Source organism: Tachysurus vachellii, chromosome 6 (genome assembly GCF_030014155.1).
Source record: "Tachysurus vachellii isolate PV-2020 chromosome 6, HZAU_Pvac_v1, whole genome shotgun sequence".
NCBI lineage: Eukaryota > Metazoa > Chordata > Actinopteri > Siluriformes > Bagridae > Tachysurus > Tachysurus vachellii.
The window spans coordinates 13883657-14095800 of record NC_083465.1 but is presented as its reverse complement, the minus strand read 5'-3'; the positions used below and the strand labels follow the sequence as shown (position 1 = coordinate 14095800).

At 37.2% G+C, this 212144-nt stretch overlaps 10 protein-coding genes across 12 annotated transcripts; 4 read left to right on the top strand and 6 right to left on the bottom strand.

Annotated features, from left to right (window-relative positions):
• Nucleotides 1-12099: 12099 nt before the first annotated feature.
• Nucleotides 12100-16111, bottom strand: ipmka (inositol polyphosphate multikinase a). Of its 3 annotated transcripts, XM_060872445.1 has the most exons (7): nt 15686-16111; nt 15592-15652; nt 15024-15109; nt 14756-14852; nt 13611-13783; nt 13075-13156; nt 12100-12944 (listed from the first exon to the last, which is right to left on the bottom strand). In XM_060872445.1, the coding sequence occupies exons 1-7, from the start codon at nt 15734-15736 to the stop codon at nt 12385-12387; spliced, it is 1110 nt and encodes a 369-aa protein (XP_060728428.1). In that variant the 5' UTR covers nt 15737-16111; the 3' UTR covers nt 12100-12384. The 3 variants fall into 3 exon arrangements, with proteins under 3 accessions (XP_060728428.1, XP_060728426.1, XP_060728429.1); XM_060872443.1 differs by having other exon boundaries at nt 15592-16107; XM_060872446.1 differs by lacking the exon at nt 15592-15652 and having other exon boundaries at nt 15824-16106.
• A 4423-nt stretch (nt 16112-20534) lies between these two features.
• On the bottom strand, nt 20535-23469 carry cisd1 (CDGSH iron sulfur domain 1). Its single transcript, XM_060872442.1, has 3 exons — nt 23312-23469; nt 22701-22906; nt 20535-21082 (listed from the first exon to the last, which is right to left on the bottom strand). The coding sequence occupies exons 1-3, from the start codon at nt 23337-23339 to the stop codon at nt 20993-20995; spliced, it is 324 nt and encodes a 107-aa protein (XP_060728425.1). The 5' UTR covers nt 23340-23469; the 3' UTR covers nt 20535-20992.
• Nucleotides 23470-24006: 537 nt separating this feature from the next.
• Nucleotides 24007-36882, top strand: dhx57 (DEAH (Asp-Glu-Ala-Asp/His) box polypeptide 57). Its single transcript, XM_060872439.1, has 23 exons — nt 24007-24118; nt 25772-26211; nt 26384-26584; nt 27206-28104; nt 30025-30209; nt 30311-30432; nt 30521-30716; nt 31272-31396; nt 31485-31618; nt 31696-31750; nt 32147-32358; nt 32569-32685; nt 32809-32905; nt 32993-33166; nt 33298-33498; nt 34745-35021; nt 35109-35204; nt 35296-35379; nt 35471-35608; nt 35742-35816; nt 35901-36035; nt 36118-36318; nt 36497-36882. The coding sequence occupies exons 2-23, from the start codon at nt 25775-25777 to the stop codon at nt 36638-36640; spliced, it is 4305 nt and encodes a 1434-aa protein (XP_060728422.1). The 5' UTR covers nt 24007-24118; nt 25772-25774; the 3' UTR covers nt 36641-36882.
• A 228-nt stretch (nt 36883-37110) lies between these two features.
• Nucleotides 37111-40372, bottom strand: galm (galactose mutarotase). The gene is made up of 7 exons (XM_060872441.1): nt 40084-40372; nt 39346-39500; nt 39001-39207; nt 38374-38455; nt 37801-37951; nt 37520-37694; nt 37111-37340 (listed from the first exon to the last, which is right to left on the bottom strand). Exons 1-7 carry the CDS (start codon nt 40268-40270, stop codon nt 37263-37265), a joined length of 1035 nt encoding a protein of 344 aa, XP_060728424.1. The 5' UTR covers nt 40271-40372; the 3' UTR covers nt 37111-37262.
• A 4999-nt stretch (nt 40373-45371) lies between these two features.
• atl2 (atlastin GTPase 2) lies at nt 45372-55923 on the top strand. Its single transcript, XM_060872440.1, has 13 exons — nt 45372-45519; nt 48926-49245; nt 49429-49563; nt 49653-49757; nt 49885-49935; nt 51240-51296; nt 51404-51496; nt 51582-51720; nt 51813-51940; nt 52684-52740; nt 53178-53249; nt 53565-53996; nt 55193-55923. The coding sequence occupies exons 1-13, from the start codon at nt 45447-45449 to the stop codon at nt 55310-55312; spliced, it is 1782 nt and encodes a 593-aa protein (XP_060728423.1). The 5' UTR covers nt 45372-45446; the 3' UTR covers nt 55313-55923.
• Nucleotides 55924-56451: 528 nt separating this feature from the next.
• On the top strand, nt 56452-58443 carry si:ch211-250c4.5 (uncharacterized). The gene is made up of 2 exons (XM_060871372.1): nt 56452-58214; nt 58327-58443. Exons 1-2 carry the CDS (start codon nt 56504-56506, stop codon nt 58380-58382), a joined length of 1767 nt encoding a protein of 588 aa, XP_060727355.1. The 5' UTR covers nt 56452-56503; the 3' UTR covers nt 58383-58443.
• Nucleotides 58444-58851: 408 nt separating this feature from the next.
• hells (helicase, lymphoid specific) lies at nt 58852-66939 on the bottom strand. The gene is made up of 23 exons (XM_060872438.1): nt 66796-66939; nt 66569-66666; nt 66368-66471; nt 66072-66194; nt 65715-65762; nt 65530-65554; nt 65208-65269; nt 65072-65110; nt 64681-64905; nt 63860-64042; nt 63090-63233; nt 62772-62968; nt 62587-62683; nt 62313-62474; nt 62044-62189; nt 61811-61955; nt 61619-61702; nt 61398-61517; nt 61182-61298; nt 60905-61064; nt 60044-60140; nt 59579-59655; nt 58852-59466 (listed from the first exon to the last, which is right to left on the bottom strand). Exons 1-23 carry the CDS (start codon nt 66801-66803, stop codon nt 59366-59368), a joined length of 2562 nt encoding a protein of 853 aa, XP_060728421.1. The 5' UTR covers nt 66804-66939; the 3' UTR covers nt 58852-59365.
• Nucleotides 66940-76040: 9101 nt separating this feature from the next.
• si:ch211-250c4.3 (uncharacterized protein LOC100535981 homolog) lies at nt 76041-97545 on the top strand. Its single transcript, XM_060872437.1, has 8 exons — nt 76041-76421; nt 81831-82630; nt 89810-89971; nt 92791-92959; nt 93747-93874; nt 94457-94575; nt 96013-96116; nt 96329-97545. Exons 1-7 carry the CDS (start codon nt 76340-76342, stop codon nt 96104-96106), a joined length of 1554 nt encoding a protein of 517 aa, XP_060728420.1. The 5' UTR covers nt 76041-76339; the 3' UTR covers nt 96107-96116; nt 96329-97545.
• A 5195-nt stretch (nt 97546-102740) lies between these two features.
• On the bottom strand, nt 102741-114184 carry LOC132846676 (cGMP-dependent protein kinase 2). Its single transcript, XM_060871371.1, has 19 exons — nt 114081-114184; nt 112691-113273; nt 111669-111835; nt 111444-111557; nt 110470-110575; nt 110165-110228; nt 109995-110072; nt 109772-109866; nt 109338-109406; nt 109145-109243; nt 108227-108377; nt 107937-108073; nt 107188-107277; nt 106873-107014; nt 106161-106324; nt 105076-105198; nt 104478-104540; nt 103278-103344; nt 102741-103163 (listed from the first exon to the last, which is right to left on the bottom strand). Exons 2-19 carry the CDS (start codon nt 113170-113172, stop codon nt 103068-103070), a joined length of 2307 nt encoding a protein of 768 aa, XP_060727354.1. The 5' UTR covers nt 113173-113273; nt 114081-114184; the 3' UTR covers nt 102741-103067.
• Nucleotides 114185-116381: 2197 nt separating this feature from the next.
• Nucleotides 116382-192469, bottom strand: col13a1 (collagen, type XIII, alpha 1). Its single transcript, XM_060872435.1, has 42 exons — nt 191717-192469; nt 188850-188919; nt 164708-164715; nt 159635-159661; nt 156884-156919; nt 155709-155735; nt 153716-153766; nt 151783-151818; nt 150713-150739; nt 150449-150475; nt 148935-148961; nt 148791-148817; nt 148680-148706; nt 146850-146912; nt 144983-145075; nt 144791-144832; nt 144632-144649; nt 143186-143212; nt 142899-142943; nt 141084-141110; nt 139763-139807; nt 137374-137418; nt 135051-135086; nt 134907-134951; nt 134203-134280; nt 134089-134115; nt 133960-133995; nt 133796-133852; nt 133685-133708; nt 133556-133600; nt 133368-133412; nt 133119-133244; nt 132560-132604; nt 132337-132387; nt 131969-131995; nt 131776-131862; nt 128729-128782; nt 128521-128574; nt 128318-128353; nt 124730-124816; nt 121377-121415; nt 116382-120660 (listed from the first exon to the last, which is right to left on the bottom strand). The coding sequence occupies exons 1-42, from the start codon at nt 192014-192016 to the stop codon at nt 120658-120660; spliced, it is 2097 nt and encodes a 698-aa protein (XP_060728418.1). The 5' UTR covers nt 192017-192469; the 3' UTR covers nt 116382-120657.
• Between the last annotated feature and the right edge of the window lie 19675 nt (nt 192470-212144).

Genomic DNA, 212144 nt, shown 5'->3' with positions numbered 1-212144 from the left:
AATCAATCACAACAGATATATTTTATGTGGGGATAATTTATTCCTGACTGTGACCTGAAGAACACCGCATTAAATATGTTTTATTTTATATAGAGAATTAAATTATATAGAGAATTATATTATATAGAGATTAAATATGTTTTACATTATATAGAGAAATATGTTTCTAGTCTCTGCATTCAATGACAAGCACCATGTTATGTTACATGTATGAATATCCAATTGAGAATGTAATGTGTGGTGATTTACGCTCTCTTGTTTTGATAAACCAACAATTCAATTAAGCAAACCGGACTCAACAATACAAATCTGAAGAAGAACAGTAACATCTGCATTACCACACTTCCGTTTCTTTCATTAAGTTGGGACGAATACAGCACAGTTAACACGTCTACTAGGTCAGCATTTACTGTATTCACATTTGTTTTCAACCTTTTCAATGGCTGATAACATTCCACACACTCTCTGAGCAACTCAGTTTCCCGCTTTCCCCACGATCATGCTTTGAGTATGCATTACCCACAGGGCATTACCCACATTGATGCTCATTCTGCTTATAAACATTTATACAGGGTTCCAGCACACTCTTACATGCACAATAGTCAACTTCACCCAGTTATACTCTCCCCTGCTGCTAGTCAACGTCCTCAGTGACTACTTACACCTTACTCATCTAGAGTTCCCTGAAGCTTTCCAGAAGTGTAAATAACTATAACAGCACCTGAGAAAGAACATCTGTACAAAAGGACAGCTCATTACAAGCTGACTTAGGCAATCGACTTGGGTTGCTGTGGACACCTGCAGTTTCCCTCTGTGTTCTACGTGGAGCCGGAGAAGGGGTTACAGACTTAGTACGAATCTCTGCTCTTTTTCTAGGTACAGGAACAGGTCTTGCCTCCCTTACAGTACATCAAAAGGATGATCAACACTCACTGACTCTGGAGCAGGAGAAATTGGCCCCATTTCTTGAGTGACAAAAGAAGCATCACCGCTCTCTGCCTCTGGGACTAAATCATCTTGAAATGTTTCCTCCACCTCAACACTGAAACCTCTTTCGGGCTCAGGAGCAAATGTAATGCATTAAGCAAAACAGCAATCGGCTGAAATGTGAAAGACAGCATGTACAAAGAGCAGACAGCATGTGCAAAGAGCAAAAACAGTGTGCAAAACAGCATGTAAACAGTTTGATATGGTTGGTGCTGTGTACATGGATGTATACTGGAAGAGTGTGTATTTAGTGTGGGTCAGTGCAGTACACACAGTCGAGTGTGTGTGTGTTGTGCTCTGTACAGTTCAGTTTAGACATTAAGGAGTTTGATGGCTTATGGATAAAACCTGTTACAATAGAGAGAGTCAAGAAGCTTTTATTGTCATTTCAACCATATATAGCTGTTGCAGTACACAGTGAAATGAGACAATGTTTCCCAGGACCATGAAGCTACATAAAACAAAGACAGAGCTAAGGACTTAGTAAGTAGTCCTAGCCACATAAAGTGCATCTGTGTAACCTGGTGCAAACAGTGCAAGACAAGACATAAAGACCGGAAGTCAGTGCAGGACAAAAGACAGTGCAAACAAAAAATACAAGACATCACACAAAAGACAATACACAAACACAGCACCGACCAGTGTAAATACTGTATATTCAATCAATATTGCATGTGCAGAAATACTGGAATGAACACAGTATTATAGCAGCAGTTGCTTGAGGTAATGTAAAGTATTGTGCAAAACAGCAATCAACTGAAATGTGAAACAGCATGTGCTAAGAGCAAACAGTGTGTACAGCAAAACATCATGTAAACAGTTTGATGGATGTATAATGGAAGAGTGTGTAATTGGTGTAGGTCTTGTGGAAAGAAACTGTTACACAGTCTGGTCATGAGGGCCCGAATGCTTCATTACCTTTTTCCAGACAACAGCCGGGTGAAGAGTGTGTGTGAGGGGTGTGTGGGTCATCTACAATGCTGTTGCACCTCCTCTCTGTATGCTGACTCGTTGTTCTTCCTGATGAGACCCACCACGGTCATGTCATTGGCAAACTTGATGATATAGTCATGAGTCAGCAAGGTGAACAGCAGTGGGCTGAGCATGCAGCCCTGAGGGGCTCTAGTGCTCAGCGTGGTGGTGTTGGAGATGCTGTTCCCGATCTGGACTGACTGAGGTCTCCCAGTCAGGAAGTCCAGGATCCAGTTGCAGAGGGAGGTGTTCAGTTCCAGCAGGCTCAGCTTCTCAATCAGGTGCTGAGGGATGATTGTGTTGAATGCTGAACTAAAGTCTATGAACAGCCTTTGTACGTAAGTGCCTTTATTGTCCAGGTGGGTGAGGGCTAAATGAAGGGCTGTGGCAATGGCATCGTCTGTCGAGCGGTTTGGATGATACGCGAACTGTAGGGGATCCAGTGAGGGTGGTAACTGGGTCTTGATGTTCCTCATGACGAGCTTCTCGAAGCACTTCATAATGATGGGTGTGAGTGCAACGGGACGATAATCATTGAGGCAGGACACGGTAGACGTCTTTGGGACAGGGACAATGGTGGTTGTCTTGAGGCATGTAGGAACAACAGAGCTGCTCAAGGAAATGTTAAAGATGTCAGTGAAGACATCCGCTTGCTGTTCTGCGCATTCTCTAAACACCCTGCCAAGAATGTTGTCTGGTCCAGCAGCCTTCCGTGGGTTAACTCTACATAGAGTTCTCCTCATGTCGGCTGTGGATAGACAGAGTAAATTGCTATGCTGTTCTGCACCTCAAACCGAGCATAGAAGTCATTCAGCGCAGCTGGGAGGGAGACATCACTATTACAGGCAGGTGAAGCTGTTTTGTATGCCCTGCCACATGCGCCTGGTGTCTCCGCTCAAATGGAAGTGGCTGTGGATTGTCTGGGTATGTGCGCACTTTGCTTCTCTGACGGCTCGGGACAGTTTGGCCCTGAATGTTCTTAGGGCTGCCCTCTCCCCTGTTCTGATCTGTTCTACTGCCTGTTACCCTGTTCTGATCTGTTCAACCACCATCTTGGAAACTTTTCCTAAAGCTGTCCCTGTCTTAATTGAGTTACAGCCATCGTACTCTGCATCATCATGCTCAGATTCAGGTTCCTCTGGTCCTGGTATACGGGATAGAGCATCAGCTGCAATGTTGCATTCACATCAAAATCGTTGAGAAAACCTTGGCCCCTGCATGGGAATGGGAACGCATCACACATGGTCTTGGAATTCAGCCTCCTGTAGTCCACACACAGTCTGAGGCTCCCATCAGACTTGTGCACAAGCACCACTGGTGAGGCATAGGGACTGGAGCTCTCCTGTATAACACCTTTCTGAAGTAGCTCAGAGATGTGCTCCCTTACCTCCTCAAACTGATTAGGTAGTATGCGTCTGTGTGGATAAGAGTCTGGGGTGTCATCAGTCACAGAGATTTCATGCTTTACCCTGTCTGTGTATCCCAGATCCTCATCACAAGCTGCAAACACATCTGTGTACTTTAACAGAAGTAAACTTAGCATTGCTTGCTGTTCAGATGTGCCACCTATGCTTAACCTTTGCAAAAGCTTTTCTGTATCCCTATCAGAACCTACTGTCACTTCCTGTTCAACAGATACCTCTTCATGGTCAGCATACGCTGAAATCTCACTCGGCAGGGGCTGTTGTCAACAGCTTGACACTGGCCAAGAACACCCAGCCTAATCTTGGGAGACAACCAGACATCTTGTGAGATATTGACTACCTGGACTGGAAACATTCGCTGGTGAGGTGACACCAGGGCGGGTATAGAGATAAAGCCATCTGGCAATGTGGTAGCTTCTGGTTCTAGCAACAACCAGGCATCACTGTCAACTGGTATTTTATGCACTCTGGCATGAACTGTGGTTACAGAAGATGCAGGCACATACTGTATGTTCTTTGCTTTCCACTCACACAGGCTGTACGCACTGCCTTAACTAGCCCCACCTCCTGTGCCCGGAGTATTGAGCATTACTCATGTTCGCAATGTTTGACAGTACCTCATCATGTTTTTGACAAAATTTGTGACCTGAGCTGTGTCACATCATTACCTACATCACCATTGTCGGCAGCTGCGGCATTGCCCTCCATATGGATGGTCCCAGCCTGACCATAAGGAGTGTCCAAATCATCATATATTATTCTTAAATGTCTTTAAATCAGATATCACTGTTCCTGAAACAGTCTTAGTGGTCTTCTTCTCCTGTGGTCCAGGTCTTTGGCATTAAGCATTGTATCCTGTGTGGGAATGCTGACACCCTGCTTCCCCTTAGGGTCTCCAAGCATCTGGTACTGGACCGACCTTCACTGCTACCATTATCTATGCACCACCTTCTCTGCTACTAATCTAAATAAAACCCCAAAGCCTAACAAGGGAATCCCACCTCTCACACTTTCACACTCTCACTCTCACACACACACACGTCAACTTCACACGGTTACATAAATAATTGTACTGTAACAAAATCTAATCCTTTTCTTTCTTTCTTTTTTTGCAAACAAAATTGCAGACAATGTGTTTATGATGTACAGAACAATTTCTATTGTCCAATATAATGCCAATACAGGTAAAGGAAAACTGGGATTGTGGATTGGATAACGTCTGTACATAGATCAGAAATGTATGTGCACAATGTGCAAATGTTAACAAAGCTTTTATTAACAAAGCAATGGACAAGAAGGCTGGAAAAACATAACCTGATCAGGTTTTTCTAAAGCTGATTTTTTTCTGGTCTTGTTTGGTCCAGGCATTTCTGTGCTTTATGAAACCTGATGACCCTGGTTAATAATATTAGCTGATCCCTCTGCACCTCAAACATGGGAAGCAGACCGGTATCAAACAGAGCTGAACAAAGGTATTTTCCATACTTTTCAAAACCAGCTGCTAGACTGTGTATAGTCCAAGTTTAATGCCTATTAAGGGGTTACTCAAAAAATTCATTAGTAGTTTATAGCATAAGCCAAGTGTGCAACTAAATTAGTATAAAAATATATAAAAATGAAAGCAGATGGCATCTTGTTGTTGTAAGTCCTTTTACACAGTATTGATGCAGAAAAGACAGTTTGTATGGATTATCTTTAATCAACAACCAAAACTCTCTATCCTTTTTCCCAATGTCTTCATTGTCCTGTTGTTATCTGGTATGTAATACATTTGTAATGCGGCATTGAGGGTCTCCAGAGACAGAAGGGATGGCAAAGAGATGGATAGTGGTGCATTACTAAGAGCTTCTTCCCTTGATGCACATCCCCATTCCTTTACCCCCCACTTTCTTTTCCTTCCTCATCTATTGTTCATGAGCTGGCCCCTGTTCTCAGCCCTTAGAGAGGCTGCTAAACAGCTGAGGTGGCATTACCCACGTTCATCTCTTTCATTGGGTGCAGCCTCCAGAGCCCAGCCCTATTTATCATATCACACACAACATAGGCATGCCCAGCTACAGAAAAAGTCTAGAGAGAAAAGGATGGGCAGATAGGACCCATGAAAAAATAAAAAGCAGGTACATGGTGAATACTAAGAATATAAATAGTCTTTTATATATTATATATAGCCATCATATAATATAGCTGTAGTATAATGTATACTGCTGGCAGTAACCTATGATTAATGCTATTATAAATTTGCATTATTACCTCATCAACAGCGGTGTTACATTTTTAAAAGGCTAATCACACCAAAAACCATCCATTTTAGGAAATGTTTAGGAATACTGACCAGTTCTGCCAGACATCTTTGAGATATACCTAATTTTTGCATAGAGCTATCTGCATAACAGCTTGTGACTACAGTCAAAGTAACCTATCCTTCTCTCGTGCCTTATGATCTCCCTTCATCTCTTTATCATGATTATATTTCACTTTACTGAACCATTTGGAACTCCATGGCTATTCGCTTGACTTCCCTCATCAGCATGATTGCCGTGTTATCTATTATTCCCATACTGTCCATGAGTTAGCTCTGAATTGTTCTCTTTCTGCTTTTCTATTTTGGTTTGTATTAACCATAATGAATGTGAGCTTACACTGTGGCACTTTTCATATGGCCAAATCAAATGTGTCTAAATGTAGGCACAGATTATCACACAGTAGGATTCTAATTGATACTCATTCGGGGAAATGTTAACTTCCTGTTCTATGCTGCCAATTTGTAGCTTTAGATCTGAAGAGACAGGGACCTGCAAAGCATCAGAGCCAGTTCATTTCAGGATTAATGTTCTGCTGGGTCCCCACTGACACTGCTGCATCTCATGAATTAGTTAATATTGTCGCATTGTGCCATTTCTCAATTAGTGTAGAGAAAAGTCACAATGTGTCCGTTTAACAAACAGTGGCTAGATGGTTTCATTTGAGTAAAAGCAAGTTAGAAGTGTAGAACAACAAGCTCATGGCCCAAGGTTTGTGCCAATAAGTTAGTGAATAACATCACACCATTTACTCCCACTGAAATTTTTTAAGCCTTCTTAATAGAATTGAATGTTGCTATCATGCAAAAATTTTAGCTGGAGTTTACTTGGAGGCTTTGAGGTAAACCACGTGTAGTAGATGACCAGTCTAACAGTAGCCTTAGTGACAGACACTCATGTTGGAAGCTTGCATACTATGAGATTAAAATGGCACATTATTTTTCTGTAACAGCTGTTGACCCTATTTTATTCCTTATTTACACTACATTCAATATCAAAAATGGGCTGATTTATTAATGTACGTATGCACTGACTGTGTGGAATTTCTCCATTTTCTCTAGTTTTTCAGCTCATAAAAAAGTGGGTGGACTGACTACACTAATTGCCCTAAGATGTGTTTGTGTATGTGTTTGTGTTCATCATATCCAAAATGCATTATATTGTATTCTCGGGATTGGTTCCAGATTTACCACAATCCTGACCTGGAGAAATCAATCAATTAATCAATCAATCAATCAATCAATAAATCAATCAATCAATCAATCAATCAATCAATCAATCAAGCAATCAATCAATTAATTAATTAATTGCATTGAAACACTGCTGTGCATATAACTGGGAATCAAAATGAATGGATTTAAACTATATACTCTGACCAGGATAAAGCAGTTACAGAAGATGAATGAATGCATAATTTATGCACTTAAAATTTCATTCTTCTTCAATAAGTTCCACAGGGGAAGGTGAATAATTGTTTGTGTGTGTGTAAGAGAGCAAGAGAAAGAGAGAGAGAGAGAGAGAAAGAGAGAGAGAGAGAGAGAGAGAGAGAGAGAGAGAGAGAGAGAGAGAATTTTGTCATGCTGTTAGGGGCAAAAACATGTCAGGAAAATGACTGCAGAACTGTGTGATTCCATGTGAAAAATACGTTTCAGTCAATTTACAGAGGGGGGAATGAATTTATGAGCTGAAGCAATAGGTGCTGGTATGACGGGAGCCACATAATGTTGCAAGCCCTCAGCAAATTTTTCTCTCAGGCAACTATTTAAATGTGTCCTAGGTGAAAAGGTTCAGTAAAGCTCACTTTCTATCTCTCTATTCATATCTTTTATGCCTTTGGGAAGGAGAAAAGGGTGCAAATGCTAATGTGTTTATTTTTGAAAGAAATAAGCATTTTTGCTAACCACTTCATTTTATACTGTAAAAACAGCTACATTTGTCATTTGGCCTCACCAGTTTGGCTGATGCACATTATATATGAGCAAATGTTTGTGGCCTATATGTGGCCTGAGATCCCTGACCTCAACCACACTGAACATCTCTGGGACGATTTAGAACACCTACTGTATGCCAGGCCACCTTGCTTGCCATCAGTCCCTGACCTTACTGACCAAAAGAGGTAAAGCTATTGGATTTAAAGCCAGCACACTGAAGCCGTTGTGTCACCCTTTTGGCTCACTGCAAGCTTGTTTGTGATTGTGTCCAGTGATGGATTGGTACCCTGTATAGGGTGTCCCCTGTTTTGTGTCCACTGAGATGGGTTCCAGGTTCTCCTTGAAACATTCTTTGCAATTCTTGCAATGGCAAATGTTCTGAGTTTCTGCAAATTTTTCAGGTACATTTTTTTAACAGGTCCCACAAATGTTCTGTTTGTTTCAGTTCCAGTAGCTGAAGCCCACTGAATAACACTGAACTCACTGTCAAGTGAGTCAACACAGAGATTGAGGAAACCTTTGCTTTGTGACATGGTTAAATATCATGCTGGAATAAGCTATTAGAAGATGAGTAAATTGTGGCCTTGAAGGGGTGCGCATGGTCAGCCACAATACTCAAATAGGCTGTGGCCTTCAAGTGATGGTTGATTGGTATTAACAAGCCCAAAGTAAGCCAAGAAAACATTCCCAACACTATTACACCACCTCCACCAGCCTGGACATTTGACACAAGGCAGGTTGGCTCCATGAATTCATGCTGTTGGAACCAGATTCTGACCCTGTCATCTGTGAGGCAAAAATCGAGATTCATCTAATCAGGTTATGTTTTTTCAATTTACAACTGTCCAGTTTATGTGAGCCTGGTTCCACTATAGCCTCAGCTTTTTGTTCTTGGATGATAGAAATGGAACCTGACATGGTCTTCTGCTGTTGTAATCATTGGACAATCGATTTGATTTAAACTAGATTATTTTGAACACGTTTATGTAAACTGTATAGGTAAAGCTGTCTTTCTTATAGTCTAGGTGTGTTTCAAGAAGACCATATAAAAAGAAAAAAGAAATACTTTAAAAAAGCATTACATCTGTATTGACCAGTTTTCATGCTTTACTCTCAATAGCGCTCTTCATCTGCCTTGAAGTATTGTAACATAGATTACATTTTTTGACATTGACTCTGTGAGAGATTATGGTCTCTTTCGCTTTGATAGTGTAAAACGAACTGCAGTGTTGAGAAGTGAGAGCACTCACAGTCCCACATAGCTAATCAACATGAGAGATTTTCAGTGTGTGTGCAGAGAGATGTTCTGATCACAGGTGAGATGAGAGGGCAAAAATAAGTGTCCTTCTACTTTACCCTCATTCTATCTCACACAGTTCTTCAATTCCTTATTGAGTTCTATTGTGAATGGCTTTGGTAAAGGAATGGCCTTTCTTTCTCCATTTTACTTTAATATCTCTAAGCCTAAACCAACTGCAAAGAAATTCTGGATACGACTGCCCTTTAAAGTATGTCAGTGGTTCATTAGTAAGCACTTTAAAGTGTAAATCTGCCAAAGATCATGAGGAAAAATGTCTTCAGCCATTCACTAATTTTAGAGGTACTATCAGCAGTATATTGCAGTCAGAGCAACTAAGAACAGTTTTGTGCTTGTGTGTGAAATCAACCCAGTCTTATAGACAAAGTGTTCACATCCAACATATTTGTAAAAATTCTGATAAAATAAACTCACATCACAAGCAAGTTCCTAATTGGTCTACTTACAGTACAGTGAATCAAATTCACACAGTATTATTTTTGTTTGTGCCTTCCCATGATGTTGTTTAATGAATAGATGGTTCTTATTTCCAAAATATCAAAAAAAGGAGCCTAAATATATAACTACATATATAATTAATTCCCACATCTGTGCTGAGTGCATGAGTTTGCATTTTCTCCCACTGATTCTGGTGTTTCCTTTCTAGTTCAAAGACATGTGTTGTAGGCTGTTTGGCATCTCTAAATTGTCCATACTGTGTGACTGTCCAGCAGTGAGATTGTACCCTGTCCTGCATGTCCCCATGAAGCTCCAGGTGCCTAGTGACCATGTGTAGGATAAGCAGTACAGAAAGTAGATGAATAGTAGCTTAATTATAACCAGCAATATTCTAAAAAGGTAGTTACTAATGACCACTGTATGTACATCATCTTTGTTTGTTCCAGAGGTTTCATACTCACACCCGTTCGTTTTAAGTTCTCTCCATCCTCAAATGAAGGAAAAACATCCCACTTTTTTGTCTTGACTTTCACTAGACTTCTCTGAAAGTCAAATTCTCCACCAACATCATTTAACCGTGTCCACATCTCCACTACACTATTTGAATAAGTAGATATGTATTACATACTTTAGCTCATTTTAAATATAATGAGCATAGCCCATTTCATGGGTAATTAAATGCTTTTAACGATATAGCCAAAAGTTTGTGGACCATCACACCCATATGTGCTTGTTGAACATCCCATTCCAGAGTTAGTTCCCCTTTACTGATATAATAACTTTCACTCTTCTGGGAAGGCTTTCCAATAGACTTTAGAATGTAGCTGATTAGGATTACAGTAGCCCATTCAGCCACAAGAGCATTAGTGAGGTACACAAGGTTTTAGTTGGGTATAGAGTTGTGTGCTTCCACCTTTGTGGCAATAGTTTGAGGATGGAAAGGTCCACATTAGGGCATGATGGGCCTCTGTCCACAATCATTAGCACTTAATTACACTTTCTTGACTCATAAAATGAATAGACTAATACAATAATAATTTAATGCAGACATTTAATTTTTTTTTTCACTAGGAGGCTTGTAAACTTGTAAACTATGACTAGATATGCGCAGATGAGGCTAATCCAAAACTGATCCCCGTGACCCGAGGTAGTTCGGATAAGCGGTAGAAAACGAGTGAGTGAGTGAGTGAGTGAGAGAGAGAGAGAGAAAGAAAGAAAGAAAGAAAGAAAGAAAGAAAGAAAGAAAGAAAGAAAGAAAGAAAGAAAAAAGAAAGAAAGAAAGAAAGAAAGAAAGAAAGAAAGCCTTGATGCCTGATGACGCCTGAGATCCCCGTGACCCGAGGTAGTTTGGATAAGCGGTAGAAAATGAGTGAGTGAGTGAGTGAGTGAGTGAGTGAGTGAGTGAGTGAGTGAGTGAGGAGTGAGTGAGTGAGTGAGTGAGTGAGAAAGAAAGAAAGAAAGAAAGAAAGAAAGAAAGAAAGAAAGAAAGAAAGAAAGAAAGAAAGAAAGAAACCATATAGACCAAGAGTATAGACCAATATATAGACCAAGTAATCCAATCACTTTCTAGTTGTTCTCTGGAGCTTTCAACATGAACAGATAGAGTAGTCTATAGCAGACCAGTTTTCACTTATCACTAATAAAACATCAAAAATATAACCTTTAATTCTGATTCTAAGCATGTTCACACACACACACACACACACACACACACACACAGACACACACACACATATATATATATATATATATATATATATATATATATATATATATATATATATATATATATATATATATATATATAAAACTATACAGTATATATATATATAGTTAATAAATAAAATATATATTATTTATTAACCGTTCATTTCATTGTACAGGAGTGGAATTATTGCAAACAATACAAATAAGTACATGTCAAATTCAGGCATTATAAGAATAAAGTTTTCGCACTACCCTCTCTATCAACCCTTTACCTCCTGCACATTATCACTTTTATACACTTTCTGTTGCAAACTAACACTTGCACCCACACACAAAGTTCTATGCTGCATGTGCTGTCATAACAGTCGCAGTACGCTGTCACTCAGGGCCTAAATAATGACACCATTTAGGTTTTAACACTTTGAGAGTGTAAAACACACACATACACGCACACACACACACACACACACATTTCACTTTCTCCACAGAGAATATTGTTATTTAACTTTAACTACCATGCTAAAAAATTTTAATTATGGCTCATAATTTATTTGTGAATTATTGAGATTGGGGTTCTAAAATTTTGATATTAAACATTTTCATGCCATTTGAAAAGCATGAATTTTTTTTTCCTTTTGCCAAGACTCACTTTTGTCACTTTGTGTGACCCATTAAGAAGCCAAGCTAGAGAGTCTGGTGCCATCAAGTGACCCTACCAAGAATTACAACAACACAAATAATGAATATGAAGAGAATTAATACATAGTCAGTTCACTTATTAAAATACTATTAAAATGTATAAACCAAGGCAAAAGTATCAACACCTAATGTGCTTTTAAAAATACACACCTCTCCAAGGTAAACATACATTTATTTTATTGAGACCATAAGTGAAATACAAAGAATACGCAACTCAAATATTCACATATGAGTTGTGCTATAGACAAGTTGGTTTCAAATATACCAGTTATGTTTCTTTTTTTCATTTCAGTTACATTTATTGTTACTTAGATTTATCTGTGTTTGGTTTTTTGTTGTTGTTGTTGTTGTTGTTGTTTTGTTTTGTTTTGGGTTTTTTTCTACACTGAACATCTTCCTGCCTGTATCCTATCACCAGCACCAGCAGAGTCTGATTGTAAGCAGGTACATAGTATATTTAATGTACCATTCATTATATAATAAATGACTGACTCCACCTCACTATTTCAACATCCTTTGAAGATGAACCTTGATAAACCCAAGATAGAAAAAAGTCTATCAACGTTATCCAAGCCATTTAACTTGGTATAATCTTGGAGGACATACAGTCATTCTTGGAGGATCTGCTCCAAAACAAAGAGGAGGCTCCTCAGTCCGTAAATGTAGTTATCATCTGAGCTATCACTGGGAAACACGTGGGCAAAATCAATCATCCTGACCTCTACATTTTCCCCCTTACCACTATTTGAGCTTTTGCCTTCAACCACAGTGTTTGCTTTTGCCTTCATGTCAGCTGACATTCCTATAGCCTGGTGATGTAAAGAGTGAGACCCAAACCCATTAACTTTCCTTAAATTGTAAATGGTTTCAAGAATGCTACTAAAGTTTACCTGTCCGCAGGAGCTCTTCAGCGTTGAGCTACTGATGTGAGCATTACTTTTGTTCTCTGGCTCAGTTTGTCTATATTCCTGTCCTGTCAGAGCTTCATTTTCATTCTTTGCATTGCCTATGTGATGAGAGCCCTCGTATACAAACAACAGAGAGCTGGCATAGAAGTGGAAGCTCTTCTGGCGCTCAAACCATTGCAGGATGTTACGGATTTTATGGATGCTAACAGAAATGGCATCTTTTCTTAGCTCCACTCCATTATGAAAAAATCTAGCTAATCCTGAAAAAAAAAATAACATTGAATATAATATCTGCACAGAATCTATATAAATATAATATAATAATAAATGTAAGCAATTTGTTCTTTTTCATCACAACCAAACAAAGACATCTTCAAGTCTCTTCCATACCAGTTTTGAGTGTTTCCTTTGTTAGACTGCGACCATAGAACTGTTCGTGACTAATATAGCTTCCTGAAGCTACGTGGTAAACCTGAAAATGAGACAAGGAGACATGAATACTGATGAAAAAACTTTCTGCGTCACTGTAAACTTATTTAACTTATTTAACTGTATATTATTCTGAACTTTTACTACATCAAGAAAAAACGTTCATCAGACCAGGCAATGTTTATCCAAGGCAGGAATACATGCTTGATGATATGCCAGTCAATTGCATACACAACGCTCTAACAATTTCCATGTAAAAACATTTAAAAGTGCTGTTTTAATCATGTGATGACCAGTGTAAATTTAATCATATGATGTTATAAAATATTGTTTGCCAACATGTTGACTAAACCTATTAACCGTTTGGCAAGTTCACAGTTGACCAAAAGATTAAAAAACCATGCTTAAGGGTTAATGATTAAATATTAAGTAGCAAATGATACAAATAATGAACATGTCCATGAACATTAGGCATGGAAAATAGACAGTTCTCTCACCCTCATTCCTAGAATCAAGAACCCGATCTCTTCCATTAGAGGATACTTTCTGATCTGCTCTTTCTGTTTCTCTTGTGAGGCAAACGGATCATAGCTCTTTCTCCCAATCTTTACATCCATGATGCATGGACATGTGAACCTCCCAGCCACATCCTCCAGCTTCATGTACAGCTCTAAGAAAAAATTGCACAGAGGCAGAGAATGTTTTCACAAATTGAGAAATATAATTTCATTTGGAATAAGTAGTTCTGTGCTTAGTTAAACAATTAAGAACAATGTGTCATGCAAAAGTGACCCAGCAGCACAATTACAGGCTGCCATTTGCACTCTGACTCATTAGTTCTTGTTTAACTGAGCAGTAAACTTGAAATCGTCTGTTATCTGTAAAGTCAAGGGCTAGGCTGCAGCTTCTCTACTGAGAAGCTCTGATAAGACTTTTATAACAAATCATTTCTTTTCAGTCAAGTTACAGTAGTAGTCAGTGACAAGCCAATCCTCAACAACAATCAACTGATTAGCGTCTCCATAACAAAGTACTTTATTGTGTGCTGTTACTGGGATGGTTCGAAGTTCAAACCTTGCCAAAAGTTATCCATTAACATATTTGCACAAGAGTTCAAGACTGAGTACAACTACACTATAATCACATCCACATCTCTCTCTCTCACTCTCTCTCATACACACACAAAACATTTATTCTAACCATATTTCATATTAGAATTTATTCTAACCATAATGTCCGTCTCAGCTTAAATTCCACTCATTCACTCAGATAAAATACGACTTAATACCACTGCATCCTGTTTCTGTTAGACATGCTGTCAACTATGCAAACAAAGCACATTACCTGAGAGAAGACTCTAATATAAATCTTTAACAAATGAAACAATTATTTATTGAGGAATAACTTCATGAATCCAGTCATTAGTGACACATCTACATTCATTTGCAGTCTAAAACATGACCTGAAGCAAAACCAACTTGGGCAAAAATGTGGTGAAAAAACTGGAGTTGTTTTTATGTTTGTGTTTATATACTACATGGCCAGTAGGCACCTGACCATAACATTTATATATGCTTTTTGAACATCCCATTCCAGATTTAACCTAAATAGGTAAATATTGGACCAGCATACCCTATCTCACCATTTGGTTTATCTGGAGTTGACCATGTGCCATAGTATTTGGGTAGGTGTTGTTGTAAGGCCAGTAAGTGTGGATCTGTACAGTCTTGAGCAAACACCTAAAAAACACATTCAGGTAAGGGCTGGCCTTAAGCGACCTGTACAATATTTGAGCAAACAAATAAGTGTATGTGCGTGTAAGGACTCCAATAGAATAGATTTACGGTGTATTTAGCGGACTAACTGTTGGATTATTGCTGCATTATCAAGTTTTGAATGGTGAATTATACCTGGGTGTAGAATTGCATCTCACATGGGCCTCTGGGTGGAGGCTGCAGCTGTTTCAGTACAGTACCATCATCGTGTTGTAGAATACCTGAGAAATTACACACATATACACTAAACAAAAACAAACAAAAATCATGCTTCAGGAAATACTTGATGATCATGAAAGATGAGCTGGACCTAACCACCAATGACATTATAATCATTATAATTCTAGATGATGCTGATAGATAACGAAAGGTAAATAATTCAACATGCATCATTTCAGTTCAACATCGTTCTATAAATGTATTTAACCAGCCATGATTAATTCATTAAATCTAATCATTCTGCTTCATGGTTGCTGTTAATAACTATCCCTCTAGCAGACAAATGAAGAAGGTTTCATAAGAATCTTGAGACCAGCTGAGGTTCCTAAATTGAACTTACAGATGTATTCATGATCTGTTCCTTTAACTGAGCCTTTAATCTCATGCTGATTTGAATGAATTCTCTTATCTCATAATAAGCTGAACTGCACAATAGTACAGAACACAACTTAGTACAGTGGATCAGATGAACTGGTTAACTGACCGACTTTATGGATGCCGTACTTGTGACCAGCCACCTGATGAGGCAGAGGCACTGCTTTCCTGTTCTTCCAGTCTGCTGGCTTTATATTTTCAGCTCCATCATCGGCGGCTAGAAATGACTTTAATACTCGATCCTCTGTAGCCATTCTTAGCTTCGGGTATCACATCACACCGTAATCGTTTTTATTTCACTCTGATCTGGATGTCTGGGAGTTTAGATAAGAAAGACCTACTTTGACCGCCGTCTCACTAGAGATGTCTAGCTGTACAGATTCCTACAGCAGTCCTGAATCCACAAGCGAACACATCCCACTTCCTCGTAGAAGAAAAGCCGACACTTTGACATTACTGGTCATTAATAATCTCTGGTCAGTACACAAACTGTGGAAAAGCAGCTGTCACATTCACACTTTACAGGATTAATGGTCGTCTTTTAGTCTCAGGCTCGAGTTTCGATGCGGTTTCGATGATTATTCACTGAGGTACAAAACTAGTCCTGGTTGTTATTTAAAGTAACGAACAACGAGTTATTTAATTTTTTTCTAGAATTCTTGACTCTGATTGGTCAGACGGTGTTGACTATTTGTCCAACAGTAGCTCTGCTCTTAGTGTAACTCAAATCATTTGACTTCCATTTACTCCTCCTTTACTCCTCTTTCCAAATGCTTTTATTTGATATGTATGGAAGAAGTCTCCAGTGCTAGGGCTTTGTAACAGTCATAGGTAAAGCTGACAGTTCAGGACTGAGAGCTTTATTGTTTTTATGTAATATTGCAAGCTATGTTTTCTGTCTTATTTATGTCCAGAGAGAGAGAGAGAGAGAGAGAGAGAGAGAGAGAGAGAGACTTTAGAAGAGAGAAGCTGGTAAAGAAGTAGCTCATATTATAATACATAAAATGTTATTGACAACAGAAGCTAACAAACTTTGCAAATTCCTATTGTTGGTAAATTGATGTGATTTAGTAAAATATTGCCGTCCGAATAATATTGTCATCATATTCAATACCTGCTGAGTAATCAGATTTGATCATTTAACAATTCTTTGATCAAAATAAATTAAAATGTTTGTTCAGGAAGCAAAGAGAATATTGTACTTATATGTATGTGTAAGTATACAGCCAAAACATGGTCAAGTAAAAGTAAAAAAGTTCACACACACACACACACACACACACACACACACACATATCTTTACCTATACGATGGCTATGAACATGAGCAGCTGCTTCATTCATATAAAATTCAGAATATTTCATTAAATTTGATTCTATTTTATACGTCAAGCAATTACAAAAATGAATACTTTTAACTTTCAGCATTACAGAAATTCAAGTCTAGATGTAGAACGTGACAGTGACTAAGCAAAGCCCCAGAGAGGACATGAGTTGAAGACCTTAAAAAAAGAGTCTCAAAAGGGACCAAATGCTTCTCTGGGTGACAGGATATAGTGGTATTGTTATTATCACATTGTATATAGAAAAGGCAAAGGGTTGAAAAGGTACAGAATGCTCGGTATAAGCATAGTGTGAATGAGAGTCTTGAGATAAGAAAAAATTCAGTGCAGCATGTTTTCACTGCAGTCTGAAAGTTTTTACTGTAGTGCAGGTCTCTTGGGTATTCAGGTGAGTTCCGATCATCCAATCTGAATCTATTGAAGTGCAAATAGCTCCAAGATGAGGAAGCAGGAGAAGCAGAGCAGGAGTGGAGTATTGAGATCAATCAAGTAGTTCTTGAGGTTTTGGAGGAACCAAGGCTTAAAAAGTGTGACAGGATTTTGACGCATCACAGAACAGGAGTACATGTTCAGCCCAACTGTCAGAGTTCACCCAGTTTACCTTACCTCTATATCCTTGAGCAAACATATCTGTATTTCTGTGTTAGCAAGGTATGAAGATATGAACAGTTATCAAGATAAATGTTTCAGCCTAAACATAAAGTCTGAGAGTTTGTTTTTAACATTTTGTACTAAGGCTTTATGGGAAAAAGTTTTGCATATATTTTCCATTAATCTTGCAAAACACCTGTCATGTACATATCAGTACTTTATAGGTGAAAAGTAATATGATGTTGTTTTGTTTTTGTCTTTAAGAATGAGGAAATTCCCCTTACTGGTTTCTCAGTAAAATGGCAGGCTGGGTTTTTTTAAACAGAGAGAGAAAGGGAGATGCTGGTGAGCAATATCACACTGTGTATTCAGTATCAGTATTCAATTATACAATTCTTGTAAATTCTGGATCAACTAGATTTTATTTACAAACTGAAAGGACCATCACAGTGTTATAAAACTTCCATCTAGATTCCATCGGATTTGTCTCTGCTTACTTATTTAATACTTACTGTGGGTAGAGAACAAAGTATTCTGATGTCATAGACAGGCAGGGAGATTCTGTGTTAATGTTATTAGGTTCTTAGCTGGAAATAGCAGAAATTAAAGGGTGCATTATTGTGCTGGACAGAAAACATCCTGGCTAATAAACACCCTACTTCACAACACACTAAGATATGCTAAGATAAAATTCAACATTCATTTAGAATTCAACAAAGGCTAATAACAGGTCATTTGCAACTTTAACCATTAAATCTTTAAAAAAAAATTAGCATTTTTTCTGTATGTAATTCTAATCTAAATGTAAGTATAAGCATAGCTTCTGAGCTAATACCTTGTCTTGGCCCTTGGAGGTTTGTTATTGTTATATTATATATACAGTTTCTCACAGAAGTGTGTACACCCCTCACATTTTTTGTAAATATTTTATTATATCTTTTCATGTGACAACACTGAAGAAATGACACTTTACTACAATGTAAAGTAGTGAGTGTAAAGCTTGTATAACAGTGTAAATTTGCTGTCCCCTCAAAATAACTAAACACACAGCCAATAATGTCTAAACCGCTGGGCACAAAATTGAGTACACCCCAAGTGAAAATGTCCAAATTGGGCCCAAAGTGTCAATGTTTTGTGTGGCCAACATTATTTTCCAGCACTACCTTAACCCTCTTGGGCATGGAGTTCACCAGAGCGTCACAGGTTGCCACTGGAGTCCTCTTCCACTCTTCCATGATGACATCACTGAGCTGGTGGATGTTAGAGACCTTGCGCTCCTCCACCTTCCATTTGAGGATACTATAAAGATGCTCAATAGGGTTTAGGTCTGGAGACATGCTTGGCCAGTCCATCACCTTTACTCTCAGCTTCTTTAGCATGGCAGTGGTCGTCTTGGAGGTGTGTTTGGGGTCGTTATCATGTTGGAATACTGCCTTTGGCACAGTCTCAGAAGGAAGGGGATAATGCTCTACTTCAGTATGTCACAGTACATGTTGCCATTCTTGGTCCCCTCAATGAACTGTAGCTCCCCAGTGCCGGCAGCACTCATGAAGCCCCAGACCATGACACTCCCACCACCATACACCATAAGACTGTAGGCAAGACACACTTGTCCTTGTACTCCTCACCTGGTTGCCGCCACACATGCTTGACACCATGGTCATACTTTGCATTGTATCAAAGTGTCATTTCTTCAGTGTTGTCACATGAAAAGATATAATAAAATATTTACAAAAATGTAAGGGGTGTACTCACTTCTGAGAGATACTGTATCTATAAGCATATAAGAGATATCAGAGGATAATGACCAGATTAGTTGCCAGGAAGGATATTTTAAGTCAAATTATCATTCTTCACAATCCTGGTGAGCAGAAAAGAACCCCAGAATCCACAAAACATTATACCTTGAGGTTGATGGGCTACAACAGCGGAAGACCACATTTGGTTCCACGCCTATCATGTGCACAGACTCATCTAAACTGGACAGTTGAAAATTATGAATAAAATCACATGGATTCTTTCCAGTCTTCAGTTGTCCAGATTTGATGACTCTGTGCTCACGATAGCCTGTTCTGTTCTTGAACATATAGAACAGAGAGATTTCTGTTCTTGGATGAACGGCGAGGAACCTAATGTTGCCTACAGTTGTAGCCCATCACTCCCAAGCTTTGATATGTTGAACAGTCTGAAATGCTTTTCTGCTCACCATGGTTGTAAAGAGTGATTATTTTATTTACTACAGACTTCCTGTCAGCTCAAATTATTCTGGTCATTTTCCTCTGATCTTTCTCATCAGCAAGGTGTTTCAGCCTGCAGAGCCTCTGCTCACAGAATGTGTTTTTGTTTTTTCCACCATTCTGTCTAAACTCCAGACAGTGTTGTGCATGAAAATCTCAGGATATGAGCAGTTTCTGAGATAAACAAACCCATCTGTCATCAACAACCATGCCACAGTTAAAGTTACAGAGATCACACCTTTTCTTTATTCTGGTGTTTGACGTGAAGATTAACTAACATTCCCGATGTGAATCTGCATGATTGTGGTACTGCCACATGATTAGCTGAATGTGTGGATGTACAGGTGTTCCTAATAAAGTAAACAGTAACTGTACAAAATAATGTAATACAGAATACACACAGAGATCAGAACAAAAATGTGAACCGATTTCACCAAAAAACCAGAGACGAATGGACAATTTGTCCATCACAGTAGCATGTTTGTCTAAGTTAAGTCATGTGTTAACCAATCAATTTAGTTATATCTCAAAAATAAAATTTCAAGCACATCTTACAGAAATTAGTGCAGCATATTCACTTCACTTCACTCAGTTAAGAAGTTTAAGTACTTAAGGTCGCGTTTGTTTTAATAAGCCTCGAATGTCGTATCTTTTTCTTCCGTCTATAGGCCCTGGTATATTATAGGAACACTGTTGTTCAACTAAGTTTAAAAAAAAAAGATTAATGTTTGTACTAAATCAGATTTTGTATACTTTTGCTAAACAGGATGTACTTTTTCCATTTTGTCACTTGCTTACTTGTGCCTGTTTGAATAAGTTTAACCCATTGGACATGCTACAGAGAAAAAGATTGGATCCAGATTCAAATAAACCCATTCACTCTTTCTTACAGTTCATGTACTTTTTTTTCGGTTTATTTATTTTCATGGCTTTCAAATGTACACTCTGTGATGCATTCACTCTTAAGTGCTTTTGTCAACATTGTTAGAGCAATTTCACAAAGCCTTACAATCAGCAGAGAAGCCACTAGAGATCAGAAGACGAATCAGAAGGAAAAAAATTAGTTCTAATTTCATTACATAACATCAAGATTCAAATGTAAGTATTGATCTTTTGGGGAGAAAAAAATATATTTATTTCTCAATATATACACCTGCACTAAGTCAAGAAGAGAATAAGACCCTGATGCATGATGACCGTTAAGACACAGGCAGCTATGACAAGATAAACCCTAAAATCAGATGACGAGCTTAGTCACAAGTGAGGCAAATATATATTAATCTCCATCAGTGCTTTAATGGGATTGCAAACGTCGAATGTGAGTAGAACAAGTTTCACACTCATGCATCCTTTCTTTTAATGATCAGTGGGCCCACGTTGTCCCCCGTCTCCTGATTGTGTTTTGCATGAGCACCATCACAGTATGGAAACTGAAAGACAACAACAACAAAAAAAATGTTCTGAGTTTTGTTTAGTTTTGTCAGATATTACATATGAGGTATTTGAATTAGTGAGACCACATGTGACATTCAGACATTCAACCACCAAGGAATAAGAAAGGATACATAACACTGAGGCTTGATAAGAAGAGGGTATAATGAGGATGGGTTATAAAGCCTATTAAATATGTATCCTTTACATACTGTCCCTTCTGAAAGTATCAGGTTAAAAGTTAAATATATATGAGATGAAAGCATCTGATATTTGCATCTAAATGTGTTAAACAACTCAAAACAAGGCACTTTTCTTGGCAGAGCGCCCGACTGTTGCTGAGGAAAAAGTATTGGAAGATGATTTTAATGAAAATAACACTTAATATTTAGTTGTATACATCTTTGCATCAAACTGTATTAATCGAGTGACCCAGTGACATCATTACAGTGTTTCACTCTTTTGTGATGCTTTTCTAGACTTGTAATAAAACTTATTTTCTACTAGTTATTCATTTTGTTGGGTTTCTTCCATGAGACCTTGAGACTTGGCCAGTCTTCCACTATTCCCCTCTTATATAGTTCCTTGCTGTGTTGTCAGTGCATGTTGTAGATACTCCTAATTAAATTGAATGTATTTCTTTGTAAATTAGCAGACAGAATGTTTTGTATTCATTTAGTTAACAACCGTCATAAGTTACATCATCAGTACAGATTAGTGAGGTTGTTCCAGAAGCAGTCATGCAAGCTTAAGCCATAACACTAACTCCACTGTGCTTAACCAATGAGCTTGTATGTTTTAGATCATGACAAAGATATTATCTTTCACCACACTTTGGCCTGTCATGTCATATTGATGGAGATTAATCTTGGTGCCAGAATTTTTGCTTCTATATTTCTGCTGTCAAAGTCTTCTTGGCACAGTGGAATGCAATTCATTCGCACTTGTCCAATGGAGGTTGATCGATAATAGTTTGGGGTTTTTCTGCTGTTCCTATCCCTGTCCAACTTGTTCCATGTCTGGTTGTTAGTACCCCAGTGGTTTCTTTCATTTTCGCGATATTCCATACAATTGTACCGTCTACACTCAACGTTTGCGCAATGGCTCTGATCGAATTTCCATCTTTTCTCGGCTTCAATATGTCTTGCTTTTCTCAAGACCATAAACAGCTCTCTTTTCCTAATGTAGTTTTATTCTTTTTAACAACAAATGCGATCTTCAGAGGTGAAACCCAGGACTCAAACCAAAGGTAGACATTTGGAGCTTTTAACAAGACACGCCTGGCAAATCATGTAAGTCGCTTGTTCCAATATTTCTGATCACATGAAAATCAGGTGAGTTCTCAAACAAAAGGTGGCATGCTCATGTTGCTGAACACCAGGAAGTTAATTCTATAATTCTGATCATTTCATATTCATCTTTTGTTCAAAAACACAAGAACGCCTTCAGTATGTTCACTATCAAGGAACTCATCACGCAGGGATGTTTATTGTTTTGATTTGTTTGTTCGTTGGTGTCTTTGGCACTTTTCTCGTGATTTTATACGGCAAGTGTTGAACGGTGAGTAGAAAGCCATATTTTAGCACAATCCAGATATTTGTCAGTTTATTTATTTACCTTCTTAGATCTCCAACATCTACAGTACACAGCCTTATCCCCCAGATCCTCAATATCGAAAGCATGCACCACTTTGGGGTTGTCTTTCTGAAGGTCCAGGTTCACTTTTGGCTTCGTGCATTTGGATTTGGAAAACAGTGTTTTGTGGATCAGGAACCCGATGGCCATGGCTCCAGCAGTGACAGACAGAGCTGTTATCACTTCACCTGTTAAACAATAACAACACAGTCAGGGGTTTCTTCAGGTCTCTGTTATGTAAACATGAATATGCAGCTTTAACCTTTCAGAAACAACCTTCTGCTTCACTGCTGACATTCAAATGTATAGATTTTAAAACGAAAGTAAAAAAAAATTGCTTGACATAATAGCTAAGGTCAACTAACCCATGCTAACTCGACACGACATTTCTTTAGTAATATTGCTGATTGTTACAGACAGAACAAGTTGTGTACACGAGGCACATTGACACAGTATAGGAGACAGACACGAGCTCTATAGGAGCTACATTCAACATGACAAGCTCAGATAGTTAACACTTATAGGTCATTAACAAGCTACATGTATTACTATATTATTTAAACATATATGGCCGTGTATTACGCAAACATTACCTTTAGACAAAGTTGGTGAGCTACTCATGACTATGGCGAGAAATCAAGCACCCCAAGAAACTGCAAACTGTCCTTTTCCAAAGACTAATAATGGCCCATAATTTAAAGCTCCTTCAAACTGTGGGTGGATCGTTCAAGCGAATCAACTCTGCAACCAAATGCGCATACACCCAAGAGCAGCAGATGAATTGACGTCACCCAGCCCACTTTATTTTTTAAATAATTCAATTCAATTCAAGTTTATTTGTATAGCCACTTTTTACAATCGACATTGTTTCAAAGCAGCTTTACAGAACATAAACATAGAACAAAAGGTTTATATAAAGAATAATATAAAGATTAATATGATACAAAATTCAAGATTAATATTAGATATATTTAGTTCACAATGTGCTTGTATTTATCCCCAATGAGCAAAAATAAATCCTCACTAGAAAGTCAAAGTGAAGTCTATGCAACAGAAGCAAATAATAAATAATAACAGATAATTTTATAATAATTTGCTTTTAGAAAAGAATTTGATTATTCTGCCAGTGATAGTTAGATCGATATAAATAAATACATCCTCAAATTCAAACACGTATTAAAAACTGAGCATGATAAAGGCGATAATATATCAATGTTAAAACAAACCAATATATGAGGAAATAAAAAGACAAACGTTTAAAGAAAGTGACTCTTATTTTGAATCCTGCATTCATTTCACGTGTGCGACCCGGAAGCAAAGTCAGTGCCCAAAAGTATGTTTTCACTCATTGTAACCGCTGTTCTAGTTTATGAAGCGGTTATAATATCTTGATATGATTTGTAAGTATGTATTAATATTATTTGTGGTATTTTATAAACTGTGTACATGTTACTGATGTCTCGATGCAGCAGTTTTAGGGTGATGTCAGTGAGATGGCTTATTATCTGCTTCTATAGAGTGATGGTGATGTTAGCTTCAGTCATTCAGATGCATTTCACATGTCATTTTCTCTAAAATCTCTATTTTTCAACATCAAGCCTGTGATACATGATCAGAATCCGAATCAGAATCAGGTTTATCAGCAGGTACTGTAGGGTTTACATGTGCAGGGATTTGCCTTGGTGTGTTGGTGCATAATAATAATAATAATAATAGAGAAGAAGCCTAAATTTAGACCTATTTCTGTCCCCACTCTTGAATGCAGCTTCCTTCTCCTGCATTATCTGTCTGATTCTGGCTGAAAACCAGGGTTTGTCATTGTTGTAACTTTCCCTGGTGTGTGATGGTACACAGCTATACTCACAGAAATTTATATATGATGTTACTGTCTCTGCTTAATCATCAACCAGGTGGTAGTCCTGAATATATCCCAGTCAAAGCAGGCCTGAAGATCCTCCTCTGCCTTTGGAGAGCTTAAAACTTTTGCCTAATGCAGGAATCAAATGGACCGCGATGTGTCGTCCTAGTGCAGCTCATTGGACAGCGTGATATGCACTGTTTACTGTAATGTTACAGTGATCCAGAATGTTGTTTTCTGTAGTCGGTCATTTAATAGATTGTCTGTATTTGGAGAGTTCCCGCCTGAGGTTAACTTCGTTAAAGTCACCCAGGACAATAACAAATGAGTCCAACAATGTGCATTATCTGCTCATACACAGTATCTGATCAGCAAGTCACCGCTGGGCCTCCTGGCTTGTGGTGGAATGTAAACACCGACCAGTGTAAATGAAGCAAACTCATGTGGGGAGTAGAAAGGTTTGCAGTTTATGAAAAATGACTCAAGATCAGAAGAACATTATTAGTGAGTCTTAGCACCAGCCATTATTTGTGGAAAAACAAATTCCTCCACCTTTCTTCTTGTCAGAGAGTTCCGTGTGGCGATCTGCTCTGAAGAGTTGGAATCCTGCTGGCTGCTGAGTCTGGAATTAGTCCACACAGTCATGTTTCCGTGAAGCACAAGATGGAAGATAAAAAATTTCTTTATTTTTCCCCACCATTAGCTGAAGTTCCAATTTGTTGCGCAGGGAAAACACATTGGAGAGAAATATACCCGGTAGTGGTGTGCGATGGCTGTAGATGCACAAGTTCACCGGCACGCTTCCCACTCCTCTAGTGTTTCACTGTGTGCACACAGCCTAAAGCACCTTTGACTAGAATGTCCAAAAAATGTCTAGATGTGCCAATAAAAGTTAGAAATAAATCCGTAGAGACTGTTTTATAAGCTCTTCTCTGGTGAATGAGTTCCCGGTGTCAACACAATAAACTGTTTTAAAAGACAAAACAAAACAAAGCACACCAACACACCAAGGCAACCATTCGCACCGCCATCAGACTTCTTAGAGGTAGGACTTGAGAGAGCTCTTATGTGTTATATGGAATATTAGCTCTGCCAAAAAAAAAGAAAAATACCACAGACACGGGCAACCTGACTTAATATTTTCACTCATAAGAGTTGTCACTCACTCATGTCTCCCTCTTTTGCTTGTTGAAAGGACATGAGTGGAAGAAGAAGAGCAAAACCCAACAGGGGTGGAGGACGCTTTAATAAGGGTGGTGGTGGTGGAAGAGGAGGAGGAGGTGGAAGAGGAGGAGGAGGTGGAGGAGGAGGAAGGAAAGCATTCAGTGGCTTGGATGACGATGATGATTTTACTCTGGATTTTGGACCAAGTCGTGCCATCAAACCTCCCTCTAAAGGAAGAGGACGAGTGGCTTTTACTAGTAGAGGCCGTGGGTACAGTAGAGGAAACGGACGGGGCAGCTCTCAGGGCTTTCCCAGAGATGGCTCGAGACAGGGCGAGGAAAGAAGAGATCAGGGAAGACCTGAAAGGTTCAAGCAGCCCCTACAGAAGATACATATGACATCAGAAAACCGGCTACAAGTAAAGGAATTACTGAAAGAACTTCAGAGTCAGGAATATAATACTCCAAACAGGTTTGTGGCTATATGGAGAGTTTGTGTCTATCAAATGTTAATTTAATGGTCTTAACTAAATTCCATGTGGATTTCAAATCTAAATAATAACATATATATATATTTGCAAAGTCTATTGTTTGAATTTACATTACACAGAGGCTTTTTTTTATGTTTTTGTTTTTTAACTCAGTGGCTCAGACTATGAGGGAGAGGAAGAGGAGGAGGAAGAGTATGATGAGTTGGACCATCGTGAGGAAGGTCAGTTCTGGCTCACTCAGGAGGATGGTGTCGGGAACGCAGAAGAAGGTGTCTGTGAAGAAGACAGTGAGGAAGAAACAACTGCCAAACCAGAACCTGTTGTTTCTCTCTTTGCTTTAGGCACACTCTGCAGGTAAACATTGTCACTGGGCTTTCATTTGGGAAGAGTTTCTCAGTGTAGTTAAACATATTAAGATGTTTTTGCCATAATCATTATATTAACCATATAGGATTTGTAACATAATGAGCCCTGAATTTAACCTGCAGTTAAACAAAATCTTATCTAATCTGTGCTATTCTTAAAGGGACTTTGTCTCGTTTTTGCTTTAACATGCCGGACAGAACGACTTCTACTGTAACAGAATGACAATAATTGTGTAAAACTGAAACTGTAAAAACTTTTCATGCGTTTATTCACCTCAAAATTGTCTGACATTTTCTCAAAGAAAATACACAGCATCAGTTTCCAAAAGTACTCCGTATAATGTCATGTTTTAACAACTATCACGTACCGATCACACGTTCCAAAACATATTCCAGGACAAACTGCAATGAATAAATAGATTAGTTTTAGTATTATATCTGAAAGCTTTTAGAGTGTGAGGAGATGAACAGCTCTAAGCAGAATTTCCAAACTGCTAATGCCTGTAATTATGCTATTATCATATGCCAAGTTAATACGAATTATGTTAGTGTTTATCCCATTCATTTATTTCTTGGGTGCTAACAATGGTTTTACGTTTGCTTGTGTTAGATATGGCTTTGACCGTGAACGCAGCAGGCGAGCTCTGGAAGCAGCAGAGAAAGTTGGGAAAGGGGAAGTCGGCACAACACTGGAGTTCCTTCTCTCTCAGATATTCACTGAAGGTTTTGGGTCGACTTCTCTTGATGTTCAGGTGCCTGATCCTCCACCGTATGAGGAATGCATGGCTCTGCGTCAGGAGGAGGCTGTTGCTTTAACTGCCATCTATGGAGAGCGTTTCTGCGAGAGAATCAGTGACCGCGTCTGGACCATCCGACTGGATCTGTTGTGGATGACAGAGGGCCGTAGTAAGACCTCAGAGCTGAGTAAGCAAGGCCAAGTGAGAGGCGTTTCATCAAAGCAGGTGTGTAAATTCTACTTAAAGGGAGCTGGATGTAAGTTTGGGAAGCATTGCCACTTCAAACACCAAAGACCAACTGAGTCAAGCCATCACAGAGACACATGTGGGCCCAGCCAGCCTGGTTTTAGCAGTACTGACTGCCCTGTTTACCAACTGGAGGTCCGCTTTCCTCAGGGAAGCCGCTATCCCTTTCAGCCACCATTAGCTGCCTTCAGTACAACGGATGAAGCGATCTCTGGAGCAGGACGCCTTAATGTGACTGAATATCTCTTTGGCCAAGCCCTTTCAGCGGCAAGAGAGGGCGAACCTGTGGTCTACACACTCATCTCTTGTCTTGAGGACGATGGACAAATCAGAGATCTCCTTTCAGCTTCACATCACAAATATAGTGCTCCACCCCCTGTGTTAGCCCCACCCACTATTACTGCACCAAGAATTCGTAGCACCAAGAACAGCTCAGCCTACAGTACACCAAGCAGTACATCAGGTTCTTCTTCACGATGTTTTAACGCAGCACAGAACACCAACCTCACAGTCCTGCATAAAGACGGTAAATTATCTGCTGTTTTCTGCCATTATATTTAGGTTGTCTGAAATGAAAATGAAACATTACCTGAGAGATCATATGTCTGTAATAGAAACTTCCACTTTATTCACCTTTCCTGGTGCCTAAAGAACACAAAAGAACTAATCCATTATAAAAAAAACCTATTACTTAAATCCAGTGAAATTCTTACTGAATAATAAAAAATGTACTACAGCAGAACTGCGACTAAATAACATATCAGTCTATACAGATGTGCTAGATCTTGTTATCTATAAGGTGTTTAGGTGAGAGTTGATTATTTGCAACTCCATGGAATATTACTGCGTTTTATGACTAAATAAATACGGTTAATCGTAGTTCGTAGATGAAACCGTTTGACTGAGAATAACAATTGAATTGTTATTTTGCAGAAATGTCAAGAATCTAATTGAGAATGTTGCAGAATCTAATTGAGACTAAATTGCATATTTATATTTAAATAAAAAACATACATGTGGAAATTAAAATTAACTACAATCACCTGAACTGATCACAATCTCTCTCACTCACTCACTACCGCTTATCCGAACTACCTCGGGTCACGGGGAGCCTGTGCCTATCTCAGGCATCATCGGGCATCAAGGCAGGATACACCCTGGACGGAGTGCCAACCCAACGCAGGGCACACACACACACACACTCTCATTCATTCACGCAACCACACACTTAAAGGTATTTTAATTACAATTTTCCAGAGATGCCAATCAACCTACCATGCATGTCTTTGGACTGGGGGAGGAAATCGGAGTACCCGGAGGAAACCCCCGAGGCACGGGGAGAACATGCAAACTCCACACACACAAGGCGGAGGAGGGAATCGAACCCCGACCCTGGAGGTGTGAGGCGAACGTGCTAACCACTAAGCCACCGTGCCCCCCCCCAAACCCCCCCACCCGATCATAATTTTTTTTTTGTAAAATTACCTTTACACAGTTATGTAATAACTCCATGACAAGCATAACTCCATGATTGAAGACAAACTTTATACAGTCGTGTGCCAAACAATTGCTTGTATATCATTTTTGATTAGATCCTGTTTCATCTGCAGGATTTTTGAAGACCGCATACCGTCAGTAGTGTTGAGGTCAGGGCTCTGGGCAAAGCACTCGAGTTCTTATATTACTAACCCCAGCACACTGTGCTTTGTGCACAGTTGCATTGTCAAGCTGAAACAGGTTCAGCCTTCTTAGTTCCAGTAAAGGGAAATTATAAAGCGACATTCTATACATTCTAGACATTCTATACAGTTGTGTGATTTCAACTTAGTAAATAGTTTGGGGAAGACTTACATATGGGTGTCCATATCATTTATGGTCCTACAGTATACATAGTGGACATTAGGTGTGGTTTTAATAATCTTTGGAATTTTTGGATTATCTGATGACATGCAGTTACAGAATAGTGCTATGAAGGTATTTTATTTTGTCTGAACAGAGGTTTTGTGGCTAGTGGACATGGGTGTCTGCCTGTATCTTTGCAACATGTCGTATTAACGAAGCACATATCAAAGCTATTGCCCTGCGATGGGTTGGCACTCCGTCCAGGGTGTATCCTGCCTTGATGCCCGATGACGCCTGAGATACGCACAGGCTCCCCGTGACTCGAGGTAGTTCGGATAAACGGTAGAAAATGAGATGAGATGAGATATCAAAGCTATTATAATTATAGCTATCAATTAAAAACTACTGCCTTCTAAGACACTGACTCATGGAGCAGCAATATTTAAAAACAGCTGCTTTCTACTTCAGACTTCAGACGACTTTTACTGTAATGTTTGGTCTTATTTTTAGTGTAGAGACGGTTGTGTAAATATATCTACAATGCTGCAGTGTTTGTTGGATGGACTATATGTACATAGTATCTGTCTTATTTGTGTTACTACAGGTGATAATCACAACACAGAAGATATCGAAGATGAGCAGGATGAGGAAGATGCTGAAGAAAGCATTCCCATCGAGAATGAGAGCTATGTGAACTTTAGAAAGAGGATGGAGAAAAAAACGGAGCTAAGGGCTGAAGAGGTGCTGCAAGAGAACAAGAAGCTCTGTAGAGAGTTCAGGAAAAAAACGGTAACAGCTTTTACACACTTCACATGCAGGCAGGAAAATTTTATATTTAAAATAACAAATAAATAAATAATAATACATATTAAATCCTATGTCTCTGCCAGTCTTCCAGGCGCTATGCATCAATGCAGGAACACAGGGTAAAGCTGCCTGTTTGGGACAAAAAACAGAACATTCTAGATGCTCTGGAGAAGAACCAAGTTCTGGTGATCAGTGGGATGACTGGGTATGTTGTAAACTATGACATGTTGTGCTATAGATTGTGTTGGAGTGTTAGAAAGGCTTTTTATGGTGAGTTGTGTGTTTAATATCAGGTGTGGTAAGACCACTCAGATCCCTCAGTTTATCCTGGATGCCTCTCTGTGTGGAGGAGCAGAAAATTTAGCCAGCATTATATGCACTCAGCCTCGCCGGATCTCTGCAATCGCCGTTGCAACCAGGGTTGCTCAGGAACGGGCCGAGACTCTCGGCCACTCTACTGGATACCAAATCCGTCTGGAGACCGTCAGAGTAACTATCTCTCTCTCTGTCTATCTTACACACACACTCAAACACACAAGTACATACCTAGTATTTTTAGTATCACATTTTAGGTATTGAAAATATGTGCCATTTAATACGTTAAAAAAACAATTATGCAGGGTTGCCAGGGTTGCATATTTTACATAATTAGGTTAGTTTTTGAACCAGGTGGTGAAGAGAACAAGTATACAGGTCGTGTTTTGGGGGATAAATAAAGTTGTCTGCACCAACAACAATCGTATTATAAATCAAATAATCATAATTTCAGTATATTGCCGATATAAGCAAACATTGGCTATGGCAAATAAAGGGAGAATGAAAGTGCAGTTAGCGTATCTACTATGTTCAGAAGCATTTCAGTTGCAAAATATATTACAAAAAGATTGTTTCCCAAGAAGAGATATTAGAAAAAGAGGACAAATGTGTCTTCCTTTCCCAATTCCCAAACTTATGTTATTATTAGCTTGTTGTTTGTTTTTTGCATTATGTTGGATTGAAATTTAGACAAAACTGGCCACCTTATGTGTATTCATGTGTGTCCAGTCCTCCTGCACTAGGCTGCTCTTCTGCACTACTGGTGTCTTGTTGCGCAGATTAGAGGGAGACGCTCAGCTCAGCGGAGTTACACATGTCATAGTGGATGAGGTTCACGAACGCACAGAGGAAAGGTGAGAGAAACCGTGCTTATAATCTCACACACTAACGTGCCAACATAATGAGCACCTTGTGAGATCTGCATCACTTCCTGCTTCCCAGTGACTTCCTGTTGCTGGTTCTGAAGGATCTTATGCTGCAAAGGTCTGACCTGAAGATCATCCTGATGAGTGCTACTCTCAACGCTGATCTTTTCTCCCAGTATTTCCACAATTGCCCCACCATCCACATACCAGGCAACTCCTTTATGTACATTCATACCTTGCATTCAAAAATTAATTTCATTTATACTAATATCGCTATTTACCTTCAGGACGGACATTCCCAGTGGAACAATTTTTCCTTGAAGATGCTATTGCAATGACCAGGTAATTAAAAACATTCATTTTTATCGCTTTCAAACTTTTCATGCAAATTGAAATCGATTTCATATTGTAGAAGACAAACAGTTGAATAAAGTACAGTTATCTTCTCAAATTAAAATAAAAAAGCAATTCATTTTAATATCAGAATGGTATATGTATTTTAATCAACATAAACTTCTTAAATACTGGAAATAAAGTTGAGATATAAAAATCTAACCTGTGTATCTCAACTTTATTTCCAGTATTTTCACATATTCAGGTTTTAGATCGTAATTGTCTACTGACAGTTAAATCCTAAATAAAATGGTAAGCTAATGACAAGTAAGAATATGAGCTGGATTTTCAAACATTTAACATCTAACACCGATGTGCCACCTGTTACGTGAATGTGTGTATCAGGTATGTGATAGAAGACCGTAGCCCATATCGGCGCATGGCAAAGCAGAATGGCCCACCCAGTCAAAGAGCTGGGAAAGCACATCCTGGGGTGATGAACATGGATGATGATGAGGATGGCTGGTCATTTACATCCTTTGTAAACAAAAATACGGTCAAAGACTCCATCCCTGACCAGCAGCTCAATGTACACGAGCTCACACTCCGATATCCGAGTAAGGAGATGTACAACTGCACTGATTCAGTTCTTTGGAATACATTTCTGTATTACTTAGAAGCAGTGACCGCAGACAGTGGCTGATCATTTTAGTCATGTTATATGTGTCACTGAGGTCCAAAAGTAACGCTTATTTGTATCCAATAGCAAACATTTTTTTTCTAGTTGACTAATGGTTTGTTATACTATATATGACTCTTTACTCAAGCTTGCTCAAAAACGGTGGTGAAAACACTGGCTGCCATGGACCTGGATAAAATCAACATGGACCTTGTGGAGAGTCTGTTAGAGTGGATTGTAACTAGAGACCACAGTTATCCTCCAGGTATTTTAGTCTTTTATGCATTTTATTTGTTGTAGGAGTACCAGGATCTGACAAATCAGTTCTGGAGGCAGATTGCAAAAACTGATTAAGTTCTTCAGCTTTTTTTCTTGTGTGTATGTGTAGGTGCTGTTCTGGTCTTTATGCCTGGATTAGCTGAAATAAAGCAGTTATATGAGCAGCTGCAAGCCAATAGGATGTTTAACAACAGAAGAACTAAGAAGTATATATACATACAGATGTTTTTTTGTTTTTTTAGTTGAATATTCTGTAATTTGATAATCTGGAAAATTTTGTATAATGTTCATAGGTGTGTGGTGTACCCACTTCATTCCTCTCTGTCCAATGAGGAGCAGCAGGCAGTGTTTACACGGCCACCAGAGGGTGTGATCAAAATCATCATCTCTACTAATATAGCAGAGACGTCATTGACCATCGATGATGTAGTGTATGTCATTGACTCTGGCAGAATGAAAGAGAAGAGGTAAGAGTTTGGAGATGCTACAGGTCTTTGGACTTCCAGGAATGGAGTTTAGCATCTATGTGCAAGACAATTCATGATTTGTATTGTACTATAATCACACATTGTTATTTAAATGGTCTATGTATGTTCAGATACGATGCCAGTCGCAGTATGGAGAGTTTGGAGGATGTGTGGGAGTCTCGTGCTAACGCTTTGCAGAGGAGAGGCCGAGCCGGCCGTGTGGCCTCTGGAGTCTGCTTCCATCTGTTCACTAGCCACCGCTTCACGCACCACCTGAGCCAGCAGCAGCTACCTGAGATCCAGAGAGTGCCACTGGAGCAGCTCTGCCTCAGGTATGTGGTCAGATTAAATTGCACATTATCCCCTGTGAATTCACTACTAGGCAGCCATGCTCCAGCCAACACAATCTATCGAAAATGATATGCTACAACCAACAGACACAATATGCAAAAATACAAAGATGTACAGGGGAGAAAACACAAGAAGCTATGCTGTTATGGGACAATAACGAATAATGGGGTGATGATTCAGAACATTATTATCCCCAATCATTTTTAATAACAGCACAAGTGTCTTATTAGTCTTATACTACAGCAATTTGCACATATTACAACTTTTATTTATTGAACAAAAAAATTCATCCATTTATGATCCATATATACTGAATATCCTGTTGTCATTTACATTCATAGCTGCTATAAACAGTCATTCCCTCTTCACTAGCCTCTTTTTTCTCTTGAAATCAAGACAAAAATGAGATAAAAATAGGACAAAAATGGGACAAAAAGACAAAAATGTGAGGAACAGGTTTACCTCTGAATGTTAGAACACCTTGACACTAGCGACTCCTCTCATGACTGCTAAAACATGGTTTCCTTACAGAAAACTTTACATTGTTAAATTCACCTGATGGCAGCTTCTCAATAGCAGAGTAGAATGGTTGAGTAAAGTCATTGTAAATCTGAATAGCCTAATTATTTTTATTTTATTACTTTAATAGCCTATTAATTTTAATTTTATTACCATTATTTTTATTATTCAATCTTGTTATGAGGTTACAGACTGTGTTGAATTAAGCTTGTTGTCCCCACATAAGGGTGGTTTTCCTCCATGTTCTCCAGTTTCCTCCCACCTACAAAAAACATGCTTTGCTGATGTCCTGAGAAATTCACCCAACAGTCTTTTTCAGCAGTCAGAGTTTATCACAGACACAGAGTCATGCCCGGGAAAGACCAGATGATTCGTTTTCTAACCTTGAATTGCCCAGTTTTGGTGAATCTGCGCCCACAATAGCCTCAAATTCTTGTTCTTGAGCAAGATGAGTTTTCTAAAAATACTCCTACCAGCCTGTCTGGTACAACCAAGCCACAGATACAGTAATATAGACAACATGTTTTCTTCATTCTGGTGCATTGTGCTGCTGTTACATGATTGACAGGATACTCCATAACTGAATAGGTGTACAGGTTTTTCTATTAAAGTGGATTTTGAATGTATAGTAGTTACTGAAAATAAATGAAGTATGAATGTGTAAATATGTTTAATACATACATCAGCCTCTGTTCTCTTCTGTTTTAGGATTAAAGTGTTGGAGATGTTCTCCAAGTCTCCCCTGCACTCTGTGTTTTCACGACTCGTAGAACCTCCAGCACAGGACAGTCTGGAGGCAGCTAAGCAAAGACTCTGTGCTCTTGGTGCACTTACTGAAGCCGAATGTCTCACTCCTCTTGGTTGGCATCTCGCCTGCCTTCCAGTGGATGTGCGCATTGGAAAGTTGATGCTCCTGGGTGCCATCTTCCGCTGTCTGGACCCAGCCCTCACCATCGCTGCTAGCTTGGCCTTCAAGAGCCCATTCGTAAGCGAGGATTAGATTGTTCTCTGATTGCAGTTCTGTGGTCCTTTTCTTTTCTTACTTCATTTGTCTACATGATCTCTTTCTCAGGTCTCTCCATGGGATAAACGAGAAGAGGCTAAGGAGAGGAAACTCAGTTTTTCTCTCACCAACAGTGACCATCTTGCTCTGATACAGGCATATAAGGTTATTGTGATTCCTGTGAAAAATGTTTTAGAATAAATAATTCAGCAAATTGTGTACGTATACATTTTATGTAATTGTTTGTGTGTGATAGGGTTGGTGTACTGCCGCACAGAATGGTTCACAAGCTGGCTATTGTTACTGCAGAGAGAATTTCCTGTCTATTCGGGGACTACAGGCGAGTGTCCAACAGATGGCTGAATCATTTCAAATTTATTTAGTAGTATTGCTCTATAAGAAGGATGATTGCAAATGCATTTGTCTTATAGGAAATAGCATCTATGAAGAGGCAGTTTGCAGAGCTCCTCTCTGATATTGGCTTTGTTAAGGAGGGAATGAAGGTCAGAAACATAGAGAGGATGAGCTCTAAGGGAACAGATGGTGTGCTGGAGGCTACAGGCTATGAGGTAATACTTTTTACATGCTAATTAAGATATCCTTTTTGAAAGGTGCTTGAGATACAGTACAGTGCTCTAAAAATGTTTAAAAGTTTAAAACATACTTTTGTCTGTGTCTTTTTGTGTCTGTCTTTAAAAAAAGGCCAATTTAAACTCTGATAACACAAAGCTGATGTCAGCAATGTTGTGTGCAGCCCTCTACCCCAATGTTGTCCAGGTCAGTATCATTTTTTTCTTCATTTTTTTAATGATCAGGATTGTTTCTGCATTTTCCCATGAAATGTGCATGTGTGTCTGGCAGGTTCGAGCTCCACAGGGGAAGTATAAGCTGACAAGCAAAGGGGCTGTGAAGATGCAGCCTAAAGCTGAGGAACTCCGCTTCCTCACTAAAAATGATGGGGCAGTTCACATCCATCCTTCGTCTGTAAACTTCATGGTAACACGCCATGTTTGGTTCTGTTACAGATTATTTCCTATATTTTAAGGCTGGCTTCACTCACTGTTTTTCTTCTGTACAGGTGCGTCATTATGACAGTCCGTACCTGGTCTACCATGAAAAAGTGAAGACTAGCCGTGTGTTTATCCGGGACTGCAGTATGGTCTCTGTGTATCCCATGGTGCTGTTCGGTGGGGGGCAGGTCAATGTGGAGCTAAAACATGGCGAGTTCATCATCTCTCTGGATGACGGCTGGATTCAATTCACTGCTGCCTCACATGAAGTAAGAGGGCTCACTGTCTTTGTATTACATAAAATACCTACATTAAATTCACTTCATTCACAGACACAATGTAAAGAAAATACTGGTATTTATAATCAGGATTCGGTGTACCGAAGTAATTTTTTGTTTAATATTAAAGGGTTTTTTGTTTGTTTTGCCCTTTTTTTTATGTACGTAGGTTGCTGAGCTGGTGAAGGAGCTGCGTTGGGAGCTTGACCAGCTTCTGGAAGAGAAAATCAAGAATCCCAGCATGGACCTGATCACCTGCCCACGAGGCTCCCGCATCATACACACCATAGTATCTCTTATCTCAACACAGTGACACACACAAGTGTCTTACACAAATTTCTCACATCTGCCTGCATTGCATGCAAAGTCATTAAACATCCATCATTACCACCAAAAATGCCTTTTGTACAACACAGCATTATTTTTATATTTAAACTGGATAACACAGTGTCTCCCCTTATGACACATGTACTGTAGTTTTGGTTTGAGTCTATATTGGATGCAAAAAAAAAGTGGTTAGAAAGGTGAAAATAAGCATGTTCATTAGCATGAACACTGCTGTTGATCTTTAGATATTTTCTTATTGTTTGCCTTATCAATCAGGTTATACGATGAATTAAATACTCACCTGTCAGAATGTCTTAAAATGTTTATTATTTTTATTATTGTTTATGATGATGATTTGATATCTCTATTAAATTATCAACAATGGACTGCATATAATACCAATAGAAAAAACACTTTGGATTGTATGAAATGTTTAAATGATGCTGATTTGTCTTCATTTCACTCAAATATATAGAAGTGCTTGAAATTTATTATACTGTCTTTTGGATTTTATAGGTTGAAATTTACCTTTGATCAAATGGTGTCCTTTCACCTGGCAAGAATATTGTATTAATTTGTGTATTATCACTATTATAGTAATGTATGTCTCAGGCAACTGAGAATGTAAAGCGTGTAGTGTGAATGTACTCCTCTCCTGGTCTTAGCAGAGATTCAGGAAACTGGGGCTAAAGGGCAAGGAGTAGAGAATAGAATAATTAATTTGAGTTTTGATGTCTTTTGCAGTCTCTGGCATAAGATGATTCTGTGCAGACACATCATAATGACATGGAGCAGCAAGTCATAAGTAAGGAGAATCATAAAGAGAATCAGTGCATAATTTTAACACCATCTTGCATTTCATTACCTGATTAACAGCATCTGGCCAGTTTTGTGTCTCCAGACAAAAAGCACTGTGTTTTGGGTATGACGTGCCTCCTTTCCCTCCAACTGTCCCATCCAGGAAGTTGGAAGTATAGAACTGAACCCCAGGCTGGGTGGTGCTCACCTCCATAACACGCCCTGTCCCAGGATGCACCACTCTGAAGCGAGAGCCACTTTAGTTCGTTAGATGGTACACAGTCATGGCAGTTATGGTAAAGATCAATAAGGACCCAGTATTCTCAGTAAACATAAGAATAATTTAACCTTGCACACTTCCTCTCTTGTTTTGATTGTCCGGGAAGCCAAAGGCAGAAATTGTGATCAAACCCTGGGCCAGGCAGTTCTTTGAGTCGAAACCCAAGAAGAACCGGTTTGCGGAGGTCAAAGAGTGAATTTTCTACAGGTCTAATTTCTCCTGTGAAGAGACATGCGTAATGAATTCATTAATCTCATTGAAGAGATGTGTTGCAAAATTATTTATATATTTTGTCAAGGTAAATAAAAAAAGTAAACATCAACCCATAAACCAGACTGTACCAGGTAACTGATATCTGAATGTAACGAATATAATGGTAAAGTAATGTAAAGCTAACAAATCAAGCCAATAGTCTGAATCATTCTGAAGAGGCCATGCTAGTAACACCTGTAAAGCAATACACTCAAGCATCGCTAAGGCATCACTAAGGCCCATTATATTTTATTACATTTCTTATAAATATGTTCAGTTGTCTTAGCAAACATTGTGCTTTTGTATTGCTTAAAAGTAATGTTGTGTAAAAGTCATAGTGGGAGTAACAAAGATGTTTTGATTAAAAATAACAGTAAATAATGAGCTACCTGTCGGAATCATGTTGTCATCTACAGGCAGGTATGTCTCTGCTGAGATGCTTACTTCATGGTCATAAATGTCTGGTGTACCCTGAGAAGAAAAGGAGCAGCGACATTTCTTGTATTCATCGAAACAGATGTAATTACACTGATATTCTCCCACTTCAGCCAAAATACTCCCAAAAAAAAAAAAAAAAAAAAAAAAGGTAAATGGAACCATTTCTTATAGTGTGTAGTGATTCTGTATTTTTATTATTTTTTTGGTACTCTTATTATTTATCTTTTACCTTTGAAATGTGTGTAGAGTATACATTGTATATAGCAAAGTCTTATAAAATGTAATTATGGTCCAATTCTGTACACTCTATCCATGGTCTCTGGTGAAAGATGCAGATGAAATATAATGGATTAAGGGAAATTACCCCAGAAACAAGAAAAGGTACAGTTTAGACACTACAACTTTACAAAGCAAATTTGCTGAAATAGAGGTAAACATCAGAAAACGGATTACAGCAAACTATTTATGGAATGCATCATTTTTTATGTACATTTCATTAATTAATATTTTTAAATTACGTCATGTCAATATTGTTGTCGTTTTTGGACACATTTATTACCGTAAATGTCTTGTCTCACCTGTCCAGCAAGGTTGAAATAAGAGTGATTAGTCAGGTTGATTGGCGTAGTTTGGTCAGTTTGGGCACAGTAATGTACACTTAGTGTGTTTTCCTCCAGTGTGTAGGTGACAGAAACCTTCAGGTTGCCAGGATATCCCTCATCACCATCAGGACTTGTGTGGCTTAGTCTCACTCCATTAGGCACAGTCTCACTGCTCCACACGGCCTGAACATTACAGTCAAAATGACAAACGAAACACACAGGAGTGGATTCTAAATAAGGCCAGTACACAGTTCCATACAAGAATGTATTTATTTATTTAGTGTGTCATATTTTAAATTTAACCTGGGTTAGATTACTTACCTTATCAAAGCCCCTGATGCCACCATGCAAGGAATTGGGTCCGTTATTAATAGCCAGCTTATACACTTTTCCTTCAATTACAAACTGACCCTTAGCAATGCGGTTAGCAACTCGCCCAATCACAGCTCCAAAGTAGCGAGGATTAGTGAGATAACCTTTAAAGGTAGAAAATACAAAATCTTTATTATTTCATTATGCAGTCTAATTTTACAGAAAGTTTAAACCTAACGTACGTCATTAATAATCCAGGAAATTATACCTCACTTAAAAACTTAGAAACTGTATACTGAAGTATTTTAAATGTTATATTGTTGAGTAAGCGACTCAGGGGAAAAAGCATCCGGAACTTGTATAACAATATCTATGTATTGTGGAGCCTTTTGTTTGAATTTTGCCTATAACGTTAACAAAAACCTTGTTATTTGTAGGCGGCACAAATTACATTTCCATTTCCAGCATTTAGCACACACACTTTATCCATATAGGGTTTAGCACATACACACTTTATCCATTGAGGGTTAAGGGCCATGCTCAGGGGCCCAGCAGTGGCAGCTTGGTGGATGTGGGATTCGAACCCACAACCTTCCGATTGGTAGCCCAACACCTTAACCACTAGACTACCACTAAAATACATTTTCTTACTCAAGCTCACTGATCGGAGGATTTGGACGATAATGTGATTATACATACAATATATTCCTTCCAGCTAATATTAAAAACAACCCTTGTTGAACTTACTTCCTAGCTCATCAAAGCCTAACACAATATCCGCACTGTGTCCATTCCGATCAGGTGTTTTGATGGCGGTTATCACACAGCCTAAGGACATGATCTCTACACTGACGCTCTCGGATCGCAGTGTCCATTTTTCAGCAGATAGCTGGGCGGATTCTAAAGTTATCACATCTTTCTTCACCTCAGACATCTCGGTATAAATCTGCTAACACAAACAAACTGCTTTTGAACTTTTCCAAACTCGCCGACAACGAAATTCAAAATCTGAACCAGCTCGTGATGTGCCGAGTCGTTGAACCGACTCTTTTAAGTGAACGATCAGAGACGTTTGGCATTTCTGAATTTTATTTTATTTTTTTCATGTGATGTTCTCATTGAAAATTGATCAGCATTCGATTTTCACCATTCTCACTCTTTAACGACAGCCAGAAAGTGCCACTAAATTATTAATGGAGCAGTGAGTAAAGGAGCAATCAGTGCAAATATACAGCAATTTCCATGTATTTAATAAATGTAAAATACTTTTACATGCACTTATATTATTTAATACATTTGTTGCTAATATAAACGATCTTTGGGATCAAAGTCCTAAAATTTAGGCTACTTTGTTGATCAAATTCCAATAATCTGGTTGGGAACCGAAAGAGTCGACTCTTATCGGGGTGAAAAGACAGACGGACTTTGAACACGTGACAATGTCACGTCACCATAACGCGACACTGTCCGTATTCCGATGTATCTTTACTCAGTTTGTGCGCAAATGAGACTCCTTACTGACAAATAAATTTCCTTATTTCTTAGCAAGAATAATTTGATTCTAAATAATTGTCTAGAGGTAAAAGCTCAGACCCGTTAAAAAAACTGTTGTATTTAATTGTAGTATATCTTTAGATCTAGTGAGCTTGAAGCAAAAATAACGAGTCTCATTTATTTACATTTCCAGACTTTTAGCAGACGCCCTTATCCAGAGCGACTTAATTTTTTTATCTCATTTTTATACAACTGAGGGTTAAGGACCTTGCTCAGGGGCCCAACAGTGGCAGCTTGGTGGACGTGGGATTCGAACTCATAACCTTCCGCTAGGCAGTGCTGGGGCTTGAACCCTGACCTTCAGATCAACAACCCAAAGCCTTAATTTATCAGTGGTACACACCGCTTTTTGCATTAACTAGTGATGTGTCGAGAGCAAGTCGACTTTATTGAAAATGCAACAAAGTCCCAACGTCTGTATATCACGTGTCCCATGTATTTAGACAGCTTTAAAAGATTACCTCAACCACTCGTCACAATTAATTCATTTTCTTTTTCATTTATTTTTTGATCATAATTGTAGCAAGATTAAACTTGCTTAAGTTTAATCACATTGTTAAATCTTTAAAATACTTAATTGTCATCTTTTTACACTTTTACATTGCAAATATAAATAATGTTGCATTATTTAATGGAGCATAAACAATTTTTTCACGTTAGACAAATGCAAACACCCTACGAGGACAATTAGTCCTTGGTCATTTTTAGGAGGATTGTTCCTAAACCTCGCTAACTCTGATAACCACTCGGTACAGTAATGTTAAAAAGAAAAGACATCACCCTCTCCCTTTCTCTCTCTCTCTCTCTCTCTCTCTCTCTCTCTCTCTCTCTCTCTCTCTCTCTCTCTCTCTCTCTCTCTCTCTCTCTCTCTCTCTCTCCAGTTGAGTTTTTGTGGCATGATTAGGTCATTTGAGTTCTGCATGTATTTGCTTGCACCACATGCAAAGCAGTTCACTTCACATACTCTGCTCTGTGCTATTGCCTTGGGAAGGCAGAATGTAGATTTTCTTTAGACTGTCCTAACCTATATGGAAATGTGTTTGCCATCCCACAGGAAAAATTTAAAATAGTGAAATAATTTGTCTAGTAAACGCTTTTGTTGTTGCTTTTTGTTTTGTTTTTATAAAATTTTGTATGATATTAAACTTTGACTTGTTAAATAGTAGTGTTTCTATTATCAAATGTTTTCAATGCCAACACAAAGACAGCATAACTAATGTCCTGGCTCAACATTTGTGAAGGTTTATAAAAATCAGGCGCAGGATAACACAGGATTTCTCTGAGACATGTGAATCCACCCAAATGGCAGTTTTCAAACTGCCACCCATGTTATTTTACACAGCAGTGTAACTCTCTGTATATGCTGTCCCTCCCACACAGAGAGCACAAACAATTTTGTTTCCTTGGTCCCTAGCCATGGATAGCCTAACAATAGGGTTAGCTCTTTTCTGAATATGCAATAATTAAAAAAAAAACATTTATTGTATCCACCAATAATTGCTTAAAGGATTTCACCTTTAAGCAAAAACATGTTGTGTTAACACCTTACAGGATCCTGGGATCAGGATAAAGTGATTACTGATTATTTATGAATGTATAAAAGGTCCAACTAGGCACAGTAGAAAGAAGTCATACAACACCAGAATGAATGTAGATAAATTGCAGCCCACAAACGAGACATCAATACCACAAGAAGGTCAACGGTTCCACTTTAGTGATATCAGTAAATGTATTTGTTGAGATGTATCTGTTGAGATTTTATGTAAAATATATTTTATAATCTACTTAGAGATTGCAATAGACAGCATTTTTCAGTATTTCCATTTTAATATAGGTTGGGACAGCGTAATGGAAAATCTATCTCCTGCCTTTCCAAGTTGGCAGGGAAGAGCAGAGTATGTGATTTATTTTTCAAGTGAGATGCTTTGCATGTGGCACAAGAAAAAGATGCACAATTCAAATGAGCTAAGCGTGGCATGAAAAATTCAGCTGACTAGAGGGAGGGAGAGAAAGAGAGAGAGAGAGAATCCCTTGTTTGCTGTACAAGGTTTATGATGATAAATGATCATTATAGCACTATATAATCAAGCAGATGCAGATAACTGTTGCTGAATATAAATGTTTACTGGAAAGTAATAAATGGGACCTATTTAATCTTGTCACACATTTTGAACTGTTGTGTAAATAATTAACAATGAATAAATTTAATATTACTAGCATTGCTGATCATGTATTTGTCTTTTTATGTGCCTAATATCACGTTCGCCTCACACCTCCAGGGTCGGGGTTCGATTCCCACCTCCGCCTTGTGTGTGTGGAGTTTGCATGTTCTCCCCGTGCCTCGGGGGTTTCCTCCGGGTACTCCGGTTTCCTCCCCCGGTCCAAAGACATGCACGGTAGGTTGATTGGCATCTCTGGAAAATTGTCCCTAGTGTGTGATTGCGTGAGTGAATGAGTGTGTGTGTGTGTGTGTGTGTGTGTGCCCTGCGATGGGTTGGCACTCCGTCCAGGGTGTATCCTGCCTTGATGCCCGATGACGCCTGAGATAGGCACAGGCTCCCCGTGACCCGAGGTAGTTCGGATAAGCGGTAGAAGATGAATGAATGAATGAATGTGCCTAATATGCATTAGTATATATCATACACAAGAGAAGACCCAGATTGCTGTGTCTCTAAGGATCTTTTTTAGCTGTTTTGTAACCTATTTTCAGGCTCTCTGTGTAACAACCTGGAGGTTGCAATTAACCAAAAACATACAGTGAACAGTTAGAAGGTTGATAATATTGCATGGTCAATATAAATGCTTTGGTCACAATGTCTTTCAGTCATTCCTGTATATCCCATTTAACAGAAGTACATATATTGCAGGGAAGTATATGATATTGTTAAAGGTTATGTTAACTATCTGATATTTCCTCATTACAACAGCAATGATGTGAAACACTTCTTTTGATTTTTGTATTTATTTTACTAGCTCATATAATTATAGACAGTATATGATGAATTCAGGTAACCTAGGACAATATTTTCCTGATGCTGTTCTCTGGAACTGCCTGATCCTTACCTATGTCCTTACAGCCTACTTTTTAGTGTTTATTATGGTTTAACTTGATCACTTCAGATCTCATCTGATGTTAATATATGAAATTATGTTTTTGTAATGGTTAAACTAGTTTTAATAAACTAGTGAGTTTGTGGCTTGAGAAAAACTGACTTAATTTGTTTGGCACGTTTTTCATGATGCAACTTGCAACAGCTAAAATTAGGCTTAAGCCATAACCATGTCTCTGTGTCAAGATTACAGAGAAGGTAGGCTGCATTTCTACACTTTCCTGGAGAACATACTGTCCTGTTCTAAAGCATCCTGCAAAACCAACTGAGAAATGTAAGCTTTGTTACTGAGAATTCCAAGGACCTTCATGTAACCTTCTAAGTACTGTATATTTGCATTACTTCAGCCATTTATAATGTGCATGCAATGTAGGTTTTAAAATCCTAAAGTATAAATCAAATATAAATCAAATTATCAATAAATCAAAGTCAAAATAATCACCCATTATTGCTAGTAGAGAATTTATATATTTGGTGCTTCCTAGGTGCTTTAAATGAGTTGCACTTTTCAGTAGCATCACAGCATGCTTAAGCTACATACCAACCAATTTTTAGAATAGACCTCATAAAAAAATCACCAGGGTTTTTTTCACTAGGGTGGTTGCATCTATGCATCACACACTGATCATCAACAAATGCAGCAGCCATTATTGCAGAACATACAGTATTTACACTGGTCGGCTCTGTTTTTGTCTATTGTCTTTTGTGTATTGTCTTTTTGTCCTGCACTGTTTGCACCAGGTCACACAGATGCACTTTATGTGGCTAGGACTACTTACTAAGTCCTTATCCCTGTCTTTGTTTTATGTAGCACCATCCTGGAGAAATGTTGTCTCATTTCACTGTGTACTGCGTCAGTTATATATGGTTTAAATGTCAATAAAAGCTTCTTGACTTGACTTGACTTGACTTGACTTGCAGGATGTACTGTATGGTGTCAGAAGTTTTTTAAATTGTTGCTGTGCATGTTGGGGAATTAATAAAAATTAGTTGACATCCCATAGTTGATGTCAGGGTATATAATCAAACATTTGTACAGGTGTATAAGCTCACAAGTTGAGGTTATAATGAGGAAAAACCGGTTTTGTTAATTCTAAGTTTTTTTCAAGGGGGTAAAGTTGATGATTTCAGAGTTTTGCACATTCTATAACTGTAACTATTAATTTTTTCATATATCAATGTGAAGTGTTTGAACAAGGCCTATTTAGTTTATGGCACGTGTTTTTAAAGTCTCTTGGGAATGGGACTCGAACAGCAGGTCAACGGGTGGCGGTTAATGGCAGAAAAATAACCAATGAAATCTATCTTTTACAGGCCACACCTCCCTATGTCCACGCCCCTCATTGCGATTCGCTGTACGTATCGTTGGGGCGTGGCTAAGCAAGATCAAGTTCAAAGAGGGAAACGAGATCTTGAACGTCACGCTGGATATTTTAACCGAACAAGATGGCGGATTACAGTGGACGGAGAAATCAGGATTTCTTGGGGACAAATCATATAAATAACAGTTTTGACGAAGGTAACACGAGAATGGCAAAATCAGAGAGAGAAGTTTAGTATTTTATTTTGTACGTATTGACATTATTATGAGAGTTTTGGTGTGAGAACTGGAGGTTTGTGAGAGTAAAGTTAGTTCTTAAGAAAGTTTTAGCAGGTTAACTCGTGTAGTCAGCTGTAACGTTAACAAACCGCTCGCTCTGCTTTGACGCACATACAGCGGAAGGATTTTGTGCCTTATGTCTCGTATTTAGGAAAATAAAATGAATATAAAACTTCTGGAACTTTAACGGCTTTTTAACCGACTCACTAACGGTTTTTGTGTGTACTTGTGAACGCCAGTAACGTCTGACAAGTGTTGTCAGTTACTTAAAAAACTTTAAGCGTACTCTCAAGCCTTAAACACGCCGGTTAATGGAAAAAAAAAGGAAACGTTTTTACTTTGTGGTGTCTGTTAAGAGTCAAGATTAGTTTCGTAACGGTCCGAAAATAACAACTAATATGTCTCGCGCTGTGCGACAAACTGACACTTCAGTTTAAACCGTGTGGCCGTGCGCGCGCGCAATACATTGGCACATCTAGATTAAGATTTCGTCTAAACAGTCCTCTGCTTTAATTAGATTCAAATACTAGTATATTTCAGAAACCTTTATCATTACATAGTGAAAGTTATTATATATTTACCTTCGTTGTAGCAGTGCTTGTTGACGCACCTCGGGTTATTGTGCCTATTTGTCTTGTCCTTGGCTTTGCACTGACACTTAAACACAGATAAACAGAGAGTTTGTTTTGTGTCCTCCGAAAGAAAGTAGCATGTAATGTTATGGCCACATTTAAAGCGCAGGGTTTAATGTGAGGCTCCGGGAATAGAAAGTGGAGCAGCAGCAGAGCGACACCATAAACCTCACAAGAACTCGATAGTAACCTCTGCCGCAACATGGGGTTTGATTATACATTGCTGTTTTAGGTGGACAAAAAAAAAATGACCGAAACTGATGTGAATTTGAATACTTTAACCAAACACAGGGCGAGCTGGACAGACCGGTGGACCATGTAATGGTAGAAAGGTTTCTGAATTACTAAAACTAATACTACATTGTAGATATTTTCAAGAACACAACACACAGGTTATTCGAAAAACCTTCAGACAGTCTGTTGGTGTCTTTTAGCTTTGATTTGGCAACTTTTAGATTTGACATCTGGTTACGACCAAGCAGGATTGTGCCAAGACGTGATCGTGAGCAAAGTTCAAGGCTGATTTGATTCTGAAGTCTATAATTCTGCATCATTGTTTACAAACAACCAGCAAGTGGAAGAGTCGATTTATCTTTATCTGTTTTGTGAAAAGCTTGAAAAAGAACTGTATTATGTGCAGTATATCATAAATAACTTAATACAATCACTGACCCCATTATTGGGAACACTTGTACACCCACACTGTCATATAGCAGCGGTGCAACACGTAACATCATGTAGCTACAGACCAGTAACTTCAGGTAATGCTCATGTCAACCATCAGAATGGGAGGGAAAATGGGATGTCACTGATTTAACACTGAAAGAATCATCCCCCAAATGGCATGCAGATAAATCTTTATATTTCATATGTAGTACTCAGTCTCATGCAATATTTATTTTGAGCTAACTTTAAGTTTAAAACTTTTTAAGGAAATGAACCTTGCATGTGCAACAGGGGGTTATGCTTTATGTCAGCACAGCAGTGATTAGGCTGTAGACAATTTATTGGTATAGTCTGTATATAAAATTTACAGCGCTTTAACAATTGACATCGTCTCAAAGCAGGTTTACAGAAGTATAGAAACAGAATAAATATTAAAATATAAAATTTAAAATTAAATTCCTATTTTTATCCAGCATTCATCCCCAATGAGCAAGCCTGAGTTGACAATGGCAAGGAAAAACTACCTGAGATGATATGAGGAAGAAATCTTGAAAGGAACCAGGTTCAGAATGGAACCTTATCCTCATTTGTGTGACACTGGGCAGTAATTAATATAAATGTAAATAATGTCCTTTCTACAATGGTTTATAGTCGATTAGAATTGTGCACCCAAGAGCTCCTAAGGAATTAATAGGTAAGCATCATTTCTGAGTTTATTATAGACTTAATAAATTATTCCTTAATGCTGTTTTCTCAATGGAAAGGAGCCCAAAAGTCATTCTGCATTCTCAATTATTTAGACGTACCCATTCAATGTCCATCCGATGATATCAGCTTCCTAATTTCCTTTGCAGCTTTCTCTGAGCTATCATATTTTAAGATTTTGATGCAGAATAGTTGATGCTGCTACTGCAGTAGGTTTCAGTGGTTGCTAGAATTTGCATTTTATGTGGTGGCCCCAGAGCAGTTATACTAAATATTAGCAGTCTTGGACTTAAGATAGTGGACCAGAGATAACTGTTGCATAACATCTCTCAGAATACAAACTAGCAGCGCAACCACCAGTCATCTGTGTTGTACAAATGCATTTCATCCTGAAGCTATGAATTTTTTTGTATGACATTAAACCTTGTTTAAAAATGGTCAGCAAGGTCTCTCACTCCTTTTTTTTTCTTTTCTTTTTTCTTTTACTAAATCCAGCATAAACCCAACAAATTAGCATCAGAATTTCTAAACGCATCAGGTATTCTTCTTTCATATGGAAGAAAAGAAATGTGTAACATGATGGATTGTAAGAGATTATATATAGATTGAGATGAGATTGAAAATTAAATAGGATGAACAAAATGTGAATGAGGTTTGTAGCAGGTTAACTCGAATTGTATTAATTTAAACGAACCAATTGTCACTAAACGTCACCATATATGTTAAGTTGGTTGTATTCTTTGGACGAGCAAGTACTCTGTTGGAAAGTATCTTGCTCTTGTAAACCAGGTCATGATGTCCAGCAGGTTGATAAAGGAAGGCAGGAATATGGGCTGTTGAAATAACTCTTTTTAAAAGGCTATAGAGCACTGGCTTAATTGAATATGAACATAAATTTTATCCCTTTTAGTCTACTGTCCTAACTTCTTAAGCCCTCAGCAGATGCTTTTAATCCCCTGGAAGCCAGAGAAGGACTGCATAGTTATTAATATTCACTTGGTCTCGTGTGAATTTGTCTATAAATAAACTTTTATTGTTGCATGTATGGCTCTCTTACTTTGTTACTTTTCCAGTATTCGGTTCAAATGAGACTTTATATTATTATTGTTCTGCTATCTGCGTAAACCTATACAGTGGGGAATAAAGTTGTGTCCAGGACTGGTGCATTTCAGGAATTTCTCTGCACAGAACTACATTATGTGCAAATGGACCTAGTGTGAGACCATGTACAAGGCTACAGTTTCAGTAAAAAAAAAAAAAAAAGTTTAGACTGTTAACCTACAACACTGTTTTTATCTATATATTTTATGTTATTTACACAGATATTACCGGTGTAGAGGAGGTGCCACTGTCCCGTGCTTCTCAAGATTCAAGCAGGATGGACAGAGTTTCTCCGTGCAAGGTGGAGGAAGATCTCAAACCCGAGGAGGAAGAGCTAGTCACAGAAGGAGCTCGGCCTATACAGATAGTTGTTGCAAATGAGGAGGACCATAAATTTGAATTAGATGCTGGAGCATTGGAAAAGATCCTAATGCAAGATCATATCAAAGACCTCAACGTGGTTGTGCTCTCTGTGGCTGGTGCTTTTCGCAAGGGAAAATCCTTCCTGCTAGACTTCATGCTTCGCTATATGCACACACAGGTTTGCTATATGCTTATGCCCCTAAAATCATCCGCATACTGTCAGTAAGTATGGCCCTTATTTTCACTGACATGTCATGACTGTTTTCCTGAAGTGCCAAAACAAGCCTGGCCTGTTAATATTCTTCTGTATAAAAAGGCAGTTCTGGGCATGCAGGTCTCTTATTTTTGTTGTATTCTGTAGTCATCTGAGTCATGGATGGGAGGAGATGATGAGCCTCTAACAGGTTTCTCCTGGCGGGGTGGTTGTGAGAGAGAGACAACAGGAATTCAAGCCTGGAGTGAAGTATTTGTGGTGGAAAAGGCTGATGGTAGTAAGGTAAGGTGTTCCTCAGTTACTCATCGTCAGGTTGTGTTGCAGTTTGTTTGTCCTCAATTAGTGTCTAATCAGAACTTCTCACTCTTCAGGTTGCCGTCCTGCTGGTTGACACTCAGGGAGCTTTTGACAGTCAGTCCACTATTAAAGACTGTGCTACAGTTTTTGCCCTCAGCACTATGACCAGCTCCATGCAGGTGTGTTTATGATGGACAAGAGAAGAGCACATTTACCTTATGTACTCAGGCATGTTTGCATGTCCATAAGTCTACTGGGTGTGTTTGCTGAAATGTCAGCAATGGTTTTTCCTTTTGTTTGCCCTAGGTTTATAATCTTTCCCAGAATATTCAAGAAGATGACCTGCAGCATCTTCAGGTATGTGATATGTATGTATGTGATGTCCTGGAAAAACCCTTTTTGTCAAAACAACTGGACACTGACATGCAGTATATAAATGTCAGATTTCCTGAATTGAATATTCTAGTACTCATGTCTCAACTAGAATGAAATTATAGCATTATAAATGTATTTGTATAATTATACATTTTGGGTTAACCTCAAATATGAACATGGAGAAAATGCAATTATACATTCTAACCCTGAAAGACACCCTGTCTGTCTGCTTTGTTCACCTACCTAGCTAATTATAAGAAATACATTCTGGATAGTTACATGCCATAGGAAATGTGCACACAGCTAGGTTTTGGTCATCGTTGTATGCTGTAGCAGTAAAATTGGTAATAATATTATTTATTTAAAATATGCAATTTATGCAGAGTTATATGCCATATTAAGAGACTTTTAATAAGAATTTGGGTGGCACAGTGAAACACTAAGCCCACATTCCATAAATGCTGCTTGATAGATTGGTTACTCCAAATTACACTTGGGATGTAAATGTGTGCATGCTCGATGCTCCATGGTGTACCATCCAGGGTGTACACCTAACATACCTAGCATTTTCAGATTCCGACTAATAGAAATGTCTAGGGTGAATATACTGTAAGTGCAGATATGGAACATGCGGACTGCTGTGTGACTGTAAAGTGTCTACTCCCTACTTTCAGAGCACTCAAGCCTCTCTCAAACGATACTTCTTCATACAGTAGTGATATTATTTTGTGGTATTGTAATCAAAAACTGTGGCCAGGGGTTCAGATGTTATATATATTTATATATCTATAATTTATCTATATACAGGGCAGATGTAGACATGTATGTGACTAGTGCGAGGAAGTTAAGCATGCGATGAGTAGTGTGCAAATGCAAAATCCTAGACATTTGTAGCAATTGATTATTATGGTTTTGTTGACCATAGTCTTTTGAAGTCTGTTATAACTATATTATAATGTAAACTATATAGAAAAAAACAGCTTGAGTTGTGAAGCACTTGGGTCTCTCCAACTTTCTGCACTCCCTTTTTCTTGTAAACTGTTGATTGGAACTAAAATATTTGATTAAACATTATTCCTGGATGTCTGAGCATGTTGACTACATTACTGTTGTTATCAAAGCAGTGTTAGTAAGCAAGATCTGCATCCTGTTGTGTTAATGTGGATTTATTAAGTGGGCAGTTAAAACCGTTGCACATTTATTTGTATCTGACATGATTAGCGATATACATGCTGCTGATGTTGGTACCTACCAGTTTATTTTATATTTGCTCTTGTTTTTTGAAGCTTTTTACAGAATATGGTCGCTTGGCACTAGAGGAAGTCTATGAAAAGCCATTTCAGGTAATAAACACATTTGGTTTGTACATTGGGTAGGTAAATTAATTGATTTTTCATATCTACTCTGAGCTTCTAAAAGTTGTTTGACTTGAATGATTTTCATTTCTCAGAAACTGCTGTTTCTAATCAGAGATTGGTGTTATCCCTATGAGCATGAGTATGGACTTGATGGAGGGAATCGTTTCTTGGAACGGCGACTACAGGTTTGTTGTGGAGAGCAAATAGGTTTTGTTTCTGCATTCAGAAGTTACATTATGTGCAAAAAAAGTGTTTGTGTTGATTGTTTAGGTGAAGCAGAACCAGCATGAAGAGCTACAGAACGTGAGGAAGCATATCCACTCATGTTTCTCAAGCATAGACTGTTTTCTGCTGCCTCACCCAGGATTGAAGGTTGCGACTAATCCCTACTTTGATGGGAGACTGAGAGGTTGTAATATTCTTCCATACAAAAAAAATGCAGATACCCAAAAACGGTGTTTTAATCTTGCAGGTTTTTTTTTTTTTTTTTTTTTTTTGCAGATATTGACAGTGATTTTAAGAAAGAGCTACAGAACCTGGTGCCTTTACTACTTGCCCCAGAGAACCTGGTGGAGAAGGAGATTAATGGGGCCAAGGTGACTTGCAGAGACCTACTGGAGTATTTCAAGGTGAGACTTATTTTTTTTTGGTATCTGCTCTTACAAACGTGTAGTCTGGACTTGACATGAGTCAAGTCTCTTGACAACAGTTTGCCACTCAAGGGGCTCCATAAGTTGTTAATAATCCACTGCGAATAACACTAACTTAGAATCCTAAAGTGGTCTGAGTTGCCTTATTGTCTGTTTTTGCATGTTCTCCATTTATTTGCATGAATTTATTTGAGAAATATATTCATAACAATCTTGTCAAAGAACAAAAGGTCCTCTGTATTATCCATATGCATATAAAAATCAACAAAATAGTTATCTTCCTTCTGCAATTATTGAGCATATACAAAGGATTGTTTAATTTAATGTTAAGTTGCACTATGTGCATGGTGCCATGGACTGGTATCCCAGTTTGGGTGAATTAGCAGCGTAGGTACTTGATTCATTCCAGATCTGGCATCCTGGCAATGATAAAGCATTTACTTAGTAAACACACACAAATGTAAAAAATGTGTCTAATTTGAGGGTCAAAACAATAACAATTTATCACAGAAATATAGTTATACAGCAACTTATAATAAAGTCTAAATTATCCAATTAAATACATAGAAAGTTTGTTCTCAAAGGCTCTGAAAATGTGTATCCAATGTAATATGTTTTACATCTAAAGTTCTCACTTTAAGGAAATAAACATTAATTAGTGAGTTACATAAGAAATGCATTTACAGGCAAACATCTGATCTGCTTTGTGTTTTTGTATTTAGGCATACATCAAAATCTACCAAGGAGAGGAACTCCCTCATCCAAAGTCCATGTTGCAGGTATGCTACGAATATACAACAGTTCAGCTGTAAGATGGGTCCTTTTCTCTCAAATAAAAAGTCACTGTGTTGCCTTAGATGTAACCAGTAAATGCCAGATTCTTAAACAGAAAGTTCTCAATTAGTTATTGAGCATGAACAAATTGAACAAAAGTTTTCTTGTTAGTTTACCAAAACACAACATTTATTTGCATTTTTGTAGCATGTTAATATCAATTCGGGGTAATACGAGATCGTTTTTGGACAGACGATATCTCTGACACGTTTCTGCTATATGGGTCACTAGATAGGAACTGGGTCTTATAAGACTGAAAATAACTGCCTGGGAGTGCTGCCATGATGGCTGCCATGTAGACATACTATACAAGAGGGACTGCTATATTATGTTATCTGACTGTTTTGATTAATTAAACTCTAATTGTGCTTTTAACCTCTAGGCAACTGCTGAAGCAAACAACTTGACAGCTGTGGCTGGGGCTAAGGACACGTACAGCCGGACCATGGAGCAGGTACAATTTGTTTTTTTCTCCTGTTTTTAATGTTCTGAACTATGTAAATGGTAGAATTTAAGCCGCAAGATCTTAACTCGGTCATTTTAAGGAATTTTATAAAAATTTGTCCTAAGAAGGATAGGGATTTAATTTCTCTCTAAATATAGATGGGATGTGATGTGACGAGGTCACCTAGATAACTCATAATAGTGTGAGGCTGTTACACTAAAATAGAAGGTTTTAATGTGGCCTAGATAACTACACACTAAAAGGTCCTGATCTGAGGTTCATCAATAACACTTGAAATTTGGTTTTTCTGTTCCCTATATGTAGATATGTGGTGGAGACAAACCATATATTGCACCAGTTGACCTCCAGCGCTATCATGATGAGGTGAAGCAAACTTCTATGAAGCAGTTCCGTGCCATTAAGAAAATGGGAGGAGTTGAGTTTAGCCAGCGGTACCAGGAACAGCTGGAATCTGAGCTTGATGAAGTGTATGCTAATTTCATCAAGCACAATGAAAGCAAGAACATTTTCTATGCAGCACGAACACCTGCAACTTTGTTTGCTGTCATGTTCGTCGCTTACATAGTCTCCACAGTAACAGGGTTCATTGGCATATCAGTGATCGCTGCTCTGGCCAGCCTTGTGATGGGAGTGTCCTTGATGTCACTGTGTGCATGGGCGTATGTGAGATATTCGGGTGAATATCGAGAAGTGGGCGTGGCTATAGACCTTACAGCAGAAGCCTTGTGGGAGCAGGTGGGTGGCGCATTATTCCTATTATTTATTAACTCTGGTATTTTAGAAACAAGACCGTGTCTGCAGTGTAGATTCCAACTTTGTAGTCAAGACTGTAATTGGGGTATATGGTAAATATTACTTTAGGTACTTTGGTAATTTTGAATTTAAAAACTTTATAGTTTCTTTGTTAACATTTGTTTTACTATGAAGGAGTAATACATACTCTTGATGGATGACCAAGGTGTAGTTACATGGTGTACGTTTACATTCCAGCCAGTGATGTACTCTGATCATAATCTCCATGTGTCCAGCCCTACTGTAGGTCAAGGAGTTCTGGTTTATTTTAGCATCACTGCATTGCAGCTGAAAGAATCTGCCCTATTCATGCCTGCTCTCGGTCTTAACTTTCCTTCCTGTATACAGCTTTCCCTTACTTTACCACCACATCCCATCATTCATCTACTGCCGCTGATTTATTCTACTTGTGTAAAAAGTTTATTTTGGCTGTCGTCGATCGGCAGGTGGGGTTATTGCTAGTTTGAATGAAACCCTGCAGCCACACCAGCCCTGTGTGGATAGGGTTGTACACCCTGGACTAGTGACCAGATGTGGAATGATGGCCAATAATAATGTGCTATTAACCTTGCTCCTAATGTATTGTCCCACCTAGACTCATGACAAATTAAGTCCATTTTTATACCTTCACCACTGGGCATTATGCTTTTGGGTTGTCCATGTGGTTGACCAAGATTCTTGTTAAAGCAGCAATGAGTTTCATGAATGAGTGGGTGAATATTTGTAGTATTTAAATGGAATTATCATCATAATCAGTATATTAACTGATTACATGTTGGAATTAATTCTTGCAGGATCAAGGTGAAATGTGTTTTCTTCAATAGCTTCCCTCCTGATACTTCCTTATGTTGCTTGCCTATTAATGTTCAGGGTTTTGATGATTGATTTTTGCCTTTTGTACGTTTATGAACAATACCTTTAATATGTGGTTAAATGTAGAAATTCAGTTGTGTAAATATAAAGATGGCCAAACCCCTCCTGAAAGAGCTTTCCTCCTTCCATGATCTTTTTATGTCTACCATATTTTAATGTTGCTCATCCGAGATGACAATTACCTTCTTGTTTCTATTCCAGTTGTTGTGCACTCATGGTATTCTTGCCCTCTTTCTCTTGTTGTCTTTCTCTTTCATTCTCTTCAGGTGCTGAAGCCTTTGACTGAGCAATATATGGAGGAAAATATCCGCCAGTCTGTAGTTAACTCTATAAGAGCCAGTCTAACTGAGCAAGTGACACAAACTACAAAGTTAAAAACTAACTGACAGTGTGTTAAATCTCCCCTCTCTCTCTTGTTCAGTGTGTACAGAAATGTTTTTGCACAGTTTTATTGTGTACTCTTTTACCCTTAGGTTGAAAAATTAAAACCAAAGTTTACAACCCAGACTAGTTATGATGTACACTTTTAGTGAGTGTCTGAAATTTCACCAATATAACACAACATAAAACACATGCATACCTCTCTCTGTTTTTCTCGTTCCTTTTTGTAGTCCTAAAAACAATCAACCAGTTTTAGTTCCTTTTAGAATGATTCCTTCATTTTTGTGTTTAAATATACATTTTGTCTTATTTGAATCTTGCTGACTACAGGAATGCTACAGCAGTACAACGTCTGCTCGCTACAGAATCATGTTTAAAAACCGTCTCCTTCAGCAAACGCACTACCCACAGAATTTAAAGCCATTCTGAACGGCCATCTACGTTTGAAATTGTATCATAACTACCAGCATGTATTCAAACACATCTGCTCACTGCCACGGTTCTCATCACATCTTGCACAACCGTACACTGAAATTTGTTTGGATAACTTGGTGTTGTCTGCCTTTTAAGGATGCATTGTAATTTATTTTTAAGTGATTAAAAATATTTAAATATCTTTCTCGTGGTGTGTACTGCCATATATACATATATATATATATATATATTTTAGGATTGTCTACCAGGTTAATGCTTCTAAGCCTTTCAGGCATGTATTGAGTCTTTAAACTGCCACGATGTTTCTGTGTACAAAAATAATGTCTATAACCGTTAATGCAGTTAATGAGGCTAAGGCGTGACTTGAAGGCCGTTGGTGAATGCACAATAATCCTTTTTGCTCCTTTTATTGCACAGCTATGGCCATGTTTCTATGGTGACTGACAATTTAAACAGTTTGAACAATAGGGTTCAAGTGTCTCCATAGCCTGTTTTCACACTGGTTTAGGCAGCAGGAGCAACTGCAAGTCTGATAAGGTAAGGGCTGGATAGAAAAATGCCTTGAAACATGCGATGTTTAGATAGCACAGGGTCAAGTAAAGCACCAAGAACTGACTTGAATAGCTTTTAGGCTTCATTTTCTCCAAGAAGCATTTTGTATGTAAAAAAAATTAAAAGTACAAACTAAATTCAGTAGTGAAATGAACATTTTTACTAATATACACTTATGTTTGAAAGGATTTTCAAATATTCCTGAAACTATGGCAGCAAGTTCTAAAGCAACTGATTCCTCACACAGAAACACCTTTCAAAGTAAAGTGGACTTTGAAGGAATGCTTTCCGGAGGCTTGGTAAAAATTCACCATGGACTTTTACGAGCAAAAGATAGCGGTCAAGATTTTCCATATGATATTAGTCATTTTTCTGCTAAGTACACCAAAGAATATTGGGCTTTTCTTAAAAAGCACAGGAATATGTATCATGGAATGGATAAGGAGACAATGGAACTAATGCAAGATATTTTATCCAGAAGAGAACTAAGAGATGATGATATTGGGATGTATACATTGGGGGTTAAGGCACTGACAGCAATGTCACCAAATGGAAATGATGACATAGAACTTGAAAACTATCAGGAGGACCTTAATGCCAAAAGGAACTCCCATCCTCCAAATAGTTTCTCTGATCATTCAGATGTAAAAACAGCAGTCTCAATTTCTTCAGGTGAAAAGGGATGCGATTTGAAAGGAACACAGCCTGAATTTATTTGTGTTTTGAAAGAAAAGCTGCAACAAAAAGATAGAGAAAATCAACAGATCGTTCGTTTACTCATGCTAAAACACCATGAGCTGACCGAAGTCTCAAAGCTGAGGGACACTGAGGCCCAGCTCATGACAGAAAGGCTGAAATATGAAGAACAGAAGAAATTTGAGATGACCAAGAAATTTAACCATGTCTTTGACGACATGCAAAAGCAACTTTCTATGGCAAAGAGCAAAAATGAACACAGTATCAGGCAGCTCTGGGCAATTCTGGAGAAATATGAACGGCTTAAAAGACGTGTTGACAACATTAAGAAACATCTGTCAGAGGAACGTACAGAGAGAAAGAATTGTCAAAAAGTATTAAAGAAGACACAACACATGACGGAAGAGTTATTAATGAATCAGGTTCTTCTGGAGGAACAGAGGGACACGGCAAAACAAGAGTACTCTGAATTCAAAAAGAACATGAACACAATGGAGGAGCAACACAATAATCTTGTTAGGACTATACAGAAACTTGAAGATGAGAGATCATCTATGAGGGCTGATTATGGGAACCTTAAAGATCAGTTAAGTACTACTCAGGAAGAGAACCAGAAGCTCACTCAAGCACTTCATTCTAAAGAGCTAGAAAAGACACAAGCTGAAAAAAATGCCCAGGAATCTCAAAATCTGGTTAAACAATTGCATGAAAAACTTGGTGACTGCAAAATGCAAAGAGAAACTGCTGAGGAACAGCAGGATACAATGAAAAAAGAATTAAAATTAATTCATGAAAGATATAAAGTGAAGACACTTCAGCTACAGGAGCAACTCAAGTCCTGTATGGAGCTGCTAGAAGCTAAGAGAACAGAGTGTGAGGCTTTAAGTGAAGCCGTCTCCAAATTGAAAAATGACAAGCATGCGATTCAGGAAGAGTTGCAATGCTTGCAGAAAGAAAAGGCAAAGTCTGAGATTGACAGCAAAAATGAAGCGGAGAGACTGAGAGATGCTGTGAGTCTGCTAAAGCATGAGAGAAAGCTGCTTCTGGATGAAATGGGAGATCTGAGAAAGGATTACTTTAGTCTCAGTGATCGCATCACACAGAGACTTGAACAACTGGAACAGACAGACACACCCATGTGCATCACAGACATATCGTCCAATCATCAATTCAGAGCAGCGAAAACAAATAACACAGTTAGCCAAATCACATCAAACATGGACAGTAAGTAGGACAAAAAGTAAATTATTATATTTAAATGTAGCTATGAATTCATAATTTCATATTTAGCAGAGTACCAAAGTGAATTCAAATCAGCTTGCTTTTTCCCCCCCAGTGATTGAACATATAAGGAGGAAACTGGAGGACGAAGAAAACACCCAGCAGAAATAAGATGCTCCCAAGAGACATTCGAGGGTGCTGTAAATTTGATATTATTTTGAGCAATGATAATTTAACAGTTTTACCATTAGTTACCTTTGAGAATGAAGGAATAATTTTGAAACACTGATGAAAATGCCTTAAGGTGTGCAAACATTTGCTCTTAACTGTAAATTAGTATTAGCATAATGTTCCTAACCAAGTGTCTAGTCAGTATGTATACACTCAACATTCCATAACAAGCACAGCAGGAATTTCATCTGTACATTTCTACTTTTTATAAAGAAAACTACCAATAGATGGAACTGCTCTTATTATGGCTATAAGAGGTATAATAATAAAAAGTAACACTGAAAAATAATTAAGTTCTGGAAAATAAATAAATAACTATTTTAACACTTCAGAATCGGTCCTTTGAAATGTATTCTTAGCAATTTTGTTTCTCAGAATCTGGTAATGAGGACTTCTTGAACCAAAAGAATTTGTTGTAAAAAACTATATTTATTATATTTTGCAAACATGAAAAAATAAACCAATGCAAAACATCATGGTCCTTGTTAAACAGTACTTGAAACATGTTCACAGTGCTTAAGAAAACACTCCTATGGAAAAATACTGAAATGCAAAAGATGGCCGATGACAATGTTTCACACGAACTGGATTTAAACTAAATACAAACAAAAGGAATTAAGGTGCATCAAGTACAAATCTCTTTTGAAATCTTCCAAAACTGTAGCAAATGAAACTGCATTTTGTGGAGATAAGCATCGAAGTAGCTGTGTTTTAATCTGTGTTTGAAATAGTCAGTCTTATGAAACTTAGACAATTATTCAAAATCACTATTATGACTGCATGTTAGAGCAGCAATGCAGAAACAGAAATGATTAAAAGCATTAGTTACTGTAGCAAAAGACTATACAGTTTATATAAACAGCAGACAGAGACCAAGGTTTGCTTGACTAGTGCCATCTACTTTCTTGCATGTGCAGGTTTGTTCATCTGGCATTTATGACAGACAAATCTGTGTTCTCTTCTTCAGTCTCAACAACCCTGAACACTCCATTCTTCTCCTGTTGACCATTCTTTTTGGCTTGACCTGAAACATTGTTCACATAATATAGTTTAGAAATATAAAATCCATCTCTCAATCTTTATCATAAACAAATGTAAATAGGAGTACAACAAACAAAATGCTTTGAATGTCTTACCCAACATGTCACTGCGGTCAAGCAAAATTTCCAGATCCTTGTCACTGATGACCTTGCCTTTAGTGCTCTTCACAGCCCTGTAACACAAACACATTGCTCATTAGAGATACAGTTTCACTGTTGCCATCGTGACTCAGGAAAAGGTTCACTTGTTATATTTGTTTTGGTAAAGCTGCCATTTTGTGCTACATTTAATGACAGAATTAATTATGAAGTTTTCCCCACATCAACAGGATCTTTAGTGACTTTTGTATTCTAGTCAACAGAGAAGTTTACACTTATTCTTATAGCCAATATTCTGTGAAGATAGATACGTTTTTATAAAGAGACCATATTCATTATTTTGGGTATAAAATCATATTGGCCCTCTGCTCTCGTGACAAGGAATATTTAAATATTTAAGAATTGAACACACAGCAAACGTTTAGAAAATAAATGTATGCTACATGAGACTGAATGCAGTACCTTTCATAATCGTTGGACTTCAGCAGGTCCATCAGTTCATTCATATCCACACAGCTCTTTGACTGCTTTAATTCAGCTTTACCCCCTTTAAACTTCTCTGGGGAGAAAATACACGAAAGGTTATGGCAAAAACCTCAGTGCCGATCTAAAATAAGAAATAACTTTTTGCATTTTGTTTATATCTGCTTGGCTGAACATTCTCTTGGATATATATTAAGACAGTACACAACATTTTATGCTGTAGTAAGTTTTAAATCTTGAATGAAAAACTAAACATTCCAGTTGCTTTTATACCTGGGGATTTATTTTGGTGATTGGAAGAATGGATGCAATGCCAAATTACAATCCCTTGCCCCAGCCAACCTCACCAAACCTTTAAGTGTTCTTTCATTACAGCAGTCTCAACAAATTCATTTTAAACACTATTCAGCACCACCTCCTGGACAAAAATGTCCTGTTAATCTTCTACATTCGACTTTTCCCGTTAGGGGTTGCCACAGCAAATCATCTGTTTCTACCTAACTATCCTCAGAATCCTCTATTCCTGCACCAATTAACTTCATATCCTCTTTTCACACATCCATATACAGTATATCCTCTTTGGCCTTCCTCTTGACCTCTTCTACCAATATAACCACGCTCCCTCCTCTGTAAATGTCCAAACCATCTCAATATAGCCTCTCTGAACTTGTCCTCAAAACAGCCGACCTGAGCTGTCTCTCTGATGTGCTCATTCCTAATCCTGTCCGTCCTCATCACTTCTAAAGAGAACCTCTTCATCTCTGCTACCTCCATCAGTATATCTTTTCATAATGTCTTGTTAATAACATCCTTGGTGCTGTCTGGTTAGACAAAACTTACTTCTATGAATAACCAGCTTCTCTAGTTTCCTCTTAGCAGATGCCCTTTCCAGGATCTTCTCATCAATGGTGTTTACTGTGATGAGACGGTACACCACCACAGGCTTGGTTTGTCCAATACGGTGACACCGATCCTGAGCCTGCAAGTCTGCCTGAGGGTTCTTCAAAAGAAGGGTTAGAATGAAAATAGTTAAACACTTTAGTCTTATCCTCACATTTCACTGTCATTTTATACAGTACATGTAAAAAACGTGTGTGGACTGTGGCAAAACACTTACCCAGTCACTGTCAAATATGATGACTGTATCTGCAGCTGTAAGGTTGATCCCAAGGCCACCAGCTCGTGTGCTCAGGAGGAAGAGGAAGACTTCTGGATCTGAGGAGAACTTTCTCATCTGCACAGAGTAGATAAAACCTGTACCCAAGTGGCTAAAACACTTGTTGCAAGAATCCTGCATATAGTGTCAAATAACAATCAAAAACACGCTGCATACATTTTCTTCTCGATCACTGTATTTCATGCTCCCATCTAGTCGGCTGTACTCATATCCCCGGAGGTAACAGTAGTCCATCAGGATGTCCAAAATAGAGGTCATCTGGCTGAAAATTAGGACCTGTGCACACCAAGAACAAATAAATACATCTCAGCTTTAAAGTTGATGTATGGTACTAAAACATAAATGGTTTCAAAAGAGCAAAAAAAAATGTGCTTCACCTTATGCCCTCTTTTTTTCAGTTCGGGTAACATTCGGTCAAGAATTAACAACTTCCCTGATGTCAACACTAGCTGCTCATCAATCTGTAGGAGAAACACAGGTTTGCATAAATTAAGAGTACTTATGCTCTCCATACCAATTTAGATAAGGAATTTATTAACACAAGGTATACATTTTAAAATTTAAATTACTTTAAACTCCTGAGTCCCAGGAACAAGAGGGTATTCGATGAGATAAGGATGATTGCAGCATCGCTTCAAAAGCATTAGTATGTTCTGTAGCTTTAAATTGATCTGTGCATCAACAGGCATTTGAATGTCTACCAGAGGAGCAAAACTGTGAAAAGAAATAATATTTTAAAACATCTCTTTGAATCTGATGTTTAGAAAAAATGAAATAATTAAAAAACAACCAAGACACTGACTCCTGACTTTCCATCTCCTTCTGAACCTTTTCAATATATTTTTCTAGATCATTTGGCGAGTTATTGCTTTCAGAATAGTCCACCACCTTCCGAGACTTGCGTTTAATACGCCCAGTGGATGTCCTCTGTACTGGTGCAGTCTCTCCCTTGGTTTAAAAATTATAAAATGATTAAAAGTTAAATAATGCATAAATTAAGCACAAGCATAAAATAACTGATGTATACATATAATGTACAATATGTAAAGTATGGAATACAACACTTCTTACCTTTTCCTGACCAAGCACCTTTGCAATGGTTTTGTCAACAATAGCCCTGTAAAAGGCATCTTGCTTAGCAGTCATTGGAGCATATACCACAATCTCTTTCTTTGGGGGAACCTCCAAAGTCACATCTGACTTCAGTCGTCTCAGTAGAAAGGGTGTGAGAATCTGTGCAACATAATCGAAGAGAACAAAAATTACATAGGGATTATAAGTGCAACATCTATGGGTATTGCAGCAAGTAAGTAACTTCGTGAAAAGAACCTTCAGCATTTCTTACCTGGTGAAGCATATTCAGGATGTTTTGTTCTCGTTCATTAGTTACAAGAGTCTTAACATCTGAGGTGATGGTGCTGATGTCAAACCATGACTCAAAACTGAAGAGGTCACAAAACAAACAACATTTACCACAAAATGGACCCAAACAGACTGCAGGAAATAAATAATATTTATGTTTATGCATACCTCTTCAAGTCATCAAAGACGTCAGGGAGAAGGAAGTTAAGGAGAGACCACAGCTCAGACAGATTATTTTGCAAAGGAGTTCCTGTCAGCAGCAGTTTGTTGTCAGTTGGAAGCAATTTCAGCTCTTGCACTAAACGACAGTTCAAGTTCTTTATCCTGTGACCCTCATCCACTATCAGGTATTTCCAGTGGAAACGCTAAAGAAAGAATTTGGACAAGACCAAAATGAATTGACTCAATGACTCAAAACAACTGCTCAAACATACAACTCATTAACAGATAAAACGGCACCACTGCTGTGCAGGAATCATTTCTAACCTGAAGATACTTCCTGTCAATCATGGCAATTTCAAATGAAGTCACAACAACAGGGCACATATGCATGGAACCCTGAGGCTTGCGAATTTTCTTGACAATGTCCATTCTCTCTTTCTGTGAGCCATGGTAAAGCATTATAGGCACCTAAGAAAAGGAGACCAAGATGTAATGTCTTGTAAAGTATAAAAGGTTCAGCAATTTTACAGAATGTAAAATGTAAAACTGCATTATGTAACTGCATAATGTAGAATGTCTACAGTCACACAAAAATTGTGCTTAAAACCAGAGCTGGCATTGACTGGTGACAAGTTCATCTGAGTAATAATTAAACAGCATTTAAAATTAAAATGACATATTTCCACCAGTATTATGACCAAGTTATTGTTGTGAAACTAGCATTGAGGTGTTAGCTGTACTGTGCTCTATATTTGGACATCATTGTATCAGTCAATAGTAGCCTGTCAGTTCACCTACAGTGCTACCTTAGTCACTGGAACTAGATCATGAGATACAGTGACTAGTCAGTGCTTAGCATGCTTTGTTCTTTACCTTATTTTAAATAGTAGCCAACACTGAACAGCAACAGCATTACTGCATGAACATATAGTATAATTTATTGTTGGTAATATAAAGTTATGACAAAGTTTTTCTGGTGGCAATTTTGTACCAACAGCCACTCTGGACAGAAAATCCAGAGTACTTGATAGCTTTGACAATTTGCAAACTTGGCAGTACAGTCCTCATAGTAAACCTCATTTTAATAGTCTCACCTCTGGAGTAAAGCGCCTGAACTCGCTAATCCAGTTGGGCAGAGTGGACAGAGGTGCAACAACCAAGAATGGTCCCAGGACTTTCTTCTCAATCATCATTGCAATGTGAGCAATGCACTGTATAGTCTTTCCCAGTCCCATCTCATCAGCCAGGATACCATTTATTCCATTCTCCCACAGCATCTACACAACAAATAAAACAAGAGTACATGTTGGTAGTTTTCTGCAAATATCCCCCATCTCAATTTTCCATGGCCTGTGCAGAATGATGTATTTGGACCAGTATTGTACCTTCTGATTCAATGTAATTTTTTTAACACCTGTAAAAGTTAGATATTTGGTTAACTAGGACACCAGCAAAATGGTAGGAAAAAAGGTCTTTAAATGTGCAATCAAACTAAACTGTCTACTTGCCAATGGCAGTGTACCACTGAGTGTATGACAGAAGTAATACAGGTAAGTGGGGTTTGGGATTATAGGCATTATAGCAGTGCACAGCCTGATGAGTGTTAAAATTCCCTTTGGATGAAACTTCAATATTCATAATAATCTGTCAGTTTGAATATCTTCACATTATATGTACTAAAAGCTACGTTCCATACATTGCATCGTAATCTTTTGTATTATACAGAACATTTCAAATGTATTCTTTTATGTCCTTCCCATCAGACTTCCCTCATGACTATAATAGCTGGCTGCTCTTGAGATTCTAATTTTGAACTGTCTGGTATCTTTGCAAATGCCTATTTAAAAACCGAATTACATTTGCATTAGAATTGCCATTTTGTTTTAATAATTTCTTTATGCTGTTGCTTACTTACCCTCAGCCATTCAATGCCCTCCACCTGGTACCACCTCATCACACCACCAGTGAAGAGTTTGGGTTGCTGTGCAGGCACAGGCTGCCCATTCACTTTCCTTTCAGGGTCCAGCATCTCCTTGGCATTTTCACGCACAACCTCAGACAGTCGCCCTTTTATATCAGAGTTAGAGTCACTTAGTTTTTCTATATCCTCTGCTTCAAGTTTCTTCTGGTTTTGAGCCTCCTACAAAAAACACAGTAAGAACACAACATAAACAGGTTTCAAATGTCAAATTATCTTCTAAAGAAATTCTTAAATACTCTAGGATTGAGAAAACTTGTCTGTGATTTAAACAAGGTTTTATGAGTTCTCTCAAAAAAAAATTAAATAAATAAAAATAAATATATACCTCATCCACTTTCTGTTTTTTGGCTTTTGACAAAATTTCCTATAAGACAGATATTTGAAGAGACATTTCATTCAATGTTCACACCACAATTTCTTTATAAGAGAACATATTAGAATAAACCATAAAAATCACCTACCTCTTTAGATATAACATCAGCAATTTTATAGTCTTCCTCCCTTTCTCTCTTCTTCCTCTCAACTTAACACAAGAAGAGATTCAACATTAAATGTTTGCTTTGTTAGATTTTCATTTCATCTCCTTACAAGTTAAACATGTCCTTAAGGTAAACTTGTGCACACTAATTATATATATATATATATATATATATATATATATATATATATATATATATATATATATATATATATAATATATATATATATATATATATATATATATATATATAATTAAAGCGAGCCACATGTTCACATATATATTCAGTGGACATACAATTATACCTTTTTCTGTCTTCTTGCCATTGGCCTGTGGAATTAGGGAATAATTTGTATTAGTTGGGAAGCAGAACTATGTGCATTTACAAACACCAGTTTTGTAAATAAGAATGTTATTTAAAACCCTGAAACAGAATACAGCATAATATCTTTAGTGTCCTTTCCATAGTAATTATATATACACCACTTACTTTTTGTGCTACTGCTTTCTTTTCCAGTTTCTCCTTCCTTATTTTTTCCTGTGTTGATAATGGATAAATGTTGATTTATTTTCAAACTTCAAAAAGACGACTTTACGTACTGAACTTTCATCAAAAAAAATATGTATTAAATGTGTAAAGCTGAACTGAAAACTGTAAGCATTTTGTTTGAATAACATCTTCTGTAGGATTTACTCACTCCATGGCTGTGTTCTTACACACCTATGCTCAGGTTTCTTAGTGTTAACCTTAATCCATAAGAATGCTTTGACGATTTGAGGACAAAACAGGAAGCAGCAAGTTCTATACTTCATGGCGTTTTCCCCTGAAGGCAACATGTAAACCCACCTCTTGCTGCTGCTGCTCCATTTTAGTAAGAAGAAACTTGGAGTATATGTTGCTTTTCTCCAGAAGGTGCTGCAGCCTCTTAAAACGCATGTCTTGGGTGTCTTTTTCCAAGGACTGTCTCGCCTGCAAACCACACACATATGCAGACACTAAATAAAGAGGCGCAAAAAAAGCAATACTAAATAAATCCTAACATAATTAGACCTTAAGTTCATATCTAACGAAGCAAACCATGACATTTTATTAAATAATAAATATGAATAAGAGGCACAATGAGGTCCAAGTTCAGTAGACACCTTTTCCATCATCTCTCTTTCCTTTCTTTCCCCTTCTTCTTGCAAGTTCTTTTCCATCTCTGCCATTTCCTTGGTTATAACCACCTCTTCAAGTTGACCTTGTACTGCAAGTACATGTACACGTTTAAGGAGCTGATGATTTCAATGCAAAAGTAATAAATCTCCATCATGAGCTAAACAAGCCAAAGTTCAGCCCCATACCTGCAGTATAAACCTCCATTGCAGCTCCTTCTGGCTCTTCACACTCATTGTGTTTGGGACAAAGGGGAGACCTGCTACGTGCCTCATCTTTAACGCTCCTAACAGGAAAAAACAACCTTTAGACATTTTGTTTCCAAATTCTTTCAATTTAAATGTCGAATATTAAAAGCAAGGTGTTGTAATGAATGCAGTGTGTAATAGATAGAAGTTAGTTTAGTGATACTTACACACTCATTTCAGGTGCTGTGTTCTACACTTCGAAATCTAAAATAAATCCTAAATAAACCTAAATTAAATCTTGTTCTGTAACTAACTCAGAGCACATGGACTAAACCAGGACAGTTGTACAGCGTGCAGCTGTGTAACCTGAGACACTGGGGACACGAGCCGTTTCGCGCCAATGTGGACGATACCATTGTCACAATCATGTTAGGGTTGGTCTGGTGTACGGTTTATGATAAGAATTCATTGTTCAATAGACACATATTCGAATAACATGCTTTTACACAGAAATAAATATTTTTGTTATTATATTTTTTAAAACAGCGCAGAGTTTGACTGGAAACGATCGTATTAAATATCCTGCATGTTACAGCACCCCTCTTTCTTTGGTGCGTGCGACCGGCTTACTTGACATTTCCCGCGAAAGTTTTTTCTTTTTTTTTTTTTTTTATATTTTATCCAATAGCTAATCAGTCCCAATGACGTCACTCAATGAGTTTTTTTAGAATCCGAATCCGAATCAGAAAGATCTTTATTGCCAGGTATGTTTTCACATACGAGGAATTTCTTGTAGTACAGAAGCTCCACAGTGTAAACAAAATGGCATTGACAAGACACGAACACATATATAATATAGACAGTTGTATGTACAGTGGAAAAATGTGAAAATTGAAATATTAATGTGCAAATTGAAATATAAGTAAGTAAGTATGTGTTTTAAGTAAATAATGTAAGAATAGTGTTGTGTGTTCTGTGTATGTCAAGTGTTCATCAGATGGATTGAGTGAGGGAAGAAACTGTTCCTGTGTCTGGTCGTTCTGGTACTCAGGGATCTGTAGCGTCGACCAGATGGCAACAGTTCGAAGAGTGGGTGATTGTCTTTACCCTTTTGCTCACTCTGGAGAAGTACAGGTCTTGGAGAGTGGGGAGTGTTGTGCCAATGATTCGCTCAGCAGTCCGGACTGCCCTCATAGTCTCCTGAGGTCAGATTTGGTAGCTGAGCTGAACCAAACAGTCACTGAAGTGCAGAGGATAGATTCGATGATGGCAGTGTAGAACTGTTTCAGCAGATCCTGTGGCAGGTTGAACTTCCTCAGTTGGCGAAGTTGGCATCTCCACTGTCTTGAGAGTGTTCAACTCTAGGTTGTTAAGACTGCACCAGACAGCCAGCTGTTCAACCTCCAGTCTGTAAGCAGACTCGTCACCGTACTGGATGAGGCAGATCAGTGTGGTGTCGTCTGCAAACTTCAGGAGCTTGACAGAGGGATCATTAAAGGTGAAGTCCTTAGTGTACAGGGAGAAGAGCAGTGGGGAGAGGACACAACCATGAGGGGCGCCAGTGCTGATGGTGCGGGTGCTGGATTTTCCCAGTCGCACTAGTTGCTGTCTGTCTGTCAGAAAGCTGGTGATCCACTGACAGACAGAGAAGGGCACGGAGAGCTGGGTTAATTTGGGCTGGAGGAGTGATGGGATGATGGAGCTGAAGTCCACAAACAGGATCCTCACATAAGTCCCTGGTCTGTCCAGATGCTGCAGAACATAATGCAGTCCCATATTGACTGCATCATTCACAGACCTGTTTGCTCTGTAGGCAAACTGCAGAGGGTCCAGTAAGGGTCTGGTGATGTCCTACGGATAAGCCAAAACCAGTCTTTCAAATGATTTCATGACCACAGAAGTTAGAGACACAGGTCTATAGTCATTTAGTCCGGTAATTTTGGATTTCTTTGGGACGGGAATGATGGTGAAGCTTTTGAAGGATGAGGGGGCTTCACACAGCTCCAGTGATCTGTTGAAGATCCGTGTGAAGATGGGGGCCAGCTGGTCAGCACAGGTTTTCAGACAGGCTGGTGAAATGCTGTCTGGGCCTGGTGCCTTTCTTCTCTTGTTCGTTCTGAAGACATCATCTTCACTGAACTGAATTTAAGGTGTGGCGGAGTCAGGGGTTACAGGAGATGAGATTTGGGCTTTTTCAAACCTGCAATAGAACTCGTTCAGGTCGTTTGCCAGTTGATTAACCACAGTAGGGAAGGTTTTGTGTAGTGGGTGATGGCTGTCACCTTTCCACACTGAAGCTGAGTCATTAGAGGAAAACTGAGCAAATGTTGCGGCAAAATTGTTTGATTTGTTTGATCTGGGGCTTTTATCATTTATGCTGCAAGATTTTTGTGTATTTTTGAAAATGTCTTCTGTTAAATTACTGCCTATGAACTCACATGTAATTACTGTACACATTACTGTACACACTGTAATTAGCTGTACCGTGACCCGAGGTAGTTCGGATAAGCGGTAGAAGATGAATGAATGAATGAATGAATGAATGTTCGGCGCACGTGCATCGAAAAGTCGATGTGATGACGTCAAACAACTTATTTGGCCCAAATCTTTTCACAAAGTTAACATTGCTTAACAAAAAGTGAGAATTTTCCGATCTGGATAATAAAGTATTTGAGTCTGTTGTTGGCTCCAGTTGGCCATTAGGTGTCGACATTTTACATTTTCTTTTAAAACGCATTCTGGTTCAAGGTCAGTTTATGTAAATAAACAAAAAAAAATAATTAAATTAAAAATAACCACCCTGATACTAGAAAAGTTTGGAATCGCAGAAACTAAAAGAAAGATAAGAAAAATCTTTCACAAAAGAAAGATAAATACACAGTACTATTTAAAATTCCAACACTTAACACTTACAATTAACATTTCAATACATTTGATATGAGTATAAACTTCTAACTCTCGAAAGAGGTAATGCTATGGAAGGCTCAGTTGCAACTAACCTGAAGAAATTCACTGACTAACTGTTGACGCTATGATTGCTATTAATTAAACCACAAGGGGTCAGCAGAAAGCTAGCTATGTGACAACAACGAAGCTTAGGTTTAATCCAGGGATTCTCAAGTGTTGTCTTTAATACATATACATAAAGTGGGCAGTAGTATGTGGGTCTTTCCCAAAATATTACCACAAAGTGTCAGTATTGCAGAGGATGTCTTTGTATTATGTAGCACTACAATTTTTCTTCAGTGGAAGTAAGAGTCTGAAATCTCTTCCAGCATGACAATGACCCTGAACCCCAAAGTAAGATCCTTGAAGACATGGGTTGCCAAAGTTGAAGTAGAAGAACTAAAGAGGCCTGTGCAGAACCTTGACCTTTACACGTTTTAACTACATGCTAGACCTCCTTGGCCAACATCAGTGCCTTACTTCGCTAGTCCTTATGTGGCTGAATGGAACCCTGACATGTTCATAAATTTAAAGGAAAGCCTTCCCAGAAGAGTGGAGGTTATAACAGCAAAGTTATATTTGGAATAGGATATTCAAAAAGGACATATGGGATTTTATACAGCATATGTCCTCTGACATTATTTCCTGGAAAAAAAGAAAAAAGAAAAGAGAAAGAAAAAAAAATATATATATCTTTTATTTGTTTCAGGTAAATGAATAGAATGTACATTCCCTATTTGATGCTATTTGATGAATGAATACTGCAGTCCTTAAAACACAAGATTCTAAACCAACATTCTGGCATTTAATTTGAAGGCTGCAGGGCTGGCATAACAGAGGCAGTAGTGAGGCAAATTCGCCTCTGAAATTCTTTACGCCTGACTCCTTGCTTACTTCCCTGAAGCAAAGTATCTCCTCTGCCTGGGCATGTGTGTGAGCTGTGTCATATTTCTCTTCAGCAGGTCTCTATACTTCTACTCCTAAAGTCCCATTCAAGGCACTATCCAAATTGTCCTGATTCAGTGTTAAAACAAACAGTTTAGTGAGTGGGCAGTTATTGAACTATAATGAATGAATGAATGAAGTATTGTATTCGTACAGCCATCATCTCTTTGGTTTGTGTGCAGGTTATGTGGGAGGTTATAAATTAGGGCTGCCTGGTTGTAAACATATGGAAACGACCCATTATCCCATTTCCTCCATTGCAACTCTCTGTCGGTTATTTTAGTATAAAGGAGACTTGAATCCTTGCGTACAAGCCTCGTCACATTTCTTCTTTAATTGATGTGCATTTTGGAATGTGACAGAGATAAAAATAAAACAATAATAAAATAAAATAAAAATGGCATATTCTTGTAATATCTAAATGATATTCAGCAAATGAGCTCAAAAATATTTTAATGAATTTTGATGAATATCAAAAAGAAGGTTTAGGAACAACAAGCATTTTTCTATCATAAAATAAAACACTATCAGTTATAACACCAGATATAATCAAATCAAATCAAAATCAAATCAAATTTTATTTGACACATACACATACATACAGAGTGCGACATGCAGTGAAATGCTTTTTACGTCTGTCCGGTATTCAAGCATAAAAGGAATGGAATTAAGGATAAAAATAAAACCAAAAGGAGGTAGATAAATAAAAAATATAAACTATATAAAATATGAAGATGAATATGTGAAAAATATATGTATATACATAAATGTATACATAAATAAAAATCTAATAATTGATGTTGTGTATTTTCCCAACAGTGAGGATGATCTCATGGAAGCTCCTCTACCCCACCCAGCCTGACCAAATTCCTGTAAGATTCGTGCAAACACAAAGAACAACAACTACAACCATGTGAGATTTGCAAGGAGATATTGATATTCTTGCAGGAAAATGTTCTAATTGCCCTTAATTTGATTGCTCCTAGTTTAGTCAGCATCCTCTTCCCTTTTATGTTCAGTTCATAATTGGCTGAAAATGCCTCTAAGGAAATTAGTCTAATTTTACCAGTAGAAACACATGTTCATACACACACACAAACAAATAACAAAACTTTTAAATGTGGAAGAAAACTCAATAACAAAGTGCAACCTTTTATAGCATGTGTAGAGGAACATATCATGGGTACTGGTATGAGTCATTTCTCATTTGAAGTTTGTTATTTTATTTGATCTCTGTTATGTTTTCCAGAGTGTGAGGAAATGAGATGTGGATGCGTTTTTATGGAAATAGTGTTGGGAGGGTGACAGGAAGCCAAAGTCTCTACAGCTGTGATTTGTGTGAGTTCAAATGTGTGTTATCATGTGCTCCCATAATAACTAGAGCTCTGTCCTATTTACGAAACATGCTAATTATTGTGGTCATTGTAGAACAAAATTTTAGTGTAATTCCATTTATTTGATCATATCATCTTGCAAAATAAACACAAAAATAAATAAACACAACAAGATACTGAAATACAATACAAAATACGGTGCACTTCGCTGAGTAAGACATGCATGGTCTTGGGACTGAAAAACATGATTTCAATAATGAATTATTAGAACAATTCATATATTTAATATACTATGAGGGAAATAGACTAATCTGCTTATTTACGTTCAACGATTGTTGTATAGATTTCAGTGAATGTTCAATGTGCAATGCAATACATTTTTTTTTATATTTCTGTCATTTTCTAAAAAACAACAAAAAATCTGTGCCTGCTGTTCATCATATAATCATAGAATGTTTGCTTGTACATTATACATGTGGAAGCAAGTCTAATAACTGACAATGCTTCTTTCTCTGTAATTGCTATTCTAAATCACCCCTCCTAGCCAGCAGGGAATAACCCCTTGTGCGTGTGTGCATGCATACTCCAACAAAGTCACATACTGTCTAAGCAGCCTGTGACTGTTATTGAAGCTACAGGTGTCCTGTGGATATCCACCTCATACTGTATTTCCATTCTTTGTTTCTGCTGTTTATATTTTAGACATTCACCTCTAGTGTACTTTGGGGAGTTTAATGCTTTTATTATAAAGCTAGTGTTGCCAAACAGACCATCTTCATGGTATTTGTAAATCATCACACATTGGTCTTGCTTTCAAACTCCTATCGTGTGCCTGCTTGCCTTTTGCTACCCTCAGAATGGGACACATAATATCTCCCTAATAGGAAGGGCTCTAGAAAGTTGTCCCAGGCACATACTGTAACTGAAGTGCATGGGTTGTATCATAATTCATTTTGAAGTGCTCTAGAATATTCTGTATTGTAGAATATTGTAACTGTTCTTATTTCCTTATTACGGAAGGATGGTGGTTTCCTGTCCAATTTTCAATTTCAATCAGAGGGAACTACAGACAATGAAATGCTTATGTTACAGTTGTACACTCCTGCCCAGACATAAGTTGAATGAAAATTCTAATAAAAAAATAAAATCACATATTCTAACCTAAAAATTATTTACATGATTTATGGAAGGTAATGAACACACAGTAGAAGTTAATTTAGAGTCGATGTATGATATAAGTACAGTACAGTAAGTGACACAGTAAGTATCACAAATAAGATTCCCTTACAAATAGGGTTTACCCTTATGAGTTCAAAACAGAACACAGTGCTTATGAGTTCAAAACAGAACACAAACGCTGTATATATATATATATATATATATATATATATATATATATATATATATATAGATAGATAGATAGATAGATAGATAGATAGATAGATAGATAGATAGATAGGTAAAGTACTAAGATCATGTAAGCATGTAGGCATCATAAGGTCATTTATTCATTCTAGGGTCATGTATTCAAATTCTACACTTGGCCTTATCCCTTCAGATGGCCATTGGCATCAGGATACTAGACACTCTCTACTCTCAGTCATCCTCTCTCACATTGTGGCACTTGAGCTCATGATGAACTCCAAACACCAAAACAAAACAAAAAATCCCACTGCATGTGGCATTTGCCCCAAAATGTGACAAATGAAGTCATACTTACAAGTGAGGACGTCTACAGTATCGGTTTCTGTGGAGAATGCTTGGACTGATGACAGCAGCCTCATTCCCCTAGACTTGCTTGAACTGCAGTCATTCTAGTGATGGATTGTCTGTCTGCAACTGAACCCCAAACAATGTCCTTGCCTCAGTAGACAGAGGTCAGTCATTAGCCCTCTGGCAAGGCTGGTGTTTCTTGCAGAAGGAGTCAGGTTTGGGGCTGTTCCTCACTAGATAGATAATCACCACTTATTGTCTATTTCCATCACAGAATGTGTGTGTTTGTGTGGGGGAAGATATGTTGGTTGGGTGGTTACAGGGTACATGGTGGGTATCTGATACCACAGGAATCTAGTCTAAGGTATAGCAACCAACTGTAGTTTATATCTCAGACAAAAACAGAGTGCCATTGCTATTAACTTATGAGATAATCTCTTCCTGTAGTTTTGTTTCACAATTGTGATTCAGCCACATGTATTTTTTTTAAGTCTGATTGTGAAGTCTGATATGATTAAGATTTACATGACTGATTCCATGATGACATAACAAAAATGATGGCACTCCTAAAGGGATTGAAAATTATTATTACTAGTACGTAGTTGAGGTTTCAGAAAAAATATTGATAAAATATCTAGAGAAATCTCTTTCCCTTACTGTTTTAAGATCTTTGAAGATTTTCAAAGAATCCTTTGTCTATTGATATTTGTACCTGGGAGAGAAACTGAATCATATGCCTATAGTTCTCATAGGTGAGCTCGACGTTGTAAAAATATTTTCATGAACTTTTGTGAACATTGTCTCTGTTTGCCATCTTCATTATCATGATCTTATTCTAAGCATCCTTTTGTAAAAAAAAAAAAGCACTCATGATGTCCTGCTGCATGTTTCTTAAAAGGTTATATTACTAACTGAAATGTTCAGTGTCTAACCTGAGGAGATGTTCAGTGTCAAACCTGCAAACAATCTTTCTAGACGTTCCATGTAACAAGAGATTAGGACAATATTGTATTTTCACATTATGCCTTTGAGGGATTCTCAAAAACAAACAGGTCAAATTTGTTATACTTCATGTGTCTGTAGCTAATAAATAATTATAATTTTAATAATTTTAACAAAATTTGGCAATTTTCAAAGATGTCTTCTAAAAATTGCATTGATCAGTGACATGCACTTCACATGAACTTCATATGAATAATCACATCTTTTGACATATTACATATTCCCATTTATTTACACATGATTCATAATTTTGTCACTTGTAATGTAGTGATTAATTTTCACATGTATGGCACGTGTTTTTATTTTAACATCATTCATTTATTTTTAAATGATTCACTTCAAATCTTTTTGATATATGTGTTTAGGGCATAACATGGTGAATAATAATCACACGTATTCTGTGTGCTTTTTTCATAAAGATAAGCAATTTTTCTAGTTTAGTTTAAAGAATTTATGTGAGGTTTAGCATATTCAGATCTGTTTATAACAAACACTGCTTTCTCACAGATAGTTGAATATGCTGCCTTTGGGCATTCAGTGTTTACTGTCTCTCTCAGTTGCCCCACTATTGTCCTCACCTGTTGCTTACTGCAACAGTGAGTGCCAAAAAGGCTTCAAATATCCGTCAATGCCAAAAAAAACACAACAAAAACTTGTCTACACTTTGAAATGTAGATGTAGGCTATATGTATACAAAATGTAAAACATGAACTTCTAACTACATGTATTTCCTGTAGAACAGTGTATTTCCTCACTGAAAACTAAAAGACTCTGTCACAACAGATAACTTACTATTCCTCCCACTTATAAGTGAGGGGGAGATTCAGAAAGTATGGCGTTACAGCTCAGTTGACTCTTGTAGGTGTGGCTGAATTCCAATTCTTTTTAGTTTTTTTTTTATTTTATTTTACAAAGAAACTATTATAGGGACTGAAGTTGGGCCAGTTATGCATGTCCCTGAAAGGACAAAAACAAAGGCCTGTTAATGTTCATCATAAGGGTGCAAGGGTACACACAGCCAGCAGAGAATAATAAGGGTACACACAGATGCTGCACATTTGATTGAGAATCACAAAAAATTCTTAATGCTGAAAGTTTGCTTTTTAAAATAGCATAATAGAAGATCATGATCACAAATATCTAGTGTCAGGAATAGACAGGAAAGGGCTTGCCAAATGACTGCCAATCTAACGGTGCTGTCTGAAGATCAAGGAGGGAATCCAGTCAAACGTAACTATAAGAGACACTAAGGCAACAGAAAAGATATTGTTCTCTCATATCAATGAATCTTATCAGAGTTATACCTTCTCGGAATATCCTGGTTAGTATATCAGGGTATGGAACATTTCTTTTCTCATTTTCACTGAAAGGAAACTAAAGATGTCCTATCCACTGGTAAATTTCAAAATACCCCTCCCTATGTCCCTTCTGAGTTGTCCTACACATTACTTCTCCCTCCTCTTGGTGCTCAGGCACCCCTCCTCCCAGCTGCTGAGTGGTCGTGCTGCTGGAGGCCGGCGTTCACATTCTCCTCACTGAGTGCAGAAGAGACTCTTTTCACAATATCACACACTCTCATAAAGGCAAGAACACAGAGGCTTTTACACTCATCCTGATAGGTATTTTGGCAACATGTCTATGAAAAGCCTTTCACGCTGCAATGGGTCTCGGTGGGCTGTTTAAACCTTCATTTTGTTGAACACTTAAAGTCAAAGAAATGGAAATTCAACACTAGTAAATTTAAGATATGATGAACATCTAAATACTTCAAAAAGGAGGTTTTCCTTACTCCCATCAGTGAAGACTGTTGGAACAACTGTATTGGACTTCCATGATGAGCTTAAAAAGAAGAAAACCGAGCATGGCATTTAGCTGGCACAAGTCATTTACCATCCTCACACCTTGGAGGAAAGGTAAGACTTTGACTATCTGCTTTGCCATCCTGTTTATGTGAGATAATGTTACCTGTAATTGTCAGATAAGAACAACAGATGGATTACCGGATGCAGGTGGCAATTTTTACAGCTGATGTGTCAGATTTTTTTTTCTTTTTTTGCAAGCAAACTGCAGCTGTGGTCCCAGACAAGGATTTGCCATACATTTAGAACTTTAGTTATATATACTGATTACAACAATGATTTTATTTTATTTAGATAAGGAATCTATATATTAATATATTAAGAATGTCAAAAAAATTCTTTAGGCATCTATGTGATAATAATTATTCACATTTCGTGTCTAAACAATGAGATTTTACTCTTACAATATGTAAAAACCGAAAAGAAGTAACCATCTATCCTGTTTTTTGTGGCTTTGTAGTAACCAGTAAAATGTGGCATACTGGAATGTAATTTTTCAAATAAAGTAATCAGTTGGCTTTAATTAGCAAGATCTAATTTAGCAGGCTTTCTCATTTTTTAGCTGTAAATATAAATCTAATGAACATGTTTATGTGTAGCATAAAATGAAGTGCCTGCCACTGTTAATTTGTTAAAGACCAATAAAAGTAGAATGATTGTGGGTTAATTAAATGTTCATTTGGATTTGGAAAATTCTTAAGAGCTGAATGGCATGTTATATTCCAACCATTTTAAAACGAGACAAATATCGAGCTGAAAGCAAAAAGATTGAAAAGCTTATTGTTAAACCTAAATGTCTGTTGTGTTGTTATTCTTTTTCTGATTTGTTTGCATATTTCTCCTCATCAAGAGAAATTATTTGTATCTTGCTAACATATAATTGCACTTTGCCAATGGGATTTCTTGGGTGAAATCATATTTCAACATCACAGATGTTTGTTTTTTTTTTTTTGGAAAAAAGTTTGTGCATTGTATTTGTGCTATAAATTTAGTGTTCACTATTAAGCCATTATTAATTAATACAAATTGTTATCACAAGTACATTAATAGATATGTGATCATTATTACTGAAGTTTTGTTCCATAATAGTTTTAACCCCAGACAAGCCAGGATTACAAATGTGACATCATGTGAGACTGGTTGTTAGATGACAAACACTGCCATGACCTTTATTTATTTTTTCAGTAAACATCTGATTCAGATAAAACCAGGGTATTAGATGTAAGTGACTCACTAAGACAGGTGCTGACAGCAGACTAAATTATTGTCCACAATTTTAACTAATTTTCCATGTATTTGACTGTGAATCACAGTATAAAATTCTTTCTGATTTTTGTTAGGACTGATCCATAAATCCAGTATTTCTGGGAGGTAAGAGATTTAATTTGTGTTTAAATACAACTCATCTGGGTGGTGAATGTGCATCTGAGGAAATCTATGCTGGAGTTACTGCTCCTGCACATTCTTTTCTTATCCTAACAACGTCAGATAATGAAATACGGGGCCTTTCCAGTTCAAATTGATAATGTTTCTGGAAAGCGCTTCACAGGATTCCCATCCCAGCCAGAGAATGGAAGGGAAATACTCCATTATCGCACTGAGAGACAGACAGGCAAGAAGTGCTGAGCTTATAGAAAGAGGGTGGGGGAGGTGGGAAGGTGTGCAGCTGCATTTCGCACCTCATGAAACGTGACATCTGGTCTTTGTCATCTAAAGTGAAGTTACACAAGGCCAAGGAAAAGAAGCAATTACATCAAAACATTTATCAACTACCTAATAAGTCTGGAGCTGAGAATGACTTTTAGTCTTCATTCAAACTGAATGCATAAACATCATTTTTAAAAGGAAAGAATTTGATTATGTCTCTAATCAAGAGGTATATTGTTGGTGGAGTTATAGTAGGAGTAGTTATCAACTTATTCTTATCTAATCTTAAATTGTCACAAAAATATCTCACTGTTACTAAATAAACCAAACCTTTTCCTCAATTTTAAACAATGTGAAATTTTGAAATTCTCTAATGCAATCAGAAAACAACATGATGTACGTGAATGGACATGCTGAGTTTCTGAAATTTCACCTTGTGGTCATTGAGTCTGACCACCCATAGTGCTAGTCAGCTTCTTACATTCTCTTAAGCTCTTTTAACCATAAAAATAGCAGACCTGTCTTGGCCTGCCTCTGACCTCTCCACCCAGGGGCTCAGTGTCTGAGCCATGGGGCAGCCTAAGGCTTAAAGAAATATCTACTTATGTGAAAACATCAGGCTTGGCCAATAAGCCTGCTATAACATACCTAGATGAATTTAAAAATAAAATTGCAATTGGTGCAGATCTTAAAATTTCTGTATGGATTTTAGCCAAGCTTAATGTGACATTTTTTCTTATACGTAAACAGAGACACTTTAAGTATGATGGAGCTCTGTTCAGAGCTGTCTCTTGTCAGTAGTCACCTCAGAGACAGACTAGGTAAATCTGACTAGAGCACAGTCTTTCACTTAAGACTACATATCTATGCTTTTATCACACTCATCACTGAAGCACTCAACACTAAAGTGTCCTAAATCAGCAGACCATAGGACTTTTTACTGGTTGAAAAAACAAACTTTTAACAGCCTTTTTGTCAACATATTGTCTTACTTGGCATTAAACAAAACAAGGCACCGAGACTCTGACATGACATCATTAAAATAAATTAGAGACTTTGCCCACATAATGTGTTGAAATCTGTGCTTGGGGTTTCAACTCGGTAATAAAGAGCTTTACATTCTTTCTGGATGTAACACCTGTTTCAATACAACAGGAAAACAGAAGGCAATGCTGTAGAGTCAGACAGAATGTTTTGTACATTGTTGAAAGAGGATTAGTCAGAGTGTAAGACTCTTCAGGTACACATCATCACTCTCTAATTTCATGCCTCTACAACTAAGAAGCTGTAATTCAGAAGTGCTCAAAAACACTGAAAATAGGCGAGTCAGATCAGGCAGGATAAATACAGTATGTCCATAGTATGATCTCAAATAAAGAATTCCTCCGATTTTTAATTGGCCAAGCAATCTTTCCTGAATTTTTGGTCAAAAGAATGAGTGTGACCAATGTTAATAACTGACAACATATGTCCTGGATTTTGATGTCTCACAAAATGTCCACAAGGAAAAGCTATTAAACATTGCTTAAAGATATCTAGTCTCCTTCTGTTTCATATCAGCGGCCCCACATTCTTATGCATTTCTGAAGTTGAAAAATCAAAGAAAAAGTCTTCATAACTCCATAACTCTTGAGTGAGCACTGACTTTTTATCAGCCTAAAAATGTGAGCTATTTTCCAGTAGTCCGGAGGGGAAAAATAAGGTCTCCTAAAGCCAAACAAGTGCTCCAGGTGGGACTAAAATAATTGCTTTACAATTGGAAAAAAAAAGCTGGGCCAGAAAACAAGGCCAGAGCTGTAAGTCAAAAGCAAAATGTTTTGGTGTGTAGAGAACGGAAGCACAGTTTCCATGGAGTTCATGGATTCAGGTGCTTTTGAAATAATGTATTTGTCCTGGTGATAAGAGACCAGAAAAATGTGGGCCACATTTTCTTCCTACAATGGTATTAACATACTTTTTTTTTTTTGCTTTGTTTTTATTTTTAATGCATTCATTCTCTGGTGCACGTAGGACCTCAGCATTAGTCACATTCCTGCCTGCCAGGGTATGGATGAGGGCCTGTTTGATCTCTCTATACCAGCAGCCAGGTCTTGGGGATGTTAATTGAAAACCAAGGGGGATTGAGATGCAGATTGCTTTCTCCTACAGAGTGGTTCAAAAATGCTCAGCAATCAGCAATTCTGTAATTCTTGCCTGCATACATTGCCCATGAGGATCTGGCTAGGCAAAACTTTCAGATGGACCATTTAAATTGAATTAGCCTGTTTTGTTCTAGGTCTTTGACATCAAGAATCCAATTAATGCATCCTTGACTATTTGTCTACTTGTATAGTGAGATCATCAACTTCACACATTGCACTGGGAGAGATTACAGCCTCCATGTATTCACAAGGCATAGGAATATATTATATTGTATAAATATCTAGTGTTTTTCATTGAAGGCCAATGAACACATCGTTTACCTAAGACCAGCATACCAGAGAACACCAAATAAGATAGAGCCATGCAATAAAGTGCACTTTGGTGTTCTTATCTATGACTAATTAATGTATTAGTTTAATAGAATATTTTAAAATTAAACTGGTAGGAACACATAGCATCCAGGTTTACGTTGTGGTTCTTGTATTCATAACCTGAGGTGTCCTGCCAGGAATTCATGAGAAAAAGCTGGCAAAACACAGCCATTGTTTTGGATTGGGGTAAAAAACCTGGACCAGAAGCAACATTTTTTGACCTCGAATGATTGAAATGGTATCAATGTTTGTGCAGAGCCACTATCCAATCTAAAAACAACTACCCAACTGAATGAAAAAACACATTCTTTTCCCAGAGCCATTAAATGACATAATTTCTTTTTTTACTGAAAAAATGAAAACAGCTCTAACAGTGATCCTGACTCCTTATGTACTGATTGTACCTTATATGCCTCTAAATTCATTTAAGTAAGTGTTCAATAAATCATTTAAATGTAAATAAATGAAAAACATCTGAATGTTGCCTTTTCAGAGGTCAAACTTCCAACCATTTCTTAAAGGATCAGAGGCCACAGACTAATTACAGTTTTCAAATAGATAATTTCTGAGTCTGCTTTCAAAACGCTTAGTTGTATGGGGAAGGGAGCTTATTATTTAGCAGGCCCTAGAACCCAGGTAACAGGTCTTTAAAATTCTGACAAAAAAGGAATACTTGACAGACACCTGAAAAGTATCAGATTGCTGAAGGTTAGAAATACGAGAAGTCACATATGACTGAACGCTGTAATGTCATTAACCAAGCCTCAAGATCAAAGCTGGACAGTTCAGTGCAGGAGACAGAAATAACTATGGGCTCACTGCATCCTGAGTCTTTTTTTTTTTTTTTGGATGTCTAATGGTAAAGAATGCTTTATAGTATAAAAGATAAGCTTTCAGCACTGTGAACAGATTTTTGAATACATGCTTTCATACTGTATATCATTTGAATGCTGCGCTTGAGTCTACACTGACATATCAGAAGTAAAAAAGAAGTAAAAAAAAAGCATTTTTGAAATACCTGTTCTTTTCTGTCACAGTACTTATCTTGAAAAAAAACCCAAAAACCTTGTATTCACATTAATGACAAATATGATAGCATTCTTTTGTTGCTGATATGTAACTGAAAAGTTTATACAATGTGTTTAATAATTTACTCAAATCTGGGCAGTTACAAATTCCTCTTTTTCCTTCCTTCCTCACAAAAAACTGGAACAAATTCCTCTGTTTTTGTTGTATTGGCATATAGAATGATATATTAAGGTGAAGTCAGTAAAAACATTTTTATTTATTTTTTATTTTATAGGTAAAGGGGACATGGCTTTAGAAAGTGAGGTTGTGCTGACGAAGATGAAGTTCTTCAAAAATTTCCAGGAGAAACTTTCAGGAGAAAGTAATGAGGACTCTGTGTCAAACATGTCCATGCCTGAGCAGGATGTTCCTACACCACACCAGGCTGAAGAAGCAATTTCTGTCAGTAGTGCAGCACCTGAACCAAATATGGTGGAGTCAAAGAAAGACTATTTATCTGCAATTTTTTCCAGTGCCCAGTTGCCAGGTTTGTACAAATTTGAATCAGAGGACTCTGGGGTCGAGATGCCTAGTGGTGCGAACTCACCCTCTACTCCAACGGGTTCAGAGCAGAGCTTTGTTGTTCACAGTAGAGAGTCTTCATGTGACTCTGGCAAACCCAACCCACACATACGAGCTCGCAGTCATCTGCTCTCACTGGAAAAGAGTACAGAATCCTTACAGACTGACCCAGCATCATGTACATATGCCCAAGAAACCAATCTCACAATATTACAAGACAGTCCAGAGGATGAGATGGATAATGTTCAATTGGAGGTTGTAAGAGATTCAGAAAGGTTAGAGAATGGGGCCTCAGTGAAAGCCTCAGAAAGCTGTGAGGATGGCTCAGTATGTACAGAGACAGTAGATACAATAACAGAGGATGATGCTGCTGAGGACACAGGACCAATGATCCATGTAATTGGTGCATATGAAGGGAACATGGAAGTGGATTTGCAGCAGCAGCCATTAAGGAAAAGTACAACAAGTGACAGTCTGGATGAATACATGGACGAATGCTGCAGGCTTAGTGAGGTAACATTTAATATAACATTTAACCAAATTTGGTTGGTATTTACTCATAGACTTTGGATTGTGCCCAGGTTTATAAAAGCAAATCAACACTTTTTATGCAGCTTCAGAGTGACATGTTAAGATGAACATTACTTTTAGAAGCAAAATATAACAGTAACAAGCATTCACAGCGGTTGGTTTTTTTTACATCTTTAGAGGTAGTATGCCAGCACCGTGGTACAGATACATGGCTCATAACTATTTTTTGGTCTGGGCTTCAGGGTGACATTTAAACATGCGAATAAAAAAATTCATACAGACGGAGCAAAGAAGTAAAAAAAATATGCACAAAGCAATAACTCTAAATAAATATCAAGCAAACATATACAGTAAGAGTAAGGTAATCAAGTAATTGGTATCACTGTCAAGACCTTTATAAGATATAATTCTTGATTTCAAGAGTTTTATAACACTTTTATAAAAGCTATAGAATCACATTCATCATACTCTGAACAGTGTTCTCATTCATGAAGATGCCCGGTAATGAACTCCACCTATTCTGCACCTGGCAGCTGTTCTACAACCTGTTTGATATGTTGAACATGTCTTCCTTTCATGTTCAATAAAATGATTTCCAACTAGCCACTGCCTCATACACAAGAGTTTTAATCCATGGACGTCAATTACAACTATTAAAGTAATAGTTAAGAAGGTTGCTGTTCCTTTAAGATGCAAAAATACTTTGGTCTGTTTAGTTGACGTAGCTACATGACACCCACCTGAGGTAAATGCAATATATACAGAATATATCCAAGTAATGTTAGCAAGCTAGATAGCTAGAAATAATAATGGAATTGACACTCTCAAATATCTTTGAGATAAAACCGCCATAAACATGTGAGAACCTTATTTATCTTTACCATTGTCAACTAGTTCAAAATGACTAAAAATCTAGCCATAAGACACAATTACTACCACAATGTTAATGTGGAGACTGAAAGTTATAGCTTACTGCCATAAGTTGGATGAAAAGGAAGTTTAATTAACAAACATCAATATCAGTGCAAAATCCAAAATCACAATACAATTTTTCAGAACCAATGCACAAAACTCATAGCTGAATGTTTGTAGAAAGTTTGAAGATGTTGGGAAGTGTAGTCAATGGTGATCATGTTTGTATGCTGTGCTGAACCTGGCACTGACCTGACTCCCTGCTGGAAAATCCAGACAACACTGACCAGCTACTAGCTGGCAAAACACAGGCCTTGAGGATAGACTGGTAACTGCTGGTAGAAGGAAACAAAATTAACTTTATTAACACCAACAATACAATGTTATTGTTAAGAAAATAACACAACACCAAGGCCATTAAGAAACATCCATTGATCAATTGTTTAAGTAATAAGAACACTGGAAAACATGCTGCCAAAGATGGCCTACCAGCATGACCAGCAATGTATTGTTTAAGCAGCTGGTAGATGGTCAGGCAGTATTTTTCCAGCAGTGTTATCATTGTTAACACAAATTATTTGATCAAATTTGTGGATTCTATTTGGCTGTTTTGTCAAAGTAGGAATTAAGCAGTAACTTTGGCAAACCTACATTGTCTGGTTGACTTGAGGCTGAAATGTACTGATCCAGTGGTTACGCACAGACTGAAATCCTCAGGGACGTCAGAACAAATAAACAATAAATGTCTGCCACTCCTTACTGATTAACAGAATGTTTAGTTGTTTCTCCCCAATGCCTGCTGCTCCAAATAACTCTGTGACAGACGATAGTAATAGCACTCCAGTTTGACTGAGCAGGACAAGCTGCTACAAACTGAATAGGTGGCCATATGTAAATCTTGGATAATGTCACAAAAATCTTTGAACAGACATTTTGAAAAAAAAAAAAATTATCTCTGGCCAAGATCTACATTTACAAATCTACATTTTATATTGTACATCATAGTCGTTATTTAGAATAAGCAAGGAACATTCAGCTTTCAACATTGTAGACATTTTAAGGTTGATTTGTAAAAGCAAATAAGAGCAGATAATTCAGATCATAAGTTATATAACACTGTCAGTTTTAAACACTAAGTATAATTCCCAAATAAATGCTTTCAAGTGCTTTGAGGCTCATACATTCACCTGAAAGACATTTAGCTGCTATTATAAATATCTGAAACAAGGTCAACGGCTTGTTTAATTAAAAAAAGTGATTAATGGGAGATATTTAAATAAATATTTGATCTGGTAAATGCACATGTGAATCTGTTAATGTTACAATGCTTTTCAGTATAGTTTAGTTTTTCTTTGGAGTAGGCCGTGGGAATGTAAGAGCATAGTGTTCTCTAGCCTGGCCATGACATGGAGTATGTTGTGTTCTGCTTCTGTACAGTACAGTACGGCTGTCATGGATTGTGTGTGGTGTAGTTTTCTCTTCTTTTTATGGAGCCGCACATCACCCAGCACCTTTTCATCTGTGCTGAGTGACTGTGCAGATGTCTGAGATGAATAAAACCAGCATGGCCAACCATCCCTGCTGTATGGGACCTGTCCTTCTCTAGGCAAACCTGGATACATCAAGCAGGTGTCAGCAAGCAGGTGTCATAACTAAAATATGTATGCAGGCAACGTTGTTTATTAACCTTTCAGGGGCTGGTGTGTTGTGTTTTAAACAGTGTTTCTAGAGTGTATGGGCACAGCGATGACAGACAGACTGGGCAGTCAACTCTAGCTTCATCATTACCTGTCAGCACACCTAATAAACTAATTCCTCTGCCCACTAAACAGAGCTCTTAGACTGAGGAAAGGGATATCCATACGATTCATGCACAGTAACTTCAATGGGCTCCTCTTTGCCTTTCCTCTGATCTGATTTGTTTCCTTCTTATAAGAGTAGAACAAGGCTGCAGTGCTGTTTTAATAAGAAAAAGGAGATGTGATGAATGTATTTCTATCCATCCTGGCAACATCAGGTCCTTTAATCCTTTAAGGCATCAGGATTATATAAAAGGTTTGTTTTCTAAACCAACATTATGCATCTACCTAAAGATAATTTTAAAGCATATTTTAAAGACATTTTAAAGCATATACTAAAAGGAAGGGTTATTTACCACATTGCATACAGATTTTGGAGAATGAGCACCTAAGAAAACCACACTTCCACATGAATTTGAGGAAGGCTAATGTTGGAAGGAGGTATTGCGAGCTAAACTTTATATATCACATCCTGTGGCTTATTGTTGAATGTTACCAGGAGTGGTTTGTGACTATAGACATGTAGACTATAGAAACTTGTGATAGGCAGTTCAGAATGGACTATTTGTCCCACGTACAATGTAGCAGATGTGCTAAAAAATGTTTTTTAAACATACCTTTGTTCATTATCCAGGGTTGCCAGATTTCAACAAAATGTATTTCTATAACATAAAAATAGATGTTTGTTTATATCGGTCTGTGACAGTCATATATAAAATATATAAAATTTATGACTGCCTACACTAGTACTGTGCCTTTGTTTAGGAAAATGTGTTAGATTTCATTCCGATTCTTTGCTATAAATTAGGAGACAATTGGTGGACAATTGTTGACAAAAGTGTTTTTAAACTAGCTATGTTTATAGAGCGAGCATGGGTCAGTTTGTTTCCTGAACCATTTTTGACCATATTGGCAACTGGGAAAGGAACACTGGTTTATACTGTATCTGTCAAAAAAAACAACAACAACAAACAAACAAACAAAAAAAACATTGGTGAGCAGCAATATCAATGGAATATAAAAAAGTATGGAGTTGTGAATGAGGGTTTTATGAAGATTAATATTTGTTGAACAGCTGCTAGGTTCTTTGGATGAGTCACCACTGCATACCATAGTACTAACAATTTATTCACTTTACATAAAACAGAAATGATACAGCTTCTACAGAAGTCTACAAGAATCTACAAGATTTGTCTGAAGACCGTATACAGATTGGAAGTACGCTTTTTAGGAATTATCTGTTCCAATTTTGGAAGGCTGCAATGCAGCACAGTTTTTGATATCCAAAGGCATCACATTCGACAAGTGAATTAGAGAGAATTAGCCAAGTGCTAGAGTCCTGTATTTCAGGACTGGAACTGATGAACTGACGGAACTGATATAAAGTACTGTAGCTTCCTATAAATAAATCTTACATGACATGTTATGGAATCACTGAATGTCACTTTGAGGGTGGATTCTGGTTGCATCTGCATGTTTTTTTTTAGTTCTGAAGCAGTTCTGAAAAAGATTCATGCCGATGAAACACATACACAGAATGATACACACTGTGCTGTTTGTTCAGCTCTCCAGATCAGTATAAATGTTTGTCTCAAATTATTTATGACTCTAACACAATTATGTAATCAGCAAAAACTAGTCAGCATACATAAAAATAATTGTTTACATGGGGAAAAAACATTACATTATGTTTATCTCAATACATAACTTTTAAAGCATGTTGAAGTATCTGATAGTTGTTTTGACTTAGTTTGTTCTGGTTAATACTAAAAATGACACACCTTTTTCCATATCTCTTTCTCCACACCACATCTGGCTGGTCATTCCACTCTGCTAGAGTCACGATTAGGAAAGAATTTGCACATGAGCAGTTTGCTGTAGATTCTCTGTTGAGAATACATCTTTTTCTCTACCAGTGCTCTTTAATACATCTGTCATTTTTATTCTGACTTGTTAACAATATACAGTGTATATATATATATATACACTGTATATATATATATATATATATATATATATATATATATATATATATACACTGTATATATATACACACACACACACATATATATGTGTGTGTGTGTGTGTGTGTGTGTGTGTGTGTGTGTGTGTGTGTGTGTGTGTGTGTGTGTGTGTGTGCGTGCGTGTGTGTGTGTTTGTGTGTTGCATGAATACCACCCAAATATTAAAAACAGCTGTTTTTACTTGGACTGGAATTCAGTCATGTTTATGAAGTTATGGGTCACAATAAAATAACAAAAACCCTGAGTTTTGTTCAATTTGAGTTTGTGTAATAAACACATTGCCTTCTTTTCTGAAGGGGAGGAAGTTAAGGGTGTGGGGCTTTCCCTAGCACTTCCCCTTTCCCCTTACCCAGGACACTTGGGATGCTGAGAAGGATAAGATCTGTTAAACCTCATCCTTATGGGTCAGGGAATAATAGTAAGCACCAAATGACTGGCTTTCACATGTTCTCGTTACTCAGCATGTGAGATTGTTCACATATCCATGTTTGTTTTTTGGATTTAATCATCTCTGTACAGCATAGCTGTCCTGGATGAAACACTATTAAACTCTAATATCCTCTCCACTTTACAGAGACACGATCTGATAAAAATAAGACGAAGAAACCTTTATTTCTGACACATATACATTGCAGCACAGTGAAAGTCTTTCTTTGCAGATCCCAGCTTAGGAAGTTGGAGTCACAGCACAGTATCAGACATGATGTGGCACCCTTGGAACAGGGTTGGTGGAGTTGGGGGGTGGTAGGTGTGGGGTGTTTAAGTGGCCCAACAGTTTCAGCTTGGACCCGACTTACCAATCAACAACCCAGTACCTTAACCACTTGTGCTTGTTCTAGTGAGCAAATGATTGAATCAATCAGACAAAAAATAAATAATTTGACACAATAATTTGTTGAATCAAGACACAATTTCTTGCATGTTCTGATACATAATTTGATAGGCAAACACTTATTTAATCACTATTTTTTAACTGCTATACCTTGTTCAGTCTTACCCTGCACCATCATGCCACCCTTAAATGGAAATACTGAATTTTGACAATTATGCAGGTTTTCAAATTTATAACAAATGATACAGAAACGCAATACTCAAAAAATAGCTCACTCACTATTATAAGTGTGTAACTATGACCTCTTAAGAATCTCACACTCCGTCAAAGGAAATAAGTGATGTCAGCTCCCAGCATTTTTGCTCCCTGTTATGATTTTGTCTTCTATTGTTTAGCCTCTGTGTTTTCACTGATGGTGGGCTCTGGGACGTAAGCGACACGGAAAAGCTTTCTGGAGAAAAAAACCCTGGACCTGAGCTCATATCCTGCTTTTGTTGGGGCACTTTTTGGAATGCGGATGATTGTTTAAATATTTGTTCAAAGGTTCCTTTTCATATTTCATAAAACATGGACCTTTGCCACTTTTATGCAAATTGTGAATCAACAAACAAATATTTGCAATCATTGCTTTGCACATCAAACAAATGTGGTCTTCTTAACCATAATTAACTCAATGACTAAGAGCTGACAGGTCAGAAGCGATATATGTGCAGAATTGTGACATTTTCTTAAAAAAGGTTGTGATGCAGTTCGTCACTCAATATCGGTAGCCCAAAGTTTCTGAATACAATTGAACCCTTAGCTTAGTTTAGCGCCTGCTAATGCAGCTGAATATTAAAGAAAACTTCATACTGGAATTAGATGGATTTTAGACATTATGGAATCATGAAGTTAGGTTTGCAGTATAATATGCCACTGTATGCAAATGTGACTGATCTTTAATGGATAACCGGTTAAAAAATACCAATTAAAGAGTGATTTGCATGGCCTTTCTTTGTGAGTTCTTTAAAGATGCTTTAAATGAGATTGAAATCTCACATGGGATTTTAAAAATGTAAAAAAAAAAAAAAAAAACATGCCAGAAATAGAGTAGTATAAATGTGTAGCTTAAATTTTAAATGCTGCTATGATATTCGTACAAATTGACTTCTGCGTCATGCTAGAATATGTAACACATATTCAAGTTATAGAGAAAAATTTATGTTAGCCCCTTATATGACTGGACCGCTGGCTATCATCAGTGTTTTTAACAGAACAATGATGTGTACCTCTCATTTACAATTATTTTAATAATGACTTTCAAACTTTTTTTTTAAAAGAAAAACAAAAAAAAACACTAAACATTTTCTGTCAAAAGTCCAAACAAAATTCTTCTGTGAACATAAAAACACCTTTTTAAATGCTGGATGTGAATTATCTCATGCACTGATATTTACATTATCACTTATATGCCACTTCATTCCGTTGCTTAATTTCTTAAGGGTTATTACATCCAGTCAGCACCTGTCCAGTGATACTGTCCAAATGTAATGTTCCAGGTCTTTTTTCCTCAGTGTTAATGTGCTAAATTTGTTTTTCTCTCTCTCTGTGTCAGGTGAACCAGGCTCAGTCTAATCCACTGGGCTCAGGACTGGGCTACTTGGAACACATCTGTCAGCTAATCGAGAAAATCGGACAGCTTCAGGAGCACAACCTCAAACTGCAGAAACAGATCTGTATCCTGCATAAGGAAAGCAAGGTGAAGAAATCTAAGGAGGTAAGGCCAATAAACTCATTATAATTTCAATGACACACAATGCTATTAGTGTTCACAAAGTTCACATAGTTAATCATTAAAAAGTTACACTCTGAAAAAAAATAAATGAAATGATAATAGATAAGATACATTAGGTTTGTCTTAGTAAACCTAGAAAATGAATTCAATAGTAAACCTAAAGTAAAGCTAAATTACCTCTCTTTTTTTACTACGGATTTAAGAAAATTTCTTCAGGTTAACGAAGAAAAAAAAAACATTTTAGGAATAAACTGCAGGTGACACTTGATTTTATGTATCTAAATCCTTAAGTGAGAGATTGTTGGAACATGTTGCCCCAATATAAATTCAGCAGTTCTGCACAGGCCTTAGAAGCGGGTTGTTTGTCAGATAAAAGTGCATTTAATAAAAAGCACATCTGGGTTTAAGCCTCATACACATATGGTCCACATATTTCAGGATATCCCCGAACCCCCTCCACAACACAGCTGAAGTATTTGCATTGTCTCATTATGATGCTGATCTTATAAAATGGTATAATATGTTTGCTATAATAGTTTAGTTAATTCTTCCACTTGTCATTTTTGATACTGCATAAAAACATTTCTACCAGGAGACAATGGATTGTTATGGTCTTATAGTCAGTGGGTCGAATGCTATTGTATATTTAGATGTTTTAAAGGAAGAGTTGTTTTTATGTGTCTAATTTTTATGTTAACTTAAAAATAATAAATACCATGCTGTGTTACATGCTTATATGTGAATTTTAATCTGTTCTCTATTCTAAGCTCAATTTTTGGCCTTCACATCTAAAATGCCAGCTGTAGTACAGTGACAGTGCATGTGTAACATACTTCAGCAGTCCACTGTTACAAACTAACTTGGTATTAAAATGGCTACTATTTCCTCAGACTGGCATTTATAGAATGTATTCTGCTTGCTTGATCATCCTTCACCCACCTTTGTCCCATTTTAGACATCTGCCCTATGACTAAAATCCCATGCCAGCACATTGTGTAGCTGTCTGCCTTCCCTTTAAAGACTCTGGCCACTGTGAGAGATGTTTTGTTCATGGTTTTTCTAGAAAGCCTGTTCCAAACTGGCTCTGTCAGTTTGGGCGCTCGGTCCGGAAAAGCTTTTCGCGACACAGTGAGCAAGCTCAGCAGGGAGCCGCACTTCAAAGTCATCAAAGAAAGCGAGCGAGGCGAAAGTGAGGGATTGGCATAGGCAGCCATTCTGAATTCAGACCAAGAATCCTCTCATTTTCAAGTTCCAGAGCTTTATTAGCACATTCTGGTAAAGGTCTTGTTTAAATGTTTATGCATTTTTTAAATGTTTCTACTCCCCTGCTGTGTTCATTTCTCCCAACTTGGAAGGCTATGCTGCAACAGTGGTGTCTTTTATTGGTAACCTGAAATCAGTATACATGTTCTGTAGCCCAAGTATATGCTTGTTTTTGCCCCTTTTATGACAGTTGTATGAAATTCTAGTAAACATGGGTAGAAGGTAATCAGCAATGGTATCATATTCTTAAACAAAACAATGCTTTCAATGGTGGGCAAATGTTGTAGACCACACTGCTTGTTCATAATCTCTGGGACAACAATTCCCCCTGTTATGTGTGTATGATGGATGAAAAGGCAATGGGGCCACAACACGCCATCACACACATCAAAAGACAGGGGAACTCTGCTGAAACGTGCCCCAGTCTCTGTAATAATGGGCCCAGCTGACATGCCAGTCTCCTCCCTGCTGCTTCCAGCCACCCTCCTCTGCACCCTCAAGACAGCCTTTCATTTGTAGTCATTATAATCCTTCACAACCCAGACAATAAGCAGTTACCACCTACATGGTCTTGACTCTCTTACTACTCCAGTAAAGTACATATTATCTAAGACCAATCTTAAAAGCAGCAACAGTCTGTCAAAAGAGTACTTGGCACTGATTAAACTTTAATATATACTGTATGTTGACAATATACCGCAGTAGACGTGTCACTTTCCTCTTTGCATTTCATGAGAATGCAGGGAAATGCCTTTGATCTATCAGGCATGAAATTCTCATCTATACAAATACAGATAGATGGCCTCCAATTCCAGATTCAAATATCAAGGCCATGCACATATTTCAAAGCATGCTAAATTGCACGATTGATATTGTATATGTGGTAAATGTATGCAAACTACTCCACAGTGTGCAGTGACAATTAAACACAGTGAAATATTCCTGGATTTGAACTTCATATGAGCTATTAGTCAGAGCTTGTCACTGATGCATCCATAACATGTCATCAGAAAATGAACATGCTGCATTTGAATGAGAAACTAAAAGCAGACAGACTCTAAGCACGTCTTTGCTAATCAAATTACACTAAAGGGCAGATAACAGAACCTTAAGTTTGTTGAAACGTTTATACTTTCTTCTAAAATATTTACTTCTACTCAAGTAGAAATATTACCAAATAATGCTTAAGTACAGAAACAAAGTATTCCTACTTTGTAACTACAAACTTACAGCAGACAAGACAAGTGCACGATGGCTTACATCATCAAATACTCAAATAAATAAGAAACAGATGGTGAACATACTTGGCATGTTTTGCTGAGGGCTTTTCTTGACCCATGGGTGTGAACAATAACAGGCTAAATTATCCTTATGTGTACTCTGACCCCTGTGATTCATTATCATATTATTATTGTTTCAGAATCCTATTACTATTAGAAACTGAGAATTCAGTCCTATGACTGGTAAAACTATGCATGAATAAAACTTCCTGATTTCCACTAAATTTGGTAATCAACATCATCCAATTGCTGTTTCAGGATTTCTTCCAGCAGCATTGTCACTGCGGAGCAGCAGGTTTGGCTTTTCAGGAACTGAAGAGACATTCACGCAGTGACTTCTCCAGCCTAACAGCATCCAGTGTCACACTGTCTGACCTCACCACCATTCCTGAGGGCACACATATACCGCTTCGGCCAGTTTTCAGCAGTGAGTACAGCCCCCATGTGAGATAGTTGAGTTGTTCTCAAAAAATTAAAAGCTTCTTTAGGGTACTGTTGGGCAATACAGTTCAGCATTTGCAAAAAATGCCAGGATTGTTTGAAGTATTTGTTTTCATTTTCAAGAGCATCAATAACTCAGCATTTCTGAGATCATAATACATGCAAGTGTTCAGAATGTACTGTCTATTTAAAGCCTGTTTTAGTGTGTTTAGTATCTATCACCTATGGAAAGCCTATTTTAATGAATGTTTACGTATCTTCACATTAACGTGATGACTGAGTAAAATGTTTCTGGCTTTACACACAGGGAAGTCCAGTTGCATATTCCCCTCAAGTTTATATTGGGTGTGTCTTAAAATGAAAGTAATACTGCCCTAAACAACACTAGAATCATTTCTAAATGTTTTTCTTCCTTATTTCCTAAGCATCAGACATTCCCAGAGGTGTAGGGGTGTGGGTAATGGTGGATTATTAGTTATTACTTCACTGAAAGGGTAATGCCTGACATTTGGGTTACAAAAAGGGAATATCTCTAACTGTATAACATCAACAAGGATTATTTTGGTATTCTGGGCTCCATCCCTGCATAGGAAATCAGAGTGTGTGAATGTATGTTTGTGTGCATGTGCCAACCCAAATCTAGAGATCCCAACGGAGCAGTGATTCACTTGACCATCTGTCATAACAGTTCTTTTTTTTTTTGTGATAACTGTTTCTGACTGTGTAACTGTATCCTGTAATAAGGATCCATATCTGGTTTGATTTCTGGACAGATTGTGAAGGAGGCTGCCAGCAGTTCATGCCTGTGTGGAGAAAAGGGTTTAACAGGAGGAGCTATGCAGAGGGGGAGGCCAGATACCTGAGTGACAGCTCAGAGGTTCTCTCTGCTCCCCATAGACGGGTGAGTCATGCGAGCTGATGAACTTTAGTAAACTGCTATCTCACTCAGTCTAATGATTTGTCATCATGCACAGTACACAAGACTATAAGGGAGGGTACCAGTGTGACTCATGCTGTCATATTATACTATGAGCTAACAGAAAGCAGATGCATGTACACCTAATGTACAAGTAAAGATTACAATTACCCCAAGATATCTAAACATGTAGAGTTTGTAGATGTGTAGATAAATGTGAGCAGTATAAAGCTATGACATGAAGAAAAGAGGGTAAATCCTCTGAGTTCCACCACACACACACACACACACACACACACACACACAAAACTAATTTTATTGAATACTCGTGGGCCAAATTGTAGAAGGTAGTCCATACCCACTAAGAATATAAAGGTCTTGAAATGTTCCATATGAAGGAATGGTTCTCTGCAAATATTTTTAATTTTAATACACATTGCAGGAACAGGCATGATGTTATACTGTACATGGAAATCTATAGCAAATATCAGTTATTACTACCTATTTTATCACCTATTTTATGCTAATATTTATTTATTTATTTTCATTTGCTGTGTGTATGTGCAGCCAGAGAACTATACATGGGGCAGGGTGAAGGAGTTGGTGAAGAAGAGCAAGTTGAGGAACCAAAGCAGACTGGGTCTTTCCTCCAGCTCCTTCAAGAGGTCATGTCCACAGTTATACAGGTATGGGACACCCAAAACATCTGCAGCCATATTCCTTTTATCTGGAGTAGAACTAGATGAACCAATTATTAATGTAGCAAATAAATTGTAGCACTTTATTTACCACTCAATATTGGTTAAATCTGTCCATAGAAATCAAGGCACCTACAATCTAATAGGGGTAGTTAGCTTGATGATTCGTTAAAATGGAACCTGTACAACATTGGAAGAAGATTAAGGTGTATATTAGCTGAAATTCATAAACATCTTTCTAAACTTTATTATGATGTAGAATATGACTATCAGCCATCAAACCCTGTTAGACTATAACGTTCAAGGACATTTGTCTTCCTTTTTCTACAGCTAAAATTAATTAATAAAAATCAATAGTGTGAGTTGAGGATAATGTGAGTGTCAGGACTATTTCATAAGAACTAAAAACAATATTATTAAAAAGAAATCTCATGATCTGTTTATTTAAGAGGAATAAGCAAATTTATAAGAATAATGACATTAAAATTAAACGAATTAGCACAATAAACAGTGAAAGTAGTTAATAATATTTATAGTGTAAAGGAATGTTTCTCACTCTGGGTTCTTTTGTGTTTAAACCAAAAAGTTTTCAATAATAATCTTTTCATTGAAAGTAAAATTGAATGAAGTGAATTCTCCGTAAACCTCCTGTGCTTCCTAATCTCATCTACATACAAATTTCTTTCTCATACTTTTGAACTGTACTCATGTGGTAGTTGGTGACTAGTACTGACTTCTGTAATTAAATAGGGAGTTATTCATCATGTCATGCCATGTCATACACACAGTCATCTTATACGCTAAGTGCTAATTTGACCAGTGGGACTATAGTGGGACATTCTTGTGCAGCAGATTTTCTCAAAATGTTTTTTCTTCAGTAAAGGATTATGTTGTAAAATTTTAGATTCAAATAAATGTGTAGGTGTTAGACCCTATGCAGGAACAGTGGCCTGGCTTTGTTAAAAGGGTCTTTTAGCAAAAGGAATCTGGTGGGAGTCACACAGCTTGCTGAAACATCTATTTCTCTGCCCCCTCAACGTCATGCGCAAGTGAGCTCTAGTCCTCCTCATACGTGCTTTGGCATCGGCTCAGATGAATAGTTAGGGGCTGTAGTGTCAGGTTCAAGGTATGCTTGGAGGAGTAGGAGCATTCCACTCATTAGATGAGATATGGATGTGCCAGTTGCACATTCATCCCAAGAAAGAGTTTAATTTCCTGAGAAATAGTCTAGGGGACAGCTTAACTCTTTACATGTGTTTAGTCATGGATATACAGGTGAGAAATATAGAAATCATTAAATATTCTGATTACCTGTGCTTGAGTAAATAGTTTGTAAATATGTAGAATTTAAAGAGACATTAAAGATATACTACTACTACTACTAGTACCAGTAATAATAATAATCTTTGTCTATTTCATTTACAGGCCTGAATTGGGACAAATGGAACTGTCCAGAAGAGACAGGAACTCTATGATTGTTCTCGATCATCAAAAACTGGACTATCATTGGCCTCATTAGCACTGATTAGGTCAGTCAAACAAACTTGTAATTGTAGAAAATACTGGTTTATAATCTTCACCCCTTCTTTCAGTTGTTAAACATAAAGGTTCAGTGAACTGTGGTGCAAGCATTGGGCATTAGCAGTGCCACATTGCAGTGTTATCTTGCAATAATATTGCTTAACTAGAGCTGATAGACCTTCATGTATTCACGGCTTTACCCTCTGTAACTGTTTTCCAGCTGGACACTGAACAGATGCCACATGATGAGAAAACATTTCCTTGAAGAGGAGGACACAGTTATGTTGTACAGACATAGGCAAAGGAAGAAAAAGGAAAGGGAGGACAAAATGATGATGATGAGAAAGTGATCTGACTGATTAGAGAAGAGTTAGAAAACTGGGGGTGGCCTCATAGCTCACACCCAAAATGTTCAACAGAAATACCTGTATGTTTGTATATGAGTGTACAAAGGACCTATACATATGACTGGCTCATTTTCATGTTGTATGTTAGATGCTATATATGAATGTTAATAAAATGTCAATCTTTTGGGCATTTGTATAGTGTATACAATGCCATAAGCATGATGAGTTATCAGAAAGTAGCATAACAAATGAGATATTTTATAACAGAACAGTTTCAACTTCAATATATTCATATAAATAAATAAAAATAACAGACATATTTAATTCAACAAAAGACTATGTAAAAATATAATATGTACTATTGGCTGCTTTAGGCTGAATATTTCTGAAAAATATCTAAAGGTGTCCCAACACTAACAAATATTGAAGCATATGGGATACTTTTCAGCAGTCTACAGTACCTTGAAAATAATATACTAGAACATGGAGCCTTACACTGCAGCTAATGGTCCTGTGGTCTGCCTGACAGGTGTTACACACTATTCATGGTAAAACTGGTATCGTTAATAAAATAAGTATTTTATTAAAACCAATCTGCTAGGAATGTGACCAAAAAATGTTATGTAAATATATTACCTTTTCAGAACAGCAATAAGTGAATTGAGCAAGACAACCTGGCTAAAGTGTTTCTTTGCCCAGTGCAAGGTCAGTACACAATAGTAGCATCGTAACTTAACATGTCAAACATAGAGTTAACAGTGAAAGCAATGTAAGCATTGTTTGTGTGTGTGTGTGTGTGTGTGTGTGTGTGTGTGTGTGTGTGTGTGTGGTGTGTTATTTTGGTTTGGTGAAAGAGCATTAAACACTAGATGGTTTACTGTATATTGTATACTTGCAATATTGTATTTACGAGTTTACATACTGAATTTTTCATATGACTACAGAAAAATGTATGACTATTGTTGATGTATTGAAAAGTGTACTGTGTTGAGAGCTGTTCTTATACTGTGTATTGTACTATATCGAAATTGATGAAATATTTCAGTATGCATATTGCATTCCTATTCCAAATTATTTTTAATAAATACAGCTGTGGAATTTCTAAACAGGTACTTGCCCTATTTATGTTTCACAGGATATCATTCATTCCTTCACCTAAGATTAAGCTTGAATTTCAAATAAATTTGACAGGATTTGCACGATACAAGTCAACATTTCCATATATTTCTAGCACCTCGGCTCTGTTACGTTTCCTTGCAGAGCAAGAGAAAATTCATTCCACCGTCGAGTTATACCAAAAGATGCCAATGGACAGACTTTTTGAGTGCCTACACATGTGCACAGCCTGAGAAACAATGTTGTCTTGTACCAATTTTCGATTCTTTATTATGTTGGCTTTGTAGAAGCCAACATTCTGTTTTCCAATTTAAGCTTAGACAAAAATTAATAAAATTTAATGCGGCCTAGAGCTTTCGAGCCACATGCACCAAATTCAGATATGTTGTAGACCCTGGTCTGAAGTTTGTTGGTATTACTTTTTTAAGCGATCCGAGTACCGGTACTTCCGGTACCAGGTCTCAAAATGGCCTTTTTTCCCCATTGACTCCCATTATAAATTTTGGAGGTTTATAACTCGGCAAGCTTTCGAACTATCTACACCAGACTCGGCCAGCTCCTTTAGGGTGATACTCTGAACAAACGTTTAAATTGGTGTACCGACTGGCCTTTCGGTTGTGCCGCAGCCCCGCCTCAAAATAGGCAAAATCAAAAAACTTTTTACAACATGGGCATGTGATATATCAAAACACTCAGCACAATGAGGGGAACTGTGTCGCGGGTATTCTGATGACGTCACGTGACATCACATGATGTCACATGAAAATCAAAAATTAGCATAACATGGGTAAGTGACATATCAAAACAATCAGCCCAATGTGGGGAACTTCCTCAGGAGTATTTGGATGATGTCACATGCTTGTCTCCGCTTACCTCCAAATGTTTTGGCAACCTAGCTTTCTGTCCACTTGCCTCCAAAAGCAACACTAACCCTTATGTCCACTTGCCTCCAAAAAGAACCATCCGTTGCAAATACTTGCATCGTCAAAGCCAACATCAAAGTTTGTCGCGACAAACTTTACAAATCTAGTTGTAACTGCTATGCCAGTCTAAGCCACTCTGGAGTTTAGCAGCAGAATCATCTCATGGTCACGGCATTGTCTCTAGCAGGTTTCTTAATTGGAAAAATTTCCTTGTGGCTCCAATGACTTTTTGTAAATAGAGTGAATAAAAGTTCATAATAATTTCATGATTGGCTAAAGTGGAAATCCTAGTGGAATATGTAGTGGAATGTGTAACCATTTCAAGTCACTTCCTCTTTTGGCTAAGGTTATGATCCTAGTTTATACAACTAATATTATATTATTTAGCTGGAATTAATGGGAATTATTTATGCTCAATATGTCACACATTTAATATATTCTGAATTGTGGAAATGACCTACTGTATGCAGGAAAGTCTTTAAAAGCAAAGGCTTACAGCATCCTCTATGTGAAAATAGGCTATTATGCATGCCAAAGTGATGAATATCATGTGGGAAACAAAGAGAGGAAATGGTTGTGGGTCTGCAAAAATTTGAGAAGCAAAAAATCTGTCTGCATTAGAAGAGAAGCAATATGAAGTTTAGCCAAAATCCACCTTTAATAATATTGTTGCATTAGTGATGACAGTTACGTCAAACGTGTGTGTGTGTGTGTGTGTAATGTCTAAGTAAGTCTGTCTAACACACATCTATAGCAAATACAGACATACCTGCAACTGGTTAAATAAGATTAATCAATGTTATATGAGTCAGAGTGATGTAGGCAATACCAACATGTCTGTGATCCAGTCACAGGCAATCATAGATATACCAAAAATTCTGAACAGCCTGATTGTGAGTGTGATATTGCTTTTATACAACACTTAATTAATTACAAATTAGAACAAGCCATGTAAATTCCAAGATGGGCAGGTATATACGAAAGTAAATGACATGAGATTTCTAATGTTCAGGAAAAGGTATGATTACATACAGCAGGTAAGAAGTAAGGAGTAAGAAGTTCAAAGGCAGCCCATGTAATCCCTGGATTTATATAACCAAACACCTGATTAGATGTTGCTACTGCCCAAGAGCTTTTTAGTCAGAAGAGAATATTGTCAACTTATTTCTGTGCTGCAACAGTTTCGATAAATGGATAAACATACTAACTAATTCAAACAAGCATAAGGCTCCTTAATTTTCACCAGTTGACTGAGAGTAAGAGTTTTAATCCTGGAACAGATATCTTTCAGATGAGATCATTCTGAAATTCTGTGCCTTTGCTGCTGTTGCTTTCATACTAAAGACAACGCTTGAAATTACTGCCATCACCTGGCAAGGAGTTGTAATGTGTATGCTATGTAACAACTGGTAGAATAGTTTCATTCCTTACAGTCATATAGTAAAATAAACACAAATTACTTACTATTTTACATGTTTTTTTTTAAATCTGCATTTGTAACCAAGTATAGACCAATATTGCTGTAAAGGTAAATGTAAATTTAGCGTCTGAGGATTTAATGTCTCATATAATAATAACTCAACATCAAAAAATGTTCTCATTGTTTTTAAGAGAATAATCAATAACTAGCATAGTCTTGTAATCTGTAACCTAGGTACCAAGGTATTTCCTCCATATAGTCAACAATTTTTTTTTACTGAAAATGGATGAATAATCAAACTCTTTTTTAAGGCAATGAAACACAGGGTTGGTTGGAGCTGCTTTCCACATTCCACCAGCTTCAACACAATGGACTCATAAAATATGTCATAAAATCATGGCTTCTGTATCTAGAGATACCACATGAACAGAAGAAAAAGCTCAGTGGAATGTTCTACAGATTGATGATTTACGCCAAGGGCTACTTATGCTTTAGGAAAATATAAGCATATCTTTTTTCCTCAGGCTCTTTTTCACATAGATCATACACAATACAATTCCATACCACATTACAATCAGGATAAAGCTATTGTTTGAATGATGTCAGTACATAGTCTCTAAGCCATAAATAAAATGTGTGTGCATAAAACAGGATACGATTTTACATACAATTTCACACTTCTTGTGATTGGGCCATTAAAGAGAAATAGATCATGCTTTGATTAATACTTTACTAATAGGCATAGCTGTGGGAATGTAACCAAATTAATGTGGGGCTTCAGGACTGGCTTACCGCTGCCTTTTTTGCACTCTTCAGAGATTTCTGGCCAGTTGTATGGGTTTTACAGAAATGTCCAAAAAAAAAAAAAAAAAAGCTGCTCCCACATCAGACCAAAGCCCACACTTTCCTAAAAGAGACACACAGATACATACACGCACAAATGCAGACCCTGGCTGAGGTCCAGTTACAGACTGCTTTGGTATTTCAAAGAGGGAGAACACAAGGCCTTCTCTCCTCCTCCACAAGAATTCAGAGAAAAACTATGCCTGCTGACTGATAGCTAACCATGAGCACAACCTTTCAAATGCCACTTTCATTTTGTTTACTGAAGACTCAGGATAATGAATGGTACTCATGTCAAAAACAAACCCCAGGAATGTGAATAATTCCCCTTGATAACTACAGTATGGGTGTTGCATAATGAGGTAATGCGCAGTTGTTACCTTGGCTAAAGTCAGCAGAGAAAATGGAGAGAACCCAGTTTACTTCAGTAACTGTCTGAACTCTGGATCTCCAGTAATGATATGCAGGGTATGAAGAGCATATCACAAAAAGTATGTACTATGGAATAATAAGTTGATTTGATAACTAAGTCTGATATTGACACACAGCATTGAGTTTGATGCTGATAAGCTCATCATTTCATTCTTAGAGAGGCATGGCCTGAGAAAAAGGTACAACACTGATCACTTTTACAATAAATTTCCTTTATCTTAGTTAGAAAAAGTTTCCTAATATAGACTTCCAGTTCCCCAAATGTTTGAGGTATTTCTGTTTCAACACACAGACTGCAACAGATAATGGTAATCAGTTAATAAACTTTTGAAAGTGCTTAATTGAAGAGTGTGGGCTATAATCAATCAAACCCAGGGACTACTTTTTCAAGTAGTTTAGCAAACTTTGGTCTAGAAATGAAGAGTTTTCAACTTAATTTGAGAAGAAAGTTACATATTCAAAGAGAAAAAAAAATAAATACTGGCAAAGAACTTGAAAAAAGGAGCAAGGTTATAAATAAAAAAATAATAAATAAATAAATAAATAAATAAATAAATAAATAAATAAATAAATAAATAAATAAACTCATTGTTCTATGTCTCCATCCAGTGGCTATGTCTTTAATTTATCGTCTACTGTCTGAATCTCGAGGGAATTATTTCCACTATCGTGCACGGTCTGTTCTCATGTCTGATGTCTGAACATCAGACATGAACGTCTGAACAATTCATTGCAAGACAGATTTTTAGCAAAGAGTTTTAGAAAATTGCTTTTTTAAAAATATCCTACTAAAGCCTACCGACTCCTGCAGCCATCAATTTTATAATCAGTCACAAAATTGTATTTTTCCCCCACACACAATTTCTCCAAGCAATATTTCAAACTTACTAAAATCCTGGCTCTTTTTTCAGGCTCTGTTATTTCATCAACAGAGAGCATCACTGTGCATTACTCAGATTTTATGAATATTTTTTTTACTTAATTACACTTTACAAAAACAGAGCTAGGCCTAAAAAAAACAAGAATTATGTCTCTGGAATATAAAGAATATATTGTGCATATATAGTTAAGGACAGCACACATTTATATATTATATTACAATTACAATTATAATACAGCACACATTATACATTAAATTCCAGGAAAGAATTTAAACAAAGCTGATTTTAAAATAGATATAATACTATAAGCCCAAGACTAACAAGACACTGATCTGAGGATTACTGAATGGCAGATAATACAGTTATAAGTAGAGCACTACTTATGAGTAGAGCTCTATGAGTGCCTCTCATTGATAAGAAGCACCTCTCAGGAAGATCTGGTTTCCAAGTAAAAAAATGACTAAATTACTCATTACTAAAACGCTATATGGAAAAAATAAAGAAACATCTGCTTCATTTAGTGTTTTAAATATTATGAAAACCATAATTTGAAGAAAAAAAATTAAGTTACTAAACTTCACAGTTTAGTAAAGTTACAATTGGCACTAAAGTTTTTGTTAGTGATTAAAGTACTTAGATCACAAAACTTTTTTTTTTTTGTCATTAAAGAGTATTAAAGCAGAGGTTTGGTTGCATCATTTGTGAGCCTGGTCTTGAACTTGTTGCTGATATACTGTCTGGAATTGTTGCATGGTTGTTTCCACAGCAGGAGCAGCTCTTGCTCATCTGTCATAGTATTTATCAGTTTGTTTTTTAAAGTCTATACAGGGACAAAATTAACAGTTCATTTGTAGATAAAATGTGAACTAAACACATTTTTTCATTTTGTAATTTTGATGAATTCACACAGAATATACTTTCAGCACTTCAGTATAGCTCCTCTTGTGTGGTTTCATTATTGGCAGGCTTAGTCATGTTAAAATCAAACAGTAGACTCTCAGAAGTCCTTATCCCACCCAGAAAGCTCATCAGGTGGTTCCTCCAGCTCAGGGGGAAACATGTCAAAGTGACTATGATCCAGAGGTCCCTTTAACTGGGGCAAAAATACAACAGCAGACATATCATAAATATGAATAAACACAGACATTTATGACAAAATGTAATTTCAAACAAAAATATTAAAGTATTAAAGAAAAGTATGCTTCACCTCTCTCTTCAGTGGAGATGTCAGCTTTCGTCGTCTCAGTCCCTCCCAGTTGAAGCCCTGAAACCACCTGGGAAAAAAGAAGGCATTAAATGCACAAATCCTCTCTATTGCAGTACACAGCACTCAGGTAACAGTTAATTTGTGATTTTTAGTAAAAGCATGAGTGTCAGAGAGATTACTAAATTAAGGAACAAAAGATGCTCTACATAGTTTCAAGCCAATGGAAATACATGAGATTCAATAAGTATACAATGATAACTGCTATATACAGGGCATACAACTAACATCACATAGCTACAGTATATATACTAGCAAGTCTATATACCCTGCTGGGCATGCATGGATCATAGACCATTTCTAAAGAATGTATAAATGAACAAATTTAAAAAAAATAAATAAAAATCTAGAGATAATATAGCTTCTATTGCTTATTATAAAGTTACAATAACAAAAAAAAAGTTTAAAAATGAAGCCTATTTCTAGACATATTAAGCTTTACATTTTCTTATTCTGTTGGCAAATAATTTTGCTCATTATTTAGCTAATTTCTAGAAAGAATCAGTTATCTGCCAATAAAAAAAAATAAAATAAAATAGAAAAATGTAGAAATATAGTCTAGAACTAGCCTTAATAATCTTATCGTCAAAATCATCTAAATCACAAGAAATGTAAAGAAGCAGTTGTCTCTGCCTGCACACACTAAATCATGTCTGCTTAAGCAGAACACCTACATTTCAGGCATTAACACTAGGATGGTTGCTAACGCATCAGCCAAGTACGTCAGCATCACCCCTCTCTCTGTAGCTCCACCATTCTGCTGAAGATGGCAACAGCTGTGTGTCTCATCCTGGCCTCTAATTGTTCCCTCTGTGAATGTGCTCTTGGTCTGCTTTTGACAATTCTGCCAGAGGGGGACTAATTTGGAGAAGGGTTCCATCTGCTATCTGTTGTGCTAGGACAAGTGAATCAGACCTGAAGCCATTTTAACTTATATTGATAAAGAATCCTAGGAACTAAGAGAGCTTAAAATGTTATATTATATGTTGGCCATATTAATTGTGAACATAAATAAACAGTGGAATAAATGTTGTAAGATTTTATGGCAGCTGGTGGAATATATCACAAGACTGATAACCTTTGCTATAATCTCAATTCAGTGAGAAGCAGATTTAAAAAAAAAAAAAAAAAAATCTAACCTACTTGTGTTTCTTGATGTCAATGATGCCATTTTTCTTATTGCCAAGTCGTTCTGCAGGATTGAGCCTAAACATAACAGAGACAGAAAGAAAACTGCAGTGGTTCAGAGAATAAAGCATCAATACCTTACATACTGTAACTCTGAAGAGATTAAGTCAGATAATTCTGTCAGATGGTATTTCACTACAAATCTGGGTAGAGTTTGTACTATCAGGTTGAGTTTGAGTTTTGTAACTAACCAAAATATATATATATGATCATGAGCTATGGAGATTATTCATTAGAGCTATGGAGATTATTCATTAGAATTTTACTCTCACTATCTGCCCTGATTGACTAGTGATGCACTAATCAGCAGAGAAAATGGCACATTTAGAGTACTGCCAATTATTCTCTCTTGAAAGCCTGGCCATGGATGACTGTGGCCTTGTTTGGATTTCAGCTCATAGTCTATAATCTCGCTATATCACTCAGCAGATGAGAAACTGAAGATCTGCATAGATAACATCTCATCCCTTCTGCTTTAATTGTTTGAATTGTGATTCTAACATATATCTGCTAGCACTAATAACATATGACAGGCAGATATATAAAGATTCACCGGCAGAGCCTCCTGATCAAATCCTCTGGGCGCTTGCTGATCCTCTTGGGAAAGTCCACCTTCTCTATGCCATGCAGCACCATTGTGTAGATCTTAATAGGATCGGATCCTACGAACGGAGGGCTGGAGGGACAGGTGGAGAAGTCACACCTCTTTAAGTCATGTGTAAACAAGTCTCCTGCAGGCTTAAGCACAATTTGCTGATATGCTGATTGGGTTAGGTGTAAGAATTTACTTTATGCAGTTTCAACATTTGTGCTTATAAACACATGTAGTGTGACATTCGAATCACCTCACCTCATTGTTTAGACTGATTATGGACTAAAATCTTGCATCGCAATTATGAATTATGAATCAAAAATGCAATTTTAAATTGGTAAAAGGTGCAAATTTCAGCATAGATTGGCTATTTCTACTAAAAACACCACTGACTGCAATAAGCAATTATTTTTTATTGGCACAAAATGTGAATCAGAAAGTTTCATGAACATTATTATTATCATACATAAAAACGCCAAAAAGTGCATTTGTGATAAGTTATGTTAGCCAGAAGGATAATTATGGTCCACTTTACTAAAGCTTATTCTGCCTACACTTGTCAGTGTCCTTGCATTATTAATATCTCTTTGTCTTCTTAGCTACCATAATGTAAATAAAGTAGGTTTATTCTCTACAATGAAGAAACAAAAGATAACAGCCTATTAATATGTGTACTTCACCACATGATACATTTGTATACATATACAACCTGCAAAAATATGTAAGTGTTATGAAGTATTGCTGCATTCCACCTTCTTATTACAGTGTTCACTTATATGTGGATACAAGCATAGTAAGGCATTGTCACCTGAAGCTTTGTTGATAAACTACGCTGTTACAGTTTCTCCAGTTAAACAGCCCTATTATCCTGAGTAATTAGTAGATCTTTTTCAGGCATCATGTTCTGAATGACCATAAAGCTTTAATCTGCTTATTAATTACAACCCAGAGGCAGAAATTCTGCAATGCAGAACTAGAAATCTATATTATTGAATGTGAGAATGAGAATGAGTAAGAATGGCATCATTTTGCCATGTGATGCTGACCTGCCAGTAAGGAGTTCAAAAATGAGGATCCCTAAGGACCAGCAGTCGGCTCCAAAGTCATGACCTTTATTCATGATAACCTCAGGGGCTACATACTCTGGTGTTCCACAGAATGTCCAGGTTTTCTTTCCCAATCCAATTCTTTTAGCAAAGCCAAAATCAGTCTGGAAACATTCAGGCAGGCAAAGAAAAACAATGAACATGATATACGACTATATCCTTTATGAGTTATTGCCAATTGCATGTTCACACCTTAAGGCAATAAATATGAACACAATGTACTGCAAAAATTACATATTTGCAAGAGATAATATCACTATCAATATCAGTATCAATATCAGAATCTAGTCAAAGTTGTCCACTTTTTTTTAACAAGATTATAATAACCAATTGTATGGTTCTTCAGGCTATTTCTAGACATATTTTACTATTTTTAACTTAAAATGCTTTAATTTTATTTTCAGATTGTTTCTTTCAAGAATTTAATGCTTAAAATCAGCAAAACAATCTGCCAATAGAATGAAAAAAAAAATTAAAGCTTAAAAATAATCAAAAATGTCAAGAAACAGGATTAATAATCTTATGTTTGGTGTATTGCAATCTTATAATAAGAAATAGCGGATAAATGTGACTAGATTTTAGATATTTTAAGATGTAATATTTTTGCATTCTGAATATTATGGAAACAAGTAAAAATGGATGGTAAAATGACCATTTTGATATATCCCTCTGAATCCAGAAGTAGATTCTCTGGCTTCAGGTCTCGGTACACAACACCCATTCCATGTAAGTAATCAAAAGCCTCCAGTACACAACCAATACAGAATCGTGCAGTGGCCTCCTCAAAGAAACCCCTACATCACATTAAAGATGGAAAAATCCTAATTAATGAGGCTAAATTTCATTATTGTTGCAGCAAAGTAATGTTTATCTGAATCATTACTGTCAGTAATCAAATTATTATATTTCTGATAAAGAATATTAGCCATAATTAGTTTAGTGGAGTGTAAAAATAACCTACACTCACATGTCCCTTAGGATGCTCCATAACTCTCCACCAAGACAGACCTCGAGCAGCATGTACACATATTTATAATCTCGAAAAGTCCGAAACAATCTGAAAAACCAAACATGTTCAGACATATATATTGGTATCTTCACATTCAAGGGCAGAAAGGATATAAACACCTAGTATCTTCTGATGTTGTACTGACCACTTTTGTCTAGAAAAGCCAGAAAGATAGTCGCAAATATCAAGCTAAAGCACACTCGTTTACAAGAGTAAATGACATTCTTCAAGTTGTTCCTTAGTAACTTCCCAAAGCCACTGTCACCCATATTTGCCACCCTTGAATGTACACTGGGGCCACTTTATCCTGAGATAACAATACTTAATGTGCTGTATGAGTCCAGTGATATTTTTGTAACCGTCTAGAGGTGTTCCATGTGCAAATCAAGCTCATTGTCTCACTGTGAGGGATCAACATACCTATTCTAAAAATACCTATTCTGTTATTCAACTATTATTTACTAAATGAATCTGACAATTATTCACGATCTAGACAAATGTCTGTTACTACTACTACTACTACTACTACTACTACTACTACTACTAATAATAATAATAATAATACTAATAATGTCTGTTATTACAGATATTTAAGAAACAACTGAATGTTTTTTTTTTTTTTACTAATAATGATTAGAAGGCTAAATGTAAACATTTGATCAGCTTTCTCAAACCTCTTCTAATCCTGTATGTCTAATACAACTGACCTGACTATAAAGTTGCAGTTGGTCATTTGCAAAATGTTCTTCTCAGAGTAGATATGGTCTTGCTGCTTAGTGTCAACAATGTGCTTCTTCTTAATGCATTTCAAAGCAAAAGCTGTATCTTCATCTTTGAGCTTCACCTGTGAAACACAGTGCAATCTGAACTTTTTTTTACTCTTTGAAGTCTAGCATGTATGTTGAAAATATGACTTTGTGAATCAGTGTTTTTTTAGGGACATAATCAAGTTTGAGTGCTTTTCCTGTTCTGTGTAAAGTGGTAGCCATTCGCTCACCAGCTCTACTCTGCCGAACCCTCCCATGCCTAGCGTGGCCACGATCTGCAGATCTTGTAAGAAAGAGCTACTGGACAGTCGTGCGGCTTTCTCCCGCATATTGCGCAGTTCAGCTGCCTCTGTGCCTCGCTCACGCAGAGGAGACTGTGTTCTGTAATGTTACAACAAACACACACAAGTTATAATAGTCACACACAAGTTAATTATATACAGTATTCATGCATGAGTGACAAAAAAATGAAAGCTGATCAGCAGTAGTCATTTGATACCTGATAGTCAAGTCTTCAAGCAAAATGTGTGTTACTGACATCCAAAATTTTGAAATATCAGTCAATCCATTTAAAAGGAGCTGGCATGCTAGCACTATTTTTCCCATTTGCAACAGACTAGCTGCAGAACATGCTAACAGATATGATTAGTTGCCCTGCAGTGCAGTCATGTCCCTATTGACAGTGACATCTTAGACCAGTATAAATTCTATGTATAATGTTTATCTGTTCTGGGTAAAATTGGTCTTGTTCTGTCTTAGCTTGTTGCTATGCTGGTAAGCTAGCTTATGCAGATTTATTATAGTTATCTCAAATGTAACTTAAAGCTCAGCTGGTAGCAAGGTTGTCTTTGCCTCTAAACATCTAAATAACTGTTCAGTTAAGCAGTAGAAATGTGAAAGGTCTAGAGGTGTTTTCAAATCCAAATTAAAATGGTTAATTTTTTTTTGATTAATAACTTTCATTAGAGCATTAGAATAAATATTACTATATATTATATATGCTGTGTCTCAAAGCAAATATCCTGTGCAATTCATTATTATTATTATTATTATTATTATTATTATTATTATTATTATTATGCTAATCATCCATCTTCATTCTCCATACAGCCAGTGTGTATCCGAGCATATGTAGATATGGTGCTTACTTTGCATTTCTCTTCTCATCACTTATAGACAGCTGCTCCACATACTCTCGCAGATATGACTGCAGCTCCTCATAAGTGCCCACCATCTGATTAAAGTTACTGTAAAAATCCATTAGATAATATTATGAAACTGTGTCATATCAAATATTTATGTAGATGCTGGAGTGTGTGCCTGTGTGTATAAGTCGCTTACTCTCTGTCCACCACCAAACACTGGGTGTCATTCTCCTTTGCAATGATGTTAGCTGAACGAACATCCTCACTTAATGATAAAAACAGAAATGTATAAAACACATTTGACAACTTTGGAGAAAACTTGGTACTTCTCTGAGATGCTGTATGACGCATTGCTTCTGACATTGCTTCTAGACAATGGCACAGTATGAGAAAATTATTTCTCAGATTACTAGAATTCTGCCACCCACATCTTCTCATAGATCAACACTCAGATAGTCGTCTCAGCATAAAACCCTCACAAAAAAATAACAAAATAAAGTCTAACCCAAGCAAGTCAAATGAAATTAACATACTCTTAGAGGTTGGGGTTGTATTGTGAATCACATATGTTTTTTATTTATCTATAATCAAAACAGTGCAGAAAATAATGGAACAAAAAACCAGCCAAACCTTATGAGAGCTTTTTCTCCAAAGTAATCGCCTACTCCCAAGGTCTTAATATCCTGTGGTTCAGGAAAGCCCTCTGTGCTCTGGGTTACTGAAACCTGGACAAAAAAATACATGCAGTTAGATAGATGCACATTTTACAGTTGGAAATCCTAGGAATATTTTTTAGATATGTTACATACATTTTTAAAGTGGCAGTGCAGTACAATACAGAATCTTACTGTACCTCTCCTTTAGCTATAATGAAGAAAGTGTTCCCTTCCTCACCCTCACGAATAATGTACTCCCCTTTGTTGAAATACTCCTAAAAGATAAAACAATCTGAACATCTCAATCTAAGTATTTACCAGATGGTGAAAGACAAAAAGATAAAAAAAAAAAGAGTCTTAAACCTACAATTTCTAAACAGTCAACGATTTTGGCAAGTTTCTCCTCTGGCAAGTCCTTCAGTAAAGACACACTGAAGAAAAATCATTTGTTAATACTTGACAAAATGTAGTAAACATCATTATTTTTATGAGTGTAAATCATTCTAACCATGTGCGTATAGGTAAGTACTACATACACACAGAGATCTAAAGGTGTCTGTGTCTAATAGTGACAACTTCCATAGGGTGTGTGTATATATAGGGAGAGAGAAAAGAGAGAGACAACAAGTGAGTGAGAGAGTACATATATGTATTTGTGCCATGTAGTTTCACCTGCACAGGAAGCTGAAGTACTCTGCGTGTCTGGCCTGAGTGGATCTCATCATGATGCTCTGAAACATCTGCCGGTCCAGAGCCCAGATGTGGGACTGTGTCACAGCTAATTAAAGAAACAGCAAATATTTGCATTTGGAAAATTGCACAAATCAACGTAGACCAGACAAGCATGTGCAGTGGCTGTTACCTTATATACAATACACTTACATACGCTACATTATGCTGAATATTAAACATTGAATTAAACTTTGGCATATAACTAGTTGTCACTTTTTATTTTGTGATTTTTTTTTTTTTATGAAAAACTCTTAGTTTATGCTACTAGAGATAAATTCATTAATTAGTCATGATCCTTTGTTACCAACAACCTAATCAAACATTTCATACCAAACAGCTTGACTTGTAATTGGACATATTTGGAACCTGTTGTTTAGGCAGCTGAGAGCAAATGAATAGACATTTTTTAACTGAAAGTAAACAAACATTTGGTGACATGTCGGGTGATTATAAACAGTGAAAGATTTGCTCTTTATTTGGCTGGACAGTTTTCAGCTGACCACACTAAGCTATCTGTAACATATCATAAGCAGAGACGGAGATAATGCATGTGAAATACAGTTGCTGGTGTAACGAAAGTAAACAATTATTTATTCTATCATCCTTTTCCCCCAAATGCCTTATAAAAGAAAGTAGACAGGCTAAACACACACTGTTCAATGAAATACAAATTACACAAAAAGAGAGACATTAGAGCCGTACATTTAGTGTGGGTTTTGTTTTTGGATGAAAGGATCACAGTTTGTGCCAGGTCATTGTAATGCTATCAATGAAACCTCATGATGCATAATGCATTGCTTGACCCTAATAGTTGCATTTCAAGATAACAAGAGATATTACCTTTTAGCACTCTCATCTTCACCCTATCCTGTGCATATCATGAGCAGACATTAATTCCTAAACCACACATCTACCTTTAACAGTGGCAGTCCTTTTGCAGTTGTAAAGAATGGCCAACTCTCCAAAAGCTGTTCCAGGCCGCATCTGCCCCAGGAGCTTTCCATTTTGCATCACCTCCAAAAAGCCCTCTGTGTACCCACCCAACACCATGGAGAAAAAAATAGGAATATTATAATCTGTTACAACATTTCTGAAATCACTCACAATAAAAGAAACAGCTGTTTGGTGGCAAAGCTGACCTGCAAGCACATATAGGTAGTTCCCAGGCTCTCCTTCTTGGATCACAAGTTGATTGGCATTAAAGATTTTCTCATACATGCAGTCCACCATATCTCGTGTGTGTTGAGGCTCCAACTTCTTCAGAAAGTCGTTGTTCATGATAGCTTCATTAATCAGTCTCTTGGTGCTGCAGAAACATATAGAGTGGAGTACATATTGGGATTCAGAGACCTCTTTGTAGTAGGAGTACTTTTAGCAATGAGCATTTTTGCTACAAATGTGAATCTTGCATAGACTTTTTCTTGCAATTGCTATGAACAATACACCATAGAATGCTGACAGTTGTGTAACGCTGGGTGGTTAGGCTATTCGTACAACTTTATGTAATAATTAGCGTTTGATTAAATGAGGTTTTATTATTGTGGTCACCTAAAAGACACAACAAATCCAAATGTACAATACAACAAAATACATTTCCAAGAAAAAATGCATCTATGATTTCATGTTATTTAAGATTCCCATTTGGGTATTTTAAATCTCAAGTGATGCTGAGTCAAAATCCTGTAGAGTCGGTTCAGCTGTACTGTCCGAACAGACAAGAATGTGTGCTTCAAATAAGCATCCACTATGTAGATAAACTTCACTGTATCATACACTGATGCTCTATAGGTTTACACCGAACTGTTTTCTTTTCTTATCAGGGCTACTCTCATTACCACATCTGAAAGAACAAGGCCTCTCGATTAGCCTAAAATGGAACTTCTGAATGAATTAGAAGCGAGATTTGTACGGCCTGATTAATGAAAACAGTAATGATCCTGCCCATTGCATACAGATGGCCCGCCCATTGTTTTCTTCTGTCTCTCCATCCCCCTTATAGTGTTTTATGGTAATCCATGCTTTTGTGATTAATCTGAGAGCAAGACACTACAAAGCTTTCTCCTGTTTCCCTCTTCAAGCAAGTCACCGTCTTATATAGTGACTTGATTAAGAAATGATGAAATATTGCTTATCACAAAGCTTACAGTAAGTGTGAACTCACCCTGAGTCTTTACGGATGCGTGTTCTTTCTGTAGACACATGATGGACCTTGTGGCCACTGTAAAATTTTCCAGATGTTGGCTCAGCAGAAACCCCCTCCTTGGCTTTGAGTCGGCGATGAACCTCTACAGCCACCCTATGGAAGCGTGTTGACCCCTGATTAATGACACTAAGCAGCCTATGACTGTGCCTTGCTGGTGGAGAGCGGCCCAGGCTGTTGTAGCCGATGGCATCCTGAAGCTTGTCAATCTGAGACACTTTGGCCTCAAGCTCCCTTTGTAGAGCCTGCAGCTTAAGCTCCTGGGCTCTTAGCTCATGGTCTCGGCGGGAAAGCTCCTCCTCAAGCCAGGCTATCCTCAGCCTCATCTGCTCCGATGACTCCCACACCGGTGACTCTTTAATACCTGAGGCCAAGCATGTCTCCCCCAGCCGAGGGGCTTTGATTGAACCATTCCCCATGGCCACTGAGGCACTTCGCACCATAGAGAGAGCTTCAAATAGCAGAGCAGCTTGCTGTGTGGCTGGAGACCTCTTGCCAGCCTGATAGATACATTGTCTTTCAAAGGTACAGATTTCACATTGACCTATATTAAAAAAATGCACAAACATCATGTAAATGGACTTTTTCTGATGTTATGTAAAATATAAGGGCACGTGGTAGCCTAGTGGTTAAGGCTACTATTCGGAAAGGTTATGAGTTTGATCCCAGGTCCACCACGCTGCCACTGTTGGGCCCCTGAGAAAGGCCCTTAACCCTCAGTTGTTGTATAAAAATGAGATAATGTAAGCTGCTCTGGATAAAGGTGTCAGCCAAATGCTTGAAATGTATATCATCTATTTTCTGTCATATTGTATGTTCCTTCATGTAGTTCACATGCAAATTCAACTTGCACAGCCTATCAGTGTGTTTCCACATTGTGTATCCTGTAGGTCTATATACTGTACACAGTATGTAAGTGTGTGTTGATTATGGGCTTTTGGTTCCAGGAAACAGTATTTGACTGAATGGAGAATCCAAGTGCAGATGTGTATGCACTTATGAAATACAAATCTGAAATGCTATCTGAATTTATTTATCTCCATAAATATTACAAATCAGTGCAGTCTGTTTGTAACCAAAACTGATAAGGGACTTTAGAGATATACAGGATGCAGTGTAGCAGTTATATGTTATATACACAAACTATAGTGGGTAAAATACTTAGTTTAACACACAAAACATCTAGACATGAAATGAATATTACGTCAAATTTATTATAAAGTAAAAAAAAGTATCGCTTATTTCGATGTTCAATCTAAACAGATGAAAGGTTGAAATATATTCCAAAAAAAATCAAATAAAAGCGAAATAGAAACTTTTGAGATGTATTTCAGAAAGACAATAGACTCACCTTGTGCTCTTGTACTGACTCCTTTTCTGCTGAAATATTCACGGGATGTGTGTCATTGTGGCATGAAGCTGGAGATGAACGGCACTGTGCTGTCGCTTCTCTCTGAGCGCCTGGCAACCTGACGGAAGCTCCTCAGTCACAGAGAGCGGCGCTGCAGCGCGACACCTAGCGGCCAGACGACGCCATGAGCGCTGTTATTGCCGATGCGGCTGCTGCTGCTGCTGTTCCAACTGTAACCACAAGAGGGCCGAGGAGTTACAAGGAGTGTGGAGTATCAGCCACTGTCTTAAGTGAGATCCACTGTTCAGATCCACTGTACACTGAATGAAGAGCAGGTCCACAGTCACTACCACCGCACACACTAATTAAACACAGGTAGTAACTCTAAGGAAAGTTTTAATTAACGGGAAACAGAGAGTGAGCGAGATAAAGACAAACAGACATAGAGCGAAAAGGGGGATCAAACCTTTCAAAAATTAAAGAAATAGCAGAAAGACCCTTGTAGGAAGCATTTCTGCTTCTTCTTCTGTTTAATACCTGGGCAGGAAACACAAACCTTTTATTAGTCACAACAGAATGATTTGATGATCATAGGCGATGCTTCTCCAAATCATACTTTGCTAAAGACCCAAGTCTATTGTTTCAACCTTCAATTTCTCTTTGCAAAAATACTAGATTTTTGGTTTGATTTGAATGAGCTGGTTTATATTTGGTGGAAAGCAGTTCAGGCCACTTTGCTCTGTGTTAAGGCTGCTTTAGAAGTTTAGTGAATCTCAGAATCAGATGATATAGAGCAGCCTTTTTAGAGTGCTTTAAAAACATTTAGGGTTAGGGTATAGGATTAAGGTTTTAGGGTATATGGTTAGTTGGAATGTATAAGGCATTTAGGTTTGTGTAGTTGGAAGTGACCTAAATTTGATTTTGTCCTATATGCACTATATGGTTGAGCTCCTCCTTGTTGTTCCCATCTGTGTGGACACTGTGGAACTTAGAAATGGATCATACTGTCTTTGGCGGCAGCATAAAAGTGAGTGTCAAAAGAAAGAAATACAGATTGGCAGTGGGTTGTAAAATTTATGTTAATGTCAAACTCATACAATCAAATATTTGCACACATTGCACTGTAATTAACATAATAAAGTGACATGTGTTCCTTATGGAAGTGGACACTCCTCTGTAACTCCAAGTTATATATATATATAGCACTTTAATCAAGCTGCACAAGACATGATTAAGCCACTAAACTAAACTGTGTTCCACTCAATGCAGCCCATCAACTCCAGTTGTAATCATAGTTGTATGTTGATGCTGATTAGAGAGCAAAATTTCACTCATGTAATTTTAATGGACATCAATGATTGTGAAGATGATAAAGAATTTTGCCCTGACAGTTTCACATGCCATCATTCTGGACAGTGATTATGATAATGGAAGCCTCTGATATTAAATATTTAGATGCACATCCATTCATGTTCAACTCCTTGATCCTGGTCAAGGGAATGTGGATCTGTATGATATCCTGGGAACACAGGTCTTGAGCTGGAAATGCACCCTGAATGGTACACGAGTCTGTGGAGGAAGACAGTTCCTATTTAACATCAATGGACTCTCAGCCAATAATCTAGCAATTGATTAGCCATGTTGACCCTGTGGTTTTCTCTGTCTTCATGATGTCTATCCCTTGCTTCTCACCCGAAGACCAGAGGCACCTCAGTACAGCTAAAAAGACCCATAGTCTATGCAACCAACAGCTGCAAGAATCAATAAGAATCATTATGCAATAGTTTTTAAAGTAAACCAAAAAGATTATCCCAAACTGGAATCTCAAACGGAATTGGAATGGAAACAAAATTAGAGTCGGATTAAAACTAAAAATGATCCTACATTTGTTTACAGGTAATAATCAACGTCAAACACAATGTTTTTCCATCAACCTTTTATTGAATGACATTGTCATTATTTTGCTACAGATGGTAAATGGTTGCTTTGAAAAACAGGTTAGCTACAAGTTAAAAAAATCCTATAAATAAATATTTAGGTCTTAGGTGTTAAGAATGGCATACAATGGATCTGTTGTAATAACAGTAATAAATCATTACATCTCAGTTGTTCAAGAAAAAAGAAAGGAAAAAGAAACCAGTGAGAAAAAACAGATTGTTCTACATTTGCTAGCATATGGAAACAATAATAAACATGCAAGTGAATGTTGTTATCATTTAACCTTAAAATTGCATTACTATGTAGAAATGCCCTTGTATCCATTTTTTGTAGTTATTTGAACTGTGCCGACCAAAAAAAAAGAGAACCTCAATAAACTACCTCCCAGTATGCATGCTGCATGCATTCTGTAAAACCAACAAAACAAATGAATCTGTAGTGTATAAAACTGACTATAGAACACAAGCAGTCACAGAAGTCTGCTGTACTAACATGCTGATATCTGTAGAATGAACTGAGCATAAACTGGCATCCAAGTCTGCAGCTTGAGAGCTGTTGTAACAGAAAACTCTTTATAGAATATACTGTACTCTTGGTACAGTTACAGCCATGCAGGCTGAGATCAGCTAGAAAATCAGATCCTTTTTTAAAATAGAAAATAGCAATACTTTATATTATATACAAATAGAGAAAAACACAGAATGAAATGGCCACTCTGAACACTGTGTGACCTTACACACTCTTTCGTACATAAAACCAGACATTGTATTTTATAAAGAATATCACTGGCACTTTTTTTTGGCTGTTTCAGCACTGTTCTTTCTAGCTTGATTAAAATTCAAAATATAGACTAGATTTGTAGGATAGCTGAAACTAATAAAAACAATAAACAGATTTGATTTTACTGTATTTTAAGTTGCAACAATGCAATGAGTTGTTGTTTTTTTTACATACAGAACCTACTTCTAAAATAAAAAAACATAATTGATTAGACACTACGAGATTGTAATATGTTTAGAATAGAGCTATTCTAATTATTCATCTATTGTACACATTATAATTAGAGTACACTGTACAAAAACAGGATAGCATCAAAACACAGTACAGATCATGTCATTAGGGAAATGTTCTGTTTAAAAGATAAATGACACAGTACAAACATCGCAAATGCTGTCTGAAACAAAGCGAATTATAACACACTACTTTCAATGTGCAAAACCAACAGTCAGAAATACCCCAGTATGATATGGGCATAAAATAAAACACTTCCTGACATATATTTTTTTGGTGCCGGATGCCTTCAACTGTAAGTTTGTTAAATAGTAACTATAAAGCAGTTAATGCGTTCATTTGTTGCATAAAATGCTTAAACCAAGACATTAAATACTTGCAAATGATAATAAAAAATGTATTCACTCTTGATAGGAATATATCTGAAGCAAGTTAGGTCACAAGTAGGTATTTGCAAAACTAATACTAGTATTTTATAAGTTATAATTCTATTTACATGTTTAATATGCTTAATAATATTCATCAGACCTCATGATCCTTTTGAACATTTACAACTCAAAACCGCTTAATGTTGACTGAAGTTATTGTATTTTATCTTTAAATTCATTCAGAAGCCAATTGTCCTGATATAACAGGTCACACATTTTATATAGTAAAGTAAATAAATGTAAATAAAAATGCTGTAATGCCAATTTTTTTTTGCTTATTGGTTTTTGTGGTGCAAACAGAATATATTGATGTTATCAGAACATTTAGCAGATGAAACTTTAGAAGATGTAAGTAAAATATAGTTGAAAACAAGCACTAGTTGATGAAGGTTGGCAATAGCAGTCAGTAGAGTTTGACATTAGGAATGCTTCTGTGCATTGGGCTATCCACATAAACAGGAGTGTTAATAAAACACTTCATCAACTGTAAGCTTCTACACATAAAAACCAGGTCACATTGCTGGTGAAAAATAAAGAAGGTTTGCGTGATTATGTACTGTGCAATACTGTTACTATGTATAGGGCTTACATGTGCTTTTGTATTTTAATAACATTAATACCAGACAAACAGAAGTGTCTAAATGGGACTTTGGCCACACTTATGCTAAATAGAAAAATTGACCAACTTTATGTGTCCTTACATTATCCAATGAAAGAGCAGTTTCTTGAATTAAAAAAAAAGCTAGCTGCCTAGCATAAAAGCACATTGTGTATTAAGAAAAACTTTTTGACATGTAGCTGTGGGTGTGTTGATACAAATTTGAAATAATATCCAATATTTTCAAACCCTTCTAATAGCAAGAAAAATCACATAAAACATAGAAATGTATATAGTAAATGATACCTTAAACAGCTGCAAGTCTTTCTTGTCGTGTTGTGATATCTGTATATTTGTCTACTTTACTATGAAGCAGTTTGTAAATATAAATACATTTTTAAACATATGATATGAATTGAGCTGTCTTTCTTTGAGTGAAGGCACATAAAACATGGCTCTGTACATGTTTTGTCACTCTCAGGCTGACAAAAGGCAGTGAAAAAAAGAAAATCAGGAATCATTAAAGGATGTTTTTTGCTTGTTAGTCTGGAAACACATTACCACTGAGTTGACGTGTTCAGTGAGCTGCACTGAATTCTCAAATCACAGTTACTGGTGTCGAATAATTAAAAAAAAGGAAAAAAAAAAAAAAACAAACAAAAAAATCATTTTCACATAGTGAACATGATAAAAAGAAAGAAATGTGTATACAATGTGGAGCAACGATACACTGTTGTTATGGCAGTTTCTCTGGTGAAGAAATCCATAGAAAAATGTCAAGATGGAAAATTGCTCACATAGTCCTATCAAAGAGAAGGGTGTTCACCTGCGCCACCCTGTGGAGCCTCCCAGGAACGCCACCTGTGCTTTAACTCTCATGAACATCCATGAAACAGCCACAGCAGGTCTGAACTCAAAGATCTCCTCTTCAAGTTTCTTCATATAGCTTAGAATAAAACCTCACCCTGAAGAGGTGGGTCTCAAATTTGTTGTTACTTCTTAGCCAGCTGGAAAGGATTCTGACCCTTTCAATAAAACAAAGACATGTCAAAGACAGTGCTGATGTTCCAGATGTTTGCAGATCACACTTTTCAGTCACCAGGTGCAAGTTAGCACAACACAATCAGAAGACGTTAAAGGACACAAGATGCCATTTTTTAAAACACTGGTAAAATCAATATGCACATTTAGTCAAAGCAAAAAAATAAATTCAGTAACTCTGAGCAAGACGTTAGGTATTTATCAAATAAGACTGTCTTGAACAGATAATGGTGTAACTATGATTTATTAGCATTTAGGTTCATTTGGAGAGCTTTTTATTTTCTTTTTTTTTTTTTTTTTTTTTTTTACATTATGCTTGATATGTCTCTCGCTCCTATGAGTAGGAACATGGCAGCACAAGTATCTGAGGTATTACAGCCTAATGACTGGTTTACTGAAGCTGATTGTTATTAAAGCTAAAGATAATCTTAAGAACATGCTTTTCATTGTAAGCAGCAGCAATCAAACACAAGAATCTTAAAACTTAATCACTCCTTCAACACATATACGGCAACAAAACAAAACAGATGAACGAATGTTAGCTTGGGTCCCTCCTCATACGACTAGATGCTATTTAAAGTATAAGATATCATCAGTATAAGATATTAGATATCATCTCGGCTTTGCCTTTGTCCTGATTTCAGCTTGTCAGATGAGGTACAATAAGGCAAAGAAGCATAATAGCAAATGCAGCAGTTTGCTTGTCAATGAGCAGCAATATACATATGGTATAAAATTATACAAAGTCTTCATAAGATATTAGTCAGGTGAATAACATGGCTTTGGCACTACTCTAACACATGGCAAGGGCTAACGAAAAAGAAATTGTAGTTAATTGAAATAAGATCTGAAATGTAATTGCTATGTATGGCCTGCCAAGGCAAAAAATAATTATAAGGCACAGAGAGAGGTAATCTCATAAAGCTGCCAGAGAATTGCTCTGTTAATTTGTCAGTTTTGGACTTTTTTCAGGACATCCTCTCAAAAAGATTTACCGACCATACATGCTAATAATTTATGCATTGAAAGATAATAATTGCCTTGATTTAAAATCTCAGTGCCAGTTTGGTTATATGTCCTAAGCACACTGTTTTTAATGGTCCCTTTGAGTAAACATTACAGAATACAGCGGTGGTCAGTGCTATACAACTGTTGGTGTCTATTTAAATCTCAGAAATGAGGGGTTTCCTCATAAAAGGCCACATCAAATATCTAGCTCCACTGATTAGTGCAGCATGGTCTGTTCAAAAACACCATTATACAATAAGTTAATAGGCACAAATCAGTTAACATAATGCACAAATATCATGCATATGCTGCCTCAGTATAGTTCCTCCTTAATCAAAAGATTTTGCATAATGCATTGGCACAGAATAAAATCCATTACATAACAAAAATATTGCCAGTAATAAAAAATAAACAATAATAAAAATAAATCTGTACAAAAGTCCTGCCAGTATTTTTAGGGTTTTCTATATTTTTTTCCCCAACATGTAACAAAGCAAACAGTACAAAAATAAATATTCTATGTACAATCAAACACAACAATCCGGAATTAATGTCACTGCAAAACAAGAAACACAAAAGGCACTTTGTTATTTCATGCATGGAGCACACAGAGGTAATTATTTAAAAAATATAGCATTAGTGTAGTAATAATAAGTAACAAACAATCTACAAATACATCTATATACATGTATTATATGTATGGATATGTATGGATCAGACAGGTCTCAATAATAAAGGTACCCAAGTTCTCTTTTTTTTATTTTTACTAAATTTTTTTTTTAGGTAATGACCCCCTTTAATAATAAAATATAAATTCCACAAACTATGTTTCTGAACACAGTTTACTAATCAGATATTAGACTCATTAATCAAATGTGTAAAATACTATTTAAGTTACATTTTCAAGACAAAGCTATTTGATTGGAGTCAAACAAACTATTTTAGATTCAACTTGACATTATTTCAAGTCCTTTTTAAATTAATTACAAGGTTTAAATTAAATCAATTCAATTCAAGTATCCGTTCAAATTGGCTACTATACGAACTAAATAAACTAAACTAAAAATAATAGTATAGCTATAGGTGCATTGAGATTTCCACCTCTAAATGACCCAATTTACCAATGTACACACCCCCAGTCCAGGTGTTTCAGAACACCAGTTTGAGAACCACTGTATTACAGCACTGGGTGTGTTAGTGGATGCACAGTGCTCATTTTTGTATCATAACAAATCCACTACAAAACAAAGGATTAGATCTGAAACTACTCACTTTATTCCAACATCCTGGTACTGGTAGGCCATCATCACCCTGAGAAACACAGGCAAAAAAAAAAACGAATCAAAGAACATAAAATCTGAAGAAACATTTGCAGTTTCATGTTCCATATAAGATATACACAACACTGATGGAGGATTCATTTTCTCCCACATTTGGTCTCACCAATACCAACCCACTAGCTAATTCTTCCCTATTATGTGACAACTACCAAACAGGGAAGGTGTAGCAAGCACATACATCATCTGAGACATGTGACGGTATCCTTCACACTCATGCAACAGCACAGGGTTCTAAGAATAACAAACTCTAAGTAACATTCTATCTGAATTATTCTGCATACATGAGCTTACAGAAACCTGTGGTTGGCTAGTGTCACACTGACTGATGGCGGAGAGATTATGCCATCCCTCCTATGCAGAGAGCTCAGCCAAATTTTCTCTCTTGACTCCCAGCTAGCCATGGATGGCTGTGATCTTCCAACAATAGGGTGAGTTGACTATTGGGTCCCGAGATTGTTATGCTTAAAGCCCTGTGATGCCTAGAGCACTGTACTTCCTCCATCAGTGGAACAAAATCATCCAAAAATCAACTGCAGACAATATATAATCTAAGTGTTGGTTTGAAGTATAGCAATAATAGTAACATGGAAGCAGGTAGTGTCTTGGCACATGAAAGCAGGTAGTATCTTGGTATACACTGAGTGTCTCACTGAACACTTTATTATTATAGCCTGTAAACCTACACATTCATGCAATAATCTAATCAGCCTTTTGTGTTGCAGCAGTGCAATGCATAACATCATGCATATTTGGATAGTGTTTATATAAACCAACTGAATGAGAAAAAAAATGATTTCAGGAATTTGATCGTAGCATGTAGACTGTTCGTGCCAGACCGACTGTATTGAGTATTTCTATCTGCTGATCTCCTGGGATTTCTGAGAACCTTGAGGTAGGGCCATTTCTGTCAGCCAAGAACAGAAAGCAGAAGCTGGACAGCTGAAGAATGGAAAAACATATGCTCTGGGACCAGAGGTTTGTACGTTCGTGCCATAGCACTGCCAAGCTGCTACTGTTGGGCCCTTGGGCAATCCTTTCTGCTCCGTGTGTGTGGCATCATGGTTGACCCTGCGCTCTGATCCCAGCTTCCTAACAAGCTAGGATATGTGAAGACATGAATGTCACTGTGCATTAATGTATATGTGACAAATAAAGACTCCTTCTTCTACCCTGATCTGATGAATCTCCATTTTTGGCTCAGGCACACAGATGATAGGGCCAGAATATATCACCAACAGCATGAATCTATGGACCCAACCATCCTTGTGTCAACAGTCCCTGCTGGTGAAGGTTTGTAATGGAGTGTGGAATGATTTCTTGGAACACTTCTGACTGATTAATACCAATCAAACATCAATTGAGTGCCACAAATACACTACTTGAATATTGCTGTTGACCATGTGCATCCCTTCATGGCCATAAATTCCAGCATGGTAATTCACCATGTCATAAAGCAAAAGTTGTCTCTGGAGTTGAACTGGATACATGAACATGACAATGCAATCTGTTTTCTTTCCAGTCACCAGATCTAAATCCAATAGAACATATTTGGGATGTGACAGAACGAGAGATGCACAGCATGAAAGTGCATATGATATATTTATTAATTTAATTATTATTATTATTATTATTATTATTATTATTTAGAGAAACTACAGTCTACAGTGTCAGTGCTTTCTAAACATCAGAGTCTTCAGGACAGGTGACTTTATTCTGTGTAGTTTCTCTGTAACATGGCAAGCTGCAATTTAACTTAAAGAGAGAATATACAAGAGACTGTTAAGGGAACAACTGTCATAAATAAGTTGAAAACTGGGTGAAACTTGTATCAAGAACATTCTATAAACTGTAATCTTTTGCAAACTGCTGTGGTATAAGCGCAATAATACACTTTTGGATGAGATGTTATTGGAAAATAATCACCCCACGCTGCCATATTTCCAATGCTTTTGTTAGTTAAGCCCATTTCCCATTTTAAGCTAAACAGGTATTCTGATGACCAATGTAAATGTAAGAGTGGGAAGAATTGTTACATATAGTAAAATATATAATCCATGCACTCATATTTAGTTTTAATTTTAGGATATCTAAAAAGTGGGATTGTTGCTTACTTGTTTATTAAACAGCAAGCTTTCTTGATCAAGCATTCTATATTTCACTATATTTAGAATGTTTCAGGATAAATATCAGGTGCAACAAATGATTTATAAACAAGCTTATTAGCTTTTTATATTATCTAATAAAAAACATGCAAGACATGCAAAATGCAATTTCCTCCACTGAACAGGAAAGAAAGGTTCTCATTTCCAGAGCTAGAAACTCACTGACACTCTCAAGTCAGATGATTATTATTAACTAATTATCAAGCCCCTTATAGACTGTTTGAGGCATGTATACTGCGCACTTTGCTAGACAGTGGGTCCCCATGGGTGGAGCTGAAAATCGATTTATTTTTTACTGTGACGTTTCACTGTGCTTGTGTGTTAGATGCTCTTAAAGTTAAGTACCAGATTAATCAAATAAAGAAGTTATTGAGGAGTTTGGCAAACATGCAAGAGCAAAAAATACAGATGTTTAACAGAGAGAGATAAGGAGAAAGGTGTGTGTGTGTGTGTGTGAGAGAGAGAGAGAGAGAGAGAGAGAGAGAGAGAGAGAGAGAGAGAGAGAGAGAGAGAGAGAAAGAAAGAGAGAGAGAAAGCACCATACCACAGGGCACGGGGCATCCAACCCATCCAGGCCTGGCAAGCCCGGTTCACCTTTCTCCCCTTTAAAGCCTCGGAAACCCTGTTCATGAAATTAACCACATCAAGATCCTGGTATACCACAGTAGCCATACAGGCCACTGACTAGCCTCTAGGTCAGGCCAGTCTGAAGACCAGCAATACACACTGGTCTTGATTCTCTCAGAAAAAAGGCCCAAGAGAATCTTTGATTTGAGCTTATTTTGACAATGTGAATTCAGCAGCATCTCCCCTTTCCTGAAAATGGAAAAAGCCCAGAGAAGGTTCTGGTCCCTGCTCAAGGAATTAATTCACTGATCCTTTATTCCATTTAAGTGATTCGTGATGGCACATACAAAGCCTTCGTAAAACACCTGCCTTCATAAAATAAAATTGAATTTTGCCAATATTTCCAACATTTGAACCAGAACCACTTTGGGTATTTGTTAATAAGTTAATATCAAATCAAGACATAAGGTGATGACTATGGCTCCTGGGACTCTGTTTATCCCAACTGCCACTGGCACCTTTAGCCTTGATATAGCACATGGAATGAAAGACATACCAAAGGACAAGGGGCATCTAATCCTGGGGCTCCTTGGTCTCCCTTATCCCCTTTGGCCCCCCTGTTGCCTCTCTTGCCCCTCTCCCCCTGCAAACAACAGTGCATTTAAAAAGACAAATTTTAGTCCTCCCTTTGATCTGAAGCAGTAATTATAAAAAATGCAAAATGCATTATCACTATGAATAATTTTAAAAGAGTTGAGATATTTTGAAACATAAGAGTAGAGGATATTTTGGAGAATTGAGATAAATGCATTATATAAAAGGAAATTGGTGTGAGTGGAGGAGTTAGGGATGAGGGATGACAGCCAAAGCTACTGGTGTGCAAAACCTACTCAGTAAGACCCTCCAATCCTACTAATCACCTGAGCTTTTATTTCTTTGCCTATAGTTTGTACCTTGACTTATCATCATAATGTTTTCTGGCTTACAGTAAACTGGCTTCAAAGATTTTATCGTCACAATGAACAGTTTTGTCCACTAGATGGAGAGAGGTACTACTAAACAACACATATTTCTAAGCACACATTACTGGTTAGTGAACCAAATGCTCAACTGTTAATATATTATTGGATGCTATTTGTGTGATTTGATATGTCAATTATATTCTGATGTGATTATATAACCTTAGTAGTAATAGAGCACCACTGAGTGATGAGACGTGAAGGCTCAAAATAATCCGTAGCCTTCATCCTGTACAATACACTGGAGGCCATTTACAGAAATATAGTAATACATCTAAACCAGATTTACCCTATGTATAGTCTAAAATACAGATAGGTGACACATAGATAGATTTAGTAAGGTGGTGACTGCATAAAGGCCATAACCTCAAGTGAATTCACATGAATAAGAGGTTTGTTTTAGGTCTGCACACTAAAGTCAAAGGCTGTTAAGAGATTCTTAGAATCTGGGAATTCGTGGCCGAGGACCTGCATTTGACCAGAGTGTACAGTTCTCATGCTGAAAACTGCTAAATAGCTAAAGTGTTATATAGAAAGATAGCAGGTGAAATAGAAAAGATTATTATTATTATTATTATTATTATTATTATTATTATTATTATTATTATTTAGTACGCCTCATAGTGATATAACTACTGGATGTCTGAAAGTGCAGGAACCAACAACAGTAAAACAACATATAACTAATTCTGTATTTCTAATTTACAACATATGCTCTACATGGTCACACTTAGGCTTTAAGCATTTGCTCAGATGTTGCATAATGTTTTTGGAGATTTTGCAAATATTTTGATCCCTAATCCCTAATATTTGAAAAAATTACACTTGCTGTTTTGAACATTAAAAATAATTTCCAACATCTGTTTGTTCTTTCTAAAGCATTTAGGAAAGCTGTCTTTATTTGTAGCTTAAAGGCTTAATGGTGTCTCTCAAATATTTACTATCCTTAGGTGTAGACTTGAATGAAATAAAAGATGATATTTTGGAGAACTGTGTATGCTATCTGAGACAGAGGACAGTAAAGGATAGTTGGCAGGGAGTTAAGTGGAGGAAGGTAGGAGGAGTAAGGAGGAGTAGTAACCCAGACTAGAACATTAGAGGAGCAGGAGGAGGCCAGGGAGGGAGAGAAGGACAGAGAGGACGGCAAAAAGAGCCATGGATCACAGGCCAAGGTGCAGGGGAGGAAAAGGGGAGAGGAAGACCTGCAGAAAAAGAGAGGAAAACAAAGGAGGAAAACAGTAAAACAGTACTGAGACATGTGGGTCCTCCTCAGCACCTTCAACTGAACTTACTATTATTAAAACCTTTTAAGAACAAGCAATATTTTCTTAGTCAAATAATATGTTGGGACATTGAATTTAGGGTCACCGAACCTATTCTCATCTCTAAAATCTACCTACACCTATTTCTGTATGTTTCTAGAGGAGATGCTGGGAGGAACACTAACGTTCTTTTAAAGTGGGAGGTTTTCAGGCACTGAGTAATAGTGTTAATAGGAAGGAGATACACATATATTGTGGCAAGAATGAGAATGAAAATACTCTAAGCTAAATACTCTCCTGACCACAGAAAAAATGATTCATTTTGCAGGATCTTTTTACATGTAAGATATCATGTCATGCTGAAGGGCTGTGCTATTAATACAAGACGAGAATATCTATCTGTAAATTATTATTTTGTAATGTACAAAAGTTCTAGGCACCTTGGAAAATTTTGTCTTAAATTTTGTCTTTTCAAAAAAAAAAAAAAAATCAAAAATCAAATGTCATATAAAACTTATTAGCCGTTACATAAAATAACATTAAGAAATAGACAAGCAATATCTGCAGTCCTGTGCTAGGTTCTCCTAGATGCTTAAAAAAAGACTTAAAGCAAATGGGCTGATTTGTTTTAGTTTATTGCAGCTTACTGCTTTATTTATACATGTACATATATCATGTACAAATATACTGCAATATTTGTACATGAAAAAATGTTTCCTTTCATTGTTTTTGCTTTGCCTTCTGCACAGTCTTGTATATCGTTGCTGGTTTAGCATTATTTATAAGTCTATGCTTAATATATGTGAATTATGTGTACTGAGAGCTTAATTTTCTCTGCTAATTAACATCAACATCTAATAGATAAAGGCTTTATTTTTGAGCAGGCACAAGAGTAACGTTGTGCTGTTATTATTTAGTTGCTGTGAGCCAATTTTTCTTCTATTTACCCAGTAGCATTTCTCAGAAATGTAAGCCTCTGGAAGAATGTGGGTATAGTGATGCAATGGGGCAGGTGACTTTCAAAATCTGCCAATCCTGGCATTTATACACCTACTTTGGTCCAAATATGTGCTACCTTTTCCATCTGAAAAGACTCAGCTTTAAGCCACAAATCCAAAAAGTTTAGTTTAGTGGACATATAGTACAGTATTTAACTCATTCCACTTCTACCAAAATAGACTATTAACTAACTGATTCATATGGTTTATTTAACTAATAGGAAGAAATAACTCACCAAATAAAAGGAAGATTTGGTCTGACTGTTTGTCATTGATCATTTATTTTTTTTAATCCAGCCTTTTTATATGTTTGCTATCAGGTTCACCATCAGGTAACTGCACAGATGGTCGTTATAATATTGAGAAATAAGGGACACACATACAGGGTCTCTTTTGAGACAGAGAGATCTGAACACAGAAAGGTCACAAGCTGTTGATTTTACTAGCTGGTAATGTGTCCCCTTTTAACAAAGCCATTTGTTTTCGTTTTCGTTCATTGACGTTGATTTTTCAATTAATTTAATATATTTGTTTCGCCTTTGGTATTGTTCACTTATATACTTTTAATTTAGATGTATAGATATTCAATGTGTATTTCCATACATGTAAAAAGAACCTGCAAAATAAAATAACACAACTAAAAAAAGAAAAGACCTTTTAAATAATACAATATTCATACATGACTTGTAGTAATAGAAAAAATATATTGATTCATGAACATTACTATATATTAGTCGTTTCTGAACCCAGCATTGTTCTGCTCATTTTAACATTAGTTCTACTACCAAAAAATAATAAAATGCATAAATATTGATCCCAGTAACTACTTTTATTGTATTTAGATTCAAAAGTTTCGAAAACTTACCCGGTTTCCTTTTAATCCTGGTGGTCCTACTAAGCCCTAATAAAGAGTGTGGGGGAGAGACATGAATGAATGGAAAATGAAGCGCACATAAATAAATATGTCTACAGACTTTTTTGTGCATAATTTAAAATCTCTAACTACAGCTAAACTTGATGGCTTACTGCAGTAAATCAAAACTGAGAGTGAGTATGCTCTGTACTTACAGGGATGCCTTGAGGCCCTATTGGTCCTGCTACTCCCATTTCTCCTTTCTCACCCTACACACGTAATACAAGATAAATAAGATGACAACAACTTACACAATTTGAATAATATTATGATTTCATATGTACTGGTTATAATACAGATGCAGATGCATCTTTCTAACAATTCTATCAAATATTTATGATCATAGATGTAAAGGTATCTCACCCTCTCTCCTTTTGGTCCTGCTGGTCCAGGTATACCAGGCGGTCCTATAAGACCCTTTGGAGGCAAAAGATAAACATTTATATGATTCAGCCTTTAACAGAAGCTGAGGCTTTATGTGCCACAAACATGAAGGAAGAGAAAGTACCAGTAGATCAACAAGCATTTCAGAGTTGACAATGTGCTTTTCTTCACTTCCATTTTTTCCTTATTGCTGACTATATCGATGCTCTATGTAAAAGAAAAGTGCTTTCACACAGTGGTGGAATTACGGTGAGATTCTAACCATAAAAGTGATCACGTCATCGTTGAACTTTATGATTAGCTGAATTTACTAGCTGGAAATTTTCTGTTATTGACCACATAATAAATAAAGTCTTTGAGAAAGCTTTTTAGAAGCCTTATGTGTTTCCATCAAAACAAAACATTTCCAAGTCTAATAAGATAAACAGCAGAATAAAATCTCCAAGCCATCATTTCATAATTACCGTAACTCCAACATGATATGAGGGCACTATGATTATAATTCTAATAGTACTTCTACAAAGAACAGTGTGGCTTGCTGTGGTATGGCTAGCTTACCTTAGGGAAAGATTTTTCATATAAAAGGATTATGAGTAATTTACCAAGCCAAGCCATGCTGCACTGTCCATTGGAGTGCTATCAGACTCAAGATTCTAAAGATTACTGATTAGGAAAATAATGATAAATCCACCTTCAACTCTGATTTCTTGACTTTGACAGAATTTAACAGAAGAGAAGTTAGACTTTTTGCTTTCCTGCAGTATCCTCAAACATGTGATGGCTATGCCATACTTTAATCATACAACATGCAACCGCATCCAAGCATGCGCTCCTGGTAAATCTCAAGGTCAAGGATACTTTTGTTTTAAAGAAAAGTCTTTGAAATATGATGAACAGAGGTCAGCCATCTTTAAATACTGAATATAGCAGGATAGAAGGGTAGGCTGGAAGGGCAAGAGACAATTTATATTGTTTATATTATATTACAATGTTATGGAGCTGTCTGTGATCTACTCATGCACCCAATTACTCAGCCCTTTGCTGACAAATAAAAAGTGGGTTGCTTGATCTGTGTTCTGGAAAAAGCAAGAGGTTTAAATAAAGGTTTTGAACAATATAATCTCAAAAGCATTCCCTTGCCAATCCAGCATCACCAAGTATCTAAACAAGGACTTTAACCAACGGGCAATATGGAAAATATGAAAGACAAAAACAAGCAGAGAAGGAGAGGAAAGCAGATAGAGACATATTTATGTACTCAGACACATAACCAGTTGCAGGCAGGCTGTAGAAGCAAATAGATAGAGGGAGAAGAAGGGAGATGAAAGGAGACGGGTGAGGGGAACGGGTCTTGTGCCACTCACCACTGGACCAGGCTTGCCGTCTAAACCATGAGCCCCCTGGACAGTGTGTAAACAGTTAGAGAGTGGAGGGGAGAGATAGAGATGGTGGGGAGGGGGAAGTGGGGGGAGTGGGGGGTGAGTGAAGCAGTGATTTGTGTGGCATAAAAATAGCTTTGATGGAGGGGTGACAGTGTGGCTGATGATGTGAGAAGTAGACAGTAACTCCTTTTAACTTTCTACATCAGTGTAAGTCACTTTCTCCGGTTATCTGTAACCTGATTAAGTGCTTTGATGAATTATTTGAGACTCCACCAAGAGTGGTAAACTACAAAAGTAGTTGAGGTTCAGAAATATTCCGATCCATGCATTGTCCCTGTCAAAAGAAAACCTCACTTTATAAAAGAATTCATCCATCCATCACATTTTCAATTGTGTAGTGTAAATTTTCCACATGAGAGTACTAAAGTTTAAACTATTATTACTAAATAAATAAATAAATAAATAAATAAATAAATAAATAAATTTAGATTTAAATAATGCAAATAGGTAACAAATAACCTTAATGCAATTTTTTATGCATTTATTTGAAATTTTATTATTTTTCTTGCATATTAACTAACTGAAAACATGTAGAAAACAATTCAGAACTAAGACACCATTTTTCAAATAATTTTACTCAATAAATAATCACAGAATATAATGAAAAGCTGAATTTATGATTGAAATAGGGATTAGAGACTTAAAGGTTTTCTTTTGACACCAACAATGTCCTAAAAATAGTTTGCATCTATATGAACTCTTTCAAAATGTTTTCATTGCTCAGCAGCTTCACTGAGATGAAACTTTGGCTTATTGCAAAAGGAGTTATTGTGCTACTGATTGGGTGACTAGAACAAGTTTCTGAATGACTAACACCATAAAGAGGCACCAAAAGTTAGGAAAAGTCCCTTGAAGTTCACAGTGGACAACACTAATTGCATGCCTTTTAGCTTAACAAAGAACATCATAAGTTATGTAAATTAATTTAAAACAGTCATTTGAAAAAATAAAATTATAAATTATTGTGGATGGATCTTGCACTCTATCATACTAGTGAATGCAGTAAAATATTAGGCATCGTTCCCATGATCATTTCTCTGTTTCCTGGATCAATCTATAAATAAAATTGCATTTTACATTTTACTTACTCAAATCCAGTTATATTAATTACAAGTTAATAAATGCATTTCATTTATTCCACAGTAAGAAAACATCTATATACCACCATGAAAAAGATATTAGTGGCAGTATAGAATTTGGTCTGTCAAATTTTCTATCTATACATATTTGAGTATAATTATGTTTGACAGTATGGTCTGTCTGCTAACTATCTCTCTGTTCCATTCACTTTCTGTACACAAGGACATTTGCTGTTTCATGCAACTTGACACCATTGCACTCAATAAGCCATCAGCCAGTGAAGCCTAGTCTTAACACCACACAAAGCAGCACATTAGTCATATCATATCGTATTTTCAAAACACAATCCTAACACACAAGATGTCCTTTGTTCCAAAAACAATTAGCTGAAAAAAAGTTGTCATTATTTTCATACTTGTATATAAATTACAAGCTTTTTGAGACATTAAAGCTGAGGGCTAAATAAACACTTGATACATAAGAGGAGTACAGAAGTGTACTTACTGGTAATCCAAGATGACCTCTATCTCCTTTATCTCCTTTCTGTCCAGGTGATCCTTTCTCTCCTCTCACACCCAGACCTGGCTCCCCCTGACGAAGAACAGCACATAACAGATTGACTTACTTTGACCTATGAGGTGTATGAGGTGTTCTAAAATGTGAGATGGTAGACACTGCAGTAATGTCTCAACCTCACCTTTGGCCCTGACAATCCTGGAGGTCCCTGAAAAATTATAATAATGCATGTTTGAATTGTGTATAATATTGCATGATCTACAGCACAAAATAATAAATGTTAAAATGTAAATCCAGACACCAGTCTCAAGGTAGGGTTGCATAAAGGAGATAAAAACGATTTACAGCAGCTGTTAAATTGTTGTTTCATATTTCTATGTCTGTTGTTTATTTTGTTGCCCTTAGGTTAAATGGTTAAACTGATTTAATGTGTACGAAATGTTTCTACACTCACTAACCTTCAGTGAGTCTGGTAATGTGTTGCCTAACATGGCAATGCAATTCCGCAATTCATCATTAGTCATTGTAAGAGAGATATGTCATTCTCACCATTGGCCCCACTGGCCCTGCAGGTCCTGGAGGTCCTGGTAGGCCATACATCTGAGAAAAAAAGGAGAACAAACAACTTTAAATAACTTTACACTATTTGATCCACCAAAAGAGAGATCTAAAAGTCAACAAAATTCTGTTGTGTCTGCTGTTCAAATATCTGTTTGTCACATTCTCCACCTCTAAGTTTTAATGATTACTCAAAACAAAGAAGAACATTTACCTGTTCTCCTTTTTCTCCATTCTCACCAGCGTCACCTTTCTGACCCTGAAGAATGGGATTAAAAACATTTTTTCACCTGTATTGTTCATATCTTCATTACAGCATCAGAAACATTCACACTATTATGTATATCTGTTGTCTATACATCAATAAAATAAATTCAATGAGGGCACCATTGCATACCATGGCACCTGGTAATCCAATGGGGCCAGGAGACCCTGCAGCCCCCTTTTCACCAGTAGGGCCATCTAAACCCTACAGAATGGGAAGAAATAAAGAAATAAAGGTTTAGTACTGCCAAAATGGAAATTTTGGTGGAATCAATTGTCATTATTTAAATATTTTCTGGATGCAAATTTAATCTTGAATCTTTGAGGAAATAATGATGGACGCAATGCTGCCCATAGACTATACATCTATTACTGTGACATCACAAACGTGTTCAGCTACAGTACTTATGCAGCGTTAACTGCCACAATGCAGAGGTTACAGAGCTAAAAATGTACTTTCTATTAGTGAAAGTTTCATATTTGATAGGTCAAGTTCCTTAAACACTCACAGGTGATCCAGCGGGACCCATGTCTCCTTTATCCCCTTTAGGTCCCGGGAAGCCCATAACTCCTCCCTCTCCTCGCAGTCCAGGTGGGCCAATGGCTCCAGGCTCTCCTGCTTTTCCCCGAGGACCCTGAGATATGTGATTGTTCAATATTAAGAAATGTACTTTGGCAAATAACCTTGACCAGCAAATCAACTACCACTGCCTATTTTAAATGTTTAATAACAAAAGGGGAGGAATACATTTTTTTACCTTTTCCCCATCGAGACCAGGAGGCCCAGGCAGCCCAACTTCACCCTGAAAACAAAAGTAGTACCAAGGAAAATTGTGTAAATTAACCCAAAAACCCCCTCATTTTTACTCATTGAATCATCATCAGAATAAATGAAAAATGGAATATTGAACATGATTCAAATGTGAATATTTGAAAGATCAGCTACCTTGGCACCAGGTATCCCAGGAGGCCCAGGTAGACCAGGTGGGCCCTGTAGTCACACATGAATAATTATTTGAATGAACAATAATTGTTTATTATACTAGGCGTCCTCTTTTACACAGTGTACACTCACCATTAGCTGCACATTACGAATATCCTGAAAAACCAAACAAAATATTTATGTCTAAAATTTCTCTTTGCCAGATGAATAATGATCATAAATATGATTAGACAGATAACATACATTCTCGTTGTTGTTTATTAACATTTTGCCTGGTTCTCCTGTTGCACCTGGAGGACCCTGATATGCAAAAATTATTGTAATTATTAAAAAGAAAGAAAGAAAGAAATTTACAGCAATATTATACAAATTTAATTCAGTTAATTTGTATTTGTGTTTTAACTCACTCTTGGTCCTGGTTGGCCCTCGGGTCCTGTTTCACCCTATACACAGACAAAACATGTATAAATATATGAAACTTTTAAATATCTGTGTAACAATATAATGGTTTTATCATTAGTGAAGACATTACTAACCTTAATGCCTTGATCACCTTTTTGACCCTGTAATATTATACATCACACTGGTTAACAGTTAATAACAATTTATGATCACTGACAAGCTGAAAAGCCAAGCTTCAAATGCAGTACCTTGTGTCCTGGCAGTCCTGGCACTCCTGGTTCTCCTTTAACACCAACTCCTGTAGAACTCATTTCCCCCTTTTCACCCTGCCAAGAGATAAAAACACAAGAGCTCATTACATACCACTTATCAATATTACTTACAGCATGATGTAGTCACTGACACTACAGGCATAAAACTATTTACTACAGCAAATATTTCTACTGCACCTTTCAGGCTTTACACACAGGCCAGCGCATCTTACGTGATTAGTAATAAAACACAAGGACCAAGCATGTGCACTGTTAAACACTTTCATTCATTTGATCTGTAATTCATTTTCAGTAAGCTTTATGCAGGTCACACTGGATCTAGAGCCTGCCTCAAAAACTCTGGGAGCGAGCTGGGTGCCAGCTCTTAATGGGATGCTGCTTTATTGCATTAAACACTCATTGGTTAAATTACAGAACTGGGCACTAACATTTTAATGAATTCACAGTGCAACGTTAGGACAGTGTTTCACACACAGCGTGTTCTCATGCCCAGACATATAAGAATGGCACAAATTCATGTCAGTAATGAAAACCATATGAAAAATTTGCTCTCAGTCAGTGACACTATATTCTCAAATTTCAAACAGTGAAACAAGGACCCAGAGTAGCACAGGGTGCACGCAACATGAGAGTAAATGTGAATGAACCTCATGCTCTTTTCATGCCCATTAAAGGCTTACCTTATAGCCTCGCTTCCCCGGAATACCGGGAATACCTGTCTGACCCTTTATACAGTGATAAAAAACACACCATTTGAATTGAATACCACTAAGACATTAAGACTAATGTTTTATTGCCACTGTCTATATTTCTCTGACCTTTACCTTTAGTCCAGGAGCACCTGGAAAACCAATTTCTCCCTGGAGTGATTGACGAGAATAGGTAGAAACAAAAAAAAATGGAGACAGTAATGATAAGGAAAGAGAACAAGATCCTAACATCTAAAACTCAACAAACTCATGCCAAAGCTCACAAAATACCATATTTTAAAAATAAACTTTATTAATTGTTTGGTTATTATTAAAAACCTCTATTATAATTTTTTTTACACATAGTATCAACACAAATTAGAATAAACCAATTTAAACTTCACATATATTAACTGTAAACATTTGATGTCATTAGTCATATCATATTTACTGGACAACATGCTCTGGTGTCAATATTTGGAACATGTGTTCAGGCTTTGTGTGTTCCAGACATCCAAAGCTGATCACTGGCAGAGTCACAATGAGCTTCCCTACATTGTTCTGTTATTCATAGTAAAGAACAGATGATAGATATTCACATGTGACTGAAACTAATAAGCAAAAAACAAGGTAGTGATATACAGACATAGATGAGACTGTACACAAGGACTTGCAGTTAGTCACTGCCACTCTTCCACATTCCCGTTCATTCCTCAAGACCACCAAGACACTAACTGGATTTAATGTACAGTTTGAGTCAGTTTGAGATCAAAACATAAATATGACATGATAGAACAAAACTCAGCTTTCATTTCCTGATATTTACATCTCAATGTTACAACTATGACTATGAAAATTAGCAACGAGAGTTTTGAAGTAAATTATAATGAATAACACTTCATTTTTGATTGCATATCCATTGCTTGCAATAACTGCATCAAGTCTGAGATCCATCAATGTCTCCAAACTGTTCTTCTTCAGATTCTTGTATTTACTCACTCATCTTCTACCGCTTATCCAAACTACCTCGGGTCACGGGGAGCCTATCTCAGGCGTCATCGGGCATCAAGGCAGGATACACCCTGGACGGAGTGCCAACCCATCGCAGGGCACACACGCACTCTCATTCACTCAAACAATCACACACTACGGACAATTTTCCAGAGATACCAATCAACCTACCATGCATGTCTTTGGACCGGGGGAGGAAACCGGAGTACCCGGAGGAAACCCCCGAGGCACGGAGAGAATATGCAAACTCCACACACACAAGGTGGAGGCGGGAATCGAACCCCCAACCCTGGAGGTGTGAGGCGAACGTGCTAACCACTAAGCCACCGTGCCCCCCAGATTCTTGTATTTTTTAATTAATTAATTTATTTATTTATTTATGTACCTATTTATTTATTTATTTGTTTGTTTGTTTGTTTGTTTATATGGGGGGTTGTCATGGAGTTTTTTTTGCCTCCTGTCTCCTCTTCAGGAGTTGAAATGCAAACATTTTGTCTGGATTAGACTGCATACAGTTTTCTGTAAACTGGCAAACAGGATGTTTCTGTAGACTTTTAAGTACATTCTGCTGCTCCATCGTGAGGTAATCATCATTAAATATTAATAAGTCTGGTCCAGAAGCAGACATGTAAGCGCAAGCCATGACACTACCTTCAATGTGCTTGATTGATGAACTAGTATGTTTTGGATTATGAGCAGATCCTTTCTTTTCCCACATTTTGGCATTTCCTTCACTTTGTTAGAATCACTTTGGTTAATCGTGATTCCAGATCTCCTCATTTCTTAGCAAATTCCAATGTGGCTTTCATACCGCTGATGAGCGGTTTGCATATTGTGGTATGGCCTCTATATTTCTGTTCTAGAAGTCTTCTTCAAACAGTCGATTGTGATACATTCACCACTGTGTGTGGAGGTTGTTAGTGATGTCACAGACTGATGTTTTTTGGTTTTTCTTCACAGCTGTTATTGGTCTTCTTAGTGGACCTATTCCATGTCTGGTTGTTAGTATACCAGTGGTTTCTTTCTTTTTCAGGACATCCTAAAGTGTTGTACTTGTTATGCCCAATTACCCAGTGCAATGGCTCTGATAGATTTTTCCTCTTTTCTACAAAATGACTTGACACACCAAAATAATTGCACTTTCTTACATATAACACACTCATGAGTAGATCTTGTAGCTCTAGTCTCTTGTGAAAAGCAATCTCCCATCTATTGTTTATTTTTTAAAGATGCAACTAGATTATTGCTAGCTTTGTGATCAGCTGAATCTTGTTCATTTACGGCAAGGAAATCCTCGGACAGCATGCTAGGTGAGTACTGTAAGACAGGCTTTACAATTTGGCTCTTGAACTACATTTCCATATTTAACATGGAAATGTGTTTGAATACCCATAGCAAGTAAACACACTAAACACACTAAAGGCACATTCAATGCACACTACAGTACCTTTACTCCTTGTTTTCCTGGCATTCCAGGCATCCCTCTTTCACCCTGGAAAAGTGGCATCAGTTTTCCACCTTTTCAAAGGCTTATAACGCATCTAAATTACCATGCAACTAAAACAGATCTTTACATACCATGCTAGGTACATTCTAGAATTGCAACCAAAATTCCAATTCTCTTATTGGGTTGTGAATTTCCAATAAAACGTTCTAGGAATTTAAACGCTTCCACAGAAAGCATATGTCAACTGCAGAATAGCAGACACCAGGCACCATGTGCGGAGTTAAGAGGACAGTGAGTCTGAGTGGATGGTAAATTCATCCCCCCTTTGACCACACACACATGCTCTCTTGGATTATGTGAGACCCAACAGGTGCAGTGGTCAGGATCTTGGAAGGGTCATGCATTGTCAAGCGATATGTGGTATGAGAGTGCGCTAATTATCCCAGGAACTCAAGAGGGGCTTTGGACTGGAGACATGAGAGCAACATGCTCAGTTGCCTGTCATGACTACCGACCAGTCCCGACCCAGCCAAAGTAATCTTTGGGGTTCAGAATGAGCCAAGAGGAAGAGAACAAACACTTTACAGAGTATATGTAGAGTGTGTGGTGGAGATTAAGTTTTTATTATATATTTATATAAAAAGATCTAGTAAGGTGAAAAACTGTGGCTCTGTGCTTAAAGGATACAGAGAGATGCTGTAATGCCGGCAGCCTTCGATATTTCCAGTGAGGATGGCAGTCTCAATATCAGCAGTCTCTTTGATCCTCTCCTTTTATGTTTAACTCACACCATTCCTGACATCTTCTCCACCCCTCATCATTAATTCTCTATCCTCTGAGTGCTATTTTGGATGGTGGATCAGTTCAGTATTCAGTGTGTGGACAGAAGCAGTCCAAAGATGATTTATCACACTGTCATTTTCTACAGTGAAATGATGTTGGTGTGGTCTTTGGAGTACAGTGGAATGGTGGGAGTATACATACATCACCAATGTACCCTTAAAGAAGAAAAGTACTTTCCACATTTAGGTTACAGACTAAATGTCAAAATTAATTGCTATCTGAACAGCACATTAAATGCTTTTTAGGTTTGTCTCTGGAGAAAACGTTAAGGGTCATATATATATAACTATGGAAAAGAGACTTTTCTTTGCAGCAAATATTTCAAGTTGAGTGACTTCAGAAATATCAAACCATAAATTCTTCAAATAACCCTTAAGGAGCTCTATTTTATATTAATGTACTTATGAAAGGTTATTGATTCATAATCCTACAGGTAATGAGAAAAGTCGTGAAATACTCAGAATCTGTAGGTAGTTTTACTCTCTTTGGTTCCTTGATTTTCAGAAACCCAAAAAATTAATAAAAATAGAGGTTATAAAAAATAGAAAAACATGAACATCCAAAATTAATTCATGACCTTTTAACAGAAACAGAAGGATCTAATGAAAACAACTGGTTTTCTAATTAGTATTTATTGTTCATAGAGTTCAGGAAAGAGAACATGTAGGGAAGGAAACAAGTTTTCTCACTCATTTTTAACTTATGGCAATTAATTGCCATGTTATACTCCTTTTCCGTTTTGAGTGATATCACTGCATGATATCTCTGAAGTCTATGTCTTTTCCTACTCAAGGCCGCCTTCTGGCAGAAACCCTTAAACAGTTTTCCTGCATGTGTGGGGGAGTTTATGGTGAAGAGGGTCTGCAATCTTTCATCTCATTATGTAGAGATCAAAAGGATTCAGACTGTCTTGCTCTCAGCTGTTGAGGTGGACGGCTGTAATTCAGAAAGGTTGTGGTCATCACCTCACTATCTCCTGCAGATAGTCTAGCCTGCAGAACAACTGGAGTGGTGACATTGTGTAATTTATGTTGTAGTAACTGGATTGCATTTCCTTCACAAGAGTCTGACACATAACAGAAACCAGTGCAGGTTACAGTCATGGCAACATGTCTAGCAAGCTAAAGTAGGACAGTGTATTTTTGTGGTGCGAATATGAGTGAAGACAGACGGGACTCTGGACTGTGAAGATCAGACCACTGGGGATCTGATATGACTTAAGGAGCTCCTCTTCTGTGAAAAGCCTTTTGTTCTGTTCCTCTTGGCAAAGCTTCTCTGTGACATGACTGAGTAAATGTGGTGGCCTCTAGCAAGCAACATGTAAAATTGATCATTTACAGATGCACTGGGTCAAGATCAGCTCTGGAGCATGTGCTATTTTGACATCATTTTTCAAGATGGCCGATCAATCCGTTTAGATCCAGTGATTATGGTTCAATTGTAAATTATTTACTTCTACATTATGGATATTCATGTTATAAGAATCATGGTTCAAATCATGCAATGATGAGATCCCTACAAAAGTGAATTCACTCAGAGAGTATACCTTCTCTCCTTTCTCTCCTGCAAGACCCATCTTCCCCTCCTCTCCCTACACATCACGCAGATGGAAACATCTTTAGAAGAATAGTGGACACACACATATGGGCACACACAAAAACAAGCAGAAACGTAGCATAGAACAAATAATAATTTTTGATCTTGTTGCCCTGGCATGTACTGAAAATACATTTAAATTATATGAGCAACTGAAAATGAACTATAAATCAGAAAAAAATTTAAGGATAGACCAGTGCTTAATCTAACCATCAGAACCGCAATGGGTGGTCCTGGAAGCCTGAGACAGAACAGAAAGCTTTTTTGTAAGTGTGTGTGTGTTTGTGTGTGTGTGTGTGTGTGTGGTAGGGTAAAGAGAAGGGTACAGAAGGGAAATGAAAAATCAATTATACCCTATGAACTAAGTACAAGCTCCATCTTATAAAATGTGCCACTCAGACTGTCCACCACATGCGGATAAGATCCCAGGGTTAATTAAAGATATCACACCCCTCATTGACACATTCTATCTGATGTCCAGTAACACTGCTGGCTCCACAAGACAATACTCAGCACAGCCAGTTAGACAGACAGGATACACTCTGGCCTCTACTGGGTATTTGTAACTCAGCAGGAGTAAAAAGACTAAAAAACATCCTTTGAAAAAGAGCCAAATGACATTGTAAGCAAATGTATAAACCTACCCACTATGACATTATTAAAGTAAGCCGACTAATAGTCAAACATACTGCACTGCATGTGCTTACTTCACTTTACTGTATACTGCTTTTACTTGCAATAAAGAAGTAGAGATGTGACCAATAACAAATAAATAATACAGAATCGACAGATAGTGTTTTCCAAACTGATACAATACAGATATATGTTATGAATAGGAGGCATAATATTATTTTTCAGAAAGTTCCCAGATGATATAATCAGCTTGCATTGCAAGATCACATTCATTAACATGCATTTACAGCATCCTTTGTAACTGCCTGGTGAGGGACACTGTGGTTTATTTTGGCTTCTAATTTGTTTACCTTTTTCGAAAAAGAACTTAAATAAAAATCTTGAGATTAAGCATTTGTCAAATTGACTGAGCAAATTTAATTCCTGGTTGAAAAACCCAGTTTAGGGCACACCCACAGAATTGTACCTGGCTGATATACAGATATATGGAACATATTATAGGTAGATATTTGAAACATTAAACAGATGCTGATGCTTGCACTGCATTACAGTCCTAATATTTTCCCAACACTTCCAATGTGGTTCAGTACTTAAAAAATTGCCAAATACAAAAAAAAAAACACCCACAGTTGTCTTACCTTCTGTCCTTGATCCCCTTTGAATCCCTAAGGTAACAAAAAAGAAACAGAAGAGCAGAAATACATTAACCATGCATCATGACATAAATTGCTGTGTTTTTTGTTTTTACGTTTTCAAAAGGCAGTTGACTTGAGCTGATTTATTCGCTTGTCAAAACTTATCTTGACTGCGGCATTTTGTGTCAGGCAGGAGATGCAGCTTTTAATCTACCTTCATAATGATGCATCTCTAGAGTTGCATGTCAGATTAGACAAAGACCAAACTGTGCTCACACATAAGGGCTTACATTAGTTACCTGGGGACACAGTCTATGTTCAAACTGACGACTTACTCTGAAAATTCACTGATTGGTTACATTCAACCTAGGTTGAAAAACATTTCCAAACAATGTGTTTTTCCTGAAATCTGCTGTGCCCCATATAAGATGATTACTCATAATCTGGCTCAAGATCTTATTTGGATGGATGCATGGGAAAATATCCGTCTGTGGAAGAAATCTAAAGTTTACAAGTCCTGATATTGAGGGAGCGGAGTAGCAGGATGTTTCAGAGTTCAAAATAAAGTTTACACAGTAGAAAGCATATGGGTTATATCACGGTAAAGTTCATTTATATTCAAATAATAAAACCATTGGCTGTGCGAACTAGGGTGAGCAGACCTCACAAAAGTATCAATCATACACTGGTCACTTCTGGAAGGGAAATGCTGAGCATGTGTTTGAGAAAAGAGAACAAAGTTCAGAAAAACATATGAGGTAGAAAGGATATATGAATAGGCCTGTTATGGATAAGTCACAGAAATGTATGGCTAAATTCAAGAGAATGGGACTAGGCATATTGCAGTGTGGGAAAGTCCTTAAGGCTTTGGACACAGACTGAAATCAATATGATGAAGTAGGAAGATAGAGGTTGGCTCACAGTGAATATCTCTCTCTTCCTCTCTGTGTATATTTGTGCATATGTGTTTTCTTAGGGTACTTTAACATTTTACCATTAACAGTCCCAATCAGAGTGAAATATATACTTTTGGCTTTGCTGTCTGGTTTGATTTCACACTGCACATAACTAAAAACAAACCAAAAAAGAAACGCTGGCTGAGAGGCATGTACAGCACAGCTGAAAGAGTATTCATCACATGCTTTCAATCACCAGAAATATGGCGATAGATCAAAGTTAAAAACATCTAAGTGTGTGTACAAATTGGAAAAATAACTTGACCATGGAGAACACAGAGCCGGAACTACACAAATGATCTGATAAGTATATACTGTAAATAACTAGCTTTCAATGTTCTGTGTATTGTATCCAGATTCTATTTTCCTTTAGGTTAATTTTTACTTTCTATTTGTTTGTACATTCTAGATATCCAGAACACGTATTTCTGCAGCTCATTTTGCACCTCATGGCTCAGTAACTCACATCAAAAAAAAAAAAAACATTCTTCCCATAACCCATAAATAATGTTCACTTCCTGCAATTGGGTCTCTTCAGAGTGAAATCACTTTCTCACTGCAATTAAACTGTGCTAGAGTTTACTTGGAACCACACTGAGACTCACTCACACTATTTCAGACTGGTTGTTTTGGCCCAACAAAGTGCAACTGCTGTGTTCTCACCTGGTCAAACAAACCAAACAGATGGAAAATGTCCAAGGGTTCCAATTTTACGTACTAAACACCTCATATGTGAAAGCATCCTTAAAAAGACTTTATTACCTTCTGTGACCAACAGAAGCTGGCACAAATATGTTAATATGTGGGTGGAATCAGCTGTTGTGTAAGTTAGTTATGATGACCAAAGATAAACAAAGCTTACCTTGGGGCCTTCAGGTCCAGTTAATCCTGTATCACCACGATCACCCTGGACAGAGATGACACAGTATTCTTAGTGATAAAACACGGATAACAGATGATTTTGACATTGATTACTATTTATTACACTGCATTCAAGAACTCACATATATCTATTCATCATAAAAATATCTACAATATAAAAAAAATTGTCGAACAAAATTCGTATAATTGGTTTCCATATTCATAAATACAGATCTTTGCATATATTAGATGAGACATTAATCCACGCCTTTTACTTGACAAACCTACCTTTTGTCCTGGTACACCCGGTTCTCCCTATAATTATAAATTAAAGAGAATTAAATATATTTATTAGAATCCATTGTCATTCATCTCTGGACAAAATACAAAGAAGCATTATATTGCATAATAAATGCTTTCATTGAGAAGATCTGTTGCCTGATGTAAAGAGTTTTGGTTGATTTTCATAATTCATGAAGTCGTATCATTTATGATTTGGCCAATGTGTAGGGGGTTATTCCGTTATAGTGGCTTGGATATCCACAAAAGACATGTCTGGCTCCTGCTAATATACACTGGTGTGTTGCTGTTATATAGAGCTTGGGTGTGCAATTTTATGGGTCCTGCATGTTTCGACTTACAGCAGTTTGAATTCTCCAAACTAAATAATCCATTGAAATTAATGCATCAGGGGAAGTGGAGAATTATCCAACAGCAATACAGACCGGTGAAATGCAGCATATCCCTTTTGTACTGGTAGCAAAAGCCTGCACTCTCCCCATAAAAGGCTGAACCTTGCCTGAACCTTAGGCCTGTGTGTAACACCTAGAAAAACGCTGTTGACACAGCTGGACTAAAACTCAAAAAGGTTAAAGCTTAAATTCTGCACCAGTAATAGTACACAAGTTGCTATATGTAATTAATTGCTAGGTCTGTAAAGTGCTTATTAATCAGCCTGAAAATGAAGCCTTCCTTAACAGTATACTGTGTGAGGTCTGACAAATCAAAATATTGACATTTACCAAAGGCAGGCAGCCATTACACATGTATCTTTAAGCACTTCAGGAGTTTACCACAGTGTTGAGTTTTCTCACAATGTGAGAATGTTTCAGTATAAACTAATATGTTTCCTTTAGATCAGTGGTCTTCACTATTTTTTCATGTGAGCCACACTGATAGGACATAGTCAATAGGAGAGCCACTTTCACTGCAAAGTATGTCAAGTTATTCAGTCTTAAATAGCTTATCTGCTTAAATACAATGTACAATATTGCAATACAATAATTACTCAAGTTGCGGATGATGCATGCTCCCCATCAGTTACCTCTTTTGTCATTGTCACATCGCTTTGTTGCTGTTCATTTTGTGCGCGGGATTGTTTGATAAGAAATCGATCCATTTTTTAGTCCGTGTGTACAGTAAACACAAGTTGTTAACTAGCATGAAACACAAACTAGCTTCTGGCAGGCCGCCAACAACTGGCTACTGCGCAGAACGCAGTGAGTCAGTGACGAGTCAAATAATATATAAATATATATTATTATTTCTAATAGAGCACATTCGTTTTTCTATGCTTCCCTGATTGTTTTTAATGTTATTTAAATGAAAAATAAATTTAAACCACATGATCATATCATCGTATTATTTGCTGCCATGCGAGCCACATATTAAAGCTTGGCGATCCGCAGGAGGCGCGCAATGAGTAACACTGCTTTAGATCATACATAAACTTACCTTCATTGCTGTCAACATCTGAAAACAAACAAAAAAAAACATAACTATTACTAAAATACTGAATCAAATGATTAAAATGAATTTAAAACATGTATGCTGTAAAATCTGCAATCTATAATTGATTGTAAATGATTGATTGTTATTTATGATTTTACGCACCCTCACTTCTTTTCCTGGTTTTCCAGGTTCTCCAGGTTTTCCCTTTATTATAAAAAAAATTCCCATATATTACCGAGACAGGAAATGTCAAAAGAAAAACGATACATATATTTTCCACAGGGCCAGAGATGACATACAGTATAATCCTACAAGATTAAACATAAAACCATAAATAACTTTAGTGATTCTTACCGGTGGCCCATTAGCACCAGTCAATCCTGGGCTACCAGGAGGCCCTGGAGGGCCAGGAAGCCCTGGGGGTCCTTGTGCTCCAGGCTCACCCTGCTAAGAGACAACACATTACAATGTCAGACAGAGAAGCCAATATATAGTTATGTACAACACACTCAACATCAGCATTAGGATCCCTTCTGTTTCAATTCCAGTCTATTAAAGGGGAAATTTACCTGATGAATTACATAGACTGAAATGGAAAGGAAGTAAACCCTTATGGCTGAGTTGAAAATTGAAATTAAAACATGTTGTGGCTTTCAACAAATGGAAAGTTGGTCATTTAAATAGTTATTCTACCGGTGCTTGTTAAACTTCAGTGAGCAAGAACCATGTTTGGAAAACAATCACGGCCATTGAGTTTTGGCTGTCCATGTATCAGAACACTGGCTTAGGTTCACCTAAAAAGCTTCAGCATTCTGACCACTGACCAGGAAACATAAACTCATACTGTTTTTTTAGAACCCTGTTAACAGTAAGAACCCCAGACATGTTCTGCTAAAAATATTTTTGCTGTAAAAAAAATTAGGAATGGAAATGGAAAAAGGGACTAGTACCAGGCTAGGAAAAAGGCAACAATTAATGTTGTATCTATATAATTAAATCTATTAGTGTTTTCAAGTATAAAATTATCTAACAAAATTAAAAATTAAATGTATAAAATTTCTCTTTAAATATTCTATTAAATCATCTTTTTCATATTTAATCTGTGCAGTTGCAGAATACAAGTAACTCTGGGTAATACAAAAATTTAGAAGCCATCTTTTCTTCATTAATTCTTTGACAGTACTTGTGTGGCCTTGATTTATTATCCCAGAAGCGAGTTCACTAAATGAATTCATTCCATTATCCCTATCCAGACTAGGCAGGAATCAACACAGAAAGTGGAGACATTTCCACTTTTTTCCTTTAGTCAGTGGTTCCCAACAATGGGGACTGTTGTCTCCAAACATGGTGCACTATTCTGGCACACTCACACACATATACCTGTAGGAACATTATAGAGAATGGATGCCAGCCGAGGTCGGTCTGTGCCAGGGCTATGTGTACAAGCAAGCCATTACAGTTTGAATTCACAGAGAGGTTTCGAGAGCAGGAAGCAGAGATGGCATTTGGACAATCCTCACCTTCCTGGCAAATAAGCTCTCTATCCACTTCTTTTGACATTATGAAAATTGCAGAAAGAGACGTCTGCTCTAGAATAGCATTTTCTTTACTTTATAGGTTTATATAAATGTCAGACTTTCCTTTAGAAAATGTGATGAAAACAGATCTTGAGATAACATCATTTGTCTCAATCAGTAGGTTTAAACCCTCTTGACCACTGAAAGCACAGGAAAAACCTCTTTTATTTTTGAAAGTTTTTCCAAGATAACTTCCTGTCAGTGTGCTAATAATCGCCCATTTCCTTGTCTAAAATTACCATGGAGATATCTGGACGAGGACATAAAATGTATCATTTCTTGGAAAGCTTGCTTTGGCACTGAGCTGAACATTCAAATGTAAACGCCCACGGCTTTGAGAAAATGGCATGTCAGTATTTAAGTATACCAATAAACGCTAAATTGTGACTACAAATGTCAAACTGAAAACCATTGTAAAATCTCAGATAAATCAGACCTATTGAACTGCTGTTAGAATAGCTCAATAAAGTTGTGGAACATTTCCATTGCTGTTCTCACATTTCCAGCACTTAAAGAGAAGACTAGCAAACACAGTGGTGCGATGGAGGGTTACTAAAGGGATTGGGGACGAGTTTGGCAGGCAGTTGGTCGACAGTGGCTGGCATCCTTGGCAGGGGTAAGAAGGGTGGCAGAGAGAGATGTACCTTGAGGCGCTTTAGAATTAGAGGGCTTATTGAGGGCATGTTGCGCACGGTGATGGGCAACATCTGCTCAGGTCACAAAGCACAGGTGGGTCGCAGTGCAAAAGGTCACGAGGGCAACAGGTTGACCAGCAGGCCAAAGGAAACGGTGTCAACGAGATGCAGAGGGGAAAAGGAAAAGAAACAGAGAAATAAATGCAAAAGAGTGTATAACAGGGAAACTGCAAGGCAGGGAAAGATAAAAGAAAGAGATCAGGTTGAAAGGAGAGAAAGAGTGAAAAACGGCATGAGAACTGACAAACAGGACCCAGCAGTCTGAGTTACAGTGGTGAGATAAATAATTTCAACCAAAAGCCAAATCATATGCAGCATTCAACTGAATAATATTAATAAGGAGGTATTTAATTTGAACTGGATTTAGTTATCTCAATCCACTGTAGTTTGGTTCCTGTGTCCTGCATCAGTGCAGTGTAGACTTCAGTCTTGCGACAAAGAGAGTTTAGCAACAGACTTACTGTGGCCTGTCCTCCAGCACATGGGTGGACAATACGCCGTTTCTGTTGAGATTACCAGCATTATAAAGTACAGATTGAAAAGTTACCAACCACTAATCTATAGTAGTCTAGTAGCAAGTACAGGCTTATATTCCTCATTCATGTAAAAAAATAAGCTGGTACTTGAAGCACTGAAGCTGTTTGAAACTTGCCTTTCTTTTGCAATGCTTCTTTGCATTTAATGTCCCAACAGCTGAATAATTACACTTTAAGATAAAAAATGCACTTAAGGACTAGTCATTCAGCAATAAAACACAAAAAAGTAAAACACTGTGCATAAAGATCACTGACTCATTATTGCACATAATTTAGTGACAGGCTCTTGTTTCTCTGCCCCCTGGCTTAGTCAGAGGACAGGCCTTATCTGGTCTCTCTTTGCGGCATGTCTGAAACACACACACTTCTGGGGATAGGTAGGACCCCACAAACCTTTAACATCAGAGCCTGACTGGAGCGTAATGCTGCCAGAGTTTTCACTGGAAGTCCCTGCTTAAAGTGGCCCAACACACATACACAGATATAAACACACATATACGCACAGGCACACACAAACATACACGACCATTTGCTCATATGAACACACATATCAGAGCACAAGCACTCAGTGATTCCAATCTCTGTTTCATAAAGTAGTCCTTCCTGTTTCTAAGCTAGTGACCTCTTGGCTCCCTTCATTTAACATAACTGTAACCTCCCATTAACACAGACCTCCCACATAGAGGCTTGTTTTTAGTTTACTTAAAAAAAAAAGCTTTAAACACTGAATCTTAATATTTTTAACTTTCTGATACTTACATGTTCCACTCAGATATTTTCTGTCAATATCTAATGCAAAATTTATAAACTGGATTTCACAACTATAAGCAGGGAAATGAATGAACCTGTAATTTGGTTAATCCCAGAACACAAACAGAGTCTTTTTCTTGGCGCTTGATTATCAGAAAGCCTTATCTGATCTTTTTTTTTTTGTAAGCTGCTGTATAATTGTCTTGTTTTCAGTGGAACGCTAATACCCGAGAGAAAGCACAGAAGGTCTCCAGCTCCACATGTGCTATTCATCATGAATTATATCAATTTATCAATCCACTGTTCTTTGCTCTCTTTTCATCTGATTGTGCAGACAGGTAATTACAGCACTCTGTTTATAACTTATTGAAGGTTAAAAAAAAGACAAATTACTGAAACAAAGTAACATACAAAATGCTTGTGGATTCTTTGATTATATTGCATAGTATATTGCACAATATAATGCAATTTTAAAAGGAATTCTTTCACTCACCCGATGTGTATAATCACCACACACACCCTGAAAAACACAAACAGGACCTGTAAAAACCTAGAAATAGTGTAAAGTAAGTAGCTAAGTATCCCATAAAAAGTTCATCTGTACCTTTTCCCCCTTTGGACCTTGCTCACCCTAATAAAAACAATATTAAATGTAAGTACTGAAATTAACTGTACAAAATGTTCAAGTAGTATAATTGTAAATTTCTGTAGAGCTCAACAGTATAAATCATTTTTAAAAAATACTTACAGGAAGTCCTTTGGGACCTGGTGCACCCTGGTGACATTAATAGATTAATAATTAATTATAATAAAAATATATTATTTGTCAATACAGTTTATATTATACGTTGTTATACATGAATAATCATACAAACTAATCGTAAATATAAACATTAGTTAAACACAATGTTCTTTCCAACAAAACTGTAAATGTGTTCTGTATAAATAACCTCAGCACCTTTAAAAAAATCTTATTTTTGTAAAACAGGGAAAAGCAGCGGAAATGGGCTCATAGTAAAAACATGAATAATTTTTTCAGCTATTCTGCCTCAGCTATTTGATGAACTAGTCCAGGCCTGGGGTGGACAGCCACGAAATTTGTTTTGGCTAATGTGAGCGGGCTTCTGTGGACCACAGCAAAAGAGAAAGCACTCTCACGAAGTAGCAGTGATCACTGCTGCCAACGGCCTCGAATAAGACAAATCTCTACATAAATAAAACAAATATATATCTCATGGCTATAACACAAAAGGGCCTTGAATGCTGCAGCTGAAAATCTAAAACGCATACTGAGATCTAAAGAATGGAATAGCTTAAAGATTCCAAAGTGCTATGACGTTTATTTGAAAACACTGGTGCATATGCTTTTTTACTGCATCCGGGAAAAAGAAAAAAAAATCAGCAGAATGTTGAAAGTGAGAAGGAACTTATTGATGAAAAAGAGAGCATTTAAAACCCAGATGAAGGTGGGTTTGTAGCCTCAGAAGGTCTTGTGTATTATTAAAGAGTCATTGTGCTTCAGTCACAAGCCCTGTGGGGGCCATTCAGTAGAGAAGCAGACCCCATAAAGGTGTCACCATGATGCTGGGAGACCAACTTTTTATTCATGACACATTGTAGGAATGCATTGCTTTACAGTAGTTCATGGCTTCCTTTTTCTGGAGGCTCTTCCAAAGAATTTTTTTGTGTCTATCACCAATATATTTAGCTGAAATTAACTAGACCACAGCTAATAGTTCACTTAAAGATGGGTAATGTTTCCCTGTTGTCAGAAAAAACAGCATCAGAATCTATCAAGTTTCATGGCCAATGAATCAAACTAAACTGTTTTCTTAGTACACAGGTGTTACAGAGTAGCCCTGAAAGGCCTTTGCAAAGTTTACCATTCTGCCTCATTTAACACAACTGGTTCAACTCATCAGCTAATTACCAAGACCTGCATGAGATGAATTTGCTGTGCCAGAAAAGGGAAAACACTAATCTCTGCATTGCTCTGGCCCTCCAGACGCTGAGTTTGACCCTGCAATGCTAGAGGCATCATGTGGTCAGACTCAAAAAGCTAAATAAATATCAGCGTTACATGCTGTCTTCATTACAAATGGCTGAATTTTATGGACTCTGACACATTGCTCTTTATGATAATTGCTTTTCTGTGTGATTTAAAGTAAGCTTCTTGGTGGGTTCGACCTGCACAATTTCCTGAATGGAGTTTATAATACATGGCTTTATGAGCACTAGACATTGCAGTACCAGAATGCTTACCATGTCTCCTTTCTGACCATTTTGCCCCTGTGAGAAAAAAAAACATCAATTGCTACAGAAATTATATTTTGTTTCATTTATAGCTGGTTATTTAATTATTTAATTGCTAGCCAATGATAGCTAATTTATTTAAGTAATGGCCAGAATCATTATTCACACAGTTAACTCAATCATGACTATGACAAGTGTTACGAATTAGCTTTACATTTTTTGAAGAAAATTTGATGTTCTCAAATGAATCACAAATTTTGTAAAGAAACTTACAGGCTTGCCATCCAAACCAATAGGACCCTAAAAAGAAGAGCAGAAAAAGGGAAGACTTTAATAAAAAGGCCAAGAGGAAGCAAGGCTTACAGTACATGGCTGTCTAGAATATTCTGATATTATTATGTTTATGTGAAAAAAATGGCAGTTCCTCAAAAGGTTAGGCCAAAGGCACATGTCAAATTAGGGTAGAAAAAACACACTAAAAGAACAGTGAAGGTCTTGTATTCACATAGACCTGATGTGTGCATCCAGCAAATCCCAACTAATACATACACCTGAAAGGAATGTTTGGGTCTTGATAATTCAGTATAGAAGACCACCGTAGATAAAACAAAACATATAATTTTGTTACTTCTTTACTTTGACTTTGTTTTTCATGTTATTGTTTGAGTTGAACTTGAATTAAAATTATCTGTCGTGAATGCAAAACATATCTTGCATATATTCAGACATTTCTAGCATTAACATTAACCAAATGAAACATAATTAAACCTATTTCTTGTCATCTTTACTCATTTCAAGTTTTAAACTTATTCTTTATTTATCTTATTCCTTTGTCAGTTTATGTATCTTAGCTCTAATAATAAATGTTAAAATGAGAAAAATATCTGCCAACATTCTTTAAAAAAATGATCTTTATATCTACAAACAAAATGATTTGCCAGCTAATGTTAAAAGTTGATCGTGCCCAACAAAGTGGACCACCAGATCATAAAATCCAGAAATTAAGCAAGCAAAATATAGTGGTCATTCACAAATAAATAAGATGAGACTATATTTCAATACATAATGATACAATTTAATACTATATGTGTGTTCATTTATCGCCTATTAAAATATTTCTTAATGTAAAACGCACATAAACACTTAAACACCACCACCTATTGTCACTGCATAGGAGTTCAATTGTTATACGTTACTTCAATATCACACTTTCTGGCAGCACATACCTTTAAAATATGAAAAGTTTGGATGCTTATTTCTTCATCTTTTCTTTTTTTTTTTTTACGTCTAAATATATTGTCTATATTGTTTTGGTCATTTCTGTTAAGGACATAGTGACATACCGGAAAGCCAGGAAATCCTCTAGTGCCCGGCTGACCCTTAATAAAGACACACAAAAAAAGGCAACAGATTATTACTTTTATACATCATTTCTATAAAAAAGCAAATAGAAACTCAAGCATTCCTCCACTGAGGAACACACACACACACACACTCACAAAATAAGAAATGTGAACTTGGTAAGACAGGGTCATTCTTGTCTACTGGGACCCCATTGTGTGGGATGTAGAAACAAAATGCATGGTTACAAACTAGACTATGCTGTGAAATTCGGCATTAGAACAAACAAAACAAGACACAAATCCAATAAGTAGAAACCTACAAGCAATACACTAAATTGAATAAGTACATGTCATTTATCATTAGTGTTACAAATCCCTGGACACAACACAAAGTTACTTTGATGAAAAATTCTATTTAGTGCCTTAAGACAGGAAGAAGTCATTAAATATACTCAGACAAAAAGGTGTAATTGGCAGTGAAGGAAAACTAGAAGAAATTACAAGGAAGATGTGAGTGCAAGTAATGAAAGAGATTATGTGTCTAGCTCCAAGGTAGTTCCTGAGATGGGTTTCTCTCCCAGCATTAACCAACTCTACAGTCAGAAAAAGTGTGAATAATAGTCTGGTATTTCAAACAAATTTCTACATGATGGCCAGGACTATGTGCTTTTCTGTGCTACATGCCTGCTTCACATAACACTATACAGTGATTTAAGTATACCTATATTGTGTATATAGTTGTGTATTTGTGTTGTCAGTTTATTGTGAAATGCATGACAAACTTACTATTTAACAAAAAAAACATTGTACTCTAAAGCACTGGTAGAAACATAAGAACAATGAAAGACCTTGACTCTGTGGGCCCTGATGAGTGCTCAGGCACTTCTCTAATCTCTTCATTTATGTGTGAGAAAGGCATTGTAGAAGTGCATTCAGTCAAGTCCACCTGGCTGATTTATCATTTCCGTTGGCCTCTCCACCCCTCTATTTCAAATCAACCCCTGTGACCCATTCAGCACAAAGCTCACACTCTCTCTTTACCTGCTGGTAAAGGACCCCTTCTACAGCAATCCTGCTCTGATATTTCCCTCTGCCACAGCCCTGTCTCTCACAGCCTGCTGTCTCCTACTAGTGCCATATAACTAGATGAAGGACTTTGGTACACAGAGGCATGCAATCAGAAAACTCAAAACCAGATGTCTGTTCCTGCCTAAGCAGTCTGTTAGTCGTACCATAAGGTATCTCGGTTCCCTCAACCAGGAGTGCTGGGGGATGGATTGGAAAACCGCAGTACGAAGAATAGCCAGAGTATTTCAGAGGATAATCAGAAAGGAAATTGCACTTCTGAGGGGAAACATTACCCTTTTGTCTTCTGCTTGGAATGTGGACAGAAGATAGGGTGTGGGTGCCGAGTTTGGGACAAGCCCCATTTCATCTGGATCCCAACTACTCATTTATAAACACAGTACAATAGTAGGTAATCTAGGGGTCTAGTGTCTGGATCATTATCTTGTAAATTAGGATGTTTTCGTTTCTCTGCCTAATGAAGATGGGGTTCCAAATGACCATCATTATAGGCAACTGAAAGCCCTTCAGTGTTTAAATGAACCATAAGTATTTCCATACATTCTGCTATGGGGATTCTGTTTAACCCATCTCCATTAGAGGAGCTACACTGCAGAAGTGAAATAACAATTTGAGGAGTCCTTCTTATAATCCTGCTCAAATATGTTACAGAATCTTTTATTTATCCATGCTAAACAAAGTAGTGAGGCATGGAACAGAAAGGGAGCTGGCAAATTGTGGATTTAAGCAATTGTTAGAAACCGCAATAACATTGCTTTAAAACAAACCTACTCATTCCTCTGCTGACAGATTCTAAGACTAACTGAAAGTAAAGTGAGTCTTTATGGGTGCCAGTGATGACACTTACAGGAGGTCCTCGTGGGCCAATGATAGATACACCTGGCTCCCCTGGAGCTCCCTAAGAACAGACAGAAAGATAGAAATGATCAGAAGAAGTAAAAGAGGAAAGAAAGAGAATGGTTTGTCTAATCTACATTCTGCATAAGAGGCTAAAATGAAGTATACAAGAAACAGCTCTTTAAACACTAATTGACAACTGCTAAAAATTCCCTTCCACTAGTCTAGTCTTAAGACAGCAGTCTGAAAAGTCTTGCTAAGGAAACATGCATGTGTTTATGTGGTTTGCATGATCTTCGGTCTAAAACATATGCTCATACTTTGAGTGTTGATAGCTTTGAGGGTCAGAGTGTACTGAAGAGTAAACATAGCAGGTCCTGGTGGACAGGTTCTCTGGCACTACTAAGGTAATTTGCACAGTGTCAGCCAGTCCTTAATGGTGTACCCAGCCTCCCAAGAAAATCCCACAAATCTTTGTGGCCAGACAAGAATGTTATCATGTTTCTAGCACTTTTCCTAATTAGCTCTCTCCAACGAAACCTTATCAGGGAGACACCTTTGATGACCCAGTCCTCTGTCCAATTACAGGTCATTTTAATGCTTCTGACTAAATTCCTGTTTTATCCATAGGGCCTATTTGCTTTCAAACTCAGGTTTTCTGCATCTGTAGGCCATGAAAGCTACTATAGAGGGAAACTATATGAGGTCTAGCAGAGGCCAATTCAGGCAAGAGAAAAAGAAAAAACTCCCAAGCTTTTTTTTGTTGTGAATCTTATAGATATCTGTCCAACAGGACAATGGCAGATCTTGAAAAGTTGTTAGTAGCTGAGAATGTTCAAAAAACATATTTGTAAGTCAATACATAATCAGTCAAAGTTGAAGTGAAATCTATCCATAAAACGGACAAATAAATTATACTGCAAATTTCAGATCAACAATACAGCATGAACTTCAAGAAAGCACTTTAAAAACTGACCAAGAACAATGAAACAGTCAAGCAATTCATTATTGCTTTTCCTGCTTTTGTATCTATAATGCTACCCTGAAGTTCTTTTTTATATTACCAGATGATGAGAGCTTAAGGACTGTATGCCTCTAGGCAGTATGTATATCTTAATTCGTTGTTTAGCTCTGCAATAAAAATGTATACTTCTGCCAGGATCTGATAGACATTTTTAAACATGATTTTCTGAAATGCTAGATCCTTGAATTCCCAGCACATGAACCGTGAGACAGCCAAAATTTCTGCACTCTTCCAGCTCCTAATACACCTGTACCAGGTATTCTGTGTTCTTGATGAATGTGTTGAAGAGTTACATACTGGCCTTGAACAAAAATATGGACAAGTCAAGGGTCCATAGAAGAATGCACTGTAGAAAACTACACAAATAAATCTCATTTTACACTGCTTCTCTGTGACTTTTTTTTATTCAGATATCACAAACCATTCCAGGAGAATGAAAATCAATAAAACTCTATCTGTACTGACACAAATGACTAGCTACATGCATAAAAATATCTAACGTGCACAGCAGAAACTAAACTGAAGTCAAATAATTATAACTGGGGTTGAAACAGTATCTACAAATCCATTCTGCATTCCCAGAAATAACATATATTGGCAAAATTAATATAGCATAAAAAAATTGAAGTATACCAAAAGCACAAATCTGTTTTACCAACTGGGATTATGAAATCTTGAGTAGTTGGTCTTTCTAAACCTCACCCATTCCAAACATTACACTGTTTACAAGAGGGAGTCTTGGGTGTCTGAAACTTCAGCAAGTTTTGGAGTGCTTCAGAGTGAATAAATGCAGGTAATCCAACCGTTGTGGGAAATCTCTTCAGAAATGGAGCCCCCCCAGGCCTATTCAAGATAGAGCCCAAAGTCTCTCAGATATAAATCATGATTCCAGCGCACACTGTACTTTGGACTAAGCCCCCAAACCACCCAGTGAGAGAATTTTCAGTTGTGCACAGGCGGGCTGCCGTCCTGCACTTACCTTGTCCCCTGTGTTTCCCTTTAAGCCCTGGTCAGTCACAGCAGACACAGTCACATGCACAGTGTGAAGGAGAGAGACAGAGAGAGGAACCAGGGTTAGAGAGGCATGGAGAGGACACAGACATGCAGCAGCCCGAATGGGGATGCTGGAAGGTTGGGAAATGGGAGAACTTGGGGTCAGGGAGAAAGGATATTGGGGTGGGAGTATTTAATGTGGTTGAGGCCATGGAAGCACTGAAGCAGAGTGTTGCTGTACACACTATTTAAAGAAGAGTAATGGAAAGTAAATGGGGGCCACTAACTTTTTACACAGACAGTTTTTGGAGGAGATCTGCTGAATAAGCAAATAACATTAAAAATACAATTCCTGCAGGACTACACTCCAGCATAATACTAGAGTGAAATATAAGGCACTTAGTTTTATTCTGCCAAAAACCTGATATTAAGAGAATTTGTTCTTGAATATCCCAAAGGACCACAAGGGGTCCATTATGAACCAGTCTATCTGGAGGCCACCACTGTAGCTTTACTATTCAAATAAAGCAGTAATTATATCTTACATGTTCACACAAATGTCAACTATTTATTATTAGAGTAACATGAACAGAGGATAGGTTATACATTTGATCATTTAAATATGTGTTTATGACACAGCAGGTTTTTATTGCAGGGTCAGGATTTCTTTTAAAATTAATATGCTCTTTTGAGATGGAAATATATTCGAATTCATAACACACAAATCTTATTAAATGATAAAGGAAAATATGTACAATCCTTCTTAACTATCCCTTTAGGATGGATACTGCTTTGACACCTTGAGACATCGCAATCTACTCTTCTGATTTAATTCCTGTACTGAAAACATGTTGGCTGTTTATCAGCACACAGAGGCATAGTTCCTGATTAATACTAAAAAGAACTTCTTTATAAGGAATTACACAGATCTTTGCTAATTTCAATATATCCAAGATGTGCATATCTTTTTAATGTACATATAGATTCTAATGTCAAACTACACAAAAATCACATATGGCCTAAGGTTCACACAAAAAGATAAATACATAACATGACGTCTCTCACTTTATAGCTTTCCATGACCAATGTTAAATAATTATTGAAAATACTGCCGGTACAAACTAATTTTCTGGGCTTAATACACATTTTTAAATAACTCACCATTCTTCCAGGAATGCCCATTGATCCTTTGTCTCCCTAATAATCAATGCAAAGTCAAGAGTAAAGTAAGAAACAGTAATTCTGATGTTTCTATATATTCTATATTTGAATCAGTATATCTATTGTTACTAGCAACAGCATCACTTTACAAACAAATCCCATTTAAAAACGTTTAAGATTTTTCCCCAAACAAGCTCACTAATAAGATAAACTTTATTTAGAAGTTAATTCTATATTTGAAGTGAAGATGGTTTGTAAAGTCAAGCTGGCCAATATTTCACTACTGCAGCGCTTTGGATTCTCAAGCATTATCTTAGTTGTTGGTTGAATGTTGATGCAGACATGCCACAGACGATCTGATCCATAAAGGCCAATGGACAACTATGCAAGGCCAGATTAAATGCAGACACAAAAAGTTGATCAGAAAGCAAATTTTATCAGTGATTATTTCAATCTGAACAGAAGCACAATAAAGTTAATACAGTTCCAACCTTCAGGTCACATTCCTTTGATTCAGGTGACATGACAAATTCTAACAGATCATACAGCAATTATTATGACCTGAAGTTGCTAAGAAGGTGGTGACAACAGTGCATGACTGATACTTAGAGTATGTACTAGAAGCAATGTAGTCTTTTTCCTAAACCTGTGTTCAGAATCTTATGTGGAAAAGTGGATATATGTACCATCAACAATCTGTGTGCAATACCAATAAATTAACAATATTCCCCAAATGAGTGACAATTGTATATGTACATAGAGATCTGCAGCTATTAATCAATTAATCACACAAAGTTACTAATCATCACCTTCACAAGATTAGGGATTTATTATTCATAATCCCTAATCCCATTTAAATATAGCATAATCATAACTTTATAACTAATACACAAATTACAACTAATACAAAATCCTCAACTTAACCATTGACTTTCCTAAACTCCCACCATAAATGTTTTCTAAAGCTGTTGATGTCTACAGCAAATTTGGCTGTAAAGACCACTAGGATTCCAGCGTTTCACCCACTTTGCTGTAATTCTGGTGTCTTATTCTACTGAGTGATGATAAAATGTGCAGTCAAAGAGACCTTAAAACCATGGGTTAGCAAAGCTTTTAAAATTTAAGCAAAAATACAGAATGTACTCTGCCTAGTATTTCATTTTTCAAGCATATAAATGTGATCACAGACAGGGTGGAGGCCAGAGGATGCAGCTCTTTCTGATCAACATATGTTGATCAAAAATTTAGGTCTTGAAACAAGCCTAGGCTTGCTTAGCAGACTTTAGTTTGATCATACATAAACGTTTCATACTGGTTGATTTACAGCTCTATTAAAAAGCTACTCATCAATAGTGCAATTTAATTCTCTAATTTGACCTCCTGATTTAATCTTTAAAAAAATAGTAAAAGTCTTTTTAGGAGTGCTTACAGAGTCCAGAGGCTCTGTCCAGGGTGCTGATTCCAAGAATCACTATTTCAATTTTATTGTGCTGCTCAATACCATCTACAAGATAAATACATGTTATATAACTGTAGCAACTGAAGGCAATCAGCATTCTGATTTTTAACATGAAAAAGATTTGAGAATCTTTAAAGATTTTTATAGCCTGGGCTCTAGAAATATGCAAAGATGTAGCAATGTTGACTAATTAAATGATGTGAAAGATTATATTTAAACAACTATTTAAACTGATAAACACTGACTATACTGTTGTACTCTGATACAGCTCTTATATGAGGCAATAAGCACTAAAGAGCATTACTTCATTACTACAACTCATAAAAATCTCAGTAGGAGATGGCAGGTGACAATTTACTTACAAACAGATGAAGAATAAACTGGTTATTTAAACAATATTCAGCAGGATAGTGAATAAAACAGAAATTTCTTTTTTAATTACTTATATTTACTGTAAAATAGGACTGGCAATTTTGATCAAACCAACTCAGCATGATCAAATGTTAAATAATCATGCCAAAGTCATCACTTTAAGCAAAACACACTTCAATTCATTTCAAGATATTTATATGTGCCCATATATTCTATAAAAAATAATTTTACAGCTAGTGTAATCCATCTAACATATCTGCAGGAGTCAGAAAAAAGTTGTCAAATGTCTGAACAAATGTGCTGTTTCTTCCATTTCATCCACTTTTTGGGAAATCTTGATGATTGGGTTTCACAAGCTGAGGTGTCTTGAGTAAGAGTGGTTTGCTGTTGTTATAATTGACAGCTGAGAGCTTTAGGTAGCCTCCTTAAAACATGCTTTAATGAAGACCAGGTGTGTTTTAGGTATTTAGGTTAGTAATACTAGTATTTCAGCAGAAATTCTAAAGAGGACATAAAGGCAGAGCGCAGAGGGGCTATGAATGATGTGAACAAACGTGCAAAGCAGAGTTTGCCAATGGTAACGCAGGGCTGCTTGGGTTTACTGACTTCACATATGTTAAATATGTCAATTTACTGAAATTAAATATGTTAAATTACTGTTAAAATACTGAATGTAATATGAAATCCTAATGACAGCAATACAGTGTATTTCACTAAATTGGTTGTTGCTGTTTCACAGTCTCACTGTGTATCTTATTGACACAATTTTTTTTTGATGTATTATATGTTTGTATTTCGATGAGTCCTAAACTCATAATTTATCATATATTGAAAAGGTTCTCAATAAAATACACTAGAGACTGGAAGTCCTAAACAAGGACAAAGACATATACACAACAGGACAGTTCTGAGACAATTACCGGAAAGCCAGCTCGTCCAGGAGGACCCTGAAGGGCGAGAGAGGTGGGTACAAAAATAAAGAAAAAACCCGTCATCAATCAAACATCCCAACACCCAGCCAAACCATAATAACATTCTAAATTCATCAGTCTGTTTTATGTTACAGGACATTCAAAATTAGAGTCTTAAATTTACATTGTGATTTCACAGTGCCAAGACCTGAGTTTACCAATGCAATGCAAGAGCATGCCACAAACAGTGAAAACATGCAAACACTTCAACACTGTAAAATTGACACCTAAAATATTTTTCCATATTACACTCTTTTAGCTAATATGCACCATTTCCATTCAGGAGAATAAAACTGGATACCAAACCAGTGTGTGATTTTACTGTGGGTTTTTATATCAACATTAAAGTAGGCGTATGAATAGATTTCAGGTGGACACACATGCAAAAAGAAAATCACAGATGTGTGGTCAAGCAGGCAGAGAGGGTTTTTTATTCTCCTGAATTTCATAGTAATTCCTGTCCTAAAAAAAACTAATTAACCAAAGTTCATCTAAAAAAAGATATTTAGACTTCTGCTGTTATTCTCTTTCTAAAATGTGGAGTTGTTGATGAGATTATACCTCATTACAGCCAAAACCTGATAGCTGTTATATCACTCAAATGAAATACTTTGTTCATGATTGAAAGCCATCATGGGATGTAGTAGTCATAGTTCATTCAACCCTGAGAGTGTGTTTGTGTCTTATTCTTGGCCTGCTATTGAAAAAGGGAAGTCATTTATCAAGACTCAGCCAGAGAGGAAATTGTTAGGGAGACAAAAACATCCTTTCTACTGTCATTTGGTTCGGCACTTTGATCTGCCCATAATCCATTCAGACGTAACAGGTAGAATTCGGCCATAAACTGCAGAAATGATGTAGTAATTCACATTAAGTATGTCTTTTATAAACAGTTTATATTTTATAAACTATAGAGAGGTTTTACCTTAATAACGCTTCTCTCACAGAGAATATCGATTACTAGATTGGGCTTAACCACTGAACTACTGTTTGTACTCAGATGCTGTTTTCATGCGCAGAATTGAGAGTGAAACACTGTGACACAGACATTAACATTCAAACTACTCAGAGGCAGTTCTTCCTGACTTTCATATGAATTAATGTTAACACCTACTGACTTATCCACTCTTAGCATAAAAGCAATGCCAGAATAGTACTTTTTCTGATTTGGGCTCAAAAGAAACTTCTCAGCCACCTCACCTTAATTTAAGGAAGACGTTTGCAGACTTTAAAGGTACTTTAGGTACTTTAACTTTGGTTGTCCCTTTGAAGCAAATCATAGAAGCCAAATATTCTAAAATATAAGTTTCTCTACCAAAAAGGGTTCCAAGAACAGGTTAAAATAATCATTTGAAGCATAGTAATTAATTAAATTATTATTATTATTATTATTATTATTATTATTATTATTTTACATTTTGTTAGATAACTGAAATTTTGTTTCTTAACTGTTGAACTGCTCTTTGCCAAGTTATCACCTGCGCCAATGGTGACAGGAAAATGAAGAACATATTACGCAATTTTCTTATGCTTCTTATACTTTTGCATAAAAATGTTCCCTTATATAAATCTTGTATGACATATTTCCATTCAGCTTGCAGGCAAGGTTCTGATATTGCAGAGTTGTAGGTATGTTATTATTAAGTATCATGGGATCATGATGTATGTATACTGTACAAGCTGTAAAAAAAAGAGTGTGAGAGACATCAGTGGTGTAAGTTGGGAGGCATGTGTGTGGCAAAATGATGAAAGACGAAAGAATAAATCTAGGCACCATATTGTGCAAATATCTGCGTGCATCCTAGATTACAGAATGTTTGTTAGGGAAATAATGAAAGGCAGAGATTCGATCAACCGGGAACAGATAGAGAGAGAGAGTGAGCGAGAGAGAGAGAGAGAGAGAGAGAGAGAGAGAGAGAGAGAGAGAGAGAGGATATATGAGAAAGAAAGCGTGTTGTTAGGATGAAACACTTGCGTGAGTGTGCTTTGAGGCTTAAAACCAGATGCTGAATTGGAAAAGGCCACTGTTGGCTTCTGGGCACGTCTCAGACTGGCCAAAAGATGTGTCTGGCAATGTCAAAGTTCAGCTACCGGAAAACAGCCCCTCATTTGTGCTACACGGTAGCAGCACACATGTGGCTCTCATTACCGCTACAGTGCTTCTGGGGGAATGATTAGGTTTTCCACAGGAGGTAAGGGGTTACAGTACCACCACTCTCAGACCTTAAACATCCAGGCATTCGGTTCTATTTAAATATATCAGATTGAAATAAATCCACCTATTTTTTAAGCACAGAACGGTGGGATCATTTATTCTTTAACAAATTTATACCAGGCAAAACGTTATTGCAGCTGCTGGAACAAGACTTGTGTAAGGATCAAATTTTCCTCGTAAGTCCTTTAATAAGGTAAACTATTGCAAGCTTAGGATTTTATATAATCAGCATCTAAACAATTTGCATTCTTATTTAATACACTTAGTTTGTACTTATTCCCTTACACACAAAAGGCTTTTTGACATCATATTTTTTAAAACTGCTTGTTTTTCATACAAAGAGTTTAGGGGTAAATACAACACCCAAAGGGCTGCCTTGAAATGTGCGATTAAAGTAAAGAAAGGTTTTCTAATGATTTAAATAAACATAGGCTCATGTCTGCTTCAAAAATATACAATGATCTTTGGACATGTGGCAAACTTTAATGGTCGTGAGCTGGTTAAGATTAAAAGCTAAGTTGAGCTAGTCCTGCCTTGCACATAGCTACAGGCCATGCCCGCGTTTGCTGACCTGTAAAGAATGAGAGACAATTATGTATTTATACCTTTCAAATGTTTGCTTTCCTCAGGAAATGGTTGATTTCTTGAGGTTGTAGAATTGGAATCACAGCAGTAACTATGTTGTGCTAAGAACCTCACCTCCCTGCTCAGTATTATCACGTATGCGCCATAGTAGTGGATCAACATGTAGCCGACAAGCTAAAAGCTGAAACCATCCATCACTCTAGAGGAGTGTTTGATTGTTTCCAGCCATACATGAACATAAACACTGCAGTTGTCACATCACCACTGGTTGGCAATTAATTATTCCTGATACTGAAAAACCTCACGACTGCTGGAGATTTTGAGCATATGACTTGCTGGCAATTATAAAATTAGTCAGATGCCTATTCAGTAAACAGTCTGCTTCAGTGCTGTTAAATTCTTCAATCTCAAAGTGTTGATTCATTTTCTATTAAAACACTGATGATATTTCCATCTGTTATTTTATTCAGTATATGAATTCAGTCAAAAAATAAGTGAATAAGAGTTTAATAAAAGTTAATAATAATAAAAATGTGCTGATAATTAACAAAGAAAAATGTAGAATCATTAATTTATAATCATGGTAAAGCTTTCTGTACGGAGACGATATGGAACAAATTTTGAACGTTTTCCACTGCAGGAGAGTCTTCAGTAAAGGCCACAAGTACAAGAGGCAACGAATGTTTACAGCAGTTTTGTCTCATAAATGTTCCAGAACATTACATGTAACTTAAGAATAGTTAAAACTATGGAGTACATAAATATTTAAAATTGCAATTGTTGGCAAATTGCTGTGGAATAAGAGGAATAAAACACTTTGGAATGTGCTGTTATAATAATGCTATTGATTATTTTCTCATAATATGTGAACTCTTTGTTTTCAGTACAGTATTTACACTGTATTTTACTATACTGAACTTTACTATATTAGAATGTTATCTTGCCTCTTTGTGCTGTTAATAATATGCACATGGTTTCTTTTTTAATTCTCTTTCCATAAACAGCACACTTTCCTACAGCAAGCTGTAATTTTGGGTCTTAATTTCAGTGATATCTTTAAAAAAAAAAAAATAATAAAAAAAATTAAAACTTTTTTATTTCATGAAAAAACATAGCCGTTATTGTTTGCACAAGTGAAAGTTCAAACATTGTATTATTTTGAAATCTAATTTAGATTTGAGTAGTTATTTTTGAATAGTTTTACTTAATACCTTTAAAGTTTAAAGTTACAAATTTTGCATATGTGTTCTTCCCATTGCCATAAGGCTGCCCTTTTATTATGTCGTGGTTATATCATTAATCACTGCCAGGGCTTAGAGGAGGAGCTCGACCTTCAATCCCTAAAAGCAGGGATGCAGCTGTCCATAACCACACCTAATTTTAGTCTTCTCAATACTGCTTCCCTTCTCTTCTTCTCTTTTTCTCATCAAGGTATCTGAGACTCTCACACAAGTTCTCACCAAAGTCAAAATAACAATGCTTATATTTTGGAGTTATTGATTATGTCTATTTATGTTCAGCTTATAGATACACATATATGTATATGTATATGTATATGTATATGTATATGTATAGCGATTCCATTCTTAGCCTTGTTTCCTGATTTCCCGGACATTAAATATAAAATATCAACATAAAGGTGGAAGCTATGCGGGGCCAAAATACTGTTTTCACACAGTGTGAAACATATGCGACTCTCAATCTCTGGAATAAAATCTACAGCTTCAGTGTTAATGCACCATGCATCTCTGGCCTGAGTCAAAGATGTAGAAGAGAACTGTGGTTTTTTTTTAATGGTGGTTATAGGTCTGAACTTGTCCTGCTGTTTTATCACACATATAAAGTCCTCACGTTTTCTCTCCTTTCATCTGCTTAGCCATTTACTGCCTCGTATTTTTGAGAATTATTATGCAGCAGAAAGACCTATACACTTAAAAAAAAGGTTTTTATTCAATGTTTCTATGGTTGTCCCTCTGTGGGAAACCTTCTACATCATACCCTTCTCTGTGCAGAACACTACAACACTGTTTCCTACTGTGTAAAAATAAATCTTTGCAATGCAGTTTGTCCTTTATATATAAATGGATGTAAAGGTGACAAGGCTCATATTTACACACACACCCACACACACACATACACACAAAGCACACACAAACAGACATATAGTTTGGGTCACTTTACCGCAATCCAGGCAACAAAGCCAACAGGTCTATTGTACTTACAGGAGGTCCTGCAACAGAGAAAAAGAAACTGGTGTTAGTCATATGCAGTAATAAATCAATTTAGACATTAGAAAGGTTCGGTAGATCAGTTTATTGACGGGTCTGTCAGTATTGTTTTTTTTATTGAAAAGTTTTAAATAAAAATCTCAGTCTTGCCAAGCTAACACTTCTGGTTTATTTAGGCCCTTAAACCTCATCTCAATATTGTGCCACTTTGGATTAAAGCCTCTGTAAAATGAATGAGTGTAAATGTTAATGAGTTTAACAACCTAAGACCTTTTACCTGTTGATGTCAACTATTCCTATATTTGACATGTATAAACTTAGAGCTTATTACTATGTATATCTAGACAGTATGCCTTAGCTGTTCTCCCTGTCAGTACAGGTGCAATCAGAGAATCAATGATGACTCCCTTTATCCCACTCAGTCTTAAACACTCAGAGGAAAGCTGTAGTGAAGGTAAACATCTCCTGTACTGAGTCACGCTGTCGGCTCTGCGCATAAATAAAGCAGTTTAATTTCAGAGCTGTGTTTATAAAGTAGTAGATCACAGGCCTGATGTCAGTGCCCGTCAAGAGATCCAGCTGGTTTTTCTGGCAATGTGTTACTAAGTCTTAAACTCTGCTGACAGCACAGGGAGAGGCGGAGGCTCATGTACCACAGCACACTACCACAGCACACTACTGGGATATAGTCATCACACACTGCACTTTAAAGTGAAACCCCTAAATAATTTATCACTAAAGTAGAACTTTTTCAGTTGCTTGGCTTATAATATTGAATTCAACAGTCTCTCTACATAGCAGCTTTATTCCTTAAAACACTGTCTGTTATTGCAAAACAAAAGCATCCTGATGAGTAGACACTGGTAATATTTAAAATACTATTTGCTAAGCCCAAATTGAGCAGTTTAATCTAGTTTTAAGTGGTCAAAATATCATATTGTACGTCCTCCATTATGAGCTGCTAAAGCTTCCTTTGATTTAAATGCAGATTAGTTAGCATCATTGCAAAGTTAGGTGTTCTGGAATCATCTTAATAAAATGTTCTCTCATAAAAAGAAATGTTTGCAGTTACTCATAAAATGCTTGTATATTCAGCATCTTGTCATAGACAAAAGCAAAAATCATTTCAGACAAATAAATACCTCATGTCACATAAAATTAATCAGATCATCTCTTTAAGAACTCATTCAGCCATCACTCTGGAAAACATTGTGACAGGCTGCTATTTTTTCTGAAAGCAAATGATTATATCAAGCTGTTTTCCTTTAGGCAGAATGCATAAGGACACAATAACAGATTGCTTTCCAGTCTACTAAGGTTTAAAATAGCGTGAAAATGGAAGTTGGCGTATGACAGCTTCGGTTTTAAATGGCCCAAGGAAGAAAAAGGACAAAGACATGGATATTAACCCAGGCATAGCCATCCATAATGGAAATAAATGGAATGAGAAATGGAAAGAAACGACCTGTAACTTAAAATCAACTGACCTAAGAGACAAAGATGTATGCCTCCTAGATCTACGTAGAGAAACATCTTAGCCAAGTATAACGTACTCCAGGAAAAAAAGAAAGAAAGAAAATATGTGACCAGTCCTTCCTGTAATTTAGATGTGCAATAACTAAGGCAGGCATAAGTAATGGCATGGTCAAAATAGTGACAAACATTTCCTATGGGCCTGTGAATTATTATTATCTTTCCTGCTTTGAGAGCACTGTGCTTTTCTAGTAATTAAAGGAGAAATTTATCAAAACTTAGGCAAAAAGCTAAACTGCCAAGTGGTATTTTTGTAGAAAATCCATGGTCAAACAAGAACAGGCGTCAGTGTATTGAGACCAATTAGAAGTAAGTCATTAGAAATGATAAAGGTACAGTCCCAGGTTTACACACTGGCCCTGAGTCACTCCAAAGTTATAAAATATTAGGACATCATAAATGTAGCTTTATAAAGCTCCATTTTACAAAGAACAGCTTATTGGCTAAGACTTTCAGAGCTTGTTCATGAAACAAATGAAAGCAAAGTAACTTCCTAATAAGATTGAATGGGGAAGTCAATATGACTAAAGGGCAGGTATTTGCATAAGCTTGTCATATTATATCAAAATATGTCTGATTTCCTATTTTATACATAATTGTTCCTCAATTGGACATAGAATTTATAAGAACATGTAAAAACATTTTTCTTTATATGTCAGCACGTCTAACTGCCTTTAATGCTGGTATAAGGCACAATTACAGACAAAGTAATATGTTTAATTTTCACTGTTCTGAGAACAACTAGCACATTAAAGCCTTTATCACCTTCATTGTTTCATATGCAAATTTGCATTCTTCATTTGGCATTGTAAAAAATTATGGAAGCATAATTGCTTACAACTCTTAAAATAAACTTTTTAAATTTAGATTTTAAATGTTCTGGCACAGACCATAGGCTTAAGGATATACTACAATACTCATAAAGCATTTTCATACCCCCTAAACCAGACTGTAATGTAATGAATAAGACCAGGCGTCAGAATTATTTGCTCCCTGACTGAAGCCATATCTTCAAACTCAGTGAGAGCCACATCACAATGTGAAATGAGCAATAAAAACATTTGTCAAATTGTCAGAAGATAGCACATTGATGCCTTTGAGCAAAATCAACACAGACACATGGTAAACAGGAACCAAAAAACAGACAACCTTCTATGAATGATTGGCAGTGGTACCAAAAAAGTGCTGGCACGAGTAGCCATTTTGGTGTAGTTCCAGGCCACTGAGGTCAGAGGAGTGGTGGCTGTGAAAGGTGAAACCCTATATACAAGCATGTGGAAGTGTATACTCAGATTCCTGACACATTCTGGGCTTGCAACCACTTCCTGTTCTACTGTGTTGCTCTGGGACATCTATAGACAACCTTCGTCAAAAGGCACATCAAGCACGGGCTTTAAATATACTGACTATAGAGGTGTCTTGATTAATCCTGTTCAGTGGTATCTCTCTGTTTACTGTTAATTTCTCTGAACATTTAGTTTATTGCATATGCTTCTGTAAACATTTATTAAAAGTGCAATAGTACTCAAAGTACAGAGCAATTTTGAACTTCTGTGCTATTTAGTTTTGAGTCATTTGAAACCACCTGGTGTCTAATTTTCTTCTTATGCAAAGTCAATTGGAGCCCATTTGAAACTGTTACGCACAAAAACAACCTTCAATCTATTCAGGCCATTTGATGCTTTATATAGGCCACATATCAATTACATGCATGGCTGGAAATTAAGAAATAAACAAAAATAAATAAAAAATAAGAAGCAAAAAAAAGGTACAATTTCTGAATATACTAATTTTTTATCAGTGGCACAACATGGGCAGAACCTTTTGCATTCATTATTGTACAACACATAAGGTGGCCCAGACCAAATGGGACACCATCTTGTTCCCCTCTCTAATTCCCACTCCCAAGGTCCTGGAATTCTATACCCCAAAATACCCAAGCCCTGCTTCCCACCACTACTCTTCTTATCCTGGGCCAGTCTCTCAGATTCCCATCTCCTCTGAAAGCTCCTTTAAAGACACCACACCAGCCAAGAACACGTGTGTCATCTTTCCGACTTCTGCATTGTAAGCATAGTACAGGAATGTCACAGCAGTGGGGAGGAAAGAAACCCTAATAAAACATTTGGCTTGTGTTCTGTTGGCATGGAAAAAGTGTTAAGATATTTTTCTAACTTCATATTAAAGCAATTCAAAAACTTACCCAGAACTTTACAACACTGCAATAATGGTATCATTAAGTTAGAATTTCTCTAACATTAATCTAACATTTCTCATAATGAGATTATGACAAAACATTCTGCCTATTCTTTTCTGATCTTGATCTGAAGTGTATATGGACAAAAGTATGTGTACAAGTGAACATCACACATATGTAAGCCTTCCCCAAATGTCTTTTGTCATGACCGTTCTTCTGTGCACAAAACAGGTTAATAATGGCATGATTTGTCAAGGTTGATGTGCGAGAGGGCACATGCACTGACCTCTTTTGGTTGTATTGGAATGCTGACTGCTCACCAGGCCTCATCATTTGACATCAGCGCCTGACCTTTCTAATACTCATATGGCTGAATGGGCAAAAATCCTTACAGCCACCTCCAAAATCAAATGGAAAGCCTTCCCAGAAAAATAAAGATTATAATAACAACAAAGGGGGGCCTCTGTGTTAATGCCTATGGTTTTGGAACAGGCACATATGAGTGTGATGGAAGTGTTCCCTGGCCATATACTGCTTGAGGAATAATGTGTCTGTATTTTTTTTTTACTGCAAGCTAACTTTCTCAGTTTTGTTGTCAAAGCTACAGGGTTTGCAGAATGGCTACAGCATGACCAGTCTAACCTAATGCCAACCACTTCTGGGTTTATTATTTTGCTATAACACCTTCTGTAAAAGTTTTAGTGTACTAATAACATTTATCAGTAATTTATATATATTGTTTTTTTTTTTTATATTAAAAGTCTTTTTTAGACATATATGTATAAACCCTGTGTGAAGGTGCATCAAATGCATGTTAAAAAAGTAACTTCTGTGGCATCTTTTATACACAGCCTTGTTAAAGAGAAATATTCAAATAAAAATAGTTTTATATGACCCTTCTAGAAAGCTGCAATGATTTGCTGGAAAAGGGGGTACCATACTCCCTTCACCTCTTCTATACTCATAGAGCCAATAAACTGTAAAGAAAAGCTGTATCAGGTTTAGATATTTTCACAAAAATCTCAAATAGAGAGAAGCCAACCGTCCATCATCCATACTCCTCCCATAGGCAGGTCGAGTCAGGTGAATCACCACACAACAGTCATTTTCACTTACTATTATGTCTCCTCTGTGCTAGCATCATAAATTTGAAATGTGCAAATAGGGAACCACATAAGCCAACAATGCTATAAAATAACTTCTGTAATCCAAATAATGGTTCCATTTGGCTATGCAGTTCCAATGATAATTCCATTTGTTTCTCAGAGTTATTGGTAGCGCTATATTTCTCTGCATTTTTACCTTGTGTAAATTACAGCTTTTCTCAAAAGGCCAGAAGTTACATGCACTTATTGCAATCTATCAAGCTCATTTGTTGGAAGACAGAAGATGAAATATTTTCCCAAACGGTCCTTACAGATAAATAACCAAGGCACTAAGACCAAGATTCAATAATTACACCAGTCTCTTACACATCACCACAAAGACCCCATTGAGGTGGTACCCGAAAAGCCACTATTAACCTGATTTTACCATCATTCTCCCAAATTACTCTCCGGTGGAAAATTATACATTAAATATGTGACCACCTTTTCCAGTCTCAGTAGATGAAAAGCTTCCTACTGCAATCCATTGAGATGATTCCTGAGCTGGAGCAACACATAAATCATACTTTTTTTCTGGTCAAAACTTAAATTGCAGCCCCAAAGAAATATATTCATAATTGCAGGTCTATGATGTGTCCAAAATCCAGCAGGGGAGCCTGCACAGGAACACCTATGGTTACTCTGTAATCCCATTTTCACATGACTGAACATGCTAACACCACATCACACAGTCCATATGCCCAGTGAATGGATGTTCCAGAGAATCATAGAAACAAGGGGAATGGTGCTTGCTCCAAACTCCAGCTTGCTTTTCACTGAGTTATGATGTACTATAAAAGTGTGGGTAGACTTCACTATGGTGCACAGGGTTTAATAAGGACTTGTTCTGACTTCACTTCCTTTGATGGACTGACTGAACTAAAATCTAACAATTCACTCTGGTTGACATGGTAAGCTCTTGCTGGCTCTCCACTTTAATTGGGTCCCGCTTAGTGAATCAACAACAAAAAAGAAATAGCCAGGAAGTGAGCAGAGAATTTGACCTCGTTATCAGAAAAACAGAGCATTATGGAGTGACAGGAATATCAATAGGGCCACTGGGAGAAATACTGTCCAACTTTAACCACACACAAATGTAAAACCTCAGCTTATCCATTACAAATAAAACGCAGATTTAAAAGAAGAGGGTTACATTAACACTTACCAGATCCTACACATGTGAAGACATTATACTTTAGCAGCTACTCTGCCGGGAACGTGAATACAAAAGGATGCAGGTACAAAATATAAGACACATATGATGTATATAAAATGCAGCACCGTGAAAGTCAAAACTTTCTGCACCAAGCTAACCTAAATGACTTTATGTGGTCACACTGGTGTTTGCATAGCTTCAAATACCCAACAGATAGCTTCATGCAACAATTATGATGTAAACTTATCCAGTGTTAACTTGGATCTCAGCCTAAGTACCTGTATGAATAAAAGTTGTCAGAAAGACAAAGAAAGAGTAGATTGAGAGGGTAAGGTCAGTATAGTTTGTGATGAAATATTATACCAGTTTTTATTTGATGCTCACTGCTTAACTGAGTATGGTGAAGTTACATTTGATGCCCTGCACTCCTGTCCAAGAGGGTCAGGATCCAACACAATCTGGTGATTTCCCTGCTTTAGCACAGCTACTGAGACAAGTAAATAAGGTGTCTAAACACCTAAAATGAAGAAGAATTAAATTACTCAACTCTGACTTCAATCTTTAACTGTAATTCATAATAAAGTTAAGGCCCAGGAGCAGCCTAGGACATGAAAGAGTCATGCTTTTCTTAATTATGCACACACACACACACACACACACACACACACACGCAACCATTTCTTGAATAACAAACACTTTGCAGTGGAAGACAAATGGCTTCCTAGATAAGGTTAAAACAACATCTAAACTACAGCAGGCAAAAAATGTTTTACACTTACAAATGTTTTATGGTTCTGCTACAGAAAGTCTAATTGCCGTGTCCATTTTTGTAAGACCATCTTTAACCCCTAGCAACATTTATTTATGCTGGGAGGGTGATAAAAGACAAGATTAGTGTTCTTGTTTTGAAACATATTTCTCTTTGTACTCTTTTTTTTTTTTTTTTTTTTTTGGGGGGGGGGGGGGGGGTGGTTAGTGTTTTGTGTTAAAAAAAAAAAAAAAAGATCAAGTCAGGCAAATCTGCTACTGAGTTTTGTCAGATCAGTTAAATGAAAGACTACAGCTGTAGGATGTCTCAGAGGACCACCATGGGGGAGGCTTAGCCACCTACTTTTTGCATTCAGATACTGTGTCCCAGAATATGGTGCTTAGGGAGCATATCTCTACTACTATTTGGTTACTGAGAAAGGGGTGGCACACAGCCATGACAAGAGCTATTAAAACAGAAGCTTGATAAGCAGACTTCAGTGGCATTGCTGAAATAGACGTTGTGCACCTTGATGTGTTTACCATGTGTGTTCCAGAGCAGGCATATGGCCAACAGCACTCTACACATCATTGCTGGTGTTAAAAGTGCCTATCAAATGTGTGCTGCCTGCTGGCTGATTGCAAAACCAGAGCTGTTGGAAACAAAATTACACAGGCACTAAAGTGTTAAAAGAACTGCACAGTCTCAGACCTGCTGGGGAGCAGGAGGGCAATCAAATGGAGAGTTACTGTGTAGAATGACCCATGTAATATATTTATGATTGAAAGTATTTCTATAATGAGTAAAATTAGAGATCCCAACACCAGGGAGCATACTGTACCACCAGTACAGTAAATAAATGTACAGTGAATGTGGCTTGCGATTTCTTGCAATTAGCAATATATCCTTCTCTCCTGTGAGGGAGGCCACACTCCTGTTCATCTGATGTGACACTTGGAGAAGAACCTGAGTCAAGGTGTTCCTTTAGTGCTGAGATGAGAAAGATGAGGCTACATCTACATGATTCTCAGATGGTGTGCCATTTGATCGTTGAATTTCTGTGACATTCAGGTGTCAGTAGAGTGTTCAAATACTGCAAGACACTCCACCGGGCTAGTCATTCCATTAACGTTTGTCTACTACACTACTTTTCTTTCCTTTATTTTAAATTAGAAACTATATTTGGTATCAACATCGCTGAACAGCTGTCAAGCAGGCAGGTGCTTTTTAGCTGAGAACTGAGCTAACTGGTGATGGCAGCTTAATGGCAGAAAAAGCAAAGATTTTATTTTTCTTAGGAAAACTGTAGTAAATATCTGACTATGTAATCAAAAGTGTTTTAGTTTACTGATTAAATCTTTTTTTTTTTGTTCCCCAATATATTGGCATGCATATCTAAAAGGATTATTTATCTTTAAGATATTTGAAACATTTAATAATTCAAATAATCTTCTGCTTATTAGTCACCCATTAGAAAAAAGGGGGTCTGTACTCAATCAGGCCCTTCAAGCTCCTCTAACCATGTAGCAAAATAAACCCAGACTTGTTGAAGGATGACACATCCACACAAAAGGAAAACAGGACTAAAAAGAGAAAATCACATGAAAGTATCAAGTTTCCTTAAGATGAGAGAAACAGACTTGACCTCGAACACTGAGTTCCATCCAGAAACAGTAAGGTATGAAGGACACATGCACATTCCTTCATTTCCCAAACACAACGCCATTGAGTATTCTTCCACAGCCTGAACAAATTGTCTGAGAAAACTCAAGCTACAACAAAAATAATCTAACTCAAACCAAGCACAATCTGCTAGTAAATTGTTGCTGCCATGTTCAGTGACCCTCTATAGCTTAGTCTGAGACTGTTGCTGTGGTTATACCAAGAATATTTTCAACACGCTTCTCAATTACAGCTCAAAATAATCCCTACTGACACAAACGCTAGTGTCCTAGACATGGAGTGTCACACTAGGGTTCTGTTACACAGAGTAAAAATCACCATTTTCATTACAGTAAACAATCAGCACATATTAGCTACTGAATTATCAGCAGGATTAGTCACCTCATCACAATATTTAAAATATAAGAGACCCTAAGGTCAATAACTAAGGCATTAATCAGATCTAGATCTTGTCTGAATGTAAAATAAAGGGAAACAGCATCACATTATTTTGTTTCACATCACATTATTTTGTTATGTGTGTATGCTGTGTTTGATTCCCATCGCCAGGTGAATTCCACTTAGAGGAAGCATTTGAGTAATGTATTTTGGAGCGAATCTGATCAATTCTGTTCATTTCCTTCATTCAGGAAGCTTTAATTCTGATCATAAAAACTTTCAAAAACCCCAGAACACACACAAACCAGAACCCTCCCAATCCCTAATGCTCTCTCTGTCTTTTCACTTCTGTGTTATTTATCTCTTATTTTCTCTTTGACTCTAAATGAAGTAAAATGAGAAGTATGCCTGTGTTCTTTAACAAGAGTCCAATGTCTCCTCATCACCCAACACCACTGCATGCCACACTAGGCTATGGAATCCAAACACTCTGCCATGCCTGAAGCATAAACTACACTGGCCTGTAGAAAGCCACTCCAGACTCCTTACTCCATTAATCCCACAGTGAGTCTGAAATAATATCTTAGTCAATTCTCTAGAGAAATGCACAAATGTTACATGGGAATCAGCTTGCCTATATGAGCAGTATTACATCAATAATATTAAAATGTAAATAGGATAAACAGGTCAAGAAAAAATACCATTCATACAGTATATGTGAAAAGTCAATCATAGATGCACTGTAAACTCACCAACCACTTGATTAGGAACATTATACTAAAACTGGGTAGGTCACTCCTTTTTCCAAAGCAGATTCGAATCTTTGTGGAACATCCACAAGATTTAAAAAAATTCCTTTGGGGTTCTGGTCCAATTCCTACAGAATCCTTAACTGAACTTTCATACTGTTCTACCACACCCCAAAGCCTTTTGACTGGATACAGCTCCAGTGACTGGGAACAATAAAGTCACTAGAAGTCAAGCAATGAATGATTGTAATATTGGTCCAAAGTGTGACAAAATAACATTCTCCATACGCCATAATAATATTCTCCACACCTTTTCACAACCTCCACCAGCCTAGAATGTTGAAAATCCCAGGAGTTAAGCAGTTAGCAATACGCTGAATATCCTGTCTGGATCCAACAAACATGCCACTCTCAAAATCACTGAAATGACATTCTGATGTGAAAGCTGCTGACTGTATTATTTAATTTGATTCCATTTCCTATAATTTAGAAATAATAGTTTATGCACTGCATTGCTCGTGCTGATAAGACAATGATTAGATTGCATAAAAGAGTAGGAGTACATGTATTACTAATAAAGTGCTCAGTTAATACATATGCATACACTTAAAAATAAACATGGAGCAGACCCCATTTTTCTTAAACAGAGCATATTCTCTCACTCAGCACCAGAATCCTTGAATGTCATGCACCAGAAATTAATGGTTGTTCCCAAGGCATTTCAACGTTGGAGGAGGTCAGCAAGCTTGTTGTGGAAAACAAATGTCCTGCTTCATTACTCATCCAAAAGTCTGTGCTCACACCCGAGTAGCAGAAATCAGGCCTCCACAATCACATCAATTGCCTCTGTTTGCAAATTGCAAATTGCATTACAGCGATAGAACAGAGATGTCTAATTGAATGGTATTCCAGAATCAAGTTTCTAATGGAATAATGTGTTTTCATGTGATTTGGCTTTACCACAGCTTTTTTCATCCAAATAATAAAACAAAATATATAGTGAGGAATAAATGTCATATAAATAATCTATGTACTGGATCTGACAGTCAAAATAAGATCAGTGAGCTCTTCAACATAGCAATGAGTGTGTGAGTGTGTTTGTGTGTCTCAACCTCTGTGTGTTTCAGTCACTCTGTGTGGCTCAGCAATCATCTGCTACTAGGCTGTTGTGCTCACAACAATGTGAGCTCCTACGCAAGTCATCCACTGTTCTACAGCTCTAAAACTCTGATCAGCCAAGCAGAACTTCGAACCAAACACCAGCACTGCTGACTGGCTCTTCTGAAGCGTCTACCACATACAGACAGACACACAAACACACACATGCACACAATACATTTGCAATGTAGGATGCCATCCTGATTTGATCATGCATATAGCCCTCCAGGGTTACTCTGTGGTGTCCTTCCCAATCCATCCTCGAGGCCTCACGCGTCAGGAAATCTCTCTTAACACCCATCAGTAATCACAAAAAACAGGCTGAAGCTTAAGCGTCAACCGTGAAGACAAATAACCCAAGCCATACAAAGAAAGCAATGTTTAGGCTACCGGACAAGAAGGTCATAAAGGTGGCTTGCCCTGAGGTGATCTCATGCTTTAATCCCGAAATTCAGTGTGAATGGGAACAACAGTATAAGGTGACGTATTCAGTGAACACCAAATCTGACAGCTATTGTTGACCTTACTGAGTGAATGAGCATGTTTCTCTCTATGTGAGTTTGTAGGACATGAGAGAGTTTGTGTAACAAATTTTTGCAGGTTGTCAGTAGGGAATTAGGAATGTGTGTGTGTGCGTTTATCTCATGTCTCTTGAGTACTTTCCATTGTAGGTCTGCATAAATTAATGAACCACAAAATTTCAACAATCCCTAAATTACCAAGGATGCCAGAGAATAGAAGTCATGATCCTGTTCAGCTTTGCCTCAGTCATGCACACTTACTGAAATTAAACTTTAATGAATAATAACATTTAATTAAGGAAAACAAAAAGAGAATAAAATGAAAAGTCTATAAAATATCATTATGGTTAAAGTTAATGTGTTGCCATTTTCACTCTTCCACTATACGGTGCCATACTTCTTCAAAGCATTCCATCATAAGTATTCCAGTGTAAAAATATCCCAACCAAAGAAATCATCTAATGAAGCTGTGATTTAAGTAATTATTACCATGGAGTAAAGGACTAGATGATATTGTTGAAAATTTCTAAATTTAAATACATTTATTCATCTTTATTTACGGTCAAACTACACACTCACACACACACACACACACATACACACACACACACACACACACATTGCTTGTGTTTGTGTTATCATTGTGACCCTTTATAAGCTAATAGTAAATCTCTCCCTTTACCTCTATTTCCCCGGTTAGGTCCTACCTGCTTAATTTCTAAGCCCAAATGCTGCACTGAAGCTACAGTAACATAGGATGCCAGTTTTGTCAGGAGGTCAGTTTTGAAGGAATCCCTCCAGTCTGCCTTTATTTGAAAGTAAAAAAAGTGGCCCCTCTCTGTCAGACAGAAGGGCATGGACAGGACAATCATAGCACTTCAGCCATCAGCAATTCGATGCACAGTTCGGAAGACAGCAGGTACATATTTGGATATTCAATTTGAAGAAAAGAAAGCTGTTTAAGGTGTGCTCTAATGTCCACTTTATAACACTGAAAGGAGAACTTACTGTACGTAAACATTTTCCATTCCTTACTTGTTGTATTTTTGCACTGCACTAGATCACAGAAGAGCAATCTGTTAGAGCAAGTGTCTTGGAGGCATAAGGTCCCAATTAGGTCATTCCTATCACCATGGAGGACAATGTGTATTTGACTCATCCACTGAAAGTTTTGCTCTGTGTTTGAGATCAAGGCCCTGATGCTGTCCCACGCTTGTACACATACTCGTTGACACACCGGGAACATACCTCACCCTGTTCTCCCAGAAGAGGGCCTCTCAGCGAGGGGCAATGTATCCCCTCAGCACTGTAAATAACCTTGTTTATCTAGAGGACATCAAACGAATGCTTTGTGGTGAGATGAGCAAACCAAATGGGGCTGGGTTAATGATGAGGAGAGAGGGGAAGCTGGCCATGTTTACATCTCCAAAAGCAATTGCTTTTCTCTGTTTGATAAGTCCTGTCACCTCCTCCTACAACAATGTTCACAAATAAACATAATTATACACGCTATACACAGATGCTAAAGCAAATTCCCAGAGCTTTGCATCACAAAAAGTCTCAGAAGGTGACACAGAACTCCTGTTAGCTTCTGACCTCATTTACAGGATATGCATATCCAAAATAATTCAATTCAATGAAATGGACATTATCACAAAACAGATTTACAGAAATCGTAAAGTATACAGAGATACTTGCCATTGAATTATATTAGAATTGATCCATCATGTTCTCTGTGATGATCAGCAAAACTGTCTTCACACTCAACACTCAACTTGCATACATAATAGTCAAAGCTTTATTGGTAACGTCAAGGCTTTGTGTCAAATTAAACTTACAACCCTTTTAACAAAAAAAACAAAATCCCGTTGAACAGGAGGTGGCATAAATAAATGAATGTGATGGATTCTATATTTCAAACACATGGTTTTGTTTATTATCATCATTTTTTCACTCCTTACACTGATGATTCCTTCATAAATGACTCATCTCCGGCTATAGTATCTGAAGAAATATTCTGTCCTCACCACAAATAGCCAACAATAGCATAATTCTGTAGCATTTGAGCACTGTTACATTATTAAATACAGAAAGGCATTAAATACAGACATGTGTATTATTTTATATCACTAATAGAGTTTTAGTTTCTTTTTTCTTGCCTTGTCTTTTTCTATATTTGGTATAAATGCTCTTTTCTGCTTAGCTGGCAAAATAGTATTGTTTACTGCTTTGGATGTGAGTTTGGTAGGATGAATCATGCATTGAAGGCTGCAACTAGCCTGTGGGCCTCGTCTCTGTCTGGAATCTGGTATTTGTGAATCAATAATTGTCTATCAAAGATCTCTGTTATTCCTACCCAGAACAACTAATAAATAAAGGAAGGACATGTAATAAAGTTAAAATAAAAATAAAAATAGAAGCAGAGATAGACCTTTCCCTTAGAAAGTTTAAACCCCGATTGGTAGACCTCTGTGAAAATGATCAGCTTGTCTTAAGTAATGCCATCTTGTGTCTGCGATGATGTAACAGGATGTTCAGGTAAATGAGCTCTGGTCGGTTCATTAGCAGATTCCTTCTCATGTCAAATGAGCAAAACAATGGACCTGGCTCTGAAAAAATCCTACTGAGTTAATGGTAGCTCTTTTTTTCTCTCTCTAATCGTTTATCTTCCTGGTGTTTTCTTCCACGATTTCTCTCTCTTTTTCATCACAAAGTCAACCTGAGGTCCCCAGTTTCTTGGCGTCAGTAAGAATGGAAGCTAGGTCTGGCTCCAGGGTCTCTGTTAAATACATAGAACTCCTTGCCTCAGAGACTTCCCTCTCTAAAAGCTTTGCAAGACAGGCAGAAAAGCAAGACCCTATGTAGGAGGTTTTTCATTCTCTGATGAAAAAGAATTTAAAGTACTTTAGAACACAAAACCTAAAAATGACAGAAATGCTTGGCGTTATAATAAGTGATTCAACTGTTACTTTAAAAAAAATGAAGAAAAGTAGAACCACATAAAAAGCAAGAAAAAAAAATCAAAGAGCAGCAAAGGTTTTTAGATTAAGAAAGAGAACAGCAGTAATGGGTGACGTTGCTCAGTTGCTAATCTAAAATCAACAAACAGAACTTTTAACTTGTTGAGTAAATGTTTCTGGTTGGTGAGCAGCAATTGACCTCCTTAACCTATGTGGAAAAAGTTCAGTGCCAGTGCAGTACTTCACCTGACAGATTTCAATAGACACACACTTTTGTGGATGAATTCTGTGACATAATCATTTATTTATTTTTTCATGCTCTCAACAATAACATGTTGATTCACTGAACATACACTGAGTGACTGCATTAATCAAGGCCAACAATTACAACCATCTGATTTACTGAAAATACTGAAAGCTCTGAGAGTCGGAGGTCAGACTCTTTTCCTGGAAATATTGAATAATGAATGTGCTTATTGTGTTCACGAGTTCACCAAAAGGAACATTTATGTAGCCACTACATACAGGACAATTGTCTAGGACAAAGCTAATCTAACATTTCACCCTAATGTGCACAAAGTAATATTTACAGGTTGCTACAATTCATAATATCTGTTATTCTTTTTTGTATATGGTTCTATAATGGAAAAATATTTATTTAAAAATAACAGTAAAAAGGTAACAAAAGAAAAAATTCCTCAAATGCCCTAAGAAATATCTCTTATGCCATCATAAACCGGTCATGTTACAGACCCCAAAATAGAAATCTGGTCAATTTTATTGCCTACTGCTACCTATAAATCCGATATGCCCGTAAGGCACGCTGATAAAAACATGAAAGCTCTCCAATAAAACACTGGCTTTGTTTCCTAAACAGAAGGCCAGTTGACCTTTATTTATCCGTATCCCCCTTATTATAGCTAAAGGGAAGAGAAGTTGTTTCAAATAAAACAGACTTTGGAACAGAAACACACCAGGAAAAGCAGAGAATGAAACGGACGTTGAGGGAAACCATTAGAACAGCAGGAAGAAAGAGATAAGAATCCAGTGACATGCAATGGTCTAAAGGGGCAATAGGGTGGTAAAAGGTGACAGGACTGAGACACAACAAGGCAAAAGATAAGAAAACTTCACTAAATCTCTCTAACCAATTTTAAACACTTCATTTCGAGGGGCAGGGGGTGGGGTTGGGGTATTAGTAGTGGGGCATATGAGGTGGATGGCAGATGATGGAAACACTGTTATGTTGACTAACCAGCAAACCATCACAGGACAGATTAGTGTGTGCTAAGAAATCTAGAAAATAAAACAATGTTTACTGTTAAATATGAGCTAAATTTAACTAAGCCTACTTCGCCCTCACTAAGTGACTGTAGGTAATACCTTAGATGAGGGGTGAGAGGTTAAGAGTCAGAGTACACCCTGAGGATCTTCTTTAGCCTGTAATTTAACACCCTGCCATCAACACTAACACAATGACCTCAGTGCCAACAGACTTTGGTGTTTGTAAAGCATTTGTTAAGCTCTCTGTTTATAAAAGGACTAAGCAATGTACACAGAAATAGTAGTTTCTTTATCTTGTGAAACATTTTTATCAAAATAAATAAAAGAAATTCTTTGTAAAGATCTAATTAAAGTACAAAGAAGTCCACCTTGTTTTATATAGGTTGGGAAATTTCAGTGCTTCAGAATATCAAATTCAGCTTAAATTAATGTCATAAACATTACAATCAGGTGATGCAATCTTTTCATGGGTCATTATTAGCCTAAGCACAACATTACACCTGAGCATTTATGTTTCATAGGGAAAGGAAATTAAACCAAAGAGGAAATGGCAAAAGCCAATTCACAAAATCAAAGCCTGATGTGAACATAAAAGATGAAGGTAAGTCATCTACTGTAGGTAAGGCATTCTCATGCACAGACATCTGGTTTAGTCTTTATTCGAATAAGGATAGCATTGATGGCAAGTCTTTAGCCAGGAATCTGATTCCTTCATTACTTTGCCCTTAACGTCAAGTCTTTCTGTTTCAAGCAGAGAGGTTCTCCTTTTATGTGATGACTTTTACCATGCATTTTTGCCCTTTCCATGTAAATTCCGAGGTCCAAAAAAACCTGTGAGCTTTTGAGAAAATCAAGACCCAGATGAAAAATTATCTTATAATGGAAAAGACTTTATTAATGAGAAGCTCTGTTTAGGTTCACAACAATCATTTCATCTGAAAATGACAGTTTATGAAGTGGCCACAATGATGGTCATGGTGGTGAAATACATGGGTTTTTTCATAATGACTTTATGGTTGGAAAGATTCTATCACTTCCTTCCAATATAAAATTTCATCGGAGGCTGTTCGTTTACCAGAAATTAGTGGCTGATGCAAAGCAGATGGGCTTCTGTTTCAGTGCAGTTTCACGGAGATGTACAAATTTGTGCCTCTAATGGTGCTTAATAACATACAGACTTTAACAGACCTCTTTTGCACTGTATAAAGAGCCCCCTGAAAATGTCAGGGCACTTTTGCAATGCTTTAAAGGTTGTGGTTCACCTATGAAGGGGACCTGTTCCTTTTTGAGGGACCCAGAAACATCCTTTACCACCAGAACTTTTGAGCCCAAAATTAGTCTTGGATTCCAAAAGGTGATACATGACCTGAAATGAGCTACTACAATTCCAACTACCAGGGCTGCTGTGCTCAGTGACAAAAATACTCCAGAGGGAGATTTCTTTTTTCTACTTTCAGATTCAAAATAAAGTGTTGTTTTTGGCAGTCAGCCCAGATCTTTTAGCATAAGAACGGGCTCCCTCGGAGCAGACAGCAGAGTGTATTCTGATGCCCACAGGAAGTCTGCTGCAAGCAAGGGGCCTGTTCGAACCATGCCAACACACGATGCTTTGCGGGAAACTGAAACTAGGGTCTACACAAAATATCAGTAAGAGGGCTCTACTTTAAAGATATAAATATGGATAAAAGCTTATAAACTCACCAGGCTTTGTATTGCTCTGCTCAGTGGGACATTTTGCTATGGGGTGGATTGTGCTGCATCTGTTTCAAGTTTAAATGTATTTCAGAAGCATACAATTTAATTATGTCAAAACAAATACTTAGACATAGTATATTTTTCGATTCACATTGGATGTCCAGCTAGTTTTGCTGATTTGCATATTCTAAACTAACAGCCATGGTCTACAGCATAATACTACACTGTTTTTTTTATTTCTGTTAAACATTGAACTGTATGTCAAGAATATGTATGGACATACAATTTATAATCATTTTGTAATCATTATTTACTCCAGTGAGCAACTGAACTTTCTCTCCAGACCTGCTTTTGGCATTTAATTTACACTACACTTATTGCATTGCTTAAAATTACTCACAATTTTAATGGTATCTATAGGAATAAACTGTATCTGTAACAGCTCACCTACTATTTACATTATATGGCCCAAAAGTTTGTAGACGGCTGACCATTACACCAATATGTGCTGAAATTCCAATCATATATTTAGACCTCCTTTGGTATTATAATAAAATTAATTCTTCTGGGAAAGCGTTCTATTAGATGTTAGAGAATGGCAGTTTTACCCAGGATTTACCGACGCAGACAACAGAGCATTAGCGAGGTCAGGCACTGCTGTTGGGTGAGGAGACTTCTGACACAGTCTGGGTTACAAATTATCCAAAGGCAACCTTGGCAAACCATGTCTTCATGGTTGCTTCTTGCTTTGTGCACAGGAGAATTGTCATACTGGAACAGAGAAGTACTTCTTAGCTCTAATGAAGGGAATCAATGTAACTGCCAACTTTGTAGATACGGTTTAGAAAGGCCAATATACGGGTTTGATGGTTATATGTCTACAGAGGTTTGGTAAATATACAGTAGTGTATCATAGCATCCATTCTAACATCCATCCATCCATATCTGGCTTTGTCATTAACACACCACCAAATATTTAATATAATAAAGCACAATTGAGACTTTTGTCTTTGATACTGTATCTGCTTGTGTTAGCGAATACTCATGGTTTACAGTAAAACCAACACAATTATTTGCACACTAAATTATTATCTAACCATGGCATGTTTTTCCAAGACAATGTATGCATTGTCATGAATCCACCTCCAAATAAGGTGGAAAATTTCCAACACTTAGCATGCCATTCTGTTTGTTTATCCAGAACATTAACTGCACTGTTCCAGACAACTTTCTTTTGCTAAAAGCTGTCCAAGTGTAATTACATATCAGGCTCAGTGGCGCAGGGCTAATAACCTCACTTCATGTGCCACACATTCACTATCATGCATTTATTTGTAAAAGCATAACTAGTCACACGTATGGCCACACACAGAGGACCGTCCATGCATTTCCTCTCATTATTATTCAAGAAACATGTCTGGAATGAAATAAGATGAAACCAGATGTATATATTCAAGACCAAGGCATGGGACAACATGATTTAGATTCTGGTCAGAAAGAAAAGTTCAGAAGGCCTTTGACAAGCACCAAATTCATATGGAGTGCTGATATGTTGTGTAACCACTATTAAAATACACAAAATGAAATGCATTTGGTCAAATAAACATAGCTCTATGTTCAAACTGTACAAATCCATTTCAGTCTCATATGGAATAAATTATGTTTATATGTGCATGCCAAATCCTGCCAAACTGTTTGTTCCAAAATGAGCATTAAGAGATGGCTGTCAGATTCCTCTGAATAAAATAATATGTTTAAGACGTCATTGTTTTTTAGGATCATGGGCAAAAAAGGGGGATTTCAGAAGCAGATCCTTGGTCAATACAAGATTCAATGTGAAAAGCAGATGGCTAACCACATAGTGTTCTCCTTCATTTCCAACTCACGCGCTCTTTCCCTGTCTGTCTTTCTCTTCCTCTCACACCGTCAGTGCTCTCTAGCCACCCGTTTTTTGTCTACTACAGACATTCCTGTAACTACGCTCTTTCCTCATACGTTCTCTGGCCCTCTTGTGAGACTGCGTGTCTGCTGGGCACAGTTAGTAGACAACAACTATCCCCCCAGTAAAAGCGTTCCCTGGCAGCTGAGCTGTAAGCTAATCACATGCCAGGAAAGGAAATCTGCCACTGCCTCTTCCTGTCAGCAGGCATGACAAGTTGAACTTCGGGGCGCTTAAACGGCCGGAGCCACTGACCTCTATGCCTGACCTCAGCATGGAGTTTAAAGCTGTCTCTCATTTACAAGGGTGAAGCGGCCTTGCCTCTTCAGGGTATCTAAGGGGTATTTTTAAATTTGGATTAAATGGCTTTGCTGGACTGGCTTAATTTGGCTATGTGTCCCATGTGCTCTCGCAGGTGCTCTCTCATTCTTTCCCACCCTCTCTTTCTCTTTTCTGAATCTCTATCACTCCAACTTGCTCACACACACAGTCATTCTTTGATCCAGTACAGTCTACATTGGTCTGTCATCAGGAAGAATGCTGGGCGTTCTCTGAGTGCCCGTCATGCCAGGTGCTTGACGTCCAGCACTGTGCTTGACGTGAAAGTCCTGACACAAGAGGGCACTCTAATGAGACAGTATGGAACCTCTGCAAACAAACAGTCTGAATGACTTTACACAACACTGCACAGCATTCATGATTTACTTGTCCTCACTGCTAATGACATTAATCAGGGTACAGGATAGTTTAGCAGGTCTGATCACCTGTGATTTAATATTTAAATCATAATGTTGCTTGTTCTTAAAAAGACAACAGTTCAATAATATTAACAAGAAGCACTAAAATATGTTTAGTTTGCTTTTAAACACCAAGACAAAGGGCTTTACCATTTTTTGCTGTAGTTAATAAATTAATTCTTGTAATTATTTCCTTGATCTTAACTCTTAAACAGATATCCATTCACTGTAAAGAAGAAATGCAGTTACATGTATAAATCTTTCTGTGAAGTAGCTAGCCTATTTCTGGTCTGTTGCCGGAATATACAGTATAACAATAAGGTTATCGCTAATTATTTACTGTATTGCTAGTTATCCAATAAGTTTTCAACTATTGTGTCCCCTTTTGTGCCATTTTGTTTTACATCTCTTACTACAATGGTCAATTAATCAGTGATTTACATTTCACATTCAGTAAAAAGCTAGATAGCTAATTTTACCAAGCTAGAACCTAGCTAAGTGTATGATAGCTAGTTTAAAAGTTGATCTCTCACAACCACCTAACACGTTTGTTTTGCTGTATTACTTAAATCTTAGTTTCACTCTTCACTAAGAGTCACAGCACTAATAATGTGTTGTGTTGTGTGCTTTGCTGTTGCTATTGCTGGTGTGTAGAAGCTGTTATGACAAATATGCCATGCTTAGAGACACCGCAGACCAGCTCTGGTTTCAAACACACTACATGGCCTCCCCTCGGACCCTAACCGCATAAACTGTCAAAGCTCACTTCCGGCAGCTGGAGTGGTGCGGCTTTAGAGGCCTTTATCCACTGGCTTTTCCTGCCATGCTCACTTTCTTTTCTCCTTATGGCTAATCCACAGCAGATGACCTCTACAGACATGAGACTCTGCCCTATTCTTTCCATGTGCCAAACAAGCAAACACAATCCAGTGGATCTCCAATCACAAAAACTCTTTAAACCAATGCCTGCCTGTAGTCACAAAGCAGCTTAGTATGAGAGTTATAGTGGTGTGTGGTGTTTGAAGGTGATGGTACAGCAGCCTCTTTCTTCTCCTTTTCCTGAAGCAATGTCCAAGAAAATGCCACTCAGCTCTTCAGCAAACAATATATGGATTCAAGAGAGCTCCTGAGGCTGAGACCTGGACTCAATCTAACAGTCATGAAAGTTTTCCTGTTCTCTAAAACGGCTGTTGGGTAATGTTCTATGGGGAAAGCTCTCACTAACCAAAGAAAATACAGTACCATGTTTTCACCTATGACATTTGTTCTCACCTTTGTTATCAATACTTACCATTGAACCATATGGTGATTTAAACACAGTACTAACACTAGCCTTTACTAAATAATAGACAACAAATACAGTTAGCCACACATTAATCTTTCCACATCAATAAATAATTATTTTTATGTATAACACACATGTATCTGTTTCAATGCACTCGTGTAACAGTGATTCAAATACAAGTCATGTCACTATAAGACGCTTAGCAAAACTAACACTATCAACACTGTCACAATACTCATCTGCAAGACTGAGGATACAGAATGGTGTAGAAGAGGAGTTTATTCCAGAAAGCAGGATTTGATTAATAGCATAAGTCTTAAGTCACGAAAACCTGGAATTTTCCATTTAAGGTAAAAGGAGTACACAGATTTGAGATCAGTTACACAGACAACATATGGCCTGAAGCTGGTACATAGAGCTTTAGCAAAGTTAAGCTTCATTTCTACTATATAAATTGAAAATCTTCAATCACTGCCATAAAAGTACTGCAATTTAACTGAATATCATATACAGATCAATTAATGGTAACATTTTGCCATCATATGGGTTAAAAACTCTGAAGTGAAACAAGCACTCCTGGAATAAACTGTAGGAAAGTGATGTTCTGAATGACATTTTCTTGGATATTACTTAAGTATAAGAAAAAGAAGGAAGGAGCTGCTGTCCCCACAGCTCTAAACACCACACTCTCATAATCAGCCAGTATATCTAATAATAAATATTCATCCTTAGGTCAGCTTTCATGAGCCTGATTGGAGACAATGATTAAGTTTGGGAATCACTGCTATTTTGTGAAAGCATGTATTTTTTCTTATGGTTACAGAATGACACTATAGTCTATAATGTATTTTCTAAGCTATAACATCTAAGATATAATATTTGTTCAAATGCTGATCATTTAATCTTTATGCTGTTAAAAAAGCTTTTAAAGGTCACCACAAATGAACACAATCCTGACGTTGAGTGGACTTCACTAGGTCACATTCATCTCATCTCATCTGAATTTGCTTTAAAGGAAATTATGTAATTTCTCTACTTTACTTTAACAACGTATACATGCAATGGATTTTTCTGTTAACAAAGGACAGTTAATATTACAGAGGCAATAACTCTGAATCTTTTCCTTCTAAATACACTGTGACTGGATGCCAAGGACACTCAACTCAACATACAGCAATCTAACTTTCATTCATTCATTTTCTACCGCTTATCCAAACTACCTCGGGTCACGGGGAGCCTGTGCCTATCTCAGGCGTCATTGGGCATCAAGGCAGGATACACCCTGGACGGAGTGCCAACCCATCGCAGGGCACACACACACATACTCATTCACTCATGCAATCACACACTACGGACAATTTTCCAGAGATGCCAATCAACCTACCATGCATGTCTTTGGACCGGGGGAGGAAACCGGAGCACCCGGAGGACAAACCTGTACAAACTCAGAATAAACACAGTTTGACTAAAAAAGTGTGGAAGATGCCCAATTAATGGGAATAAGCAATAATTATGTTAAATTAAATTTATATAAATGTGCTTAAATATTTATTCTTGTATTGTATGTATTGTGCAAGGGCTTATTTCCTGTTAAATATGTTATGGTAAGCTTGATTTAAGGATATAAATAAAATGTTAACTGTTGATAGATGATACCCTTGTTTAGTTGTCTACAAAACAGAAGTCTGTCTTTTGTATGTAAGTACGTGTGCTTTTCAGGAGTGGTGTTTGAGGGCCGCAGATGGGGGCCACTACTGCATGTCCCTTAGCACTGAAAATAAACAAAGGAATGGAAGCAATCTGAGTACGGCCTGAGGGAATGATCGACAGGAGGCAGCTGGAGGAAGGAGAGCGATACATATACATATTCATATTGTATTCACACACATACAGTAAACATACTCATGAGTATGCTTACTTGTAACATAGACTACTATTTGAATCCTGTCTAACAAAACTATCCTTACAATATTCAACACAAAGTATTTATGCGCAAAAATCCCACTTTAAAATTAACGCATGGACTTACTCACAATCAGTTTACAAAACAATACAACTGTGGTCATCGTGAGACCAGGATGTCCCTTACATCAAAGTCATAAAGTACAAACATGTTCAAACACAGACACCATCTGGGCCCTCAGCTCTGTTAACACACTGATGGCTACTGCTGATGGGCAAATTAACACTCAGATGTGTGTTCTGTCTCACCTCTTTCTCTTTTCCTTTCTCACACACACAAGCTAATGGCTTACACCTGGAGTCTGAAGTAAGGAAACAAATATCTGCAAGACTGACACTCTTGAAATTTATTAAGTGTTCAGTTTTTCAGAGAAAGTTAAGAAATCAGTATCAGTAACAAAACTCCTTACTTGTATGGTCACATTGCTCCCTTAACATTGTGGTCACTGTCATATCACTAGACCACATTGTGTTCCCATGATTGTATTTCTCAGGTTATATCCTAGGAGACATGACCCCACTGAGCCAGTGTGACTTATTACCCATCAGCTTTGGACTTTGACAGTTTGCTCTGCACTGGAATTCTGAGATGATGCCATCCTGTCACTCTATTTTGCATCATAACCCACCATGACACAAGTGAAAGTCAATGACGGCCAACCGAGCCCAAAATATGACTGCACCTGTCACTATTAGAGATGCCAGATCAGAGGCACAAGTGCACTCCATTTAGTTTGGAGAAACAAGAAAGGACTTATTCTACACACACTTTTCACATCTTTTAAATAACATAGAATCTAATTCACTAGTTGCCTAAAAATAGCTGTATTCAAATATACCTACAGGACCAGAATAGGAGTGGGATTTGTGAATGAAAGCCTCAAAAAGCCTCTGTGAAAGACGCAACCACAAAGCAAACATAAACAGTGGTAACCAATGCTTTCTTCAAAAGCCAGGTGTGTTATAGTCAGTATGGCTGGGTTCAAAAGCAAATGGTTAGACCTACCTGGTGGACACAGACAGGCGTGGGAGACATCCCGAGTCTCTCTGGTCTTTGGCAGACGAGATGCTAACTTCTGCAAAAGAACAAAGAAAGCTGCAGTTATACCAGGAATGGCTGTGCACGCTGCTAATCAGGATCATCTAACACCCATTTACAGGAGGATTCTAAATAATATCACTAAGTTTGGCTTGAGTAGAATTTAACATACAATGTGAAAAGATAATCAACATACCCTTAGCTGGAACACTACATACATTTATTTTCAATAGAAGATGGAGTCATTGTCTATCTAGATTCTCTGAGGCTACTAACAAGCACAGCTACTGGCTCTAATACAGTGGTAGCTTCATACCATTATTACTCTAACAATACTTTCAAACACATTTCTAATACATGGCTGCAACACTAGCTTGATATATATGTTCCAAATATCAATTTTACACTCACAGCAGTTACTGCTGATGTGAAGAACAATGAAGGTTAATCTCTTAATCTATTTCTATTTTACTAAGATTAGAATTTATAAATTACCCAACAAATTATTCTTTCTGTTCAATAGATAAGGGAGATTTAGTACCTGCCTACCTTTTGCAAATCAAATAAGTTGTTACAATGAATATGATTAGAACACAGTACAATATGACCATCAATATAAAATTAAAATAGTTAATATGTAAATTATTCTTAAAGTTATAGCCATATTTTTTTTCCCAATTTACGGTAAGCACAATTCATTCCATGGGTCTATTTGGTTGATACTGGCACACTCTCTACACAGCTGCAAAAGTCTTTACACAGACTAGTCTCAGGCACTACAAGCAATGCTTTATTTCAACAACACTGACACTGACTGGAGAACAGTTGAGTGTCTTGTAAATCAGAAATAGAGCTAATGAGCATTAATAAGAGATGAACAGAATAAGAAGCATTGGCACAACCTGAAATACTCGTATTAAGTCAATTCTTGAGGAAATACAACTGAGACTTGGAAAATATTTCAATTATAAAAGCATGCATACTTTTCTCAAATTACTTTTTCCAAAGAAGTATTGTTCACTGATTTTTCCAAAAGTTTTTCTCTTTTGGAAATATGGAACAAAATCCCATATTTTCCAGACAATTTGTTTTTACAGGGCAAAACCTTGAACACCTGGTGATACCTGGTGTGTGCTGTGGTGTAAATAATGACATTATGGTAATCATAGCAAAAGTTCTAAAAATTAAATTTCTTGTTTTTTTATTCCAGATTCTGATTACCTCAATGTCTCCCAAACTTTGCAGCAAAGAAAAATATCTATCTTATTTTACAGTACTAGTCAAATCTATTGATTTTCTTAGTTTGGAGTCTTGAGATTATTTCACATGTCTTCCTGAAGGTAATGATAGATTAATGAAAATTGAAATGCAGGCATTATACATAAGAGGCAAAATTAGAGTTAGTTCATGATGGCATTAACCTAACCACAACAGATAAAAACTATAAGTTTAAACACAGATCCAAATCATAAGACACCTGCAAGCCACTGTAAATAACTAAGACATGTTTTTCAGCACTGACCCAGACCCTGGATTGAGCCCCAGCTCACTTTACTTTAGCACTGAGACGTTCCGGCTGCCTCTCTTGCAGCCTGCATTGCTTCACTGAGGCCTAGACTGTCCTTTGCAGTCCTGACAGCTTTACTAACTATGGGCTAAAATTCCAAAAGCAGGGTTCTGTCTTTCCAAAACACAACGGCACAGCACATACTTTACACACTGTTGGGTGAGTGACCATTAGGGGCCTGTGTGAGGAAAGTATAGCTGTGAGAGTCTGTATATCTCACTTTTCTACACCTCACTGTTTGGGACTCAACACTACACAAAATTTGGTGTGTGTGGCTAGTGCTGAAAGCGCTTAGAGATTCATAAAAATGTGAAATGGGATGCATAAAGGTTAACTGGTGGCCTGTGAGACAAGAATAATCTTTAAATGACATTTTCCTTGCCACTGATCCAGGTTTAAATATAAGATTTAAACTAAATAACTAATAATAATAATAATAATAATAATAATAAATAATAATAATAATAATAATAATAAGTAAAGGGCAAATACAATTTGTGATTTAAAACAATTGAAGACATTTTGTAAAATACAAATAAGGATGGTGGATGACTAGAAATTGCTGAAGTCATTAAAAAGGTAAGCCTAAGAATAAAAAAAAACAGCACATTATGAAATAGAAAAACATGTAGGGCAGCTTGTTAAAAAAAGTATGATCATACAAATTAGGCAAAGAGCATTAAATGTCATCTATACAGCATTATTCTGACCTAACTCAATTTTTTTGCATTCTTTGGATTTCAAGACTTTCTCAAAATCATATACTAGAATGTTCATTAATGATTTCCCCTTGCATCCAGCAATATCAGCTTTGCAATGGACAATGTTGTGAGGCACAGAGCAGCAAAAAGTGTAGACCAGGTGCCCAGTGAAAGTCAATGTTGCATAAACAGAAAGAAAAAAAAGAGAAAGGACATCTGGACAGGGAGAAGAGGTGGCTAGTGACGCTCTAGAGATCCTCATGTGTCTCGTTAAAGACCTCTTAAAAGTATTTTTTGTTAAGTGAATGATTTTACAAGCCCCAAACAAGTTGCTCCTGTAATTTAATAATGCATTTAGTCAAGAGATGGAACGTTTCATACCATTAAATGGTTCAGAATGCAACTGACATTTCAACCAAACATAATAATGTCATATATGATTTTCTGTCACGTAGCCTACAACTTGATCTAGATGAAAACTTTAAAACTTACCACACCAACAATGTTTGCAGTAACCTGACTGTTTCCTCATGCATAAAAAGTTCCATATCCTGACCCTGACTCACCTCTTCCAGCATCTGATCCAGGCGATTTAAGAGCACTGGTTCCACCTGCTCAAGAAACATCCAGGCTGAGTGCTGCTGGGGCTCTCTGTGCTTCTCCAAGCTGTTTACCCTGGCCTGTAGCTCCGAGGTGCGCAAATAAAACAGCACAGACACTCCGAGAGAGAAGAGGCAGAGCGCGACGCACACCGCCACCGCACCACACACCTCAGTGCGCCTCGGCCAGGCGTCACTTTTACACGGATGCTCGGCGCAAGTCCTTTCTCCATGTGAATCGCGAGAAACTTTGGTGTCTTGTTCCATTTTAGTCTAACCTGCCTTTTCCTTCAACAAGCTTATAATCTACTCATCAGAGGACACAATAACCGACAAATAGCGCGTGGTTTGAAAGTAAATACTAACCACAACTTTAGTCCAAAACTTAGTTAAAGAGCAGAATAATCGGTGTCGCGTTAAAAGGAGAAATGGGAATTATAAATGAGTTAAACGCATGTTTCCGGATGATGCGTACAGGTGGATCGGGAGGCTCTATAGCGTTGTGCCGTGGGAATGAGTCGTGCCATCTGAGTGTGTCCTTCTGAGCTCCAGTGTCACAGCGCTGTAGTGATCTGTGGTGTGAAACTTGAGCCTCTTCCCTGCAATATGCTTTAGCTGCAGTCTATTCACTACACACTGCACTTTAACTGCGCCTTTTCCCCTGCGCTCTCCGTTAAACTGCGCTCTCAAGAGCCCTGCGCCTCTCCTGTATGCGAAGCTCCTCCCCCCGTTGCGTGTGTGTGTGTGTGTGTGTGTGTGTGTGTGTGTGTGTGTGTGTGTGTGTGTGTGTGTGTGTGTAAGTGATCGTTTCTCATCAGCTCAGGGCGGAACTGAAGCTTCAGTGGAGCCGCGCGCTTCTCCGCAACCTCGCCGACAAGATATATTTAGGTTCCAGGAGCCCACGTGTATAAAATGACCCTTTTGATCTGTGCGGCGCAAATAAGCATGTGTATGTTTGCAAATATTTGTATTTTAATTCCTCTACATGTTTATCTTTTGATAATAAAATTGTCATCCTCAGTAGTAGTATTAGCCACACAGTTATTAAATTAGACAAATTATTATAACCCTATCCTAATTGATTGTCCTTTTTGCCTGTCGTGCTACAATGTGGATTAATCTCTGTTAAAAATGGAAGCATGTTGAAGTACTTTGAATTGGTATTTGTCGCAAAAAAAATGATAACTGGCCGTGCAAATTTGTACAGGTATTAGTATCATCTAAAACCAAGAAGAGTTCAAGTTCCATGTTAGAAGACTAAAGAGCATTTGATTCCTTCACAGTCCATGTGAATTGGCATGTACTATCTGGCAGATAATAATTTGAAAAATTCTGCACACTAAATGGCATCTTAATTCTGGCCACCAAAAAAAGTTTATGGGTGTATGTGTGTATTATCCGCCTAACCAACAGCTGACAGCGATCAGACTATTTCATTCCAATAGTATACACTGATCAGCGACAACATTAAAACCACAGAGAGGTGTAGTGAATAACATTGATTATCTTATTACAGAGGCACCTGTCAAGGGGTGGACTATATTTGGCAGCAAGTAAATAGTCAGTTCTTGAAGTTGATGTGTTGGAATCAGGAAAAATGGGCAAGTGTGAGGATCTGACTGACTTTGACAAGGACCAAATTGTGATGTCTAGATAACTGCATCACAGCTTGCTGCATATAGGAATGTGTAGCCACAGACAGGCATGAGTGCCTGTTCTGATGCTAGTTCACTGCCAGAAGTGCCTATAATGTGTACATGTAGGTTAGCATCAGAATTGGGGAGTGGAGCAATTAAAGAAGCTCCATGATGCACTATATGTGATGCTCTGGGCAATGTCCTACTGAGGAACCTTGAGTTCTGGCATTCATGTGGATGTTACTTTGACATATGTCATCTACCTAAATTTTGTTGCAGATGAAACATACCCCTTCATGGTAACAATATACTCTAATGTCTGGCCTTTTCAGCAGGTTAATGCGCCTGCCACACTGTAATCATTGTTCAGGAATGGTCTGAGAAACAGTTTGAGACGTTGACTTGGTCTCAGATTCCCTGTATCTCTGTCTAATCAAGCATTTGATGTGTTAGACCCACCTGAAAACTTGCAAGGCTTAAAGGATCTGCTGTAAATGTCTTGTGGAATCCATGCCTCAACAGTAGGTTTTGAAACACAAGGTTTACCTATGCAAGATTTCTGCCTCCACCCTGCATGTGTGGAATCCAGCACTGACTTACTGGTTTCCTCCTTTGGTCCAAGGATATGCTTGGTAGACTAATTAGCATCTCTAAAAGTGTCAGTATTGATTGAATGGGTGTTTCAGTGTATACAACTATGAACTGCAATAGGTTAGCACCCCATACAATATGTTCCAGTGAGTACAATATATAATGAAAAATATTCATTCATTTTCAAGGTTTATTACCATATGTGTTTAAAACCGTTTTTAAAGAAAAAAATTACATATACAGTAAATGGATAATGTTGGGCTGTAAATGAACCTAAATGTCATGTTTGTTTAGTGACCAAATGAAAGTGGCTTGAAAAAAATATAAACCAGTAGCAATGTCCTTTTAAGGGCCAATCTAAATCAGGCCAATCTCTCAGTTAATGGTCATCCATACTCATTTCTTGGTGATCACTAGGGTATTATTTTATCCTAAATATGACATTCCCTCTGTGCAAATAAAACATCAAAGTCTTCTGGCTGATGCTGTAATAACCAATACCTTCCTGTCAACAGTTGTTTGGCATGTGAGGACACAGTCACAGTAACACAAGCCCTACTCTTTTGGTTCCTGTTTTGCACTATTTCCATTAATCCTTTGATTAAAGGTCATGTCAGTAGTAATAAAAATAACATGGTTACTGTTTCTAGTAGCAACTAGGGCTACAATAAGGGAGCAGATGAGCACTGACTTACCAGAACCAGGATGACAATCTTAAGTAGTGGCTACTCAAACTGCATTTACAAAACCACAAAGGCAGATTGGACCGTAAGTCCCAGAATAGCTTTAAAAAGTTAATAGTGAATTTCCTAACTCCAGATGTGATTTATTCAAACAAAGAGATGGTCCCTCCACCTTCAGCCACATCTAAAACATCTGATAGCTTTTTTCCACATGAGTTAGGCACACTAATGTATTCAATGAACCAAGTGCTGAAAACCTCTGTAATTATAAAATAAACAACTGTCTCTGGAGGAAAGTAAATGAGGTTGATGATGAATATGCCATTACTTTAGAGATGATTTTTTAAAACAAAATGGTAGAGTAAAAGTTGCTTTCCAGTATAACAGTGAAGCGTAGATTAATGACTTGGCACGGTGTATATAATGTAGCATAAATAGTGTTCCAGTCAAAACATATTTAAATAAGTGCATGTCGCAATCCATAACAATAATAACTGCAAGACAAATAAACAAAAAAAAAAAAACCCTTGAAATAAAAAACAAAGTCAAAACGCAATCAACAGGAACAAGAAGAGAATTTTAGATTGAACTCAGACTTGAAGAAACTGAGGCAGAGAATTACACAGTGTAGGGAACAAAACATTATCTAGAAGTCCAGTGCCAGAAGAACTGAAAGTACAGACAGGGAAGCAGGTGAGCTCAGTAAATAAGACAACATAAGAACATGAAGGGCTCTCTAAAAAAAAGACATACAATTGTATGTGCAAATGAAAAGATTGTTAATTTAATTGAGTGTTGGGTATTGGGAGCAGATTTTTATAAGTTGCTAGAACTCTAGCCAGAAATGTCAGTAGGTAAGAAATAGATTAATGTGATGAGCAGAGCTTACAGAAGGGAATTGGCTTCCTCCCATAATGGGTGGTGTCAAATCTGAAATCATGCAAAATGCCCTTTATGAGAACAAATTTCATATAATACAATTCTCACTAAATGACATTATACTGAACCATTAATATTTTTATTAACTCCCTTTTTGTTTAAAGTATAGAGTAACTAACAGATCTTAGGCTCGAATCACATCACATTTACGGCTTTTGACAGACGCCCTTATCCAGAGTGGCTTACATTTAACAGCTGAGCAATTGAGGGATAAGGGTCTTGCTCTGGGGCACAGGAACACAGGTGTGGCAATAAGCAACTCACAACACCTTAGTACAATACCTTAACCACCCAGTCACCACTTCCCCTATATTTCCCCTTATCATCCTGGTCATCAAAAATGCTGTACTAGGTCCAGAGCAACATTGATTTCATGTTTCTGAAAATTGTTTCTGTGTTATTTACATTTCTTCACTCTATTATAGTATAATAGAATAATAATACTATTACAAGTATTGCGTACTATTAATTATCACCCTGTGATTAGTGTAGCATTATCATTAGCCTTATCACTCTAATTTGTGTTAAGAAGCCTCTCTAACTTTCATTTCCTTCTGGAAAAAAATGTGACCTAATGAATAAATTCAACGTAATACCAGGTTTAACTAGTTTCAACAGAATTAAAACTTAAAGACATCTGGACATGATCTAAACATCATGATTTTTTTGGCAGCTACACAGTAATCATGTAAGAAATTCAACAGCTTCTCAGGATCATTAATTGTGAATGATCTGAGGCTGGCCTTCACAAAATATAGCCCAAATTTACAAGGTTTAAACTTTTCTTTAGAAGAGACTGAATTAGTGGTGTAGATGAAGATAAACTTGTATCTCTGCAGTCTTTGCAAGCGTTCTGTAGCGGCAATAAACCACACAAACAAATGGAAATGGAAGTGATGCATGCATTTCCCAGATATTCCCTAGATATCATTTGTCTGTTTTTAGTTATTTGTTACTACATTACTTTTCCAGAGCTTAGACAGAAGCAGAGGAATCTTTCTTCATTTTTACCCCTTCATTCATCAGACTGGTCCATGAATGCTTGGTGTTTGAAGGCTTATTCAGGTCTCTATACACAGATTGTCTGCTAAACCAATTCTTCTCTGCCACAAAGACTCACTGAGAATCCCAGTAACTGAGAAATCAGGAATATGACAGCTTCCTGTGGTAGTTTTCCATCTTTTAAACTCCTTAAGTACGGCCTCACTGCCCAGTATAGGGCCCAATAAAATTCGTAATAATAAATAATATGGGAACTGACATTTAATTCATATGAGCCAGTATAGTGGTCGTCTTTGACTTTACTCCAGAAGGTTTAACTCTCAATTTATCAAAACCTCACTCTCATATACACCTCATTCTTCAAAAAAACCCCATTCCTCATTTTTCTTCTTTATTGTGAAGAAAGTCTTCAAGCAGCTTTTTCCATGTAATCTGTAATGTTACAATTTGGAAGCAATTCACCATGGTACAAAGAGTTGTATGCATAGGGAACTAACAAAAGTTTCTAAACTAAAAAAAAACACATCTAGCAGAGGCAGTACATTTGGATATAACCAACATTTATCCATCCATCCATCCATTTTCTACCGCTTATCCGGGGCCGGGTCACGGGGGCAGCAGTCTAAGCAGGGACGCCCAGACTTCCCTCTCCCCAGACACTTCCTCCAGCTCTTCCGGGGGAATACCGAGGCGTTCCCAGGCCAGCCGAGAGACATAGTCCCTCCAGTGTGTCCTAGGTCTTCCCCAGGGCCTCCTCCCTGTTGGACATGCCCGGAACACCTCCCCAGGGAGGCGTCCAGGAGGCATCCGGAACAGATGCCCAAGCCACCTTAGCTGACTCCTCTCGATGTGGAGGAGCAGCGGCTCTACTCTGAGCTCCTCCCGGGTGACCGAGCTCCTCACCCTGTCTCTAAGGGAGTGCCCAGCCACCCTGCGGAGGAAACTCATTTCGGCACCAACATTTATGAGAAAAAAAAAAAAAGAATTTCTTTTTAGAAACTGTGCGGTTATTTGTTTAATTAAAAAAGTGCCACAAACAGGTATTAAGGCCATAGCTGAAAGTGAATCATTGAAAATGAGACAAAATATCGCCCAGTCTTCTTCCAGTCTTCCAATCGTCCTGTTTGGGTGAGTCTGTGCCCATGATAGATTTAGATTTAGATAGATTTTTGTTCTTGCTTTTGTATAGTGCATCCACTTCAAAGTTTGATGTTGCTGAGAGATGTCTCTGCTCACCATAATTGTACAGAACGATCATGTGAGTTACTATAGACCTCCTGTCAGCTCAGGCCAGTCTGGCCGTTCTTCTCTATGTTCTCTCATCAAGATGCTTCAGTCTGCAGATCCTCTGCTCACGTTTTGTTTTTTTTTTTGTTTTTTTTGCACCATTCTGTGCAAACTCTAGAGCCCGTTGTGTGTGAAATTCTGAGGACCAAAAGATCAAATCAAATCAGCACCAAGAAAGGCACAGAGATCAAGTCACAGAGATCACACCTTTTCCCCATTCTGATGTACAGTATGATGCAAAAATTAAACTAAAGCTCTTGGCCTGTATCTGTGTACAATGTTTTGTGCTGCTGACACATGAATGGCAGATTAAATAACTGCATGAATTCTGCAGGTGTGTTCCAGTGAATGTGAAGAGTGAATGTATATTTGTGTTCTTTTTTGTCTGTTATCAGTATAAATATAGCTGTAACATGAATGAAGTAATCAGCTCTATCATCTACATCATACAGAAATATCATCTCATAGAAGATGTCTGGGTTTACAAAGACCCCAAACAGCTTGCTAGTTTTCAAATACCTAAATGACTACCTCTGGTCTCAGCACCAAATATTTCTAAAATAAATACATTCTAAAGACCCACTGAACAGTTTGAACTTCTCTGCTAAACATTTGTTTTATTCTCCTCTTTCTGTCATTGATAAGTTGCCAGAATGCACATCTGCCCTTTTTTAAATGACAGCGTATTCACTGCCACAGGGTTTCTGTGGTTTATGCTACAGCATCAGACCCCACATGCTAACCTTCAATTTTTCACATTATACTCAATATTGTGGATTTGAATTTACTATTTCAGTTTTGCTCAAGATTTTAAAACCAAATTACACAGAAGGGAATGGGAAGGTGAAAAATTATTACAAACTCCCATATGTTAAAAAATCCCTTTTCCTTAAACACATTTAGCTAGTCATTTGTGCAGTGGATTTAGAGTGTAGTATACCACAGGGCAAAGATCCATTCACATTCACATCATTCATATCTACTGTATTCCTGGGAGTTCAGATAATTAGATAAATAAATACTGGAACATTTTCTGACAAGAAGGAATATACTTATTGACATTACTATATCAGTTCCAAGCCCATTTCAGCAGCCCTGCATGATCGTGTATTGTCATTTATTTTGTTGGTAAACATCTGGATTCTCTCTCATAACTGCTTTTAATGTGTGACGCTCCACAAAGCATCAGCTTAAAAAATACTCATTACAACATTGCTCAGTCGGTTTGAGGCCTTGCTGTCTTTAATACAATGTAAGGGAGGAGAAATTGGAAACAGGTATCCTGTGGGGAACAGATGTAAGGCCTGCAATGCAGAATAATAATCACTCAGCAAAGTGAAAGCCTTCGGACACGATCATTGTGTTATGTTAAAGCTGTTTAAAAAACGCACCGTATGGATCTTTTAACATCTGATATACAGTATTAGCTGTTTTCTCATCTGTCTTCTTTCCTTTAGTGTCTCACTCAATAGTAAAGACAAAGTTCTTATCCTATGGGGCTGGCTAATTTGTGTGAACTTACTCAGTTCACAATTTTACAGGTTTTTTTTGTATTTTGTTTAATGTATGGAATAAAGAACAAGATAACATGTAAGTAAGCAAAATGTGCTGTATTGATACCTAAAGAGTTCTGTTTGTGTCCATCCAGTTTTTGTAAACAAAAGAGATGATGAATTTTGCCATATAAAGTTTAAAGCTCCAGTGCTGGTATTAGTTTTAAGTGAGAACAAATATAGAAAACCACTATTTAAATCTAAATTAAACTATTATGTTGGTTGACCATTTTATAATCATCCATCTGTTCTAATCAGGACTAGCAATCAGACTTCATGGGGTGAAAATATAACTGCTTATTTATCATATATCATTACTCTGTATCATTATTAGGAACTTTGGTGATATTTCTGGACGTACAAAATTAAAAGTTGGGTTTCTGCATTACAGCAGCACAGAGTTTAATTACACTGTGGTGATGGTGGGTGAGGTCATTGGGCGAGGTTTGTTTTGAGTGGCCTGGCTGAGGAAAATGAGCTGCCTTCAGCTTTTGGCCTCGTCCTGGCCCTGTTTAAACTGCTTGCTGTTTGGTTTAAGCAGTGCATGTATGTACACCAATGGAGCTTTGGTTTTGCTTCCCTTTTAACTTACATGTGCCTTGCATAAGCGTAACCCTTGCTGTTCAACAGACTGAGTGTAGAATATCAGGGCAAATGAAATTTACTATATACAATACTATGCCACTATACACCTGACCTAGAATATTTAAATGTATTTTAAATAATTGACTGTAAACTCCAAGGTAATTATATACTTTCTTTAGAAATAGATTTTTTCTCTTCTGCAATATAAACAAAAACATTCCAAACACTTTTGATCATTTTGTTCAATGCCGAATGTTGATGCACTGGTTTACATATCTTCATGTCCAGTTACTATGTGCTACTATAACGAAGCTACTACTGTGTATTTGGCTTCCACCTAGCACTTTGTATGGCTAATGTGGAAAATAGTCTCTCTCTCTCTCTCTCTCTCTCTCTCTCTCTCTCTCTCTCTCTCTCTCTCTCTCTCTCAGTGTGTTCTCACTGCTTTTCATCAACCTGATGCTGCTGCTAAAATCCCATTTTGAGGTGGAGAAGATGCAGACCAAACAGGTGTAGAGAGGGGGAGGACAGAGGATAGGATGTTTCCGGCACCTCAGACATTGAAGTCCATCATCCATGACACGGAGAGACTCTGCTTTCACTCTATCATTCCTCCTTTCTGTACTACCTCTGTACTTTATTTAAGGGACATTTTCTTTCAGCACAAATTCACATCTGTCTGATATGTTAGACGTCCACTTTTTTTTGGAGCTAAGCTGATTTATATTATTTTGTGACATTAAATGTAATGTTATATTTTGCGAACTGGATAGTTCCCACCTGTTAGGAATACGACAGCAGAAGAAGAGTAAAGCTATTAGTGTTAAACTAATAAAAAAAAGTGAAAAGATTGTCTTGTACCTGCACTTTCCTATAAGAATTGTTACAGATTTTATCACTGTATGAAGCTGATTTTGTTTTGGGTCAATGCTGCAAAAGTAGAAAATTGTACAAACAATTCATTGTGAATATTTTTCAGCCTTTCACTTTTTTTTAAATGATCTCCTTAAAGTAAATCATGTAAAAATGTCTCTTTCAATATGCTTTGTGAAGTATTAATAAAGATGGCTCTGATCCCAGTATCTTTATCCTGTATCAGATCCTACAATAAGGGCAAACTTTGTAATTAAATTTAGAATAGAAATTAATTTTTTTGAACTAAATGTGTTTCATATCCATATATTAAAAGATTTTGATTTCTTCTGTTATTATATTTATAGTTTATACTTTGTTATATTTATTATAGTTACAACAAAAATTTCAATTTCAATTTCAAGCTTAGTAGTTTTTAAAGAAAATAGTATCTGATGGGTGCTGATATCTGCTGATGCTCCAGGTTTCAGTATTAGTACTGGAAAAGAAAAAGTGATATCATGTCATGTTCAGGTTTGAAAAGCATCTTTTTTAATGATTTATTTGCAGGTACTATAAAAACATACGTGTCATATCCCATAGGGAGCAGAGAGCTGTGATTATGTATGAGGAAAAGGGGGATATGTTAGTGCTGTGAAAATAAACAAATGTCATGTCCACTTTCACCTTCCTTTTGTAGTAGGAGAGACCAAAGGGACATTTGTTCCTGAATCCTGAATGGCTTTGGAACCATGGCTAATTCTAAGTCTTTGTTCTTAAGGGGGGATGGAACGGCAAAAGACACACACACTACACACACAAATGTTTTTCAATTTGAAATTTTTATATCTTTTTTTTGTGTACACATTGATGGTAAATTTTTCCTTTCACCAACTAGAAAAAAAAACAGAGAAGGATACACCCATTACAACTTTAACACACTTACCATGATGAAATGTAAAGAGAACATACCCTTTTGCTGAGGAACAATTCCCACACGGGGCACTTTATGGATGCTGGGCCATGTTTTTGCTATTAGAGGGGAGAGGATGGCTAATTGCTGGCCTGCAGCTAGATTCCACTGAATGTCAGCTGAGAAAACATGAAGGCTTGTCTCACAAATCGCAGCAGTTGAAGGACTAATCAAATGTCCCATGAAAAAATTAGAATAGCAGCGATCACAGAAATGTCTTTCTACAGCAATTCACTCAGAACATGCTCTTTCCACCAACACCTAAAACACTCCACACAATTAACATGGCAATGTACAGCATGGAAACTTTGCTTGCTGAGGAAAGGTTTTAGCTGCAAAGCACTAAAGCCATTATGTATATGTTTGACTGAAAGCGAATCTTGTATAGCAGATTAAATCAGCCCGAAAGGAAGTGGAGTTGCATGGAGAAGTTTGAAACTATAGACTAAACTGTTTGCCTTTTTGACCTCTTCACTACCTTAAAAAAATAAGCTGCTAGATTAATGTATAAAAAGCAGCTGCTTTATAAATTTTGCTTGCCGTCAGCAAGCTCAATTAAAACCTCTGTGGTTCTTTTGCTAGAATAAATCATTTTATGTCACACTAATTCTACGAAGCAGAATTGGTCCCACCTCAGCTGTCTATATTTATATTTAGTGTTAAGGGGGAAAGTGAGCAATGCCATAAATTTTATAGCCTCAGAATCTCAGCCTGCTGTCTACGTCGTAATGTACTGTTTTAAAAAAATCCATTAGGCACAGGTGGTTTTTGAGAAGCTTGTTTCCTCTCAGAATTAGGGTTTGATTTGGAACATTTTAATCACTTGTTATACCTTCTTGTTAACCCATCTCCAAACTACCACCATGTTCCAATGTTAACTACAGGTTACAACAAATAGAATTTCCTCAGAAAACATTTTGAATATCTAATCAAAGTTTTGTACAAGGTCTCCCTTCCTTCATTTCCTTGAAGATTACCATTTACGTTTATCCATTGTATTATTCAAGGCCATTGATATATTATTTCCTACAAGCAAATATTTGCTTTGTTTTTTTAACATTTCGTATATATTTTTGTCTAATTTTTATCTTGTGCTTATAATAAGAATAACAATACAAAGAATATTCAGTTGTAACACTGAATCAAATTTAGCCTGACTGCACTACAAACTGAAGACTTACTACGCAGACATTTGCTTATAAAGAGTTATTGACAACTTTACTACATGCTCAGACATGTGTTTTGCAGTGTACCAACCTTCAGCAACACATGATATAATAAAATCTACTCTCTAACCATAAATGCTATATATCATCATCCAGAATGATCAGCACGTGTCCCGAAATCCCATACAGAACAATCAATATTTGAAACAAAGAACAAAAAAGCTGTTAGTTGGACCCAATTTAGATCGTTTTATTGCTAACATGGTGCACTAACTTAGCCACTAATTTTCTCTAAAGCAGCGGTGTCCAATCTTATCCGGAAAGGGCCGGTGTGGGTGCAGGTTTTCATTCCAACTAAGCAGAAGCCACACCAGAGTCTACTAAAAGCCAAGAACAACTGATTAAACAGGTGGAATCAGGTGTGGCTCCTGCTTGGTTGGAATGAAAACCTGCACCCACACCAGCCCTTTCCGTATAAGATTGGACACCACTGCTCTAAAGAGACATGGGGTCATGTTCGACTCGGGGCATCAAAAAAGCTCAAGCATTTTAAACAGTTTTTCAGTATGAGCACAACCCAGGCAGCAACGGGAGTCAAACTCACAATTTTCTGAAGAAGTGCAGAAGTACAGAACTCTAACCACGGAACCAACATTTCCTTGTTGGTTTTACTCTGGAATCATGAAGTGATATCATTACCAGGCCATTCCATATATTGTATATAACTTCCCTGCTATATCCTGCAAATCCCACACTGGAACATGTAGAACTGCTGTTTGGTTTTCTGATTACTTTGCAACCTTGAAGAGACAGAGAAGAGACTTGCTGTCAGATATAAATGCAGATATACAAACAGAAACTATAAGGATGCAGATTATTCAGTGGCTTCTAACATTCAGACATTTCACAACAAGGTTACATAATAATATCTGCCAACACTCACATATTCACTAGTGGATGAAAGCAACAGGTTGCCATTTTAGTGCTGTATCATTCTCATACATCTGTCCCCATCATCATTATCATCATCATTGTCATCATTATCGCCATCATCAAGGATTTAAATTTTTCTACAAAAAAATACAGCAAACAAAAAATGTAAAATATTAAAGAATACAATACTGAGAAGGTAATGGTGGTCTGCTGGTTTTGGAATAAAAAGCTTTGTGACCTCAGAGGAAGATTAGACAGCAAGTCCCAAAATCAGAGGATAAGAGTAATATGATAAGCAGCCTGTTCAAGCTTGAAAGATGTTCCAAGAATAACAGACCTTTCACCAATGCATTAAGTGCATTAAGGCACTGAAAAAATGTTAAGGGTTTAAGGAAAGTCACTTAGGATAAGTATTTTACAAAACTTCTGACCAGGGCTTATGAAAGAAATTATTTTTGTTGTATCTTAGGGGAAGTGGTGTCTTATGATCCTATGTTAACACATTGCCTTAATTGGATCCCCCAAAGAAAATATGTTAAGGATTATGCTGTTTTATTTTAACTTCTCTCCTGAGACTTTTAAGGACACAAATATGATAAGCTAATAAATAGACTTGAGTCTATAGACATAACTTCTGCAAAAACAGTTACCACAATCCCCATTCAGGAGTTAAGTATCACTAGCATTTCTCTTGACGTTGAATTACAAGAAATGCTGGAAAAAAAAAAACTTGGGGAAAAAATAGTCAGCATGTTTTTGTTTGTGCTTAAACCAAGCATTTTCATGGACACTTGGAGAGGAGTGATAATTGCTGTCATGCTACACTTGACTTGACAGACTGAACTGCCTGTTATTTTCATTAGGTGCATGGACAGACGCTGTTGACACAGGTGCTAAACTTATCATTAAGGACTAATGCACCATATTGAGGGGGTAATTGTGTTCAAAGCCATGCTTTTCTTGTTAATCCTGTTACACCCTGAAGGCTGGACATGTTTCTGCTAAAGTGATGCATGTGTGATCTAAATAAATAGTGTATAGGAGGTGGTGTTTGTGTGGTTGTGAAGCAAACCATTTCTTTCACACACTTGCCTCAGGCATATTACCTATGTTTTATTTTATTGTTAACCAAGTATGAGCACTAGACTGTGGCCTCTGTGATGGCCCAGTAAATGATTTAACCAGCACAGGCTGTCACATCTAACAGCAAAAGCATAGCACTATAAAGCATACACTGGGCTTTTGACATTTTTAAAAAATTAACTGAAATCTATATTGAAATATTATAATTATGAGCCCATTATGTAGTTAATTTGAGCTCTTTAATTTCGGTCTGTCGTTCTCCTTTAAGCTTCAGGAAGAACGCATGTGGAATTACTCAGAGAAGTCAGAGAACTTGGATATGACCCAAGAGAGCATGTGCCTGATTGCAGCTGATAAAATCTTGTGACTGCCATTGTAGCCTCAAGCATAGGGCTTAATGTTATCGAGATACTCCAGATACCCCAGAGGGGCTGGTATTCCCATCTGTAAAGCACAATGAAAGAAGAAGAAGAAGAAGAAGAAGAAGAAGAAGAAGAAGAAGAAGAAGAAGAAGAAGAAGAAGAATAGGCAGAACAATGGTTTAGTGGGTAAATATTGCTGCTTCAGAGATCCATAGTCTCTGTTTTTAATACCATAGCAATAATCCCTGTAGTATGCTAGATCCATAGTTCATTTTTTTAATGCCAAATGGCACAAATGAGCTCGTTCCATTTCCTCTGGGTTCTCCAGTCTCTCTAGACCTTTCCAAAAATGCACCATACTTGAGTTCCCCTAAAAGTGAATGTGTGTTCGCATGGTGCCCTGTGAAGGACTACCAGCCTATTCAGTGTATATTCTCACCTCCTGCCCAGTGTGCCTGGAAGCAGGATAAAGTAGATAATGACGTAGTATTATGAATAAATAATAAAAACAATTAACATTATGACCAAAATAATATTGACATAGAATGTAAATGTTCACAGATAAAAAAACTAGAGTGATGTTTTAAATAAGAGTAACTCTTGGTAATGACTAAATACAAGCTATTTTGATTTATCTAGCTCAATATGAAGATAAAAGAAAACATCTAATGAGCAGCTATAGAGTCTATTGGGTTAAGTTCAAAGTATTTCTTTTTGTGTTTCCTTTAAAGAGCTAATGTCTGGGAGAAGCAGTGTGGTTGCATTGTAGAGTGCAGGTCATGGTTATTTTTAGCATTAGACACACACACACACACACACACGCACGCACGAACACACACACACACACACCTAAAAAGAATGTTATAGCTACTCTTACCACAGTACCCACAAATCTTAGACCTTTTCAGAAAGTTGGTTAATTAGTTAGTTAGTAGAGGTAAAGAGGTATTTCTTTTTAATTAAATGTATTTCGGGGCACGGTGGCTTAGTGGTTAGCACGTTCGCTTCACACCTCCAGGGTTGGGGGTTTGATTCCTGCCTCCGCCTTGTGTGTGTGGAGTTTGCATGTTCTCCCCGTACCTCAGGGGTTTCCTCCAGGTACTCCGGTTTCCTCCCCCATGCATGGTAGGTTGATTGGTATCTCTGGAAAATTGTCCGTAGTGTGTGATTGCGTGAGTGAATGAGAGTGTGTGTGTGTGCCCTGCGATGGGTTGGCACTCCGTCCAGGCTGTATCCTGCCTTGATGCCCGATGACGCCTGAGATAGGCACAGGCTCCCTGTGACCTGAGGTAGTTCGGATAAGCGGTAGAAAATGAGTGAGTGAGAGAGTAAATGTATTCCAGGTTGTCTGCACTATAGAGAGAGAGCCTGTTTTATTAGAGAGGAAAAAATGTAAGGGAAAACAATAAAATAATTCTTATTATAATATCTATTATAATATGAATAGGGATCCACTGAAAGGAAGAAAATCTATCATTGTTATAAATTGTTCATACTAGGAATGTCAGTGCTGTTTTTAAAAACATCATGCAGTAAGGACCTTTAAGTGAACTACAGATAGAGCGAGTTTCCGTAATCAAACATGATATTGATTATTGAGGGTGAATGTTCTAGGCGCCAGTACTGAAGGACATAGGGTTAATAAGTCATCTGAAACACTGGACATGACGTATGTTAAAACAATATAATCTTCACTTTTGCATAAGCGAAGCATAAACAATAGTTCTTCCGTGGCACTTGTGTTGATATTAGGGATATCCTGTAGATACCAGTGACCACAAGCTGCTTAAAGGAAGAATAAACTTAAGGCCTACCTTGACACTACAATATCACTCTGGACAATTATATTGTCTTCTTTTTGTCGTTACCATTTCCTCTGTCCACCCAAAAGACAAATATATCAAAAATGATACTGCAACAATTTTCTTAATTATTTGTTTCATATCTTATTTCACCATCTCTTTTCAATCAGACACTGTGCATCAATTAATCAGCTTCTCTGATGTTTCTTCTTTATTTCTGAACTGGCACTTTGACTCAAAATTGTATGAGGTTTTTCATGGTTTCTGGGACCAGTTGTTGAGAATTAACCCAACAAAAGATGCAACTATTATTACCATGCACTATTATCTGGCTACTTGTTAATCTAAACAGACCTTTCACTCTGAGTGAATTAGGACATAGTAACTAAGCCAGGAAAGAATCAGAAACCATTCATCTAAAGATAAATCTCTCAAAGACGTTGCTGTTTCAAACAGCAGCTTATGTATGTTGTTAATCGTGTGTATGTTGTTAATCATGACCTTAATGGGAAGCATCTTGTCTGAGTCACTGAACCAAACTGACCTTTAATCTGTCATTAAATGTTTAATGCAGAGATACCTTTCATATGGCTAAATGGGCTGAGTTTTAATTATTTTCCGTTTATCCTGTGGCTAAAAATCCCTGAGCACATGGCAGAAACATTAGCTTTAATGCAGTCTTTAATGACAGCCCATGTCTGTGTTCTTGCTTTAGTGCTTCTCCTGCATGGTAAGTCCAACTTTTCCTGCCTTCCTGTGAAATCATCAGTGTATTGAGGTGGTAGGGAGAGACTTCAAAGCAAGGACATGTAGATATTTTCTACAGAGACTGCACGGCAACCCTAGGCAATATAGAGTAGTCCACAACTCTCACAGCATTTCTCTTTTCTAAGCCAGTACAGAATAGATTAAATATACACAGGTGTTTATGAGCAAATTTCGAGATGGTAAGTGGGAATGACCTGTAATCAACATGAACAGCTAACAGGTAGAGTACAGACCAAATAAACACACACAATATATAATAAATACATAAATACATATATATTATACACACACACACACATATATATATATATATATATATATATATATATATATATATATATATATATATATATATATATATATATATAATTTTTTTAATTTTTTACTAAACTAAATCTCTATCAGCTTGTGAATGTAGACTCATTACCAGATTTACAAAAATCAAACATGGGAAAAACAAAAAAGTCACCTAATCCCTTTTACATGAAAGTGGAAGCACTACTAGCAAGCACTAGTTACTAACTAGCACTAGTAGTGCTAACCTAGCACTAGCAAGAAGACAGATGCTAAATTTAAGATGCCAGATTACACCTGACAAATATCAGATCATTCACAAAATAAAGCACATGTAGATCTTTGAAATGTTCATAGGGCCACAAAAATCTAATATCTTCCGCTTTTGGTGCATTGCTCCATTTAATATTTTTATTAGCATTGAAATGGTTTTCTTAAAAAGAGCAGTAAAGCATTTTTCATGATGCATTTAATGGCTTGTCTGTGTATTCCTTTACTCCAAGTCTGCTCAGGTTCAGACAATGCCTCAGGCTTTGGCCTGATCAGAAGGGAAACATTAAAGACTTTTTCATCACTGTGTTGACAAATCTGTTCACTCCTGTAAACGATCAAGGCTTTACTTTGTTGTGTAATTACAATTGTAACAGTGTATTTATCTGTAAATGCAAATAATTACCCTGAAAATCAGAAACCTTTATGAGAACTTAAATACATATAGACTTGAATTGTAGTCTGGTTCTTTATTTTAATAACCACAGAGCCACATTATAATCATTATAAAAACTATATTGACTTTAACATTTAGGTTAGAGGTTAGAGATTCTTTAAAGCAGATATATATAGATTGTGTGTGTGTGTGTGTGTGTGTGTGTGTGTGTGTGTGTGTGTGTGTGTGTGTGTGTGTGTGTGTGAGTCTGTGTGTGTAATCTTTTGTTTCTCTCACTCTACCCAGCGGAAGCATCTGAGCACAAAACCCACTGCTCAACACCCATGAGACAGACTTAAATGGAAATATCTGCTGAGGTGACCTGAAGTCCAGACTTCCTAACCTTAACAAATTGCTTCCTGGTCATGCTTTCAGATAATCACAAGCGCAGGAGATGCCTCTGCAAGGTCATTCTCCTGGAAACCTTTAAAAGAATCTATCATGGAAGATCCATAGCTGTGTCTAAAGCTTTTCAGCCAGACAGTATAATTAGAAATTTTTTTTAAAGGTGTTGATCCGCATATAGAAACTTTGTTAGAAAGATTCAGTTAAACAAATAATAGGTTAAATGTTGAGGGGACAATACACTATTAGAAATCATAGTACCAGTCCATTATTTATATGGCCTTTAAACTTTAATAAAGATTAACAAAATGTCATGTAGTCATATGTGCCCTTTAACTGCTGGACTCATCACTGAAATAGACTGAACTAATCCTAAATAATAGTGCATAGCATCATGCTGATTGCTAAACAGTGTCATCAGTGAGAGATGGAGGCTGTAATCTAATGTACATCTGGGAGTGAGAGGACTGATGAACAGGGTGAGATATGGGCCACTTCTGGAATGCTGCTAGTTGAAAACTGGAAAACGACTCTAGGTACTAATCAGAACTGACTCTTGCATTATAAAGTAAGACTTCAATAGATAGATGACTGGCATGTATTACGCAGGCAGGTAGAGGGAGAATAGGTGATTGTGTGCAGTACAGCAGAGCATTTTCTTGAAATGATCAGTGCTGAGGAAGTCTGGAGAACTGACAATGTTATGATGTCACACTCAACCAAAACTGTCTGTTGAGGAAGTGAAGATCCCAATCCATCAAGAAGAAATGATCACTTGGGAACAGACTACATACAACATAGAGCAGATGCTGTGGGAGCTCGGTCATTAAAATCCACTACCCATGACCAGAAGACTATGACCCTGACTGAGAGATGTTGACAGAAGTGAACCTGTTGTATAACAGCTGGGTCCATTAGCAAAACCCTTGTCAGTTTAGTTGCACTACCTGTTAAATGACTGAATGCACCTGATGTGTAAATAAATAACCAAATTTATTTTACTTCTTATAGGACTCAAGTTAATATGTAAGGCATATCAGAATGGCACAACCATTAAAAACAAAACCATTATACTAAAGCATAATATAAAAGAAAATAATGAAATAATCCCTGTTCTAAAGTTTGCATACCTTTAGTTCTTAATATCATGTAAGAATCAAAAGAAAGGTGTACAAGAGAGTACTGAGACCAGCTATGATGTATGGGTTAGAGACTATAGCAGTGAGGAAAAGACATGAGGCAGAGATGGAGGTAGCAGAGATGAGGATATTGAGGATCTCTTTAGGAGTGACGAGGATGGACAGGATTAGGAACGAGCACATCAGAGGGTCAGCTCAGGTTGGCTGTTTTGGGAACAAGGTCATAGAGGCTAGAATGAGATGGTTTGGACATCAGAGGAGGGAGAGTGGTTATATTAGAAGGATTTTGGAGATGGAGCTGCCTGGTAAGAGGTCAAGAGGAAGGCCAAAGTGGAGATATATGGATGTGTTGAAAGAAGACATGAAGTTAATTGGTGCAAGAGCAGAGAATGCCAAGGATAGAGTTAGGTGGAAACAGATGACTCACTGTGGTGACCCCTAACGAGAAAAGCCGAAAGAAGGAGAAGTAGAAGTTCTTAATATTGTGTATTGCCCCCTTTAGCATCAATGATGGTATGCAGTCTTTTGTAATAATTGTGTATGAGGTCCTTAATTCTCTCAAGTGGCCTCCAGTTCCTGTAAATGTTTTGGTTGTCTTGCACAAACTGCACATTTGAGATCTCCCCAAAGTGGCTCAATTATATTGAGGTCAGGAGACTATGATGGCCACATGAGATCCAGCACCATGCTTTACCTTTTTGACTCCTCTCCAAACATATGTAGTGTTTATGGTTGTGACTATATAGTTCAATTTTGGTCTAATCACTTCAAATGACTCTTCTCCAGAAGCTGTAAGGCTTGTCTTGGTGCTGTCTGGCATGCTGAAGGCGGGCATTTTTGTGGCATGGGCGCAGTAACAGCTTTCTCCTGGCAACTCAACCATGCAGGTCATTTGTGTTCAAGAACCTCCTTTTTGTGCTCCCTGAAAAACTGGATTCAAGCATGTGCTGACTAGTAGTGTAACAGCATTTCCTTCTTGATGTTGTTGTACATTCTCTTACGAAATGCAGGTTCACAGAGAGACAGGTGAATGGAACAGTTTCAACGATACAGGAAATGGAAGCAGGCTTTCATCCCAGGAACATATCTCTAGATTCCCCACTGTCGCAATCTCCAGTCTGAGCTTATCCTGTCCTTTAACAACTGTGAGGAGGGGTTCCTCTACTTGCTCTTTGGCCTCCCTCTGATCATCTGGGAGTTATCAAGCAAATTAAAAGAACACATGTCCATAGCAACTGTGCTCTATGGACAAATCCTGCTCTCACAATAGCAGACGCCAGGAAGATCTAGCAGCACTTAAAGGGACTCTGGCCCTCAGGGGCTCTAGTTTCCCACTGCTTTAACCCTGGGGGACAAAGGAGCCTGGCTTCAGACATCTGAGTTACCTTTGACCCTGGGAGCTTTAGGAAGAGTAAGCAATGAAGGACACAGAGAACTGTACACATGCATTAAAAAGCAATATAGGTCTCACTGTTGATAAAGCCTTATTCCAGTGCACAAAGTCTTTTTTTTTCAATGTGTGAATGTTTCCAGCTCATGGTTGATACCTGAAAAAGAAACAAAAGTGTTAAAGTTAAAAGGAGTTCAATTTTGATTTGTTACCAAGGTCATGTCACACAATATTACCATACTGTATATTCAGAGAAACGGTAAATATACAACACAGATCTATGCTTATGCCTTCAAAAGTAATAC

Excerpts from the sequence above, each read along its gene's own strand:
- cisd1 (XM_060872442.1), bottom strand. The coding sequence starts at position 23,339 with ATGAGTAGCTCACCAACTTTGTCTAAAG. Across the intron at positions 22,907-23,311 it reads CTCACCAACTTTGTCTAAAG|GTGAAGTGATAACAGCTCTG; the intron begins GTAATGTTTGCG and ends ATTGTTTAACAG. Across the intron at positions 21,083-22,700 it reads GATGTTGGAGATCTAAGAAG|TTTCCATACTGTGATGGTGC; the intron begins GTAAATAAATAA and ends GTTGTCTTTCAG.
- ipmka (XM_060872443.1), bottom strand. The coding sequence starts at position 15,736 with ATGGCTACAGAGGATCGAGTATTAAAGTCATTTCTAGCCGCCGATGAT. Across the intron at positions 15,110-15,591 it reads GTACGGCATCCATAAAGTCG|GTATTCTACAACACGATGAT; the intron begins GTCAGTTAACCA and ends GTAATTTCTCAG. Across the intron at positions 12,945-13,074 it reads AAAGGAAACACTCAAAACTG|GATTAGCTAGATTTTTTCAT; the intron begins GTATGGAAGAGA and ends TTTTTTTTTCAG.
- si:ch211-250c4.3 (XM_060872437.1), top strand. The coding sequence starts at position 76,340 with ATGATGAGCTTAAAAAGAAGAAAACCGAGCATGGCATTTAGCTGGCAC. Across the intron at positions 76,422-81,830 it reads CCTCACACCTTGGAGGAAAG|GTAAAGGGGACATGGCTTTA; the intron begins GTAAGACTTTGA and ends TTTATTTTATAG. Across the intron at positions 93,875-94,456 it reads TCTCTGCTCCCCATAGACGG|CCAGAGAACTATACATGGGG; the intron begins GTGAGTCATGCG and ends GTGTATGTGCAG.
- dhx57 (XM_060872439.1), top strand. The coding sequence starts at position 25,775 with ATGAGTGGAAGAAGAAGAGCAAAACCCAACAGGGGTGGAGGACGCTTT. Across the intron at positions 28,105-30,024 it reads CACAGTCCTGCATAAAGACG|GTGATAATCACAACACAGAA; the intron begins GTAAATTATCTG and ends GTGTTACTACAG. Across the intron at positions 33,499-34,744 it reads CTGGAGCAGCTCTGCCTCAG|GATTAAAGTGTTGGAGATGT; the intron begins GTATGTGGTCAG and ends CTTCTGTTTTAG.
- LOC132846676 (XM_060871371.1), bottom strand. The coding sequence starts at position 113,172 with ATGGTGCGAAGTGCCTCAGTGGCCATGGGGAATGGTTCAATCAAAGCC. Across the intron at positions 109,244-109,337 it reads TGTTTGGTGGTGGACAGAGA|TAACTTTAATCAGATGGTGG; the intron begins GTAAGCGACTTA and ends GGATTTTTACAG. Across the intron at positions 108,378-109,144 it reads GATGAGAAGAGAAATGCAAA|AACACAGTCTCCTCTGCGTG; the intron begins GTAAGCACCATA and ends GTAACATTACAG.
- si:ch211-250c4.5 (XM_060871372.1), top strand. The coding sequence starts at position 56,504 with ATGGCAGCAAGTTCTAAAGCAACTGATTCCTCACACAGAAACACCTTT. Across the intron at positions 58,215-58,326 it reads AATCACATCAAACATGGACA|TGATTGAACATATAAGGAGG; the intron begins GTAAGTAGGACA and ends TTTCCCCCCCAG.
- atl2 (XM_060872440.1), top strand. The coding sequence starts at position 45,447 with ATGGCGGATTACAGTGGACGGAGAAATCAGGATTTCTTGGGGACAAAT. Across the intron at positions 51,941-52,683 it reads ACCTACTGGAGTATTTCAAG|GCATACATCAAAATCTACCA; the intron begins GTGAGACTTATT and ends TTTTGTATTTAG. Across the intron at positions 52,741-53,177 it reads ATCCAAAGTCCATGTTGCAG|GCAACTGCTGAAGCAAACAA; the intron begins GTATGCTACGAA and ends TTTAACCTCTAG.
- hells (XM_060872438.1), bottom strand. Across the intron at positions 65,763-66,071 it reads TGGAGCAGCAGCAGCAAGAG|GAAAAAATAAGGAAGGAGAA; the intron begins GTGGGTTTACAT and ends TTATCAACACAG. Across the intron at positions 62,969-63,089 it reads TTGACAGGAAGTATCTTCAG|CGTTTCCACTGGAAATACCT; the intron begins GTTAGAAATGAT and ends TTCTTTCTTTAG.
- col13a1 (XM_060872435.1), bottom strand. The coding sequence starts at position 192,016 with ATGGAACAAGACACCAAAGTTTCTCGCGATTCACATGGAGAAAGGACT. Across the intron at positions 145,076-146,849 it reads TAATTCTAAAGCGCCTCAAG|CAGGGTGAGCCTGGAGCACA; the intron begins GTACATCTCTCT and ends GTTGTCTCTTAG. Across the intron at positions 133,709-133,795 it reads TAATAAACAACAACGAGAAT|GATATTCGTAATGTGCAGCT; the intron begins GTATGTTATCTG and ends TTGGTTTTTCAG.
- galm (XM_060872441.1), bottom strand. The coding sequence starts at position 40,270 with ATGTCTGAGGTGAAGAAAGATGTGATAACTTTAGAATCCGCCCAGCTA. Across the intron at positions 39,208-39,345 it reads GCATCAGGGGCTTTGATAAG|GCCGTGTGGAGCAGTGAGAC; the intron begins GTAAGTAATCTA and ends TGTAATGTTCAG. Across the intron at positions 37,341-37,519 it reads GGCCAGATGCTGTTAATCAG|CCCCAGTTTCCTGAATCTCT; the intron begins GTAATGAAATGC and ends CTTGCCCTTTAG.